We start from the raw sequence: 237,222 nt of genomic DNA, 5'->3' as shown, positions 1-237,222 counted from the left end.
TTGACTGCAGGTGTTTCAAAACTGATTGGTTAATTACTGTAGGTGTGTTTTAAAGGCATTCACATGGGAATATTTTTGACCACCCCATTTTTACTATATTTGATATATAACAAGCCTACAAATGTATTATATATTGCAACATGTACCAAAAGGTACTAAACAGCACTGGTGAATGTTTGATTATATCAAATTTCAGCAATGTTGCAGAAGTTTAGGAAAATGTTCCATAATTCCTGGGGTCCAACAATTTTGGCCTCAACTGTATTTACCATTTTCACAAGCTGTATTACAGAGCCATGTGTCACTGAGAATGCTTCCTTAAGTGGCTGTCAAATGTTACTAAAGCTAAATACTTGCCTAATGATGCAGGAAGGGGCATCACGGTGACATTGTCATCCGGGTGGCGCTGTAACGGGTGAGATCGATGATAGCGATCTCATCAGAGTGAATCAGTCTCTGAGGATAGGAAGGCGAACGCTACCAACATCTGGATCTTCCAGAAGGTGAGTAAAACGCCCACTGCACTGCTCTGCATAGAGCTCCCAGCGACTAGCCTGAGCTACACACGGGATTACCACCAGGGAGGTTAATTTTTAAATGAACAAGTGCTACTTTCCCAATTTATGAACATAAAGGTTTTCATTAAAAAAAAAAAAAAACTCAAGCACATCACAACTGCACTCCTACCAAGTTAAACTGAGTCTGATTCCGGTCAGGAAAAGCACTCTCCTGAGTTCAACCCTTAATATTACAAAAATGCTGACCGACACTATTTCAGCTTTCTTATATTGAATTACAATATATCACTTGGGCACGATCTGAGCCTAAACCAAAAAATCCATTTAGGAGAAAACCACGTAGACCAAAGAAAAAAGGCTACTGGACTTCGGACTCTGGATCACAGTCCGAAGTTGAGAGAAAAGGGAAAAAACCTAGAACAGCCACTCTGGGAAGAAAAAAACAAGGAGAGGGAGGAGAAGAAAACGAGGAATCATGTGCAAAGAAAGTGTCCTGGAAGGGGATGTCCCAAGAAGGATTTGCTTAGAGACAACTTCAGAGCAAAACCAACTACAGGTGTTGAACTTATCAGGAGTATCACTACCTGATCCTTGTATCAAGGCCTTACAAGAGGGCCTGAATTTTGCTACTACAACAGCCTTTGACTTTACCAGGTTTGAAGTAGACATCTATAAGAATGTTCGGAAGATCAACCTTTATAGAATGTGTGGGGGTATCCCCCACAGCATCAACACAATCAAGTATAGGGCCACTAGGCTTTTTACCAAGTTTGTCTTTTCAAGATAGTGTCGCTATCAGCGAACTAGTCTTTACTTGCTGAAACAGATAACCCTAATGGAGACTCTACCGATGTCAGTTTTAGACAGGCCAAATTTAAAGCATGTAAATCAATCAACCCGGTCCCTCCCTTGTCAGGTTCTGCCTTGGATATATTCCAGAAACAAGTTTTGAGAGAATCACAGGCTTTAAAGGGAAGGTCCAAGCAAAAAAAAAAAAATGAGTTTCACTTACCTGGGGCTTCTACCAGCCCCATACAGCCATCCTGTGCCCTCGTAGTCACTCACTGCTGCTCCAGTCCCCCGCTGGCAGCTTTCTGACCTCGGAGGTCAGGGCCACATTGCATACATTTTTACGCATTCCAGCTAGTGCAGGAACAAAAATGTATGCGTTGCACCACTAACGCGTAAAAATGTATATGTTAATGTTCCTGCACTAGCGGGAATGCGTAAAAATGTACGCAATGCGGCCCTGACCTCCGAGGTCAGAAAGCTGCCAGCGGGGGACTGGAGCAGCAGTGAGTGACTACGAGGGCACAGGATGGCTACATGGGGCTGGTAGAAGCCCCAGGTAAGTGAAACTCATTTTTTTTTTTTTGCTTGGACCTTCCCTTTAATCTATCCACGGGCTGAGAGAAACCTTTCACCCAGCGAATGGAAAGCCATGAAATGGTTGAGGTCCCGCCCAGATTTGACTATCAAAAAAAGCTGACAAGGGAGGGAACATAGTAGTATTGTCAACACAACAGTATGTCAGGGAAGCTATGAGACAGCTAGAAGATCTTACTACTTATGTAAAACTACCTGCAGACCCCACCTCCATCTTCCAGAAGAAATTGAAGAATTTGTTGTGAGGGGGAATAATGTCAGGCTTCCTGGACCAAAAATTGGGGGATGATTTGCTTCCAGAGTGTCCAAGGAGGCCTGTTATTTACTTTCTACCAAAGGTGCATAAGTCCCTAGTGGATTCTCCCGGGCCAGCCCATTGTCTCCAGGAGGGGCTCCATCACGGAGCCTCTCTTTAAATACCTGGACCATGCCCTTAGACCTCTGTTGGCCTTTGTTCCATCGTATCTGAAGGATACAACACATGTTCTCAGGATGGTTGAGCAGGTAAAGGGGCCAGCCTCGCGACCACTGACGTGGTGAACCTGTATAACAGGATACCACAAGAGATGGGAGCGAGGCTGGTCCAAGAAATACTACTTGCCACCAAATTGGTGGAAAAACCTGAAAGCAAGTTGTTGTCTGAATGCCTAAGATTCGTCCTGGGGCATAATGCATTCAGATTTGGTGATGTTTGGTATAGGCAAATATCAGGGACGGCAATCGGGACATCAGTAGCCTCTACGTTTGCCAATATATTTTTGGGTAAGTAGGAGGAAAGATACATCTATGGGGACAGTAATCCCTATAGATGTGATCTGAGGGCATGGTCCAGGTATGTTGACAATGTGCTGGTCATTTGGGGTTCCACCAGGGACAGTTTTATTTCCTTTTTTGGAATATTTGGACAAAAATGATAGGAACATGTTCACAGGAGAATGGGGTGGAGATGGGGTCAATTTTCTTGACATCACTCTATAGGTGCACAATGGTGTATTAATCTCTCGGGGACATAGGAAGGCAACAGCTACAAACTCAGTTTTACATCATGAGAGTTACCATCCTCCCCATGTAAAATCGGCAATTCCATATAGTCAATATCTCAGATTGAGAAAAAACAATTCTAGGGATCTAGATTTTGAATTTCAGGCAGAGGAAATTATCAATAGATTTATTGATAGAGGGTATAATGTACAGGAACTTGAGACAGCTTTGGAGAAGGCTAGGTTAACCTGCTAAACGGTCTGGACGAGCTCAGCTCGTCCAACACGGCCAGAGGCTGCCGCTCAGGCCCTGCTGGGCCGATTTTTGTCAAATAAAAAGCAGCACACGCAGCCGGCACTTTGCCAGCCGCGTGTGCTGCCTGATCGCCGCCGCTCTGCGGCGATCCGCCGCGAGCAGCGGCGAAAGAGGGTCCCCCCAGCCGCCTGAGCCCAGCGTAGCCGGAACAAAAAGTTCCGGCCAGCGCTAAGGGCTGGATCGGAGGCGGCTGACGTCAGGACGTCGGCTGACGTCGATGACGTCACTCCGCTCGTCGCTATGGCGACGATATAAGCAAAACAAGGAAGGCCACTCATTGCGGCCTTCCTTGTTTATTCTGGGCGCCGGAGGCGATCGGAAGATCGCCTCCGGAGCGCCCTCTAGTGGGCTTTCATGCAGCCAACTTTCAGTTGGCTGCATGAAATAGTTTTTTTTTTATTTAAAAAAAACCCTCCCGCAGCCACCCTGGCGATTTAATCAGAACGCCAGGGTGGTTAATAGACAAACAGTCTTCTTGAGGAGAAGACTGGAGCAGGAAGATAGGTTTGTTGACTTCACACCAATGGCTGATAAGGTCAAGGAAATCATAACTAAAAAAATTGGTATATTTTACAGCAGGACTGTGGATTCAGGCCAAGAATCCATAATCCACCACTGTTAGCCTATTGAAGAGGCCCTACTTTGGGATCACTAGTTACTAGGAGTGAGTTTGTTAAACCACAGATAAAATCCTGGTTAGGCACAAAAAAAAAAGTTCAGGGCTATTATCCATGTGGCCATTGTACCACATGTGATCACATCAAAAAAACTAAGAATGTTAGATTGGGTGACATTAATTTTCAAATAAAGGATTTTATAACTTGCAGAACTGAGTTTGCGGTGTATGCCCTCCTGTGTCCCTGTTTATTCTTCTACATAGGTAAAACTACTCACCCAATGAGGGAACGATTAGTAGAACTTATTAGGAAGGGTAAAGGCAGAGTCCCAAGACTTGTGGAACATTTTAACCCTCCTGGCGGTATGAAAAATTCCGCCAGGAGGCAGCGCGGCAGTTTTTTTTAATTTTTTTTAAATCATGTAGCGAGCCCAGGGCTCGCTACATGATAGCCGCTGCTCAGCGGTATCCCCCCGCCTTCGGCGATCTCCGATCAGGAAATCCCGTTCAAAGAACAGGATTTCCTGGAGGGCTTCCCCCGTCGCCATGGTGACGGGGCAGGATGACGTCAGCGACATCATTGGGAGTCCCGATCCACCCCTCGGCGCTGCCTGGCACTGATTGGCCAGGCAGCGCACGGGGTCTGGGGGGGGGGCGCGCGCCGCAACGGATAGCGGCGATCAGTGTGCTGGCCGCAGCTAGCAAAGTGCTAGCTGCGTCCAGCAAAAAAAAAAAGAAAATTGGCCGAGCAGGGCCGGAGAAAACCTCCTGCTCGGCTTACCCCAAACTACGTTCGGGGTTACCGCCAGGAAGGTTAACCTTCTGCTGCCCGCGTCACGCCAGTAGGCGTGGCCCCGGCAGCAGCCCCAGGACTGCCTAACGCCAATTGGCGTAAAGTCCTGGGGCTCTGTTTTGCATGAGATTGCGCGCATGGTGCGCGCGCATCTCATGCTCGGAGGGCGGAGCTCCGCCCCGCCTTCAGTCTCCGAGCGGCTATCTATTTACTAGGTGCAGCGCTGCACTGGGGACAGCCGTGTGACGCGGCTGTCCCCATGGGGGACAAGAGAGCGATCGGCTCTCATAGGCAGAAGCCTATGACAGCCGATCGCCATAATTGGCTGGCTGTGGGGAGGGAGGGAGGGAATAAACTTAAAGAAACGGGTTTTGAAGAAAAAAAACAAAACAATATTTATTTAAAAAAAAAAAAAAACATGGGGGGGAGCGATCAGACCCCACCAAGAGAGAGCTCTGTTGGTGGGGAGAAAAGGGGGGGGGGGAAATCACTTGTGTGCTGAGTTGTGCGGCCCTGCAGCTTGGCCTTAAAGCTGCAGTGGCCAATTTAGCTAAAAATTGCCTGGTCACTAGGGGGGTTTAGCCCTGCAGTCCTCAAGTGGTTAAAGAGGTTCACCAATGTGACCCTACTCAATTGAAGATGGTGGGACTGTTTTCTGTGATGACCCCTAGAAGAGGGGGGACAGAGAGAGAGAGACTTTTTCTAAAAGAGAATCAACCTGGATTTCAAAGACAAATGCTATGAGCCCATTGGGGTCCAATGATAGAAATTAAGTGTTTTCTTGCAAAAATATTAGTTATTGTTATAATGCAATAAGGGTTATAGGCCTCTCTCCTTCATCTTATCTGGTTTTAGGTTGCCACTCTCTGGTTTTTCTCTCTAGTCCTTCATAGTACAGTCAACCTAAATGTATGTAATTACCTCTTTTTCTTGGTGTGGGATCTTTTTCTTAAGTGATGCGTGAAGTTCTTACATTCAAGGTTACCCCTGGCTAGTGTGCTCTGTGCAGTCTGGACCGAATCCTCCTTTGCCTGTGTGGGTTTCCTTGCACGGTACGCATTGCTACGTCCAACGGGGGCAGCCTAATGCTTCATACACACTTGAGATAAAAGTCTTTGGAAAATGCATAAGGATCTGCAGATCTCATAGACTATGAATGCATTTTGCAGGAATGATTTTTTGCAGGAACAGATCTTTTGCAGATAATGATCTTTTGAGTGTGTACGGGCATCTTTGTGTCCAGCATCTTGCAAAGATTTTATCTGATGGGGAGTGCAGCTCCATAGAATAGACTGTGTAGAGTATGGCTCTCCTACTACATGGAAGGGGGTAAAATTGGTCTGTGATCTTGCATTTTCCAAAGACTTTTATCTCAAGTGTGTATAAAGCATTAGGCTGACTGCCGGGTGGATGGAGCGCAACCAGGACACTGGTAGGTCGCCATGGCTGCGACGTTCTAGGTGCGCCGCTGAGCGTGGTGACGCGACAGTTTTTGCCACTAGTGAGAAGCTGTGCTCCATAGTGACACACGCCTGCGCTGGAGGACTTGGGTCTGACGTTGGCTGAGGAGGATGAGGTGGGCGTATACATTATGGAGAATTTAAAACGCCCACTCAGCCCACTGCGTTTGAGCCTTATTCCCGCCACGGAGAGCAGCAGTCCACAAGAAAGCTACTTTAGCAAAACAATTGTCGACCGGACAGGTCTCTGGGGGTGGTGACACCGGAATAGTGTTGTATTGCGATTGGATACATTCAACTGTACTATGATGTCTTAATTGCAAGCTATGCTAATAAATATGGCAGTTTAAAACCAGCTGGTGCCCATGTGAAAACGTTGTCTGTGGTTGAAATTTTTAAATGAAAAAACAGGTACTATTTTCCCAATTTATGAACATAAAGGTTTTCATAAAAAAACAAAAAAAAACAAACACATCACAAATGCACTCCTACCAAGTTAAACAGTCTGATTCCAGTCAGGAAAAAGTACTCTCCTGAGTTCAACCCTTAATATAATACAATAATTAATAGTTCAGCTTTCTTATCTTGAATTACAATATATCACTTGGCCAAACACCACTCCAAAGGCTGAAAATGACAGATGTGGACTGTGGTGTACAAAGTATTACAATGTTACTTGTACTGTGCAGCTAATGATGCTTATAGCAGAACATGAGAAACACACACACTACAATTTTTAAAATGGCTTTTCAATTAAAAAAATTGAAATTATTTTTCTAACTGATTGTAAATTAAAAAAAATATGACCGATGTACCACACATGGTCAATTATTGGTCAATTATTGCTCAATTATGAAAAAAAAAAAAAAAACACCCTTTAGATATTTGAGGAAATCTGAATTTTTTTTTATTTTTTTTTTATTATTTTTTATCAAATTGCCATAAAATCAGATCATTTTATTGTATGATGTGTGGCCACCATTACAGTTACAAAACTAGTTATGCATTTTCTGATAATTTTAGGTTGATTTGTTGGATGCAAAAATTAAGTGCAAAGAAATACAGTGAAACAAAAAGATGTAGCACTAGTATATATTTTAGTAAAGAAACACTAGGAGCTCAAGTCTAAAGCTAACTCTGGATTGTTTGATGACATGAACAGCCAGATGCGCCGTGACAGATCAGGACCAATGCGCCGCTCTCTCGTCTGGTCTTGTCCATCAAGACATGGGACATTCCCGTCTGGGTCATCTACATCTTCTGTGGCACCTGCATTACTTGTTACTGTGAGATTGCTGAGGAGAGATAGTCTCTCCTTATCAGTAGTACAACATTCATATGCCTGCAAAGAAACAAGAAACTTTTAAATATTAAATCTCAGCCTTTTATACAAAACAGTGGTGACATTTACCAAGCAAGTCTGCAACTGATAAAATAGCAAAAATCAAGCTGCTACTTACAGTATATTAAATAATAGTTTTTGCCTTTACAATTTCTAGTGCCCACATTCTCACATGACATGTTAACATCAGAGACAGAAACCTAACAAAGTCACATGGGAGGTGCTTACAAAGTAAAAAAAATGGCTGTCATGTATGCTGCCAGTGGAGTCAACACACCTGGCAAAAATGTCATCTAAATACCAATTTTTCATTGATGGAAGATTCCACAATCTTCTAACTTCTAGTTTCCTTCAAGCATTTTATGGAATTAGTGCTGCACCCTTGTGTGCCTTCTCATTCCTGGGACTAGGTTTTACCCAGAAGCCCCAGTTTATGAAAGGACTACAAGATCCAGATAGAGCTGCTCTTGGAAGACCTTGATCGATCGGCAGTCATGTGACAAAATAGTGTTTGCATTTATTCCATCTGCTCAGAAAATGAGTAACATGCTACAATAGCAGAGAATCTCATATGCAGCGAGCACAAATATTCAATACACCAGGAATCGGGACAAACAAGAATTTGTTTCAAGAGTAATTTGGTTAATCAATATCACAGATTATAAAATACAGAAAAGCCTTCACATTTTTATCACAGTCTGTAAAATATAAGCATAACTAATGCCCCCACTGTGTTAAAGGGAACCTAAACTGAGAAAGATATGAATGTTTCCTTTTAAACACCACCAGTTGCCTGGTAGTCTATCTAATCTCTTTGCTGCAACAGTGGCTGAATCACACACCTGAAACAAGCATGCAGCTAATGCAGTCTGACTTCAGTCAGAGCACCTGATCTGCATGCTTGTTCAGGGGCTGTGGCTGAAAGTATTAGGCTGCATTTCCACTTGTGCGGTGGGAATAGTCGCTGGAAAAATTTGCATGCGGATGCAAATTTCGCATGCGGGTCTATGCGAATTTTCATATGGATGACAATGTATGCGAATTTAACTATGGCAGTGCTGGTGTGATTTTCCATTGTTTTTATGCGAATTCGCATGAAAATTTGCATACCCAAACCGCATGCGAATTTCCTATTAAATACATTGTATTCGATTTGCATAGCAGTATGCAAATTCTGATGGCTCTGCCATGCAAATTTTTTCTGCACAGAAAAACACAAAGGAATCCTGACAAGTGGAAACCGTCCCATTCACTTGTATTGCTATGCGAAAAACGCATGCGAATTCGTGATAGTGGAAATAGGCCCTTAGAGACACAAGATCAGCAGGAGAGTCAGGCAACTGGTATTATTTTAAAAGGGAAAATACATGGTCTTCTCAGTTTAGGTTCCCTTTAAGTATTGGGGGTATTATAACATAAGGAAGAAGTAGTTTCTAGTGGATCTTTTAACACTGACCTGCATGAGGAGCTGTGGAGATGGATAAGCCTCTGTTATGGCTGCAGCCATTGACGGACTGACCCTGTTGAACTGCTGAATCTGCCTCCTCCAGGCCAAAGGTAAACCTACAAGTGAGCCTCGGGGCCCCCACCCTCGCCAGGTGCCTGCTGTGGTGCAAAACGAGTAGCTCTGATCCTCACAAAGCAGCCTACAAACACAGAAGAACTTCTGTTAGAAACCCTTCTTGGGTTATATGTCACCCATATAATATTTTTACGTAAATATAAGCAACTTACATCCAAGCCACTAGATATCATCTCCATATGTTCAGTACATTGATTTGAGGGCAATACATTTTTTTTAGAAGCAGCGCTGTTTAGGCACTAGAATAAGGTTTATTTGAAACACTATCCTAAAACCTTCCTTATCCTGTTGCATACATAACTGCATGTGTTAAAGAATTTCCCCTTAGAAGGAGGAAGCAGCACTTAGCAAATCAAATGCCCTAGCCACAATTAGCTAGATAGAAGCTGTGGCAAATAACGAGTGACTTGGTGATTATGGCCTCTTTCCCACTAAGACGTTGCGTTAGATGCGACGTTATGGTCGCATAACGTGCCCCTAACGCAACGCATGGTGGTGTTGAAGTTGGACCTCATATTGAGCGGCGTTATGCGGCTCTTGATGCATCCGTGAGGCGTACGTTTTGACGCATGCAAACCACGTGGTTCCGCCAGCCAATCGCTGCACAAAGCGGCCGCTCCAGGAAGTAAACACTGCACGTCACACAGTGCAGTGAATATTATTTAGCCATAGCGGACTCTCTCCCCTCCTCCTCCAACATTACTGGGCATGTGCAAACAGTCTAACGCAGCTTAGCCGTGTATAACGTACTGCATGCAGTACTTTCAATCAACGTGTAGCGTTACAATGTAACACAACGTGGGCAGTGGCACTGTGAACAGCCCATTGATTTTTCATTACTGTGCGTTGGGCTGCGTTACAGGCTGCTCTAATGTGCGCCTGTAACGTCCCACTGTGAAAGCAGCCTTAAAGGATACCTCAACTGACATGTGACATGATGAGATAGACATGTGTATGTACAGTGCCTAGCACACTAATAACTATGCTGTGTTCCTTTTTTTCCTTTCTGTGCCTGAATGAGTCAGGACTGAGTCAGCCACTTACATACCTGATATTTAACTCTGACAGGAAGTGACTACAGTGTGACTCTCCCTGATAAGAAATTCCACCTATAAAACACTTTCCTAGCAGAAAATGGCTTCTGAGAGCAAGAAAGAGATAAAAAGAGGAATTTCTTATCAGTGAGGGTCACACTGTAGTCACTTCCTATCTGAGACAGGACTGAGTCAGCCACTTACATACCTGATATTTAACTCTTTCAGACAGAGAAAGAAAAAAAAGGAACACCGCATAGTTATTTGTGTGCTAGGCACTGTACATACACGTGTCTATCTCATTATGTCACATTTCAGTTCGGGTATCCTTTAAAGGTTATAGCCTCAACTTCCTCTTCCTAGGTGAGCACAGATTTTCATATTTGCCACATCTTCTGCACTGCATTGGTTACCGTTACCTTTCCTCTACTGTACGCCCAGCCCTGATCTTAAAATTCTCCTTTCACTAAGGGCAAGGTTGCAGAAGATTTTGACAGTTCTGTTTTCAGTCAGACATGAATTCATGCAAAACAGGTGGTGTGCAAGCCATCTGTGTGGCCTCTGGTGCTCAGCTAATCCACCAGCTTTAGTTTTGGTGCATAAGTAGAAAGGACGTTGGCCGATTGAGCCCATTATGTTTCAAGAAAGGGTTACCATTAGGAAGGTGGACCGTTAAGGCTGGTATCAAGAGGGACAACAAGAAGGTAAAGGTCAAGGGGATAACTGCCAAATTTGCTGAAGAAACCGGCAACTCTGACATGTAATATGGACTAATCTTTAACTGCAAGCGCAGGTGCCCAAACCACCACTAGCAATTCCATATCATATTCCAACTATGCAAGTGAATAGGAGATGAAAATCTGAGCTCAAAATTTCCACACACACACACACACACACACACACACACACACACACACACACACACACACACACACACACACACACACACACACACACACACACACACACACACACACACACACACACACACACACACACACACACACACACACACATAAGAACCTTCCTCTTCTATCACATACCAAAACTACTAGTAATATATAATCTATCAAGAATGTTTACTAGTGTAACAGATATGAAAAAGAGCCATCACCAGATTATCTGTAGATGGACCATGTGATCAGTGTCACATTTCTCAAAAGGGGGAGATTGGAATGGATGGGAGGACTGTATGATGCAGGGAAAGGAGAATGGATTGTTCCACTGTTTGAGTAGAGTACAACTGCAAGAAGTGATTAGCAGCAGGGCCGGCCTTTGATATGAGCGACCGGAGCGGTCGCTCAGGACGCCAGCTCTCAAGGGCGCATGCGCCCTGTCACCCCTTCCCGCCCCGCTGTCTCTCCCTTCGTCCTCCCTGTCTGTAATTAGAGCAGGACTACAAGAACATGGTCGCCGATGTCCACAAATGCGGACAAACTGTGGCCATTTTCTTGTAGCCCTGCTCTAACTACAGATGGAGCGGAGGCGGGGAGAGAAGAGTGACGTCGGCGCTGGAGCATGGAAGTCAGGTGAGTCAGTCTCTGCCTGGCCCGTTGCCGCAGAAGGGGGGGGGGGACTGACTGGGGGCATACCACCTACACTGGGGGCATACCACCTACACTGGGGGCAGCTATGCTACCTACACTGGGGGCAGCTATGCTACCTACACTGGGGGCAGCTATGCTACCTACACTGGGGGCAGCTATGCTACCTATATGGGGCAACTATACTACCTACACTGGGGGCAACTATGCTACCTATATGGGGACAGCTAGGCTACTTACACTGGGGGCAACTATACTAGCTACCTATACTGGGGCAACTATACTACCTATACTGAGGGCTACTATACTAGCTACCTTTACTGTGGCAACTATACTACCTATGCTTGGCTACCTACACTGAGGGCAACTACACATGAGATCCTATACTGAGGGCACCTATACCTGGCTACCTACCTATACTGAGGGCATTTTTGGGGGAGGGACGCACCAGAGCTATATATGGGTGTGGGGGTGTGCGTGCAGAGAGAATGGGGGGGGGCACGAAAATCCGGTTTCGCTCAGGGTGCAGTGAAACCTAAGGCTCGCCCTGATTAGCAGGTGACATATTAGGCTTCCTAGGAAGGAATTAATGAGAACTGTTATCACACAAAAAAAAGTGATAGCGATTAGTGATTTTGGAGAGAATTTTAACAAGGAAGTTCTGAGTGATTTTTTTTTACTGCGCTTTTGCCTTCCTATACTTTCTACAGAATCAAAATTGCTTTGAAAACGATACATCGTGTGCTTTTCTGATTTTTTTTTTTTAATTAAGTGTGAAATAACCCATAGGAATACATTATCCAAGTGCTTTTCAAAATTGCTGAAAAGCACTCTTGGTGTGAAAAAGCCCTAAAAAGCACTGGTGATCAGAAAAGCTCTATATAGATCAGTAAAGATTTGCAACTCCAAGGTCAGCAAAAGGGTAGTAACCGAGAGTAACAGCAATACATTATGAAAAACACTAACAATCAGAAAATTTTGGCTATTAGAAATAAAAAAAAAAAAAAAAAAAGATAGGTTTCTCTTTTAAAGTTATAATTATATATCAAAGCCAAATAAGTCAGCATTAACTGAATATATATATAAAAAAAAAAAATATTGTTGTAGTTTCACACTGGGGCATTGCGTTTTAGAAACAGGGTGGCTATGGAAGGGAAAGGTCACATTGCGCGTTAGGCACGTGATGCAATGCATACAGTGAATGAAGATTACAGTCAATTAAAAGTATGCTAGCCATACTTTATGTGGGAGAAAACCTTGCTGATGACCTTCCTACCAAAGTTTGCGTTGTTTTGAGAATTAATGAAAGTACTGTATACATCCAAGTCTCAAACTCGAAAGGATATCATAGAGAATAGTACAAGTCAGTTATTCAACTGATGGATGATTAAAAGTGAAACATTATCTGGAAATAAAGTGGTCAACTCACCGGAATGGCCGCTGAGCTACACTCTTGGTCACATGACATACGTGCTGTCCCAGTTCCTTCCATGTATCCAAGAATACCACCTGTGTCTCGTGGTACAGCTGTAGAAAGACTAGGGCCTGGCATTCCAGAAGAGGACAATATGAATTAGATGTCACAGCATATACCAGTCAAAACGACAAAAAAAAAAATGTTGGTTCACGCTGCAAAGCACAAAACTTGCACACGTGGAGCGCACAAAGTAAGGCTACACATCACAACACAAAAAATAAAAAAAAAATAAACAAACTTAAAAGATCCTGGTTCAACTCACGTGAATCCAGGAAATCTGTGTCTCATACTGGGCTCCCTATTCTAGGCGTAATTATGGAACATAAGAGGCATCGGGGAAGCCGGAGCAGTGCTTTTCAGCGCTGCGAGATTTGGGCGCAGCCGGCGCCACCATAGGCTATAATAGGAATTGTTAGAAGTTAAGTATTATGTAGGCCTCAGTGAATTGGACTGAGTTAGTCAAAAAGGCTTGGGGTGCAGACTTGCCCTTTAAAAAGATTTTCTCTTAGAGAGAAAATCTACAGTTCTGACTGTCAGCAGAACTAGGACATACCAAGAAGCTGTTCTATGGACAAGGCCACAGGTCTCGCTGACTTTCAACATAGAAACCACAAGAACAGTAAACACAGCCATGTTTAATCAATATAGAATTTTTTGCAACTAGGACAAAAGGCTCATAGAATATTAATCAAGTAGTTGTGTATCATGACACCATAAGGGGTCTGAGCCAAATTGTAGGTGGGGGGGGGCTTAGATGTTCCAGTTAACGCTTTTCTGGTCCGTATAAAACCCACCGCCGGCGTCCGGAGAGGCACTTTTCTGCTTCCTGTCCCTGCTGGCTATAATAATCTTTAGTTATGTTTTGACATCTTGTACGCTCTATCTGTATCTGTATATACTTAGTTGAGATGTAACTTAGTATAGAAAGAAGATAACCTGATTACCATTCATTAGGAAGGTAATCAAGAAGCTGTAACGCAACTGACTTACTACAGAAGAATCTGCTTTGCTAAGATGTAACGAACTGTATCTGTATATCTGTTAACTGAATAAACACTTCGGAATTTGGAAGCCTCCTAAAGAAGCTCCTATGCTGTTTTGCTATGATGAGAGTCGTGTTTGCAGCTCTTGGCGGAATAAAGGTGCGTTGCCGAAAGAAACAGTTTCTTACAGGAATCGCATCCCACAGCGCTCAGTGAGTAACGTCGGCACCGTCAGAAGACGGAGCCGAAGTTGCTTGAAAAAACACAATAATTTGGCCTCCAGCAATCGCTGGAAGCCGAATCATATCATTCCCCCACTATCCATGGCGGCCTGGAGGGGGAATAGTAATTAACACGGCCCGGACTTGCGCAGAAGCAGGATCAGCCATATACAGGCTGTATCCTGCTCCCAAGTCTACCGGCGCCGATTTTAAATGTGTGCCGGCGAAGCTGCCGAAATATGCCAGGATAGAGAACAATGCTGGAGCTGGAAGATGAGAAGGGGAGAAAGAGTACACTACAGCAGCACATGGAAAGATCTAATCCGAACCTTGAAGTACACCTGAATTGAGATGGATATTGAGGCTGCCATATGTATTTCCTTTAAAACAATAACAGTTGCCTGGCAGTCCTGACAATCTCTTTGGCTGCAGTAGTGTCCAAATCACATACCGAAGAAACGGATGCAGTTAAAGGGAACCTTAACTGAGAGGGATATGGATGTTTCCTTTTAATCAATACCAGTTGCCTGGCAGTCCTGCTGATCTCCTTGGCTGCAGTATTGGCTGAATCACACACCTGAAACAAGCATGCAGCTAATCCAGTCTGACTTCAGTCAGAGTATCTGATCTGCATGCTTGTTGAGGGGCTGTGGCTAAAAGTATTACACACACAGGATGAGCAGGAGAGTCAGGCAACTGGTATTATTTTAAAAGAAAAATCCATATCCTCAGTTTAGGTTCCCTTTAAAGAGAACCCGAGGTGGGTTTGAAGAATATTATCTGCATACAGAGGCTGGATCTGCCTATACAGCCCAGCCTCTGTTGCTACCCCAAACCCCACTAAGGTCCCCCTGCACTCTGCAATCCCTCATAAATCACAGCCACGCTGCTGACAAACAGCTTGTCAGAGCTGGCTGTGTTTATCTCTATAGTGTCAGTCTGCTGCTCTCCCCGCATCCTGCAGAAATCCAGTCCCCGCCTGCAACCCTTCCCTCCCTGCTGATTGGAGGGAAGGGACGGAGGCAGGGACCGAAGCTATGCAGGAGGCGGGGGAGCAGCTGAGACTGACACTACAGATGTAAACACAGCCTCACAGCACGGCTGTGATTTATGAGGGATTGCAGAGTGCAGGGGGACCTTAGTGGGGTTTGGGATAGCAACAGAGGCTGGGCTGTATAGGCAGATCCAGCCTCACTATGCAGATCACATTCTTTAACCACCCTGGCGTTCTGATTAAATCGCCAGGGTGGCTGCGGGAGGGTTTTTTTTAAATTAAAAAAAACTATTTCATGCAGCCAACTGAAAGTTGGCTGCATGAAAGCCCACTAGAGGGCGCTCCGGAGGCGATCTTCCGATCGCCTCCGGCGCCCAGAATAAACAAGGAAGGCCGCAATGAGCGGCCTTCCTTGTTTTGCTTATATCGTCGCCATAGCGACGAGCGGAGTGACGTCATCGACGTCAGCCGCCTCCGATCCAGCCCTTAGCGCTGGCCGGAACTTTTTGTTCCGGCTGCGCAGGGCTCAGGCGGCTAGGGGGGCCCTCTTTCGCCGCTGCTCGCGGCGAATCGCCGCAGAGCGGCGGCGATCAGGCAGCACACGCGGCTGGCAAAGTGCCGGCTGCGTGTGCTGCACTTTATTTGATAAAAATCGGCCCAGCAGGGCCTGAGCGGCAGCCTCCGGCGGTGATGGACGAGCTGAGCTCGTCCATACCGCTCAGGAGGTTAAAGGGATACTGTAGGGGGGTTGGGGGAAAATGCGTTGAACTTACCTGGGGCTTCTAATGGTCCCCCGCAGACATCCTGTGCCCACGCAGCCACTCCCCAATGCTCCGGCCCCGCCTCCGGTTCACTTCTGGAATTTCAGACTTTAAAGTCTGAAAACCACTGCGCCTGCGTTGCCGTGTCCTCGCTCCCGCTGATGTCACTAGGAGCGTACTGCGCAGACATAGACCATGCTGGGCATGCGCAGTGCGCTCCTGGTGACATCAGCACGAGAGAGGACACGGCCGTGCAGGCGCAGTGGTTTTCTGACTTTAAAGTCAGAAATTCCAGAAGTGAACTGGAGGCGGGGCCGGAGCATTGGGGAGTGGCTGCGTGGGCACAGGATGCCTGCGGGGGACCATTAGAGGCCCCAGGTAAGTTCAACTCATTTTCCCCCAACCCCCTACAGTATCCCTTTAAACACACCTCGGGTTCTCTTTAATTAGACTTGGAACAGTTAGGAACATTTGATCTGCATGTTTGTTCAGGATCTATGGCTAAAAAGTATTAAAGCCTGGTACACACTTTCACATTTTCCAAAAAAAACAATGTATGATCTTAAAACAATATTCCATATGACTTTACAATAGAGGTGAAAAACAGAGTTAGAGGATTAGAGCTGGTAGACAGAATGCCTGAGGAACTAGATGTAGATGCTTTAACCACTTAAGCCCTCGGTCCTTTTCACTTTATGCATCCAAGCAATGTTCACCTCCCATTCATTAGCCTATAACTTTATCACTACTTATCACAATGAACTGATCTATATCTTGTTTTTTCCACCACCAATTATGCTTTCTTTGGGTGGTACATTTTGCTAATAGCCAGAGGCGGGACAAGGTCCTCCAGCACCCAAGGCTGAGACACCAAAGTGCACCCCCCATCCCTGCCACCCCAGCCATCAACACTAATTGCTATTAGACTAAAAGGCGCCACAGGGCCCACAACCTCCCCAACACCTTAACATCTAGTTATCTGGCTTGCAGTCACTGCCATGTATCCCCTTTTCTTATTTCTTTCTGCTTCAAACACAATCAGGAATGACAGCTGAATGAATTCTGCGCCCCCTCCTACACTGCGCCCTGAGGCTGGAGCCTCTCCAGCCTATGCCTCGGCCCGGCCCTGCTAAGAGCTACCTTACTTTAAATGCATTTTAACACTAAGAATAAGAAAAAAAAACCTGAAAAAATTCATTTCTCAGTTTTCGGCCATTATAGTTTTAATATAAAACATGCCTCCATAATTAAAACCCACGTATTGTATTTGCCCATTTGTCCCGGTTATTTCACATTTATTTCGTTTAAAATGATGTCCCTATCACAATGTATGGGGACAATATTTTATTTGGAAATAAACTATTTACAAGCTTATCAAAAAAAAAAAAAAAAAAAAATATATAATAATAATAATAATAATAATAATAATAATAATAATAATAATAATGAAATATTTCATCTTTACATAGATATTTAAAAAGTTTAGACCCTTAGGTACATTTGTGTTTTTTTTATTGTAATGGTTTTTATTATTAAACATTTTATGGGGGTATTTTTGGGAGGCTGGGATGTAAATAGTATTTGATTTGGGTAAATATGTGTATTTTCATTTTTTTTTACTTTTAGATGTAGTTTTATTTTTTCGCCACAAGATGGCAACCTTGAGTTTGTTTACACAACGTCACTCTAAGCTTAACACTTAAGAGGGACATAGGAGTCAGAAAAAGCGAAGCTTCCGAGAGCCGCTGTCGGAGAGGAATCAGTGATCGGGCACCATGGCCAGATTCATTGATTCCTGGGCTAACGAATCCGTGGCTGGGAGCAAGCGTGCATGCGCGCGATCGGCCGCGGGAGCGCACATGTCTTCCTTGACGTAGAGGACAGTAGTAGAACTACGTCAAGGAGGACAAAGTGGTTAATATCAGAGCTTGAACTTTTCTACGCAACATGGCTTTCAATCACAGGCGGCCAGCATGGGAACACATTGTGCAGTGCCGATCAGGCACTTGTCATGTCATCCTTGCACACAGCAGGTAAAACAACTGTGTGCAGGGATGACATGACAGGTGCCTGATCGGCACTGTAACAGTACAACAAGCAGCAGGCAGAGGCGGCCAGCATGGGGACACATCATGCAGTGCCGATCAGGCACTTGTCAAATCATCCTTGCACACAGCAGGTTTATCAACTGTGCATGCATGACATGACCGGTGCCTGATCGGCATTGTACCATATAAGACATCCCCTGAAAATAAGCCCTAGCACACTTTTTGGAGCAAAAAAATATTATAAGACTGTCTTATTTTCGGGGTAGTTAGAGCCATGGTCCCATATGTAATTAACTTTTTTTATATAATATAATATTTAATTTTGTATTTAAAATTATTATTTTTTCAGCACTTTGGAAAAAAGGTAAAAAAAAAAAATGTAAAATTAAAATTTTTAGTATTTTCTTGCTTGCTGGTTGTTTAAAAGGTATTTTATTTGCAAGTTTTGAAAGTATCACCTAGGAGAAAACTTTAAAAATTGTAATTGCATATGGGCCATGACCTTTCCAGTACTAACACATGGCTGTGAAAGTTGGACTATAAATAAGGTCATGCATAGAAAAATTGAGGATTTTGAACTGTGAGTGTGAAGAAAGCTACGGAGAGTTCCCTGGACTGCTAGAAGATCTAACCAGTCAATACTTAAATAAGTAAGGCCAGAGTGTTCACTAGAAGAACTGATACTACTATTAAAACTCAAATACTTTGGTCATATAATGAGAAGACTGCATTCTTTAGAGAAATCCTAGCTGCTTGGAGAAACTTAGGGTCAAAGAAAAAGAGGCCACCAGACGCTAAGATGGAAGACCGTGTATGTAAAGCTGTGAACATGCCTATGCAACAACTGAAAGAAGCTGTGATTGACACAGACATCTGGCGAGCAGAAGTACATATGGTCACAAAAAGTCTGGGTTGACTGAACAAATGAGGAGAGAGACACACTTTCAATTATGATTGGCTAATCACTGACCAAATTTTACCACATCCATGTTGTATACAATATCTGTTGACACTTAAGGCTCATACACACATCAGACTATAGTCTTTTGAAAATGAAAGATCACAGACCAATCTTACCACCCTTCATGTAGTATGAGAGCCATACTCTACACAGTCTTTTCTATGGAGCTGAACTCCACATCAGAAAAAAATCTTTGCAAGATGCTGCACACACAGATGCTGTACAGACACAAAAGATCAGTATCTGCAAAAGATCTGTTCCTGCCAAAAATCCATTCCTGCAAATTGCAATGATAGTCTATGAGATCTGAGGATCATCATACACACATGATTTAACTGACATTCATCTGCAGATCAAGCAATCATCTGCAGATCTGAAAATCCATCCTGGTGGATCTGATCTGCAGATGAATGTCAGTTAAATCATGTGTGTATGGTGATCTGCAGATCTCATAGACTCATTGCAATTTGCAGGAATGGATTTTTGGCAGGAACAGATCTTTTGCAGATACTGATCTTTTGTGTCTGTACAGCATCTGTGTGTGCAGCATCTTGCAAAGATTTTTTTCTGATGTGGAGTTCAGCTCCATAGAAAAGACTGTGTAGAGTATGGCTCTCATACTACATGAAGGGTGGTAAGATTGGTCTGTGATCTTTCATTTTCAAAAGACTATGGTCTGATGTGTGTATGGGGCCTTATACTACATGGATATGATAAAATTGGTTAGCGATTGGCCAATCATAATTGATAAAGTGTACCAGGCTTTAGAGGTAGAGGATCAGCAGGTCTCCCAGAATGTGCATGGTTTAAAGGAAATAAATATGGCAGCCTCCACATTCCTCCCTTCAGGTGTGCTTAAAGTCTTCACCAAAAAGGCTACCAAATGAGATGAAAGTGTGTGCTCTCAGCAGCACTATTAGCTACCCTGAACACCTTGGAATGTCTGCCAATTCTACAAAGTAAAAATAATTTATGCCAGAAGTCAGACTACCTACCTTCACTATGGAGTGGACCCTAGGGATGATCAATAATATTCAAATACTTAAGAGTTTATGTAAATTTATATGCAAATATATGGAGCTTCAAAATGGACCAATCAGTTTAAACCTGGGTTAAAAATGATTGATCCAATTTCAAACTGCATATATTTGCATAATTTCAGAAGTATTTGCAGATCATTGATCATTCCTAGTGAACGCCGGGAAAAACACCGAAGATGCCTCCCACATGTGCTAACCCTTGCCTGACCTTTATAAAAACTACTAAAATATGACACCCTTTACCAAATTAGTAAGGGGCAGACACCTGGGGTCCCCTTATCAATCAAAATGAGGTTCATTATTACTTGATATATACATACTTGAACTGAATTTTTATTCATTATATGTATTACTCCATAACAAAATGTATCTAAACAAAGCAGCAGAATGAATACACCAAAATGAGAATTAGAGCACAAATAAAATGAAGAGCTAATTAATTTTTCATTTTATGGTCACTTCAGGTTTACACTTATGTTAAACAATGAAAGGCCAGGGAACCACTAGTAATCACTCCAGCACTTTTAAATCAGACAAGCGATGTGTGCAGCAATTCCTAGGAATTTTGCAATTGGCGAAGCTTTGAAGTGCTGAACTGTAAACTGTACATCGCTTCTGAATGGCGATTTTTACCTGTAAAAGTTTGAAATACTCACCAAGTGTCCCGATGTCCAGCTTCCGTCTGTAACTCTGCACCAGAGAAGCGCCTGTGACCTCTTCTGCTAGGGAGCAGGGCTACAGGCAGAAGCCAGACATTGGAAAACGCTATAAATATAACTAACCTTGTTAAAACATTAAAGGGACACTTAAGTCAAACAAAAAAAATGAGTTTTACTCACCTAGGGCTTCCAATAGCCCCCTGCAGCTCTCCGGGACCCTCGCCGTCTCCCTCCGATCCTCCTGGCCACTTCCTGTTTCGGTGACAGGAGCTGACAGGCTGGGGACACGAGTGATTCTTCGCGTTCCCAGACACATTAGCACCCTCTATGCTGCTATATGGTATATGATATATGCTATAATAGCATAGATGGCGCTATTGTGGCCAGGAACGCAAAGAATCACTCGCATCCCCAGCCTGTCAGCTCCTGTCACCGAAACAGGAAGTGGCTGCCGGCGGGGCCAGGAGGATCGGAGGGAGCGGCGAGGGCACCGGACAGCTGCAGGGGGCTATTGGAAGCCCCAGGTGAGTAAAACTCATTTTTTCTGTTTGACTTAAGTGTCCCTTTAAGCCTCAAAATCACTGCAAAATCTGTTTGGAAAGTGATTTTGCAGAACTTCAGTATTTTTCATTGAACACAAACATGACCAAAATGCTGCATGCCCTGTGGTTGCGATTTTCCTAATCGCAATCGTACTACCCCATTGCAAAAAAAAAATGTTTTAAAAAATAAAAAAATCATACAAACCTGGGGCTCACTCCAGCCCTATTCGGCCTGATCGCTCCCTCGCCACCGTCCTCCACCGCCTGTATCTTCTGTTATCGGTCCCGGTAACTTCAAGAGTAAGCCCTCCTTAGTAAGCCCAGGCACAGAACGTGACGGGTGAGTGTGCGCAGCCGCACGGTGTCTGTGCTGACTGACCTTAGTTACCGGGGACCAATAACAGAATATCCAGGAGGTGGAGGAAGGCGGGAGCAATACCAGGCATGTATTATTTTTTTCTTTTATTTCATCTCAGGTACACTTTGAGGTTAATATACTTTCAATTACTGTATTTTAACCACTTCTATACCATGACATTTTGTGCTGATCTGTGCTGCGTGGGCTCTCCAGCCCACAGCACAGATCAGATAGCAGCCAGGCCGATCAGACTTTCCCCCCCTTTTTTCCCCACTAGGGGGATGTCCTGCTGGGGGGCTCTGATCGCCGCCGGCTGCTTGCGCTTGCGGGGGGCTCTTCAAAGCCCCCCTCCGCAGCGCTTCCTGGCCTCCTTCCCCTTCCCTCCCTCTCCCTCCCCCTGTGAGCGGCGCAGGACGGATTTCCGTCCTGCGCCTGATGGGATAGGCTTTAGCCTATCAGATGCCGGTGATCCCCGGCCAATCAGAGGCCGGGGATCGCCGATCTCCTCTACGGCGCTGCTGCGCAGCAGCGCCGTATACATGTAAACACCGGGGAAGGTCTTCCCCGTGTGTTTACATTTACCCTGCGAGCCGCCGATCGGCTCGCAGGGTGTTCACGGAGACACCCTCCGGGAACTGACATGGAACGTTTCCATGGAATAAACTTCAGGATTCAGGGGCGTATATATACGCACCGAGAATCCGGAAGTGGTTAACATTTAATGCAGAGTTCATGGTATGTATATAGAGTGGGTTATTGTATTGTATTAGCTAGGTCTATTAACATTGAGTCTCAAGCAACCAGAAAACACACAACGCGGTGGACACTAAAGCCCCATCTACACGATACGATTCTTTGTACGATTACATTACGATTCTATTAAACTATCCTATTAAATCCGACATGTCCGATCGGGATTCGATTGAATTCGATTTGACATTGTTTTGCAATGCCAAATCGAATTGAATCGAATCCCGATCGGACATGTCGGATCTAATCGGATCGTAAATAGAATCGTAATCGAATCATATAAAGAATTGTATCGTGTGGATTGGGCTTTACAGCATGCAGTAAACAAACAATTGCATAATGTGAGCACTTTGCAGTGTAAATAAATTGATCAGCGTTCTATAACAAGTAAAAAGACACTGGTATTTTATAAGGAAATCATCCACCAACCTCATCAATCTGTTGCCAGGTTACATAACTTTCCAGCTGTTCATTGCATTGGTATCTTGGCGTCTGAGACTGTCTCTCCATCTTAAGTGACATTCTTTGATACCTGACAGACAAAATTACATCTGCAGTTAGGAAAAAGAATTTTACCCTAATTTTTTGTTTTAATGTTGTTTTTTTATTCTCAGAGGCACAAAAACTACTGTATTATTTAAAAAATGATCTGGCCTGTTTTGAAAGATGTTACAGGAGCTCCGAGATAAATGTGGGGAGGAAAATGTTGTAGCCATGCACAGTATGTGGAAATGTTAATGAAAATTTTATGTTACTTGTTAGCATTTTTCAGAAAAAATAACTATGATTTGAAAAATAAATATGACACTTTGTTTTGATATGACAACAGCAATTGGTTATTATCAACTACGTATGTAAAAAAAAAAAAAAAAAAAAAAAAGCTTTGTGAAAGTAGTAACTTTTGGCTAACTGATAAAATTGGGGTGTACACGCTTTCAGGGAACTAGCCCCCTTCTTCAGGCTTATTTCCAGATGTTAACTGTAGGAAAACACAGTATGCAATTACTTCAGCTAACATCTTGAAATATGCTTGAAGAAGGCACCTGAATACTCTAGTTCCTTGAAAGCTTGCACAACTAAGCTTTATCAGTTACAATATATTACTTTTTGAAAACTGTTTTTTTTTTGCCAACATAAGGTTATTGGCCAACACAGTACAAGAATTATTTTGCTATTAGCATCATCATCATCATCATCATCATCATCATCAACTACAAACTGAAAGTGGCCATCTAATAGATGACATTCACCACCAGGGATCCTGGGAAGTGTAGTTATGTGCCCAACAAATAGCTGGTGAATAGTGTATTGCTCTGAATTGCAGAGGGGTTATAATTTGATAATACTGGGGATATTAAGCATCACTTCTAAATTTGCATATTTAAGGTTGATGCATCATGCTATTTCCTTCTTGCTCACATAATGCTAATCATTTTAAGTAATGTACCATCAATTTAACCGCTTGCCGCCCGCGTCACGTCACTGGGCGTGGCCGCGGCGGCAGCCCCAGGACCAGCTAACGCCAATTGGCGGAAAGTCCTGGGGCAGCAGTTTACGGGAGATCGCGCGCACGCTGCGCGTGCATCTCCCGCTTGGTGGGCGGAGCTGAGCTCCGCCTTCAGTCTCCGCCGTGTATTTACATGGGCAGCGCTGCGATCAGCAGCAGCGCTGCACTGGGGACAGCCGTCTGACACGGCTGTCCCTCTGGGGGACAAGAGAGCGATTGGCACTCATAGGCAGAAGCCTATGACAGCCGATCGCCGTGATTGGCCGGCTGGGGGGAGGGAGGGGATTTAGGAAAAAAAAAAAAAAGAAAGAAAATAGTAAAAAATATTACAAAAAAACAAAACAAATATTTATAAAAAAATAAAATAAACACAGGGGGGGGGGAGGGCGATCAGACCTCACCAACAGAGAGCTCTGTTGGTGGGGAGAAAAGGGGGGGAGGGGGGGGGGGAATGACTTGTGTGCAGAGGTATACGGCCCTGCAGCTTGGCCTTAAAGCTGCAGTGGCCAATTAAGGTAAAATTAGGCTGGTCACTAGGGGGGGGTTTACCACCATGGTCCTCAAGAGGTTAAAGAAAGTAAAATCAAATTTAGCATAGCTGTTTTAGTAAGAGGGCTTTTTAGTTCCTTTATGAGCTCTAAACTGCACCACTGTTAAAATAGGCTTTTATTGCCATCCGTGTGTGCATAATATATATCATTTATTTCTCCTGTAATCGATGACACCACAAAAACTAAAATTATGAACAGGAATTAAAAAATAAATAAAAAGGGTGGAGAAAGATTTTCTACACTTTTTTTAAACTCAAGAAAAACAAAGCATTTGTCAAATTCAGCTAAAGGACTACTGTCGGTCCTTACCTGCGATAATCTTGTAATCCAAGAACAGTTAGTGTTATCTTCTTTTCTGGGTATATTTTGGCAATCCCAAATGCAGAACCTGGAATCTCACTAGTACTGGGGTTTTCAGTAGCCTTCAAAAAACAAGAGACCGGCTACATTATGTTATACATGTGGCTGGATGTCCACAAACATGTCAGTGTACTGCTGCAGTGATCTCTTTTACATGAGAAAGTTAGGACAGTTATATTCTGGCCGCATTGTTTGAACAGTTTTTGATTAACTACCCATTAGAAAGGTATGGTTACTTTAAAGATAAGCTCCAGCTATTTTGGGTAGTAACCATAGATGTAGCCATCATAGCTTTTTAACCCATTCACGTTCCGTCGTTTTCACGTGAGAAATGTTCACCTCCCATTCATTAGCCTATAACTTTATCACTACTTATCACAATGAACTGATCTATATCTTGTTTTTTCCACCACCAATTAGGCTTTCTTTGGGGGGTACATTTTGCTAAGAGACACTTTACTGTAAATGCATTTTAACAGGAAGAATAAGAAAAAAATGGAAAAATTCATTATTTCTCAGTTTTCAGCCATTATAGTTTTAAAATAATACATGCCTCCATAATTAAAACTCACGTATTGTATTTGCCCATATGTCCCGGTTATTACACCATTAAAATTATGTCCCTATCACAATGTATGGCGACAATATTTTATTTGGAAATAAAGGTGCATTTTTTTCCATTTTGCATCTATCACTATTTACAAGTTTAAAATAAAAAAAATATAGAAATATTTCAGCTTTACATTGATATTTAAAAAGTTTAGACCCTTAGGTAAATATTTACATTTTTTTTTATTGTAATGTTTTTTGTTTTTTATAGTAAACATTTTATTTGGGTAGTTTTGGGAGGGTGGGAGGTAAACAATAGATTTATAATGTAAATGTGTTAATTTTTATTTTTTTTTACTTTCAGTTGTAGTATTACTTTTTGGCCACAAGATGGCAGCCATGAGTTTACATGACGTCACTCTAAGCGTAACACACGCTTAGAGTGACGCATCGGGGAGGGAACAGCCAGAAAAAGCACAGCTTCCGAGAGAAGCTGTCGCTTTTTCAGCGGGGGAGAGCAATCAGTGATCGGGCACCATAGCCCGATTCACTGATTGCCTGGCTAACGAACCGCGGGCCAGGAGCGCGCGTGCACGCGCGCGATCGGCCGAGGTAGCGCGCATGGTTCCTGGACGTAGTTTCTACGTCCAGGAACCAAAATAGGTTAAGTAGAGGGTTTATGGTACCTTTTTGCCTTCTAAAAAAATCCTAGAGGTTCTGGATCTCCATGATGCAGCACCTTTGGCTTGCATGGATGAAGGCCAGACACCTGAAATTAGTGTGTGCCAGTTGAAATATATAGCTCTGTAAAATGAATAAGCTAATATAAGTGTGCTGCAAAACAGCTGTACTGGATGTATGCCTGGATTTTGAGAGGGGAAAAAAAAGGAATGATCTACGTATGCACTCACTACGCTGAAATAATGCATTGTGGGAGTAAGGCATATATGCAAAAATGGTGTTGGGAAGCCAAAAAACTGCTTATCCTGCTCCTGCAAAAGTCCCAGTGGTGTTAATTACTATTCCCCCTCTAGGCCGCCATGTACTCGGTAATTTGGCTGCCAGCTATTGCTGGCGGCCAAATTATGCTGTTTTTGAAGTAATTTGGGCTTCGGCTTTTGATGGTGCCCAAATTACTGTCTGAGCACTGCTATAACCGCAATTCCTATTACGGCCTTTGGCGGTACCTGGTGCGCCGTTTTGTGCCGTGTTGGGGAGTAACTTGCTCATTTTAAACTAAATTCTTACAAATAACTTCTGTTTTAGGAAGGCACAATTGTATTTCACCTTAATGCAACAAGAAACGCTCCGCAGAAAATCTTCAGGCTTCACCAGAACTAACATTTGATCCTCTTCCTCTTTACATAGTTCTAAGCCCTCCTGGAACAAAACATAAAGCTATTAACATAAAGCAAACTGATTGTTCTAATGCAGTGGTTCTCAAACTTTTAGAGTGAAAGAGCCTTGATGGCTTTGACATTTTTTTTTCAAGGCACCCCTAGCCAAAAACAACTACCAAAATGCTGTTATAAACTTTATAAGGGCACCACCTCCCTCCCTCAGTAGCTGGTAATGCTTATTAGGCCACATTCCCCCTTCAATTAGTCATTGACCACTATTAGGCAGCATCCCCCTCCAAGTGTTCACTGACCCACTCGTTGTATATCAAGGTGTGGTTGCATTACCTGCTGGCAATGCACAAAGGATGGGTATGAAAGCAGAGGCACCCCTGGGAGGTTCTAAAGGAGCACCAGGATGCCGAAGCACCCAGTTTGATAACAGAAAAATTACACCTATATTTCCCAATAATATATACTGTATTGTACTAGGGACATAATTTAAAGGAATACTGGGGGAAAATGAGTTGAACTTACCTGGGGCTTCTAATGGTCCCCCGCAGATATCCTGTGCCCGCGCAGCCACTCACCGATGCTCCGGCCCCGCCTTTGGTTCACTTCTGGAATTTTAGACTTTTAAAGTCTGAAAATGACTGCGCCTTATTCCTTTAAACGTTGTGATAACCGGGAAAAATGGTCAAATAAAATACTTGGGTTTTATTCACAGTAGCACGTTTTATTTTAACCACTTAAGCCCAACTGGACGAACATTCTCGTCCAGTTGGGCTGCGCGCACTCCCGCCGGCCGCACACGCTAGCGGGCACGCTCCTGCCGCCAGCCATTAGCCCAGCGATCAATGAAAGGGATTATAGATCCCTTTCATTGATCGATGCCCCCCCCCCCCCCCCCGCAGAAAAGCCGACAGCATCAGACGGTGCGGTTTTTTTGGGTTTCAAAAAGTTCCCTGCCTTCATTCTTCTTCCTGGAAGCGTACGATCACGCTTCCAGGAATTTTTCACTGTGGCCAAATAGTAAAACTACACACACATCCATTTTTTAATAAATACATTTTTTTTACATTTATAATTAGCTGTTTACCTCCCACACCAAAAATTACCCACATACAATTTTAATACAAAATTATTTTTTTAAAAAAATTACAATAAAAAAAATACATAAATAGTTACCTAAGGGTCTGAACTTTTCTAAATATGCATGTCAAAGGAGTATATTAATTTTTTTTAAATTATGGGCTTGTAAATAGTGATGGACGCAAATTGAAAACATAAGGGACATAATTTAAATGGTGTAATAAGTGGGACAAATGTGCAAATAAAATACATGGGTTTTAATTAAGGTAGCATGTATTAATTTTAAACTATAATAGCCAAAAACTGAGAAATATTTTTTTTCCATTTCTTTCTAAATATTCCTGTTAAAATGGATTTAGAATAAAATAAATTCTTAGCAAAATGTATCACCCAAAGAAAGTTTAATTGGTGGCGGAAAAAACAAGATATAGACCAATTCATTGTGATGAGTAGTGATAAAGTTATTGGAAAATGAATGGGAGGCGAAAGTTGCAAAAAATAAACAACCCTTCGGGCTTAAGTGGTTAAAGCCCAATTGGTGTTGAAAAAAAGAAGAAGGTATAGATCATTTTGTTGTGACAAGTAGTAAAAGTTATTCGTGAATAAAAGGGAGGAGACCTGACAGGGGAAAATTGCTCTGGTCCATTAGGGTAAAAACCCCTAGGGTGTGAAGTGGTTCAGTGACAGTGCATCAAACTTATCAACAAAAGGAGCGAACAAAATATATCCATGTGCACCATGCACACAGCAGCCTAAGCTGGGTGCATGCTGACAATGGTCACATACCGGGGAAAGAGGTGGTGTGAGCATGGTGCACGTGGATATATTTTGTTAGCTCCCTTGTGGGATTAGTTTGATGCACTATGCATGTTACACGGTCAGAGTTAGCACACATACAAATTCTGGGGTACCTCAACGTAGTGTATGTGCCTACACAAGAGAATGTATTATTTCTGTAACTAAGACCTCGGCTTCTAGCTGTAGGGATAGCAGTGGTTGCTGGATTTGGATGAAATTCTTCAACTTTCTTCAACCCTCAGCTCCTGATCCTTCTGTAAGTAACGGAAATGGCAAAAAACACCTTGTGAGCTTTCTATGTTATGACTATCCTATTTCTACATTTATTCCAAACTTTTTAAATTGAAACAAGGAACTGTCTTAATTTGTTTTAATCTGGAGCATCTCCTTTTTTTTTTTCTGAGAAGTACAGCTTGCAAAAGACTCCTTCCCTTTGATCTCAGCAGGGTGTCTATCAGCTGTCCAAATGCCACCATTAAAATACTCAGCTGAGATGCTTATCTATATTGCAACCTCTGTTCCCAAGAAACTCTTACAAATAGATTCTGCTTTGATTACCCCTCTAAAATCCTTTGGGATTCTCAAGAAAACAAGGCGGGGGAAGAGGGGAGGAGGTGCAGGCACCCATAAATCAAAGCAATCATCACATATCTATAAATCAGCTGTATCAGTAAAGGACCCAGATAACAGAGACAGCTCCCACACTCCTGATTACAACCCCCAGCCAGGAGCTAGGAACACAGACCTCAAAGTTAAGGGAAACAACATTAAAGCAGTACTCTGCAATGCCAGGTCCATAAACAACAAAACAGCAGTTATTCATGATCTAATAGAGGCTTCAGATCTAGCTTTAATTACAGAGACATGGTTGGATCAGAACTCAGGACCCACTCTCGCAGCTGTGGTACCAGACAATTACTCAGTTTTACACTGTGAAAGGCAAAACCGCAAGGGCGGAGGATTAGCTCTGTGCTTCAAATCCAGTTTGAATATTAAACCCCTTGCTGTAGCCCCCACCCACTCTTTTGAATGTCTAGCAGCCCAGCTCTCAGCTGAAAAAAAAATAAACATACTGCTTGTCTACCGACCCCCTGACGCTGGCTCAGCTTTTCTCAAGGAAATAGCAGAACTTGTATCTTGCATAACACTGAAACACCCTAGGTGGATAATTCTTGGAGACTTTAACGCACGGGTCGATACACACTCTTCCCAATTTGGAACTAAGCTACTTCTCTCCATGAATGAACTGGGCTTCTCTCAAGCCGTCAACCTCCCTACCCACAAAAAAGGACACACTTTGGACCTCATTTTCCATTCAGAACTCCTAATATCCAATGTGGAAATTGATCCAGTAGTTTGGTCAGACCACCACACTGTCCACTTCTCCTTTACAGCACCGGCTACAAAACACCAAGTGAAAGAACTAATAAAATATCGTTCCTTGAAAGGTTTGACACCCCAACACCTTCAGAACAGCCTCAATCTAGGTGGACTGACAGATCACAACTTAGGCCTTGAATCCATGGTCCTTAAATATAACCACGATGTCTCAGCCGCTTTTGACGCCATAGCTCCCTTAAAGATTAAACGTTCCGCACCATTACATCACACTCGCTGGTTTGACAACTCTATAAAGGAACTAAAGAAACAGGGACGCAGACTGGAACGAAGGTGGCGCAAACATCAGTCTCCTGATGACAAACTTTCCCTAATTGCTCACCTGGAAAAATATCAAACGATGATTAACAAAAAGAAGTCCTTATTCCTGTCTCACGAAATTGCAAATGCAGCCAACAGACCTGCCCAACTCTTCCGCACGGTTGACAGTCTCTGCAATCCATCTTGCAGGAAATCCAGCATCAGACCTTCACAGGAACTGTGCGAGAAATTTGCCCACTTCTTCTCAGACAAAGTCTCCTTCATACGATCTGCCATTCAATTCACAGCCCCAGAAACCCATGCAGAGCCATATAACAGGTGCAAAAATAGCCTACCACCATGGTCTGATTTTAAGGTAATCACTGAAAAAGACATCTTGGATATCATCTCAAACCTTCGCCAGACTACCTGCGATCTGGACCCTGGCCCCACTAAGTTCATGTTGAAATGCCCTGAACTATTTACACCGGCATTCCACAAAATAGTCAACGGCTCCTTACAAGGGTGGTTTCCCTCTACTCTGAAAGAAGCAATCGTCAGGCCTCTACTCAAGAAACCATCCTTAGACCCAGATGCTCTAAACAGCTACAGACCTGTCTCAAACCTCCCCTTTCTGGGAAAAGTTATTGAAAAGGCTGTCTACCTTCAACTTGAAGCCAGGCTCTCCAGAAACAACATCCTTGACCCTCTTCAATCTGGTTTCAGGAAATATCACAGCTGTGAAACAGCCCTCACCCAGATTTGCAATGATCTGCTCATTGCAAGAGACAAGGGTCAATGTTCCATCCTGATTTTGCTCGACCTCTCAGCGGCTTTTGACACAGTCGATCATGAAATCTTACTCAACAGGCTACAAGAGTACTGTGGCATAGATGGCATTGTTCTCCGGTGGTTCAACTCCTTCCTGGCTGGCAGAACACAAAGGGTAGCCTTAGGGCCCTTCCTCTCCAACCCTGTACCACTAAAATACGGTGTACCTCAGGGCGCAATATTATCCCCTTTACTGTTCACCATATACATGCTGCCACTTGGAGAAATCATACAAAAACATGGCCTGACATATCATTGCTATGCTGATGACACCCAGCTATATTTGTCATTCAAACCTGATGTCACAGACCCTACTCCACAAATAAACGCATGCTTAGCTGAGCTTCAGGAGTGGATGAATAATAATTGGCTAAAACTTAATGCTGACAAAACTGAGGTTCTTGTTATCGAGGGCCAGGGCTCAACAGCAAAGCAGCTCCAGTCTCAACCAACACCGCTAAGGATAGGGAGCTCAGACCTGAACAACTCAGACTGTGTGCGCAGCCTGGGAGTACTGATTGATGGAAAATTAAGCTTCAGGAATCAAATCTCAGCTGTTGTAAAACATTCCTTCTTTCACCTAAGGAATATTGCAAGGATTAAACACCTAATTCCTTCAGAGGATCTTCCAACCCTAGTTCATGCCTTCGTCACATCAAGGTTAGACTACTGCAACGTCCTCTACACAGGCCTGCATAAGAAAGACTTACGCCGCCTGCAATTAGTACAGAATACCGCCGCAAGGCTGTTAACGAGCCAACCCCGCCATTGCCACATAACACCAACCCTGAGCTCACTCCACTGGCTACCGATAAAATGGAGAATTCTGTTTAAGATTGGCTTACTGACATTCAAATCCTTGCACAATCTGGGCCCTGGATACCTGAAGGACTTGTTGCAACTACATCACACCCCCCACAATCTTAGATCAAAAGGACGTAACACCTTGGTCACCCCCAGAGTCCACCTCAAAACCTTTGGAGACAGAGCCTTTTGTCATGCTGCCCCTACACTTTGGAACTCCCTGCCACACCCAATCAGGACAGCCCCATCCCTGGAAGCATTTAAGTCTAAACTGAAAACCTACCTTTTCAGTCTGGCATTCATGAACATCTGACTATCTCCTCTGTAACACAACCCAGCCTGAAACCCTGTATTAATCTGAGACACAGCTATGCGCTTTGAGTCCTATGGGAGAAAAGCGCTTTACAAATGTTATTGTATTGTATTGTATTGTATTGTAAAGCATTTGCATGTGAGTCTGCAAAGGGTTAACTGACTTTGTAACATGAAAACCAAATCCTGGTGGTTCCCAAGCATGACTCACTATACATGTCCAATCAGCAGGCATCTCTCTCCTCCACGTAAAACTGCACGGCACAGGTTGTGGCTCTATGGAGTAGTTATACCTAGCTGAGTGTAAGGCTTCCAGCACATCATCTGAGCCTGCATCCTGGAGAAGACCTGGGCAATAAGGCAGCAAAGACAAACAGTTAGAGGATATATAAGAGAAAGGGGACTCTATTCAATTCACTTTTTCTCCTAAGGGACATTTTTATACCTTATCTATTAAAGGGAACCAGAGACGAAGCACCCTCATGTATTTTACCATATATATCATTGGGAACATTAGAGAAAACGCCTACCCTGCTCTCGGTTTCATTCTTCACTGCTCAGCCTGCTTGTTAGCAGCCCTGATAAAATCGCCAACTGAGCATTCAGTCTGGCTTTGCTCAGGAATCGTTATAGCTAAGTCTGTGTTCTCTTTTGAAGCCCAAGCCTGACCCCTACTGGCTCTGCTATAATGACTCAGCTATAAATATTCCTGAGCAAAGCCAGACTGAAAAAGAAGCAAGCTGAACAGTGAAGAATGAAACAGAGAGCAGGCTAGGTGTTTTCTCTAAATGTTCCCACTGATATATATGGTAAAATACACGAGGGTGCTTCATCTCTGCTTCACTTTAAATGCCATTTAAACCAACACCACCAAGCAAAAAAAAAATACTCAGAATAATTTGACAGTACTTTAACCTACTTTTTAGTATTTTTGCCGAGCGCCGAATGCTGAAAAGTTAATTGAAAGAGAAGATGAAAAATTATCTCCTTGGAGAAGGGGAAATTAATAAGGGCAAAGGAGTCTAAAAGCTCAACTGCAATGTTACCAGTGGACAGTGTGATATAAGTCCTCTTCCATATAGTAGCAATTAAGGGCTATGGCCCACTACAGCGCTTTTAACTGCACTTTGGAATTGTTGTAATTGCTCTGCAAGCGCAAGAAAGAAATTGCTTCTACAAGCATCAATAATGCTGTACAAAATGCTAAGCGATTGCTCTAGTGAGCACTAACCACTGGCAGATATTAGGACCACCTGTGACTGCTAAGAGATTGGGGTAAAAACCATGGCTTTTACCAGGGATTGAGGGCACAACTTGACAGTTGGCTACACAACAAAACTGCACTGGAGTGTTGGAGGAGAATTGTGGCTTTTTCACATTTACTGGGTGCCCCTTGTCTACTTGTAGGCTTCCTTTGTAATCAGTGAGTCCTCCTGCCTATACAGGCGTCCTAGTGGTCTACATCAAAGCTCCATCTCACAACTGGTTGTCAGTTGAGTCTATCCACAGCAGTGTTCTCCCCAGAATTTTTTTCCAGCCGGGTGGCAAGAAATAGTAGCCGGGTGGCAGGAAAAAATAGCCGGGTGGGGCGAGATGAGAGAATGCAGGGCCGGTGCTTCTGTGTGCAACTGTGCTTACAGAATAGGAGGAGATGAGCCGATGACAGCCGGGTGCTCACCAAAACTAGCCGGGTGGAGCACCTGCCTAAAAGAGCCTGGGGAGAACACTCCAAAGTAGCATCGCTACTTTCATCACCGTATAACCCACTTGGTTTACATGGGCTCCTCTCAGCTGGATTTACACTGCAATATCAAGTGACAAGTAGATATTCTTCAAATTTCCAGCTGAGAGAAGCACAGGAACAAAGACCGAGTAAGGTGGTGATAAAAGGACACAAAAAAGGTAGAAAGATGCCACCGATTTATCCATGTGATGTATTAACCAAACTCTGTACTTAGCTTTTTTACTTCTTGATCTATCACTATTAAATGCAAAGCTGTAAAATATCAAATATTAGACCCATTTGTTTCTACCTGCATCCATTTGGACAATCATGTATTTTCCAGATTGCTCAGGTCTCATGAGCTTCAAAGCCTGTGCAAATTCTCTTCTTTTCTGCTTTTCTTCCTTCTCCAGTTCTTTGATCCTCTCTTTCTCCTGATGCTTGAGTTCCTTCTGTTTCTTCCTCTCCTCAGCTTGCATCCTCTCAGCCTCCAGTTGCTCAGGACTCTTCTTCTGTGTCTTCTTAACAGGACTAGGGGTGGTGGATTTTGGTGGAGGTAGTGATAAGGTTGTCATAGTCAAAGCAGAGGGATGTTCACCACCCTCTGTATGTCCAGCAGCCTCTGAAATATGTGCCTTTAACCCATGATCAACACTGCTATTTTCTAAAAGTTCTTCTGCGCACACATTTATACTCTGTTGGTCATCTCTCAAATGTTGCTTGGGTTCAGTGTTCCCATAAAGGCCACCTTCAGATACTGATAACTCTAAATATTTCAATACTTGTTCAGTTCTGTTGGTGGGGTTACCTTTTGCAATACCAAGTGGCTCCTCATCCTCTGAATCTGATATCTCCCATGTTTTGGCCCGCTTCCTGGGGGAACTAGAGACAGCAACCTGCAAAGACTCCATATTCAAGCCAGATCAATTCTCACATGTCCATCACACACACACGTTGCCGTTACCTAAAATCAGGCAAAGCTAATTTAGGTATATAAAGAAATACAAAAAAACGTAGCATGGATACAATACGCTGTGTACATAGAGAAAAAGCCCAGCAATGACCCTTAAAAAATGCTTGGCAAATATTACCGGCACAATCGATTGGTATCATGCTAAAGGTGGCCATACACAATTCAATTTTTTTTATTTTTTTTTTTAATAAGATTTTGATCTATTAGATTATTTTATCAAACCTACCATAACTATTCAATTTTCAAAGCAAGCAACCTGATTTTTTCAACACAAAAAAAAAAAAAAAGCAATAAATTGATTGTAGTTGATCGTTTTTTTTTATCAATTTTAAAAAAGATAATTTGTAAATTCTTCTCTATTCATTTGGTCAAATAAATGGGAAAGCAAACTATTTGATTGTACCGTGTATGGGCACCTTAAAACAGAGTTGACAACCAATGAGCAAGCATTTGAGAACAGACAAACATGAACTGAAGTAATATCTTGCAGTACTCATTGATTAAAAATGTTTGTTTATAAATACATAGAAAACAAGCAAAAATACTTCCTGATCTCTGAAAACAGAGAGAAAAAGAATGGGCGCACTCAAAAATATTAACAATTAACCTATGTGTATGTGTGGTCTTCTTTTTACTACAGTGCATTACACTGCAGCAGTAATATGCTTGTACAAACCTTGACAGCTATCATCTCCCTAACCCTAGTACACACTTTTAAATGTAAACACAGTTATCCATTTAAAAAAAAAAACGTCACACAACCAAAACCAGTGCAATGCTCTCTGGATAAAAAAAATTGTCAGAAGAGATGCAATCCAGCTGCCTCTATCCCCAATGTTGTTTGAGCTTCACCAAAATGACGTCCGCAGGAGACGACTCTCTTCTCCACTCATGTTAGCTGACGCCTCTATTGAGTCACGTGGGAGAGAGCTGTCATGATTGATTTGTTCTGTGCGCTCAAATCCCCCACAAATCTCCGGTATCTTTATGTCACCCCAGCAGATACACGCACGAAGATGTTTTTTTTTTTCTCTCTCTCAAGTTAAAGTTCCCAATGAGGTTTCTGAGAGTGCAGCTGGCTCAGTAGGACGCCAGGCTGTTGCTAAAGCATCCGATCACGTGGGACAATTAACAGGAGGACACCACTTTCCAGAGTTATAAATGACATCTGCGACGTCATCTGCACGCGCATTCCCCCTCCGTGCGGAGTAATGTCAGATATTGCAGTCCGGTGTAATGTCTGATTGCGCTGCCTCAAAGCTGCCCTCCATGGCAGACATGCGCAGACATTACTTCCTCATTCCACAGAGAGAAGGCAGCACAATCAGACATAGCACAGCTCAGACTGTGCTTCTGCAGAGCTGCCCTCCAATGGTAATTAATTCGCAGCACTTCCGTGCTGTGAATGGGGTCTATTGTAATGCGCTGAAGGTGGCTGATTGTAGCAGAAGATTACTGACAGGAGGACAGGACGTTAGGGCAGACAGCAGTCAGAAGTGCTTGATTTAGAATACTGAGACTGTAATCCAATCAGCCGTCTAGCTGTTGTTCCGTTTCCACAGTAATACAGTCACTGTACTTTTTTTTTTTTTTAACAGTAGAGACCCATTTTATGTGAGATAACTACCAGGAGCAAAGACACTGTTTAGTTGGGCTATATTATTGTTATTTAGTATTTATATAGTGCCAACATTTTACACCACGCTGTACAGTATATATTGTCTTGACACCAGGGGCGTAGCAATAGGGGTTGCAGAGGTAGCGACCGCATCAGGGCCCTTGGGCCAGAGGGGCCCCGAAGGGCCCTCTGTCAACTACAGTATTATCTCTCTATTGGTCCTGTGCTCATAATAATCACTTCTATAGATACTTTGAATAGTGGTAATCCTTAACAAACGGTTCCCCATCCCCTTCTTGCAACTCTGACACTGTAGTTGCCCTTGGCAGGTTTTGGTGCGCCGTATCAATTGTCACGTATAGAGTGCTTGGGGGGCCCCATGTAAAACTTGCATCGGGGCCCACTGCTCCTAAGCTACGCCACTGCTTGACACTATCTGTCCCGATGACCTGCTGTTACCATGGAGTTTAATATGTGTCCAGTCACAGAGTAAAGTATTGTTATCCGTTCAGTCAGGGTGAATTCCAAGAGCAAATCCCCATAAAGGATACCGAGCCGACTCGCTTATTACAAATGTGGGGGGCAGGCATGTACAATGAGCTTTCCTGATAACCACCGCTCCCCCCGTTCCCCTCCTTTGCCTGCTAAGTTCCCCCTGGCTCGCTGAAGATGGGCAGCACCGCGCCTACCCTGGCCCACCTGTGCGCATCATACAGCACGCAATTGCGGCCAGGAGTGCACTGCGCATGATGTCACCTTGAGGTCATGCGCAGAGAGTTCCCAGTTGAGTTCGACTGCTGTCGGGTGTACGCAGCCGGTCCAGCGTAGGCGTGGTGCTGCCCGGCTCTGGCGACCCAGAAGAGGTTGCCGGTGTTAATTTATCAGGCAAAGGAGGAGAACGGGAGAGCGGTGGGCATCTGGACAGCTCATCGTACATGCCATCTCCCTCAGTTTCTCATCTTTTTGGCTCTGGCCTCTTGCACACTATATGCGATTGCGATTTTGATGTGGTTTTACATGCAATTCCGATTTGCGATTTTTAATCGGTACTGCATGCTGCGTTTTTGTTTGGAACGGAGGCTTCGAAAAGCCTTTGGGAGCCCGGGTGCTCTTGAAGATGGGCCTCTCTACACTGCGCGAGCGGCCACTCACGAGCACTCGTGTGTGCGCAGTTTGGAGCCGCCTGTCTTCGGGAGGACTCGGCTCCTGAAGACTTCTGAAGTCCCGCGCAGCAGGGGATTTGAATGAATGGAGGAGCTGCCGCCTGAACGAGAGGATCGGGAGAGAAGAGGGAAAGCTCATTAGGACCCAGAGCCTTCCCTCTCCTGGGGTAAGTATCCGGCTTTGTATTTTGGGGTGGCCATCCAATCTTTTTCATCCAATCTTACCATTCCATGTAATAGAAGGGCCTGCCTATAGTATCTGTTCAAGTATAATCACTCAGTTTACTCTTCTACTACATAGACAAAGACAAGACAAATAACATTTATATCGTGCTTTTCTCCTGGCGGACTCAAAGCGCCACATAGATTTGGTAAGATTGGATGAAAAAGATTGGATCGTCAGTGGCCACCCTTAACTCCCGGTTCTCATTGTCTTTAAGTAGATGCCCACCTTGCCATCGCACCCACGTAGTCTAGACTAGTAGTGATGGGAATTCCGTCTCTTCTCAGAGAGTCGGCTCTTCTGAATCGGCTCCCATTAAAGAGCCGGCTCTTAATCGGCTCTTCATTAAATATCACTAGACACCACTCAGAATCGGAGTAAAAGCCCTGCCCCCGTCTCCATGACAACTCCAGACTGCTTCTCTGACTGGGGCAATCCCTCCTGCTATTGCTCTGCTCCGCCCCCATACACTCCTAAAAGCTGCAAGAGGAGGAATACATCTCCCAGCATGCCTCAGCGCCCTTTATTACATAGCAAAGCAGGGCTATGTGGGGTAGCTGAGGCATCGGCTCTCCTCAAAGTGGGAATCGGCTCTTGTCGTTCGCAGAAAAGAGCTGGCTCTTAGAGCCGGCTGGTTGGCGAACGACCCATCACTAGTCTAGTGTGTTCTGTGCAGGTGCAGTAGTTCTTCACCTGCGCAGATCATTCCAGATTATGTGACCGCAATTGTGAGTGACACGGACACGTGCTTGTGCAGGTGATGACGACCTGGCAAGATGGGCATCTGCAACGGAGGGGATCCTTTGACACCGGAGCTGTGGCGAGGGACAGATAGGCTGCCAGGGGCTAGAGGAAAGTCCCAGGCAAGTAGATCTTGTTTTTCTTTTTCTTCTCTCACCTGTCCTTTTAGGATCTGCCTAAATTACCTATTCAATACATTCACTCAATTTACCCTGCAGGAGGGCACGGAGGATCCAAATTTTTTCATCCAATTTTATCAAATCTATGTAGTATAAGGGCTTGTTCCAGCGCCAGACAGAGGCAGAGGCCGAGAGAGGCTCCTGCCTCAGGGCGCAGTGTAGGAGGGGGCGAGGCAGAGGCTCCAGCCTCAGGGCGCAGTGTAGGAGGGGGCGCACAACTCACTCAGCTATCATTCCCCTATTGTGTTTGACGCAGAGAGAAATAAGAAAAGGGGATACATGGCAGTGATTGCAGGCAACATGACTAGAGTTTAAGGTGTTGGGTGGTTTAGGGCCCTGAGGCGCCTTTTAGACTAATAGCACTCAGTGTGTGACGGCTGGGGTGGGAGGGATGGAGAGGTCCACTTTGGTGTCTCAGCCTTGGGTGCCGGAGGACCTAGTCCCAGCTCTAGCTTGTTCACACTATGAGCGTTTGCGGAATTTTTCAAGCGCTGGCGATTTTAGAAATCGCACTAAAAGTTCTTATGCAATTGATTTCCTGTGAGAGTGTTCACATGTTTCAATTTTATTAAAATGTAAACTGCCTACATGTACCATTTTCTGAGTGTTACCACAAACCTCAGGCCAACAGCAGCCAATAACTTGACCACCCCCAGTATCCAACGCAAAGCCTTTGGGGCTTGAGTCCCGGCCATGGCGGTTTTCCAGCCCCCATAGTCAGGAAGAGCTAGCTTAATGACCGTAACGTGATCCAGAAAACACTGGTACTGCTGTGTGGACCCAGTGTTGGCCTAGTAGGCTTTACAGAATACTGCTGCCAGACTGCTAAGCAACCAACCCCGTCACTGCCACATAACACCAGTCCTGCACTCCCTTCACCGGCTACCTATAGAATGGAGGGTCCTATTCAAGATCGGCCTACTGACATTTAAATCCATGAATAATCTAGGCCCTGGATACATAAAAGATATGTTGCAGCTACGTAGCAATCCCCGCATTCTCAGATCCACAGGTTCTAATAATCTAGTCATACCCAGAGTCCACTTGGAATCTTTTGGTCCCAGAGCCTTCTGTCATGCTGCCCCTACGTTTTGGAACTCCTTACCTTAACAGATCAGGACAGCTCCATCCCTGGACGTGTTTAAATCCAGACTGAAAACCCACCTGTTCAGTTTGGCATTTGCAGAAATATAACTTTTGTTGTGTGAATACTTCATCCTACTACCAATTACTGAATCTGAGAGAGCCTAAGCTTCTTTGAGTCCTATGGGAGAAAAGCGCTATAGAAATGTTATTGTATTGTATTGTATTGTATTGTATTTATTGAATAATCATCTGAGGTGACCAAAGGTTTAGCCAAAACATACCCAGCCCATCGATCGAATTTGGTCTGTCCACAATGAAGCAACAACCTTATCCTCTTGGGTGTGTCCCTAACACACTTATATAGGTAATTGGTTCATTGTGACATGCAAGCCACTTCACCATGACAAGATAATGCTTATGAAGGGGAATTGACATCATGTACATCATGCCTTTTTTTTGCTGCCACATTTCAGCACCACAGTCCAGAAAAATTAGGAATGTGCACATGACAGAATTTTTTTTTATTTGTAGCAGGACTCCACCTGGAGTCCTGGGCTGGACCCTGCTGGTGTTGGCAGAAAAGTAAAAAAACAGGCCTAGCTAACGCTTTCCCTTCCTCAGCAATGTGTCTCTCCCTTCCTCTCATTATAGAAGCCAAAGACAGACTGTAACATGGCCGACGCAGCAGCGTTTTTATAGGGGACGGGGGGTCCATGAGGGAGTGCAGGCTGATTGGCTGCCATAGGTACCTGCTCACTCCCACTCCAATTTCAACACCTCCCTTTCAGTCACATGTGCATGCAAGGGAAGAGAGTGATTGCTCTGACAGCTCAAGCTATGCCTCTCTGCTGAGTGCGTGCCTATTATATCTGCCGCTCTTTTCTAGTGGGTCATGGCTACTAGCTGACTGGTGATGGGTGGAAGTGAGCAGGGGCGGCGCCAGGGGGGTGCAAGGGGGTGCTCAAGCACCCCCTAGAATTGTCCAAGCACCCCCAAAGCACCCCCTGGAGTGAACTGACTTCAGGCGTCTAAGAGACGCCAAGTCAGTTCACAGCGGCAGCACGGAGCAGCAGGCAGGGCTATGGTAAGATGGCCGCCCGAAGCCCTGCTCTGCAGACTTCGAGTCTGCAGTGCACGGCTTCGGGCGGCCATATTCCCGTAGCCCTGCTCTCAGCACGGGCAGGAAGTCTCGTGACGTCATCGGGAAGGAAGAGGATCGTGGGCGCTGCGCGCCACAAGGAGGTCGGGACAGGAGGTCGGGAAAGAAGGTCTTCTGGCTGTAGGTGAGTAAATAGTTTTTCTTTTCTTTTTCAGGTGGTGCTGAAGGGGTCAGAACTGCTGAGGAAGGATTGTGCATATTGGGGTCATTTCTGCTACCGATTGTGCATATTGGGGTCATATCTGCTACCGATTGTGCATATTGGGGCCATATCTGCTACCGATTGTGCATATTGGGGCCATATCTGCTACCGATTGTGCATATTGGGGCCATATCTACTAACGATTGTGCATATTGGGGTTATTGAACATGCTTTTTGTTCAAATCTGCTCACATTAGGTGTATTTTCTCGAGAAAACCTGCACAATTATGTGAATTTTCTGGGGAAAAGGTCACTAAAACTTGGGCCCTCTATGTTTGCGTTGCACTTTTAACCACTTCCCGACCGCCTAACACACAGAGGCGGCCGGAAAGTGGAGCCCGCAAGGACCAGCTCATACCCAAAGGCGGCGGTCCTTTTAGGGGCATGGGCGGAGCGATCGCGTCATTCGTGACGCGATCGGCCGCCGGCGACTGGCTCCGCCCCCTCGCGCTGTAACCTGCCGGCCGTTCGGAAGCGCCGGCGGGTTACTAGCACCCGGATTGGCGCATACATAATGTTTACAAAGTGTATTATACAGGCTGCCTCCTGCCCTGGTGGTCCCAGTGTCCGAGGGACCCCCAAGGCAGGCTGCAGCCACCCTAGTCTGCACCCAAGCACACTGATTTCCCCCCCCCCTGATCGCCCACAGCACCCCTCAGGACCCCCCAGACCACTGTTTGCACCCAATCACCCCCATAATCACCCATCAATCACTCCCTGTCACTATCTGTCAATGCTATTTCCCCCCCTGCCCCCTCCTGATCACCCCCCCACCCCTCAGATTCTCCCCAGACCCCCCCCCCCCCCAGTGTACTGTATGCATCTATCCCCCCTGATCACCTGTCAATCACCCATCAATAACCCCCTGTCACTGCCACCCATCAATCAGCCCCTAACCTGCCCCTTGCAGGCAATCTGATCACCCACCCACACCAATAGATCGCCCGCAGATCCGACGTCGATCACCTCCCAAGTGCAGTGTTTACATCTGTTCTCTACCCTAAACACCCACTAATTACCCATCAATCACCCCCTATCACCACCTGTCACTGTTACCCATCAGATCAGACCCTAATCTGCTCCTTGCGGGCACCCAATCACCCGCCTACACGCTCAGATTGCCCTCAGACCCCCCCCCCCTTATCAATTCGCCAGTGCAATATTTACATCTGTTCTTCCCTGTCAATCACCCATCAATCACCTCCTGTCACTGCCACCCATCAATCACCCCCTGTCACTGCCACCCATCAATCAGCCCCTAACTTGCCCCTTGCGGGCAATCTGATCACCCACCCACACCAATAGATCGCCCGCAGATCCGACGTCCGATCACCTCCCAAGTGCAGTGTTTACATCTGTTCTCTACCCTAAACACCCACTAATTACCCATCAATCACCCCCTGTCACTGCTACCCATCAGATTAGACCCCTATCTGCCCCTATGGCACTCAATCACCCGCCCACACCCTCAGAACGCCCTCAGACACCAGCCCTGATCACCTCGACAGTGCATTGCTTGCATCTATTCCCCCCTCTAATCACACCTTGAGACACCCATCAATCACCTCCTGTCACCCCCTAGCACACCTACCCATCAGATCAGGCCCTAATTTGCCCCGTGTGGGCTCCTGATCACTCGGCCAAACCCTGCAGTAAAGGTAACCATACATCAGATGACTAGGTGGATGATCGACCATCCAATAATATTATTATAATCGAATTGGATGAAAATCTGTGGCGACAAGTGCATGCACCACTGACAATGCGACTGGCGTATTCTCCCCTAATGTTAAATGTTCCCCCACTGCCCAGTGCAAGTGATACATTACTTCTCCGTATCCTCCCCTGCTCTGTTCTCCTGACACTTGCGACCCATGTGGTCACCTAGTAAGGACGCGCGTGTGATGTCAGATGTCACACACGCGGGCATGTTACTAGGCAACCACGTGGAGCATGCGTGTACGGAGAATGGAGGAAGCCAGGAGCCAGCAGAGGACAAGCAGCAGGCACGGCGGAGAGGTAATGTATAACTTGCAATGGGGGGGGGGGGGAACATTTAACATTACGGGGGATATAGTATCACAAGCGAGGTGGCCAGATGCGGCGTCACAAGGCCAATTCGTGATCAATTTCAGCAATGTTACAGTGGCATTTCAGTATGAAATTGAACGATGATTGGCCTCAGTGTATGGCCAGCTGGTCAATCTCTCTCTAATCAGATTTGGTTACAGAGAGATTTGTATTTTGGTCGGCTCATCATCGCTAGATATATGGTTGCCTTAACCATGGCCAATTTGTTTGTCAAGAGGTTTGTGGTTTTTTTTTGGGGGGGGGGGTTTAATTACTAATGTTTTTTTTTTTGGTTTTTTTTTAATAAAAACACTTCAACCATCTATGTCCATGGTTCCAAACCTTTTTGAAGTCATTAGTAACAAGACTATGTTCTATTTAAAGCGTTGTGGAAGATGTCAGCATTAGAGAATATGTGGGATATTGTGAAGAGAAAGCTGAGAGACGCAAGACCCAACACTCTGGATGAGCTTAAAGGGGAACTTCAGCCTAAAAAAATATACTGCCATTAAGTTACATTAGTTATGTTAATTATAATAGATAGGTAATACAATCTCTTACCCACCCTAAAAGAAAAGGCAAATGTTTGTGATTCATGGGGGCTGCCATCTTTGTCATGGGGGCAGCCATCTTTTTGGTTTTAAGGAGGTGACAAGGAGCAGGAGACAGTTCCAACTGTCCTGTGTCCTGATAACCCCTCCCAGCTGCACACACTAGGCTTCAAATGTCAAATTCAAAATGTAAGAAAAAAAAATTTGCACCAAAACAGCAGAACGAGAGCAACAACATCAGAAATCCCATCATGCTTTGCACAGCATCAGGGGAAACATGCCCGGGCAGTTTTCTTCTGTGCAGCTAAAAATGAGACTTGTATAAGAGAAACAAAGTTCTGATGCTGTGAAACTGTTAAAGAAACACCAGGCCTTTTCAGTGCTGCTGAGTCGATTTTTAGTCTGGAGGTTAACTTTAAGGCCGCTATCAAAGCATCCTGGGCCTCCATAATACCTGAGCAGGGCCACAGGCTGATTGCCTCCATGCCACGCATTGAAGCAGTCATTTCTGCAAAAGGATTCCTGACCAAGTATTGAGTGCATAACTAAACATAATTATTTGAAGGTTGACTTTTTTTGTTTTAAAAACACTTTTCTTTTATTGGTCGGATGAAATATGCTAATTTTTGGAGATAGGAATTTTGGGTTTTCATGAGCTGTATGCCAAAATCATCAATATTAAAACAATAAAAGGCTTGAACTACTTCAGTTGTGTGTAATGAATCTAAAATATATGAAAGTCTAATGTTTATCAGTACATTACAGAAAATAATGAACTATCACAATATGCCAATTTTTAGAGAAGGACCTGTACAGTGAGAAACCGGCCTGAAAATAATGAAATGCTGTGCATCAAGTTTGTTATCAAATGACGTATAGGTGACTTAACGTAATCAAAATGAGGTGTGGAATAAATTTTGATGCGTCTTTCAGCTCGGACCCCTGTCACCTAAAAAAAAGGAAGGGAAAAACGCAATCCTACATCCCCATAAAAAAAAAAAAAAAAATAAGTATAGGCCATAAATTATTGTTACCTTGCGTTTGAAATATGTTGCCATGAGGGTGTATTACTGTTATTTTTGCAATAAAGGGTTTGTAATTATTAATAGATTACAATGAGGGAGAAAAACACAACATGGAAAAAAATACACCTTAATTTCTAAATACAATAATGTCATTGTACTAGTAACATAACCAGGACAAATGGGCAAACAACATGTGTGAGTTTTATCTACAATAGCATTGTTTAATGAAGACATTGTCATTCGTCAATTTCACCCCTTTAAAATGCATAGAAAATAGTAAAAAAAAAACAAAAAAAAAAAAACACACCACAAAAACCCTAATTTGGCCCTAAAAAACAAAAACAAGACATAGATCATTTAGGTATGATAAGTACCATAGTTGGGCGAATGAATGAAAGCAGCGCTGCAATGTGAACAATAAAGTAAATATGTAATGTTCACTAAGGAGATGAAAAATTAAAGGAACGTGCCCAAAAGAGTAACCAAAGAAAATGGCTCCTTTAGTGTTAACTATCCCACTGACCGAAACTGGTTTTAAATTAATAGGCAAATTTGCATGCAAAAACATGCATGCAATTTGACAAATGTTAACACTGCCTAAAGCACAGGTGTGGAGCTCCAGTCCTCGGGGGTGTAAGATCCACTGGCTACTCATGGCGGCGGAACGCAGAGACCCACGCTGAGGCGCAAGCCTCTGGGTCTCGGCCTGTCTCTGCCATCACTGGAGCGCATGGCGCTCAGCTCCCATTGGATAAGCGGCGGACGCGCTCTCCATATGCGCTCCGCCGCTGTAAACAATGGCCTCGATTCATAAAGCATTCCCGCATTCGGAAATGCTGAAAACGGCTCACTTTACCGACCACACAGCAAAATCTGTATTCATAAAGGCTTTTTCCGCATGAAAAGCCGACATTCGCGAGCAGAGTGATAAATCACCGCCTTGCGCTGTGATTATCATAGCAAAAGTAACAAGTAGTCAATTCATAAAGATTAGAGGTAGCGGTATGCGGACGGGTATTACCGCTACCTCTGGTGTGGCGAGAAGCGTGCGGAATACAGTGCAGTGAATGGGACAGACCTCCCAAGCAGCTGCAGAGAGAACACCGCACGGAGGGATTCCGCCTGCTTCCGCATGCGTACCGACAGCCTAACGCCTGCCTACAGCGGAATATCTCCGCACGCCTGTCACAACTAGCTACATTTTTATGAATTACCACCCTGAAGGCGGAAATACCGACAGCGGTGTTTCCCCGCTCGACTTTCCCCGCTCGACAGCACTTTTATCTACTTCCCGACCGCCGTATAGACAAATGGCGGCCGGGAAGCAGACGCCGCAAGGACCGCCGTATTGACAAATGGCGGCGGTCCTTGTTTGGGCATGGGCGGACCGATCGCGTCATCCGTGACGCGATCCTCCGCCTCCGCCTGTCGCCGCTCACTCGCCGCAACATCCCGCCGGCCATACGGAAGCGCCGGCGGGATGTTAACCCGACGATCGCCGCATACAAAGTGTATAATACACTTTGTAATGTTTACAAAGTGTATTATACAGGCTGCCTCCTGCCCTGGTGGTCCCAATGTCCGAGGGACCACCAGGGCAGGCTGCAGCCACCCTAGTCTGCACCAAGCACACTGATTTTCTCCCCCCCCCCGCCCCAGATCGCCCACAGCACCCATCAGACCCCCCCCTGCCCACCCCCCAGACCCCTGTTTGCACCCAATCACCCCCCTAATCACCCATCAATCACTCCCTGTCACTATCTGTCAACGCTATTTTTTTTTATACCACCCCCCCACCCCCCAGATTCTCCCCAGACCCCCCCCGCAGACCCCCCCCCATGCACTGTATGCATCTATCCCCCCTGATCACCTGTCAATCACCCGTCAATCACCCATCAATCACCCATCAATCACCCCCTGTCACTGCCACCCATCAATCAGCCCCTAACCTGCCCCTTGCGGGCAATCTGATCACCCCCCCACACCAATAGATCGCCCGCAGATCCGACATCAGATCACCTCCCAAATCCATTGTTTACATCTATTCTCTCCTCTAAACACACACTAATTACCCATCAATCACCCATCAATCACCCCCTATCACCACCTGTCACTTTTACCTATCAGATCAGACCCTAATCTGCCCCTTGCGGGCACCCAATCACCCGCCCACACGCTCAGATTGCCCTCAGACCCCCCCTTATCAATTCACCAGTGCATTCATTACATCTGTTCTTCCCTGTAATAACCCACTGATCACCTGTCAATCACCTATCACCCATCAATCACCCCCTGTCACTGCCACCCATCAATCAGCCCCTAACCTGCCCCTTGCGGGCAATCTGATCACCCACCCACACCATTAGATCGCCCGCAAACCCGCCGTCAGATTACCTCCCAAATGTATTGTTTACATCTGTTATCTTCTCTAAACACCCACTAATTACCCATCAATCACCCCCTATCACTGTTACCTATCAGATCAGACCCTAATCTGCCCCTTGCGGGCACCCAATCACCCGCCTACACGCTCAGATTACCCTCAGACCCCCCCCTTATCAATTCGCCAGGGCATTATTTACATCTATCCTTCCCTGTAATAACCCACTGATCACCTGTCAATCACCTATCACCCATCAATCACCCCCTGTCACCCCCTGTCACTGCCACCCAACAATCAGCCCCTAACCTGCCCCTTGCGGGCAATCTGATTACCCACCCACACCAATAGATCGCCCGCAGATCCGACATCAGATCACCACCCAAGCGCAGCGTTTACTCTCCTCTAAACACCCACTAATTACCCATCAATCACCCATCAATCACCCCCTATCACCACCTGTCACTGTTACCCATCAGATCAGACCCTAACCTGCCCCTTGCGGGCACCCAATCACCCGCCTACACGCTCAGATTACCCTCAGACCCCCCCTTATCAATTCGCCAGTGCAATATTTACATCTGTTCTCCCCTGTAATAACCCACTGATTACCTGTCAATCACCTGTCAATCACCTATCAATCACCCATCAATCACCCCCTGTCACTGCCACCCATCAATCACCCCCTGTCACTGCCACCCATCAATCACCCGCTGTCACTGCCACCCATCAATCAGCCCCTAACCTGCCCCTTGCGGGCAATCTGATCACCCACCCACACCAATAGATCGCTCGCAGATCCGACGTCCGATCACCTCCCAAGTGCAGTGTTTACATCTGTTCTCTATCCTAAACACCCACTAATTACCCATCAATCACCCCCTGTCACTGCTACCTATCAGATTAGACCCCTATCTGCCCCTAGGGCACTCAATCACCCGCCCACACCCTCAGAATGCCCTCAGACCCCAGCCCTGATCACCTCGCCAGTGCATTGCTTGCATCTATTCCCCCCTCTAATCACACCTTGAGACACCCATCAATCACCTCCTGTCACCCCCTAGCACACCTACCTATCAGATCAGGCCCTAATTTGCCCCGTGTGGGCTCCTGATCACTCGGCCAAACCCTCAGATCCCCCTCAGACCCCCTTCCGATCACCTCCCCAGTGCATTGATTGCATCTATTTTCCCCTCTAACCACCCCCTGAGACACCCATCAATCACCTCCTGTCACCCCCCTAGCACTCCTATCCATCAGATCAGGCCCAATACAACCTGTCATCTAAAAGGCCACCCTGCTTATGACCGGTTCCACAAAATTCGCCCCCTCATAGACCACCTGTCATCAAAATTTGCAGATGCTTATACCCCTGAACAGTCATTTTGAGACATTTGGTTTCCAGACTACTCACGGTTTTGGGCCCGTAAAATGCCAGGGCGGTATAGGAACCCCACAAGTGTCCCCATTTTAGAAAAAAAGACACCCCAAGGTATTCTGTTAGGTGTATGACGAGTTCATAGAAGATTTTATTTTTTGTCAAAAGTTAGCGGAAATTGATTTTTATTGTTTTTTTTCCACAAAGTGTCATTTTCCGCTAACTTTTGACAAAAAAATAAAATCTTCTATGAACTCGTCATACACCTAACAGAATACCTTGGGGTGTCTTCTTTCTAAAATGGGGTCACTTGTGGGGTTCCTATACTGCCCTGGCATTTTAGGGTCCCTAAACCGCGAGGAGTAGTCTAGAAAACAAATGCCTCAAAATGACCTGTGAATAGGACGTTGGGCCCCTTAGCGCACCTAGGCTGCAAAAAAGTGTCACACATGTGGTACCGCCGTACTCAGGAAAAGTAGTATAATGTGTTTTGGGGTGTATTTTTACACATACCCATGCTGGGTGGGAGAAATTTCTATGTAAATGGACAATTGTGTGTAAAAAAAACCAAACAATTGTCATTTACAGAGATATTTCTCCCACTTAGCATGGGTATGTGTAAAAATACACCCCAAAACGCATTATACTACTTCTCCTGAGTACGGCGGTACCACATGTGTGGCACTTTTTTACACCCTAAGTACGCTAAGGGGCCCAAAGTCCAATGAGTACCTTTAGGATTTCACAGGTCATTTTGCGACATTTGGTTTCAAGACTACTCACGGTTTAGGGCCCCTAAAATGCCAGGGCAGTATAGGAACCCAACAAATGACCCCATTCTAGAAAGAAGACACCCAAAGGTATTCCGTACGGAGTATGGTGAGTTCACAGAAGATTTTATTTTTTGTCACAAGTTAGCGGAAAATGACACTTTGTGAAAAAAAACTATTAAAATCAATTTCCACTAACTTGTGACAAAAAAATAAAAACTTCTATGAACTCACCATACTCCTAACGGAATACCTTGGGGTGTCTTCCTTCTAAAATGGGGTCATTAGTGGGGTTCCTATACTGCCCTGGCATTTTAGGGGCCCTAAACCGCGAGGAGTAGTCTTGAAACAAAAATGACCTGTGAAATCCTAAAGGTACTCATTGGACTTTGGGCCCCTTAGTGCAGTTAGGGTGCAAAAAAGTGCCACACATGTGGTATCGCCGTACTCGGGAGAAGTAGTATAATGTGTTTTGGGGTGTATTTTTACACATACCCATGCTGGGTGGGAGAAATACCTCTGTAAATGACAATCTTTTGATTTTTTTTACACACAATTGTCCATTTACAGAGGTATTTCTCCCACCCAGCATGGGTATGTGTAAAAATACACCCCAAAACACATTGTACTACTTCTCCCGAGTATGGCGATACCACATGTGTGGCACTTTTTTGCACCCTAACTGCGCTAAAGGGCCCAAAGTCCAATGAGTACCTTTAGGATTTCACGGGTCATTTTTGAGAAATTTCGTTTCAAGACTACTCCTCACGGTTTAGGGCCCCTAAAATGCCAGGGCAGTATAGGAACCCCACAAATGACCCCATTTTAGAAAGAAGACACCCCAAGGTATTCCGTTAGTAGTATGGCGAGTTCATAGAAGATTTTATTTTTTGTCACAAGTTAGCGGAAATTGATTTTAATTGTGTTTTTTCACAAAGTGTAATTTTCCGCTAACTTTTGACAAAAAATTAAATCTTCTATGAACTCACCATACTCCTAACGGAATACCTTGGGGTGTCTTCTTTCTAAAATAGGGTCATTTGTGGGGTTCCTATACTGCCCTGGCATTTTAGGGGCCCTAAACCGTGAGGAGTAGTCTTGAAACGAAATTTCTCAAAATGACCTGTGAAATCCTAAAGGTACTCATTGGACTTTGGACCCTTTAGCGCAGTTAGGGTGCAAAAAAGTGCCACACATGTGGTATCGCCGTACTCAGGAGAAGTAGTATAATGTGTTTTGTGGTGTATTTTTACACATACCCATGCTGAGTGGGAGAAAGATCTCTGTAAATGGACAATTGTGTGTAAAAAAAATTAACAAATTGTCATTTACAGAGATATTTCTCCCACCCAGCATGGGTATGTGTAAAAATACACCCCAAAACACATTATACTACTTCTCCTGAGTACGGCAATACCACATGTGTGGCACTTTTTTGCAGCCTAACTGCGCTAAGGGGTCCAAAGTCCAATGAGCACCTTTAGGCTTTACAGGGGTGCTTACAATTTAGCACCCCCCAAAATGTCAGGACAGTAAACACACCCCACAAATGACCCCATTTTGGTAAGTAGACCCTTCAAGGTATTCAGAGAGGGGCATGGTGAGTCCGTGGCAGATTTCATTTTTTTATGTCGCAAGTTAGAAGAAATGGAAACTTTTTTTTTTTTTTTCTCACAAAGTGTCATTTTCCGCTTACTTGTGACAAAAAATAATATCTTCTATGAACTCACTATGCCTCTCAGTGAATACTTTGGGATGTCTTCTTTCCAAAATGGGGTCATTTGGGGGGTATTTATACTATCCTGGAATTCTAGCCCCTCATGAAACATGACAGGGGGTCAGAAAAGTCAGAGATGCTTGAAAATGGGAAAATTCACTTTTTGCACCAGAGTTTGTAAACGCTATAACTTTTACCCAAACCAATAAATATACACTGAATGGGTTTTTTTTTTATCAAAAACATGTTTGTCCACATTTTTCGCGCTGCATGTATACAGAAATTTTACTTTATTTGAAAAATGTCAGCACAGAAAGTTAAAAAAATCATTTTTTTGCCAAAATTCATGTCTTTTTTGATGAATATAATAAAAAGTAAAAATCGCAGGAGCAATCAAATAGCAGCAAAAGAAAGCTTTATTAGTGACAAGAAAAGGAGCCAAAATTCATTTAGGTGGTAGGTTGTATGAGCGAGCAATAAACCGTGAAAGCTGCAGTGGTCTGAATGGAAAAAAAGTGGCCGGTCCTTAAGGGGTAGAAAGCCCTAGGTCCTCAAGTGGTTATGAATCGAGGCCAATGAGTTTGGTTATATGTCAGTCATATGGGCATACAGTCTGACTCATAGCAGGTGACTGTACTGAGATGATCAGCAAGAAATGAGAGGTTAGGATGAGTCCCCAGCTTGGAGAAAGTCCTGAATGTAGAGCAGGTGACATCTATAGTGTAGTTCCAGCACTGTGAGGCCACGTCATTGGTGCTGCTCTAATAAGATGTGCTTCCAGGAGACTTGTGCTTGTTTCCCCGTAGCTTCATAAGCTGTCTGACTGTAACTTTCCTCCTGACATGACTAAGGACGCTTTCCCGTGTGACTTCTCTGAAGTTTAATAAAACTAGCTATCTGACTGAAACATTTCCCACACTCTGAACACAAATAAGGACGCTCTCCTTTGTGTCTCCTGTGATGTCTAAGAAATACAAATTTCTGACAACCATTTCATGTATTCAGAACATGTAAAAGGACGCTCATCCATGATTTTTCTGATGTGTAGTAAGATTACCTTTCTGGCTGAAACATTTCCCACACTCTGGACATGAATAAGGACGCTCTCCTTTGTGATGGCTAAGAAAAATAAATTTACAAATGAAACATTTCCCACATACAGAACATGAATAAGGACGCTCTGCTGTGTGACTTCTCTGATGTATAATAAGACTACCTTTCTGCGTGAAACATTTCCCACACTCTGCATATGAATGTGGACGCTCTCCTGTGTGACTTCTCTGATGTATAATAAGACTACCTTTCTGCGTGAAACATTCCCCACACTCTGCATATGAATGTGGACGCTCTGCTGTGTGACTTCTCTAATGTATAATAAGACTACCTTTCTGCATGAAACATTTACCACACCTGCATATGAATGTGGACGCTTTCCTGTGTGAATTCTGATGTTTAATAACATTTGATTTGACACAAGAAATTTTCCACATTCGTCACATGGATAAGAACGCTTTTCTGCGTGATTTCTTAGATTTCTAACAAGATCAGATTTCTGGCTGAAGCATTTCCCACACTTTGCACATGAGAAAGGACGCTATCCTGTGTGAATTCTGTGATGTGTACGTAGACCAGTTTTTAAACAAGAACGTTTCCCACACTCAGAAGATAAAAAAGGATGTGTCTTTGAGCTAACAGGATGTGATCTATCAGAAGATTTGTCCTCATGGTGACGTCTGCTGTGTATATTTTCTGCAATGGAGTTTCCTGCTGGTAAATGTAGTGCGGCACCATTATCGTCTGCGCCATAATCTGTTGGAGAAATAATAACAGAGAACAGTCATTGTCCTGTCAGCAGTCGTGTGTGTTGCTGTAGCAGTTACAATTAATAAAAACCAGATCAGACACAAACTCAATAGATAAAAATATAAAACCAAGAAAAAAAAACACAGCGACCCATAAGATCCAATGTTATAGAAACAATCACATCAATCAATTCAGTTCAACAATAGAGCAGATGCCTCCCGCTTTGCAGCACATGTAATGTACAGACTGGGAGCCCCAATACACAGCAAGGTTCCACATAGCATCACAGATATACCACCCAACACATACCAGTATAGATACATAAATGTAAGTGCTGAAGGGTTAAAGCGGTGGCTGCTGCTGGCATAGTAGTGACACAGTGGTGGCTGCTGCTAGAACATTAGGGGCACCGGGGTAGCTGATGCCGGCACATTAGGGGCACTGGGGTGAAAGTCGCTGGCACATTAGGGGCACTGGGGTAGCTAATGCCGGCACACTAGGGGCACTGGGGTGGCTGATGCTGGCACATACAGGGACAGTGCCAGGGACAATGCTGCCAGTCACATACAGGGACAGAGCCAGGGACAATGCTGCCAGTCACATACAGGGACAGTGCCAGGGACAATGCTGCCAGTCACATACAGGGACAGTGCCAGGGACAATGCTGCCAGTCACATACAGGACAGTGCCCGGGACAATGCTGCCAGTCACATACAGGGACAGTGCCCGGGACAATGCTGCACGTCACAAACAGGTACAGTGCCAGTTACAATGCTGCCAGTCACATACAGGGACAGTGCCCGGGACAATGCTGCCACTCACATACAGGGACAGTGCCCGGGACAATGCTGCCAGTCACATAGAGGGACAGTGCCAGGGACAATGCTGCCAGTCAAATACAGGGACAGTGCCCGGGACAATGCTGCCAGTTACATACAGGACAGTGCCTGGGACAATGCTGCACGTCACAAACAGGGACAGTGCCAGGGACAATGCTGCCAGTCACATACAGGGACAGTGCCAGGGACAATGCTGCCAGTCATATACAGGGACAGTGCCAGGGACAATGCTGCACATCACAAACAGGGACAGTGCCAGGGACAATGCTGCCAGTCACATACAGGGACAGTGCCAGGGACAATGCTGCCAGTCATATACAGGGACAGTGCCAGGGACAATGCTGCACGTCACAAACTAGGACAGTGCCAGGGACAATGCTGCCAGTCACATACAGGGACAGAGCCAGGGACAATGCTGCACGTCACAAACAGGGACAGTGCCAGGGACAATGCTGCCAGTCATCTACAGGGACAGTGCCAGGGACAATGCTGCCAGTCACATACAGGGACAGTGCCAGGGACAATGCTGCCAGTCACAAACAGGGACAGTGCCAGGGACAATGCTGCCAGTCACATACAGGGACAGTGCCCGGGACAATGATGCCAGTCACATACAGGGACAGTGCCCGGGACAATGCTGCCAGTCACATACAGGACAGTGCCTGGGACAATGCTGCACGTCACAAACAGGGACAATGCTGCCAATCATTTACAGGGACAGTGCCCGGGACAATGCTGCACGTCACAAACAGGGACAGTGCCAGGGACAATGCTGCCAGTCACAAACAGGGACTGTGCCAGGGACAATGCTGCCAGTCACATACAGGGACAGTGCCCGGGACAATGCTGCCAGTCACAAACAGGGACAGTGCCAGGGACAATGCTGCCAGTCACATACAGGGACAGTGCCCAGAACAATGCTGCCAGTCACATACAGGGACAGTGCCAGGGACAATGCTGCCAGTCATATACAGGGACAGTGCCAGGGACAATGCTGCCAGTCACATACAGGGACAGTGACAGGGACAATGCTGCCAGTCACATACAGGGACAGTGCCAGGGACAATGCTGCCAGTCACATACAGGGACAGTGCCTGGGACAATGCTGCACGTCACAAACAGGGACAGTGCCCGGGACAATGCTGCCAGTCATATACAGGGACAGTGCCAGGGACAATGCTGCCAGTCACATACAGGGACAGTGCCAGGGACAATCCTGCCACTCACATACAGGGACAGTGCCAGGGACAATGCTGCCAGTCACATACAGGGACAGTGCCTGGGACAATGCTGCACGTCACAAACAGGGACAGTGCCCGGGACAATGCTGCCAGTCATATACAGGGACAGTGCCCGGGACAATATTGCCAATCACAAACTGGGACAGTGCCAGGGACAATGCTGCCAGTCACATACAGGGACAGTGCCATGGACAATGCTGCCAGTCACATACAGGGACAGTGCCCAGGACAATGCTGCCAGTCACATACAGGGACAGTGCCAGGGACAATGCTGCCAGTCACATACAGGGACAGTGCCCGGGACAATGCTGCCAGTCATATACAGGGACAGTGGCAGGGACAATGCTGCCAGTCATATACAGGGACAGTGCCCAGGACAATGCTGCCAGTCACATACAGGGACAGTGCCCGGGACAATGCTGCCAGTAACATACAGGGACAGTGCCCGGGACAATATTGCCAATCACAAACTGGGACAGTGCCAGGGACAATGCTGCCAGTCACATACAGGGACAGTGCCAGGGACAATGCTGCCAGTCACATACAGGGATAGTGCCAGGGCCAATGCTGCCAGTCACATACAGGGACAGTGCCAGGGACAATGCTGCCAGTCACATACAGGGACAGTGCCAGGGACAATGCTGCCAGTCACATACAGGGACAGTGCCAGGGACAATGCTGCCAGTCACATACAGGGACAGTGCCAGGGACAATGCTGCCAGTCACATACAGGGACAGTGCCAGGGACAATGCTGCCAGTCACATACAGGGACAGTGCCCGGGACAATGCTGCCACTCACATACAGGGACAGAGCCAGGGACAATGCTGCCAGTCACATACAGGGACAGTGCCAGGGACAATGCTGCCAGTCACATACAGGGACAGTGCCCGGGACAATGCTGCCACTCACATACAGGGACAGAGCCAGGGCCAATGCTGCCAGTCACATACAGGGACAGTGCCAGGGACAATGCTGCCAGTCACATACAGGGACAGTGCCAGGGACAATGCTGCCAGTCACATACAGGGACAGTGCCAGGGACAATGCTGCCAGTCACATACAGGGACAGTGCCAGGGGCGAGCGATTGTTAGTGGAAAAGAGAGCTAAGACCACCACAGTGACAGTGACTGACAGGCACAACATAGTACTCACGTTATGTGCTCTATAGTGACCTCCTCCACCCCACAAGAAGCACTCTGCAGCCAGCCAATACAATACGGCAGAAAGTACAATACAGGAAGCACTATGTATCCAGGCTGTGGAGCTCTAGGGCAGCTTAAAAATACTGCATCTGCGCATGTGCTAATTCATGTCACGTGATGCAGTGTAATTCTAGCCGATGTTGATACTGAGCATGCGCGGCAGCGTAATCCTTAGGGCAGCGCAATCAGACACAACACCGGAAGCAGCCTTCCTCACTGAGTATCGCGCATGCTCAGTGGGAAGTTAGACATTGTTTAGCTGAAATATCTCCGCTTCCGCACCACGTACACTTCCGAAATTTGCAGGGGAGGGAGGGGACCCCCAGATCCAGCTCTGTGTCGAATTGCAGCCCCCTAGCCCCGCTAGTTCCCGAGATAGGTTTGCTGCAATCAGTCTCGGGAACCAGAGGGGCTCGGAGGCTGCAATTCGGCACAGAGCTAGATGTGGGGGTCCCCTGAAAATTTCGGGGGTGTACGTGGTGCGGAAGCGGAGATATTTAGGACGTTTCACACATGGCTGCACAATGTAATGGGGCGCAGGCTCCTACCGCGCATGCGGGGCTGCACAATGTGCGGGGCTGCAATATCTGACATTACACCGGTATTCCCTGCTCCAAGCTGTGTCTTTAAAGTTTGTGTTCACTGATGTCGCCAGAGCATGTGCATTACTCCCCGCAATAGTGACTTATCAGCTGCGGTGACGTCACGGGCATGCGTCGTGGGGAACCTCTGCTACTATATCGGAAAATTGTATACTTACCTTCCGTAATTTTCCTTTCCTGGATCAAACTATGGCGGCATACCTACGGGTATAGGCTCCGCCCCCGAACCCTGATAGGACAGCTCACTAATAAAACTTTAGAACCCACCCCCTCCAGCCATTCTGGTGAAAATCAGTCCTCGAATGGACAAGAGGGAGGGATTCGTATGCCGCCATCGTTTGATCCAGGAAAGGAAAATTACGGAAGGTAAGTATACAATTTTCCGATTTCCTGGATCAAACATGGCGGCATACCTATGGGATATAACAAATCACACAAGAGGGAGGGACTTCTGCAAAAATACAAAATTTATTTATACTGCAAGTACTGCTCTCCCAAAATCAACTGTCGTTAGAGAAGCAGGATCAACACGATAATGATGCATGAAAGTATGTACAGATGACCAACTGGCCGCTTTACAAATCGATTCAATCGACACTTTAGAAAAACACGCCCAGGAGGCTGACATGCCCCTGGTCGAATGAGCATGTATTTCATTTGGAACTGGCAAACCCTTCAAGGCATAACATTTTTTAATGATCTTAACCAACCAAGAGGAAATGGTTCTAGCTGACACCTCTCTACCTTTCCTAGGACCCTGATAATTTATAAATAAGTGATCTGAATTCCGGAAAGAAACCGATGCATCTAGGAAGGCCTTGATAGACTGACCTACGTCCAGAGGGTGACATATTCCTTCTGAAATGAAATTAGGCAAAACCAACTCTTGATTGACATGAAATGATGAAGATACTTTGGGAATAAACAGCAGCACAGGCCTGATGACCACTCTGTCTGGGAAAAACTCTAATAAGTTGCTTGAACAGCCCAAGGCTTGTAGATCTGAGACCCTCTTTCCAGAAGCTATTGCCGTCAGGAAGACTGTTTTTAATAGTAGATTTTCCAAGGAGACATTTTCCAATGGATAGAATGGAGCTGATGAGAGAACCTCCAGCACTAAAGACAGGTCCCATTTGGGGAAGAACGGCTTCCTAGGAGGTCTCATTTTGAATACTGCCTGAATGAACTGTATCACTAAAGAATGCGTTGCCCAACGATTTCCTGTCAGAGCTGACAGAGCTGACACCTGGACCTTTATAGCCGATACACTTAGCCCTTTTTCCACTCCTGATTGCAGAAAGTCTAATATGTGCTGCACTTCTGGAGATAAAACGCTAAACCCTTTTTCAAAGGCAAATGCTGCAAATCTCTCCCAGATCCTATAATAGGTCGAGTTGGTAGAGGTCTTTCTTGCCTTCAGGAGTGTGTCTACCACTCTGCTAGAGCACCCTAAGTCTAAATACCTCTTCCTTTCAACTTGGAGTAGATTCCCTTGTGACAAGAGGTTGTGAGATGGTGGTAGTGTTATCGGCTCCTCCACACTCATCCGTACTGCCAGGGCAAACCATGGTCTCCTCGGCTAGTATGGCTGAATAGCGATGATCATGCAAGATTCCTTGTAAAGCCTTTGGAGGAACCTGGGAATTAGGGGAAAGGGTGGAAATGCATAACCCAGGGTGAAGTTCCACCTCTGCACCAGACAATCTATCCCCACTGCTGCTGCATGATGTCGACGTGAGAAGAACCTCTCCACTTTCCTGTTCTGAAATGATGCCCAAAGGTCTATTTGAGGCTCGCCCCATTTCTTGGTTATTTGAAGGAACACCTTCATGTCCAATGACCATTCGTGGGGGTCCATGAAACGTCTGCTCAGGTGATCCGCTAAGACATTCTTCTCCCCTGGAAGATAGGATGCGGACAAGTTGGCAAGATTTTTCTGTGCCCATAGCATCAGACGCTCCGTCTCTCTCAGCAGGGAAAAGCTTCTTGTTCCTCCCTGTCTCCTGATGTGTGCTACTGCCGTTATATTGTCTATTTGCAATAACACCGATTTTCCGTAGATCAGGTGCCGAAAGGCTTTTAGTGCTAGAAAAGCTGCTCTGAGTTCCAGGAGATTCGAAGGTACCCCTATTTGTCTTGAAGCGCATCTGTTCTGACACTGGAATTCTCCACAATGGGCTCTCCAACCGTCTAAACTTGCATCGGTCGTGACTACTACTGGAACTTCCGGCTGTATCTGCAGACTGTTTCCTAGATTCACTTTTTTGGTCCACCAGAGAAGTGACCTTCTTACTTCCGCTGGCAACCTGAATTGCTGGAGAAGAGACGTCTTGTTCCACCTTTTCAGGAAGAAGCACTGGAACTCCCTCAAGTTCCAATGAGCCCACTTTACCATCGGAATCGTGGAGGAGAGTGTTCCCAACAAACTCAAGCATTCTCTTGCCGACAGGTGGGATGCTGACAACGCTCTGTATACCTTCTGTTGTATCAATACCCGTTTTTGGTCTTGCAGACACACCTGGTTCCTGAGGGTTAGGAATCTCGCCCCCAGAAATACCATGTCTTGAGAGGGTATGAGCTGACTTTTCCTGAAATTGATTATCCATCCTAGGTATTGTAGGAATTCCAGCAGCCGTTTCTGATGTAGAACCAACCTCTCCTTGTTCCGGTGTACCAACAGAATATCGTCTAGATAGTGATATACTTGTAAGCCTTGGATTCTCATCCATGCTATTGCGGGTAGGAGGATCTTTGTGAACGTCCTTGGAGCTGTTGACAACCCGAAAGGCAGACATCTGAACTGGTAATGTTCTCCTTCTACACAGAACCTGAGGAACCTCTGGTAATCTTCCCTTATAGGTATGTGCAGGTAGGCATCTGAAAGGTCTATAGTGGACATCCAGTCGCCTATGGCCACCATTGGTATAATAGACTGGAGAGATTCCATTTTGAAGTGCCTGGTCTTTATGTAGTTGTTCAGAAATTTTAGGTCTAGGACTGGCCTCCATCCTCCTGATGTCTTTGGAACCAGAAAAAGAGGTGAATAAATTCCAGCGAAGCGTTCCCGGCTTGGGACTGGAATAATTGCCTGCTCCTTCCTCAGGGATTGAACGTATTCCCTTAGAGAAGACGACTTGTTTCTTCCTGGAGGCGTCTTTGTGGCCACAAACCTGTTTTGTGGAGGCCTTCTGCTGAATTTCCAGAAGTGCCCCTTCCTTAGTGTCCTTATTACCCAAGGGTCTTTGATATTTTCCACCCAAGACCTCCAGAAGAGCTGAAGCCTGGCCCCCACTGGATGACCCTGAGTGGGCGTCCCATCAAAACCGCTTCTGGCCTTGCTGGGAATCAGAAGAGAGCTTAGACTTATTTCCCTTCAGGAAGGAAGACTGGGTACCCTTCCAGTTTCTTCCAAATTGCCTTCCTGGCCTGTAAGATTTTGCTTGTTGGTATCTGTTAGAGAAGTTTCTCCTAGAAGCCGGCTGTCTAGGCCTTTGTTTCTTATCCTGTGGGATCAGACCCGACTTTCCTCCTGTCACCTTGGCAATAGCCGAGTCCATCTGGGGCCCAAAGAGATGAGTTCCGTCAAAGGGAATTTTGCACCAATTTGACTTAGATGCTTGATCGGCTGCCCATGGTTTCAACCATAAAGCCCTCTTAGTAGTGATGTTCCATAACATTTCTCTAGCAGATGATCTAATCACATCAATAGCAGCCTCCCCCCATGAAGTCTCCAGATAACTTTAACTCATCTAGGGCCTTTATTATCTCCTGCTTGTCTGTGCCGTTGTTCAGAGCCGTCTCGATATTCTCTACCCACACTTTTGTGGCTTTTGCTAGAGATGTTAGTGCCACCGCCGGCCTACAGGCTGCTCCTGCTGCCAGGAAGGCCTTCTTGATGTCTACATCCATCTTTCTCTCTAGTGGATCCTTGAATGCTATGGCGTTCTCCAATGGCAGAGTCACATGCTTCGCTAGACGTGCAACTGATGCATCTACGATGGGAGCTGAATCGAACAACTTCAAGTCTTCCGGTCCTAGTGGATATAGCTTTGCGAATCTATTGTTTAAGGAAGGTTTCTGCTCCACCTTGTTCCACTCATTCAACACCACATCGTTTATGACCTTCATTAAAGGAAAAACTTGCGGCTTCTGATCCAAGTGCGGATAATACTTATCCGGTTCTTGTGAAGCGCCATCTTCCTCCTGCCAATCTATTGCCGATTTTATCGCTGTAAGAAAAGCTGGAACAAGAGCGAAATCGAAACCAACAGGAGGTGCATCTGCCTGAGGAGCTACCTCTGCTACTAGACCCTGAGCTGCTGCAGAAGAGCCTGGAAGCTGGGAGGCCATATTTTGAAAGGTTTCCTGGACCGCTTGCTAAATATAAGCTAGTACTTGCTGGTTATCAGACTCCCTTTCTCGACCTAGTTCCAGAAAACATGCCTCACAGACCTTATCTGGTAACGCTGGCTTTGTACATGACAAACATTCAGCTTGCCCAGGCCTTTGAAACGGAGTAACTCCGTCTGACTCAGGAGAAATAGTCCATGCTCTGCGAGGCCCTCTTGGGGACCTATAACCATAGTAGTCCCTTTGAGGATCATGTCTATAAGCATAATAAGACGGAGAACGTCTCCTCTTGTCCCGTCTGTGTGCAGATCTGGACCTGGACCTCCTAGACTGACGCCTGGGAGATCGCCTCCTTGTATCCTCATAACGTCTCCTAGGACTTCTGCTACGGGACTGACTCCTATGATGATAGTCCCTTGAGGATCTCCTTCGAGATGCCGACTTATCTCTCCTATCATCCGAGTCTCTCCTTTTGGAAGTAGACTTATCCTTGGATCTTGAGCGGACATTTGACTTGATAGAAGAGGACCGCTGCTCCTGTCTCTGAGCGCTTCCTCCTTCCCCTGGACCGTGGAGACATAAGAATAAGATATGTTCCACTCAGAAAAATATCCGCTCCATTTAGGACGGAAAAGTACAGCACTCTTTTAAAAGACCATGGGAACCCTGTGCAGGGGAAACCAACACACCCTAGGTGAGGAGAACAGAGAAAGCTGCATTTAGCAGCTTGTTACCTGTCTTCAACCACCTCCTCCTCTATCTCCACCACTTGCCCACTAGCTTCCATCTCTGTTTAAGAGAGATAAGCATAGGCTGAATCAGAATGCACATAACACATTTAGGCAATAGCCGCTTTCACACGAGTCTCTTCTGTTGTCGTCTCATACCTGGTCCAGAAGAGGCCTCTCAATGATCCACCTGGCTCTGAGTTCCGTCCAATATCCGTTGCCTGGCCGCAAACGAGTGGTCCCAGCGCATAGAACGCTACCCACTGATGCGTATGCCGGCAAATGGTGTACCTCCGCGCTCTTTTAACTTCTGGGTGACGTCATGCCGCTAGACGCGTCATTCCCGGCCAATCAGCGCTGTCGTCGAACTCTCGCGATACGCGAGATCTCCTCTTCCTCTCCTTCTCCGTGTGGTCAATGGAGACAGCGGCGCCATGGCGGTAGCGGCGGCGTGAGACCTGAGAGCAAGCCACCAGTCTATGTGGGGAGAGAGGGTGCTCCTGAGTCCTATTTAAGGACTATGAGCTGCACGTTGCGGGAGAGGCTGAACCTGCAAAACGCCCCTGCACAGGTACATTTAAAGCAATACATAAAAAAAAAAGAAAAAAGGAAAAAATAAACTAAAATAAATTAAAGAAAAAAATAGTGAACATGTCCGTTCGAGGACAGAAAAAAAGAATGGCTGGAGGGGGTGGGTTCTAAAGTTTTATTAGTGAGCTGTCCTATCAGGGTTCGGGGGCAGAGCCTATACCCGTAGGTATGCCGCCATGTTTGGTCCAGGAAAGGATGATTGGGATTTAAAGCAGACCTGACCTCTGAACTTCCTTTCTGCTCTTAAAAGATACGTAACAGCATGAGCACCTTTAAAGAAAAAACATTTCTTTGTTACATCTGATTCAACTCCTGCAATAAATATGCAGTGTGTCTACTTCCTACTTTCATGGAAGCAGACATATTGTTAACATCCTGCGTTTACCAATTAGCTCTCTGTCGTGTCAGTCATCTAACACAGCTGAGAGAACAAATTACAACTTTTGCTTAGTGACAAATGAGGAGTGGATTAGACAGGCTAAACTCTCTAAAATATATTCAGGGTGCATTTCTATATGTTTTCCTTCTGTACTGTGCAAGAGTTCAGGTCCACTTTAAATGGAATGTCTGAGCAACTAAAAAACATCTACTTAGCAGGGGCTTTCTCCAGACCCTTGCAGCCGACATGTCCCATGCCCCAGCTCCGCTTTTAGTCGCTGGCCCGGGGTCCGTGCCGATGCAGAGGCCGACCTTGCGAGGTCCTCTACTGCCCCTGCCCGAGCGCTGCTGTCAATCAAGTCCACGTTGTCCGGAGTGTACAGCACGGGCGCTTTCTGTGCCTGCACAGTACACTCCAGACAACGTGGACTTGATAGACAGCGGTGCTCGCATAGGCACAGTAGAGGACCTCGCAAGGTCGGCCTCTGCAACGGCAGGGACCCCGGGCCAGCGCCTGAGAGTGGAGCTGCGGTGGGAGACATGACTGCAAGAGGCTGGAGGAAGCCCCAGGTAAGTAGATTTTTTTTTAATTGCTCGGATATTCCCTTTAATTAGAACCCAAGGAGAAACCCGGGCCAAAAAACAAATACTTAAGGAGAGATAAGCCTCTGGATCCCGTAGAGGCTTCCCACACCATCATCCACTGCTACCAGCATCCCCTATGCACATCACAACCACGCTCTGCGTGCATGGTCGTACCTGCACAGTAGCACAGTGCTGCTCGTGCATGAGCGGCTCCTGCACAGGTGTGGCCGTGCTCCTGCAGGGGCAGTACTGCCACACTCGTGCTTGAAGAGAAGTGCGTTCAAGAGCTTGGAATTTGTCAAGAGATTGTCAGATTCTTTTGGGGGGACCGCACTCGGCATCGGTGGACCAGAAGACAGTGTGGAAAACCTCTACATACTGGATTCAGAGGCTTCCTTCTTAGGTAATTTAGACCCGATGTTCCCCTCGGGTACACTTTAAAGTGTACCTGTAGAGGAAAAAAAAGCACCTCAGGAGAGGGAAGCCTCTGGATCCTGGAAGGGCTTCCCCTGTCCTCCTCCACCAGTTCCAACACTGAAACACCCGAAAAATCACTTGTCTGGAGCACACACATGCACAGTAGCAGGAACCAACTCAGGCTCCTGTGGAAAAAGCTGAGTCTGATCAGGTGCGTGCTACTGCGCATGCAGTATCAGTCAAGTTGCAGCCTGCTGCCCACCAGGCAGACTCCTGTTCTACAGGGAACGCAATGCAATGTCCCACTGCGTGGCTTCAAAGTCCAACTACCTTTCTTGAGGAGAGCCATTCATTTACCCAACTTTGCCTGCCATGTTTATCTTTATTATGTTTTAGAAGCCTTTAACCACTTGCTGACCGCGCACTCATACCGCGCGTCGGCAAAGTGGCAGCTGCAGGACCAGCGACGCAATACCAGCTGCAGGCTGATTAATCAGGAAGCAGCCGCTCGCGCGAGCGGCTGCTTCCTGTCAATTCACGGCGGGGGGCTCCGTGAATAGCCTGCGGGCCGCCGATGGCGGCTCGCAGGCTAAATGTAAACACTAGCGGAAATAATCCGCTTTGTTTACATTGTACGGCGCTGCTGCGCAGCAGCGCCGTAAGGCAGATCGGCGATCCCCGGCCAATCAGCGGCCGGGGATCGCCGCCATGTGACAGGGGACGTCCTGTCACTGGCTGCACAGGACGGATAGCGTCCTGTGCAGCCCGGAACACCAGGGGGGCCAGGTAGGAGAGGGAGGGAGGGGGGGATTTCGCCGCGGAGGGGGGCTTTGAGGTGCCCCCCCTGCAACACCGGCAGGCAGGAGCGATCAGACCCCCCCAGCACATCATCCCCATAGTGGGGGAAAAAGGGGGGCGATCTGATCGCTCTGGATGCACCCTGATCTGTGCTGGGGGCTGTAGAGCCCACCCAGCACAGATCACAAATAACAGCGCTGGTCCTTAAGGGGGGGGTAAAGGGTGGGTCCTCAAGTGGTTAATGTCTGATCCCATGGTGATATCAGGTTTTGGGGCTTCCTAAGGGTGAGAGTAGCTTGTAGGTTTCTCTCTCTTGTACTGTTGATGACAGTGGGCTCCATTCACAATCACACATGCGGTAAGAGATTTTTTTACCGCTATAATACCGCCAGTGATAATTTATGCATTTTTTCCACATTCACTAAAAATGTTCTGCATGTTTCCCGCATGCGGGAACAATACGTTAAAAAAATGGGGAAACATGCGTATTTACATAGTAAACATGCGGAAACCATGCGTAAAAAAAGTGGCATAAAAAAACTTGTCCAAAAAAAAAATTAAAGTCCAGCAAACACAGCGCTTAAGGCTCTAGACTCCATTTAAGTCAATGAGAAGCGAAATATATCACCAAGTACTAGCAGGTGATATAAAATCGGTAGTTAATTCAGAAATAAGGCGACCCTTTTTCTTGTGAACTTCGGACTTTTACCGCACTTTTTACACATGGCGGTAAACAATGCATTTTGTGTTAGTCAAGATGGTCTTATTTCAGTCGGGAATTTACCGCAAGTGCATTTCTGCATGCGGAAAATGATTGTGAATAGAGCCCACTGCCATGCACCTAGGAACTGGTAAGGATCCTAGTGGAGCTGCAGATGCATTTACTGTAAAGGGCCTGAGGTAATGCTATTTTGTGACAACTACTACTGTAACGGGTATACCTACTTTGCTTGGGTTTCTGGTCATCAATGCAACCTTTGTTCCTGGTGTCCTGAACTTGTGGTTTATATCTGTAGTGGGTGGGCTTCAGAATGGCTCAGGAGACTCTATTTTCTTGGAGGATGTTTACGGGAAGGTTTTTAAATCCTCTTAACTTCGCTCACCACCGTAGTGGGTAAAAGGAATTGCAGCAAAACATGAGGAAAGGTTTAATAGTAATATTTATTGAGCTACAATCCTGTTATAATAATAATCTAGGCTTGCAGAACCATAGTTACACTGTATTTGAGTAATTAGTGAGCATCAATATTATTTCTTATAAAGTATTGCAGCATCACCCAGAGAAGATCGGGGGACCTCAGTGACCTCGGAGGGGAAATACCTGTCGACGGCATGTCTGCTTGTCCTTCGAAAGTCTAAACTTGAAAGCATTTTCCCTCCTTTATATAGACAGAATTCAATGTCTGCGCTGGCGTAGAACATTGTAACGATCGGTGTAACACAGAGAGGGTCTGCTTACCGGTGATCTGCAGTATCACCGAGAATGCAGAATATACCCGATTATTGATGATCTGCAGTATCACCGATAATCAGATATATCTACTAACCTCTGGTCACCAGAAAGCTGAGAGTGTTTGGTGTAACAATAAAACTTTGAAGGCTGTACCTCAGAAGTAGGTACAGCAGCAGTAAGGAATACTGCACAGTAGTACGTTCCTTCCGTTAGCCTAGACTCTCCCGGGGAGGAGCTAGGCTGAGAGTAGGAAGGACCGAGTGTGAGTGACACCAGTGAGGGTGTCACTAACAGGTCTGGGAACTGCCTCTAACCGTAAGGCCAGTTCTCGAGGTCGGGCAAGCCAGGTCGTTAACACACAGACAGATAAGGTACCGATTCAGGGGACAGATACGGAATCCAAAGGACAGGCAGAGTTTGGCAACAGAGTATCAGAATAGCAAGGTACAGAATCAGGAGGCAAATACAGAGTCCAGGAACGAGCAGAGTTTGGCAACAGGATTTCAGAAATAGCAAGGTACAGAGTCAGAGTTCAGAGGAATAGTCAGGCAGGCAAAAGGTCATAACAAATAATACAGTTCAATATTCCTAACACTAAGGTGTGAGTTCCTTGATCGTCAACACCTTTGGAAACTATGCTAGAACACAGAAACAGACAATGTCTGAGTGTTAACCACGTAGTGATCGCAACGCCAGACACCAGAGAAATGACCAGCACCCAGTATATATACTCTGAAGTATATATATTCTGAGCCTGTGTGGACTAGCAGTCCCAGCCACACCAGACATGTTTTGCAATGTATCCGCTGATTCGGGCGCGGGGGCCGCCGCACTGCTCTCAAAGCAAGCGGCGGCTTCCTCGCGTCCAACCACAATGTCAGTAATATTGCTATGCGCACAATCCGCCGCATCCAACGCGGACTCCACCACTCTGCCCATGCGGCATGCGGCGGTTTCTTCGCGTTGTGCCGCCATGTTGGACGCGGAAACAGCCGCCTCACTCTGAGCACTTGCGGCGGCTTTTCCGCGTTTCCTCACAGTACCCCCCCCCCCTTCCCGAGGAGTGGACTCCGGACAACTCCTACCAGGCTTCTCAGGATGCAACGCGTGGAACTCCCTTCTTAATTTGTCGGTATGCATGCGACCTTCAGGTACCCATGATCTCTCCTCAATACCATACCCTTTCCAATGAACCAGATATTGTACTGAGTTCTGAACTATGCGTGAGTCAAAAAATCTTCTCTACTTCGTACTCAGGTTGGTCATCTATCATCACAGGAGGAGGAGGAGTGGGACCCACATGGACTGCTGGCTTAAGCAGGGACACATGAAAGGATCTTACGCCACGCATACTGGCAGGGAGATCAATGCCATAAGTAACATTGTTGATCTTTCTAGTTACTGGAAACGGACCCACAAACCTGGGCCCCAACTTGGATGAGGGCTGTTTCAAGGTCAAGTGACGTGTGGACACCCAGACAGTCTCCTGGTTGAAACCTCCACTCTAAGGAACGTCTTTTGTCAGCTTGACCTTTTTGACTTTGAAACGCCTTCTCCAAATTATTTTTCACGATCCACCACGTCTTTAAATGACCTTTGCCAGGCCTCCAGAGCTGGAAACGGAGTGGAGGCGACTGGCAATGGGGAGAATTTAGGCAACTTCCCGGTCACTATCTGAAAAGGACAAAATCCAGAGGAAGAACTTTTCAAATTATTGTGCGCAAATTCTGCGAAGGGCAAAAACTTGACCCAATCATTTTGCGCTTCTGCCACGTAACACATCAAAAACTGTTCCAATGATTGATTGACTCTTTCAGTCTGCCCATTGGTCTGTGGGTGGTAGCCCGACGAAAATGACAGTTCCATGCCCATTTGGTGACAAAATGCCCTCCAAAATCTCGAAACAAATTGGACTCCCCGATCCGACACTATGTTTTCCGGAATGCCATGCAATCGGAAAACATGGCTGATGAACAAATCGGCCAGCTCCTGGGCCGAGAGGAGTCCTTTCAAGGGCACAAAATGGGTCATTTTACTAAAACGGTCGACTACCACCCAAATAACCGACATGCCCTCAGACCTGGGAAGTTCACCCACAAAATCCATGGACAAGTGGGTCCACGGCTCACTCGGGGTGGGCAAGGGCTGCAACGTTCCCACAGGTGCCAGCCGGGAGGGCTTACTCTTCGCACACACCGCACACTCTCTAACATATTCCATGCAATCTGTTGCCAGAGAAGGCCACCACGCGCACCTGGCAACAAGATCCTGTGTTCTGGAGGCCCCAGGGTGTCCCGCATTTTTGTGTGAGTGGAACATCTGTAAAATCTGAAGACGGAATGGCAGTGGTATAAACATAACCCCCTTGGGCTTCCCCTCCGGGACGTCCTGCTGAAAGGGACCTAAAATCTCTGTCCAATCTTTCCATGTCTCAGTTGTTGCTAGTACCAGTTTCTGTGGGACAATGGTCTCTGGGGCGGAGGACTGTGCTGTCTCCGGCTCAAAGCATCTGGACAGGGCATCTGCCTTAATGTTTTTGCTACCCGGAGTGTACGTAATTATAAATCTGAACCTTGAGAAGAACAATGACCATCGAGCCTGACGGGGGCTTAATCTCTTAGCTCCCTCGATGTATTCCAAGTTTTTGTGATCAGTATAAACTGTAATTGTATGTTCTGCTCCTTCCAACCAATGACGCCATTCTTCAAAGGCCAATTTGATAGCCAGGAGCTCCCTGTTGCCTATATCGTAGTTTCTCTCTGCCGGAGAGAACCTATGAGAAAAATAGGCACTTGGGTGCAATCTACCCTGCAACCCTGACCGCTGGGACAGCACAGCCCCTACCCCGACCTCCGAGGCATCCACCTCAACAATAAAGGGATAGGAGGTGTCAACGTGTCTTAGGATGGGTGCAGAGCAAAACAAATCTTTTAAAGTGGAGAATGCATGCAGAGCTTCTGGGGACCAGTGGGTAGTATCTGCCCCTTTCTTAGTGAGACTGGTGAGGGGTGCAATGACAGTGGAGTACCCCCTTATGAACCTTCTATAGTAATTGGCAAAGACTAAAAATCTCTGAAGAGATTTTAACCCCACTGGCTGAGGCTATTCCAACACAGCAGAGACCTTGGCAGGAAGCAAAGACAGGCCCGAGGTGTAAATTATGTACCCTAAAAAGGTGACAGATGGTAACTCGAAGATGCACTTCTCCAATTTAGCGTAAAGCATGTTTTGCCTTAGTTTGTCCAATACAAACTTGACGTGTGTCCTGTGCTCAGAGAGGTTGTTTGAAAAAATAAGTATATCATCTAGGTATACTAACACGAATTTGCCCAACACCTCCCTGAATACCTCATTAATTAGTTCTTGGAAGACGGCCGGGGCGTTACACAGCCCGAAGGGCATCACCAGGTACTCATAATGCCCGTCGGGCGTGTTAAAGGCCGTCTTCCATTCATCGCCCTTTCTAATCCGCACCAGGTTGTATGCACCCCGTAAATCCAATTTTGAAAAGATCTTAGCATCGGTAACCTGTGTAAACAAGTCATCTATCAGGGGCAAAGGGTAGCGATTCTTCACTGTGATTTTATTCAGGCCCCGGTAATCAATACATGGCCGCAGGCCTCCATCTTTTTTCTTAACAAAAAAGAACCCTGCGCCAGCGGGCGACCGGGAAGGGCGAATGAACCCCTTGGCTAAATTTTCACGAATGTACTCCTGCATGGCCACTTTCTCTGGCCCAGACAAATTGTAGAGATGACCCCTAGGGAGCATACAACCAGATCGGAGATCGATGGGGCAATCAAACGGGCGATGTGGAGGTAACTTATCAGCAGCCTTGGGACAGAACACATCGGAATACTCAGAATATTGTACTGGTACCCCCTCCAAATGAATCCTGGTCTGGCCCAGTGTCACCCTCCCTAAACACTGCTGAAAACAATGAGTTGACCAGCTAGTTAGCTGACCAGTAGCCCAATTGATCTGTGGGGAGTGAAGGTGCAACCATGGCATGCCCAGGATGATTGTGGAGGTGGTCATGTGCAACACAAAAAACTGCAGTTTCTCCTTATGTAGTACCCCTATAGTGACTTCCACCTCTGGTGTCTGAGACAGCGGATGATTACTTTGCAGGGGGGAATCATCTACTGCCGTAACCTGAATGGGTGGTTTTACCGGGGTGAGCGGAATACCCAATTTTTTTGCAAACTCGAAATCCATAAAATTAGCTGCAGAGCCGGAATCAACAAAAGCCTCAGAAACCTTAGTTTTATCTTCCCATGTAACAGTACAAGGAAGAAGTAATCGTTTATCTTCCAGGGGTAAAAGTCGTGCGCCTAGGGTGTTACCCCCTACAACTCCTAGGCGGTAGCGTTTCCCGACTTGTTAGGGCAATTACGTACTCTATGACCCCCCTCTGTGCAGTAAAGACACAGCTGCTCAGACATCCTACGTCTTCGCTCCACTTGGGATAGTTTCGACCGACCAATTTGCATTGGTTCGGGTGGAGGCGAGACGGGAGGAGGTGGAGTTACTGGAGGCGCAGCGTAGGACACCATTCTTACATGACTACTACCCCGGGTCTGTTTCTGATAGCGCAGCCTGCGGTCGACTCGAATGGCCAATGAAATGGCCTCATCGACTGTTTTTGATTCAGGCAGACTTAACATGAGATCTGAGACCTCATCTGACAACCCTGATAAGAAACAATCTAATAGAGCATAGGTGTCCCACCTGGCTGAAACTGACCACCTCCTAAATTCGGCTGCGTAATCCTCGACCGGAACCTTGCCTTGACGTAAAAGCTTGAGCTTCCGCTCAGAAGTCGCAGCAAAGTCTGGGTCGTCGTAAATTACTGCCATAGCTTTAAAAAATTCATCCACTGAGGTGAGGGCTAAGTCTCCAGTGGGCAAACTGTACGCCCACGTCTGAGAATCGTCTGATAACAAAGTCTTAATAAATGTGACCCTTTGGGCCATAGTCCCAGAAGATCGGGGTCTCAACTCAAAGTAAGATAACACTCTACTTCTAAAATTTCGGAAATCGGATCTGTGACCAGAAAACTTCTCAGGTACAGGCAAACGTATGTCAGAGCTAGGAGGGGATCGCACCTCATCCACTGCTGTCTGGAGGGTTTGTAAAGAACCAGATAAGGCGTCAATCATAGTCTTGTGACTACCCAACACTTGGTTGATGTTTTCCACCGAAGTGGGAAGTGCGCCTAGACGGTCAGTGTGTGCGTCCATTTGCATTTTTGGTCTGGCGTTCTGTAACGATCTATGTAACACAGAGAGGGTCTGATTACCGGTGATCTGCAGTATCACCGAGAATGCAGAATATACCCGATTATTGATGATCTGCAGTATCACCGATAATCAGATATATCTACTAACCTCTGGTCACCAGAAAGCTGAGAGTGTTTGGTGTAACAATAACACTTTGAAGGCTGTACCTCAGAAGTAGGTACAGCAGCAGTAAGGAATACTGCACAGGAGTACGTTCCTTCCGTTAGCCTAGACTCTCCCGGGGGAGGAGCTAGGCTGAGAGTAGGAAGGACCGAGTGTGAGTGACACCAGTGAGGGTGTCACTAACAGGTCTGGGAACTGCCTCTAACCGTAAGGCCAGTTCTCGAGGTCGGGCAAGCCAGGTCGTTAACACACAGACAGATAAGGTACCGATTCAGGAGACAGATACGGAATCCAAAGGACAGGCAGAGTTTGGCAACGGAGTATCAGAATAGCAAGATACAGAATCAGGAGGCAAATACAGAGTCCAGGAACGAGCAGAGTTTGGCAACAGGATTTCAGAAATAGCACGGTACAGAGTCAGAGTTCAGAGGAATAGTTAGGCAGGCAAAAGGTCATAACAAATAATACAGTTCAATATTCCTAACACTAAGGTGTGAGTTCCTTGATCGTCAACACCTTTGGAAACTATGCTAGAACACAGAAACAGACAAGGTCTGAGTGCTACCACGTAGTGATCGCAACGCCAGACACCAGAGAAATGACCAGCACCCAGTATATATACTATAGCGCTCTCCAGCGCCACCCCTAAGTGCTGGACCAATGGAAGGTGGTGAAAATGTCAGCTGACCAGCTTGGTCAGCTGACTCTTCTCTGGCTGTCATATAAGCTCTGTCTCTCAGTGCGCGCGCGCGCGTCCTTCTGAACCTGTGTGGACTAGCAGTCCCAGCCACACCAGACATGTTTTGCAATGTATCCGCTGATTCGGGCGCGGGGGCCGCCGCACTGCTCTCCAAGCAAGCGGCGGCTTCCTCGCGTCCAACCACAATGTCAGTAATATTGCTATGCGCACAATCCGCCGCATCCAACGCGGACTCCACCGCTCTGCCCATGCGGCGGTTTCTTCGCGTTGTGCCGCCATGTTGGACGCAAAAACAGCCGCCTCACTCTGAGCACTTGCGGCGGCTTTTCCGCGTTTCCTCACAAACATGTTTCATCCATACACCTGTGCAGATAAGGGTGCGTGATCACCATGTGCTTGTATCAGTGCGCCCGTGCAGACAAGACACATGACTGCGTGATCACAACGTGCTTTAGAAGCGTCACAGAACACATCTGACTATTTTTGCTTATGTGAGAACTTGCACATCTCATATTTTGACTAGTGTTGTAGATGGCAACATTCTCATGGTCAGTCTTCCATGAGAATGTTATGGTTAGATAGCAACACTCTCATGGTCAATCTTCCATGAGAATGTTATGGTTAGAAATATCTCATAGCCAGTTTTCGATGGGAATGAACAAATATGTTGTTTTGAATTATAACTGCCAGTGTTGTAATGAACTATCATAGAACATCCAATACTAAAAGAAGCGCAATTCTTAATTTTACTGGTAGCGCGCCCAGGCTATGCATATGCACAGGTAGGTTTAGTTAGTGTTAGGTCCCCTCCCATGGAGGAAAGACTTCTACGACAGTGGGAGGGACAAGTACCTAACAATTGCAAATTGTTAGTGAAACTAACATCCTCCAAGTGGTAGACAGGTCATGTGTGTGCTCATTGTGTATTTGAATCCCATGAGTGGGGTGTGCACTTTTTTGCAGGTAAGCACTCATCTGTTTTTAAGTAGCGCTGTTCATTTCTTTGCTGTGTTTGATTTAATTCTGGTCAGCTGCTCCCACTTGTTAGTGTTTCTTTGGTGTATATGCAGAGCCTCTGTTTGGTTCAAGGTGCGTTCGTAGTTCCTGGGGGGGGCTCAGCGCATCTCTGAGCTGAGGCCATTCAGGGGCGGCCTGGTGATGCGCTGATCCCACTTTTTCTGCGCAATTCTTAATTTTACTGGTAGCGCGCCCAGGCTATGCATATGCACAGGTAGGTTCAGTTAGTGTTAGGTCCCCTCCCATGGAGGAAAGACTTCTACGACAGTGGGAGGGACAAGTACCTAACAATTGCAAATTGTTAGTGAAACTAACATCCTCCAAGTGGTAGACAGGTCATGTGTGTGCTCATTGTGTATTTGAATCCCATGAGTGGGGTGTGCACTTTTTTGCAGGTAAGCACTCATCTGTTTTTAAGTAGCGCTGTTCATTTCTTTGCTGTGTTTGATTTAATCCTGGTCAGCTGCTCCCACTTGTTAGTGTTTCTTTGGTGTATATGCAGAGCCTCTGTTTGGTTCAAGGTGCGTTCGTAGTTCCTGGGGGGGCTCAGCGCATCTCTGAGCTGAGGCCATTCAGGGGCGGCCTGGTGATGCGCTGATCCCACTTTTTCTGCGCAATTCTTAATTTTACTGGTAGCGCGCCCAGGCTATGCATATGCACAGGTAGGTTTAGTTAGTGTTAGGTCCCCTCCCATGGAGGAAAGACTTCTACGACAGTGGGAGGGACAAGTACCTAACAATTGCAAATTGTTAGTGAAACTAACATCCTCCAAGTGGTAGACAGGTCATGTGTGTGCTCATTGTGTATTTGAATCCCATGAGTGGGGTGTGCACTTTTTTGCAGGTAAGCACTCATCTGTTTTTAAGTAGCGCTGTTCATTTCTTTGCTGTGTTTGATTTAATTCTGGTCAGCTGCTCCCACTTGTTAGTGTTTCTTTGGTGTATATGCAGAGCCTCTGTTTGGTTCAAGGTGCGTTCGTAGTTCCTGGGGGGGGGCTCAGCGCATCTCTGAGCTGAGGCCATTCAGGGGCGGCCTGGTGATGCGCTGATCCCACTTTTTCTGCGCAATTCTTAATTTTACTGGTAGCGCGCCCAGGCTATGCATATGCACAGGTAGGTTTAGTTAGTGTTAGGTCCCCTCCCATGGAGGAAAGACTTCTACGACAGTGGGAGGGACAAGTACCTAACAATTGCAAATTGTTAGTGAAACTAACATCCTCCAAGTGGTAGACAGGTCATGTGTGTGCTCATTGTGTATTTGAATCCCATGAGTGGGGTGTGCACTTTTTTGCAGGTAAGCACTCATCTGTTTTTAAGTAGCGCTGTTCATTTCTTTGCTGTGTTTGATTTAATTCTGGTCAGCTGCTCCCACTTGTTAGTGTTTCTTTGGTGTATATGCAGAGCCTCTGTTTGGTTCAAGGTGCGTTCGTAGTTCCTGGGGGGGGCTCAGCGCATCTCTGAGCTGAGGCCATTCAGGGGCGCTGATCCCACTTTTTCTGCGCAATTCTTAATTTTCCTGGTAGCGCGCCCAGGCTATGCATATGCACAGGTAGGTTTAGTTAGTGTTAGGTCCCCTCCCATGGAGGAAAGACTTCTACGACAGTGGGAGGGACAAGTACCTAACAATTGCAAATTGTTAGTGAAACTAACATCCTCCAAGTGGTAGACAGGTCATGTGTGTGCTCATTGTGTATTTGAATCCCATGAGTGGGGTGTGCACTTTTTTGCAGGTAAGCACTCATCTGTTTTTAAGTAGCGCTGTTCATTTCTTTGCTGTGTTTGATTTAATTCTGGTCAGCTGCTCCCACTTGTTAGTGTTTCTTTGGTGCACTTTTTCTACTAAAAGAAGCTAACATTTATACCGTGAACAGTAATCTCTTATTAATCAATCAATTAGACATTCATGTCACTTTTGTATCTCAGAGGACCATATTCTTACTTTGTTTTTTAAGTGGTTACAGTCTAGGTTTGAAGAATGAACCAGATTTAAAGGCCTTGCAGGCATGACTGCTATCGGGAGTGCTGTACTGCCACGGAGAAGTTTTATGACTTTTGATTAGTCATCACGGAGAATTGTCACTGAAGTCTGATTTCCTGACTGTAGAAATGTTATTTATTAACCCTTCATAAGTCCTTTCACACTTTGCATAAAGTTGCAACACGCATCTCAAACATTTCACAGTTGGTCACTGGGTGACTGGGATTATATTCAGGAAAGTGGGTGGATTCTGCAACAGACAATCAAATTCACCTATTGATTTTAAAGGGGAATATTTAAATTGATGCCATTCTTACACTGTTAATGGCAGAGGCCTCTAACCTGGTACAGTAGGTCATTGGGTGACTGGGGTTCAAATTCAGAGAAAGGGGGCAGAACCCAAAATAACCAATCATATTTGTTTCATTTCAATGTGAAAATTAAAATTATTGATGCCAAGGACTCCAAAGCTCATAAACTTAGTCATTGTGTGCCCGTGTGTCGAGGTTAGAAAAAGTGGGCAGAGGCAACAACAACCAAATACATACCCAGGCAATGACAGGTCATCAGTATATGTATATGTATATGTATATGTATATGTATATATATATAGTTATATATATATATATATATATATATATATATATATATATATATATATATATATATATATATATATATAATGAGGAATTTGTCATGTATGGCCATTGGAGCAAGTGAAACATGGTTCTGTTCCCTGGACGAATTAAGCACAGTGACAGGGTACACAGTCCTGTTCAAAGTGGCAATGAACACTGTAGCCATAAATTGGTGCACCTGGTAGGTAACAATGCTAAGGGTGACCCCTAGTACTCAGAGCTATCAGGGGACCAAGCATGCATCAGGACCATTATTCTGCAGGCACCCACTTGTAGGATTATCACTTGGCATAATGGGTCTATGGATTATGCTTGTGCCATATTCTTATTGTGCCCTTATCACAGTTGTGAGGGAATGAGACCTTTTTGGACCGAGAATCATTTTTCCACTCATCTATTGTGATGGTTCTGGGCCCACACCAGACATGCTTATACTGTTGGCTTTTTTTTTTTTCTTATAGCACCGGGACCCTGTCTCTCTCTTGCTGTTAACGCTAGACCAGTAATGTTAAAAACACAAACATTAAAACTTACCTAAGAGGAGGGAAGCCTCTAGATGGTCCAGAGGCTTCCCAAGCCATTCAGAAGTCCACTGCTGCTGTGCAAAGTCCCTCTGACCACACCCGGCAAGAACTGGTCAGATATGTTCTTGTGGCTGTGCTGTCCTCCGTTTATGAGTGTGGCTGCACCTGCAGAGTAGGCCAACGCTACTCTCGGCTGCAAACAAGAAGAGAGTCTCAGCCAACAGCAATAGGTCAAGGAGGACTTGGCAATCCTCTGGAGTATCCAGAGGATTTCCTCTACTTTGTTGAGTATCACTTTTTTTATTCTTGCTTTAAAACCATCCTGGAACAGGTCTCTTGTATTGCGCAATCAGATAGGTTTTTTTGTTGTACCTGCGTTATACTGAGCTTAATCTGCCATGCTGTTGCTGTTGTGTTGCTGCAGATGATCCGTGTCAGTCATGTTACCTTTTGTATCCTCAAGCCTTTTCTGTTCCTAGTTGTGCTTAGTGAAGTTTTTAAGACTTTGCTGAACTCCTAAAAGAGACACTGAAAGTCTCTTTTTGTTCTTACCTTATTTTCTATCTGATGTTTGCCTCGGATGTCTTGGATATGTCCAACAATAAAGGAAACCTTCATTGACAAGTGCGGACCATTTCTTTTTGCTTATGATCATTGGATTTGCTGACCAGGTCGTGCACTGTCGTGGAGTGTGGTGAGATGTAGCGGTGTTCACTCCATATCTAGTTGTGCTTAGTGAAGGTTTTTAAGACTTTGCTGAACTCCTAAAAGAGACACTGAAGTCTCTTTTTGTTCTTACCTTATTTTCTTATAAAGTCCTCTTCAGCATTAAATTCTAAGCCGATGCGCCGCATCCCTGCGACATAATTGCCCAAAAATAGCCCTGCAAAGATCCAGGGCTCGCAGATCTTCCTTCCTGGTAAAGGCGGAGCTTTGCGCAGTAGCTCTGCCTCCTCTCCAGTCAATCTCTGCCGATCTCCACCTCTCCCCGCCCCTCTCAGTCTTCTTTCACTGAGAACGGCGGGAGGAGGCGGAGATTGACTGGCTAGGAGGCAGAGCTACTGCGCAAAGCTCTGCCTCCCCGGGCAGCAAAATCTGCAACCTGCAGCTATTTCTCTGCCTTGGGAATGCAGCGAATCAGCTTAGAATTTAATGCTGAAGAAGACTTTATAAGAAAATAAAGCAAAAAAAAAAAAAAGACTTCAGCGTCTCTTTAAATACTATTGCATGAAAAAGGTGAGAATGTTAGCAGTTTCTGAAATACTGTACTATAACTGGCTCTTCTTTTTTATGTTTCAAGAGGTTTTATTAGAGAGAGCACAGAAATAACAACAAACATAGATATCCAATATAAAACTCAAATCAAAGATACATGTATTACCGTATATACTCGCAAGCAAGCCGACCTGCATATAAGCCGACCCCCCCCAACTTTTTCCTGAAAAACCAGGAAAAAATTATTGACTATCATATAAGCCGGGGGTAGGAAATGCTGGCCACCTTATTTCCCTAGTGTGTCCCAGTATAGCTAGTATAGTGCCCCAGTATGGGTAGGTAGTGCCCAGTATAGCTAGTGATGTGCCCAGTATAGCTAGTATCGTGCCCAGTACAGCTAGTATCGTGCCCAGTACAGCTAGTAAAGTGCCCAGTACAGCTAGTATAGTGCTCAGTATAGCTAGTATAGTGCTCAGTATAGCTAGTATAGTGCCCAGTATAGCTAGTATAGTGCTCAGTATAGGTAGGTAGTGCTCAGTATAGTGCACAGTATAGGTAGTATATTGCTCGGTATAGCTAGTATAGCACCCCAGTATAGCTAGTATAGTGCTCGGTATAGCTAGTATAGTGCCCAGTATAGCTAGTATAGTGCCCAGTATAGCTAGTATAGTGCCCAGTATAGCTAGTATAGTGCCCAGTATAGCTAGTATAGTGCCCCAGTATAGCTAGTATAGTGCCCAGTATAGCTAGTATAGTGCCCCAGTATAGCTAGTATAGTGCCCCAGTATAGTGCTCAGTATAGTGCCCAGTACAGCTAGTAAAGTGCCCAGTACAGCTAGTATATTGCCCAGTATAGTGCTCAGTATAGCTAGTATAGTCCCCAGTATAGCTAGTATAGTGCCCCAGTATAGCTAGTATAGTGCCCCAGTATAGCTAGTATAGTGCCCCAGTATAGCTAGTATAGTGCCCCAGTATAGCTAGTATAGTGCTGAGTATAGCTAGTATAGCTAGTATAGTGCTCAGTATAGCTAGTATAGTGCCCCAGTATAGCTAGTATATTGCCCAGTATAGCTAGTATAGTGCCCCAGTATAAGCTAGTATATTGCCCAGTATAGCTAGTATAGTGCCCCAGTATAGCTAGTATAGTGCTCAGTATAGTGCCCAGTACAGCTAGTAAAGTGCCCAGTACAGCTAGTATATTGCCCAGTATAGTGCCCAGTACAGCTAGTATAGTGCCCCAGTATAGCTAGTATAGTGCTCCAGTATAGCTAGTATAGTGCCCCAGTATAGGTAGTATGGTGCTCAGTATAGCTAGCATAGTGCCCAGTATAGCTAGTATAGTGCCCCAGTACAGCTAGTATATTGCCCAGTATAGTGCTCAGTATAGCTAGTATAGTGCCCAGTATAGCTAGTATAGTGCTCAGTATAGCTGGTATAGTGCTCAGTATAGCTGGTATAGTGCTCAGTATAGCTGGTATAGTGCCCCCCGCCTCTGACAACCGCCCCCCCCCCCCCGCCCGCGCGGCCGCCGCTGCTATTTGCTTATCCTGCGGCTTCCAATAGTCCCCTCTCCGTCTTGCCAGGCATGTAAATAGTTCACAGCAGCTCACTTCACGGCGGCTGCTACGTGATGACAGGAAGCTGTAGGGAGAGCGGCTTACTGTAACGGCGATGTGTATCGCCGTTACTATGGAAACCGCTCTGCCTACAGCTTCCTGTCATCACACAGCAGCCGCCGTGGAGCGAGCTGCTGTGAACATTTACAGTACATGCCCGGCGAGATGGAGAGGGGACTATTGGAAGCCGCAGGATAAGCAAATAGCAGCGGCGGCCGCGGGGGGAGGGGGGGGGATCTTGGGGTTCAGCCTACGACCACCGACCAGCGTGACTCGCAAGCAAGCCGACCCCCCAACTTTTGGCCCACTTTTGGGGGGTCAAAAATTCGGCTTGCTTGCGAGTATATACGGTAAACGAAAATGTCCCGAATAAAATATTCAACACATATAAAAGCAAAATATAGCATTAGAAACATGGGGTAACTCACACTTGCAGGCATATGCAGTCATTCCATAGCATAAGCAATTGAACTGTTATACAGTGCTAAGTTCAACATAAAACATGCAGCTGATTGCTAATATAGGAGACATCTGGCAAATGTATCATAACAGGTCCGACATTAGAGAATGGGAGGAGCATAAGTAAGGCAAGGCACAGACAGGACGGTGCCAAGGAAAAGTATATGTATCAGAACTGACAGAGGGTGATCAATTCACAAACCTTACATATCAGTGTGAGATCAGGAGGGTAGTATGTGCTTGAGTTTGTCTAGGGAGGGTGGCTCTACTCATCAATCTTTCATACTTCTCTGAGCTCTTGAAATCTGCCCACAGAGCCCAGGTAAATGGAAATGCATCAATCCTGTCCAATCTGGTAGCTCTCAATTCTTCCATAGCATATATGTAACCTACCTTGATTAGACATTTCTTCAAAGTAGGTGTCCTGGGAGATTTCCACCAGCGTGAAATAAGTGACTTAGTAGAATTCAACAGATGTATGAGAAGGGAATTTTTGTAAGTCTTAGAGGATAGATCAATATGGTGCAAAAGCATCAACAGCTAATTGAAAGGTATGCCAAAAGGTATAGTCAAAGGTATGAAAGGTATAGCCAAAAAAGAAGCTACATGAGGGCAATCCCACCAAATGTGGTCAAATGTGGCGGACTGACAGTCACAGCACCAACATTTAGCTGGGTAATCAGGAATAATCCTGTGCAAGGATTCTCAAGTTTTATACCCTCTGGTGAGAATCGTATAATTAGTCCTGTACTCCTGTATCAAAGTACTTATAGACCCTTTATGTTTTAACAGGAAAATATTCCAGTTTAGCTCTCATCTAGACCCACACCTTCTTGCTCTTTCAAGCAAGTATCTTCCAAAAATGTATACATTACAGAGACTGTGTATGGCACCTACGTACCCGTGTTACACATCTTTTCAAAATATGTCAATGCTCTGGCCATACATTATCTATGAGGGAGTTTGATAATGTACGACTTAAGCTGCATATAGGGTCACTTTGAAATTTGCGGCAGCTGCTGCCGCTCTTTAACTTTCCCCTTCTCTATGAAGTGAATGACCTTCATCTCAGCATCTCCCACATCAGTGGTGGGAAAATTCCCAGCAGGGGCGTTGCAATAGGGGTTGCAGAGGATGCGACCGCAGAGGGGCCCTGAAGGGTCCTCCCTCAACTTCAGTATTAGCTCTCTATTGGTTCTGTGCTCATAATAATCACTTCTATAGCTACTTTGAATAGTGGTAATCATTAACAAACTGTTCCCCATCCCCTTCTTGCACCTCTGACACTGTAGTTGCCATTGGCAGGTTTTGGCTCCTTAGCTACGCCACTGATTCCCAGCAATCCCTGGCCCACAGTTGAGGTTATGATGCAGGCTCATCAGGGGACTTAAGGATGAAGAGAGTTTGTATTGCTTGCGAGCCTGACAAAATACCTTCAACATATCTCCAATCAGAGAAAAATCTGAAATTGCGTGTTCAGCAACCGAGTTGGGGATCCAAGGAAGACTTCCAATGGCTTGCCCCACTGTCCTCTCATCTAAACCCACCCAGAGCTTAGACTCGCTGTGACAAAACCAGTCCACTATCATTGTTAGGAGGCACGCTGTATGATACTTTCCTAAGTCAGAAAGCGCCATGCCACCCCTTTGCTTTGGCAAATAAAGGATCCTTCAATTGATTCGTGGCGCCTTGTTGTTCCCTATGAACTCCCCCACTTGCTCTGTAAAGTGCCATTAAAGTTACGGGGGAAGTAATCGGTAGCACCTGGAATAAATACTGGATCCTGGGCAAAATGTTCATTCCTACCACTGCAATTCGGCAAAACCGAGAAAGGGCCAGTACTCCCCCCACACCCCACACCCCCCCCCAGCTTTTCAAACAATCATACCTCGTTCAAAGTTGTTTCGTTTTAAAAATCTCTTTATTTAGCAATAGAAAAACAAGGATTTTTTAAAATGACATAGTAAAAACAATATAGGCGCAAAAGACTTAACATTTTTCAACAAAGTTGGGAGAAATAATCGGCACAGATAGTTTGCCAAACATTAACAAAGAAAACATGTCAGCAGTAATAATCAGATAACATTACATTTCGGTAGTGTATCCAACATAGGAGATACTATAACAGTTCAGCTTCTTAAGGAACTTCGGCTTCTTAAGGGGTAAAAGTGACCTAACTTACTACACATAAAGCTGCTCCCCCTCTAAATGGGAAGTTTTAAAATATGGTTTTGGTCTTATCTACATTTATTCTGAGACCTGATACTGCCTCAAATTTCTGAGAAATTGCTAAAAAAAAATGGGGACAGAAACATGGGGTTGTTGTAAAGTCATTAATATGTCGTCTGCAAAAGGGTAAGTTTAAGGGTCAGGTTCCCCAGGTCATAGTGTTGCTAACAAATAAAATTACATAGATCACCAATTAGCAGCAGCATCATTCTGTTGGAGCAGAGAAAGACTTATCTATTTCTTCTGGTTTAAATTCCTTCATTCTGAAATTAACCTTCACCCACTTATTAAAATACTCCTGAGACCCATTGGCATTTTGTACCACAAACTTGTCAATTTTGATTAGAGGGATGTTCTGAAAGCTCTGGTAATTGCCTGAAACTCCCCAGTCGTCTCCACATTTTTCATTCTTGCAGAATATTTTGAACTTCTTAAAGTAGCCATCAAATGCCCTCGCTTTTGAATGTGGCTTGGTAAAATACCGTTCGTGGAAGCTTTCATCAATCACCGTGTGATGCGAGACCTGTTTAGAAGAGGTGATAGTTACTAAAAATGAGAACATAGGGAATTCCCCAAGATTCTTTAATTTTACATGGTAGTCTTTAATAAAATGATCATATACATTATTAAAGATTTAAAGTGAAACACCCATACCTATTTCAAATATTTCAGCAAACGTTGAGCAGCTTACACTTTCATTTTAAGTTGTTTTTTATTAAAGCTGTTATTGTCACAAATTCATTGAAACATACTTTTAAACAAATGTTTTACAGCTTCAGTCATCATTCATGAATCGTTGACCATTTTTAAAAACATTTGATCAGCGCTGCACAAATTTGTATGTCACTCCCACCACCAACACCACGTGGAGAGCGACTCACCAAATTTGTAGGACCATCAATTACAGTGGTCTAATGCGCTTGTGGGGCATTAACAGGCTCCCCTCGCCCATCCACCGGACTCCACTCCTGTCGCAGTCACCACATCAATAGATGTCCCCTTAATTAAGTTCCAGTGTTTCCTCAAAGAGATAAACACCTCTCATTGCGCAATATTGTTACAACAATTTATTCGTAGATTGCACTAACATTTGGTTTGAGATAAAGGTCGCATAGTTTTGTCCCGCGGGCTCTCCCCTGCTTGGGCTCCCAGGCTGACCATTTGGCTTCCTAAAGTCCCTGCAGGCACTGTCCGCTCTCCCCACTCTCAATCCACATCGCAGCACATGCCGTCAGTATCTCTGCCCTTTCGGTTTCGTCATCTACACGTGACTCATCAGGGGCTTGGAGCTACGGCGGCTTAGCGTGGCTTTAGGTTGTATCTGTGAGCTCTGATTGGTGGAAAAACCTCCCTAATGTTTCCTTTCAGTAAAACTTTATGTATTCATGCGTTCCAGCGTGGCTAATGATCCCCATTGTTTTGGCCACCGCTGCAAGCGATGAATATGCAATGCATCTACTTTCACAAATTCTACGGAACTTTAAAATGCTTTATACAATATGCAAAACACACTAATCAGTATATGAAAGAGAATCTGAAGTCTCATAAAAATCATGTTTTTATATTAAAAATCTCTTTAACATGATGGCCCTAACTAAAATGCCGCATCCCCACGGCTGAACTGTAACTACATCCCCCAAACTCCCCTGGGCACATTGCGGGTATCGCTTCCGTGAGAGGCAGAGCTTTCGGCTACAGCTCTGCCTCTACATGCGTCCATCAGCCCGGATTGACACCTCTCCCTGCCCCTCTCAGTCTTCTTTCACTGAGAGGGGCGGGGGAGAGGCGGATATACGTGTGAATTGACACACATGGAGGCAGAGCTGCAGCTGAAAGCTCTGCCTCCCGGGGCAGCAAAATCCACGACCAAGAAAGTCTGTTTGATATTATCCTCTGAAAATTAATACCAATAATATGTTGTAATTTTTATGCTGAATTAACCTCCGTAGCGGTAACCCCGTGTGTGACACGGGGTAAGCCGCCGGAGGGTGCCGCTCAGGCCCTGCTGGGCCGATTTAAATAATTTTTTTTTGCTGGACGCAGCTAGGACTTTGCTAGCTGCGCCAGCACCCCGATCGCTGCCGCCGCGTGCCCGATCGCCGCTATCCGGTGCGGCGCGCGCCCCCCCCCCCCCCCAGACCCCTGCACTGCCTGGCCAATCAGTGCCAGGCAGCGCCAAGGGGTGGATCGGGTCTCCCAATGTCGTCCCGACGTCGCTGACGGACGTCATCCCGCCCCGTCGCCATGGCGACGGGGGAAGCCCTCCAGGAAATCCTGTTCTTTGAACGGGATTTCCTGATCGCCTATCGCCGGAGGCGATCGGCGGGGCTGGGGGGGATGCCGCTGAGCAGCGGCTATCATGTAGCGAGCCCTGGGCTCGCTACATGATTTAAAAAAAAAAAAAATAAAAAAAAAACTGTTGCGCTGCCCCCTGGCGGTATTTTTCATACCGCCAAGCTCATGTATATAAACCAAAGGCTCTTCAACAAATCAGTTTACCGGGCTGCAATTAAAAAAATATTATGCTGAGCAGGGTAGGTTTTAACATATTTCTTAGTGTTTTGCATATTTTATAAAGCATTTTAAAGTTCCATAGAATTTGTGAAAGTAGATGCATTGCATATTCAGCGCTTGCAGCAGTGGCCACAACACTGGGGATTATTAGCCACGCTGGAACGCATGAATAAAGTTTTATTGAAAGGAATCATGGGGGAGGTTTTTCCACCAATCAGAGCTTACAGATACAAACTAAAGCCACGCTAAGCCGCCATAGCTCTGAGCCCTGATGAGGTGTGCTGCAATGTGGATTGAGAGAGGGGAGAGCGGAGAGTGCCTGCAGGGACTTTAGGAAGCCAAACGGTCAGCCCGGGGGAGAGCCCGCGGGACAAAACTCTATGTGCCCTTTTATCTCAAACCAAATGTGAGTGCAATTTAGGAATAAATTGTTTTTATGTTGTAACAATATTGCACAATGAGAGGTGTTTATCCATACCTCCCAACTTTTTGAGATGAGAAAGCGGGACACTTAAGCCACACCCCTGACACACCCTCAACCACACCCCCTGAAACACCCCTATATATATATATATATATATATATATATATATATATATATATATATATATATATATATATATATATATATATATATATATATATATATATATATAGGTGAGGAGGTGAAAAAATGATCAAGGCCCCAGCCGGCGGATGCGGTGTGTGGGGCGATGTGTAGGATAATACTGTCCCTCCCTCCCTCCGAATGTGCCCCCCAGTGTCCCCCTGTATGTAGAGTATAAGAGCGTAGCATAGCGGGCAGTCTTACCATTCCTCGTCGCGTACGGGCATCTATGGCTCTTCGCTTCCAGTGACGTCACAGGAAGTAGATGGAAGCCAGAGCCAGGTACGCGTCTACGCAACGAGGAATGGTAAGACTGCCCGCTATGCTGCACTCTTATACTCTACATACAGGGGGACACTGGGGGGCACATTCGGAGGGAGGGAGGGACAGTATTATCTTACACATCGCCCCACACACCGCATCCGCCGGCTGGGGCCTCGATCATTTTTTCACCTCCTCTGCCTGCCGGGACACAAGGAGGGGTATCCTGGGACAGCAGGACCCCTCCCCCAACCCGTGACCGCCCCGACGAATCCAGGACGGTTGGGGCCCCTGGTTTATCTCTTTGAGGAAACACTGGAACTTAAGGGGACATCTATTGATGTGGTGACTGCGACAGGAGTGGAGTCCGGTGGATGGGCGAGGGGAGCCTGTTAATGCCCCACAAGCGCATTAGAACACTGTACCTGATGGTCCTACAAACTAGGTGAGTCGCTCTCCACGTGGTGTTGGTGGTGGGAGTGACATACAGATTGTGCAGCGCTGGTCAAATGTTTTTAATGTTTTAAGGAGGAAGTAGCTCGGCCCAAGACAATAGCGCAGCTGGATTCCCTATATTGGGACTTTTATATACATGTGAGCTTTGTGAATTTTTATGTATGTGGCTGTGGAGTTAGTACATTTATATGCGTATTTGATACATATTGCATCTGTTGATTTTAGGAGCGCTGTATAGCAGTGGGACTGCAATTTTTACGTTGACCATTTTTATCTGTTGTCTAAACTTACAAGTTTAGAGTGAAAAAAAGGAAACATAGCCTCGTTCTATGTAGGCTTGGTGCTGTACATACACATTTATCTCATCAATGGCTGGATGGTGTACTGGTTAAGGGCTCTGCCTCTGACATGGGAGACCTGGGTTTGAATCTCGGCTCTGCCTGTTCAGTAAGCAGTAATTCAGTAAGGAGTTCATTGGGCAAGACTCCCTAACACTGCTACTGCCTACTGAGTGCGCTCTAGTGGCTGCCTCGCAAGCGCTTTGAGTCCGACAGGAGAAAGGCGCTATACAAATACTGCCATTATTATTATTATTATCATGTGACATGTCAGTTCAGGCACCCTTTAAAGCCTGTTAACACTTCAAAAATTAAAAAGCCCTGGAAGCGTGTTCCTTGACATGTTGTGAGTGGATGTGTGGAGCTCTAGTTAAAGCACACCTAAACTATGCTAAAAGTTGTAGGTTTTTACTTACCTCGGGCTTCTTCCAGCCCCACATAGTTTGTCAGGTCCCTCAGCATTCTCTGGGTTTGACTGGGACACTGGTCACCGTGAGTGCGCATGCATGGTCCTGTCCACACTCTCTTCTTAATCGAACTTCTGACACCAGGGGGGGGGGTTCTGTGCATGCGCAGTTCATTCTTTTGAGATGAGTTTGAATGGACAAGATCGCACATTCTTAGTTGGCATGACCGGAGCCGCAGTCACACCTCTTACAAAGCTGCCAGTGTGAGAACAGAGGGGACCAAGAAGATGTCGAGGGACCTCAGACTACGGGAGGCTGGAAGAAGCCCTAGCTAAGTAAAAGTCTACAATTTTAAGAACAGTTCAGGTATGCTTTAATGATCAAATAACAACAAAGAAGCACCCTTGCTTGGCAACATGTTATATTGAACACAAGGAAATACGCAAACATTTTCAAGCTACTCACTCTTCCTCAGGTGTACAACAAATGAACTGAAGATTGAACGGATATACAATGTTGTGACACACCCCACCCTGGACTTAACCCTTAGTTATATTATTTCATAAGGGGAACTCCACGTAGAGGGCACAATCTACTTAATTTTCTCCTAAGTTTTCTCCTATGATATAACTTTTCATCTATTTAAAATAACTTTTCAGCACTCTGCAATTGAAAAAAGTACCAACAAGTAGGTAAAAAAAGGGCTGTCAAATTATTCTGAGTATTTTCTTGTTTGCTGGTGGCTCAAGGTGTAAAAAATATATCCAAAGAGAAAACTTAGGAGAAAACTTAATTGAATATGGGCCCTTTCCTCTTAAATATTATCCATGTTTGTCTATTTCTGCCTTATTGCCCAGGTGTTCTCTAGGATGCAGGCTCAGATGATATAATTAAACAAACACCAAAAAGTAGGTGAAAAAGTACTGAAAAAATTATTCTGAGTATGTTCATGCTTGCTGGTGGCTTAAAGGAGTCATCAGAGAAATATAAAGAAATGAGCTTTACCCACCTGGGGCTTTCTCCAGCACCTTGTAGCCGACTGTCCCACGCTGTCACCTCCGCTCCCTGCTGCGGCTGTCCTGCTCTCGCCACTCGGTATTCAGGCTGACCGCGGGGTCGGCCATACTGCGGCTGTGCGAATTGCCGCTGTCAATCATGGCCACATGGGTTGCGGCAAACTGCACAGGCGCAGAACTACTGCGCCTGCGCAGTTCACCGTGGCTCACGTGGCCATGACTGACAGCGGCGCTTCGCACAGCCGCAGTAAGGCCGACCCCGCGGTCAGCCTGAATACCGAGCGGCGAGAGCAGGACAGCCGCAGCAGGGAGCGGAGGTGACAGCGTGGGACAGTCGGCTACAAGGTGCTGGAGAAAGCCCCAGGTGGGTAAAGCTCATTTCTTTATATTTCTCTGATGACTCCTTTAACCTCTTGGGGACTGCAGTGTTAAAGAGAACCCGAGGTGGGAATTACTTTTACTATTGGGGCACAGAGGCTGGTTGTGCGCACTAAGACCAGCCTCTGTTGCCCCATCGTGTGCCTCCATGTCCCCCCTGCTCGCCGCTATACCCCCCGCATTGCTGGCTGTGTCGCCAGCTCAATGTTTACCTTGCGCTGTCAGTCAGCGCCGCTCCCCCGCCTCCTCCGCATCGGCGCCACCCGCCGCGTCACTTCCCTCCTATCAGCGGGAGGGAAGGGACACGGGCGGGTGCGCCGATGCGGAGGAGGCAGGGGAGCAGCGCTGACTGACAGCGCAAGGTAAACATTGAGCTGGCGACACGCTGCGTGTCGCCAGCAATGCGGGGGGTATAGCGGCGAGCAGGGGGGACATGGAGGCACACGATGGGGCAACAGAGGCTGGTCTTAGTGCGCACAACCAGCCTCTGTGCCCCAATAGTAAAAGTAATTCCCACCTCGGGTTCTCTTTAAATCCCCCTAGTGACCAGGCCATTTTATGTAAAATGGGCCACTGCAGCTTTAATGCCAAGCTGCAGGGCCGCACAACACAGCACACATGTGATTCTCCCCCCCCCCCCCCCCCCCCCCAGTTTTCTCCCACCAACAGAGCTCTCTGTTGGTGAGGTCTGATCGCCCTCCTGTGTTTTGTAAAGTAAATATTTTTTTTATTTATTTTTTAATAAATTGTGCTATTTTTTTTTATTATTTTTATCCTGGACCCTCCCTTCCCCCCCGCCAGCCAATCACTGTGATCAGCTGTCATAGGCTTCAGCCTATGACAGCTGTTCACTCCCCAGCCTCAGGAGGGGACAGCCGTGTCACACGGCTGTCGCCAGTACAGCGCTGCTGCTAATCGCAATTGCTGCTCGAAGACTGAAGGCAGGGCGGAGCTCCGCCCCCCGAGCAGGAGATGCGCAAGCAGCCTGCGCGCAATCTCCTGCAAACTGCTGCCCCAGGACTTTACGCCGATCAGCGTTAGGCGGTCCTGGGGCTGCCGCCACTGCCACGCCCATCAGCGTGACGCGGTCGGCAAGCAGTTAAAGCCTACCTGAGATGGGCACTAAAGAAAACAATATACATACCTGGGGCTTCCTCCAGCCCCCTCCAGGCTAATCACTCCCTCACCATCCTCCTCTGCAATTCGACCCGCAAGTCTTCCAGTCGGCGCAAGCTATAGAAACTGCGGTTATAAATAGTAGGTGCATGGCGCCTGGTATTGTTATATTTATAGCCACTATATTTATAGCAGCAGTTTCTATAGTGGGTGGTCCCCTTGGTAACTATTTTATTGGGCAACTTCGGAGCCCAAATTTACTGTTCTTGTCGATATTAGCAGCTTTATACATGGGCGCCTTTGGCGGCACCCAAATTTATCAACACCCAATTGATCTGAGGTAACACAGAACTACTGTACTACTAACTAAATTTCATTAAGCAATATTATGCGATATCATGAAAACCATTTGACGTGAAAAAAGTCGCCCGACACGGAAAAAAATCACAGTAAACATCGCATCATGGGCATGGACCTTCAGGCATACTGATTGGTTCAGGGACCCCATGATCCCTTGCACCAATCATTGCCTTGGGGGGACACAAACACTTTTTTTTACACTATTTTTTATTTTAAACATTTAAACTTTTTTTTTTCCCTTACTATCAATCAATGAACAATGTTACTAGCAGTAACAATGTTCATTGAGTGACTGGGAGAACACTGATTGGCCAAGGGATCACAGGACCCGATCCCCTTGGGCGACATCAATGGGCCGGGCTGCACACATGCGTGTTAGCTGTGTAGCTGACAGTACACTGTGTTGCTATACAGGGGGGAGGAGGGGGGCGATAGAGGGACAATAAGTGTTGTGTGTGTGGCGTCACACGGGGGGAACAGCGTGAACAGTGGGATCGATGGGGTGAGTAAGTCTGCCAGGCGGATTTCTTGTAGGTTGGAGGCAGGCAGGAGGCTGCCATACACAAACCAGATTATGGACTGAGGTGGTCAGAAACAGACACTGAGGCTTTACCTAAAAGAATAATCTGGCAGATGCAAAGAGCTGCCTTCCCTATCCCGTAACATCCAGCATTTGAGAATATAGATTCTCCGCTTTGAGGTCATGGCCGGATTTCTGACAAGGTCACTAAGGCCATGACCTAAGGCACCAGGGAGGAAGGGGCAGACAGCAGGCTAGCACACTCAGGTAGTAAAATTGCCAAATATGAGGACCACAGAGGCAAGCGCCTGACCATGCTATTCCTAATGCCAGTGTTGTCTGTGCACTCTGCTGCAAACAGTCTTCTGGACCCGTTGTGTTTTGTTCTGCTTCCTCCATGGAGTCTGTGCATGATTGCGGCAGGTGGCTACAGATGGCTGGGTCTTAGACAAGGGGCACGGTCTGTAACCTAAGGTCTCTGACCTAAGCTGTCAACGTCCGACTCCGCCCTCCGCCCAGCTCAGACCTATCAGAGCTGTGGAAGGGCAGTAAAATTTGTTGCATCAAGTCACTCCTTAGGCTGCCAGATAGGTCAGAAAAACTCCAGGGTATGGATGCAGAGAGTGACCTCCCTGAAGAAGAATAAAAACTGCATGCCCCCCACCTGGTGAGAGACTGACCAGTGCATTGGAGCTGCAGCAGATGATGAGAGGTGAGAGACAAGGACGTATGCAAATTGTGTGTGTTATGTAATTTAAAAATAACACAACACACTTAAATACATTGATTTCTGGGACCTGTAAAAGTATGTGGAAAGAAGTTGCTGTTGGCTAAGGGGCGGCTGGTGATAGTGGCCTTGGGCAGTAAAAAGTACAAATCCAGCACTGTTTGAGGTGACTGTTATATGCCTGTTTTTAATGCTGCAACACAATTGGGGTCCTATTTCTGGACAGGCCCTCCTTTTCCCCCTTCCTCCCCTGACTAATCACCTGCTAGCCTGAGATAAATACTTGCCTCTTTCTTATGCACGACAAACTTGCACCTCCTTACAGGCTGACACAGAGGATATATGCCATGTGAACTTCTAAAGAAACACACAAACCTGGACTTAATCAACAAAAAGTGAACTCAGATGGAGACTATACTCTCACTTCCTGCAAAGGAAAACATGCATCTGAACTAACTCAGCAACTCTTTCTGAGAGACCTCTTCTACTATACACCCATACAAACTGTCTTGTAGACATCAGGACACTGGTCTATCTTGCCCATGGGTTGGTCAAAATGATCAAATTGCAAGTTTCCAACAATATGTGACATGCAAAGAAAACATCAATCACACACATTTAATATGTCTACTTCTGGGAACCAGGGCCGGTTTTTGGCCTTTTTGTCACTCCAGGCAAGAAGTCATGTGTCACCCCCCCCCCAAAAAAAACAACAACACACACACACTAAATTATATGAACCATGTGGCGTTTAAGGTGGCTGCTTTGTACAGGGAGTCCCCTGTAGATACAAACAACCCGCTGATGCTGTCGCATTTTGTTACACACCCCCTTTCAACACTCCTCTAGCTTAGTGTGCAAATGCAGAATATTGCGCAGCAGAAGCTGTGTTCTCACCTCTCCGCTGGAGTTCAGTGCTGTGCTTCCGTCTGACAGCTCGGCCTAGTGCCCAGCATCTTCTACTGCATGTAGCATGATTTCACACAACATGAGGTGAGTGAGGTGCCAGCACTAGAGGAAGCTGACACAAGACAAGACAAATAACATTTACAAATAACGCTTTTCTCCTGGCAGACTCAAAGCGCCAAAGCTGTAGCCACTAGGGTGAGCTATATAGCAGCGTTAGGGAGTCTTGTCCAAGGTCTCCCACTAAATAGGTGCTGGCTTACTGAACAGGAAGAGCTGATATTCAAACCCTGGTCTCCTGTGTCAGAGGCAGAGACCTTAACCAGTACACTATCCAGCCACTGCAGGAGACAGACAGGATGGTTGCACAAGCATAGCACTGAACACCAGCAGGTAGGTGAAAGCACAGCTTCTGCTACGCTATACTCTGCATTTACACACTGGGCTGGGGAGTGCAGGAGGGGGACGGGGACGGGGACAGTGGCACAAGGGTAATAAGGAGGCATGGGGGACAGAGGGAGGAACAAAGGGGAACAAAAGGAGCCTAGGGACAGTGGGATGCAGTGTTGCAGAGGTTTCACAAGGGGACAGGAGGAGGCATGGGAGACAGAGGAATGCACAGAGGGTCAGAAGGAGTCAAAGGGGGACAAAAGGAGGTACAGTAGGACTGAAGGAGGCACACAGGGAGACAGAAGGAGGCACACAGGGAGACAGAAGGAGGCACAAAGGGGGATATAAGAAAGCCCAAAGAGGGACAGAAAGAGGCACAGGAGGACAGAAGAAAGCAGGGGGGGACTCAAGTAGGCAGAGTGAAGCACAAAGGGGCACAGAAGGAGGCACAAGGGGGCAGAGGTGGCACAGGGGGACTGAATGAGGCACATGGAGACAGAAAGAGGCACAAAGGGCGACAGAAGGAGGGAGGCAGAGGTGGACTGAAGGAGGAATAGGGGGAGAGAGGAAGCACATGGGCACAGAAGGAGGCACAGGGGGACATAGGGAGGCACAGGGACAAAGGTGGCACATGGAGACAGAAGGAGGCACAAAGGGGAGAAGAACGAGGCACAAAGGGGACAGAAGATGACACGGAGGCAGAGGTGAAACGGGGGACAGAAGGAGACACAAATGGGGGACATAAGGCAATACGGGGGACAGAAGGAGTCACGGGGGCAGAGGGATGCAAGGGAGGTGAGATTAAGAGGGCCATGGAGGGTCACAGTGGCAGCTGCCTGCAACTTACACTATCCACATGCAGCAGAAGCAGGTGACAGAACACCCATGGGGGTGGGGCTTAGTCCAGGGGTGGGGCTTAATTGTGGAGAAGCTTAATCCAGGGGCATGGAGACCCCCAGGCCCACTGGCTCTCCAGGTAATGGCCTGGAATGTTTATGCCTAAAAACGGCCCTGCTGGGAACTAACTTCTGCACCAATTAATTCCATGCCTTATTCTTGTAGGAGTCACTGTTGGGAGCCAAAGATGTGTTCCACAACAGAGGCCTCTGCTCCATCATTCTATTAGCAGTGCTGGACCAATCTGTACCATGGTGAGACTCATGGCTATGAACATGGGTTTAATGGGTTTGGGCTTTAATGGCATTTTCAACATTTCCTGTTAATTTGCAATTACAATGTCTTGTAGTGGTCTGAACGAGTCTCCTGCACCTGCGCAGTAGAGCGGACCCAACGGAGATCGGCTAAAGTCTCCTGCACCTGCGCAGTAGAGCGGACCCGACGGAGATCGGCTATTATCGCCTATCTCCGTGTGGAGAGCCGCAACAGCGCCCCCGCTGGAGCCAGGCAAGGTAAATAAATCAGCGCTTATGAGCGCTTGTCAGGCTTGTCATGGGAGGATTCCGGGACACTCCGGGGGAGCCAGCGCTGGACTGCCTGCAGCTACAGGGGAGTGGGAAGTCTCATTGGGACCCTGAGGCTTCCCCCTCCCGAGGTGAGTACCCCCCAGGGGAACTTTTTTTTATTACAGGTTCTCTTTAATGACTCAGGCACTTCAAAGCCATCCATTGGGTTCACAAATAAATTAAAAACACTCTTTTCAGGCATTCCTCTGAATAAGCCCTAACAGCTTGAATACCTAATCATGTGAAAAAAAAGATAAAACTATATAGTAACTGCATGAATTTTCCACCTACATTTATAGTTCTGATGTCGTCTGTATTGCATGCAAATGTTTTACATCTGCCACAAAGCAGCCGCTTATTTTCCTCAGACAGTTCCCGTCCTTTGAAGTGCTTCTGAAAATCACGCATCTTCTTTTCCTCTCTCTGGATATTAATGTTCTGAAATAAAAAAACAAGATCATAGAAAATGAATTCACAGTAAAGCAAAAAAAATTCACAGTAAATTAGGTAAAGGATACCAGAGCCCAAATTAATATGAGGAACGCGGGGAGCAGGCATGTATGGTAAGCTGACCTGATGGTCACTGCTCCTCCTTTCTGCCCCTCCAATCCTCCTAAATGCCCTTCGGCACCCTCTTCCTGGTCGGCCGGGTTGGGCATCACTGCACCTGCACTGGGAGTATCGGAGGGCAGAATCATATCATATTAATTTGGTAGGTGGCCAGGTATAGGTGCCCCCAGTATTCGTAGTTTACAGTTGCCCCCAGTATAGGTTGGCCAGGTACAGCTGCCCCCAGTATAGGTAAGCCAGGTACAGTTGCCCCCAGTATAGGTAAGCCAGGTACAGTTGCCGCCAGGTACAGCTGCCCCCAGTATAGGTAAGCCAGGTACAGTTGCCCCCAGTATAGGTAAGCCAGGTACAGCTGCCCCCAGTATAGGTTGGCCAGGTACAGCTGCCCCCAGTATAGGTTGGCCAGGTACAGTTGCCCCCAGTATAGGTAAGCCAGGTACAGTAGCCCCCAGTATAGGTAAGCCAGGTACAGTAGCCCCCAGTATAGGCTGGCCAGGTATAGCTGCCCCCAGTATAGGTAAGCCAGGTACAGTTGCCCCCAGTATAGGTAAGCCAGGTACAGCTGCCCCCAGTATAGTTTGGTCAGGTTCAGCTGCCCCCAGTATAGGTTAGCCAGGTACAGTTGCCCCAGTATAGGTAAGCCAGGTACAGTTGACCCCAGTATAGGCTGGCCAGGTACAGTTGCCCCAGTATAGGTAAGCCAGGTACAGTTGCCCCCAGTATAGGCTGGCCAGGTACAGCTGCCCCCAGTATAGGCTGGCAAGGTACAGCTGCCCCCAGTATAGGTTAGCCAGGTACAGTTGCCCACAGTATAGGCTGGCCAGGTACAGCTGCCCCCAGTATAAGTTGGCAAGGTACAGCTGCCCTCAGTATAGGTTAGCCAGGTACAGTTGCCCCCAGTATAGACTGACCAGGTACAGCTGCCCCCAGTATAGGTAAGCCAGGTACAGCTTCCCCCAGTATAGGCAAGCCAGGTACAGCTGCCCCCAGTATAGAATGGCCAGGTACAGCTGCCCCCCAGTACAGGTTAGCCAGGTAGAGTTGCCCCCAGTATAGGTTGGCCAGGCACTCTCTTCACGTCTTGTTTCTGCCTGGTGCTGCCCCCAGACTTCTGCTGCCTGAGGAAATTGCCTCACTTGGCATCATGGGCGGACTGGGCCTGCTCCTGCTACTTGGCAGAATTGGTCATACATTTTATATTTATACAGATGCGGTTGCTGGGACCTGAGGACTGAGATTACTATATCCAGAGGTTTATTAAATCAGAGTTTACTATAACTATTATTATTATTTATTGAATTTATAAAGCGCCAACATATTACACAGCGCTGGACAATAAATATATACAATGATGACAGACATTAGGTTATACAACATAGAACAAAGTTATACAAGGGAAATTGTACAAAATACATGATCATGCGATATGGGCTGGTTAGGTAGGCCCAGTAATACAAGTACAGGCTGTCATAGGACAGGAGCACACAATCCTGTAGATTACACAAGGGAAGGGAGGACCCTGCCAGAGGCTTACAATCTAAAGGGGTGGGGTGGAAACACTAGGTGGGGCTGTGAAATTAATATTCAGTAGAGAGTTAGTGATAGAGTTACTGTGTGGTAGGGGGTGGGTAGGCCATCTTAAAGAGGTGGGTTTTGAGGGCTTGCTTGAATGTGTTGAAGGAGGAAGCAAGTCTGATGGGCGGTGGAAGGGCATTCCAGAGGGTGGGAGCGGCTCTTGAGAAATCCTGCAGGCGGGCATGGGAGTGGGAAATGCGTGAGGCGAAGGTCATTGGAGGATCAGAGGGGGCGACCTGGTGTATACCTGTGAACAAGCTCTGAGATGTAGGTAGGACAGGTTTTGTGCACAGATTTATACGCCAGGCATAGAATCTTATCCTGAAACGGATAGGGAGCCAGTGCAGGGATTTACAGAGGGGAGATGTGGATGCGGAGCGGTGCGAAGAATGGAGAGTCTTGCAGCCGCGTTCATCACTGATTGAAGGGGGGGCAGTGCGTTTCAAGGGGAGGTCAGGAAGGAGGGAGCTACAGTAATCAAGGCGGGAGATGATGAGGGCATGGATGAGCACCTTGGTCGTGTCCGGGGTTAAGAAGGGGCGAATCTTGGAGATTCTACTGTATTTTTTTTAGTATTTATTAGCTGTCTTGTGAACCAGTGTTTGTGGTTTTAAATAATTTTTTTTCAGGATGAGGGTGACAGGTGAGTGGTTAGGGAGGGATCCCTGTGGAAGAGGTGCCTGCATGGGGCGGTCCTGCTAGCTATGTAATCTATGATTACATCAAACCAAAGCCTCCCACCTGAATGCTGCCTAGGGATTGTCGGAAATGCTCATTTCCGATTCCGCGGAAAATCCGCATTCCCCCATTGCCAATTACCGATTCTGCTTACTGCCACCGATTTCCGCATTCTGCTGTGGATTTCCGCCGGAAATCGCAGAAATTTCCGCCGACTTGAACATCGATTTTCTCAAAAACTATAAGGTCTTTTTGAAAACAGTTTTTTACATCTTGGTCACAGTCTTCTGTTTAATAAACCCTGAAAAATTGGTATGGGGACTTTGCTATTAACCGCTAAAGTCAGCGGCTTTTGACTGTAATATAAAATGCAGAAAATCCGTGTTATCCAATATGAGGTAATTTTAAGCCAATCAGAAGACTCAGAATGAATAAGCCAATCAGAGAATGCGGAAATTTCCGCCTAATTCCCCATTCTTTGATTGGTTTATTCATTCCGAGTCTTCTGAGTCTTAAAATTATCGCATATCGGATAATGCGGATTTTCTGCATTTTAAATTACAGTCAAAATTCACCGACTTTAGCGATTAATAGCAAAGCCCCCATAGGTTCTAGAAACACCACATTTTCAGGGTTTATAAAACAGAAGACTGAACAAGATGAAGAAAAAGTTTTCAAAAAGACCTAATAGTTTTTGAGAAAATCGATGTTCGAGTCGGCGGAAATTTCCGCGAAAATCCGCCTACCGCACTTGTATTACCGATTTCCGCATTCCGATGCGGAAATGCAATTTCCAATCGGAAATGCGGAAACTGCATTTCCACGAAATTCGAATGAGCATCCCTAGAAAGGGTCTATAACTGTGCAACTGATTGGCTAACAGGCGCCTGCTGACCACATAAAGGTAGGAAATTGCTAGAGCTGGGAGTGAGCAATTGTGTGTGTTGCAGTCAGCATTCAGTATAGAGGCAATGGAAGTGAATTCCCTGGGGGCGAGAGGTCCAGGGCCCACCGCACTTCCATCTAGGTATCGCATGGTGGTTTGGGGGCCCCGGTCAGTGAGAGAGTCTGGGGCCCCCAGCTGTCATGTCAACCAGTGTTTGTTTGTGTATTTATTAGTTTTAGTCAGGGAAAAAATAACTTTCACTATTTCTTTCACAAAAAAACACTAACTAGGCCTCAATTCACTAAGCAGTTTAGACTAGTCTACAGATGGTTTTTAGTCTACTGATGGTTTGGTGTAATGTTTTTAGACCTGTTTTTTGACCTGGTGTAACATTTAGTAATTACACAATTCACAAAGGCAAACAAGGAGTAACCACTTTTTTCTGACACAGATTAGACCAGCTGATTTCTGTCTGTAAAGTAATTCTGTGAGGTATTTTAAGGTGCGTACACACGCACTATTGTAACAAATGACGGGTCCGTCAGACCCTCCCGCGTCTTATCAGTCTGCCGACAGCCTGTACTCACGTACTGCTGTCGGTAGAACGACTGTGCCGCTGGAGGGTCTGACGGACCCGTCGTTTGTTACAATAGTGCATGTGTACGCACCTTTAGATGTGAGGATGGAACCTTTTGAATTAATTATGCCGGAATTTAATTGTATGCAGAGGAGAGCTCATCAAAGGAAAAGGATGTCAGTCATAGCTACTTGTTTGTGAATTGCATCTTTTGATCATTTCCCCTGCTTTACCCACCTAATTACCAAATGTTTTAGACCAGGTCTAAAAACAGGTCTAAAACATTTGGTAATAGTGAATTCCCCTTTGATGCAACTGACCAAACCATCAGTAGGCTAAAAACCATCAGTAGACTAGTCTAAACTGCTTAGTGAATTGAGGCCATATTTCTTTCAAATAACACAATTTCTTATTAGTTGCCTCCTGAACATTTTACCTCCTGTTGGTTCAGGAGTCCACTGAAATCAACCCACTCCAACATCTTTGTCTCAATGCCAATCTTTGTCTTTTTTCCACTAAATGCAAACTCTCAAGAATATCACTTCCTGTAAAAACACCAGCAGCAGTGGAAAATAACCCTACTTATAGTAATGGATAAAGTGTCCTGGTCAATGTGATGATCGGTGGAAGCCCAAAGGCAGAATAGAAGACCAGACCCCACCTACATCACTTACATGCACTGCTACTCCTATTCTGATGTATATTCTTTATCAAAAAGAGACCTCATTGCAACAGCAGCATAGGCAATATGTCCACTGCTATAGCAGCTTGCTTGAATTATTTTACATATTTAACTGCTTCAAAGCAGTAAGAATCTACGTCCTGTAGGTGGTGCTGCGGCTCTGACAGGAATTGGATTTAAAGAGACACTGAAGCGAAAAAAAAATGATGATCTAATGATTTGTATGTGTAGTACAGCTAAGAAAAAAAAAACATTAGCAGCAGAGACACAAGTCTAATATTGTTTCCAGTAAAGGAAGAGCTAAGAAAGTCCAGTTGTTATTTATGCAAATTAGCCATTGAGCTCCACGACTTTCAAAGTCACAGAGAACTCTGCCAGACACTTGAGATAATAAGCTTTAAAAGACAATGTATCTTTTTTTTCCCTCTGCAGAGAAGATTTTCCAGAGCAGGCTAGTAAACTTTTGAACCCATTTAGAATGCTGAGTAGTGCCTAAAATGCAAATATTAGAAAATGGTGCAATGTTATAAAAAACACTATATAACTGAAAATAAAAATATTAGAACATTTTCTTTGCTACTAAAATTCTAGTAATTATCCGTATTACATAACCAATTCATTATATCACAATTTTTTTTTTCGCTTCAGTGTCTCTTTAAAGAGAATCCGAGGTGGGATTTAATGATGTTAGTGGGGCACAGAGGCTGGTGCACACTATCACCAGCCTCTGTTGCCCTATGGTGTGCCCCCAGGACCCCCCTGTGCTCTGCTATCCCCAGCACCGTGCTAGCGAGGCTGTTTACATGTGACTGTCTGTCAGCGCCGCTCCCCTGCCTCCTCTGTATCGGCGCTACCCGCCCGCGTCCCTTTCCTCCAATCAGCGGGAGGGAAGGGACGCGGGCGGGTAGTGCCGATACAGAGGAGCGGCGCTGACAGACAGTCACATGTAAGCAGCCTGCTGGCGACATGCTGTGTGTCGCTAGCACGGCGCTGGGGATAGCAGAGCGCAGGGGGATCCTGGGGGAACACTATAGGGCAACAGAGGCTGGTGACAGTGTGCACAACCAGCCTCTGTGCCCCACTAACATCATTAAATCCCACCTCGGGTTCTCTTTTAACTGCTTCGGAAATTAGTGCCCTTGCTGCTATGGCAATCTTGTCGCTCTCTCCCCTCCGCAGTTCACTCGCCCTGTCGTCTATATGACAGCAGAACTCTGTGAGCCGGCTAGGAGCTGATTTCATTGGCTCCTGACCGTGTGACTTCTGTGAGTCAATCCCATTGGCTTACATTGATGGACAGGGTCAGGAGCCAATGAAAGCGGCTCCTTACCGGCACACAGAGCTCTGCCGTCATATCGATGGCCTGTGGTGATGGGAGAGCAGCATGACCGGCAAGAGTGGCGGGCATGTGCGGCTATTCGTCAGTAATCGCCGGTTTTGTGGTACCAACAGTCTCTGTTCATTATGGGGCCAGAGACTGCTGGTATGCAAGGGGTTAAATGAATGAAATTGGTACTGTGTTTGTGCAGATAAGTGCTGAAAATGATTGTTCTTTGTATATCACTCAATGCCAGCAATGACTCCCCCAGGAGACAGAAGCGCTGCGCTTAGCTGATCCTGACGAAATGAAACAAAAGCACAGCGTTTGCATGAATGACGGGCTAAGGTGGTACGGACGTTTAACTACTCGCCGACTGCTCCCAGCCAATTGGCGTGAGCGGTGCGGCAGCGCCAGGACCGCTCCACACCGATTGGCGTGAATGGCTGTCTATGGGGCTAGCAGGAGATCACGCGCAGGCTGCGCACGCATCTCCTGCTTGGTCTCCCAGCGGCGATCACCGCTTGGAGACTGTTAGATGGCAAAACCGCCGTCTATAAACATTGTACAGAGCTGTGATCTGCAGCTGTACTGGGGACAGCCATGTGACACAGCTGGCCCCTCCATTACTGCAGAAGTGATCCGCTGTCATAGGCTGAAGCCTATGACAGCCGATCACGCTGATTGGCTGACAGGGGGAGGGAGTGAGTGGGGGCAAAAAAAAAAATGTATTGTAAAAAAAAATAAAATAAATATTTATAAAAAAAAAATAAACACTGGGGGAGCGATCAGATCCCACCAACAAAAAGCTCTGTTGGTGGGGAGAAAAGGGGGAGGGGAATCACTTGTGTGCTGAGTTGTACGGCCCTGCAGCTTGGCCTTAAAGCTGCAGTGGCCAATTTCAAGAAAAAGGGCCTGGTCTTTAGGGGAGGTTAACACTGCGGTCCTCAAGTGGTAAAAAAAGCGCTGTCCATTAATTGTAATGGATAGCAATTGAGCAGTGAATGGTTCAATACCTGTGTGACCTGTCCCTTAGTTCAATAAGAAAAGCAACATATGATGGCTCATAGTGTTTACCAGATCGAACACACAACTTAAAGGCAAGAGCATTGCAAGCGTTACCTGTTTTAGAAATTCAGTTCTGTCCTTCTTCTGGAGCTGAGCAACAGCTTCATTCATTAGACGCTCGTGTAACAAGTTGTTTCTCTCTCTCTCTGCTTGCTCTTTCTTGCTTGTGATAAGATAGCACTTGCTGCCATGAGCTCTTCCTCTACCTGTGAGACATTTATATAAATGACTTACATTCAGTTATCGTGATTAGTGAAATATTGTTCTGGACTCTCCAGATTTCCCTCTATGCATGACAAATTTGGGGAGAGGTGAAATCTTTCTTAGAGATAGCCAGTCTTTAGAAGATTAGTGAGCAGTGTGAACAGGTTCTGTCCCCCCACCCCCTATGTATAAGAAGTGCCTGTGGGCTATGGTGGCCGTCTCTCTCCTACTGTTTGAATAGTAGAGAAAACCTCCGTAGGCTCCTGAGGCATGTCACATGACATTGGGAACCTATGGAGATAGGCTGCTGTACAATGATAGACTGCAGTGAAGAGGAGAAGAGGATCACTGCTGGAGTAGGGATTTTCGCTCTGCTGCACGCTCTGCTATTCAGATGTGTGTCCCACCTTTCTCCCCTAGGTTTTGCCACCTGGAATGCATCATGGTATGGTTGGCCCTGGCCACATGGTTGTCATAACAACGTGTACATCTCAGATAAATCATACATTTCCATTTTGCAGTTCAAACATAAGTCAAAGCCCTAATTCATTAATTTTTTTGTTCTTGTTGTTGCACAATATGTATATATTTATATGTGCATAAAAAATTATATTGTAATATAAAAACCAGGGCTGTGGAGTCGGAGTCGTGGAGTCGAGCAATTTTGGGTACCTGGAGTCGGAGTCGGGGGAAAATGCACCGACTCCGACTCCTAATGAATTTAAACTGTAATTAAAATAGACAATATGATAAAATGTTCTATTTCTCAGATAATAGTCATCATAAATTATTTATATACAGTAATAGCTGTGCTTAGTCCACAAAAATGAAATAAACCAATCAAAAATAGTTACTTGTGCTGCAGTCCCCGTATTTTTAAAATCAGATCTATACATATCTGATTGTGACTGTATATATGATGTGTACACAGGAATCTCTTAAATATACTAAATAACATCTATTCTGTAAGAATAAAGCCTGATGTGTAGCTGTGTCACTAATAGAGATGGTCAATGAGAGGCTAATAATTCTGCGTTGATGCTGGTTTATGCAAATGTATCCACTCCCTTTGCTCATGAAATCAAATAATTTGATAGGTTGTTAAAACTTGGTTTGGAGACTACGAATTAAAGGGTACCTGAGAAGGATGAAAAGGAAAGTTTTATACATACCTAGGGCTTCCTCCAGCTTCCATCAGGGTAATCAGTCCCTCGCTGTCCTCCTCCGCCACCTGGATCTTCTGCTATGAGTCCTGGTAATTCAGCCAGTCAGCGCAGTCCGGCCACATGCCGCTTCCACAGCCAGGAGCATTCTGCACCTGCGCAATAGACCTTCGCAGTTGTAGTACGTTCCTGGTGGCGGAATGTGTGCATGCGCACTACGCCCGACAGGCTCAAGTACCTGGACCCATAGCAGAAGCCCCAGGTACGTATAAAATTTTCATCTGTCTCAGGCTTACTTTAAGTTACACAGTAGTACTATACCCTCCATATGCGCTCCCCACAGAGCTGCAGGGAATCCAATGAGAATGTTGTGCACATTGAACACAGAGGTGTTGTCTATCACCCATAAACCGGGTTCAGATTGTGCATGAAGAATGTGTAATAGAGGAAGACTCCCCTCATTCCACTGCAGAGTACCTGCACATCACTCTTACATGTACCCACAGTTACATTGCCTAGGGCCTGATAGATGTTCTTTGTTCCTGTCTGTACCTTCTAAAAGTACTCTTACCAAGGACTAGTTTTAGTCTATGACTAGAAGTATTAGAGGCAGAAGATCAGCCAAATAGCCAGGTAACTGATATTGCTTAAAAGGGAATAAATATGGCAGCCTCCATATCCCTCTCACTTCAGTTGTCTTTTAAAATTCCTAAGCGTTGCCAGTTAAGAGATGCATTTTATGTTACATACTTTCAATGAACAAGATTGTAATATGCAAATTAGAGGAGTCGGAGACAGAGGAATCCTAAACTGAGGAGTCGGAGTCGGAGGATTTTTGTACCGACTCCACAGCCCTGATAAAAACCACATTTTTGGCGGTCCTCTTTCAGCAGTAAGTACTATACATACTATACATAGCTGCAACCTTCACTCCAGCCTTCCTTTTCAACTTCTCCCTAAAACATAACCCTAAGCAATGACAGGTTTCATTTCATGGGTGGGCAGAGGTAGCTTCAGGCAGGGAACACACTTGACTGTTTTCGTGCGCGTTTTCTGCACAGAAAAACAGAACTCATGTTAATCAATGTGCTAGTGCACACTTAGGGCTGGTGCACACCGAGCGGCTTTTTGGGCGTTTTCAGATCCGCTTGCGGCTGCGGATCTGCTTGGTCAATGTATCTCAATGGGGTGGTGCACACCAGAGCGGCATGCGTTTTGCAGAAACGAAAAATGCCTGGGTGAGGCATTTTTTGGATTGCGGATGCGTTTCTGCCTCAATGTTAAGTATAGGAAAAACGCAAACCGCTCTGAAAAACGGCACTTCAGAGCGGTTTTGCAGGCGTTTTTGTTACAGAAGCTGTCCAGTAACAGCTTTACTGTAACAATATATGAAATCTACTATACTGAAAACCGCAGCAGCAATCCGCAAAATGCTAGCAAAACGCCTCATAAAAATAAAAAAAAGCGTTTAAAAATCTGCTAGCGTTTTGCGGATCTGCTAGCGGGTTTTGGTGTGCACCAGCCCTCTCTGTGTTGTTCACACGCAGAAAAAAAACTGACATTCTGCATGACGACTCTGCACATTTTGGCAGTTTCCTCTATCATTTACATCAGCTGCTGTGAAAAAACGCACGCCTTTTCCTGCAAGGAAACACACTTGGTGTGCAGAAAAAGTATGCAGAAAAATACGCGCGGAAAACTGAAAGTCTAGTGTGTTCCCTGCCTCAATCCTGTTATCTGATAACCTATGCAGTCCACCCTGCCCTGATATGACAGCACATTACTGTCAGGACACATGAGAGAAAACAGGAGGAGAGGGAGGCAGTGTTAGGAAGCAGCTAGTTGTTGGCAGTGCACCCTAAAATATACAATCTTGTACTACAAGAAAGAAGCGTTTTTTTTGCACTGTCACTTTAAATTTACATTTTTTTCTTATCGTATCAAGTTCTAAAAAATGTGCCTGAATTAGGCCTTTTCAATCTAAAACTCACAAATGTGCCTACTTGCACAAATAGAACATATTTTCATATTGCCATGCTGGAAATATATGTACTGTACCTCTGACTTGGATCATCTTGGTGACATTTCCAACATATTCATACAGAAGTACCAGGTTACATGCTGGGATGTCTATTCCTTCATCGGCCACAGATGTAGCTATCAGCAGCTTGCTATCTGCTGAGCTTCTGAATGTCTCCAGAGCGCCTTTCTGATTTGGAAGAGTCATCCCTAAAAGTGAATGATACAAAAACCTCATGATTCAGTGTGCAGACCAGACAAATGCTCTATTGCTGTGCTGTCAGTGTGTACAGTAGCAGAGGCCGAGTAAGATAAACAAATCGGAGTTGCCTGAAGTTATTGCATGGTTTTGTTCTCTGTACTGCCTACATTGACTGAGGTTATTTCATTTGTCTTATCTATTTTGCAGAAAACAACATGATTCAAACATTGTCTATCAGGAAATAATTATACATTTTGATGAGGCCATTTCCAAGTACCAGACGTATCAACTTGTAAAGTGGTCCAATGGACCCCTTTACTTAATCACAACTTCAGTCTGCAAATCAATGAATTATGTGGATCTCACAGTATCTGTAATCACACAAAACTGCCAATGGACCAGACGTCACATTTGTCACTGAAGAATGGTCACTATTGGACAACAAAATAGCTTACTGCAAAATGATTTAGCGAACCCTTACTCACACCTGGAATACCCAGATCTTAAGGTGGCCATACATCTAGTGATTTTGCTGTAAGACTGACCATTAGATTCAATCATTTTATTAAATCAAGAGAGAATCGAGTGTGTCCCAGTGTGCTTGATCGATGAAAACTGGTTGATAACATGTTGAATCGACCAACTTTGTAGATAAAGCAGAATGGAAGATATCGGTCAATCATATGGGAATGGGCTAGGGTTCTTTACCTTTACAGATCTGGCAATAGTTTGGGTCTCTCTTATCATTACTTGGTTTGAACACAATTTGTTTTTTACCTAAGTTATCATGTCTTTTACTTCGACCAATCAGTACTTCTGGTTTTAAGAAAGAAAGATCTTCGGTTTCTTCAACCCATTTCTTTAGAGCCTGAACAGTGCACAAATGCCAAAATTATACAGTAAACTGACATTCAGAAGAATAACTCAGTAATGGACAGAACAGATGATTTACATTTGCCAGGAGTAATTATGGACTAGTCCTTCAATACTACTCTAAGTAGCCATTACTGAAGGATCATGGCATGACTGGAGAAGGGAACAGAGCAAACCATTAATTTACCTAGTCGTGGCCACCAAACCCTTTAACATCAAATTATATTTTCATTATTTTTAAAGTGTAATATCCTCCATAGGACAGGTTCCAACCTTTTAAATGGAATTAAAGTTACTCTGGTGTTTCTTATTTCTTGTTCACCATGTGCAACACAATGAGTTATTAGGAACGGGAGCTTGCATGGTTCAGATTTCTTCAAATGTGAGGATCTTTTCACCCTGAGGAATGAATGTATCACTGCAGTAAAGCAGCCATGCTCCAGAGCAATGACAAGTGCAATTAATGTTACCGTATTTTTTCGGACCATAAGCTGCTCCGGACCATAAGCCACAACTAGAATTAGAGGACATGAACCAGGGAAAGAAAAATATGCTAAACCTGGTGCGTCCATGGTGCAGGGGCATCTTGTGGATCTCCCCACCCCCACAATAAGTACAAGGCATTACGAGGTACAGTATAACAGTATTTGCTTTAATTTAGGATGCAGATCCTAATTATGCAGCATAAATGTACAGTAAAATATTTAAAAAAAATATTCTGTGTACATATCAAAAAAATATCATGCCTTTGGCTCAAAGCATAATAAAATAATTTAATCCAGGTTTCCTTATTGCCAAATACATTTATGATACCAAAATTTACCATTTACTTTACATGAAAGCCTTACCGCCACCAGCGCTCTGGTCTTCACAAAAAGAAGTGTGCGTGTCTCGGGATTCTCACGATAGCATTCTGACAGAATAAACTGCAGCTCCTCCAGCTTTGGGTTTTCATTGTTGCTGGCAGCTTCCATTAACCTTGGAAACTTTGCTGTTAAATAATCAACAGTCAGGTTATTGCCAAGGAAACATGTGACCCAAGAACCCACCTAAACAAACATGGGCTAATGAGAAGACCCATACACACTTGCAAAATGCTCATCTGAAACAACCATCTTTGATTCTTTTGGTCAGTCCTTTACCATGCAAACATGCGGTATGGCTATCTGCTGAGCAGCGTGTTCTGCTGGCTGGAGAGGGAAGGAAGAGTGGAAGAAAGCTTTTGGTGCCTACGGGGTTATAATGGCAGTGATCAGGCATGGCTTGCCAGAATTTTAATTGATATGCATATTTGAGGAATCTGTAATCTGTATTCAACAACCATATCTGCCTGGTGTTCCACCACACCTGTTAGCCAGTATATTTAATAGGAGGATATAGTAATCACTTGGAAACAAAGCAATCTGCATCTAATTCCTTTATTGCATCAATTCTTATAAAAGATATATTCCTCTTCAAAGACAAATCCATCAAATGTTGCACATTATATATTTTAGAGTAAACTTCAGGTAGAAGATGACAGGCAGAAAAGGGCAACAACGTTAGTTCATTTTAAGCCAAACAAATGGCTCCTTATCAGGTCTTAACTACTTCCGGAAGCAGGTAGTTGTCTGTGCCATTTATGGCCTGTTATTCCAGCCAGGAAGCGGGGACCGCGTAAAAAAGGCGCCGGAACAACACTTTCCATGCCACCAACTGAGTGAGCATGGTTAAGTTGTGCGAGTGGAGGCAGTAGCCAGAGCAAGCCCAATGGCAGAGGGTCCTGGTGTGTGGCTTCGCCCTGCACCCAAATTACCCTAGCGTCTTTTTTACATTTATGCGCCAGGGTGTAGATTTCAACTACTTACTGCCGTGCACTCAGGTCACTTCTGACGCCCTGGCACTACTGCAGCCCACTGGGGTCAGAGATGTCTTTGGTCTTAAAGGCAATCTGTATTGTATCTGCCCGCCTCTGGGATGAAAGGTGTATATTGGGGAGTCCTGTCAGGATTAGAGGTCCATCACTCCTCCACATAAATCCAACACGAAAAAACTTTCCTGGCAGAACTCGACCCTCCAAGGTGCATAGTAATCTTTTTATTGCATTTCAATAGCAGCAGTACACCAGCATGACAACAGCATCATTTGGTCTTAAAGGGAAAGGTTCAAAGTGCCAATTACCACCCAAATGGACCAAAAGAAGAGCTGCACTCCGCGTACTTATCAGTACGCCCCAGTGAGCTTGGTGCAGAGTGAGCTGAAAATAACTAAAAATACTGTCACTTAAATCTCCTGCGGCATTAAGTACTGTTCCTCGTCCGAGTCATTGCACCTCAGAGGTAGATGTAATTCGGGGTCTGGCGATCTCAGGAACCCCAAATTACCCTTTCGGATAACATTGCTGCTGTCAGCGCGGCGCGCCAAAACAACCTGCTTTGCTGCACTCCTATATTATATAATATATCATGTGTGACGTTTGATGAATTTGTCTCTGAAGAGAATTATGTATTTTTGAAGAAATGAAGGAAAGGAATTAGATCATAGGTGTCCAGCTCTGGCCCACAGGCCAAATCTGGTCCGCGGCGCATTAAAAACTGGCCCGCCAGTGGTTGCCGAGTTTAACATTGGATTTGGATTGCGGCCATGCTTGTGCTCCGCTCCTCCCACCTGCCCGTCCTCTTTCCATCACTTGCCTTTCTTTGTATCGACACTGTGCGTGTGCGGTAGTGTGCAGCCAGGGGATCACTAGTACTAATCAGGGCAGCCTGTCACTTAACCCCCGTGAAGGGGGAAAAGCCTGCGGATTTAGCGCATACACAATCGTTCAGGATACACTGGCCACAGCTGGGATGTACAGGATAGATAGGTAAGATGCTGTTTTGGTGAAATGTTAAGTTATGACATTTACACCCATATGCAATTCACTTTTTTACCTGAGTTTTCTCCTAGGTGATATGTTTAAACTTGTCAATAAAATACAAGATACTCAAAATAATTTTGATAGTACTTTTTCACCTACTTTTGGGTACTTTTTTAGTTGAAAAGTGCTGGAAAGTTATTTTAAATCGAAGATGAAAATTTATCTCCCAGGAGAAAACTCAGGTGAAAAAGTGAATTGCATGTGGCCCTTAAAGCGGTATTAAACCCTGACATAATATTCAATAAAAACAGGTTTTTCTACTTTTTATATGCTAACAATATACCGTATATACTCGCAAGCAAGCCGACCCGCATGTAAGCCGACCCCCCCACTTTTACCCCAAAAAACAGGAAAAAATGATTGACCCTCATGTAAGCCGGGGGTAGGAAACGCTGGCCGCGTGATCCCCCCAGTATGTCCCAGTATAGCTAGTATAGTGCTCAGTATAGCTAGTATAGTGCTCATTATAGCTAGTGAAGTGCCCCAGTTTAGCTAGTATAGTGCTCAGTATAGGTAGGTAGTACTCAGTATAGCTAGTAAAATGCCCCAGTATAGCTAGTATAGTGCTCAGTATAGCTAGTATAGTGCTCAGTATAGCTAGTATAGTGCTCATTATAGCTAGTGAAGTGCCCCAGTTTAGCTAGTATAGTGCTCAGTATAGGTAGGTAGTACTCAGTATAGCTAGTAAAATGCCCCAGTATAGCTAGTATAGTGCTCAGTATAGCTAGTATAGTGCTCAGTATAGCTAGTATAGTGCTCAGTATAGCTAGTGAAGTGCCCCAGTTTAGCTAGTATAGTGCTCAGTATAGTTAGTATAGTGCCCCCAGTATAGCTAGTATAGTGCCCCCAGTATAGCTAGTATAGTGCCCCCAGTATAGCTAGTATAGTGCCCCCAGTATAGCTAGTATAGTGCCCCCAGTATAGCTAGTATAGTGCCCCCAGTATAGCTAGTATAGTGCCCCCAGTATAGCTAGTATAGTGCCCCCAGTATAGCTAGTATAGTGCCCCCAGTATAGCTAGTATAGTGCCCCCAGTATAGTGCCCCATTATAGCTAGTATAGTGCCCCATTATAGCTAGTATAGTGCCCCATATAGCTAGCATAATGCCCCAGTATGGGTGGGTAGGTGCTGTCCCTCCCCGCTCCCCCTGCGGCCGCCGCCGCTGCTATTACCTCAGGCGGCGCCGCTTCCTCTATCCCCGTCCTCCTCCGGTAGTAACTCATTCACAGCAGCGCGCCTCTCGCTGCTGTGATGACGAGGAAACCATAGAGAGCGGCTTCCTGTAGCGTGATGCCGTTACTATGGGAACCGCTCTCTATGGTTTCCTGCGTCATCACAGCAGCGGGGGGCGCGCTGCTGTGAATGAGTTACCGGAGGAGGACGGGGATAGAGGCAGCGGCGCCGCCTAAGGTAATAGCAGCGGTGGCCGCGGGGGGAGCGGGGAGGGACAGCACCTATCCACCCACCCACCCACACATGACTCGCAAGCAAGCCGACCCCCCAACTTTTGGCCCACTTTTGGGGGGTCAAAAATTCGGCTTGCTTGCGAGTATATACGGTATACAAGATTAGATTTCCAGGTAGCTCAATTACTGCTGACCCCAATAAAATTCACTCTACTTTTCATGACTACTATACTCAACTGTATAGAACTCCTCAGACTGAGTCATTGGAGGTAGCCTCTGATTTCTTAGGTAAGCTACCAATCCCTTCTTTAAGTACTGATGCAGCCAAAGCCCGAGGTGGTTTCTAATAATCTTAATAGCACACAGAGGCTGGGTCTGCATATAATGCCCAGCCTCTGTTGCTATACTGTTCCCCCCTAGGCCCCCCTGCGCTCTGCTGTGCCCCCATATATCACACAGCTGTGCTAGCGACGGGGCGGGATGACGTCACCGACGTCATGGATGTCGGGACGTCAAAGGGAATCCCGATCCAGCCCTAAGCGCTGCCTGGCACTGATTGGCCAGGCTGCGCAAGGGGTCTGGAGGGGGGGCGGCGCGGCGAGTAGCGGCGAATCGGCGGCAAGCGGGATATGCACGCAGCTAGCAAAGTGCTAGCTGCGTGCAGTAAAAAAAAAATTTGTAAAAATCGGCCCAGCGGGGCCGGAGAAATCATTCTGCGCAGGTTACCCCGAGCTGAGCTCGGGATAACCGGCAAGAAGGTTAACTGACACTCTTAACTCCCTACGTAAGCTGAAAAAAATACCTTCAGAATTTCTCGCTTCCCAGATCACAATTATCCCTAAACCTAAGAAGGATCCCCTAAACCCAAAACATTATCGTCCAATATCTTTATTAAATCTGGACTACAAAATCCTGACTGCCATCATGGTATCCCGTATAAATAAGTATTTACCCTACTTGGTTGCTAAGGACCACCAGGCCACTTACAATCTTAGGAGAAATTTGAATACAGTGGCTCATGCCCAACGTATTAAAAATCCCTTGGTCCTACTGAGTCTTAACCTAGAAAAGGACTTCGATTCTGTGGCATGGGCCTACATGTTTGCGGTGTTCAGGAGAATTGGGATAGATGGGGGTTTTCTTAATTGGCTCAAACCCCAATCTCCCCCCCCCCCCCCCCCCCAGGCCTCACTGAAAATTCCAGGCTCCCCAACACACCCAATTCAAATACAGAGGGGAACTCGGCAAGGTTTTCCCCTTCCCCCTGCCATCTTCGCATTAGCCATAGAGCCTTTAGCAATTTCCATTCAAGAGAACCCTGACATCGCAGGATATAAAATTCCTCCCTTTGAAAATAAATTGAGCCTATTCGCCGACGACATATTGTTAAGGTTGGTGAACCCCATAACTTTGGTCCCAAATCTTCTGAACACCTTTCAAACTTTTAGCAAGCTTTCTGGCTTACTTTTTATATGCCATACGGTTATCATATTTGCATTTGTGCATAAGTATTAAAATTCATTTAGAAATTACAAGTTCCCAAAAGTACAGTTTTTTGCTTTAAAAGCTGACTTTGCATTTTATTAATAACTGGTTTTATTCATTATGTATTGAAGGCAGAAATGCTTTGAGTCTCTGTCTGAGTCTAGGAGCTTCTGCACAGTCAGAGAATGTGTCACATTCCTCACTTGATACAATTAAGTAAATACAAGATAACATTATCTCCACTTTCAGATGCCTCCAGATTTCTCTGCATTGAACTTTTAAGTCCTGTGTGTAACCCCTTGAGTGCTGTTCTAGTAAAATAATAAAAAAAGGCTGGTTGCATATAATATGCTGTAAATAATTTTTTAGAGTAATGAAAAAATGCTGGGTTTCATTCCACTTTAATGTGCCTTGATAAAATAATACATCTGATAGCCCCAATCAATTGTCGGATTGTCTGCCAGTGGTGAAGGCAATAAAAACAGTTTAAACTAATAGATTGGTGTGCTGACAAGTCTGGATTACATGTGTCTGTTCAGAGACCGCCCACCATCAAAAGCAGAGGAGCTGTGAGAGGCAGCATAGGTGAGAGTTGGGGGCTAGCAACTGCAGCCGTGGGGTAACGCGGGACATGTCTCCTCCCCCACCCAAAAAGAAAGATGCCACATGCCGTTATACCGCAACACACCCACCGCACTGTGAACATTGCATAGGTGGTATATCACAGTGCGACAAGTGGCGTTACAAAGTGGCTGTTATGCTGCACCGCACCCCTGTAAATGTAGCCCTAGGCCCTATTTGCAGTGAACGTAACAGCCACTATATAACACAGCTTGCCACACTGCAAAAAAAAAAAAACACCTATGCTACGTTCACAGTGCAGCGTGGGTGTTGCGGTATAGCAGAATGTGGCATGTCAGTGTTGGCCCTTGACTTGGTCTAAGATTTTAATTTCGGCCCCCAGCCTATTTGAGTTGGACACCCCTGAATTAGATGAAGATTGCCTAGTTTCCAAGTGATTACCATATTTCCAGCATTTTAACCATTGAAAGAGTGATCATATATGCTGAGGAGGAGGGGCGGATGATGGATGGCTGCTGTCCCGGTTTGCACAGACTAGTAACAGATGACCATGTTTGCAGTATTGTACAGAAGGCCAGACACCAGGTTAAGGGGCCCATACACCTAACGATTTTCCCGCCGATATACGGGCGATTCGATCACAGTGATCGAATCGGCTGTGAAATCGCCGCGCACACCGCTGACAGAACAATCGATTTCCGTACGAAATCGATCGTTCCCGTCGATCCGTCCGTACGGAAGATTTTTCTAGATCGCCGGCGGGTCGGGAGTGCGTCGATAGCGGCGTTCGAATGCCCGACGACCGTCACAATACAGCGGGTATACATTACCTGTTCCGGCCAGCGCGAGTCCCCTGGTCCCCGCTGTCTTCTTTCCGCACAGGCTTCCGGACCGGCTGCAGCTACACAGAACTTCCTGTCCCGGCAGGAAGTTTAAACAGTAGAACGCCCTCTACTGTTTAAACTTCCCCTGGACAGGAAGTTCAGTAGCTGCAGGAACGGTCTGGAGCCCGGAGCGGAGAAAAAGACAGCGGGGACCAGGGGATTTGCGCCAGCCGGAACAGGTAATGTATGCGGGGGGGGGGGGGGGGGGGGGGGGGGGCGGCAGCAGCGGCAGCTCCACAGATTGTGATCGGTTTCAGGCTGAAAACGATTCACAACCTGTTTGCAAAGGTGGCCATACAATCCCTCTGATCAGATTCGATCAGAGAGGGATCTATCTGTTGGTCGAATCTGATGGCAAATCGACCAGTGTATGGCTACCTTTATACTGAAAGAATAAATATTTACCGTAATTAAGGGTAGGGCACTATTTACAAGTGAGAACACTGTAAGCATAAATGGGACCACAACATCAACAAACAACCCACTCCTAACTGACAAACTAATAAAGGGACAAACAAAAATATATACTGTACAACATATACAGGATTCACAGTACAATAGTCAGAAAAAAAGGGTCGTAAGGCAAAAACAATAAGCCAAAGTAAGGGAAATCAGACCAACAGATCAGGAAAAGACAACATAGATAGGTTGCCCATTATACAGCAGCACATGGAACTAGCTGCCAAATGATTTTGCCTGAGTTTTGGAAAGGCAGTTAAATAGGCAGGCCCCACCTGCTGGATAATGAATCCCCAGGCCAAATAGGAACAGCTAAGGTGATATAAAAGTTTTTCCAGCCTTAAACACCACCCAAAAGCTAGAGAGGGTCACCTGCCTGGTAGACAGTGAAAGTCCACCACAGCTGATACAAATACTGCCACCAGCAGGTGAAATGTAGTAACGTTTCAGACATCTGCATAGAGTAAAATTTCATCAAGCACGGTTAAAAATGCATGCAGTTTAAAGTGGACCCAAACCAGACATTTTTTTAATTCTAAATATTTAGTTGCACCACTCTGACATGTACAAAGATAAATAAACACTCTTTCAAGCCTATAAGCATTTCAGTGCATGCTTTTCACCCTTCTCTTTTCATAACTAGGGTTATACAGGTGGCAGCCATTTCTTCTGAGCTTAGTAGGAGGTTTTAGATCATGGGTGTGTTTGTCATCAGCTACCCTCCCTCACAGGGGCATCCTCTATGTGAAATCTCACACAAGCTGAGATCACTTTCCCTGTGACATCATCAGTAGCAGCCTATGTTTTGTTTTTTATCTCCTCCACCATTCTGCCGGATTCTGTCCCGGCAATATGAAAGGAAGGGAGGGGTTCCTCCAACAAATGTAAAATATTTTATATTTGTCATCATGCAGCTGAAAAAAGGCTGCTATTTATTATTATAAGTTAGAAAATAGGTTTTATTTCCAAAATCTTGTATTTTTAATTTGAGACCACTTTAACTGATGCTTAATAGATTTCTGATGTAATCTTTCAAGACAGCATGCAGTGTAGTGCAGAAGTCAATTGTAGTCTGATCAACTGGATTCGCATATCGAGTTGTTATCGACACACCATATATGCCTAGCTTGAATTGCAAGTGTGTAATGGCCTTTAGTTGGCTAAATAGTGCTTTCCAATGCAAATGTCATACCCATTAATGCTGCATAAGAGAGTGCATAAGAGTAGACAGGGTAAGCAGCTTTCAAAAGTGCATACCCTGCTTAATCTTACAGCAGATCATATTTTAGGAACTTTAAAAAGTCACTTCATTGTTAGAGATTCGGAACATCAGAAATTCATTTTCTTGTTAGAGGAGTCATGCAAATCAATATGCATGCAGTCAGGTTAATGTCAGGGTACAGCACCACTTTACTTCACTGTTAATATGCACAATGTCTTTCTGGTCTGAACCTTGGTAGGCTCGAGACAGACATAAATAATGTGAAGCAGCTTTCATTTTCAAGCCTGGATGAATACTGTATATCATAAGCCTTGCTTTCTTTTATTATAGCTATTACAGCAGTATTTATTGTGAAGTCTGTTAGTGTCGAATAGTGTCTTGCCTCTTAAAGTGGGCCCAAATGAAAAATACAAGATTTTAGAAATAAAATCTATTTTCTAAATTATCATAATAAATAGCAGCCTTTTTTCAGCTGCATGATGACAAATATAAAATATTTTACATTTATTGGAGGAACCCCTCCCTTCCTTTCATATTGCTGGGACAGAATCCGGCAAACTGGTGGAGTAGGTGGTGTCTGGCAATGGAGGAATTGCTAATGGCTGCCACCTGTATAACCCTAGTTATGCAAAGAGGAGGGTGAAAAGCATGCACTGAAATGCTCATAGGCTTGAAGGACTGTTTATTTGTCTTTGTATGTGTCAGAGTGGTGCAACTAAATATTTTGAATTAAAAAAATGTTTGGTTTGGGTCCGCTTTAAACTGCTTTATCTGCTTAAGGTGCTGCTAGACATTATTGCATACTGCCCTGACTTGCCTGTTCATCAAGAAGAGTGGAAAGTGATACGGAGTGTACAGCTAAGTGTATATCTCTTATATGTTCAGCGCCATGGAATATGTTGGTGCTTTATAAATTAATAATAATAATAATAATAATCTCTATAAAGATAAGCAGACAAAGCAAAGCTGCTTACCTATTTATCAAAAAGAGCAGAGAGTGTTAAGGTGGCCATATATCAGGCGGCTTGGCGGCCGATCAACCATCCGATTTAATTATTATAATTGGAAGAAAATTTGTGCTGCCAAGTGCATGCCTGACCGACAATGCAACCAATTTCAGGCCGAAATTGGTCACATTAATCGGTCGTAGAGGCTACAAGATGCAGAGCCAACTTGCTTGATCGACGATGCAACCAATTTCGCGCCTAAGTTGGTCACTTGCATCAATCGGCAATTCTGCAAGGTATAGGGCCGACTTGCTCATGCTCGATATAGCGGCGTGCAATATCGGGATGAGCAACAAACACGACAGAACCCCCAGCGCTATCCCTCCTAATGTAAAATGTGTCGTGCCCCCCCCCCCCCCCTCCCCGGTGCAGTATACAGTACTTTAACTGTCTGTGTCCACTACTGGCTTCGTCTTCACACATGCACATACGTGGAGCGCGTGTATATGCAGTCAGAGCCCGGAGCCAACGACGGACAGGTAAAGTATACTGCACCAGGCGGGAACAATATACATTGGGGGGACAGACCGGACAGTGGTCGATGCGACATTGCAAGGTCATTCTCGAGAGTTTTCATGCTGAAATTGATAGGGAATCGGCCTGCAGTATATGGGCAGGCAACTGATCTCACTCCGATCAGATTCAATCAGAGAGAGATCTGTTTCTTGGTAGATCCTTAACACTTCAAAGATTAAAGTCCCAGTTCCTCCTCCTGAATTTTTCATTGTTAGTAAAGATGAATAGGGGGCTATGCCATTACTCACACAATTAGAAAATTAAGTGCAACACATAAAGGTCCCCATTTTTTCCTTTTCGTTTTGTTTTTATTTCTGAGGCTGATTTCATTTGATTTTCTCATTTTGGGGTGGTTCACACTGCAAGAGATTTTTAAGCGCAAGTGATTTTAAAAGCTCTTGCTAATGCAATGTTGTGGTGGATTTATTCAAAATCACATCGCTCCAGTGAGAACACATACATAGGATAGCATTAGCAAGAGCTTTTCAAATTGCAAAGCGCTCAAAAAAGCTCTTGCAGTGTGCACCAGCCCTCAGGGCTCATTTCCACTATAGCGGATTCGCACAGCCAATACAAGTGGATGGGCCTGTTTCCACTTGTGCGTTGTGCAGAGCGTTTTTGTGTGCGGGGAAAATCTGCACGGCAGAGCCGTCAGAATTCGCTCCCCACACACCGCTAAGCGAATCGCATACAATGTATCTAATAGGGAAATCGCATGCGGTTTTGGCATGCGTTTTTCCCCACGATTTCGCATAGGAGGTAATGTTAATTTACACAGGCAGTGACATGGTTAAAATCGCCCACCTACTACCCTATGCGAAATCGCGGGAAAAAACGCATGCAAAATCGCACCCGCATGCGATTTCGTCTGCTGTGATTTCCCGGCGATTCCGCACCGCACAAGTGGAAATGCAGCCTCAGTCATGCAAGGAGGCAGTGAATTTTATAGCAGGTCTTAACATACATCTACGGCTTGACCAGTAGCGTAGCTAAGGAGCTATAGGCCCCGGTGCAAGTTTTACATGGGGCCCCCCAAGCACTCTGTACATAACAATTGATACAGCGCACCAAAACCTGCCAATGGCAACTAAAGTGTCAGAGGTGCAAGTAGGGGATGGGAAACAGTTTGTTAATGATTACTACTATTTAAAGCATCTATAGAAGTGATTATTACCAACACAGGGCCAATGGAGAGCTAATATTGTGCTTGAGGGAGGGCCCCTCGGGGGCCCCTCTGACCCAAGGGCCCTGATGAGGTTGCTACCTCTGCAACCCCTATTGCTACGCCACTGGGCTTGACAATTTAAATTAATTGACTGTCAAAAGCTAACAAATTGCCCAGAGGCTTGACATCAGTTTCTGGAATTGATGACCCACTGGAATCATTATTTAGTGAATGGTGAAATTGTTTGTGACCACTGTTGGGAAAAATGACTTTTGCCCCCCACAAAGCAGATGTTTTAACGATGTGCCAATATTAGGCTCGGTTTACACTTAAGCCAGATGTCCAACAGTCAGCCAGAGGAGACAGAGCACTATCCTCATTGGTGGTCCATTGTGGTCCAATGGAGTCCCGAGGCAGATGCATTTCCACCAGAGGCCTCTATGGAAACTGCATCTGCTTGTCCCAATAAATTGTGTAAAATAACATAGGATCTGTTGACATCAGCATTTTTGCATTGGTTCTAAATCAATTAAATGGACAAAAAGTCCAAGTGGAACAAACCTAACAGTTTGCTAGCATAATGCTTTTTAGGGGTTGCACAGTGAGTTTTAAGGAATTCTTCACCCCAAGTGGATGTGAACTTCTGCGGGTTGGAGTTTGAGTTTTCAAATGAAATGAAGTTAATGGGACTCTGAGCAGTGCAAAAACTATGGAAAGATGCATATCATTTTAAAGCTCTCTTTCTCCTCTTTCCAATGATATATAAACCGCCACCCTACGCCTTTTAGTTTTCGCTATTTTTGCGATTGAAATCGCAGCTTCCGCGATTTCGATCGCGAACATAGAAAAAACTAAACGGCTTAGGGCGACGATTTAGGGGTCGTCAGAAAGAGGAGAAAGAGAGCTTTAAAATGATATCCATCTTTCCATCGTTACATTGTATTACACAGGGCGACTTTTTCTCAAAGTCAGCAGCTCCATTCAGCCTTTTAGTTTTCTCTAATTTCGCGATCGAAATCGCGGTCGCGGCAATTTCAATCGCGAAAATAGCGAAAACTAAAAGACGTAGGGCGGTGATTTATATATCATTGGAAAAAGGATAAAGAGAGCTTTAAAATGATATGCATCTTTCCATAGTTTCTGCACTGCTCGGAGTCCCTTTAATGTAAAAATGACAGCCAGTGTAAGAACTGACAAGATCCAATATCTGAAGCGTGAAAAAAAGAGGTGAATAAGCAAGTAGTGCAGCTCAGTATGGACTGAAGTAGTGGCACTGAAAGAGTATAGACAGTGTGTTAAAGGCATGGGCTTGTATTTTCATTTTGTTGTTCAGCCAGCCCATCTGACTCTCTACGCTCTGAGGGCAGTGACATCAGTGCGGTTCCAGAATAGCATGCGCGAGTTCGAGAAGCAGTGACAGCCACCTCCCAGGACACTAGCACCTCTAGACTCATGCCTAGTGCTAAATTCAGCCATGCACATGGGAGGTTTCACTGCAATTTGTTATCTGTGATAAAAGATGAGTAATAATGCCTTGAGCTTACCCATCTTCTACTGGCAGGGTGTCATTCCTGGCAGCTGTCTTTTGAGGTGGTCTTTTTGAGTGATGTAATTTTTTCCAATAAATTACTAAGTGTATGTTATCCAAATCTTTCTCCCTTGATTTCTTACTATAATTATTGTTATTATTTATATAGCGCCAACATCTTCTGCAGCACTGTGCAGAGCTCACAATCTAATCCCTACCATAGTCATATGCCTATGTATGTATCGTGTAGTGCATTTATCATAGTCTAGGGCCAATTTAGGGGCAAGCTAATTAACTTATCTTTATGTTTTTGGGATATGGGAAGAAAGCGGGGTGCCCGTAGGAAACCCACACAGACACAGGGAGAACATACAAACTCTGTACAGACAGTGTCCCGGCTGGGATTCGAACTGGGGACTGTTTCTCCAGTACCATTTGACCTCTTGCTGACAACCCTCTCTCTGTTTCTCCAGTATTATTCCATCTCTTGCTGACAACCCTCTCTCTGTTTCTCCAGTATTATTCCATCTCTTGCTGACAACCCTCTCTCTGTCTCTCCAGTACCATTACATCTCTTGCTGACAACCCTCTCTCTGTCTCTCCAGTACCATTCCATCTCTTGCTGACAACCCTCTCTGTTCCTACAGTACTATTCCATCTCTTACTGACAACCCTCTCTCTGTCTCTCCAGTACCATTATATCTCTTGCTGACAACCCTCTCTCTGTCTCTCCCGTACCATTCCATCGCTTGCTGACAACCATCTCTGTCTCTCCTGTATTATTCCATCTCTTGCTGACAAATCTCTCTTTCTCTGCAGTACTATTCCGTCTCTTGCTGACAACCCTCTCTGTCAGGGAGAACATACAAACTCTGTGCAGATAGTGCCCCGGCTGGGATTCGAACTGGGGACTGTTTCTCCAGTACCATTTGACCTCTTGCTGACAACCCTCTCTCTGTCTCTCCAGTACCATTCCATCGCTTGCTGACAACAATCTCTGTCTCTCCAGTATTATTCCATCTCTTGCTGACAACCTTCTTTCTGTCTCTCCAGTACCATTCCATCTCTTGCTGACAACAATCTCTGTCTCTCCAGTATTATTCCATCTCTTGCTGACAACCTTCTTTCTGTCTCTCCAGTACCATTCCATCTCTTGCTGACAACAATCTCTGTCTCTCCAGTACCATTCCATCTCTTGCTGACAACCCTCTCTCTGTCTCTCCAGTACCATTACATCTCTTGCTGACAACCCTCTCTCTGTCTCTCCAGTACCATTACATCTCTTGCTGACAACCCTCTCTCTGTCTCTCCAGTACCATTCCATCGCTTGCTGACAACAATCTCTGTCTCTCCTGTATTATTCCATCTCTTGCTGACAAATCTCTCTGTCTCTGCAGTACTATTCCGTCTCTTGCTGACAACCCTCTCTGTCAGGGAGAACATACAAACTCTGTGCAGATAGTGCACCGGCTGGGATTCGAACTGGGGACTGTTTCTCCAGTACCATTTGACCTCTTGCTGACAACCCTCTCTCTGTCTCTCCAGTACCATTCCATCGTTTGCTGACAACAATCTCTGTCTCTCCAGTACCATTCCATCTCTTGCTGACAACCCCCTCTCTGTCTCTCCAGTACTATTCCATCTCTTGCTGACAACCCTCTCTGTTTCTACAGTACTATTACATCTCTTGCTGACAAATCTCTCTGTCTCTGCAGTACTATTCCTTCTCTTGCTGACAACCCTCTCTGTCTCTGCAGTTCCATCCCATCTCTTGCTCACAACCCTCTCTCTGTCTCTGCAGTACCATTCCATCGCTTGCTGACAGCAATCTCTGTCTCTCCAGTATTATTTCATCTCTTGCTGACAATCTCTCTTTCTGTCTCTCCAGTACCATTCCATCTCTTGCTGACAACCCTCTCTGTTTCTACAGTACTATTCCATCTCTTGCTGACAACTCTCTCTGTCTCTACAGTACTATTCCATCTCTTGCTGACAACCTTCTCTGTCTCTGCAGTTCCATTCCATCTCTTGGTCACAACCCTCTCTCTGTCTCCCCAGTATTATTCCACCTCTTGCTGACAACCCTCTCTGTCTCCCCAGTACTGTTTCATCTCTTGCTGACTACCCCCTCTCTGTCTCTGCAGTACCATTCCATCTCCTCCTGACAACAATATCTCTATGTCTCCAATACCACGTCTTGTTGTCTTTGTCAGCTCTCTCTCACTCACATCTGCCTTTCTGCCTCTTTTTCTGACTTTCTCTCTGCTCCTTCATTGACTAGTCCTTACTAACCTATATCCCATTCTTTACATTCTTACTGGTGGTCATCAGTGTTGCCAACCTCAGAAATACATTTTTACTGACAAAGCACAAAAAATTTACTGACAGAACACTTTTTTTACTGACATCTAATATTATTGAAATTAAATGAAAGATATCACACATGCACCCTACGTGCAATACACCAGCAACCACGTGGGGCGCAAATGAGGAAGAAGAGTGCAGTGGCGGACACCAGACAGGTGAAGTAACAATGCACGGCATTTGGGGGGGGGGGGGGGGGGAGGACTTTGATACATTTACATTTGGGGGATGTGACCAAGGGTTTCCGTCACATTTGTTCTCGATTATCGCAGCCCTTACCGCTGCACACCTTATCGAGCATGCCAACCTGAGATTTTCCAGCATGTCCGATTGTTACATGCGATCGATACATGCAACCGATTTCGGACCAAAATTGGTTTGATTGTCAACTAGGCATGCTCTTGATGGCACTGATTTTTATAATATCAATAATAATTGTCTTATGCGATGGCTGATTGGCTGCCAAGTCTACGGATGTATGGCCACCTTTAGATAGAGCAGTGTACATTCCAGAGTGATACGTGAACTGATAAGCGGTAAGTGCTGTGATCTTCTAAGAAAGAGAGAGGGTTTTTTTTACTGACACCACAAATTTTTTCATGGACTTTACTGACAGCCAAGATTTGTTGACTTTTTTACTGACTGTCAGTAAATTTACTGACGGTTGGCAACACTGGTGGTCATATGGATGTACATTTGCTAGTGTTAAGCTGCCCATACACTGAAATTTTTGTTGCCCAATTAGATATATGATCAGACAAGATGTCTAACCGATTGTAAAATGAAGTGGATTTAAATATTTACAATCAATATTATAATCGATATTAGGCCTAAAATCATTCTAAAGACTAATAGGCAATGTTGGCTGTTAATCAGTCATAAAATAATATAAATTCTAATGTCAGATTGTATCAATCAAAAACAAAAGTGAGGGAAAGAATAGATTTACACAAATTAATCACCAACAATGAAGGAAGATATTAAAGTATTGGTTTAAAAGAGCAGCACTCAGATAAGAGTGTCAGCCCTGTGACCAATATTTTTTTACCAGGCTTAGGGGCATGTAGACCTTCATCTACGAGTACAGCAGGAGAGACAGGGTCTGGGGGATTCAGCAATTTTTCAGTGAGGCCTAGGAAAATAAAAACATTGGAAATACGACCACTATGCACGTGGGTACAATTCTTACATGCTGGGTGAGCAGGGGTTTGTGGAGAAGGTTATGTTTACAAATTAGATTATACATGTAGAGTGTTGTGTGAGTGACCAATCATAGATATTATCTTAGTGAAAAGCTTAAGCACAGGTAAAGACTGAAAAAAGCCCCCATCTCCAGAAAATGGTCGCATCGTGGATCAGGCATGCTCTTGGCAGCACCGATTTTCATCCGATTTGATTATAATAATGAAATCGGATGGTCAATCGGCCACCAAGTTTCCTGATTTACGGCCACCTTAACTTCAGACTTGCTTGAAACACTCGTTACCTGACAACACACAATCTGCGCCTTTATGTAAGATAAGCATTTGATATTTTAGATTTCTTTGCTTTTAGCATTTGCATTTGTTAAATAAAACAATTGCATGGAGGTTCCCCAATGGAGTTATACCAGTTCCCACCCCACAGGCATAGAGACTGGAAATTATCAGATCCAGCAAGTGTGGAGGTCCCACTCAGCTTTGGCAATTAGTAAGGGTAGGTGGGGGGCATGCAAGGAGCTGGAGATGGGGATGGCAAATGTTCTTCCACAAAAATCGCTGTGACCATGATAATGGTAATGAGAGGCAGAAGGTTTTGTTGTTATGTGTGATCAGCCCAATGACAGTGGTGCCCCCCCCCCCCTTTATACACACACACACACACACACACACAGACACACACACACACACACACACACACACACACACACACACACACACACACACACACACACACACACACACACACACACACACACACACACACACACACACACACACACACACACACACACACACACACACACACACACACACACACACACACACACACACACACACACACACACACACACACACACACACACACACACACCTTCAGAGCAAAGGAGTCTTCAAGAAGGCACCTTTCCCAATTTGCCATAAGTATAAAAGAGAGTTAATATACCATCTCTGGCAGGTATAACTTGAATTTTATAGTCATGAAACCCACATCACACCACATAATCCCTGTCATAACATTCCCTATCTGTTTAAACCTTATTTCAGATGTGCCTTCATGGATAACCCTGTGTTCCCACTTGAGCTGAGAATGGATTTTTTTTGTCCATTCTCCGCTCATACCAAAACTTATAGTGAACGTCTCTCAGGCCGGAGTCCGCAATAATCTCGGGCAGGCGGATGCATTCTCCCATATAGCCTATGGGGTTAATGCATCTGCCCTAAACTCCAGCTGGACCACAGCGGACCTTCAGCTGGCCGCACTTGATTCGGCTACAAGTGGGAACAAAACCTAAGCAACCCTGAACAGCTGTGTGTTATAAATAATTCTCAATGGCCCCCTCATGTAAATGGGTAAATAACTATGAACAAGAGATGAGCCCTTAAACTCTGTCATCTACTTGTGATTGAGCTGATCCCAGCTGGAGGGAATAGGCCCAGGATCTGACTTCTACTATGTTACTTAACATAGCAGCAGTCGTGCTAGTGATACTTTACAGCAGCGGCCGGTACTTAAAGGAACGCGCGTTGCTATATAATGCACGCTACGTTGCAAGGAGTGAGAGCAGCATGCATAGCGGCTGCTAATTGTTTTTTTATGAAAATATTTTTTAATGTGATATCTCCAAGTCCTAGGTTTGGAGATATCACAGTTACCTGTTAAATCTGGTGTGGCAACAATGGCTTTTCCTGCTTCAGAATAACTATTTTGCTAACATCAACCCCCAACTGCTAAATACATAGACTTTTGCTCAGTGCCATGGCGGCGGGATCTGCAACTAATATATCCAGAGGAATATTGAACTCTCGCTCAGCCACAAGGATGAGACATGGACTTAAAAGGGTCTATTAAATGCCTCCATTTTTCTTGTTACTTTAGTGAGCTCTTAAAGTGGTCTGAAACTCAGCATTTCCTCTTTGTTTTAAAAGATTCCTTACAGCTTTCAGGCTGCATTTCCACTTGTGCGGTGTGAATCGCTGCGGTAAAAATTTGCATGCGGATGCGAATTTCGCATGCGGGTCTATGAGAATTTTCATGCGAATTCGCATGGATGACGATGTATGCGAATTTAACCATGACAGTGCTGTGTGCTTTTCCATTGTTTCTATGCGAATTCGCATGAAAATTCGCATACACAAACCTCATGCAAATTTCCCTTTTAAATACATTGTATGCGATTCGCATAGCGGTATGCGGTATGCGAATTCTGATGGCTCTGCCATGCGAATTTTTTCTGCACAGAAAAACGCAAAGGAATCCTGACAAGTGGAAACAGTCCCATTCACTTGTATTGCTATGCGAATTTGCATGCGAAAAACGCATGCGATTTCGCGATAGTGGAAATGGGCCCTCAAGCTACTATCACAAAAAAAATAAAATAAAAAAAATTGTGTAGCAGAACAGCATTCAAACAGTTAAACACAGCACTTTATCCTACCATGGAAAGCCCCTTCAGCTTAGGATCCAACCCGTTGTTAAATTGTGTGTAACAACTGAAAACAAGCTCTCTGTGAAGCTCTCTCTGCTTCAAGCCTACACACAGTTCAGATCAGCTCACTAGAAGATTTTAATATATAATAAGAAGCAGCTTGAATAAAATGCAATGGCAGCTTTCAATTCAATTCAATTCACTTTATTGTCATTGTGTAACACAACAAAATTACTTTCAGAGCAGATAATCTGTACTTTGGGAACTTGTAATTTGTAAACAGACAACATTACTTGTGCACAAAAGCAAATATGGTAACTGTATAGGTAATAAAAGTAGGAAAACATTGAATGTTATGTCAGAGTTTCAGACCACTTTAATATCTCATATGCCATACGTTGTATACTTACTGTATTTATTTGTAAACTAACCTACTCTTTTTATATCAAGTAGTCCATCATTAATAAGTAAGCAGCGTAGGCTAGAGTACGTTCTACAACCCCACTGTAGAAGACTCAAACTTTCTCAGGTAATGGTATAATGCACCTTGCAGTGCATTACTGGTAGAGAGTAGGTACACAGTTCTGGAGGGGCCTTGTAATTTGGGAAGCCAGCAGCGTCAAGTGCAATGTGATCTACTACTGCTCTGCTTACCCAAACTATGGTCATCTTTACCTTCAAACCTCTTCAGTAGCTTCTGTTCAATGTCTGTGAAAGTTCCATTCTTGATATTAGTAAAGAAGTTCTGCAGATAATCCAAAGCATCTTTCGTACGGGCATCTTCATTGATCATCAAAGCATCATTGAATTTCTGTTACATAAAAAGGGTTTAGGAACATTAAAAAACAGAAGCAAAACATTTAATATAGCCTAATGATTTAACAAGCTTTTGTTGAATAGGTAAAAAAGGGATCCAGCACTGGAATAGTGGGTGTACAAAAGGCTTTATATCCATAGGCTTCACACTTCTAAGGTAAGTATCTAACTTTTTAACTTTGTTTCACTACAGGTGTGCTATAACTATGCAGAGACATGGGAATGCCTTAAAGGGACTCCAAGCAATGCAGAAAATATGGAAAGATGCATATCATTTTAAAGCTCTCTTTCTCCTCCGCTTTTTAGTTTTCGCTATTTTCGCGATTGAAATTGCCGCGGCCACGATTTAGATTGCGAAAATAGAGAAAACTAAAAGGCGTAGGGCGACGATTTAGGGGTCATCAGAAAGAGGAGAAAGAGAGCTTTAATATTATATCCATCTTTCCATAGTTACTTGTATTACACAGGACGACACTTTCCCCAGTGTCAGCAGCTCCATTCAGCAGAATGGAGCTGCTGACTTTAGGAAAAAGTCGCCCTGTGTAATACAAGTAACTATGGAAAGATGGATATCATTTTAAAGCTCTCTTTCTCCTCTTTCTGACGACCCCTAAATTGTCACCCTACGCCTTTTAGTTTTCTCTATCTTCGCGACCGAAATCGCGGCCGCTGCAATTTCAATCGCAAAAATAGCGAAAACTAAAAGGTGTAGGGCGGCGGTTTATATATCATTGGAAAGAGGAGAAAGAGAGCTTTAAAATGATGTGCATCTTTCCATAGTTTCTGCACTGCTCGGAGTCCCTTTAAGCCAGCCCTGAACACTGGCACAGCACACAATGAAAAGTTTTCATTCCAGATATAAATGCTGTAGAAATCCAGTGCACTGAGCTGTGTGTTTTTGTTTAGCTACATCAGAGTGTAATTAGCCTTTACAGTAAAGGTGAATGAGAGCATAGTGGCTCTATCTGTACAGGAAAAAACTGAGGCTTTAGCCCTTTATATGTTCCCTGAAAGCTAATACAGTTAAAACTTTAATGTTGTGCCTAATCTTTTAGAGCCAGGAGGAATTTCTGAGTTTAGATCTACTTTAAAGCCAAAGTTCAGACTCAGCTTTTATATGTGCCCAGTTTCCCACATTCATGCACATGTGACTAATGAGGAAGTTTTTCTAGGTGACTGGGCGAAAGCAGGCAGCTATCAGTCGCTGAGGATCTGTTAACTAATGAAGCAGGTACTTTACTTTTTTATTTTGCAAAAGCTACAATTTTTATGTGTGTGTGTGTGTGTGTGTGTGTGTGTGTGTGTGTGTGTGTGTGTGTGTGTGTGTGTGTGTGTGTGTGTGTGTGTGTGTGTGTGTGTGTGTGTGTGTGTGTGTGTGTGTGTGTGTGTGTGTGTGTGTGGTGGGGGGGGGGGGGGGGAGAAACTCAGTAAAAGTACATGTATGAAAACAGCATACCCTTAAATGTTCAGTATACGTGAATAGTGCACTACACAGACGACTCTCCTCCATTTTATCTTCCAGCTGTAGTAAGCGGCATTTCTTCTGGATGTCAATAATCCACTGCTCATACTTCTGTGTCCCATATGCTCGGCTCTGAATATCTGACAAAGTCTCTGCAACAGTAGTGATAATTTGCACTTAAAGTAAGTCTAACACCACTTTACAGTTGTTCATTGAATTAGCAAGCAGAGAAAAATAAGAGTGTTTTTTAAGCAATGTATATTAAGTTAAAGCTCCAGAGATTTTCTAATCTTGAGTAAACACCCAAAGAAGAGTTGGTTTTGTGTATAAGCTCTTTGATTAGCTGCATCAACTACTGTTAAAGTGCATGCCCAAGATCCTCTACACCCATTTCCCATGCCACAGACTTCCGCGAGTTCAGACAACAATCTTAAGGCTGGTTTCACACTGCATATTGGCGTTAGAAATGCAGTGCATTACGCCCATGCGCACCGCTAAAAACAGGCCTTCAGGGAATACCGCAATATTACACAGTATTCCCTGCCTGGCATTCGGCCAAGCAGGAAGTGGCGCGCACTTGTGGTCAATTCCTGCTTCGGGTATGCGGAAGTGCACGGAAACGTATTGTAAAAATACGCTTCCACACATGTGCACCATGATGTCACAACGCCAATGTGGTTAAAGAACCCTGTGCCGCCATAGACTAACATGACATCCGGGCTGACGCAGATTACTGAACGGTAACGTAGGTATGCACTAGTGTTAAATTGGGCACTTCCAACGCAGTGTACCGCAACGTGGGAGGTATGAACTTCCCCATAGACTTTAATTAGGTTGCGGTAGCAGTGCGTTAATTTGACACAACGCACCGCCTCAGTGTCAAAGGGCCATGAGAGTACCAATAAACGGTACAATTTTTTGTATAAGTAATTGGAAGGTAATTGTTGATTGTTCCCATAAAAGGGTCAATTCGAGCACTTTCTCTCTTCAGATACGATCGTACAATCCAACTTTTGGAATCTTCTGTTCCAATTGACCAAAGAATCGTTTCACATCGATTTTTGCCACACACTGCACAGTTTTCTGTACAATTCAATCATAAAAAGTGCGTCGAAAGATACATCTGATGAAAAAATCGTACCATTAATGGGCACCTTAAAGGGACCATGAGCAGGTGATAAAAACAAAATTGACACTTACCTGGGGCTCTTCCTACTGCCCACCATAGGCCGCGAGGTCCTCTGACGTCCTCCTGGCTCCTTCCCTGGTCCCGCACACAGGACGACTTCGGCCTGAAGTCAGGTCTGAGTCCCGCTTCCGTGTATAGAGCCATTACACTGGCTGGCATGACAATCCTGCGCATGCGCGATTCTCTAAGATTAAACCGCGCATGAGCAGGACTCTCACCGGGTCCCAGGACCTGGACCAGGGAAGGAGCCAGGAGGACGCTCGGGGACCTCGCGGCCTACAGTGGGCTGAATGAAGCCCCAGGTAAGTGTAAATTTTGTTTTTATCTTCTGCTCAGGGTCCCTTTAAGAGAGATACATCTATGTTACACTCCCTCACAGTCTGAACAACCTGATGGTACAAGCCATGGAACAACAGAAAACCCTTCCACAAAGCTTGCTGTTAACCTCCTTAGCGGTAACCCCGAGCTGAGCTCGGGGTAAGCCGCCGTGGAGGATATCTCAGCCCCTGGTGGGGCAATTTCTGTTCTGTAAATTGCTGTACGCGCAGCCAGCACTTTGCTAGCTGCGCATCCAGCTCGATCGCCGCATGCAGTGGCGGAAGAGGGCCCCCCCCGCCAGAGCCCTGCGCAGCCCGGACCAATCAGTCCCGGGCAGCGCAAAGGGCTGGATCGGATGGGTCTGACGTCAGGACGTCGGCTGACGTCCATGGCGTCATTCCGATCGTAGCCATGGCGACAGGAGAAGCCAAACAGGAGATCGCGTTCTATACGCAATCTCCTGTTTACTTTTGTTGCCGGCGGCGATCGGACTAGAGGGACACATGCGCCCTCTAGTGGTGTTTTATGTAGCTACCACTCAGGTAGCTACATGAAACAAAAAAAAGAATTCAAAAAAGTGCAATGCAGCCTCCTTGGCGGAAAAATTGAACCGCCAAGGAGGTTAACTCCTTCAGACCACCTTTAAAAAAAAAACATTTTGTAGCTGCAGAAGTCTCATTTGATAATGAAAAGGAAGCATTGGCCATGTTACTATATATCTCTTTGTCTGATTTTAATATCTTTTTTTTTTTTTTTAAATAGCCAAAGAAAACATTAGTTTAACTCATTTTCTATCACACATACATGTGTTTCCACCAACTAGATGGTATATGGGTTTGGATTTCATCACCACAGTTGGCACCCACCTAAGTATGGGTATATTGACTTTGCCATCTCCTCAGTTTCTTTCATGATTTCAGACATAATGTCAGCAAACGGATCAGCCCCACGACACCCTACTTCTTGAATAACTGCAAAAGATGAATAGTAGTATGTGATACAGTTGCTATGAAATTGCTTGGAATCACTTTTAAAGTGTACCTGCGACAACATTTGACATGATGAGATAAACACGTGTATGTACAGTGCAAAACATATTAATAGCCAGGCTGTTTTAATTGTTCTGTTTTACTGCCTGAAAGAGTTAATTTGTAGGCATGGAAGTGACAGCTTTTGTCTTGGTACCTTTTGGGGAATATAGTAAACATCACTGATAAGCAAATTACAGCCATTAAATTTTCCTGGCAGAATACAACTACCAAGAGCAGAGGGAGATAAAATACATTAACTATTGATCCTTTTCTAACTCTGGGACACTTATTAGGCTGGCACTGAGCAGAGGCAATAAAACATTCAATCTAGTCTGTAAAAGTTGAAATATAAAATAAAACCATGGGATATCTAAAAAAAAGTCATTTTTAGGAGCAGGAGCATAAATACAATTGTTTATCTCATCAGTTTGGTGGCAATATAGTATTTGGAAATAAAGGTGTATTTTTTCTATGTTTTTTTTCCCTCACTAATCTCACGTGCATGCGTGCGGGAACACCGCGCACATGCATGCACACAGCGGCAGCAGCACTGTTTGACTTATAAAAATGTCCTGAAGCCATTAAGAGACTCTAGCAGTATATTTTTATAAGTCTGGTTGTCATTAAGTGGTTAAGTGAGTTCTGTGTTAGATGTGTAAATGCCTTTCACAAATGATTTATAGTGCTTGAAGATCACACAGCAAATTATAATGCTGCTGAGACTTGTTATTGTTCAAAAATGTGCTATCACCTCTTGTAAGATGAAAGGCACAGACCTGGTAGATGAAGAGGCAGTAGGAGCAGGGCACTGGTTTGCCTACACTGCCCCCATATGAGAACCCAGCCAAACTGGTATAAAGTATCTGGGTGTGCAACCCTTATTTCTTGTGTATGGAAACCCCAAGTCTGACCTGTGAAGCCTAAAGTGTACCCGAGGCAACATGTGACATGATGAGATAAATGTGTATGTACAGTACAAAGCACATTAATTATTAATAACCAGGCTGTTTACTTGTTTTATTTTGCTGCCTGAAAGAGTTAATATTTTGGCATGGAAATGACAGCTTTTTATGGGGAATATAGTAAACATCACTGTAAGCAAATTACAGCCATAAATGTTTTCCTTGCAGAATACAACTTCTGAGGACAGTGGAGAGACATGACAAGGTCAATAGTTCACGTATTTTCACTCTGGGACACTTAATAGACTGCCACAGATTAGAGGCAACCTACTTTGTAACCGTTTAAATATAAAATAAAACCATGGGATACTTACAAAGTCATTTTTAGGATTAGGAGGATAAATGTAATTATTTATCTCATCAGCTAATTTTACCTTGGGTTCACTTTAAGCTCGGTAAACTGTATTTCTAGCTCACCCACTCAGTCTGAATGAGTTTGCTCTGTTTGAGTGCCCTCTAGCAAGTGCTGAATCTATCTCTTCAGACTAAGAATTAGCTTAAAAGTAACAAACAAACTTTAAGTTTAAATTACTGATGTAGGCAGATTCTGAAATTTCAGCCTACAGTTCAGCCTTAACCTCCTTGGCGGTAACCCCGTGTGTGACACGGGGTAAGCCGCCGGAGGGTGCCGCTCAGGCCCTGCTGGGCCGATTTTCATAATTTTTGTTTTGCTGGACGCAGCTAGCACTTTGCTAGCTGCGCCAGCACTCTGATCGCCGCCGGCCCCTGCCCGATCGCCGCTATCTGCTGCGGCGCGGGCCCCCCCCCCCCCCTCCAGACCCCAGCGCTGCCTCGCCAATCAGTGCCAGGCAGCGCCGAGGGGTGGCCCGGGACTCCCAATGACGTCCCGACGTCAGTGACGTCGGTGACGTCATCCCGCCCCGTCGCCATGGCGACGGGGGAAGCCCTCCAGGAAATCCCGTTCTATGAACGGGATTTCCTGATCGGAGATCGCCGAAGGCGATCGAAGCGGGCGGGGGGATGCCGCTCAGCAGCGGCTATCATGTAGCGAGCCCTCGGCTCGCTACATGATTAAAAAAAAATTTTTTTTTAAAAAAACTGCTACGCTCCCTCCTGGCGGTATTTTTCATACCGCCAAGGAGGTTAAAGAGACTCCGTAACAAAAATTGCATCCTGTTTTTTATCATCCTACAAGTTCCAAAAGCTATTCTAATGTGTTCTGGCTTACTGCAGCACTTTCTGCTATCACAGTCTCTGTAATAAATCAATGTATCTTTCCCCTGTCAGACTTGTCGGCCTGTGTCTGGAAGGCTGCCAAGTTCTTCAGTGTTGTGGTTCTGCTTTGAACTCCCCCTTCCAGGCCCCTCTATGCACACTGCCTGTGTATTTTTTTAGATTAGGGCAGCTTCTCTCTTCTCTCTTATCTTTTACAAGCTGGATAAATCGTCTTCTGAGCTGGCTGGGCTTTCACATACTGAGGAATTACAGACAAAGGCAAAGCTGTTTGCAGGAAGAAAGGAGCAGCCTGAAACTTCAGTGCATGAGAGCTGAAGGGGGAAAGAAACACACAAGTGATCTCTTGAGATTCAAAAGGAAGGGTGTATACAGCCTGCTTGTGTATGGATGTATTTTCTATGTGTGGACATACTGTACATCAACCTACTTCCTGTTTTAGTGGCCATTTTGTTTGTTTACAAACAAACTTTTTAAAACTGTTTTTAACCACTTTTAATGCGGTGAGGAGCGGCGAAATTGTGACAGAGGGTAATAGGAGATGTCCCCTAACGCACTGGTATGTTTACTTTTGTGCGATTTTAACAATACAGATTCTCTTTAAGAGTCTTCCCAATGCCATTCTTGGTTGAAGTTATTCAACCTGCTAGGTCTTCGGTACTTCTCGGTCAACCTTCGGAACTACTTGCATCCCCAAGTAATTACAAAGACAAGCACATCTGTACTGCACATGTGCAAACCTGGACTGCTCAGACATGCAAGTAGTTCCAAAGGCTGCTGAGGAGTACCACAGACCTAGCGGATTGAATAACCTCAACCGGGGACAGTGCAGAAACAAGGGTCGGGACAGAGGAACATAAAGGCTCTATAGTATCCAGAGCCTACCCTCTACTTAGGTATGTATCAAACCTGAAGTCAGTTTCCTAACTTCAGGTTTGCTTCAACTTTAGAGGCATATAGACATATTTATAGTGTGGTTGCAAAACATCTACGTGTAGGTAGTGTATTTATATTCTTACATTTCTCTGGCTTGTACACAACTTTCTGCAGTTCGTCCAGATGGTGTTTAACAGTGGAAATTACTTCGATATCCAGAGAAGCGCAAAGTTTGCCAATGTATTGAACAGCGTCTGTAGTACTGCGGGACTTCCCCGTTCCCACCGAGGCAGTCAAGCCAACAATCTGTGTACAAGATATAAATGTTACTGACAGATAAATGAATATCTAATCTCTTATAAAAATGAAGTTTAACTTCCTCACACACATTGGTAATTCATGATAACAGCTCTAGCAAGCACACGCAGGGTTTGATCAAGTGGACCTTGATGAAAAAATATACACGAGAGAGAAAGGAGTCCAATATAGTGTAGTAAGTTTTGACTTACTTATTTTTGGGGAAATAAATGTATGGGGAAGGGAGGTACTCACAAACCCGGGTTGCTAGCCAGCAACCACCTACAGCACGTGTGGGAAATGCCCGTCCTGCACTCGGGTAAGTGGAAGGCCTCTCAATGTTTTAGACGCTCTCTTCGGAAGAAAAAGAGACCGAAGTCTCGATCTTCCAGTGGAGGGTAGCACAATGGATACTGAGGGATAAAAGGCACCCAACAAGGGATGATGTCAAGTATAAAAAAGGTAAGGGTAAGTTTACCTAGAGAATGTCGTCTAGGCTGTGTATAGGAAAAACTTTTTTTTTTATGAAGGCTGGATTCACACTTGTCTATCAGTTTTCTGCATGAGTTTTCTGGCAGTGCTGCCAATTGTTTTTCTGCATGTGAAAAATGCATTCAAGTGTGAACTGACCCATTGATTAACATTGGTTCTCAGTTTTCTTGTGCAGAAAATGCACAGAAAAACAGTGTGAATCCAGCCTCAAGCACAAGACAAACGTGTTTTGCGGGCAACAACGCCCACTTCCTCAGGACAATGGTGTGCCTAGGAAAATAGAGCTGACAGTTCTGAGAGCTCCACATAAAGTACTTAGTAATAATACAAAATTGCATTAACAATTAAAAAAGTACAATTACGGCCAAAAAGGTTTTAGTTAACAAAGGTCTCAATAACACAGAAGAAGACCCACTAGGCCGTTAGGCCGTATGTGCACATATTTCAGATGGAAATAAGAACATAAAAACATATATATAATTTATGCCCTCAGGCAAGAACTCCCATCTCATTTCAATATTTTTATGTTTTAATAAATGTTGTTTTTATATACTGTATATTTCTTACATATCAAGTATAAGCATACAAGCAAATAGGATTCGCTGCATTGTCTAGAGACAGCTGGATCACAGCTGTATGTATGGCCACCCAGTGGAGTTTATGGTCAGCTGTCTTGTACTTAGCAAACAAAAAAATCTCTGTGTGCAATACCAAGTTCTTCTGTTTGTCTCATGTGCTTGGTATCACAGAATGGGTAGGCAATACAGTTTTATTCTCATCTTACTATCCTTGTCATACCTAATACACAGGCTTATGTTCAGCATTCTTTACCTGGGGACGTGTTTGACCAGGTGAGTCTATCTTCTGATCCAGGAATTGAAACATCAGCCTGTTGTAGGGATGGTGTCCAATTGTATTGTGACACTCATCAAAAATCATCAAGGTGAACACAGAAAGGGAAGAAATATCTCCTCTATCTAGAGAATTGAGGAGAATCTGAGGAGTGAGAACGATGATGTCAGTCTCCTCAATAATCATTCCCAAAGGCACATTCTCAGCTTCTTCTCCACAGAACCCCCTCACGGAATACCTAAAGCAAAATGACAGCTATTGGGTTACTAAGTAACAACAAAAGAAAACTAGAAAGCTAATACTGCCATACAAATAAAACTGCTGAACAATTTCCACCACATCCATCAAATCCTTGTTACATATGGCAAAAGTAGATTTTGTCAAGTCTTGCTTTTCTGTTCAGTAACACAACTGATGGAATAAGATGATTATGTGGGGTACATGTTTTAAGAATGTGATACAGCTACATTTACTAAAAGCATATCTGACCTGTAAAAGAAAAAAAAAAAAGTTAATTTTTACTTATCTTGGGCTTGTTACGGCCCCCAACACTGCCCCAACCCCCATAGACTTTCAGGACCCTCAATGTCCTCCAGGACCTCTCTGCAATCCAATTGAAGTGTGCAACCTTGCTGGATCGCCTACTACAGTGCATGTGCTGTCCCAGCTGCGTGCCTCCTTTATCGCGCTCCCATGACTGGGTGTGTTCTGTGCATGTGAGGTTCATAAAGACTTGTAATCAGGCATGTGCAGAATGCTTCCAGCTACAAAAGTGGGATCAAGGAGTTGCTCTGCGTGTACAATGCATGCGGCGTAGTGCATTTGCACAATGGTGGAGGGAGAACATAGATGGACCCGAAAGACTTCAGGGGCTGGAAGAAGCCCCCCCCCCCCTTTTTCAGTCTGTGATGGCACTTTGAACTAGATTTATGTACAATTATATATTTTCACATGCGACCTTTTTCACAAGTAGGAATGTACCGTATTTTTCGGACTATAAGAAGCACCTTTTCTCCCCCAAAAGTGGGGGGAAAAAGTCACTGCGTCTTATAGTCCGAATGTGGCCGTTTTACCAATCTGGGGGCTTCCATTCTGTGTGATGTAGTGATGTCCGCGGTGGTAAGGCAGCAGCAGCACGATGCTAAGTGTTTCTGATTCACACCCACTTAAAGAATACCGGTACTTGACCTGGCTGTAATCCTGGCGTCCGTGGTGGAGAGGCAGCTGAATCAGCGCGATCCACGTGTTTTCTAAGCGGCATAGCAGCAGCCGCTGTGATGATCTGAAATGCTGCTCCTGGCTGGGATCTTCTAGTCTGATCAGTGCGACCCCGCAGAGAAGGACAGTACATCTTCAGCCACTATAGCGGCAGAGTCCTCATAGGCTTCCGTACTGTATTGTTTACTGGTGTCATCAAATGACCCAGCGCACGTGCGCCATGGGTCATGAAAGAGCGCCAGTAAACAATACAGTACGGAAGCCTATGAGGACTCTGCCGCTATAGCGGCTGAAGATTTACTGTCCTTCTCTGCGGGGTCGCGCTGATCAGACTAGAAGATCCCAGCCAGGAGCAGCATTTCAGATCATCACAGTGGCTGCTGCTATGCCGCTTAGAAAACATGTGGATCGCGCTGATTCAGCTGCCTCCCCACCGCGGACGCCAGGATTACAGCCAGGTCAAGTACCGGTATTCTTTAAGTGGGTGTGAATCAGAAACACTTAGCATCGCGCTGCTGCTGCCTTACCACCACGGACATCACTACATCACAGGAGCCAGCATTTCCGATCATCACAGCTGCTATGCCGCTTAGTAAGCACTCGGATCACGCTGATCGGTTGATGCAGGGAGCAGTTGTGCCAGGGATGAAGAGTCACTGAGCGTGAGCCCAGTCTAGACACCTAACCACCTATGTGGGTGGTCACAACGCAGCTCCGCTTTACAACCATTGGAGAGAAGCCCCACATGCAGCAACACTGACACAGGCTCACTCTTCCCAGAGGCAGAGACACTGATCTGCCAGGAGGACACCTGCTGAGCATCTTTGCAGATCCCCAGGATACCTGCAGGACTAGGAAAATACCCATAGCCTATGTCCCTGGCTGGAGAGGGACAAAGCACTTCCACTGACTGATAAGGGCAAGTCAGCAACACCCTGAGGTGAGATTACTCCACGGAGAAGCTTGCCAGCATTGCTTTGAGAGTGTGCTCTCTCCCATTTTGTTTCATCCCCTCCCCCACCCTGTGTTAATAGAATTTTACCACTTATAGTGGCACACACAAAGCAGCACCAGGGACCTTCAACTATCCACCATTTACTTACTACCATCCATCCAGATTGCTCCTCCTATGGTTCTAGGAGTATCATATACTTTACAGTATATTGGATACCTTGTTCTACCACTCCTGGACTATGGACGCACCTAGGCTCAGTATTCTTTTTTTTCCCCTGGTTTTTGCCCCCTAAACCTAGGTGCGTCTTATAGTCCGGAGCGTCTTATAGTCTGAAAAATACGATACTTTTTGACATTTAAATGCAGCATTCTGCTTGATCTCAAAGCTGTACCTGTTTGCTTTTTTTGTTGCCCCTGGAATCTGAAATATTCATTTTATGTATTAATTGAATTATTATATCATACAAATACTGATGGTCTGTGCACTTTTTTCTTTTAATTGTTTTTAAAGCAAATCTGAAGCGAAAAAAAAAGTATGATATAACGAATTGTATGTGTACTACGGATAAGAAATAGAACATTAGTAGCAAGGAAAAGAGTCTATCTTTTATACTGAATATTTTTAGTAACTTTGCATTATTCTGTCATATTTGCAGTTTACAAACAACACTCAATATTTTAGACTATAAAACAGAGCAGAGCTAATGACCCTTTGAACTTTCCTGCAAGAAAAGCTTATCTCAACCTTTCTCTCATTGTTTCTTTGATGTATTAGTGCTTCATAAAACAGCACTGTCTTTGACCCAAATTGAGTTGAAGAACTCAGAGAAGCTCTTTGCATAGCTCTTCCTGTACTGGAAAACAATATGAGACTCTTTTCTTTGCTGCTAATGTTCTATTTCTTAGCTGTACTGCACATACAATTTATAATATCACAAGTTTATTTTCGCATCAGGTTTGCTTTAATTTCTTAATGCCTGGGCACTAGATACTAGCAGATATATAGAAATCGAGAAGTCGTGGATAGCCAAAGGTCATACACGTATCAGAAACAGAGGTACCAGGAGTCAGACAAAATCAGAGTCGTTAACAGGCCGAGGTCTAAACCGAGTATTAGATGTCTGCAGTACAGGAAGGATGAGACTAAACAAAGTGAGGGGCACGCCGGGTCATACACAGGAAAACAATCAGGAGAGTATACAATATACAAGACTGATCTAACTAGAGTACATACTGTATATATCGGCAGTGTCTGCATATATATATAGCAGGAAATAATAGATCACAGACCAAGCCCCCAGGAAAATCGGACCAATCAGTAACATCCCTGCAGCAAGTGTCAGCTGACCGCAGGAATCAGCTGACACACCTCAGACATGCCTCCTTAACCTATAAAGGCAGCTCTGAGCTGGGCAACAATGGAATGGTTTAAAACAAAACATATCCATGTGTTAGAATGGCCCAGTCAAAGTCCAGATCTAAATCCAATCAAGAATCTGTGGCAAGATCTGAAAACTGCTGTTCACAAATGCTGTCCATCTAATCTGACTGAGCTGGAGCTGTTTTGCAAAAGAAGAATGGGCAAGGATTTCAGTCTCTAGATGTGCAAAGCTGGTAGAGACATACCCTAAAACAGTGGTTCCCAACCTTTTCCGGCCCGGGGAACACTTTCTGACCATATTTTTCTCCGGGGAACGGCGGGGGGGTGTTTGCGCGACCTAGCGGACAGTGCCATGCGCAGCAGGCTATGGGGGGAGGGGGCCTGGGGTGCGGCTGCATAGCTAGCATAGTTGCCCCAGTATAGGGAGTTTAGTTGCCCAAGTATGGTTAGTATAGTTACCCCAGTATAGTGCCCCAGTATAGCTAGTATAGTCCCAGTATAGCTAGTATAGTCCCAGTATGGATAGGTAGTGCCCCTGTATAGTGCCCAGTATGGGTAGGTAGTGCCCCAGTATAGCTAGTATAGTGCCCAGTATAGCTAGTATAGTTGCCCCCAGTATAGCTAGTTTAGTTTCCCCTAGTGTAGGTAGTTTAGTTGCCCCCAGTGTAGGTAGTTTAGTTGCCCCCAGTGTAGGTAGTTTAGTTGCCCCAGTGAAGGTAGTTTAGTTGCCCCCAGTGTAGGTAGTTTAGTTGCCCCAGTATAGCTAGTTTAGTTGCCCCCAGTGTAGGTAGTTTAGTTGCCCCCAGTATAGCTAGTTTAGTTGCCCCCAGTATAGCTAGTTTAGTTGCCCCCAGTATAGCTAGTACAGTTCCCCCCAGTATAGATGCCCAGGAGGGGGGGAAGCAGCGCTAGAAGGAAGGGCAGTGTAGGCAGCGGTGGGGAGGGGGGAAATATCTCCCCCTCCCTCACCTGGGACCCCTCCTACTGCCTCTCTCCCCCTCCATTTAGCGGTGGCAAGTGCGGGCTCGGCGGTGGGGAGACATGCGCAGAATTACTCACCACGCCAGGTTCCAAGCGCCGGCAGCGTCATGTCGTCACAGATCTCCGCCTTCAATGCCGCCCACTGTGCTTCCGCATATCAGGAAGCACAGTGGGCGGCATTGAAGGCGGAGATCTGTGACGACATGACGAGCCCGCACTTGCCACCGCTAAATGGAGGGGGAGAGAGGCAGAAGGAGGGGTCCCAGGTGAGGGAGGGGGGGGGATATTTCCCCCCTCCCCACCGCTGCCTCCACTGCCCCTCCTAGCGCTGCTTCCCCCCTCCTGCGCCCTACAGTAGGTACAGGTCTGGCGAGAGGCCAGACCTGTACGGCACACCAGGAAACATCCCGCGCGCGGCACAGCGGTTGAAAAACGCTGCCCTAAAAGACTGGCATGCTGTAATTGCTGCAAAAGGTGGTTCTACAAAGTATTGACTCAGGGGGCTGAATAATTACGCACACACCACTTTCAGTTATTGATGTGTAAAAAATGTTTGGAATAATGTATGATTTTCGTTCCACTTCTCACATGTACACCACTTTGTATTGGTCTTTCACGTGGAATTCCAATAACATTGATTCATGTTTGTGGCAGTAATATGACAAAATGTGGAAAAATTCAAGGGGGCGGAATACTTTTGCAAACCACTGTATGTTAGCACATACCGGTCTTCGAAGTACTGGCAGAAGATATTTTTCTGTTGCTCATACACTGGCACTTTAGTAGCCATAAACACAATCTTTCCCTTTTTTCCTTCTGGCATAGATGATAGATGACGATCAGAAATTGATAATGCCACAAATGTTTTTCCACTTCCTGTAGTGAGATAAAAAACAAAATAAGCAAGAATCAATATTAATAGACACAGTTGTTGTACATTGTTTTTTCTGGGATATTGCTTTTGTAGTCAAATTCAAGTAGGTCATAAATGAAGAAATCAGCACTCACTGTGGTACATTTCCTGCATTCTGTTACACAGCTAAGGGAGCTAGACAAAAGCACTGACGTTCATAAACCTCTTCAGACAGTAACATAGAATAAGACCAAAACCAACTTCAAACCACTGCGTAGGCTGTGTTTCCACTAAAGTGAAAAACTGACATTGAACGGATCCTATTTTATAAATGGGATCTGTTCACACTTGTTAGTCTGCAACAGATCCAACACTTCTGTGCTGTCCGCGATTTTCACGGAAGAATGGATGCATTTCCCATATAGCCTATGGTTGAAACACATCCACCCGGGCTCCAGCTGGACAACAGATCATCAGAGTGTACACTACACTCTTTACTCTTGCTGGTCTTTCCTGGTCTGGCTTCAAGTGGGAACCCAGCCTTTATTTGTTTCATATATGTTGTGGATCTTTTTCAGATGTTAAGGCCAAATCCTACGGTTTTTTTTTAATGTTCAATAATCTTAAACAGGATTAGAAACTTTAGGTGAGAAATGGTTGGATGGTATTGCTATACGTATCCCGAATGGACATGTTTATCCTCACTTCCTGGACATCTCATGAGACCTTCATAGAGTAGCTGTGGGGCTTTAAAATGAAAACTAGGAAGAAGGGGCAGCAAGAAATCTAATCCGAATTGTAAAACTTTTTCCTGTGCAAAAAAAAAATAAATTTCAATCTGTTTCTGCTATTTCCACTGTTGGAGGGATTGTGAGAGCAGTTATCACAAAATAAAAAAAAACACATTACAGAATATTTGACAAAGTCAGTGCAAGCAAAACTAATGCAAACCAGGCACAGGAATGGGGCAGTTGCTCAGAATGACCGGTCAGAATCATAATCTGTACATCTGCTCAACTTTAGCACCTGTTTCACTTCAACAGCCAAAGATACGATTCTATTGATTGGAGCCCAGGTAAAGGAAAAGATGTTCTTGTGCCTCTTGATAAGAGTGAAATGACAAACACCCCAAACTAACACACACGCACTACAAAAGGAAACAACGGGTCCGCCGGACCCTCCCACTGGGCGGTCTTTAGCGGACAGTATGCGCGTGTGTACACGCTGTCAACGGACTGATAAGGCTGTTTCTGAACGATGAAAATTTTCATTGTTGTTTTGGACAGCTTAAATAGGGCTTAGTACATCTTTAGAGTTGTAATTGTTGCTCTGATTTACCACACTATGCGAAACTGAAAAAAAGAAGAAGTGTAAGGGATTGAGTTTTAATGTCTTTCTCCCCCTCTTTACACAGGTCTCAGCACCTGTCCCTCATCGGTCTGGTAATTAAGCCAGTCACTTTGGCAACACAAACATTGGGTACAGTAGACAGGAGAAACAAATAAACTACACTTTGCAGTTGGACAGAAGTCACACAAAGGCCAGCCAACAGTGAGTTTAATATTACTGGATCATACAACATCCAGAGGTTGACTTATAAACACAAATAAAACATACATAAAGAACAGCTAAATTCTCATATAAAAGTCATTATAATACTTTTAGCACTTTACTATTTGCATATCCATATAAGCTTACCAGTTGGGGCACATATGATTGTATTCTTGCCACTGTATGCAGGCAGAGCCAACTCTTCTTGATACTTTCTCAGCTTCAGATTTTTTATTGATGGTGGCATAGTACCTAAAATCACATACGTTTTGATAAGATTAATATTACCACTATTAAAGTATTGACACCTATGCACTAAAACTGACTATTAGCCCCTGAGCGGATTTCAGCAACGTGTATCAGTGTGCGATAGGCAGGGACGTCAGAGAGTGCATAGGCAGCACTGTGTGATGGGATCACTTATGTGCTAAGCAGCAATGCGCTCTAACAGTACAGTTTAGTTCAGTTGTGAAAAGCAACATGACACTGAAATAGTTTACAAAATGAGTAATCCTTAATGGATATTCATAAACGCAGTGATAATTGTACAGTGTCAAATTAGCCTATAGCTGTTGGTTACTTTTCTAGGTGCCAGCTAGTTGATAAGCAACCGATGACTTTGATAGGCTCAGCTTATTCCCCCTTCTTTGCAGTGGATATTCAGGAGAATATTTTCTAGATGACTAAATTAGTAATACTAATAAATAATCTGAGAGCCAACGCAAACTTTGTACTGCAACATGAAATATGCCCACTGCCATGTCATGTGATTGCTCAAAAGCTTGCTCAAATGCACACCTGATGCTGCTAGGTAGCTGGCCTTCAACTGAACAATATTCAGCATTTAACGTCTAAGGCCAGGATCACGCATGCATTAAAAAAATAGTCAGTTCACGGATCAGAACGAAATGAATCCGAACAGATGTGAACGGAACCAATATTAACCTAAAGATCCGTTCACATTGGTCTGTTAGAACAGATCCATTCTGCACGATCCACTGAACGGACCACAAATTTCCTGCTGAGCCCAGCGGAACGAAAACGGAAGCTAAGGCACTGCATTGAGGGGCAATGAGGGAACACATTTCTACACACTAGTGAAGAAATGGACTGTTCTAGCCAGCTAAATCCACTTTGGTGATGGGGGTCTGGGGGGAGGAGGGGGAGGAGGGGATATCGGGAAACAGAACGGAAGCAGCTAAAAGGCAACAGATCCGGTAATCGGAGTTTTCATGGCTCCGTTTGCCACGTCATTACCAGTGTGAACTGGGCATAAATGTTACGCAAAAACCATGTTTCAGAGGTTTGATGTAATTATTTAAGAGGGAGCAAAATTTCAGTAAAGGGTTTCAGTAAATTTTAAGAATTGGTCCAGGGTCAGGATACATCTGACGTCACAATGTCTTACAACAACAGGCACACTAAGATCCCTTGAGCCACACTGGCTACCACAACTCTGCTTAATATACATATGGCTCCATAATAGTACTCACTGGCCACTTTTGGAAGCTTTGCAGCATTCTCCTGATCCTGTCCAGATTCTTCAGGAGCTAAATTGTAAAATTGTACATTATTATTATTCAGTTGAGTTAAATATGAGATTAGATAAGATGACAGCAATCTGTTTTAGCAATGATACTTATGCCTTAAAGAGAACCCGAGGTGGGTTTGAAGAATATTATCTGCATACAGAGGCTGGATCTGCCTATACAGCCCAGCCTCTGTTGCTATCCCAAACCCCCCTAAGGTCCCCCTGCACTCTGCAATCCCTCATAAATCACAGCCACGCTGCTGACAAACAGCTTGTCAGAGCTGGCTGTGTTTATCTCTATAGTGTCAGTCTGCTGCTCTCCCCGCCTCCTGCAGAACTCCAGTCCCCGCCTGCATCCCTCCCCTCCCTGCTGATTGGAGGGAAGGGACGGGGGCAGGGACCGGAGCTATGCAGGAGGCGGGGGAGCAGCTGAGACTGACACTACAGATGTAAACAAAGCCTCACAGCACAGCTGTGATTTATGAGGGATTGCAGAGTGCAGGGGGACCTTAGTGGGGTTTGGGATAGCAACAGAGGCTGGGCTGTATAGGCAGATCCAGCCTCTGTATGCAGATAACATTCTTTAAACACACCTCGGGTTCTCTTTAAGCAATTAATAATTTCTGACAGGTCCAACCTGAAAACCGATTGATCAATTTTGTGCAGAAGTGATTGGAAAAATCGACCAGAAAAAGAACCGATCGAAAATCAGACCAGACCGATTGGAAAGCATCTATTTTACACGTCAATCTGACAGGACATTCCATGTTGTGTACCAAGCATTACTGACCCAATTTTACTAAGCTTTAAAATATTAGAAGCCCTATGGCTTTTATTGTGATCCTACTTTCTGGGTGGAACATGATCACTTCCAAGCCTGTCACACGATGCAGCTACTGCAGCCCTCTCTGCACATCACAAGTCACATTTACCCCGGTAAATGCATTAGGGGGCATAGCATCATGGGCAGGCTGTCTACATTATATATAACTGTATATAAAACATGCTCCTTCAGTGATGCATGGCAGGCAGGGCCGGAGCTACCATAGGAAAAAATAGGCAGTTGCCCCAGGGCCCCAGAGCCTGTAGGGGCCCCCAAGTTGTTCCTCCCCCATCTGAACTGTTGCTCCCCAGGGACACTGCAGAGTCTGTTAAGTTGGGGGAGGGTCAGCAGCCAGCTCAGGGTCCCAGGTGGGAAATTTGGCTGCAACAAAGGGCCTCCAATTACGCTTTTTGGTCAGGTGGTGTCAGTTGGGGGGCCCCCAGGCTAATCTTGCCCTAGGGCCCCATTGTTACTTGAACCGGCCCTGGTGGCAGGCACAGTTATTTCAGTCTGTGTACACATGCCCATATAAGCTGCGTTGAAATCCAAATGTACACAAATAATTGAGGGGGAAAAAAAGTTTGGCGAGCTCCCTAGAGATGTTAACCCCACTATCCAGCTATGCAGATAAATGGCCCTTTCAAATCACCCTTGTCGTGGTGTCATGGAACTATCATGGAGGTGCTTATGCACTGTCTGGCCACTCCCACAATAACCCAGGGTCAATCACTATGCAAATCAATGTCTACTCATGACCTGTTTTTTTTAGTTTGACTATCGAGCCCCCACCCCACTGTCCTTATCTGCCTCACTCCCACCAGTATATGAACGGAACCCTGGAATAAGCATGTTCTCATTTCCTGCCACAAATTCAAATAAACTGCTTGGGATTAAAGCAGTAGGATCAGCCATAATATGCCAGGGAAAAAAACACATATATAAGTGGATAAATACTTGGATCTACTTACATAACACATGTATTGTACTGTCCATATTTTAATTTCAGTGAATGTTATATAGTAAATGAAGAGAATTCTGTTCCTGGTGGGAACCATGTCTTTTGCCCACAGTTTAGGCTAAATCCTGATGTCATTTCTGCCCTTTACATTTTTTCTTTTCTCCTCTAATCGCTGAGTCCCCTCAGCCTTGCTTGTAAACACAAGTGAGCAGGGGATCGTGTTTCAGATAAGCAGCTAAGCAGGGAAATAAATGGAAGAGGACTACTAAAGGGCCAGTGCTCCTTAAGTATGTGATAACTCCAAATCATAACAGCACAAAATGTTTTTAAAGTTTTGAATTTAGGATTAGCATCTTTATCACTAAATATACTCAGACCAGATGCTGTTCAAATTTGATTTTTATAGTGACACTCCCACTTTAATGGGAACAGGGATGAGCAAAATCCTCACTGGCAAGTTCGCAAGATTTTCGTTGAACTTCAGATCAGCCTGCAAGAATCTCACAAATCAATTTCCCAAAGCTAGCATTAGCATTAAATTAGACAAAACATTTAATCAATTGTAAATCAAAGTGGAATCCATCGTAAAATAGACAAAATGTCTAATCGATTGTAAATCAAGTTGTGATCGATCGCAATAAAATTGTACTATCTTTTACAGAGAAAGAAAATGGAATTGCCCCATGTACTTCCTTACATGTGCCTAAGCCAGCTGCATGATGAACAGGTTTGCAAGAATCTCGCTGAGCGATTGGGGCCAATTCGCTGCAAGAAATTGTTTGTTTACTTAAAGGACACCTGAACTGATAGGGATATAGAGGCTGCCATATGTATTTCCTTTTAAACAATAAAAATTGCCTCGCTGTCCTGCTTATCCTCTGCCTCTAATGTTAAGTACACACTTGCGATAACGATCATTCTAAAGAACTGATAATAAACCTGTCGAATGAGGGAGGAATTATTGGAATGCCACGATGGAATAAGACAACTGTTATACACATATCACGATAGTTGTCAAGAAAAGGAACGTTAAAATGAGAAGTATGCGCACGCAAATGGATGTTACATGGGGTTACAATAGAGCATAGTTCATTTTAACCCCCTTGCCGTTCCATTTCTGACGGCAAGGGGGCAGCGCAGCACTTTTTTTTAAAAAAATTTTTTTTAAATCATGTAGCGAGCCCAGGGCTCGCTACATGATAGCCGCTGACAAGAGGCATCTCTCTACTCAATAAGCAGGAAATCCTGTTCAGAACGGGATTTCCTGCTGGGCTTCCCCGGTCGCCATGGCGACCGGGCGGGATGACGTCACCGACGTCATGGACGTCGTGACGTCAGAGGGAATCCCGATCCACCCCTCAGCGCTGCCTGGCACTGATTGGCCAGGCTGCGCAAGGGGTCTGGAGGGGGGGGGGGGCGGCGCGGTGGGTAGCGGCGAATTGGCGGCGATTGGAAAATGCACGCAGCTAGCAAAGTGCTAGCTGCGTGCAGTAAAAAAAAAAAATTTGAAAAATCGGCCCAGCGAGGCCGGAGAAATCCTTCTGTGCAGGTTACTCCGAGCTGAGCTCGGGATAACCGGCAAGAAGGTTAATACAAACTATAGTTTGTATAACAAATATTAACATTAGCAATAGAAGGATAATTATAAGTCGTGCTAAACAGGAAGTAGTAGAAATGTTATTTTCTGACGCATGTGTACATTCCCTTTGTAATGATCATTATCGGCAGAGAACTATACACACGTTTGTTTTGTAACGATTGTCATTCAATATGATCCCTCCTGGCGGATTTTTTCCCCTTGCCGATATCACTTGTCCGTCGTTGTATTTAATGATCGCTCTGTAAACTTCTTTAGCCGACTGTCAGCAGAGCGATCCTTAAGCTGCTGTTAGGAACGACCATAGTCACAAGTGTGTGCTTACCATAATACGCTTTTGGCTACAGACCCTGAACAAGCATGCAGATCAGGTGCTTTGGCTGAAGTCTAACTGGATTAGCTACATGCTGATTTAAGGTGTCTGATTCAGACACTACTGCAGCCAAAGTTCACCAGGGCTGCCAGACAGCTGATAGTGTTTAAAAGGAAATAAATATCGAAACCTCCATATCTTTCTCACTTCAGGTGTCCTTTGAGGTGACCTTGAGGTAGTTGTAATCATATCTTTCTTATAAAACCATTGCATTTAAACCAGCTTCGCTTGCTGGCAAATGGCGATCACTAAGTGGTTAATAATGGCATGATGTGACATCATAGATCCACATGCAAGAATGTTCAAGGTCTCTTTGTTTAAAATAAATATTGCAATAGGGATTTTCCAGTATCTATGTTCATTGCGGCTTTCGGAAACCACCCCCAATATTCTACAAACAATATAATAAAAACTTAATAAAATGTAATACATTTAAAAAACCATAATACATATTTACAAAACACTGGTGAACTACAGGAATTGAAACAGGAAGAAACTCCATTGGATATGCTTAAAGTGGACCCAAACCAAACATTTTTTTAATTCAAAATATTTAGTTGCACCACTCTGACACAAAGATAAATAAACACTCCTTCAAGCCTATGAGCATTTCAGTGCATGCTTTTCACCCTTCTCTTTTCATAGCTAGGGTTATACAGGTGGCAGCCATTACTTCTGAGATTAGTAGGAGGTTTTAGATCATGGGTGTGTTTGTCATCAGCTACCCTCCCTCACAGGGGCATTGTCTATTTAAAATCTCACACAAGCTCACCTCCCCTGTGACATCATCAATAGCAGCCTGTGTTTTGTTTTTATCTCCTCCACCAGTCTACCAGATTCTGTCCCAGCAATATGAAAGGAAGGGAGGGGTTCCTCCAATAAATGTAAAATATTTTATATTTGTCATCATGCAGCTGAAAAAAGGCTGCTATTTATTATTATCATTTAGAAAATAGATTTTATTTTTGAAATATTGTATTTTTAATTTAGATCCACTTTAATTCACATTACTGCTATCTGTGAATCAGCCTGATCCAAGCCAGATAAACATTCTCCTATACAGTTTGTTCTATATCTTTACTCTGAAAAAAGACAGGATTTCCATCAGTCACCTGACATGCACTGGTCCTCTAGTGCAGGTTCTTCAAAGAATTGAATGTTCATGACAGTATTACTTAGTTGTTCTGTTTCATCAACAGGCTCCTTTTTTCCATTCTGGCTTTCTGAAAGAATGAAGCACATAATCTGAATTTAATGCATGCATTATCCTTAAAGGACTTACGAGGTGAAAATAAACTTCGGAGAATAACAATTATATCTATCCTACTTCTCCTAAAAATGTATTTTTTACATATCCCACAGTTTTATTTTATATTTAAATCTAGTTTTTAAGTTTTTACTGTTTCATTGTCTCTGCTCAATGACACATTCATTGCAGTATGCCAGAGCTCAAATCTATGATTTATTGACCCCTTTTATCTCTTTCCTGCTCTTAAAAGCCATTTACTGACAGAAAAATGTTTTATGCCTGTAATTACTTATCAGTGAGGGTTATGCTATAGTCTGACCCAGTCCGACCCGGTCCCGACCCAGACAGAAACTGTCACTTTCATACCTGATGTTTAACTCTTTCAGGCAGAGAAAGAAAAAAAGGAACACAGCACAATTATTTGAGCGCTTGGCACTGTGCATACACATGTCTATCTCATCATGTCACATGTCACCTCGTAAGTCCTTTAACAATAAACAAAGCACCTATGCTGGAGAATATCCCCTTCCTTGCTTTCTGTCCCTATGGCACCAAGGGCTGGGATTAGAGCTCACTGTATCTCCATGGAAGGGAGGTACTGCTTGTCACCTGACTGCAGAATGCCAGAAACTGTTTGTTCAGCAGCCGTAACATGTAGTCCCCGATCCTCAATTCCCCTAAATCATAGGTGAGGAGTGTGATGCTGCTACAACAAAGGGATTATGCTTGAATGAAGGAGATAATTATGTGATCAAATAATCAGCAGAAACAATGGGTGTATGCACTAAACTGCATTAAAGGGACACTTAAGTCAAAAAAAAAAAATGAGTTTTACTCACCTGGGGCTTCCAATAGCCCCCTGCAGCTGTCCAGTGCCCTTGCCGTCTCCCTCCGATCCTCCTGGCCCTGCCGGCAGCCACTTCCTGTTTCGGTGACAGGAGCTGACAGGCTGGGGATACGAGTGATTCTTCGTGTTCCTGGCCACAATAGCGCCATCTATGCTGCTATAGCATATATCATATACCATATAGCAGCATAGAGGGTGCTAATGTGTCTGGGAACGCGAAGAATCACTCGCGTCCCCAGCCTGTCAGCTCCTGTCACCGAAACAGGAAGTGGCTGCCGGTGCGGCCAGGAGGATCGGAGGGAGACGGCGAGGGCACCGGACAGCTGCAGCGTGCTATTGGAAGCCCTAGGTGAGTAAAACTCGTTTTTTTTGTTTGACTTAAGTGTCCCTTTAAGTCTTATTGCCTAATGAGTAGACAATGCAACACACTCTATTAATCGCACGTAAGACTATTAATTCTGCTTTATGCAGTTTAGTGCATACACCCCTATGCGTTTAAAATAAAATATATGTTTCCTTTATTGATTACAGTAAATGAAAACTGCTGTTACTTTTTGAATGACTCTCATATGTTATATTTCGATACTGTGTTGTAGTCTGAGTTTAGAATGCAGAGATAGTTTTTTTTGGTTTATTAGGTTTACCATTAAACTCTTGCAGAAGGTAGTGATTGAAATCTACACCCTGTTTGGGAGCTATTATTCCTGCCAGGGCATAGGTTTCAATCACTATCACCGCGTGGTCCGCTTGCTCACATTGTTCGTGCTACTTTGTTGTCGCTGCAGCCCAATCGCTCTGCTGTCACAAAAAATTGGGCCTAGACTGCAATGCGCTTATGACTATAGTAGACATTACATTGTGAGCCCCCTTTGAGGGACAGTTAGTAACAAGACTATAAAGAGTGTAAAGCGCTGCAGAAGATGTCGGCACTATACTTAATAATAGTAATAATAATAATAATAATAGTAGGAAGTCTATATGACGCTGACAGTAAATATTACATAAGAGGATGCTCTAATCAAAGAGATGGAGATGCCTGGACAGGATTTATCGTAAGTAGAGCCAAGAGGTGGGTTACTTATCTAAGCATGCCTGCTGCCACTCTACTCTACATTTCAGTGGGAGCGCGTCCTTCCGGCCCACCTGAACTGGGGGCACTTTAGCTATCTATTCTGAGGGAGCTACCTATAGGGGGTAATTCTGGCTACCTATCCTGAAGGCCCTCTGGCTATCTATACTGAGGGGGATACTTATACGGGGGTATTTCTGGCTACCTATCCTGAGGTCCCTCTGGTTACCTATACTGAGGGGGTATAAGGAATCTGTCCATACCTGGTAAGGTTTCTGCCAAGACCCAGGCGGAATCCGTTTTTTCTGGCTCTCTGCGTTTGTTCCCCGCTGATGACACTGCTGCTGCTGTGTTGGCCGCACATTCTGATAGGTGGAGGGTGCGTTTCAAGTACGCCCTCCGCATATGTAAACAATAGTCAACTGACTCCGATCAGCTGACAGCTTGGTGTCAGCTGACATTAGAGCTGACACCTAGGTAGGGATTATTGATGTGTGATTGGATGTGCGGAGTGTGGCCGGCCACTGATTGGATGAAGAGTTGTATTTAAACTTGCAGAGTACTCCCAGTCATCGCCCGTGATAAGCATAGCTTTGGCTAGTTGCTGGGTGCTCACTCACTTTTTAAAGATTGCTGGATATTGACCTTGGTTTGTATTTGACTATCCTTGTCTCTTGTGATTAACCTCTGCTTGATTCCTGGAATTCCTTGACTGCTGCCTAGACTGACCTTTGCCTGTTACTGGAAACTCTTTGCCTGCTGCCTGGACTGATCTTGCCTGTTACTGGAAACTCTTGCCTGCTGCCTGGATCGACCTCTGCATGTTTACTGGATACATCTTGCATGCTACCTGAACTGGAGGATAAGTATACTCAAACTAATCCCTGTCAGTTATTGAACAACTTTGCATGCCAACTCATATGAATTATATCACATACTGCCTGAAACATAAATTGCCTGTTGAATAACTTTGCATGCAGACTTGCTTGAACTATATCATACCTGAATTATCCATTGCCTGAATCTAGCATTGCTTGATCCCTCTAATGATACCTGGAAACCTGCACTTGTCATCTCTGCTATTACTGATAAACAATGCTGATAGCCTCATCCATCTGAACCAAGGTAATAACCCTGTGTGATACTGATGAACTATTGAACTGTGTTACTAGCCTTATTAGGGTTATAAAAAGTTATTCCTCTCTACCTCAGTCTGTAAGCCTTGCACGTTAAGATCTGGGGGTAACCGTAGTCAGGAGACAAATAACGTGTCCAGTTCATGCGGGGGCTTGTCTATAGGTGAAGACGTGGGCTGGGCTCAGAGCCACGGTAATAGATTGGGACATAGAGACTGACTGGGGACATAACCTGTCAAGCCTTAGGCCCCGTTCACACTTGCGGTTTAGTAAAAACCGCACCGGATGTCCGGACCGTACCGTATCCGGACCGGACCTGATCCGTACGGTTCCTATCCGGATCCGGTCCGGATCCGGTCCGTTTGCATACGGTTTCCGTGCGGTGTGAACACGGTTGCGGTCCGGATCCGGTTTCTTAAGGAGATACATCCTTTTAATTACCTGGGGTCTGGGAGGTCAGCAGAAGGGTCTGGGGTCATTGTTGGAGACAGGTGGACGTGTGGAGACCATCCGTGGATACAGAGACTGCAGTTGGGACCATGGATCCAGGCATTTTTTACTCGTAAACCTGGGAATTCTCTCTGTTGTTCGCCTCCTTCAGACATATCAGACATGTTGCTGGCAAAAAGAGCTCCAGCATGAAATCGCTGCTGCCCCACTCTTCGCTGGGCCCATGTGGTCCCCATCCAAAATGCATAGGAAATGGGGTAGAACGTCCGGTTTTTGTAGCCAGTGTGTTGTGCGCTCTCCGGCTCTCATTGCTTTGTATTGGCCGGATGGTGCAGTCCGGCTCCGCTCCGGATACGGCTGCCGGAGGAGCCGGACCAAAAAATAGCGCATGTTGGAACGGACGCCGGAGTCTGGATCCGGCCCGGATCCGGTCCGGCTCCGGTCCGGCAGAACGGACGCATGTGAACGGACGCATAGGCTTTCATTGCCATGCCGTGCGTCCGTTCCGTCCGTTCTGAAAGCGGTCCGGCTCCGGCACGGCGATTCCGGACGGCCACCGCTAATGTGAACCGGGCCTTACAGTATCACGGGTCCAAAATCCCCAAAACATGCAAGATGGACGCTAACGGGGGGCATTCTCAAATATAAATTCTCTGTGAACTGGTTGCTCAGTTGCGTATATCTGTGGAAGAAGTTCAGAGGAACTATACTCAAATTCAGCAACAACTCAATCATCTTGTACCCACTCCTGCTCCTGCCTCTGCAAATAATATTCAAGCCAATGAGACTGCTTCATCTTCTGCTCATGTATGTTTTACTCTTGTTCCTGAACCCAAACTACCTCTGCCTGAGAGGTTTTCCAGAGACAGAGCTAAGTTCAGGTTATTCGGAAGTGCTTGTTATTTACATTTTTTTTTTATGCCTAAGACATTTGCTAATGAAAATACTCGAGTTGGGGCAATTATTTCTTTGTTACAAGGCGAACCTCAGGCCTGGGCACAATACGTTTATTAGAACAACAACATCCTGCTCTTGCCAATACTACTACTTTCTTGGAAGCATTATTGGAAATATATTAAGTGGACAGGTGTTTCCTCTTAAATCTGAACGCATCATGTTATCCATTTCAGTTATATATGGAGAAAAAGTCCACAATTGTCTTGCTTTGGTTAATTGTGGGGCTGTGAGAAATTTCATGGATAGATCTTTAGACCAACAATTACACATTCTTACTGTTGCAGTATCAGAAACTGTTTGTATTACTGCTATTGACGGTTCTACTTTACAGAAGGGTCAATCTTTGTCCTCACCTTCTGAAGTTACTATGCAAGTAGGATCTATGCATATAGAAAGTTTGAAATTCTATTGTTTTGATATGCCTTCCTATGCAGTAGTGTTAGGTATGCCTTGGCTCAAATAGCATAATCCTGTGTTTGATTGGCAGTCAGGTCAATTGTTGAAATGGTCTGCACACTGTGAGGATTCTTGTCTGAAGAAAATCGCTATTGCTCAGACCAGTTTTGGGCTTGGGGAATTACCCACTGTATATCAAAATATTGCTGATATTTTTTCTCCACAGGTTACCGATAACAATAGAGTTTTTGCAAATATCAAGGCCAATGCATTGTCTTGCCTGTTTTAAAAAAGAGGTCTATAGTAGTGAACATGTTCCTTTGATTCCTAGGAGATGTATTGTTGCTGCTGGGGGGTTGTCTCCTGATCTATGCTCTCAGTTGTCTAAAGCTCAAGATCAGGCATCATAAGAAAAGCCACCAGAAAAACTCTTTGTTCCTCGTAATCTGAGACGCCAAGTTCTAAAACAATTTCATGAAGTTAAGTTGGTGGGTTATCCTGGGGAAAAGAGAACAATAGGTAGTCCCCGACTTACGAACGACCCGCTAATACCAATGGTTTGTATTCTGTGTTTCCATGGGAACAAGCCAAAAAGAAAAAAAAATTAATTGGACTTGTAGTTTTTGAGAAAATTGATTTTAAGAAAATCAAAGAAAAAATGGCTTTTAAACTTGTATAAGCAGGTACAGAGGGCATATATGACACAGAGGGGGACACTGGAGGCACAGAGGAGGTACAGGGGACAGGGATGGCATAGTGTTTTCCGACTTAAAGTGGATCCGAGGTGAACTTTTACTCATTGCATAATTGTGTTCCTTACATATAGTTTATAGGGCATTCCTCAAGCCAAATACTTGTTTTGTTTTGTTTTAGTACCCTAATTTCCTATAAACTAAATAAGCCACACCCACAGCTTCTCCAGAGTGCATTGGCGCTTGCAAGGGATTGTGGGATTTCAGTCTGGGCAGGTGAAAAAGGTGTTACTAGCTATAGATTTCAGAGGCAGAGTTTTCACAATCTGAGAGCTGCAGTGCAGATACAGATCAGTTGCCTGTGTAATGGAGGAGATAAGAGTGGAGTTTTCACAGAATATGCAGATTAGCATGCCTAGATACAGATAAGCTTGCCTGTGTGTGTGATTGTGTAATAGTGACAAGCAGAAAACATGTCTGCTCCAATTGTATCACAGGAAAAAATATTAATATACTGTTGAAGCTGTTTGAAGATAGATTTGCTGTGTAAACTATCTAAACTTTAGATAAGATATATAGACAAGTCACTTGTTATATTTAGTTTTTCATCTCGGATCCGCTTTAAGAACAGATTCAGGTTAAAGGGACTCCGATCGCAAAAATAGCGAAAACTAAAAGGCATAGGGCTGTGGTTTATATATCATTGGAAAGAGGAGAAAGAGAGCTTTAAAATGATATGCATCTTTCCATAGTTTCTGCACTGCTCGGAGTCCCTTTAAGAATGAACCTAAAGTCCATATCTCGTTCGTTAACTGGGGACTACTTGTATTGATTTGTTGAAAAGATATGTTTGGTGGCCTTCCTTGAGTAAAGATGCTGTGGCATTTATTAAAGGGACTCTGAGCAGTGCAGAAACTATTGAAAGATGCATATCATTTTAAAGCTCTTTTTTTCCTCTTCCCAATGATATATAAACCGCCGCCCTACGCCTTTTAGTTTTCTCTATTTTCGTGATTGAAATTGCCGCGGCAGCGATTTCAATTGCGAAAATTGAGAAAACTAAAAGGCGTAGGACGACGATTTAGGTGTCGCTAGAAAGAGGAGAAAGAGAGCTTTAAAATGATATCCATCTTTCCATAGTAACATTGTATTACACAGGGCGACTTTTTCCTAAAGTCAGCAGCTCCATGCTGAATGGAGCTGCTGACACTGGGGAAAGTGTCGTTCTGTGTAATACAATGTAACTATGGAAAGATGGATATCATTTTAAAGCTCTCTTTCTCCTCTTTCTGGCGACACCTAAATCGTCGTCCTACGCCTTTTAGTTTTCTCTATTTTCGCAATTGAAATCGCGGCCGCGGCAATTTCAATCGCGAAAATAGCAAAAACTAAAAGGCGTAGGGTGGCGGTTTATATATAATTGGAAAGAGGAGAAAGAGAGCTTTAAAATGATATGCATCTTTCCATAGTTTCTGCACTGCTCGGAGTCCCTTTAAGTCTTGTGCTGTCTGTGCTCGCAGGAAGGCTCTGCCTACTGCTCAATGGTCTAGTTCTATGAGAAGCATTGATTTATTTCATGTTTCCCTGTTGAAATCTGCTGCTAATTATCATCCAGATACTTCTTCTCTACCCATTAAAATGATGGGTAAAATGGTGGGGCGAAGGAGACTGATTAGGGACATAACCTGTCAAGCCTTACAGGGGGATACTTCTGGCTACTTATACGGGGGTAATCTCTTGCTACCTATACTGGCGGGCACTACTTCTAGTTACATATACTGGTGGGGGAGCCTTTGGCTACATATCTGGGAGGTTTAAAATGTCTTTAAATTTAAAAATCACCTTTTACTTCACCCTTCCAAAGCTGTAGGAGTTCGATGTGACCATATCGTTCCATAGCAATAATGAACTGCTTTGCCCAGTCTTCATCAGATCGGAGAAGGCAGTCAACAAATTTATTAGCTCCAGCAACATCTCCTTTAAGGTCTGTTTCCTGAATCCACAAACATAAAATGCGTCTGTTAACCTTAATATGATTGATTGCAGTAGGACTACAAGCAAATTATGAATAATTCTTTCAAACTTGGATGACAACTATATTACAGGAAAAACAATCTGAGCTCCAGGATCTTTGTAGATTTGCAAAAATGGAGGACCAATAGCGATGTCTTAGTATAGTACTACCAATTGGTTCAAAGGTAGGCACAGAGGAGAACATCACAACAGTAATCGCGGCAAGATGTTATGAGGGCATGTACTGTACAAGCAATTTAGATGTACCGTAGATAAAACCTGAACTGAGAAAAAAAAGTGTAATATACCCACCTAAGAAGAGAGAAGGCTCTGGCTCCCATAGATAGAGCCTTTCCAATCCTCTCTCTGTCCCCTTGTTCCACCAGCAGGTCCCTCAGCTAAGTTGTACAACTAGAATGGTGGAATACACCTTCAGGACTTCTTGTAAGGCTTCGAAAGCAATTGCGTCCTCAAGTATTTACTTAGACTAGCAGAACCGTACTGCACATGTGTGAGTCCAGGCTTGTGCATGCACAATACGTATGCGCCCGTCTTCAGAAGCACTGAGGGACACGAGTGCTTACAAAGCCTTCTGCAGACACAGCCGGAACGACAGGACGGAGAGAAGACTGGGAAGGCTCCATGAGATCCAGAGCCCTCACTCTTCTTAGGTCTACCGCATCTACCGTAATTTTCAAAATATGACGCACTTTTTCTCCCCGAAAAAATTTGGAGAGAAAAGTAAGTGCATCTTTTATTCCAAAGATACAGAAAAATCAATGCAGAGTGCGCAGGGAAGCTACCGCTATAATATACTTTACCTGCATCTGCCACCGCGATTCTCTCCCTCTGGCTCCAGATCCTGCATCTTCCACGATCCTCTAGTGCATCGCCCTCTCCAATCCTCCCCTCCTGGCTGGGTAATGTCATGCATGACCCCGGTGCATGTGCACCGTTAGTGTACTGGAGCCAGCGGTATGGAGGACCCGGCTGTTCTGTATAGCGGGAGGTGTCCCGTGTCCCTGCCTACCGCTGCCACTGAGGAGGAGCGCACTGCTAGGAGTGGAGAATCAGAGAGGGTGATGCAGGAGAGGATCACAGAAGATGCAGGATCCAGAGCCAGGGGGAGAGGATCACGGCGGCAAGAGCAAGTATAGTATGAAAGTGTAATGTAGTGCAGTGTAGTTTAGTTAAGTGCTGTGATGTGTAGTTTAGTTAATTGTAGTGTAGTGTAGTGTAGTTTAGTGTAATTTAGTTTAAAGAGTAACTGTCAGGCTGCAAAAGCTAATTTAAACCTCTATTCTCCTGTGTTAAACAGTTTAGAAGGAAGCCAAAAAGGCAATACTGAAGTTAAAAATCTCTCTTACTTTGATGTGTGCTGAACAGCAAGGCTGGTTATTCCCAAGCTCCTAAGGAGGCCGGCAAGACGCATAACAGATACTGCAAAGCATTCTGGGGCTGCCTCTTCTCCCCACTGCACTACCTTGGGTCATCTACTTCATTTCCCTATCAAGCCCTAAGGCTGCTTTCACAGTGAGAAGTTACAGGCTCATGTTACAGCAGCTTGTAACAGCAGCCTAAACTCACAGCACTGAAAAATCACAGGGCACATGTTCCGTTACAGTATACTGCATGAGTCTGCTATTGTTCCTAGCCACATGGCTAATTAATATTCACTGCACAGTAGTGTTGTCCATAAGGGCCCTTTTCCACCTGCAGTCGCTAGCGTTCACGCTGAACGCTAGCGATTGCTGAATCGCAAAACCGGCGATTCCCCGACGCTCGCGGCCGCGATTTTGCTATGCTATGCACTGCATAGCAAAATCGCGGCAAATATCGCTTCGCCGCGCGTTCGCGTTCCCGTCAAAAGCGAATCGCGGTAGTGGAAATGACCTACCGCGATTCCTATGTTAAAAAGCAAACCATAGCGATTGTAAAATCGCTAGCGGTTTGCGTTTTTGCGATTCAGCCAGCGCAAACGCGCTGGTGGAATAGGGCCTTTAGGATCTTTTTTGTGAGTCGAATCATCAGGAAGCAGGGAGGATATGACATCACAATTGGCTTCATAGGAGACAGACAAACATGGAACCTGCCATGAGCTGTCAGGAGCATCATTCTCTGCAAATACTATATAAAAATTCTGTGAAATCCAAACGTGGACAGTGAAATGCATATGTAATGTAAGTACAGCCAATATTTAGCTACTGATATATTGTTTTTTTTTTCTCTGAGACCTTATACCTAACAGCTCCTCTTTAAGTGTAGTGTAGCGTATTGCAGTGTACCTTAGTTGGTAGGGCAGCAGGGATAAGTGTAGTGTAGTGTAACTGGTAGGAGCAACAGGGATTAGTGTAGTGCAGCTGGGCAGTGTAGTGTAGATAGAGTAGTTTAGTGACAGTTTTTTGGGTGTAAAAATGTCCATAAGACACCCCTGCAGTATAGACACACCTAGGTTGTTGTTTTTTTCCTGATTTTTGCCCTCTAAACCTAAGTGTGTTTCATAAGCCAGAGCAGCTTATATTCCGAAAAATACAGTCTCTTTTTAAATAAGTATGGCTCAGCTCAAGGAGGACAACATGCCCAGATAATGCCTTTGCTTGAGGTCACTGTCCGCCAAGCTAATTTCTATATGTCTTTGTAACCGAAGCTATTGCGAACTTCAAGCTTCACCTGAGCTGTATTATTATCCTTCCTTTTATTCCTGGTGTTCACACTATATTTTTAGGTTAAACTTTAGTAAATTGCATTTCAAAGGAAGACTGAGCAGCGCTCCCTGTAACTTTGCAAAACAGACAGTTGAGAAAGTCATTTTATAAAGTACCTGTTTAATCTCCTCAATTTCTCTTGCCCGCAGATATTCCTCAAAATCGTCAACCACTTCCTTGGGTTTGATGTTATAAACTACAGTAGCTCTGATAAATTGCAGGCGGCTCTTTGTTTCCTGCAGTTGTTTAATTTTTTGAAAATCTGTTTTCTGAAGCGCCTCAGAAAGTCCTTTATACTCTAAAATAAAAATAAAAAAAACAAAAACATATCCAAAGCTTTAACAAATGTGGTAAAATGATATTATGACTCATCAGAGTTTGCAAAATCGTTGTTAAAGAGAACCTAAACTGAGAGGGATATGGATGTTTCTTTTTAAACAATACCAGTTGCCTGGCAGTCCTGCTGATCAATTTGCTGCAGTAGTATCTGGATCTCACACCTGAAACAAGCATGCAGCTAATCCAGTCTGACTTCAGTCACAGCACCTGATCTGCATGCTTGTTGAGGGGCTGTGGCTATAAGTATTAGAGACAAAGGATCAGCAGGAGAGTCGGGCAACTGGCATTATTTCAATAGGAGAAATCCATATCCTTCTCAGTTTAGGTTCCCTTTAACTTCTGCACAACCAGCTAAAAATGAATACAAGGATCATGACAGATGTGGTCAAGTACTATATGTGGGTTGGCTTCAGTCAGTGGATTATATATGGACCTCAATGTAAGGCTGACATGACATTGGCCTCAATTCACTAAGATCATGCTGGTGACAATAAGGCTAGTGAAAACTTATCACCATACATCTATCGGTATTTTAAGTGTTAATACACTAAATCTGAGCCTCATCTAAGTCACAGCAATATACAATCACAGTCTGCTTAAACTAATACCACACAAATAATTCAATGTTTCCATGTTTTTATTGAACATACCATGTAAACATTCACTGTGCTGGTGGAAAAGGTATGTGAACACCTAGACTAATGACATCTCCAAGAGCTAATTGGGGTGAGGTGTTAGCCAGCTGGAGTCCAATCAAAGAGATTAGATAGAAGGTGTTGGTTACCGCTACTCTGCCCTATAAAACACACACACCAGTTTTGGGTTTGCTTTTCCCAATAAGCATTGCCTGATGTGAATGATGCCTCACACAAAACAGCTCTCAGAAGACCTACGATTAAAAATGGTTGACTTGCATAAAGCTGGAAAGGGTTATAAAAGTATCTCCAAAAGCCTTGCTGTTCATATCAATGGAGAAAGTTCAGCACTGCTGCTACTCTCCCTAGGAGTGGCCGTCCTGTAAAGATGACTGCAAGAGCACAGCTCAGAATGCTCAATGAGGTAAAGAAGAATCCTAGAGTGTCAGCTAAAGAAAGTTCATTATTTTCTGTAATGTACTGATAAACATTAGACTTTCATTTATTTTAGATTCATTACACACAACTGAAGTAGTTCACGCCTTTTATTGTTTTAATATTGATGATTTTGGCATACAGCTCATGAAAACCCAAAATTCCTATCTCAAAAAATGAGCATATCATGAAAGGGTTCTCTAAACGGGTTATTAACCTAATCATCTGAATCAACTAATTAACTCTAAACACCTGCAAAACATTCCTGAGGCTTTTAAAAAATCCCAGCCTGGTTTATTACTCAAAACTGCAATCATGGGTAAGACTGCCGACCTGACTGCTGTCCAGAAGGCCATCATTGACACCCTCAAGCAAGAGGGTAAGACACAGAAAGAAATTTCTGAACGAATCGGCTGTTCCCAGAGTGCTGTATCAAGGCACCTCAGTGGGAAGTCTGTGGGAAGGAAAAAGTGTGGCAGAAAACGCTGCACAACCAGAAGAGGTGACCGGACCCTGAGGAAGATTGTGGAAAAGGGCCGATTTCAGACCTTGGGGGACCTGCGGAAGCAGTGGACTGAGAAACATCCAGAGCCACCGTGTACAGCCGTGTGCAGGAAATGGGCTACAGGTGCCGCATTCCCCAGGTCAAGCCACTTTTGAACCAGAAACAGCGGCAGAAGCACCTGACCTGGGCTACAGAGAAGCAGCACTGGACTGTTGCTCAGCGGTCCAAAGTACTTTTTCCTGGATGAAAGCAACTTTTGCATGTCATTCGGAAATCAAGGTGCCAGAGTCTGGAGGAAGACTGGGGAGAGGGAAATGCCAAAGTGCCTGAAGTCCAGTGTCAAGTACCCACAGTCAGTGGGTCACTTCATGCTTCCATCTGCTGAAAAGCTTTATGGTGATGATTTCATTTTTCAGCACGACCTGGCACCTGCTCACAGTGCCAAAACCACTGGTAAATGGTTTACTGACCATGGTATTACTGTGCTTAATTGGCCTGCCAACTCTCCTGACCTGAACCCCATAGAGAATCTGTGGGATATTGTGAAGAGAAAGTTGAGAGACGCAAGACCCAACACTCTGGATGAGCTTAAGGCCGCTATTGAAGCACCCTGGGCCTCCATAACACCTGAGCAGTGCCACAGGCAGATTGCCTCCACGCCACGCCGCATTGAGGCAGTCATTTCTGCAAAAGGATTCCCGACCAAGTATTGAGTGCATAACTCAACATAATTATTTGAAGGTTGACTTTTTTTTGTTTTAAAAACACTTTTCTTTTATTGGTTGGATGAAATATGCTAATTTTTTGAGATAGGAATTTTGGGTTTTCATGAGCTGTATGCCAAAATCATCAATATTAAAACAATAAAAGGCTTGAACTACTTCAGTTGTGTGTAATGAATCTAAAATATATATAAGTCTAATGTTTATCAGTACATTACAGAAAATAATGAGCTTTATCACAATATGCAAATTTTTTGAGAAGGACCTATATATGCATGGTGTCTCTCTCTCTCTCTCTGTGTGCCTGCTGTGTACATTTCTCTATACAAAGTCCCCTTCTGCATAACCCAGTAAAAAAATAAAAGCAGACAGCTCTGAATCCTGCACTTCACATTGCAGTCTGTAGTAACAGTCCACTTAAAGAGAACCCGAGGTGGGTTCTAACAATGCTATTAGCATACAGAGGCTGGGTCTGCATATACTGCCCAGTCTCTGTTGCTGTACCGATCCCCCTAAGCCCCCCCCCCCCCCCCCACGTTCTGCTATCCCCACATAAATCATCAGCTGAGCTGTCGACACGCAGCGTGTTGCAGACGGCTGTTTATCTCTGCATCTGTCAGTCTCGCCGCTCCCCCGCCTCCTCCATAGCTCCAGTCCCCACCCGCATCCCTTCCCTCCTAGCTGTCGACTAGGGATGCTCATTCGGATTCCGCGGAAATGCAATTTCTGAAATTCCGATCGGAAATTGCATTTCTGCATCAGAATGCAGAAATCGGTAATGCAAGTGCGGTAGGCGGATTTCCGCTGGAAATCGCGGAAATTTCCACCGGAAATCGCGGAAATTCCACCAGACTTTAACCCTGAAAATTTGGTGTTTCTAGGACTTAAGGGGGCTTTGCTATTAACCGATAAAGCCGGCGGATTTTTACTGTAATGTAAAATGCAGAAAATCTGCATCTGCCTATTTTCTGCATTTACATTACAGTAAAAATCTGCTGACTTTAGCGGTTAATAGCAAAGCCCCTGTATGTCCTAGAAACACCATTTTTCAGGGTTTATTAAAAAGAATCTTCTGAACAAGATGCAAAAAAAAGTTTTCAAAAAGACCTTATAGTTTTTGAGAAAATCGATGTTAAACTCAGGTGGAATTTCCACGATTTCCGGCGGAAATTCTGCATTGGAATGCGGAAATTGGTAGCGGAAAGCGGAATCGGTAATTGGCAATGGCGGAATGCGGATTTACCACGGAATCGGAAATTGGCATTTCGACCATCCTTACTGTCGACAGCTCGGCTGATGATTTATGGGGGCATAGCAGAGCGCAAGGGGGGGGGGGGGGGAGGCTTAGGGGGGATTGGTATAGCAACAGAGGCTGGGAAGTATATGCAGACCCAGCCTCTGTATGCTAATAGCATTGTTAGAACCGACCTCGGGTTCTCTTTAAGGACGTCTCAGACTCAAAATTTGAAGATTTTCGCGACAGTTCCTCTTTAATATCAGTGGTATGCAAACGATTTGAGTGCTTCCTGTGATGTGATGTGATGTGACAAAAAGCGAAGTTGTGGTCAATGGATTATATTCAAAATGGGAGACTGTTATCAGTGGGGTCTTATAGAAGTTGATACTAGGTCTAGTACTGTTCAATCTACTTATTAATGACCTCGTACACAGGTATCAAATTTAAGGCCTGCTGGCCGAATGCAGCCCTCCATGCCATTTTATGTAGCCCTCAAAAGTTTGTTCATCTCTTTGAACTTTGTTCATCTCTTCATGGGGGGATTATCAGGGATTTATTTATTTTCAAAAGCACTTAGTGAATGGCAGTTGCTCTGTCTAACTGCCTAAAAACTGTGTAATGTGTGTAATGAGCAGGGAAGCTGGCCAGCATCATTGTTTAAACCCTTTTAGGGAATATCTTCATAAAGATTCAAAGCCTTGCTAAGAATCCCCTATGAAGAGATGGACTAGTCCAAAACCTGTCGCTCCTGTCAGATTTCTACTACCTACTGTAAGTGACAGCAACATAGGAGAAAAGTAATTTATGGCTCATTTTCCTCTGGAAAAAACGTACTTCTTATTTGTCTATGTTTGCACATATTTGAAATGTTAAAATTTTTCGCCATAGTGCCCTTTAATAAACAACTTGGCCGTCGACTTTAGATTATGGCCCCTTATGGGATTGACTGACCTAGTAGATGAAGTAGAAAGTAATGTTGCTATTTTGCCAATGATACAAATTTGTGCAGGAAGATTGTGACATGCTGCAGAGGGAGGATAGCTATATATTGACACGTAAATGGTAGATGCAATTCAATGTTGAAAAATGTAAAGTCATGCATCTTTGTTGTATCAATGGTCTAGCTAGACACCATACAAAATAAATTAGGTATAGAAGGGGGCATCAGATTTGAGGTATTTAGTACTGGTTGAAAACAAGATAAATATTAATATTTGATGCTAAGCAGCTGCAGCTAAAGCAAATACAATTTTGGGATGCATTACAAGGGAACTTAAAACATGGGATTCTAGCATGATACTGAACCTGTTTAGCTTCCTTGTAAGGTTGCATCTGGAATGAATATGGAATAGAGTTCTGGGCACCGCATAATAGGAGGGACATTGCAGTTTTGGAGCAGGTGCAGAGACAAGCAACAAAATTGATCAGAGGGATGGGAGGTCTCACCAGGAAAGGTTAGATAAACTGGGCTTATTTAGTCTGGAGATGCCTTAAGCCCCATATACACACGCTCAACAGCCGTCTTTTATGCTTTCACAACTTTTGTTGTGAAACAAATTGAAACACCTAAACAAAGTATTTTGCTATTGTTCAAAGAGCTGATAAGACTGATAAGAAGTCAATCCAAAGCCCCAAAAACACTCAATAGCGGTCTTTTAAGCTAGCCATACACTGGCCCGATTTCCTGCCGATCGACAGCAGATTCGATCACTGGGATCGAATTTGCTGTCAAATAGTTTGCGCTAAACGCACCTGACCGATTGATTTCCTCCTGATATCAATCGGTCCGTCGATCGCGCCGTGCGAGAAATTACCGATCGCCGGCGGGTAGGGAGCGCGTCGCTTGCGGCGTACGATTCAGGGCCTTTCGACGCAGGTATACATTACCTGAGGCTGGCTCCCGGGCATCCCGTCCATCAATGCTCCCGTCATGTGGCACCTCCGGCATCCTCGCATAACTTCCGCTGTCACGCTAGTAACAGCGGAAGTACAAATAGAGGGCGCTCTATTTGAACTTCCGCTGTCACTGGTGTGATAGCGTAAGTTATATGCGGATGCCGGAGGTGCCACATGACAGGGACATCACGCCCGGGAGCCAGCCTCAGGTAATGCATGCCGGGGGGGGGCAGGCGGCAGCTCAGCAGATGGTGAATCGGTTTCAGGCTGAAATCGATTCACAATCTGTTTGCAGTAAAGGCAGTCATACGATCCCTATCTGATCAGATTCACTCAGAGAGGGATCTGTCTGTTGGTCGATCTGATGGCAAATCGACCAGTGTATGGCTACCTTTAAGGTCCGTACACACGCCGGACTGCAGGAAACGATGGGTCCGTCGTCACCTCCTGCTGGGCGTGTTTTCAGCAGACAGTCCGGCGTGTATACAGTCTGTCGGCAGACTGATATGGCTGTTTCTGAGCGATCCGCCGGGCGGATCGCTCAGAAACAGCCGTATCAGTCTGCAGACAGACTGTACACACGCCGGACTGTCGCTGGAACGCCCGCCCAGCGGGAGGTGCAGTCCGGCGTGTGTACGGACCTTAAAGGCAGCCATACACTGGTCGATGTGCCATCAGATCGACCAGCTGACAGATCCCTATCTGATCGAATCTGATCAGAGAGGGATCGTATGGCTGCCTTTCCTGCAAACAGATTGTGAATCGATTTCAGCCTGAAACCGATCACAATCTGTTGTGGTGGTGCTACCGCCGCTCCCCCCGCCGGTATACATTACCTGAGGCTGGCTCCCGGGCGTGATGTCCCCGTCATGTGGCACCTCCGGCTCCGGCATCCGCATAGAACTTAAGCTATCACACCAGTGACAGCGGAAGTTCAAATAGAGCGCCCTCTAGTTGTACTTCCGCTGTCACTGGCATGACAGCGGAAGTTATGCGAGGATGCCGGAGGCGCCATGACAGGAGCAGTGACGGACGGGATGCCCGGGAGCCAGCCTCAGGTAATGTATACCTGATCGGATCGGCCGCCGCTAGCGACGCGCTCCCTACCCGCGGGCGATCGAGGGTAATTTCCCGCACGGCGCGATCGACGGACCGATCCGATTTCGGGAGGAAATCGGATCGGCGGGTGCGTGTTGCGCGAACGATTGGCAGCAGATTCGATCCCAGTGATCGAATCTGCTGTCGAAACTGCCGCAAATCGGGCCAGTGTATGGCCACCTTAAGGCTCTCACAACATTTCTTGTGAAACACCTAAAAAAAATCTCTTGCTATTGTTCAAGCAGCTGATAAGACTGATAAGAAGTCAATCCAAATGTTAAATTGACTTCTTATCAGTCTTATAATAGCAAGATATTTTTTTTTAGGTGTTTCACAAGAAAAGTCCGCTGTTGATTGTGTGTAGGGGGCTCAACAGTTGGATTTACTTCTTATCAGTCTTATCAGCTTTTTGAACAATAGCAATAGACTTTTTTTTAGTTATTTCAATTTGTTTCACAACAAAAGTGTTTTGACAATTGTGCTGCATAAAATACCGCTGTTAACCGTGTGTATCAAATTAACAGGTATAAATACATCAAAGGGCAATATAACAGCTTGGCAGATGAGCTTTTTGTCCCCAGGCTTGTGCAAAGGAAAATGGGACACGATCTGTATATAGAGGAAAAAAGATTTTTCCACCTATTGAGAAAGGAGTTCTTTACAGTAAGAGTGGTCAATATATAATGTGAATATATTACCACAGGAAGTAGTTATGGCAAATTATTTATCTGTAGTTAAAGGGGGCTTGGATGCTTTCTTTGCACTGAAAGACATCCATGGCTATAATTTCTAGGTAATTCCCAGTAGTGTTGATGCAGGGATTTTATCTGATCGCCATCTGGCATTTTTCCTTTTTAGGGCTAATTAGTCCATGCATTGTAAAAGTGCCCATACATCTAGCCATGATGGGCAGATTTGACCAAGAGACAAATCCCTCGTTAATCGAATCTGATTAGAGAGAGAGATTGATCGGCTGCCCATACACCGCAGATTGATTCCCGATTAATTGCATGCTGAATTCGAGACAGAATCTGCCTTGTGATGCCGCATCCATCACCTTGCCGCTGTCCCCTAATGTTCAAGGCGCCCCTGGTGCCCAGTGCACTATGCATTACCTGTTCATGTCCACCGCTGGCACCGGGCTCTGTCCATACACATTGCTCACGTGGTTGCCAGAGTAATGGGGGTGCGTGTTGACAACACACACGCACCCATGTGTAAGCTGGCAAAAACGTGGGGCACATGTATGGACGGAGGATGGAGCCTGGACCCAACGGCGGACAAAGACAGGTAATGTATAGTGCACTGGGCTTCGGGGGGCACATTGAACCTTGGGGGGACAGCGTCGGGGGTTTCATCACTCATTCCGATTCCGCTTGCCATTAGCGCTGTGCACCCGACTGACCACGATGGCCCAACATCTTGCAGCATGTCCAATCGACGTGCTCGGCCTGAAATTGGTTGCATCGTCGATCGGGCATGCACTTGGCAGCGCCGATTTTCATCCGAAAATGGTCGATTGGTCGCCAAGTCGCTAGACCTTCCTTTGGATCAACTAGGACATGTAAGGGTGCAGGCTAGTGTTAGTGTTCTGCTAGTACAATACTTTCTCTTTGAACTCGATGAATGAATGTTTTTCTTTTTTCAGCCCAACTAACTATGTAACCTTTTGTTTTGTCCTGCTTAGTCAAAAAGTAAATGGCATTCCATATATGATTTACTAACCGTAATGAATGTTATAAGTTCATTAGCCCTTTAAAAGTAGATACAAAAATGAAAAACCTGCTGCTCGTAGACTGTCTATGAATCCTTGGTACCATCCTTCATCTTCTAAATCTAGTAGTTTCTTCATGAACAATTCTGCAGCAGAAGAAGGTCCTTTTCCCTCCTCCTCAGCTTTAATTCGTTCAATGGCAGCTTCCAGGAAACAAAATAAAAACAAACTATACATTAGTATGCAGACCGACACTGCTTCGATCTTTCTCTGTACAGAAGCAAGAACTGTAAAAATACAGCAAAAGACAAATAAAGGTGAGATGTCTCCATGCTTCAACACCTATGACACTCATATTCTGAATATATGGACATACAAACTGATTAGATTTTTTTTTTTTTTTTTTTTTTTACAGAAAACACATAATTTATGGAATGTTTATTAAACTGTGTAAAGTTCTTCAGCCATAGACTGGGTGACTTCAACATTTCTGCGCACTCTTACTCTCTGTAGTATAGCACATATTACTGTATTTTCATGCAATGGCCTTTGATGATGGAAAACGTGCAAAGAGCACATTCTGTCAAATATGAATATGGCACAACCTTATTTTTATACTGTACATTACACGGCACTCAAACATTTTTAAACATTTCCTGCAACTCATAACAGAGGACAGTGAACACTTTACATCACTGACTAACCTTCAGTTGGCTTGGCAGTGAGTTTAATCGGAACCAAGTGGCACTTTTCTTTTTTTTTGCAATTTCTTCTGGTTTCTAATAGCTATAGGAGCTGCCATGCCCCCCCCCCCCCTTCTAGCTGCATATATTTATCCAGGGAAGGTGTGAAGATAGCATCTGTGTCTTCTGTACACTTTTTGAAGCACAGTGTCCTATCTCCCCACCCCTCTCCTAATGAACGTTTTAGTTTGTTAATGATTGCAATAAAATAATTACATCAGTCCTTATTGGCCTGAAATGTTTGCATTCGGACAGGGTTCGGGAAGCGGGGTAACACAATCCTCTACTAAACTTTTAAATGTGAAAAGAAGAAGGAAAATATACATTTTTTTTTATTAATGAGGTACATAGTTAGCATGCATTTTTAATGTGCTATTGAGGTGCCCTGGGAGCTATAAATGGTGCTCGGTTTACTTTAATGGACAATTATGCCACCAATATGTTTATAGATTGAGCAGCAGGAGGTGGGGCCTGCACAATGATGTTTCGCCCCCACAGTGCATGCACGTCTATATAATTGTGGCATTGCGTGGCATAGTGTTGAGCTGGCAGTGATGATCAAAGTATCAGATTAAAGTACAAAATAAATCCATGCCTTTTTGTCACTGCTGCACCTCATCCAGTCACCAAACTGTCCCAGAAGTTTTCATACCTCGACACACACAAGCAATAGAACACAGCAATACATGCATGCAGCTACATTTGAGTCGTCAGCAGGTGCTCGTCAGCCAATCAGGATGCACTGTCATACACCCTTTACCTGCCATACCACATCTAGCAGCCATTAGCATTCAGGTGGGAGGCTTCAGTTGGACGCAAATCGCAAGATTGCGTCGCTAGCAGGACCGCCCCATGCAGGCATCCCTCCCACAGGGGTCCCTCCCTAACCGCTCCTAGGACATGGCGGACAGGTGAGCAGTTAGGGAGGGACCCCTGTGGGAGGGATGCCTGCACGGGGCGGTCCTGCTAGCGACGCAATCTTGCGATTTGCGTCCAACTGAAGCCTCCCACCTGAATGCTAATGGCTGCTAGATGTGGTATGGCAGGTAAAGGGTGTATGACAGTGCATCCTGATTGGCTGACGAGCACCTGCTGACGACTCAAATGTAGCTGCATGCATGTATTGCTGTGTTCTATTGCTTGTGTGTGTCGAATTTAGCATTCAGTATGGAGGCAGTGTTGGTGGGTTTTCTGGATGTGAGAGGTCCAGAGCCTGGGTGTGAGAGGTCCAGGCCCACCTGCACTCCCCTCCAGGTATCGCGCATTGGCCTTGGGGCCCCGGCCAGTGAGAGAGGTCCGGGGCCCCTGGCCATCGTGCGAACCAGAAGTTTTCATACCTGTCAGGGTATATTGACAAAGATTGCGTTCACAGATAAACTCCTTTGATGAATAACAAATCACTTGACTGAAATTGAATTAACACACCTGATTCTGTAACAGCTTGTCTTCATTCTTTTTTTTTTTCAAAAAGTGTTTTATTTGAAAATTTTCAGATAAACATATGAACAGTTTCACTATTGTACGGAATAATGTTAACAAAGAGTACTACCCCTCTATATACCTACCCCCTATCTCTTCCCCCCCCCCCCTCTTAGTAACCCTCCACCCCTTTTCACTCTCTCTTTTTTTCTTTATGTTTACATGAGCCGTTACTTCAGCTAAGTTCTCTACCGTACTTGAAATTCTGAGGAAGTCAGTCTCTCTAGGTTCCATAGCCAGTATTTCAGAAGGCTATTGTATGTCAGGGACTTGATCTGAATGTCTCGTAGCCACTTCTAAACGGCCTAGGGTGCCTTTAAGTTGCTCTGTTGCATACCAAGAAGTATATTTAAATGGGCTCACCAGCCTTTGTAGATCACTGTTAGACATAGTCTGTAATAAGTATGGTTTCCATCTTTTGAAAAACTTCTTTGTTGACTTTTCCTTGTGGGTATGTGCCTCCAATTTCTCCAATAGCATAATATGTTTTAGTTCTTCTTTTAAGTCCCAAATAGTAGGCATTGTGGGGTAAATCCATCTGTTGTAGATTGTTTTTCGGGCTGCTAGTAGACAAATATGTATCAAGTCTGGGATGTACTTTAGGGAGCTAGTTGGGTCTAAATGATGGAATAAAAGCATCATCGGGTCCTTGATCAGCGTACATTTGCCCAATTTGTTAATAAAACTGAGGACTTTGTCCCAATATCTTTGAACATGTGGGCAGAACCAGATACAATGTATCATATTGGCTTTCTGCAATAGACATTTGGGGCAATGGTCCACGTACCCCGGGCGCGGTTCACGGTATACTATATTATAGGCGTATTTTGCCTGGTATATCATTAAAAGATGTGACTCCCTCCACCTTTCATTTGTCATAACTCTCCTGACTTGGTTATTCCCCTCTACAATCTTTATCTCTATATTGGGTATTGCAAAGTGTTTATTCCAGCTAGACATATTACATCTCACTTTATCTTGGATATTTACATTTTTTAAGCCCATTTGGATAGCAGATAGTGATAACATGCCTCCTGTCGGTTTTAAAAAGGTATCAAAAGGTGTAATGTAGGCGATAGAGGCTATATCGCGTATCTGGGCTCGGGCATATGATTGAATCTGTGCCAGAGTTAGGAAGTCTCGTCCTGGAACCCCATATTGCCGCTGTAAGTCTCTGAGAGGGAGCCACTTCCTCCCCCGCAAATCCATCAGATTCCCCAATTTAGTAATTCCCAGGTCCACCCACCTGCTATAGCTACTATGCATGTTGCCCGGGGCGAAACTTGGATTCCCCACTAGAGGGAGGTATTTTGAAATTTTCCAAGGCAATTTAAATATTTTTCTCACTTCTCTCCAGGTGATCATTGTGTCCCTATATACAATATTGTTTTTCAGGCGGGCTGGTATATTTTGCCAACTAGTATGTAAGAGGCCCAGCAGGTCCCAAGGTTCAGCTATACGGCGCTCCAGGAGAGTATTTGAAAAGCCTGATGTTCCCACTATCCAGTCTCTCACATGTCTAAAAAGGCAAGAAAGATTATATCTTCTAATATCTGGGAAGTTTAGGCCCCCCATCTCCTTTGGGAGTTGCAGGCGCACCAATTTTATGCGAGCTCTTTTACCTTTCCAAATGAACTTCACTATGGCTCTATTTAGTTCAGTTACGTCTTTATGCTTTATTAAAAGAGGCAGTACTTGTAATGGGTATAAGAGGCGCCCAAATGTGATCATTTTTACTAGGGCTATCCGGCCTATCAGTCCCAATGGAATATTTTGCCAGCCTTGTAGCTGTGAAATAATTGACCTGAAGAGAGGTGGATAATTAAGCCTATAAATGGAGGTGGGGTCCCTTCCAATGTCTATCCCCAGGTATCTGATTTTGTCATGGACTATTTTAACCCCCAAATTTCTAAATTCCTGTGGATTTACCAACTTAGAGAGTAGGAGGAGTTCACTTTTATCCATATTAATTGTGAATCCTGAGTGGGAGCCTATTTCTTTAATAATTCGCAGAGCTTTTGGTAGTTGGGTCTGAGGGTCAGATAAGAAGAGCATCAAGTCGTCCGCAAATAGTGTCTGGACCACTTTTAGTCCCCCCATCTGGATCCCTTCGAGTTCTGAATGTAATCTTCTTGCTAGCGGTTCCAGGGCTATATTGAACAAGAGTGGGGATAGTGGGCATCCCTGTCTCGTTCCCCTATAGAGTCTAAATGGTTGTGACAGGAATCCTGGGGTGCTCACTCTGGCCCTTGGGGATCTATACAAAAGACGGATCATGTTAAGGAAAGAACCCCCAAAGCCCATTTTGATAAGTACCTTTTCCGTCCACGCCCAATTCACAGCGTCAAAAGCCTTTTCGGCATCAAATGTGACTATCGCACTCTTTTTGTATGTCTTAGGATATGCTCGCACTTGTTCAAGTACTGACATCACCTTTCTAATATTAGAGACGGCCGCCCTGCCTTTGACAAATCCCACCTGCTCCCCATGAATCAGCCTGGGGAGCAGGAGGGCCAACCTATCCGCCATAATTTTAGTGAGGAGTTTGGAGTCCTGATTAATTAAGGACACTGGACGATATGAGCCTGGACTTTGGGGGTCCTTTCCCGGCTTCAGGAGTAGTTTAATGTATGCCACTCGTCCTGACTCTAGCATTTTTTCCCCCTTGAGGGTGGAATTGTATATCTGACGTAATACTGGTGTTATGTCATCCTTTAGGATTTTATAAAATTCCCCTGGCAGCCCATCGGGGCCAGGGGCCTTGTGATTGGAGAGGTTTTTTATTGTTTCTTTTATTTCTCCTTCAGAGATATCTGCGTTCAGTGATTCTAAGTCCTCCTGGGAAAGTTTAGGAAGTCTTATGCCATTCAAAATATCTTCCATTCCCTGATCGTCATCCGCCTTCTGTTGTTTATATAGCGTCTGGTAGAATTGGGTAAAGACTTCATTCACCTCCTGTGGGTGGTGTACTATCTTTCCTGTTTGGTTTTTTAGGGCAGTGACGATCAGGGGAGAGAAGCGACCCCTTGCCATAAGGGCAAGAAGACGGCCCGCTTTGCTCCCAAATTTGTAGTAATTCAGATCTCGGAATGATTTTTGGAGTAATTCTCTTTCCCTAAACCATTGATCTGCATTAGTCTTAGCCTGCAACCATTCTCTTCTATTCTGGGGATTTGGATTTATTCTATATTTCTTGTACGCGTCTCTTACCCGTTGCACTGCCTCTTCATATAATTTGGCTGTTTGTTTTTTCTTTGTTGCTGTGTAGGCCATGATTCTACCTCGCAGCACTGCCTTGGCCGCGTCCCAGAAGAGATGGGGGTCTCCCCCATGTTCCCTATTATCAATTTTGTATTCCAACCACCAATTTTTCAATAGAAGGTGAAAGCCCTCGTCCTGGTAAAGATGCTCTGGAAAGCGCCATATCACATCCGTACCCCTTTGAATTTGCTCACATAGTTCTATCCCAACTGGGCAATGGTCAGAGATGACCATGTCTAGGATTTCTGCTTTCTGCAGCCTATTAGCCAAAAATTCGCTCAAAAAAATGTAGTCAATACGCGATAGGGTATTATGTACTCTGGAGTGAAATGAAAATTCTCTGTCATATGGGTGGAGAAATCTCCATGCATCTACCAGTCGAAGGCTCTCCCCGAATCGTGAAAGGTCAGTGTTCCCCCCTTGCTTTGTATGTGGCTGCTGTGTTTTCTTCCCTGATCTGTCCTCATATTCATTCATGACCTCGTTCCAGTCCCCACCAATCACCCTTTTTGCGTCCGGCTGCCCAGCTAGCATCCATTGTAAGTCTTGCAAGAAATCACCTTGTTTGGTATTTGGCCCATATACATTATATATCTCCACTGTCTCGCCTGGCAAATAGAGCTTTACCCCTAGCCATCTGCCCTCGGTATCACTGTGAATAAGCTCCGATTTAGCTTTCAGGGATTTACTTATTAAAGTTATAACTCCTGCTTTCTTGCTCGAGGCAGGTGCCCCATAGCAGTCCGCCACCCAATTTTTCTCCATATATTTTATTTCATTCGTCCCCAGGTGTGTTTCTTGTAGCAGGGCTACGTCTGCTTTTAATTTTTTTAAATGACGCAGTACTTGCCCTCTTTTGATTGGGGATCTAAGACCCTTCACATTCCATGTTATGATATTAATGACCATGAGATATAACTTGAGAGGGATATAAGAGAATGATACACTTCAGGCAGATAGCTCTAGGCAGCTGACACATCATAAACCTCGGTAAAGTCCCAGTACCTAAATCATATTTTCCATGTATACAAGAGAAATAAGCTTGTTGTCTCTTAAGAGAGAGTGAAATCAGACCCACCCTAACCCTCCCCTTTGTACCCCCCCTTAAAGTTCCTGGGGACCTTCTGATCTTGTTTGGAATAAATTCCGGGGAATAAACTCCCAGAAGTATGAGCACAAAAGTTCCCAGAAACCGTTTCTTCACACCCTTTCGGCCTTCACTTCTTCCCTGTATGGCCTTATGCATTCAGCAGGATCTCCTCGACTGCTCCCCTGCATTCGCCCCATATTGTCAAACGTACCTTCTTGTAAGCTTTAGAGGATCCACAGCCCTTTATTAAATTAGAAATATTAACTGTGTCAAACAATCTTACGGTTTCTCATGCCCGTCTTTGATTTTTCATCTTAGGTTTCCCCCTCCTGGTCGTTCTGCCTCGAGGGAGAGGTTCTAGGAGTAGACCTTTTGGCAGCCGGTTGTGTCAGGAACTTTTCCGCATCTCCCGGGTCTTTGAAGATGTATGTTTCCTCGTCTGTCCCCGTGACGCGTAGGGTAGCGGGATACTGTAATGCAAAACGTATTCCTCTTTTCACTAGCTCTGAGCAGACTGTGTTAAATTCCTGCCTGCGTTTCGAGACCTCCAAAGAGTAATCATTAAAGATGAGGATGCGCCGATTGTCATACATGACATCTGCTTTGCGTGCTTTGAATGCTGTCAGTAGGCGTTGTTTGTCTTTGAAATCTAGGTAGCGCACCATCACTACACGTGGGGGTCTGCTAGACTCGCTGGTGCGGGCTGGGCCTACCCGGTGTGCCCTTTCTGCTTTATATGGGCTTTGCAAGCCTAAGAGTTCTGGCAGAGTTTTTTCGCAAAAGTCATCTATGTCACCTTGGGTATGTTTCTCAGATAGGCCCACTACCCTGATGTTGTTTCTCCTTGAGCGATTTTCTAGATCCTCCAGCCTCTCATGGAAGACTCGTTGTTGTTTCTTGGAGGAATCTAGTTTTCTGCTGGTATCCTCAAGGTCTAACTCGAGCTGTGCAATACGTTTTTCCGCCTCCCCCAGACGCCCCGCGTGCTCTCTCAACTGCTTGTTTATGGGGCCTAGTGACTTCTTCACCGCTCCTTCCACAATGTGTTGGAGATCCGGGCTGATTAGTTTTGCCACCTCTGCTGCTATTTCTCTGGCGTCTCGTTTAGGTCCGACTCCCTCTTCCTCCCCGCTTTCATTGTCCCAGTCACCTGATTGTGTGCTTCTTGCTGGGCTCCCGCCACGCTGTGTTCGCTTCTGCGCCATCTTTGCTGGCTGCTCCTCCGGGCGTTGGGGACGGCTTTTGTGTTGCGAGCGGGTAAGGTACTTCTCCATCCGCGGGTATTGCGTGCGGACTGAGTCGCTATTCGTGGGGGCTTCCTCCCGTGGTCTGTGCGCTCTTGTTGCGGGCTGCGGTAGCTTTTTTGGGGCGAGCGTGCACGGAGCTCCACTAACTCCGTCCGCTCATACAGGCGCCGGAACCGGAAGTCTTGTCTTCATTCTTTACAAGAGATGTCATGAACATCAAATTTCCCATTCACTAACGACGAGCACGAACTTCCGGAAAAGTTTGAGTTCGCGCGAACCTCCATAGACTTCAATGGGCAGGCGAATTTAGAAACCTACAAAGACTGTTTCTGATCACAAAAGTGATGGAAAACTAGTTTCAAAGGCTCTAACACCTGGACAGGGGCATGACGGAAGGGGATCTATGCCAAAAGTTCCACCAAAAACTACATAGTTGACGCAGAGTCGGGTTTTAATCCCTAAAGGGCAGAAATCTCAGTACATTCCTATATTTGAGGTCTAAAGGGCTGCTTTAAAATGCCCAGAGTGGTAATGTAAGAGTTATGCCCGCTCCACACTGACAGACCAAACTCTGCGTTTACCAAGATTGAGCACTAACAGGTCTGTAAGGCCCTTAGGTGTGTGGGTGCTGCATGCACGCTCAACTGAGGCAGACTGGCTCAGTGTACAGCTAAATTTTTATTTTTTTCTTGGGCCTATTTGTGAAAGACATTGATAAAAAATAATTTTGAAAGTTATTTATGTATAGAAAAGTTATTTTTAACAAATTAAAAAATACAAATTTATTTATAAAAAATACAAAATTTCAAGGTAATATTTATATTTCTGCATATGTATATCAGCGCCAAGAAATCAAATTGCCCGCCGCTGAGAGGAGAACAATGTCCAGAGTTCACAAAGAGGTAAATTACATATAATCAGCGCAGAATCCAAAAACAGAAGACAAGTCTTCAATAAAGAATAAGAGCAGGCAAATCTCCACCACAGTGAATGTTGGGGTCACGGCACAGCTCTGCAATCAGGCTTACCAGCTGGTGACAACCCACATTATAAGGTTGTATCAACGATTTGGTAGAACTTGGTAAAAACTCTATATTAAACGGTTTACACTTTTGCTGAATACACACGGTTCGTTCCCGAATCGAATGCGCCGCTCGATTCCCGACGAATCGATTATTCCCGAACATTTCCGAGCGCATTTCGATGATTTTTAGGTCGATTGCCATGTAAAGTATGGCAAATCGATCTAACGATCCATCGAACCGCGAATCGGACATGTCAGAAATAAACGAATCGACGGGAATTGAGAGGCGCATCGACTAGAATCGAGCGCGGGAACGAACCGTGTGTATCCAGCATTAGAGTTGCCGTTTGTATGGTTTTTATGATCTTTACTGATATCCATTCGTGAGAGGAATCATTGCTGAATTGGTGGATCCGGGACAGACTGTTGCTTCCTGATGTCCTACCAAATCGTTGATACAACCTTATAATGTGGATTGTCCCTAGCTGGTAAGCTTCTTTCCTGTTTCTGGGTATCCATGATTGCAGAGCTGTGCCCCGACCCCAACATTCACTGTGGTGGAGATTTGCCTGCTCTTATTCTTTGTTGAAGACTTGTCTTCTGTTTTTGGATTCTGCGCTGATTATATATAATATTTATATCATTTAAATTATAATTTTTAAAAAATGTTAAAGAGAACCCGAGGTGGATCTTCAGGGGGCAGAGGGTACACAGAGCCATGTTCTCTGCCTAATGACATGGCTCTGTGTCCCCCAATTGCAGCTCTCTGCCCCCCCACCACTGCACTATAGCCCCCTAAGTTTAGCAATAAGATTTGTAACTAACTTGGAGGTAAACATAATTCCCTGTTTAAAATGCCTGCCAGGGGCGTTCCTACAGGGTTTCCTAAGCTACAATTGGGCAGCTATCTCCTCCTGGCCGCACCTCCTGCCACTCCCCCACCTCCCTGCACGCTATGAGAAACAACACAGTCTCTCAGTGCAGCGTCGTGACCCAGTGGTTACGCAAGTAAAAGTGGGTCATTGCGGCTCAAAGGAGCGGTGGGGAGCGGCGGTTTTTGCAGCTACCTGATCCGCTCAGCCTGGGGATCAGGTAGCCTACTTTTTTTTTTTTTTTTTTGAGGCCACCTCGGGCTCTCTTTAACCTCCCTGGCTGTAATCCCGAACTGAGCTTGGGCTCCGTTTTAGGAGCTGGAAGTGGTAAACCTGAGGCTTCTCTTCATAGCAATTGGCCTTCTCTCTGGCCACCGGGATCCCCATGTCCCCGCTCTGATTCCGGAGACCAAACAGCCAGGCTTTTCCCTGCGGCTATCCGCCTCCTCTTCGGAATCCATATGCCCCCTCATGTCCCTCTGATTCTCCCCATGGCTATTGGCGTCCTCTTCAGCGTCCTCTTTGGCCACCGGGATCCCCATGTCCTCGCTCTGATTCCGGTAGCCAGGTTTCTCCCCGTGGTTGTCGTCCGCCTCTTTGGGATCGCCATGTCTACCTCTTATTTCCCCCACGTCCATTGGCCTCCTCTTCAACCGCCAGGATCCCCATGTCCCCGCTCTGCTTCCAGGCACCCGGCTGCCAATCACAGCACAGCTAACTATAACCATTTTTACTCCTACAGCAGCTGCAGTCATGGAAAATCCCTTGATATGTTAGATTTGTGTGATGGGTCTTATTGTTCCAGTTTTGCAACATTAAATGCAATAAAACATTGTCATGTTTGATCTTCATATTCTTCCTATGGTATTTTAGGATTTACAATAAACAAAAAGAGCTGTAATAGATGAAGGACACTATAATAGGCAGAATAGGGGAAATCTATAGAGAGCATTGTAACGGGGCACTGTAAAGTCCCCTCTACACCATGTAATTCCACATGCGATCGATCAAATTCGATTGGATCTATTAAATCAAACATGTCCGATCGAGATTCGATCGGTAGTGTGGTCGATTTTGCATAGTTATCAATGCAAAATCGACCACACTATTCATCAAATCCCGATTGGACATGTTGGATTTAATCGATCCAATCGAATTTGATCGATCGCACGCAGAATTGCATGGTGTAGAGGGGGCTTAATAAGGAGCATTATAATAGAGGAGCTCAATAATTCTGGGAGTTGTAATTAGAAGCACTATAACAGGACACTAAAAAAGAAGGGCCCTTGGGCTCTTTCACACCAAAAACTGTGAAATGCAAAACGCGATCACAAATGCAAACGTGTGAGATTTTCACTATGTTGGCCTCAATCGAAACGCAGTAACAATGCAGTAGAACTACGATTGCCTTATGTGACAGTCGGGTTCACCGGCAGAAATGCGCCATCTGCGCAATCATACAAAAATGTGCACAAGATATGAGTTGGAGAGCCCCTTTAAATTCATTAGCCTGCTTTTAGAAAACAGTGTTTATTTCAGCCCAGACCTCTGCTACACAGGGAAGAGTTGTATATCTCTTCCTGGCAAAGGGGCCATAAAGCAACAGACTCAGTTTACAGTCATTGTTCCCCAGAGGGAGTCCCCATAAACCCTAAACCAGAGCCATTCACATAGCTCAAGATTCAGATGTACTTCAAAGGTTTTGATAACAAGCTACATGGATAAGAAAATATTCTGCATGTCCAAGCCATCTACACATTAGAGGAAATGGTGTGGTGTTTATTCTGCCCTAGCGAGGGGTCCATAAACCATGATGGCAGAGTCCACTGGTTCCTACTTCAAAGGTGATACTAGCTAGGCCAAAACAACACCTGGTTGTAAAAGCTATAAAACCTTCAAAGAGACATTGGACAGGTTTGTACACTAGAAGCAGTGAATGGCCCTTAAACTGTTGATGGATATTGTGGAACCGTTGAGGACCAGTGGTGCACAATTTGCAGTGTGTCATGCGACCAGCGCAGCACACCTTCTGAGATGTTAATTGAATAAATAGCTGCCTCACAGTCTGAGATATCGATTCCATAGACAGAGAAGGTGTCACCCCAAGCGAGTTTGATATCGATTGGTTCAGAGCAGGATGACGGAATGTAAAATGTTGGTATTTATATGATATGTCAGATATTCACCGAGTTATGACCTAATTGGAGAATACCCAATTCAGTCCCTAAGACAATAGGGGCTGGACTTCAGAGGTCAGATTGCTAAGGGTGGGGAAACCTCTACCATCCACACCCTCTGGCAGAGAGAGGGTTAAAAAACTGGCTGGACACTCAGGCTGAAAGAGAGAGACTCCAGCCATCCTTGTACCATCACGGATTTGGCTGGTCTATCAAAGGACTTCTATCCATTCCACAGATTTTTTTCATTATTGGATCTTCTGTTGGACTTATTCATTATTGGATATCTTCTGTTGGACTTATTACTGCAAAAGGGCATACGGTAACTTGACACATTGCTCAGACTATCAATAGCTATTTTCACATTTAATCCTTATTATTTCTGTATCAATTTGTTTCTATTGCTATATTTTGTTCTGCATTATTTATTTAAATAAACGATTAAAAATCGTTCGTCTAAGTGCTGTTCTGAAAAAAATCTCGGCAAAAAAGTTCACGTTTCCTGAGAGACATTACCATAACTGTTCTGATATTATTATCGTTAGTTTTGCTATCTCTAGAAAGGTTGTGTATTAACCATTTTTCCTACAGGATTAAGCTAGAGTTAGACTCAGCTTATTCGCACTCTTTATTGTGGATTGGTGGCAGCGACCTGGTCTCTATACGAGATCACAGATTATATCGATTGTACATACAATCGGAATTGGACTGTGTGTGGACTCACCAACCAATCCAATAGGTTACTTTGCCTGCAGTGCTGACTGCCTTCAGGATTCCCTCAGGGTCTGAGGCTGAATGGTAAACTGCGGCAAAGGGAACAAGAATTGGAGGGTGACTGCGCATATATCACAATTGTCGGCAGTGGTGCAAACGATCTTTTGGCGTCAGTCTGTTCACCATATATCAAACCATCGGATGTGCCTATTCCCCGAATGGTAACGGTGTCAGATTAGACAAGCTTGGCGCACAATGTCGCATTATTACCTGAAGACCCAGCAACCTGTCTTTTAACGTCAGCTCTCTCACAGTCTTACAAGCCATCGGAGGCGATTAATCCCTGATGGTACTAAAGTAAGTTAGAGGGGATCGCGGAGCTGGACGTCACACCTTATTAGAAAATCAGGAACCCATTTAGTATGAATGAATGCATTACCATAAATCCATTTGTAACTTTACTTGACTTGCATTTTGAAAAATTGCAAGCCTTTTTAAAAATAAAATGGAAAGCAGCTGGTGCGAAAGGGCCCTCACACCAACTGTGTTCCGTTTTGTTTTTGAATTGGCTTGCAATTTTCCAAACTCAAGTACAGTAAAGTTACAATTGGAATCGTGGGAATGCATTCCTACTGAATGCATTCCCCATTTTCTAAAAAGGCAATTATAGTTCTGCTGCATATTTCCTGCGTTTCAATGGAGGCCAACATAGTGAAAATCGCAAAACGTAAAATGTGTTTGAGATTTTTGGTGTGAAAGAGTCCTAATGGGAGCTAAACTAGGAAGCTGTTATAAAAAGGTTTTAAACACATCCCCTTTTAGACATTGGCTCCTGCAAAATAGCTCAACACACACTTATATCAAATATTTAAACAGTGATACCTTAAGATCTTTTCATTTATGTTGAGGTTCCTCAAGGGTAACACGGCTGAGACAGGCAGGGATAAGGGATGGACCCAGACTTTATTGACCACAGTAATTTTATTACATTTGATCCCACTTCCTGTTTTCTTTAACAAAGGTTTTGGCAGGGTAACCACAGTGGTGAGGGGAGGTTCACCAATATTTTTATATAAACCACACACCAGGGCTCTTCAAGGTCTTCTGCCTGTTGATCTGACAGTTCCCCTTGCTTCTTTCCTGTATGGAACAAGATTACTCACTGTAACAAACGTTGGAGAGGCAGTTGTGGTGAACAGCGCTACCACCGCAGCTGCCTCCAGCTCTCTGCCTTGCAATCTATCCGTGCCTCGGACGTCTAGCACGCCGAGGACGGGTTTGTCAGCTGCACATAAGGTCGCCTTATCGCGTGCGCACGCGCACAGACAGGACCTTTATGTGGGGAGGAGGCGCGTCAGCTGGCTGGCCGGCTGACGTCAGAGGAGACACTCGCTGCTCCTCATTGGCTGAGAGGAGTAGGCGTGACGGAGGGGTCTCCTCTGCTTCATAAGCCAAGCTGAATCACTCGCAACTTGTCTGCTGTTGCGAATACTTGGTGTTGGCGCTCAGACCTTAGATAGTTCCGGTGTGCTTTGATCCGGGAGGAAACCGGGGATTTCACACAAGATAGGAATTGTTTGATAGCTATAAGATTATTCATTACTGTGTTATTATCTGTGCATGACTCTGGCTCGTTCTGACTACTCTTCTGCTCAGTGATTCTGTACCTCTGTCCATCTGATCTGGCTGCCGACTCTGCCTGTTTAAACCTTCCTGTCTCTGCCTTCCGATTTTGTACTGCATCTGTCTGTCTGTTGCCAACCCGATTAGTCTGACCACTCTACTCTCACCAGAGGGCCCTTGACTCTGGTTAGGGGCGCTGTACTGTTAGTACCCACCAGCTCCTCTGGTGAGGTATAGCTAAACCTATCAAGTACTACTGTTGCACCAATCACTATACTTGCTATTGCTGTCACATCAGCTGTCTGATATACAGTACCTGCATTATAGGTGATTCTGCAGATCACCATATAATCAGGTATATATCTGCATTATAGGTGATACTGCAGATCACCTAATAATCAGAACTCTGTTTCTTGCTGACACAAATCGGTACACTCACACATCTGGTATCTGCTATCTGCATATTAAATCTAGGCACTCACAATAGATGACACTCTGCCAAGGCAGCCATTAATGACCATCGCAGATGAGAATCTACCATGTGTACAGAAGGACCTTGATGTTTCCTAAAGACCCAGCATGCCAGATCTTTAGCAACAAGGCCACCTGAAAGACCCCCAAGTGCATTGTCTCCTCTTCACCCTGCCCATACATTTCACTTGCAGTTTGTGACTCAGGGCCAAGGTCATTAGTAATCCATTATGATGATTAACGACCAATGTTATTGTTGCTGCGGGAACTTGGGCCTCACTTGCTTGTCTCCTCTTCTTACCTTCTTCACAGATCTGAACAGGCCATCATTGATTCCAAAATGATCTCCATTATTTGTTTCAGATGAAATATTTTAAAGTGCAGTGTTCTCCCTAGGCTCGTTTAGCCGGGTGCTCCACCTGGCTAGTTTTGGTGAGCACTAAGCTGTCATCGGCTTACCTCCTCCTTTGCTATAAGCAGAGTTGTGCAGAGAAGCATTCTCTCATCTCACCCCACCCAGCTACTTTTTCATGCCACCCGGCTGGAAAAATATTCTGGGGAGAACACTGAAGTGCGTCTGCATCTCCAGGATGTTCAGACAAGTCAGGTAGCTTTCACCATATATTGCACTATTATGATTGTTTATACATTTAGTATTAGTATTTAGTAAGTATTGTGAGACATAAAAGAATCTTACTTTGTGGCATCCAGGTGCTCATGTATCCCAGGATATAGGAAGGTCGCAGGATGCTCTCAAAGTAGTTACTGAACATCTTCAGGTGTTCCTTCACCTCAGAGCCCATTTTCCCTCAATAACAAAAAAAATTGTTCTCTAGAATAAAGACACAAAGAGAGTGCAGTAAAAAATTAACAACATGCTCCTATGAGTGTACTCTGTACAGCACTGCCAAAGATTACGGCGCTATATAAATCTATATATATATATATAAAACCGGATGTATGTATGTGTGTATGTATGTGCTGCGATCACGTGAAAACGCCTTTAGCCAATTAGATTTGTTTTATTTATATGGGAATATACAAATTATTGATACCAAGGACACCAAAGCTCATAAACGTGGTTATTGAGGGACTCTATGTCAAGGTCAAAAAAGTGGGCGGAGCAAAAAACTAAATTTTTTACATGGAAAAATATAAACTGCAGCCATTCTGAGGCCCAGTGCACACCAAAACCGTTAGATCCACAAAACGCTAGCGGTTTTGGGTGCGGATGAGTTTAGTCCCAGTGCACACCGGGCGGATCTTGATGCGATCCGCCGGCCGCATCTGCCTCAGCATCCACGTGGCTAATGTATCTCTATGGGCTGGTGCACACCGGCGGTTTGAGGTTTTAAGCAAACCGCAAACGTGCAGCAAGAGGCACGTTTGCGGCTTGCTAAAAACCTCAAACCGCCGGTGTGCAGCAGCCCATAGAGATACATTAGCCATGCGAATTTTCAGGCGGATCCGCCCAGTGTGCACTGGGCCTCACACTGTTAATGCCAGGGTTCTCAAACTTGACACAGTTGGCCACTGGGTGACTGAGATTAACCACTTGAGGACCTAGGGCTTTCTACCCCTTAAGGACCGGCCACTTTTTTTCCATTCAGACCACTGCAGCTTTCACGGTTTATTGCTCGCTCATACAACCTACCACCTAAATGAATTTTGGCTCCTTTTCTTGTCACTAATAAAGCTTTCTTTTGGTGCTATTTGATTGCTCCTGCGATTTTTACTTTTTATTATATTCAGCAAAAAAGACATGAATTTTGGCAAAAAAATGATTTTTTTTACTTTCTGTGCTGACATTTTTCAAATAAAGTAAAATTTCTGTATACATGCAGCGCGAAAAATGTGGACAAACATGTTTTTGATTAAAAAAAAACCATTCAGTGTATATTTATTGGTTTGGGTAAAAGTTATAGCGTTTACAAACTATGGTGCAAAAAGTGAATTTTCCCATTTTCAAGCATCTATGACTTTTCTGACCCCCTGTCATGTTTCATGAGGGGCTAGAATTCCAGGATAGTATAAATACCCCCCAAATGACCCCATTTTGGAAAGAAGACATCCCAAAGTATTCACTGAGAGGCATAGTGAGTTCATAGAAGATATTTTTTGTCACAAGTAAGCGGAAAATGACACTTTGTGAAAAAAAAAAAAAAAAAAAGTTTCCATTTCTTCTAACTTGCGACAAAAAAAAAAATGAAATCTGCCACGGACTCACCATGCCCCTCTCTGAATACCTTGAAGGGTCTACTTTCCAAAATGGGGTCATTTGTGGGGTGTGTTTACTGTCCTGACATTTTGGGGGGTGCTAAATTGTAAGCACCCCTGTAAAGCCTAAAGGTGCTCATTGGACTTTGGACCCCTTAGCGCAGTTAGGGTGCAAAAAAGTGCCACACATGTGGTATTGCCGTACTCAGGAGAAGTAGTATAATGTGTTTTGGGGTGTATTTTTACACATACCCATGCTGGGTGGGAGAAATATCTCTGTAAATGACAATTTGTTAATTTTTTTTACACACAATTGTCCATTTACAGAGATCTTTCTCACACTCAGCATGGGTATGTGTAAAAATACACCCCAAAACACATTATATTACTTCTCCTGAGTACGGCGATACCACATGTGTGGCACTTTTTTGCACCCTAACTGCGCTAAAGGGCCCAAAGTCCAATGAGTACCTTTAGGATTTCACAGGTCATTTTGAGAAATTTGGTTTCAAGACTACTCCTCACGGTTTAGGGCCTCTAAAATGCAGGGCAGTATAGGAACCCCACAAATGACCCCATTTTAGAAAGAAGACACCCCAAGGTATTCCGTTAGGAGTATGGTGAGTTCATAGAAGATTTTATTATTTGTCACAAGTTAGCGGAAAATGACACTTTGTGAAAAAACACAATTAAAATCAATTTCCGCTAACTTGTGACAAAAAATAAAATCTTCTATGAACTCGCCATACTACTAACGGAATACCTTGGGGTGTCTTCTTTCTAAAATGGGGTCATTTGTGGGGTTCCTATACTGTCCTGGCATTTTAGGGGCCCTAAACCGTGAGGAGTAGTCTTGAAACGAAATTTCTCAAAATGACCTGTGAAATCCTAAAGGTACTCATTGGACTTTGGGCCCTTTAGCGCAGTTAGGGTGCAAAAAAGTGCCACACATGTGGTATCGCCGTACTCGGGAGAAGTAGTACAATGTGTTTTGGGTGTATTTTTACACATACCCATGCTGGGTGGGAGAAACACCTCTGTAAATGACAATCTTTTGATTTTTTAACACACAATTGTCCATTTACAGCGGTATTTCTCCCACCCAGCATGGGTATGTGTAAAAATACACCCCAAAACACATTGTACTACTTCTCCCGAGTACGGCGATACCACATGTGTGGCACTTTTTTGCACCCTAACTGCGCTAAGGGGCCCAAAGTCCAATGAGTACCTTTAGGATTTCACAGGTCATTTTTGTTTCAAGACTACTCCTCACGGTTTAGGGCCCCTAAAATGCCAGGGCAGTATAGGAACCCCACTAATGACCCCATTTTAGAAAGAAGACACCCCAAGGTATTCCGTTAGGAGTATGGTGAGTTCATAGAAGTTTTTATTTTTTTGTCACAAGTTAGCGGAAATTGATTTTAATTGTTTTTTTTTCACAAAGTGTAATTTTCCGCTAACTTGTGAGATAAAAAAAAAATAGCGTTGACAGATAGTGACAGGGAGTGATTGATGGGTGATTAGGGGGGTGATTGGGTGCGAACAGGGGTCTGGGCAGGGGGGGGTCTGAGGGGTGCTGTGGGCGATCTGGGGCAGGGGGGGGAGAAATCAGTGTGCTTGGGTGCAGACTAGGGTGGCTGCAGCCTGCCCTGGTGGTCCCTCGGACACTGGGACCACCAGGGCAGGAGGCAGCCTGTATAATACACTTTGTAAACATTACAAAGTGTATTATACACTTTGTATGCGGCGATCGCGGGGTTAACATCCCGCCGGCGCTTCTGTATAGCCGGCGGGATGTTGCGGCGGGCGAGCGGTGACAGGCGCCGGCGGAGGATCGCGTCACGGATGACGCGATCGCTCCGCCCATGCCCTTAAATGGACCGCCGCCTCTGTGGGTGAGCCGGTCCTTAAGGGCTCCACTTCCCGGCCGCCTCTGTGCGTTAGGCGGTCGGGAAGTGGTTAATATCCAGAAAAGTGAGTGGAGCCAAAAACAGCCAATCATAATTCACCTATTGATTTTCAAGGGGAATATTTACGTTGCTGCCATTCTTACTCTCTTAACGGCAAAGGCCTCAAACCTGGTACAGTTGGTCATTGGGTAAGTGGGGTTTACATTTTGAAAAGGGGGCTGGGCCACAAACAGCCAATCAGATTTGTTTATTTTCAGTGAAAGCTCACAAACTTGGTCTGTGAGTGACTGTATGTCAAGGTTAAAAAAAGGGGGTGGAGCCAACAACTAAATTTTTTACATGGGAAAATATAAACTGCAGCCATTCATAGGGCTGGTGCACACCGAGCGGCTTTTTGGGCGTTTTCAGATCCGCTTGCGGCTGTGGATCCGCTTGGTCAATGTATCTCAATGGGGTGGTGCACACCAAAGCGGGAGGCGTTTTGCAGAAACGAATCCTCCCGGGGTGAGGCATTTTTTGGATTGTGGATGCGTTTCTGCCTCAATGTTAAGTATAGGAAAAACGCAAACCGCTCTGAAAAACGGCAGTTCAGAGCGGTTTTGCAGGCGTTTTTGTTACAGAAGCTGTTCAGTAACAGCTTTACTGTAACAATATATGAAATGTACTATACTGAAATCCGCTGCAGCAATCTGCAAAACGCTAGCAAAACGCCATAGAAATGCTAGCATTTTGCGGATCTGCTAGCGGTTTTTGGTGTGCACCAGGCCTTACTCTGTGAATGGCAGGATTCTCAAACTTCACACAGCTGGTCACTTGGTGACTGGGATTAATATTCAGGAAAGTGGGTGGAGCTTGCCACAACCAATCAAAGTTCACCTATTGATTTTCAAGGGGAATATTTATATTGCTGCCATTCTTAAGGTGGCCACTAACGGTCCAATTTCTAGCGAAAAATCGAAGAAATAATGATCGGATTGGTTGTAAATAATCTCCATTGGTGGACACAATCGTTTATGAATGAGTGAAAAAAATGTCGTCCAAATGAATTTTCGTCTAACCAAAATTTAGATTTTCTTGTTGGTTGTGATAGATAGGAAGCAAAGATTGGTTCGTTGATGGTGTAGTGAACGATGTATTACAATATTTCACTTCTGATCAGAATTTCTGATCGCTCAAACGATTTTTTGCTTGAAATTGGACCGTTAGTGGCCAGCTTTACACTGGCAGAGGCCTCAAATCTGGGACAATCAGTCATTGTGAGATTGGGATTCAAATTCTGAAAAGGGGGTGAGGCCACAAACAGACACATTTTTTTTATTTCAGTGGTAAAATGCAAATTATCGATATCAAGGACCCCAAAGTTTATAAACTTGGTTATTGAGTTACTGTATATCAATGTTTGAAACAGTAGGCAGAGCCAAAAACAACTAACTTTTTACATGAGAAAATATAAACTGCAGCCACTTTTACACTGTTAATGGCAGGGTTTTTAAACTTGACACTGTTGGTCAATGTGTGACTGGGATTAATATTTACATTATATAAATTACTCAAAAAGGAAAACTGAAGTTGAATGGGAAATGGGGAAAATAAATGATGATAATAATCACTGATCTAAGAAAAACTTTTCATGCATCCTGCCAACAATAGATATAGAAAGCAACAAAAAAGAATAGCCAATTCTCTTTTTTGTTGCTTTCTATGATTAATATTTAGAAAAGTGGGGGGAGCCTACAACAGCCAATTAAAAATCACCTATTGATTTTCAAGGGGAATATTTAAACTGCTGCCATTCTTACACTGTTATTGGCAGAGGCCTCAAACCTGCTACAGTCGGTCAATAAGTGACTGGGGTTCAAATTCACTAAAGGGGGCTGAGCCATAGACAGCCAATCAGATGTCTTTGTTTGATAAACTGCTTCCATTCACACAATTTTGATGCCAGTTACCTGAAAGTTTATAAACTTGGTCATTGAGTGACTGTGTGTCAGGGTTACAAAAAGTGGGCGTAGACAAACACAAATTTCACTGGAAAAATGTAAACTGCAGCCATTCTTACTCTGTTAATGGCAGGGTTCTCAAATTATGCACAGTTAGTCACTGGGTGAATGGGATTAATATTCAGAAAAATGGGTGGAGCCTACAACAGCCAATCAAAATCCACCTATTAATTTTCAAGGGGAATATTTAAACTGCTGCCATTCTTACACGGTTAACGGCAGAGGCGTCAAACTTGCTACAGTCAGTCATTGGGTGATTGGGGTTCAAATTCAGAAATGGGGGAGGAGCTGCAAACAGTCAATCAGAATTGGTTCATTTCAATGAGAAAATACAAATTATTGATGCCAAAGACCAAATAGTTCTTCTCCATTCATTGCAGAAAACCAAGTGCCCCAGTTTATTTAATTTTGCGTGGGATCCTGCCCCTATTCCTGTAGACAATCCATTGCTGGGCTTCAGAATTCCACTGCAGTGTACTGTGGGGAGGACAATGCACAGCCAGACCACATCTTTGGGGAATCATACAACTGATACACATGGCAAGTGCCTGGGGTGAACCACCACCAAAGCGTGAGGGCCCATTCACACTTGTGTGTTTTCAGAGCGATTTCAGCTTTGCTGAAAATCGCTAGAGATTTGAAAAACGTGTGCACAATGAAAGTGTATGGAAGTGTTCTCATCTAAGCGTTTAGCGATTTGCTGAAACGCAAACGCGTTGCATGCAGCGTTTTCTTTGAGCGATTCTGGAGCGATTAGCGATTCAATAAAAGTATTTGAATTTAACTAGAAATCGAAAACCGCTAATCGCTGGAAAAACGCTCTATACTGTGAAAAATCGCTAGGAAAAAACGCCAGAAAAACGCTCAGCGTTTTGCGTTAGCGCTTAGCGATTTCTAGTGTGAATGGGCCCTAAGGTGCCATTGACACTCCATCTGCTTTTTCATGTTCTTCCACAATGCAGAAATTTGTAGAACTGACAGCTCAGGTCAGTAATTGGCTTGTTTACTTCATACATATTTTTCCGTTTATATTAATTAATTAATTAATTATTTTTAATTCACAGTCTTAATATTAATTTGGCCACAAATGCACGTTTAAATATGCACAGATATGCAGGAAACCATGCTCATGAAAACGCACAAATTTCTAGTGTGAAAACGCAATTTGAGTGTGAGTGTAACTTACGGCGGGAATGCAGCGCAAAGGCATAGGGCTTGACTCACTAAACCGTGATAACGGATATCACAGTCCCACTAGCGTTTTGCAAACGTTATAATGCGCGTAACTGGTTTCAAGTGCAATCTGTTATGCGCGTTATAACATCCGCAAAACCATAGTGCGACCGTGATATTAATTATCACGGTTTAGTGAATCAAGCCCCTAGTGTGAACTCACCCTGAGGCTAGGTTCACAGAGGGCATTACGTTCACTGTAACTGCAAGGACGCAATAAATCGGGAAAGCTGCGCTGCACGTTATATGAGTGTTGCGTCACATACAGTCAATGAAAAGTAAGCTTCAACGTCAGGGCCCTCTCACACTGGGGGGGGGGGGGTATTTTTACTGCACCTCACGTTACCATGTGTCTTCTGCGGCGATCTGCGCCTGCCTGGAAGTCATGTTAGTCTATGGCGACGCAGAGATGTTTTAAAAATTACCAATGCAACTTTATGGCGCAATTCTGCATTGCCCGAAGCAGGAAGTGACTGCAAGCGTGCGTCACTTCCTGCTTGGCCCAATGCCAGATGGGGAATAACGTGTAGTAACAGTATTTTACGAAGGCCTGTTTCTGGCGGTGCGATGCAGCGGAAGCGACACACTGCATCACTGCCGCCAGTTTACAGTGTGAAACCAGCCTCATAGTTAAAGAGTGCATTTTTCAGCAACGCACTGCACGCCATTATATTGCACCTGTCACACTGTGAACATTGCATAGATGGTGCATTGCAGTGTGGCATGCCATGTTACAATGTGACTGTTACGCCCCACCGCGACGCACCACTGGGTATCTGGTACTAATGTGGAACAAACATGCATGTAACAAACAGCCAATACATTTGTATACTCTTCCTGCGTTAAGGTGGCCATAAACAGGTTCAAGTTTAAGCAGATTCGAGCAAGGTGTTGCACTGACAGCTACTGTCCCATGTATGGCTATAACATGTATCTTATGTAATAAAACCTAAGTGTCCCAGCGTCATCCTGTCCCTGTGTCATCCTGTCCCTGCTACTGTGCATGTGCAGCACGGACAGCCGTTGGGACAGGAGGATGGGGCCAGGGAGCCAGGCAGGCGTGTGAGCCGGTGGACAGGTGCGCGTGTGCGGCAGACGGGTGCTCGCGCGCAGCTGATGGGTGCGTGCGAAGGCGCACTGGCATGTGGCGGTGGTGTGACAGAGACCTAGAGCTCGTTTTTAAACGGGCTTAGGTCAAGTAGTGGTTCTATAACAGGCTAAATTATTGATTACTCATTGATCAAAAACAATTGTGACTCAGTGCTTAATACAAAAGCAAAAGAATCAGCAATAGCAGCCAGAGTATTCCTCAGTATACATTACACACTATTTCTGCAGTGTACCCCTCCCTCATACCTGCCAGCAACAACTGAACATAGAAGTCTATCTATGCTATATAGTTAGTCATATACCACGTCTGAAATTAGAAATATGCAGTTGGAAAATAACCACATTGTTACAATGCTGCAAGGCTAAGCTCGTTTTGTTTACATTCTATTGCTTTGTGGTTGTAATGTCTTCTTTCTTACCTTATTATTTGAGGTTGGTTGGGGAAGTTCCGAGCAGCAAGCAACACTGTAGCTGCCGAGATGCTGTTGTGTTGTCAGTCACTGTGTGCCTCACTGAGCTAGTATATGTAAGCTGAACACGGAAGAAGAGCCATCCCATTACAGGAGAAACGAAACTGAAGCGTCACTGCAGCCAGCTGACTCTGCAGCCCTCATCTGCAGACACTTCTAAACAGGAATCTGAAACTACACTTCATGCTGGAGAATCGAAAACAATACTAATGCTGGGAATACACGGCTGGATTTTGAGCCATTTAAATGGCTTGATAGATAATTACCGACATGTCCGATGGTTTCCGCGCTCGATTTTGCATGGGGAACAATGGGAAAAGATAAGGAAAACGAATGGAAGATAAGAGAATCGGGCGCGAAATCGAGCGGAGAATCGATCGGGTGGGATAATCGAGCCTCGAAAACGTACCGTGTATTCCCAGCATAAGTCTGGCCTTGTTCACATTATAGGCGGTTTTGTAAGATTTTAAGCGTGGGCGATTTTCAAAATCACCCTGAAAGCGCTTGTGCAATGATTCTCTATGAGAGTTCATATCTGAGCGGTTCGTTTGCGATCCGCTTAGAAAAGTGGTGTTTGGGCCATTTTTGAGACGATTTGCCTCAATGGAAAGTATAGCAAAAACGCAAAATGCTCACAAAATCGCTTTGGCAAGCTTTTTTTTTTTTTTAAATACATTGTATTATCTTTATCCAGGTCAAAAGATGGAAGTGCTCTGCAAAAGCGCTTACAAAAATGCCCACAAAAACTAGCGAACACTCAGAAAATCGCCCGAAAACACTTTAAAAAAGCTTGGAAAAAAAGCCAACCGTGGATGGACACGCGAGCCGAACGCAATGTGAACAAGGCCTTAGGAAACTGAATCACTGCATTAATATAGCATTTGCAGTGCACTTCTTGGAAACAATTTTAAGGCTGGTTTCACAGTGGGACGTTACAGGCGCACGTTAGAGCAGCCTGTAACGCACCCCACCGCACAGCAATGAAAAATCAATGGGATGTTCACAGTGCCCACGTTGCAGGCTCGGACTGAGCCACCGAACCACCGATGGTCCCCGACTGCCCCTCCTCCTGGGGGGCACAGCTTGGAAGGGGGGGAATTGGGCACAGAGCGGCGGGGAGGAGGGGAAGCGTCCCCCCCTCACTCACCTAGGGCCCCCCCCTTCCGCGCACCCCCTCCTCCAGAAGTACAGCCAGCAGCGAGCGGAGAATAGCTACAGAGATGATGCTATCTCCGCTCCGAGTCCGCATGCCGCTGCCCTGCTGGTCTCTGTCTGCTGTAGTGACGCTGTCCAATCACGTTCTCGCAGTACTTCCTGCGAGAGCGTGATTGGACAGCGTCACTACAGGAGACAGAGACCAGCAGGGCAGCAGCGGCATGCGGAGTGGAGCAAAGATAGCATCATCTGAAGACTGAAGCTCGGTAAGCTATTCTCCGCTCGCTGCTGGCTGCACTTCTGGAGGAGGGGGGGTGCGCGGAAGGGGGGCCCCCTAGGTAAGGGAGGCTTCCCCACTGATCTGTGCCCACTGATCTGTGCCCTCTGCCCCCCCCCCTTCCAAGCTGGGGGGGGACTTGCATTGTGTGGGGGTATCTGCCACCAACCTGATTGCATTGTGTGGGGGTATCTGCAGCCAACCTGATTGCATTGTGTGGGGGTATCTCTGCCACCAACCTGATTGCATTGTGTGGGGGTATCTGCAGCCAACCTGATTGCATTGTGTGGGGGTATCTGCAGCCAACCTGATTGCATTGTGTGGGGGTATCTGCCGCCAACCTGATTGCATTGTGTGGGGGTATCTGCCACCAACCTGATTGCATTGTGTGGGGGTATCTGCAGCCAACCTGATTGCATTGTGTGGGGGTATCTGCCACCAACCTGATTGCATTGTGTGGAGGTATCTGCAGCCAACCTGATTGCATTGTGTGGGGGTATCTCTGCCACCAACCTGATTGCATTGTGTGGGGGTATCTGCAGCAAACCTGATTGCATTTTGTGGGGGTATCTGCAGCCAACCTGATTGCATTGTGTGGGGGTATCTGCAGCCAACCTGATTGCATTGTGTGGGGGTATCTTCCACCAACCTGATTGCATTGTGTGGGGGTATCTGCAGCCAAACTGATTGCATTTTGTGGGGGTATCTGCCGTCAACCTGATTGCATTTTGTGGGGGTATCTGCCGTCAACCTGATTGCATTTTGTGGGGGTATCTGCCGTCAACCTGATTGCATTTTGTGGGGGTATCTGCTGCCATTTGACTACTTGATGAATTATCATGAGGCATGTAACTACTTGAATATTTTATCTAAAATGTATCTGGTCAGACCTAATCTCTGTGAATAACACCGCTACTTATTTTGTGTTTTGTATTTTTTTTTTTTTAAGTCTGCCCATGACTCATCATGACCACGCCGATGTTCCAGTGCGTGGCGACACCCATTTAGTTTCGCTGCGTCCCTATTGGAGACTGTCCTCAGAATTGCTCACAATCTATTCCCTACCATAAAGTCATGCAAAATTTCTAGAGTACATGTGTATGTGAGCCCAAAATGGGGGGGGGGGGGTAACGCGGCTCTTGGTAGCGTCCTGCTCCAACACCACCAGGCGTTGCGTTAGGGGCACGTTATGCGACCATAACGTCCCCTAAAACGCAACGTCCCACTGTGAAACCAGCCTAAAGGATACCTTAGCGCTGTTAAGAATTTAAAAACCGGGGAGCAGGCATGTGTAGGAGGCTCGCCTCATGCCCACTGCTTCCTCCTTCTTCCTCTCCCCCTCCACCCTTGTTCTAATGGCCCCCTGAAGCTACTTCCGGGTTGGGAGAGTGAGTGAACAATGCGCAGATGCTGCCTAGCGACACGCATCTCTGATTGGCCGGGAGCATTCTGTTCATGTGCACTACGTAGGCGCGCGATCAGGGAGGCGTGTCACCGGGGAGCGTCTGCACAGTGCTCACTACCAACTCAGAAGTAGTTTGGGGGGGGGGGGGGCATTAAAAAAAATTATGGAGGACTAGTAGACCTAAACCCGTTAATATAACAGGCTCTAGGTCTAGGTCTGTCTCACAATCCCCCTCCACTGCCGCCCGAGACCACCACCGCATGTCAGCGCGCATGCCCTCGCATCCCCCCCTTGCCCTCGACCTCCTCCTGGTCCAACGGCTGTCAGTGCTGCACATGCACAGTAGAGCAAACGCACGGACACAGGGACAGGGGACGCAGAGCCAGTTGAGAATTATTATATAGGATGGGTTAGCGGTGGGCATGAGGTGAGTCTCCTACACATCCCTGCTTCCCCTGTTTTTAAATTTTTACCAGCGTTAAGTATCCTTTAAAGGTAGCCGGACCCTTAATGATTTTTCCCCGTTGATATCCAGCCGATTCAATCGCATCTGTAGAAACTGAAGCCATAACTAGAGATGGCCCGAACCTCCGATTTTCGGTTCTCGAACCGGGTTCGCGAACTTCCGCAAAAGTTCGGTTCGCGTGAACTTTCGCGAACCGCAATAGACTTCAATGGGGAGGCGAACTTTGAAAACTAGAAACACTTATGCTGGCCACAAAAGTGATGGAAAAGATGTTTCAACACCTGGAGGGGGGCATGGATGAGTGGGATAGACGGCAAAAGTCCCGGGGAAAAATCTGGATTTGATGCAAAGCAGCGTTTTGCTGGGGGGCTGTGCATGGCTGTCCGTGATTTGCTGGGGGGATGTGCATGGCTGTGGGTGCTTTGCTGGGGGGCTGTGCATGTTTGGGGGGCTGTGCATGGCAGTCGGTGCTTTGCTGGGGGGCTGTGCATGGCTGTGGGTGCTTTGCTGGGGGGCTGTGCATGGCTGTGGGTGCTTTGCTGGGGGACTGTGCATGGCTGGGGGGGGGTCTTTGCTGGGTGATTTTCATCCTGGAAATGCTTTGCATGGTTGGGGGGGGCGGCTTTGCATGGCTGGGGGTGGGCTTTGCTGGGTGCCTTGCATAGCTGGGGGTGCTTTGCTGGGCTGGGGGAGCTTTTGTGGAGGCGCTATTTAGACCTTCGATCAGGGTGACCAGAGAGGTGGAGAAAGGCAGAGCAGCGCACACGCTACCCGCACGGACCCATACACTTCATATGCGGAAGTGTTCAATGACGTCACTTCTGCATTGAAGTGTTCAGGTCCTGCGGGTCTCGTGTGAGCTGGCAGCTGCTATGCTTCTCTCTGTACGGTCGCCCTGATCGGAGGTCTAAATAGCGCCAGCAGGGAGGAGAGGTGAGCGGGGCTTCCTGGCGGCGGTGAGCGGGACTTTGGGACTTGGCCGGCCACGTTAAGTCACAACGCGTTCTGGCCGGCCAAAGTCCGATATTCATACTTGTTTCTTACTTTGGCCACATGAGCCTGCCACTTCGCATTTTGACCGGCCAGAACCCGAAGTGGCCAGACTTTGGGTTCTGGCCGTAACATATACATCAATCAGGGAGTGTAATTAGAGTACTGCTTCACACTGACACACCAAACTCACTGTATAACGCACCGCAAACAGCTGTTTGTGTAGTGACAGCCGTGCTGGACTGGTGCGCACCATGGTGAGATTGCTCTTCCTCAGTGATATCAGGTAATGTCTGACTGCCTTATCAACTTTCGATCGTTCTTGCTCTACCATTGTTAAAGCTTACATCTATTTTTTTTAAATTACATTTTCTGCTGGCTGTTCAGTACCTGTAACGAGAATCTGTTATGGAGGGCAAGTCTGCCATTCTGAGTGACCACGGGTAATGGCCGGGGAATCAGGGTTCGATTCCGATCCGGAGTGGGAGCCTGAGAACCGGCTACCACCACCACACATCCAAGTAAGGACCCATTTGCTGTATAAGTAATGTACCTGCCCTGACCGTGCTTTGCAGACCAGGCATCTGTGGTCAGATGGACCCTTGACCCAGCGCTGTGTGCCAGAGATGACACCACTTGCCTTTAACGAGAATCTGTTATGGAGGGCAAGTCTGCCATTCATTCAACTGTGTGAAACTTTCGGTGGTACTTTCTCAGTAGCATGGTGCCCACGGGTAATGGCCGGGGAATCCTGGTTCAATTCCGGTCCGGAGTGGGGGCCTAAGAAACGGCTACCAGCACCACACATCCAAGGAAGGCAGCAGGCATGGCATGCATGTCCCGAGGTAGTGACCAAAAATAACAATACAGGAGGACTTTCTAGGCCCTGCTGTATATGACACTGATCGACTTTACTACCTGTAACGAGAATCTGTTATGGAGGGCAAGTCTGCTTTCCATTCAAGTGAAAGGTATGCACTGACTGCCAAGTATAATACAATGTGCAGTCACAGATGCAGTGAAAGGTATGCAGTGACTGCAAACAGCTGTTTGTGTAGTGACCGCCGTGCTGGACTGGTGCGCACCATGACGAGAGTGCAGGTGATGGCGGCTTTCCAGCCCATATGGTCGCCGGGCTGACAGAACAGTGACTGTGAAATTTGGTCCGTCCACAATGAACCAATGACATTATCGTGGGTGTGTCATCCCACAAGACACTCATATAGTCAGCGGTCATTGCTTCATTGTGATACGCAAGCCCCTTCACCGCGGCAAGGTAATGATCACGAAGGGGATTTGGCACATGTACATGCCTTTTGTTTTGTTGTTGCAGCTGCAGTGCAGCCAGAAAAATTAGGCAGGCATGTACACACACCAGAGAAATTATTATAGCGGCCACGGCTAGCAGCGGCCTTAAAAATTCAGGAAACCACCTGGAGTCCTGGACCCTGTTGGTGGTGGCGGAGAAGGCAGTCAAGCGGCCTGCGGGCAGAGGTGCTGTGTGGGGAGCGACTTAGCCTTGGGGCAGGCAGTCACATGGCGTGCAGGCAGAGATGCTGTGTGTGGGGACTGACTTAGTCTTGGGGCGGGCAGTAGCCCTCTGGGATCCATGCCTCATTCATTTTGATAAAGGTGAAGTACTGAACACTTTTGTGACTTAGGCGACTTCTCTTCTCAGTGACAATGCCTCCAGCTGTGCTGAAGGTCCTTTCTGACAGGACGCTTGCGGCAGGGCAAGACAGAAGTTGGATGGCAAACTGTGACAGCTCTGGCCACAGGTCAAGCCTGCGCACCCAGTAGTCCATCGCTGCTCATACTGTGGATGGTTCTTTCTCTACCATTGTTAACCTCCCCGGCGTTCTATTGACATCGCCAGGGAGGCTGCGGGAGGGTTTTTTTTTAATTAAAAAAAAAACTATTTCATGCAGCCAACTGAAAGTTGGCTGCATGAAAGCCCACTAGAGGGCGCTCCGGAGGCGTTCTTCCAATCGCCTCCGGCGCCCAGAATAAACAAGGAAGGCCGCAATGAGCGGCCTTCCTTGTTTTGCTTAGATCGTCGCCATAGCGACGAGCGGAGTGACGTCATGGACGTCAGCCGACGTCCTGACGTCAGCCGCCTCCGATCCAGCCCTTAGCGCTGGCCGGAACTTTTTGTTCCGGCTGCGCAGGGCTCAGGCAGCTGGGGGGACCCTCTTTCGCCGCTGCTCGCGGCGAATCGCCGCAGAGCGGCGGCGATCAGGCAGCACACGCGGCTGGCAAAGTGCCGGCTGCGTGTACTGCACTTTATTTGAAGAAAATCGGCCCAGCAGGGCCTGAGCGGCAGCCTCCGGCGGTGATGGACGAGCTGAGCTCGTCCATACCGCTCAGGAGGTTAAAGAAAGCGCACGGCCGGGGAGTCAGGGTTCGATTCCGGTCCGGAGTTGGAGCCTGATAAACGGCTACCACCACACATCCATGGCATGCAAGTCCCGAAGTAGTGACAAAAAACAACAATATAGGAGGACTTTCAGGGCCCTGCTGTATATGACACTACTAATCGACTTTTACGAGAATCTGTTATGGAGGGCAAGTCTGCCATCCATTCAAGTAAAAGGTATGCACTGACTGCCAGGTATAATACAATGTGCAGTCACAGATGCAGTGAAAGGTATGCAGTGACTGGTATTACAATACAATGTGCAGCTGTCACACATGTGCAGTTAACAGGTATGCTCGGAGTGGTATATTACACAGTGTGCGGTCACACAGGTACTGTGAACAATTATGCAATGACTGGTATTACAAATGTGCACCTGTCACACACACACAGGTACCGGACAGGCACTGTGACACTGCATGCGCTCACGTAGGTAGGTGGGTGCACTGAAGTGAACAACAGGTAGTAGATATATGCAGTGATAGGTATTACATTGTGCACCTGTCACACACACAGGTACCAGACAGGCACAGTGACACTGCGTGCGCTCACGTAGTTAGGTGGGTGCACTGAAGTGAACAGGTAGTAGGTATATGCAGTGATGGGTATTACAATGTGCACCTGTCACACACACACAGGTACCAGACAGGCACAGTGACACTGCGTGTGCTCACGTAGTTAGGTGGGTGCACTGAAGTGAACAACAGGTAGGTAGGTATATGCAGTGATGGGTATTACAATGTGCACCTGTCACACACACAGGTAGTCACTGAATGTGCTGGGCCTGGCAGTAGCACACACAGTAGGAATTACCAAGGCTGTCTATGCAATACAAGTGTCAGTGGGCCACACAAAAAAATAGATCACAAGAACAAGATTAGCTCTCAAAAGAGCTGTTGAGGGGTGCTTTTTTTAGCAATAAGAATCAGCAAGGAGCAAGCTAAGAAGCCTACAAGAGCCTAACTAAGCTTTCACTATGAGAGTCTGCAGCAGTTTTCCCTTCTCTAATTAATGCAGGCACACGAGTGAGTGAAAAGCCTGACACTGCCTGCCTTTTATAAGGGGGGAGCGGATCCAGGAGGGAGTGTAGCCTGATTGGCTACAATGTGCCTGCTGACTGTGATGTAGAGCAGGGCTTTTCAACCTTTTCAGAAATTGTACCACTTTTATCGCATGAAATTTCTCAAGTACCACCTGTGATTTCGCAAGATGTTAACAACTCAATAAGTAAAAAAAACAATACAATATGTACATTTAATAATAATAATAATAATAATGCTATTAATATTATTATTATTTATTGAAGCGCCAACATACTACGCAGTGCTGGCCAATAATTAGGAATACATACAGTGTTAACCAATATTACACTTAATGGGAAATTTGTGCCTGTTTCTCTGACATCAGTCTTTGCAGTCGTGGCTGGAGAGTGCTTACTGATAAAATCAAGTCTGATTCCAGCTGAAGACAGTTCCGTTCTTTAGTTTTTAAACATGTCAATGAAGAAAACTCACACAAGTATGTGGAGCCAAATGGCAGTAAAGCTTCAATAGCTTTTCCCCCCACATCTGGGTGCAGTTTTGCAGCTTGGCTCCAGAATTCAGTTAAGCTGGCCATACACTGGCCCGATTTGCCGCCGTTTCGACAGCAGATTTGATCACTGGGATCGAATCTGCTGCCAATCGTTCGCGCTACACGCCGAATTTCGATCCATTTCGTCCGATCCCGTCGATCGCTCCCTGCGGAAAATTACCGTCGATCGCCCGCGGGTAGGGAGCGCGTCGCTAGCGAGTTCGAGTGCCCGACGACCGACGCAATAGAGCCCGCATACATTACCTGCTCCGCCAGCGCGACTGCCCCCGCTGTCACCGCTGCTTCTTCTCCACTCTGGTCTCCGGCATGCTTCAGTTCCTCCTGCCCGGCAGGAAGTTTAAACAGTAGAGGACGCTCTACTGTTTAAACTTCCTGCCGGGCAGGAAGAAGTAAAGCATGCTGGACCTGGAGACCAGAGCGGAGAAGACAGCGGAGACCTGGGGACTGGAGTCGCGCCGGCGGAGCAGGTAGTGTATACGGGCATGCGGGCGGGGGGAGCGGCGGCAGCACCACCACCACAACAGATTGTGAACGGTTTCAGGCTGAAATCGGTTCACAATCTGTTTGCAGTAAAAGGTAGCCATACAATCCCTCTCTGATCAGATTCGATCAGAGAGGGATCTATCTGTTGGTCGAATCTGATGGCAAATCGACCAGTGTATGGCTACCTTTAGGCTTTTTCATTAAACAGTTCCTTCAACATGTGATCTGATGTCATTTCCAGAAGTGCTTCTTGCTCTTGATAGGAAAGGGCTGAGTTCACAACATTATCCATAACAAACGGTGATGCAACCCAACGGATTCCAGTTTCACATCCTCTGGATACGAATGGGAAAAACAGCGCAAATTCGGTGTGCAATTTTTCAAGGTGATTTTGAATTGCTATTTTAAATTTCTTCGGTGTGAGCAACAGAATTCAGTTCTATAAAATCTGACAAACTGGGAAAAGAGGCAATATTACCTTTCTTCACTTGGCCTAGCCACAGGGAGATTTTATTGTAAAATGCACAAACTTTATCTTCCATGATAAATACGTTATGGCCATGGCCCTGCAGGGAACGATTAAGCTCATTTAGATTTTTAAATATGTCAGTCAGATATCCAAGGCAGGACACCCAGAAGACATTTTCAAATTTTTCTGCTAGGGGTGATGAAACATTTGTCAGGAACAGGTGAGTTTCTTCTCTCAGCTCAAATAACCTTGACAATGTTTCACCTCTTGACAACCAGCGTACTTCTGTATGAAAGAGGAGAGTACTATGCTCTGAACCCAAATCATTGCACAATTGTCTGAATAAACGCCCATTCAATGGTCGGCTTTTGATGAAATTTATTATTTTTGCAGAATCCGTCAAAACGTCATATAACAATGGGCTCATCCTTTTAGAAGCAAGTGCATGTCTGTGCAAGATGCAGTGATTTGAAACAATGGAACTGTTTCTTGTCTTGGCTCATGCTATCACTCCAGAAGTTCGTCCTGTAATAGCTGCTGCACCATCAGAACAAATTGCCACACACCATGCCCATAATATTCCATGTTCACTGAAAAAAATTGTCAATTATTGTGAATATTTCTTCCCCAGTTGTTCTGCCGGGTAGTGGGCGGCAAAACAATATATGCTCCAGTATATCGTCTGAATCAGGAAAACGAACAAAGACAATTAACTGCGTTTCACCAGCAATGTCAGTGCTTTCGTCCAATTGAAATGAAATTTTTTCTGCGGCTTTAACCTTCTCCAGCACTTGTTCAGTAACGTCTGTGGCCATATCTTGTATTCGTCTTTGAACAGTATTATCAGAACATGGGATATTCCGAATTGTATCAGTCATTTTTTTATCTAACAAAATTGAAGCAAGTGCAATGGCAGAGGGAAGCACGACTTCTTCAACAATTGTGTGAGGCTTATTTCGTTTAGATGCTATCAAGGACAATTCATAAGATGCTTCCAAACACTTTTTTGATAAGGTTGTGGACTTCAGAAAAGCAGCACGGCGCTTGATATATTCATCTCTTTTCTTCATAAAAAATTCTACTGGCTTTTTGCTGTACTCTTTATGTTTTGTTGTGAAATGTCTCTGGAGTAATGAAAGCTTCATAGAGTGTTTCAATAGTACCTCATTGCAAATAACACAAACGGGAAGCTGCTGATCATTTTCTTCTGCAAAATAAAACCCAAACTTCACATAATCGTCACTGTATTTTCGATTTGGTGTTGCTTTTAATTTCTTCTGTGCAGGTTCCTTTGCTGAATCACTTTCTCTTTGTGAGTGACGTATGACGAATTTATCCATATTTTTACGCACCAATACCTTGGTTTTGCAGGGCACTTGTAATCCAACGTTTGTGGGTATTGGGTGGCACGCTTTTGGCTAGTTTGAGGCAGGCAGCAGACTTTGGGCTGGCCTAGTGGTGAGCAGGACTCGAACAGGCTGGAGGCAGACTTCAGACTGGCCTAGTGGTAGGCAGTATTGCTCCTGGCAGGCTGGAGGCAGACTTCGGACTGGCCTAGTGGTGGGTAGTAGTCTCCTGGCAGGCTGGAGGCAGACTTCGGACTGGCCTAGTGGTGGGTAGTAGTCTCCTGGCAGGCTGGAGGCAGACTTCGGACTGGCCTAGTGGTGGGTAGTAGTCTCCTGGCAGGCTGGAGGCAGACTTCGGACTGGCCTAGTGGTGGGCAATAGGCTCCTGGCAGGCTGGAGGCAGACTTCGGACTGGCCTAGTGGTGGGCAATAGGCTCCTGGCAGGCTGGAGGCAGACTTTAGACTTTCTAAATGAATACAGTTGAATAATATAATAATTTAGTATTTATATAGCACTGACGTCTTCTGCAGCACTGTACAGTATAAATGTGCCCCCCATGAGTGCATTCATACATTACCTGTCCAGTGTCAGCTTCCACATGGTGTCTCTGAAACCTCTGTACACGCCACTGGCGCATAGTGTGTGACGTCACACGCTATGCACTGCCGCCAAGGTGTATGCAGCTGATAGAAGAGCCACCCTGAGATGGTCAGGCACCACGTGAAGGCTGACACAGGACAGGTAATGTATAAATGAACTCATGGGGGGCACATTTATACATTAGGGGGGCAGACATGGCGGGCTCGGATGATTCCCTGAAGATTTCATGCTGAAATCGGACGGGAATCAGCCTGCAGTATGGGTAGCTTTAACAAAGATGCAAATCTCTCTCTCTCAGATTCGATTAGAGATACATGTGTCTCTTTGTCGAATTTGCCCATAATCTTCTGATGTATGGCTATCTTAAGAAGTTCACCATTATTTATTTATTGTATTTATAAAGCGCCAACATATTACACAGCGCTGGACATTAGTTTAGGTTACAGACAATATTTAGGGGTGACATACAGCAATATGACAATACATGAATACAAGAAAGACCAGATCACACAGCACAGTATGAGTACAAGGTAAACCATTCAATGAATATCTATATAGAGCTGCCAGCCCCCATCATAGTGTGAATAAATTGTTTATCCAAGCAGGAGACAGGGCAGAGAACTTCTAATCTTGTTGCTAGCTGTGCAGAGCAGTCACCCATCAGTGACTCCACTCCTAGCACTGCATATGCAAGATCTGATAAAGTGACATTGGACGTAAAAAAAAAAATCTGTGTCATTACTAATTTCCTTCTGTCTATTAAAGGGGATCAGAAAAAAAGTCAAACATTGAAAATGTTCCTTTAACAGTATGTGTTGAGGATGTGGGAGGAATCTGCAGTGCACAGAGGAAGCCCACACAGACACAGGGAGAACATACAAACTCTGTGCAGATAAAGCCCTGGCTGGGATTCAAACTGGGGACCACCACATTGAACTGTTTTCCATCCATACACATATATACGTGCATGCATGGTTTTGCTACACCAAGTGCTGGATACTGTATATGCTGTACCAAAGTAAACATTTTTTTTTAAAAAAGCAACTTATTAAAGTACTTCTGTGCTAGCTAGTGACTATTTCAGATCATACCAAATAAACAAATTATGTAGCAAGAAGGGCTGTCTTTGCAATCTTACAATCTGAAGGGATATGAATATGCAGAACACACACACACACACTTGCATAGCTGTGAATTGTTTTGGGACACCCGGGCTAAGTGCTGGTTCCAGGGAAAAACCCAGGATAGAAGGGGGATTCCTGAAAGGTCTCTCTCAGCAAGTTGTGCACTACTACGCAAAATACAAAGGGTGCCACCTTAGTGGAGGTATTCATCTTCCATACATCCCTATATACATTATCCCCAATACACATTATCTTTTCACAGTGCATCTGCCCTTAAACTTTATACCACAGTGCACTGACCGCACTGTAGATTCTAAAGCCCTGATCTAGAACTAGGTCACAGGATAAGAATTGTTTCTATGAACATGGTGAAACACTGATCATGATTGCCTTTTGGTTGTGCCTTGGAATCAGGTCCAACCAGGAATATAATTATGCATTTTTTAAATTTTTCCAAATATACTATATATAGAAATATAGAACTTGTTCTCCATTACCTTGCAGCCTTCCTTGTTGTCGGGGCACTCACGAATGGCACGTACGAACCCCTCCTGCTGCACGATATGGCAAATAACCAGCCAGAGAAAGGAAGGAACACTCCTGGAGACCCTGCTGCTCTCCTCCTATTTCCCTCACTTTTCCTTATCTCCCCTCAACCACCCTGGCAGACATTTTTCATCTCCCTTCCCCCCAGGGGAGGACTGGGACCTTTTGGCCTGGGGGGAAAACACAAACTAGAAGCCTGTTATGAAAGCATCAGCCCAAATGATGTCACACACGCACCCCACATCGTATATGCCAGTAGTCACGTGGGGTGCCAATGTGGAAATACAGCAAGAAAATTCAAGGGATAGTGTGACAGGTAATGTACAGACTCGGAGGGGGAATAGTATTTAACGTCGCCGGGGAGTTTAGTGGCAGCAGGGAGAGCCGTCATTCGGCTCACCCTGCGCCCAGCTCACTGGCGGCGTAGAAATACTTATGCAGAGAAGGGGAGAAACAGTGAGGAGAGGGGGGGGGGGGGGGGGGGAGCTGAAAAAGAGGGAAGCAGATATTTGCCTCACCAGAATTGCACTTTTATTTAGCTTTCCTGTATGACAAGAAGACACAGTCAGCACTAGGGGAAATGGGAGAAACAAAGGTGAATGAGGGAGGGCTGTGCACACCAACAGTGCTTCTGAGCATTTTTCAAATCACCAGCGATTTGAAAAGCGATTGGCTAATGTTACACTATGAGGGTGTTCTCACAGCAGCATGTAACATTTTTTAGAGCGATTCATTAAAAAAAAAAATCGCTCTGAAAATCGTTTCACAAAATCGCACTATTGCGATTTTGGCGTTGCACTAGCCCAGAAAGAGGAGGAGTGGAGGGAGACTGAGAATAGTCTGAGATGGAGCAGAGCTGTATTGCAGTCCCACATTACACAGAGGCTACCTGCCTATAATATGACTCCTGTCCCTGCCAGTGCTCTCACACAAGCTGCCAGTAGCCCTCCTAGAGTCTAGGGACTGTCAAAAAAACTTTTCAATCTGTTTAACACCTTATCCACACATGCAGTCATAACATTGGGAAGAGACCAGACAGATATTTTCCCACAGACCCTCCAGGCAAACTCTGTATCATGCTGTGTAGATTTACCAGCTTGCTCTCTCATTGCTCTGTAATTGCACTTTTATTAGCTAGACTAGTGCTTTACATTGTCTTAAAGCCCCATGTACACGATACGTTTCTTTGTACGATTCGATTACGATTCTATTTACGATCCGAATAAATCCAACATGTCCGATCAGGATTCGATTCGATTCAATTCGATTTGCCATTGCAAAACAATGGCAAATCGAATTGAATCGAATCGAATCCTGATCGGACATGTTGGATTTAATCGGATCGTAAATAGAATCGTAATCGAATCGTACAAAGAATCGTATCGTGTAGATAGTGGCTTTAAACAAAAACAAACCTAATTACACCAGGCACTGGACCAGCCCTAAAACACTTTTTCTTTTGATCTCCCCCACCAGCTCACACTTCCTTTTAATCTCCCCAGAGCATACCACGTACCACCTGGCCAGTAAGAAAGTACCACTTCTGGTACGCGTACCACAGGTTGAAAAGCACTGATGTAGAGGATCAAAGTTGACCCTCATGATGCACTATGGGGGCGAACCAAACTTCCGGAAAAGTTTGCGGTTCTCAGTGATCACGAACCCCGGAAGTTCGCTGGGAACCGTTCGGGCCATCTCTAGCCATAATATGCCGGTACGATCGACCAAATTTTCGGCTAGAGGGAAGATAGCAGTCAGCAATGGGTTGCGAGCAGCGGCAGATTGATGGCCCATAGTATTGCACTGCATTAAAGAGTGCAATGCTGCAGTTAAAGTAAACCTGAAGTGAGAGTGATATGGAGTCTGCCATATTTATTTCCTTTTAACCACTTAAGGACCGGGCTTGTTTGCGCTGATCTGTGCAGCGTGGGTTCTCCACCCCACAGCACAAATCAGGAGGCATGCAGGGTGACCAGACTTCCCCCCTTTTTTCCCCACTAGGGGGATGTTCTGGCAGGGGTGTCTGATCGCCGCCGGCTATGTTCGTCCAGCGGGGGTGGGGGCCTCCTCAAAGCCCCCCTCCGCAGCGATTTTCCGTCTCCTTCCCCTTCCCTCCCTCCCCTCCTTCGTATGGGCGGCACAGGATGGCAATCCGTCCTGTGCCGCCTCTGATAGGCTTCAGCCTATCAGATGCCGGCGATCCCCGGCCAATCAGAGGCCGGGGATCGCCGATCTCCTTTACGATGCTGCTGCGCAGCAGCGCCATATGATGTAAACAGCAGGGATTTCTTCCCCGCGTGTTTACAATTAGCCTGCGAGCCGCGATCAGAGGCTCGCAGGCTGTTCACGGAGACACCCTCCGTGAACTGACATGGAACGGCCGCTCGAGCGGCCGTTTCCATGGTAACACCACTTCGACTTGCTGATGCCTATCGGCGTTAGGCGGTTGTTAAGTGGTTTTTAAACAGTACCAGTTGCCTGGTTATCTTGCTGATCCTCTGCCTCTAATACCTTTAGCCATAGACCCTGATATATGCAGATCAAGAGTTTCTGCCATTATTATCAGATCTGACAAGATTAGCAGCATGCTTGTTTCTGGTGTTATTCAGACACTACTGTAGCCAAATAGATCAGCAGGGCTGCCAGGTAACTGGTATTGTTGAAAAGGAAATAAATATGGCAGCCTCCATATTCTTCTCACCTGAGTGGTCTTTTAAAGCTATATTAAGATGGCATCTGCTTTTGGGAACAAAAAGCTCCTGGCCAGGAAGCTGACACTTTACCCTGTTGCCTGGCAGCTCTGCTGGTCTATTTGGCTGCAGAAGCATCTGAATCACACCAGAAATAAGCAAGCAGCTCATCTTGTCAGTTCTGACAATATTGTCAGAAACACCTGATCTGCTGTATGCTTGCTCAGGGGCTATGGCTAAAAGTATTAGAGGCAGAGGATCAGCAGGACAGGCAGGTAACTGGTATTGCTTCAAATGAAAGAAATATGGCAGCCTCCACATCCCTCTCACTTCAGGTTCATTTTCAGGTGGCCATACAGATGTCGATTTCTTGCATTAATATCCAGCCAATGTCATTGTATCTGCTGGAAATCAATGCCGCAAACGATTCCCAATCCATCATTTTGGGCGATTGCACCGGGTGGAAATTTTCATTTTGGAGTGTGTCACTATCAGCATTTGATTTTGCAATGAGTGACAAAGCTACTCTGAACTGACCACTACACTCTTCCCAGACCTTCTCTTCCCATGGACTGCTCCTACCTCTCACTTCACTCCCAATGTGCCTGTGGCATGTAACAAAGGCTAGTAGTCAAGAAAGGTATGTGCCATAGTGCTTCTAGTAGTTTCCATCTATACCATTTGTTAGAGGACAACTGAAGTGAGAGGGATATGGAGGCTGCCATATTTATTTCATTTTAAAGGACTTACGAGGTGAAAATAAAAAGAAAGTTCTGTACCTGCTTCAATTTTGAATCTACGGATGACGCCATTGGCGCCCTCCGTTTTCTTCTGCCGAGTCCCCGCTGTTTAATCGCCCCCCCCGGGCCGACTCCCGACCCCACAGCCCGAGTCGGGCTCTCATGCCTCAAGTAAAATGGCTGCCGGAGCTTGCCGCGGCTGCGCAGCCCGCATAGACGTGAGTGCGGCTGCGCAGCTCTAGGGCTCCTCCCGCCGCATCCTCGCTACAGGCTGTCTCCTGTGCAATACCAATTGCCTGGCTACCCTGCTGATCCTCTGCCTCCAATACTTTGAGGGTAGGAACACATTAGGCAGAAATGCTAGCATTTTACACGTCAACGCGTATAATGTAAGTCAATGGGCCGCATGAAACAATGCATTTGCTCCTGTTCTGCAGTGTGCGTTTTAAAAAAATGCTGAACTTGCTGCATATTGTTCCAAAACGTATCTAAAACGCACATAAAGTAGGTCAATGGTGACGCAGAGGTATAGCGTTTTATTGTGTTTTAATGCTTTTTATGGGTTTCTTTTTTAAAACAAGTTTGCTGATGTATTTCTGCTTCCTGTTGACATCCTAGTGATGAGCGTAAAACACATATAAAAAAAACGCACATAAATGCGCTTGCGATGTATATGTGTAAAACGCAATGAAGCGCAAGCAAAACAAATGTGCGAAATGCAAATGCACACAAAATGCACTTTAAACGAACAAACGCATATGCAGTAAAATGCAACTTTTCACGCAACCCCTAGTGTGTTCCCAGCCTTAGTCATAAACCCTGAACAAGCATGCAGCAGATCAGGTGTTTCTGACATTATTGTTAGATGTGACAGGATTAGCTGCATGCTTGTTTCTGGTGTGTGATTCAGACACTACAGCAATCAAATAGATCAGCAGGACTGCCATGCCACTGGTGTTGTTTAAAGGAAATAAATATAGCAGCCTCCATATCCCTCTCACTTTAAATCACACAGCGCCCTGGCCTCTGAAAAGACAAGGAGCAGCCAGGAGAGAAGACACAGGGCACACAACAAGAATAGGTTTCATGCTGAAATCTAAAGAAAATCTCTGTGTGTGTGTGGAGGGATTCAATCAGATAGATTCCTCTCTGATCAGGCAACCATCTGAGAGGGATCTATCTGATGGCCACATTGACCAGTGCATGGCCACCTTTAGATTTTTAAATAGATTTCATGCTGAAATCTACTAAAAATCATCAATGTGCAGTGTGTGGAGGAACTCATTCACATAGGTCACTCTCTGATCTGATTATGATCGGAGAGGGATCTCTCTTTTGGCCACATCAACCAGTGTATGGCCAGCTTCAGTTGTAATCCATGGCTTCCCATTAATCAAATGAAAATCTATTAAAACGAAAGCTGGGCATACTCTAGTCGATTTTCTCTGTCGATACCCAGCTGATTCGAATGTTTGATCAAATCGGTTACATATCAGTGGCACAACATTCAACTTCCTGGGACTGTTTATCTCTCCAACTTTGCTTGAGTTGGTTGTGAAACCTAAGGCCGGTTTCAGACTAGAGATTGGTGGCAGCAGTGCGGTGCGGCCCGGATCTTCGGGGATTACTGCATTAATACGCAGTAATCCCTTTTTGGCCGACACCCAAACAGGAAGTGATGCTTGCTTGCGCTTACTTTGTTTCAGAAACACAGAAGTGCGCAGAAGCTTATACAATATGCTTCCGCGTCCCCACAATGCAGCCCCCAACATTTAAAAAAAAAAAACTGTGTCGCCATAGACTTACACTACTTTCGGTCCGACGCAGATCGCCGCAGGAGCCGCACAGCAACGTAGGTATGCGGATATAAGGTAAAAGTGAAAATTAGTTTGCACTAGGGCAACACGTTGCGGCTGTTTTGGATACTGGCATTCAGTGGCATTGCAATAGGGGAGGTTTCAACCACACCAAGGCCCTTGGGCCAGAGGGGCCCCAAGAGACCCTCCCTCAACTGCAGCACAACTCCATCTCTCTATTGGTCCTGTACAGGTAATAATCACTTCTACAGATGATTGTTTCCCACCCCCGTCCTACACCTCCGACACTGTGGTTGTCCTTGTCAGGTTTTGGTGCGCCTTATAAATTGGTATGTATAGAGTGCTTGGGGGCCCCAATGTAAAACTTGCACCAAGGCCCATATCTCCTCAATTACGCCACTGCTGGCACTGATACTTTGGCCTGATGAAGATACGGTGGTGGTGTATGCTCACAAAAGATGTAGCCCTAGTGTAAATATATTTTCACCTTTACCTTATATCTGTGTAATCCTTGAGGTAAGCCACCTTATACTTTAATTTTACTCACTTAGTGATAGCATGAACATAGGTTTAAAGGAGTTATCAGGCAAATTGTGTAAAATTAGCTTTACTCGCCTGGGGCTTTCTCCAGCCCCTTGCTGCCGACTGTCCGCCGACCGCTCTGCTCGCCGCCGGTGTCCCGGTCTCCGTGGTGCGCCTGCGCAGTTCGCCGAGACCCGTGGCCAGGCCTGTGCAGGCGCAGTGAGCCTGTGGGACGAAATTGAAAGTAGCTGGCTGCGGGGGACAGGAGGATCCGAGCGTGACTGCGAGGGCACCAGACAGCTGCAGGGGGCTGGTAGAAACCCCAGGTGAGTAAAAATGATTTTTTTGGTTAGGCTTAAGAATCCCTTTAAGTTAACTCTTAATTTACAAGCATGGGTTTCAGCATACAAAGAATTGAAGGCATTTGCAATTAAAACAGGTGAGAGTAAGTGGCTGACTCCAGTGTGACCCTCACTGATAAGAAATTCCAACTAAGGCCCAGTGCACACCGAGCGGTTTTTGGAGCGATCCGCCGGCCGCATCCGCCTCTAAAAACGCTTGTCTAATGTATTGCAATGGGATGGTGCACACCGGCGGTTTGCGGTTTTTGCCAAGCCGCAAACGCGCCTCCTGCTGCGCGTTTGCGGTTTTCGGAAGCGTTTCGTCCTCAATGTAAAGTATAGGAAAAACGCAAACCGCTCTGAAAAAACGCTAGTTCAGAGCGGTTTGCCAGGCATTTTTGTTACAGTAGCTGTTCAGTAACAGCTTTTACTGTAACAATATGTGTAATCTGCTACACAAAAACGCACGCAAAACCGCTAGGTATGTTTAGAAAACCTCTCTAAACATACCTAGAATCGCTCTGAAATCAGCTCCCAAAACCGCTAGCGTATTGCGGATCTGCTAGCGGTTTTGGTGTGCACTGGGCCTATAAAACACTTTCCTAGCAGAAAATGGCTTCTGAGAGTAGGAAAGAGATTAAAAGGGTCAACAGTTCATAGCTTTTAGCTCTGGCATACTTCAATGAATGTGTCATTGAGTAAAAACAATAAAATAGTTAAAACTTAAGAAGTAGATATAAACATAAAATAAAACTGTGGAATATCTTAAAAAGTCATTTTTAGGAGAAGGAAGATAAGATACAATCGTTTATTTCATTAGTTTATTTTCGCTTCGGGTGTCCTTTAAAATGGGACTGTTGTGCACCCTCAGAATGTGCCTGTGGTATTCCAGCCTGATTGCAAGATGGGTTGCTGCTACATCTGGGGTTCAATAAACAAGACTCACTTTTTCATGCTCGCCCATACCCCCCTTCCCTCCCCCTGCATTAGTACCATAATACATTCTGCTGAGCAGTGCACCCTCTCAACAAACGCATCTTTCCATATGTCTCCATGGCAGCACGGACGGGTTAAGTCCCACCCACTTGACTTCTATAGGACCTATGCTATAAATTACTCCCTTTAGGCCCCCCCCCCTCAGTCTTTTGTCCTCTCCATCACCTCATCTTCAAGGACCAGGTGCTGTAATGCTGCTTGTAAATTCTTACCTTGCCACACAGTGTATGCCTCGCCTGTGTGAAATCCCCTGCTGGGGGTCTAAATGACACATTGTATGGGGAGTGATCCGTTGCTGGTCACGGATAGGCAGCAGGCTGGTGAGATAAATCCTCCGTTCTGCGTTGCCTCTATTATGTCGGCTAATGGCCGCCGGGCGTCCTGCTCCCTAGGGTAGTATAGGGAGTCGGCGTGCGTTGCACTGTGCGCTCCGCCGACTAGCAGGTCACTTCCGGTTTTCCGGCGGCCAATGAAATCGTTCCGGTCCTTCCTCTCTAGTTACCGATTGGTAGAAGGCAACAAAGAGGGATATTTAAGGCTGGAAGACTTTAGCATAGTGTTGGCCATTCTACCTTAGGAGGCCAAAGCGTATGGAGGAGTTGTATAGCGCTCTATCTACGCTACTCTAACTATAGGATCTGGAAGGTAGGTCATTCTACAGTATAATACTGGGCAAGCTTTCTACTTTCCACGGCTAGAATCTAGTTTTAATTTCTTTTTGTCTGCGGCAGGTGCTGTCAGTATGGAGCAGGATGTGCCACCAAATGATCAGGTGCAGGTTATAAGGTAGGATTACATTGCAGCCATCCATTAGGTAGGTATAGTTTATTTTTCAGACATAAGAGGTGAAGAACATAATCAATTCTCTCGTTTCAGCCCTAATGAAGAGTGAGAAAGAGAGAGAGACGGTAAAGCAGGTCCATCACAACCAAGAGCAAGATCTCCGTCCCGCAAACGATCCAGACAATCACGATCTAGAAGTAGATCACGGTCGAGATCACGAAAACGTTCATCATACAAAAGGAGACGGCGAAGCAGATCATCGAGCAGAGATCGCTACTCTTACCACAGCTCTTCGAGGAAAAGGATGCTGGGCCTGTGGTGATCGAGTTTTACCAGGAAAGCTAGTGTGTCAGGCCTGCTTTACCACGATGGCAAAAGAGCCTGAACAACCAAGGGACATTGCTGAAATGATTAAGGAAGCAGTGCAGGAATCAATGAGTTCCTATATAGCTTCATTACCCTCATCTCAGCCAAGACAGGAGGAAACGACGACGGAGCAACCAGGCCCTTCTCAGCCGTTAGACGCTGATGAAGAACCGGATGCCGGATTTAATTTCAAGCTAGTCCAACCGTATATTTTGGCGGTCAGAGAAGCCATTAATTGGCAGGATGATCAGCCGCAGGAAGCAGCTACTTCAGCTCAGAAAGAGTTTTATACGCATCTAAAGAAGTCGGTGAAGCCTTTTCCGTTAATTGATGCGATACAGGATCTAATCTAGGAGGAATTCAAGAAAGTGGATAAAAAGACGATTCCGACAAACAGATTTGGCAAACTATACCCCATGGAAGAGGGTAGACTGACGATGCTAGAAGAACCTCCAAAGGTGGATGCGGCGGTAGTAGGTCTGGCTAAGCACATTACCCTACCTAGAGATGACGCAGCTGCTTTCAAAGATCCACTTGAACGGAAAATTGACTCAGAGTTTAAGAAATCATATCTTTCATCAGGAAGTGCATGTAAACCAGCTATTGCACTAACTTCGGTGGCTGAAGCACTAAGAGCATGGACTGACAATATTGAGGAAGCTCTCAGGTCTGACATGGACAAAGAAGCCATCATTGCAGCCCTAGATGACTTTAGACTTACAGCAGATTTCGTCGGAGAAGCATCTGTAGATATAATCAGGAGTTCGGCACGGTCGATGATGCACTCGGTGATAGCCAAGAAGGCCTTGTGGCTGAAGTCATGGTCAGCTGATGCGATATCCAAAAAGGATTGGTGCACAATTCCATATGATGGCAAGAATCTATTTGTGGAGGAGTTAGATACGGCCATACGTCGCGTGACTGGTGGTAAATCAGGACTCATCCCGCAAGAAAGGAGAACAAGAAGGAACACATTCCAGAGGAATTCCTACTTTAATAGATGCAGGAACACAGGCTCATATCGCTCTGGAAGAGACTTTAAGAAGACTTGGCAGAGTTCACAGTCATCCCTGATGAGACTCAATAAGCAGAAGAAAACAGGGCAGACCCCCTCTTCACAAAAGTCGTTTTGATGTTCAGACCGTCCATGCATCCCCGGTGGGAGGAAGACTACAGATCTTCAGAGATGTATGGACGGAATTAATTGAAGACAAATGGGTAATACAAACCATTACAGAAGGCCATCGTTGGAAGTTTTCAAGGCTGCCTTCAGACATCTTCAAACCAACAAAGATACCAGCCTCTCAGGAGAAGAGGAACATTCTAAACAAATATGTCCAGGAATTATTGACAAAACAAGCAGTGATAGAAGTACCACAGACGGAGAGAGGTTTGGGAGTATATTCGTCCCTATTCTTCGTCAAAAAGAAAAAACGGGAGATCTCAGGCCGGTAATGGATTTAAGAAAACTTAATTCATTTATAGATCTAGAACACTTTAAAATGGAGACACTGCAGACCATCCTGAAAGTGATATTGGTAGGAGACTGGGCACACTTGGTAGACCTAGAGGATGCGTATCTTCACGTACCAATAGATCCCCTCTTTCAGAAGTATCTGAGATTCACGGTGGGGGAACTTCATCTTCAGTTCCGGTGCCTCCCATTCGGAATCTGCACGGCCCCAAGGACTTTTTCCAAAATACTCCTAGCATTGGTAGAAACACTAAGACTCAGGGATCTCAGACTGTACCACTATCTGGACGATTTGCTCCTATTACATCAAGACAGGTAAACCATCGTTCAACACAGACGGATCCTACTTGCAGAGTTACAGAAGTTCGGCTGGAAGATCAACTATCTCAAGAGCCAACTAACTCCAACCACAGATATTATATTTCTAGGGGCACGTCTACAGACCACTCTGAACACAGTCAGTCTCCCAGAAGACAAACAACTAAGAATATAGAACCTGGCAAGGAGCATGATTTGCTCCTCAAGAGTAACTGCGAGACAATGCCTCAGCCTATTGGGGATTATGACCTCCACTATATCCATGATAAGATGGGCACAGTGGCATGCGAGACCTTGGCAGCTGGGGTTTCTGTCCCAATGGTCCACCAAAGACATGAACCAGATGATAATAATAACCAGGAGAATGAAGGACAGCCTGTACTGGTGGACAGACAAGCGGAACCTGTCAACTCCGTTAAATAATCAACAGTTCTCCAGGATCACATCGACGCCAGCCAATATGGTTGGGGGGCATGCCTAGAATCACAAACAGCTCAGGGACGGTGGAAGATCCAGAACGCTCATGTACCAGCAAACATTCTGGAAATCAGAGCCTCATTCCTAGCATTGTCCAGATTCAAGAACCAGCTAATACAGAAGGATGTGACCCTACAAATGGACAACCGGACGGCAGTCGCCTATGTGAGGGGGCAAGGTGGTACCAGGTCAAGGACACTGCTACAGGAAGTAGCGCCAATATTTCACCTAGCAGAGACTTGTTTCAACAGTTTAACAGCGGTATACCTACCGGGTCGGGAGAATGTCACAGCGGACTTCCTGAGCAGATCCGTGTTAGACAACAACGAATGGTCCCTCAATCCACAGGTATTCCACAAGATCTGCGAAAAAAATGGGAAAACCTCAACTAGACTTAATGGCAACTCCGCAGAACAGGAAGTGCGAGAAATTCATTTCCCGACGGCAGACATCAACAGCAGTGGCAACAGATGCATTGGTAGCTCCTTGGAACTTCTCAACCGCTTACGTTTTCCCACCAGTTCCGCTAATCCACCGGTTGTTAATGAGACTAGTTCTGGAGAATGTAACCCTAATAGCCGTAATTCCGTTTTGGACAAGGAGGCCGTGGTTTCCGCTCTTGTGGAGTCTCAGGCACTGTCAGCCAATATTACTTCCGGTATCACCAGATTTACTAACTCAGGGTCCGATCTCTCATCCGGATCCAGCTACATTAAGACTGGCAGTATGGAGATTGAAAGGAGGAAATTGGAGGCGATCGGCTGCTCAAGCAACGTTATCACCACAATATTTAAAGCGAGAAAACCAACTACCAATGCTGCATATCAAAGAATATGGACAAGATTTGAAGATTTCGCAGTTCAGCTAGGTTTCAATCCTTTAAAACCTCGAGTAACGGAAATTCTTCAGTTCTTACAAACAGGCTTAGAGAAGGGATTAGGGTACCACTCTCTGAAGGTACAAGTATCGGCCTTATCAGCTCTGACTGACCACAGGTGGGCCCTACAACCACTGGTAATACAGTTCTTGAAAGGAGTGATGAAGGAGAAGCCACCGATTAAAGCAGTATTTCCTAAATGGAATCTACCCATGGTGCTTGAAACACTTTCGAAAACGCCATACTTTCCGCTCGAACAAACAACACTGGTACAGTTGACATATAAAGCAGTGTTCCTGGTGGCAATGCTTTCGGCTAGAAGGATATCGGAGATACAAGCTTTAGGGTGGGAAGAATCCTCACTGACCTTCTTTCCGGATAGAGTGGTACTTCGTCCCATCCAACATTTAATTCCTAAGGTCTCGTCGATCTACCATTTTAATCAGGAATGGACTTTGCCAACACTATACGAACATACTATTTCTGATACACATCCGTTAGATGTTGGAAACGTCTTGAAAGTATACGTCGAAAGGACAAGAGAGCTGAGGAAGACAGAGAGACTCTTTGTTGTTCCTTCGGGCTACAGAGCTGGCCAGGCGGCCACTGCAAGAACAATTGCACAGTGGTTGGTCAACACTATACAGATATCGTACAGGGCTAATAACCTAGCACCTCCGGAGCAGATAATGGCACACTCCACGAGGGGGTTAGCGGCTTCATGGGCGGCTTTCAACAAAGTATCTCCGGAGAAGATTTGCCAAGCGGCTAATTGGTCCTCGATTAACACGTTTATGAGGCACTATAGGGTGGATCCAGCCATCAATTCTACCCGACAATTTGGTTCTGCTGTGTTAAATACTGTATAATTAAACATTAAAATTGAGTTTCAGCATTACACCTCATCCCTCCGTGTGTTTTTTCTAGTTAACTCCCGTCCGTGCTGCCATGGAGACATATGGAAAACGGAAAATTGAATACTTACCTGACAGTAATTTTCCTTTCCAGATGTATCCATGGCAGCACGAGGCTCCCTCCCGTAGATTCGAGGCACATAGACTGAGGGGGGGGGGGCCTAAAGGGAGTAATTTATAGCATAGGTCCTATAGGTGTCAAGTGGGTGGGACTTAACCTGTCCGTGCTGCCATGGATACATCTGGAAAGAAAAATTACCGTCAGGTAAGTATTCAATTTTCCGTTATTGTTTCTCCACCTCCACCCTTTAGATTGTATGCCTCTGGCAGGGCCCACCACCTAGTGTTTCCAGCTTGATCATGCATTCTAATGCTGGGAATACACGGTTCATTCTTTAGCTGATTAGATGGTTCGATAGATCATTTCCGACATGTCCGATCTCCGTTTCGATTCTCTGGCCGTTCGTTTTCTGATAAAAGTGAATGGAAAAAGATAAGTAAAACGAGCGGAAGATAAGAGAATCGACTGCAGAATCGAGCAGCAAAAACGATCGAGAGCAGAAACGCACAGCAGAATTGAATTGTGTATTTCCAGCATAAATTTACCTGCCAGATAGATCATTTCCAACATGTTGGAAATTATCTATTTAACCATCTATGGGCTGGTGCACACCAGAGCAGTTCTGAAGCGTTTTTTTTAAAACACTTGCAGGGGGAAAACCGCTTGGCTAATGAAAGTGAATGGGATGGTGCACACCAGAGCGGCTCATTTTTTCCACAAACGCAAATTCAGGGGCTGCAGCATTTTATAGATTTCTGAGGCGTTTCTGCCTCAATGTTAAAGTATAGGAAAGTGGAAAACCGCTCTGAAAAACGTTAGATCAGAGCGGTTTTCCAGGCATTCTTGCTACGCTCCATAAAACGCTAGGCATGTTTAGAAAACGTCTCTAAGGGCCGATTCACACTTGAGCGTTTTGTCGGCGATTTCGGCAAAACGCTTAAACGCTAGCGCTTTTGAAAGCGCTAGTGCAATGAAACCCTATGGGCCCGCTCTTACTTGGGCGATCTGCGCTAATCGCCGTAAATCGCCCAAAAACACAGACGCGTAGCCTGCACCATTTTCAGGTGATTGCGTTTCAGTGCTATAGAAGCGATAAACGCGATCGCAAAAAAAAAATCGCCAAGTGTGAATGGTGATTTTTTTCCCCGTTAATCGCGCAAAATCGCCATAGCAAAACTCTAGCAAAAGCGCTAGCATTTTGTGATCAGCAAGTGTGAATGGGCCCTAAACATGCCTAGAATCGCTCTGAAATCTGCTTCAAAAACCTCTAGCGTTTTGCAGATCTGCTAGAGGTTTTTGGTGTGCACTGGGCCTATCTGCCTAGCAATTAGGTATTGTTCTACTCAGCAGGAGATAAACAGAAGACAATGCACCAGAGATAATGACCAGTCTCTATAGAAAATAATCTAACAGAAAATCTAACAGAAAAATCTAATGCTGGGAATATACGGTTTGTCTCTGGTGCTCAATTCTCCTCAATCATTTTTGCCGCTCGATTCTCTTATCTTCCGCTCGTTTTTCTTATCTTTTTCCATTCACTTCTATCAGAAATCGACAAAAGGATTGAAAGGGAGATCGGACATGTCAGAAATGATCTATCGAACTATCTAATCACCTCAAAAACGAACCGTGTATTCCCAGCATAACAGAAAATTGTATGGTGTATACCCAGCATCACTGTCAGACTAGAACAGCCTCTATTTATTTTTACCAAAGAGATTTAACTGTTGTTACTAAAGACATTCACATGATCTTGTTGTTGTTTTTTTTTTTTGGGGGGGGGGGGGGAGTTGTGAGCACCTTGTATGTCCTAACTTGTATGTAAACCCAATTTATCTATTGTGCAGCCCTGCATAATGTTGGTGCTTTAAAAATATAATAAACATTAATAATAAAGATTGTTCACTATAAAGTAAAATCTCTAAATTGATGGAAGCAAACAGTACTACATCGTCACCATCTAGTGGTTCACAATATAATTGCATTCCACCTTAAAATGACATACTTAAAAAAACATGCAACAAATCATATTGGGTAAATTAATTATTATTGTTATAATTAATGAAGGGCTAGATGTTTGCAATAGTTTTTGCACTATTAGGTGTAGGCAATGTACGTCAGTGGCAGTGATTTTAATACTAACTAGATCATGTCGTAGAAGGCGGTGCCCTATGACAACAATGAAATTAATTATTTTATTTATAGATCACCAACCTTTTTTCATGGTGCTGTACAGAATGCAAATAAGACAATAGCGGGGACCATAGATACATAAACAGTTTAAAGAGACACTGAAGCCTCCAAAAAAAACAATCTTTTTATTTAATAAATAGCCCTAACTAAACCGCCACATTCCCGCCGCTGTACACTATCTAAATAAATCCCCCTAACTCTCCCTTCCTCTCCCCTGCAAAATCCATGACTTTCTTGGTCGTGGATTTTGCTGCCCTGTACGCTTCCATGTGAGGCAGAGCTATGAGCTGCAGCCGTGCCTTACACGCGTTTTGTTTTGTTTTGTAGTATGTACTGAGTAGAGTAGTGTAGTGCAGTGTAAGTGCCTGTCAGCGCGGTGTTGCGTGGAGCGATCGGCTTACCCAGGCTGGCAGCACGCTCCGAGCTCCAGCCCGTCCTCCATCCCAGGTCCGGAAAGGTCTCCTGCCTCCCGCTGTGGTCAACTGACTCCCCTGCTGCCGACAAACGAAGCGCTGCACTCCGACTCCGCTCCGGTGAACCCTCTCCACTTGGATGCCAGCCCTGGCCTTCTCCACTCCACACGGCCTGACGAGTCTCTCTGGGACAGCACATCAGCTCTGGCAGCCGTCCCGCCTTCTGCCGCCCCTTCACCGCTGCAGTGTGTGTGGTCTCCTCCGCTGTCGGGCTCTCCTCTTGCCACTTCTCGCAGTCGGGTGGGGGGGATCTTCTTCTCAGCTGCGGCCTGGGAAAAAAGCAAGCCTCAAACACGTGGCTACCAGGCCAACTACTCCAGCAGCTCAGCTCCTCTGGCTTCCTTACAGCACCCAGAAGACCAGGACCACACAGACTACATAACTGATCGGTGAGCTACTGTACTGTTTTTGCAATTCTGATTGCTCTTTGTCCGCTCACCTTGTACTGACTTTATGTACTTTTTACACACTCATGCCACTCTGCACTTCGGATTAATATATGTGCTTGCTCTGTATGCTCCCCTGCACGTTGGATTACCGCTTCTGCTTGTTCTGCTGGCCACTTTGCACCCCAGAGCCCACTCACATCGGTTCTCGAACTACCATTGTCCTGCTCTGTATGCCACTTCGCTCCTCTGACGACCATTACGCCTGTTCTGTACACCAGCCAGCACCTTGAGTAATATATGATGCCACATTGTATGGCACCCTGCACCTTGGTCTACCGGGTACCCTGCACCTCAGTTCGCTATTTGTGCCCTTGTCTCCGTATGCTGCCTTGCTCCACCCCTTCCTGCTTTGCACCATCCTGCCCCAGCCACCTGCTCAGCCTTAACTGGCACCATCTGAACAAGGCATGGGCAGAGTTCAGCCCATCTCCCAGCACAATGTCACCTTATCTAGAGAGGAGCTCCTGCACTGGGAACCCTCAGCCCACAACATAAAAGGCGCTCCCCTGTGGGAGGAAGTTAATGCCCACATTAAGCAGCTAACTGTATACAGTGCCACGAACAAACGCCGCCACAGGGGGAGGGCAGGTGCCCGAGTGAGGCTCAAGAAGAAGGGCCTACGCTCTCCCATCCCTGCTATCCTCCTGGCGAATGTGCGCTCTCTCCCGAACAAGGTAGATGAACTGCTCCTCCTACTCAGCAGCAAGCCCTCGATCAGCGGGAACACCCCGGTTCTCTGCTTTACAGAAACCTGGCTGAATGACAGTATCCCCGACAACTCCCTTCAGGTGCCAGGTCACGACATCTTTCGAGCAGATCGGGATCAGGCCCTCTCCGGGAAAAACCGTGGAGGAGGCATATGCTTTTACATAAACACTGCCTGGTGAACCAACAATACTATCCTTAGCAAGACCTGCTCCCCTGACGTCGAGCTTATAGCGATCAACTGCAGGCCTCAGTACTCACCCAGGGAGTTCTCCTCCCTTGTTCTCATCGGAGTCTACATCCCTCCTGACGCAAACACCAAGAATGCCCTGCAGACTCTCACAGATAGCATCTCGCAGTGGGAAACGGTTCTCCCTGAAGCCCTCCTCATCATCCTGGGGGATTTCAACAGCGCTAACCTTCGCCAGGAACTGCCTCGGTACAAGCAACATATCACCTGCCCCACCAGTAATCAAAACACACTGGACCACTGCTATACAGCCCAAAAGAACGCATACAAGGCCATCCAGGTAGCTGCTCTGGGTAACTCCGACCACTGCGTAATTCACCTGATTCCCACCTACAGGAGGATCCTTGAAACCACCAAACCTGTCGTCAAAACTGTTAAAAAGTGGACAGACGATGCGAAGCTGACACTGCAAGCATGCTTGGACTGCACTGACTGGTCGGCCCTAGAGGCCCCCTCCTTGGAAGAATGGACAGAGAACGTTACCTCCTATATCAGCTTCTGTGAGGAGTCGTGCATCCCTACTAAGACCTTTAAGGTTTTCCCCAACAATAAGCCCTGGTTCACCAGCAAGCTGCATCGGCTCCGAAAGCTTAAGGAGGAGGCACACAAGTCCAGCACTCCTGCTGAGTTCAGGGAGGCCAGAAACACCCTGAACCGAGAATTAAGAGCAGCAAAGAGAGCCTACTCCGACAAGCTGAGCCTCTGTTTTCAATCCAACAACACACGGGAGGCTTGGAAAGGCCTCAGGGCAGACCCCAAGTGAGCATGCAGATCAGGTGTTTCTGACTGAAATCTGACTGGATTAGCTGAACGCTTGTTTCAGGTGTGTGATTCAGACACTACTGCAGCCAAAGAGATTGATAGGATCCCAAGCAACTGGTAGTGGCTGGATAGTGTACTGATTAAGGGCTCTGCCTCTTACATAGGAGACCAGGGTTCAAATTTCAAATCTTCCTGTTCATTAAGTCGCCACTTATTCAGTGAGGAGACCTTGGGCTAGACTCCCTAACAGTGCTACTGCCTATAGAGCATGCCCTAGTGGAGCTGCCGTGGCCAGCAAGCTGTACTCATAATTTCGATTTTGAAAGGCAAAACTTTGCATAGCTCAACTCTAGAATGGACACTTGATTTCACTTTCAACTAATGATACAATTTTCCTACATACACACACATCTCTCAAATGATTTTGTAAAGCATTGCCTTACTAGGAAAATACTGTATGGTGCATAAACTAAACTTATTTTTCTAAAGAGTACTTCCAGTATAAAAGACAGAGCCTTTCAGGCCTCAGGTTTAATTACTTACCTGATTGGCCGTAATTCAGTAAGGTGAGCGCTCCTCCCCCTCAGAAATGCAGGTGTGGTGAGTTTTTTTTTTTCCAAAGTTTTGCTGAGGCTCTAGCCACCCCATCTGGTTATCTGCAGCTCACCCAGCACAGCAGACGGTGCTTAACCCTCCTGGCGGTTAATTGTTTTTGCCAAAAAGGCAAAAATCCTTTTTTTTTTGTTTCATGTAAAGCTACCAGAGTGGTAGCTACATAAAACACCACTAGAGGGCGCATGTGTCCCTCTAGTGCGATCGTCGCCGGCATCAATAGCAAACAGGGGACCGCGTATATAACGCGTTCCCGTTTGGCTTCTCCTGTCGCCATGGCGACGATCGGAATGACGTCATGGACGTCAGCCGACGTCCGACGCCTCCGATCCAGCCCATAGCGCTGCCCGGAACTCATTGGTCCGGGCAGCGCAGGGCTCTGGCAGGGCCCTCTTGCGCCGCTGCGTGCGGGCGATCGCCGCAGAGCGGCAGCGATCAAGCTGTACGCGCGGCTAGCAAAGTGCTAGCTGCGCGTACAGCATTTTAAATGAAGAAAATCGCCCCACCAGGGGCTGAGATATCTTCCTGCGCGGCATAGCCCGAGCTCAGCTCGGGCTTACCGCCAGGAAGGTTAAAGGGAACATAAACTGAGAGGGATATGGATGTTTCCTTTGAAACAACACCAGTTTCCTGGCAGTCCTGCTGATTTATGTGGCTGCAGTAATGGCCGATTGACACACCTGAAACAAGCATGCAGTAATCCAGTCTGACTTCAGTCAGAGCACCTGATCTGCATGCTTGTTGAGGGGTTGTGGCTAAAAGTGTTAGAGACACAGGATCAGCAGCAGAGTCAGGCAACTGGCATGATTTTAAAAGGAGAAATCCATATCGTTCTCAGTTTAGGTTCGCTCTAACTGTTGGCTACTAAGCTGGGAGAGGGCCGCAGCAACGCAGGCAGAGGTTTCCGGAAGAGCTTCAGAAACATGAAGCTGCATTGCCAAGGATGGGTGGGGGGAGGCGGCACATCACCTGTATAACAAATGCAACTGCATTGCCAAGGATGGGTGGGGGGAGGCGACACATCACCTGTATAACAAATTATTGGTGATCAGGTAAGTAATTAACCCTGAAACCCCCCCTCCCCTTCTCATTTCTGCAGCATTAAAAGGAATCTGAAGTGAAAATAAACTTATGATAGAATGATTCGTATGTGTAGTACTGCTAAGAAATAAAACATTAGCACAGATCTCATATTGTTTCCAGTACAGGAAGAGTTAAACTTCAAACAAAAAGAAAAACCGAGAGCCCAATATAGTGCAGTAAGTCTAACAATTGTTGGCGAAATAATTAACAGATGTGGATATACTCACAAACACGGGTTACCACATAGGCAACCACTTGAAATGCAGGTGGGGAGCATTAGAACCTGACCTCACTCAGGTTTAAGAAGTCGCTCTCTGTAGATAGAAAGAAGGGGACAGTCCCCTCCACCCAAGGTGGACTATATACTGTGCAAATTTGGACAGAGGCGCCAGGCAGGTTAAAATGATCTAAAAACAACTAAAAAGGAGGAGTACAGGTGGACTTACCTCCTGAAATGATGGACAATCGCGATTGTTCAAATCGCAAATAATTTATTTTGGCACTCTGCAACAGGTATAACCCGCTTCATCAGGCAAGGAGTGCAAGCTCAAAAAGGTCCAATAGTGGCAATGCGCCTCTGAAGAAACTTCAGTTATCTATGCAAAAGAGCTTCTGTGAGCTCATAAAGTCCTCGACAGCACTGTCTTTTGAAGAACTTATCTCAGCTGTCTTGTTTATGGTTTTTCTGCAGAGAAAAGTTCAAAGGTTCACTAACCTGCTATGTGAAATCATTGAAAATGTGAGTGCATTGTGGAAACTGCAATTATTATAAGAATGATGCAATGAGATATATATTTACTACTATTGTTCTAATAATTATCCGTACTACACATACAATTCATAGCATGAGTTTTATTTTCACGTCGGTGTCACTTTAAGACAGATCCTGACATGGCAGACTGTCTTTTATACTGGAAGAACTCTTTTAGGCCTCTTGCACACTGCACGTGATTCCGATTCAGATTCCGCTTTTTAATCAGTTTTTACATCCGATTCCGATTTGCAGTGTGCAGGGAGCAAACTGCAAATCAGAATCTGAATCGGATGTAAAAACTGATTAAAAAGCGGAATCTGAATCGGAATCGCGTGCAGTGTGCAAGAGGCCTAAAGGACAACTGAAGTGAGAAGAAAAAGGAGGCTGCCTTATTTATTTCCTTTTAATCATTGTCAGTTGCCTGGCTGTCAGAAACACCTGATCTGCTGCATGCTTGTTCAGGGTCTATGGCTAAGTATTAGAGGCAGAGGATCAGTAGGACTGCCAGGCAACTAGTATTGCTTAAAAGGAAATAAATATGGCAGCCTCCATATCCTTCTCACTTCAGTTGACCTTTAAGAAAAATGTTGTTTGAGAACCCTTGAGGTAATCTGATAGGATGGATAGGCAATTTTCATGATGAATTTGGCAAATCTGAATCAGACAGCCATGCTTCAATAAAAAAGGAACACATATACGCAGCTTGTAGGTTTGTTTTTTTTTTTAAATCATGTTGTATTGAAATTATGAACTTAAATTTGAAAATATTAAGTTACGGTAAGACAAATGAAAAGCCTCATAAAATTAAAGGAGATAAACACTCTGTCATATCTTCCAAATGTTCACACATATTCTCAGGAAACGCATCCTCTGTGTCCTCCGCAACAGATTCTGGAGAGGCTGTCACAGGAGTACTCGCGGGCGTAATGTCCAAGTGTCTGTAAACACTTTCAGCAAACGTTTCAGGTGAGTTTTCAGTTTCTTGAGGGCTTTTTGCTACAGGAGTAGCAGCATAATTGTCACAGTTCTCCAAGTTACAATCAGGTAGGGATAGTTCAGTCTCTGCAATAGATGGTGTTTTAGGTGGACTGAGTGCTGGTAAAAAGTCTTCTCCATCAAAATTGTCTCCAAAATCTAAACCTTCAAGTATATCTGAAGATGAATCAAGGCTTTCTTTAACTGATGGTAGATTATATGGTCTGGAATAAGAGTTTTCTTCGTCCACACAATTTGGCTCTGTCGTGCTTCCTATGGCACTGGTAGTTGGTGACTTACTGGGCAGAAGCAGATCAGATTCCACACTGTTAGTTTTACCGGGCAAGCTATCCATATTACTACTAGATGGTATATCTAATCTCACTGGGGAGTCACTATCGCTATCAATTCTTATGACAATTGGAGGACTGTTTTCATGTTTGCGTTTCTTCTTGTGCTTCTTTTTCTTCTTTTTATGGTGTTTTACATCTGGAGAGCATCTCCCTTCATACACAATCTCAACACTGGGGCTGCGAGTTGTCTTTTTCCATTTTTGCTTTGGTTCAATTGAAGATTTATCGGCCAAATTGTCGTCCTGGGCCTCTAGGTCTGCCTGAACATGATTGTCTTTTTCATCTGTACCATCTTTTTTGCTTTGTGGTTCCAGGTGACGGGTTTTATATTTCCTTTTACCACCTGGCTTCTCTGACTGGGTTTGTTGTGCACCAGCTGCATGAATGCGACTGTTTGAATGGCTTCTTGAACGATGATGCCTTTTGCTTGCAGAGGTTTCTTTCTGCTTCTTTGAATCTCTCTTTTGAGAAAAGGATGGTAAATGATAGTCAGGGCTGGGAGATGATCTAGAGCAATGACTTCTACCACGGGAATGTTTCTTGTAGGACTTCTCAAACTCCTCCCGGTCGCGGTTTCTGCTATAATATGTGTATTCCCATTGATAGGTACTCCGATAGTTGTCTGTTCTCTCATGGCTTTGTGACCTCCCCTTACTGCGCTTCCTATTCCTAGAGCTGGATACATTTCTTTCTTTGGAGCTTTCACTTGACAAAGAAACAGTTCTACTTCTCCATGACAAACTTCTGTCTCTACTCCTTGATCTTTTTTCCTTCCGACTTTTATGCCTCTTTTCTCGGGTTTTGGTCCTTTGTTTACTTTTACTGTTCCACTTTCTATAGCCATCATAAGATTTATTGCAAGATGATCGAGAATAGCAGTCTGAGCTCCATGATCGTTCCCGTCTTCTTGCTGTGCTGTCGTAAGAATGTCCTTCATCTTTTCTAGATTTACGCACTTTCTTGGTGGATGCATCTGTTAATTTTTTCTCTTTCTTTTTGGAATGAGTTTTATCACTGGATGTTTTACGCTTGTGTTTACGTTTAAGGATTTGCTTTTCTATTGAGTGAACAGATGAAACAGAGGAAGATCTATGCGATTCGCTACTGCCAGATAAAATCAAATGACTAGGTTCAGGCTTTTTTGTCTGTTCGATCTTGACTTCACAAAGGGATAGTTCAGAATCAGAAGAGAGTTCAACAAGCTCTGGGGTTCTTTCTGCCAGTGGTTTAACAAAACCCACAATGACACAGTCATCAGAAGGAAGGCTCTGGTCCTGGATGTCATCAGTATTATCATTTTTTAAATCACTGGAGGCCAGTATACTGCTTGAAGGTTCATCATCTGAGCTGTCAATGGACGTCAAATTATTAGTCACCTGCTCAATTGTAGAATAGGAAGGTCCCGGTGTTTCATCATCCCAGGGAGCTTGTCCAACTTCAACAGAGGAGGAAGGTATATCGGGCTCTCTAGCAGTATTGTCATCTGGTGATATAGTAATTACAGAAGACTCAGATTCACTTCCTTCTTCATAAGAAGGGGCAGGACAATCATAGTTGGCATGCTGGTCATAAGCATCGATATTATAAGGGCAACGGGCAAAATTGATGAATTCATGTAAAAAGTGTTCTGTTCGATGAAGCAAAAAAGGCTGCAAATCTTCTAAAAAGGCTCTACTTTCCATGTCAAATCTAGTTACATTGCTCATTATAATGTGTTGTACAATGTTTACAAGGGACCCATGTGTGCCAAATAACACTGTCAACTCTCGTTTCAGCCAGGGAATGAGTCGATGAAGGCAAGCAGGGTTTCTGCGGAAAAATTCAGCAGATATATCTCGATAGCGTCCACCATCTTGGATGTTTCTGACACGTATTCCAGAACGGTAAAGTGCTCGCCTGAAGTTGACAAGGTCCTGCTCTTGAATTTGTCTCATTGCCCTGCCCTCTGCACTGGCCTGTCGCCTGGAAGCTAGCCTTCTCATCATCTGCTGAATATTGTTGCTCCTTCGATTAGACTGGCGATTTGTAAATCCTTCAAAAAGAACACCACTGTCTGCAAGTGGAAATGTTCTCTGAGTAGACGATCTTAATGTTCGTGTGGATAAACGATTCTCCCTTGTCATAGTGGTACGATAGCGAAATCTTTGTCCATCAGGGCTTGCAAAAGAGCCATTAACGGACGGCCTTAAAACATACTCTTTAAAGTCATCTTCGGCCTTGACGCTATGAAAGATAGAATGAAAGGGCTGCTTGCATAGTGGGCATTCTGCTTTATTTTTGGCCCATTCCTTTATACACTTAAAGCAAAACCGATGCAGACACCGGTCCAAGTGTGATATATTTTCAAAGCGATCCAGGCATATAGGACACTTGGAGTCAGGGGAAACATCCGTTGGTGATCCTTTGCCATGTGATTTTCGAGAGCTGGCTTTACAGCTGCTAGCCCCTATGAAGTCATCTGCTGTAGTTGTCTGCATCTGCAAAGAAAAAAAAAACTATACGTTAGAATTTGAATGAAAACCAACTGATGAGCTAAACTGTCATTAAAATCAATGCAAACAAATTTCAGAAGCTAGAACTAGCAGACAGAACTTAAAGGATCTTAGGAGCTCCAAAACAAGGGTAGCACATACACCAAAAGCTCCAAATACCAATTTGAGCATCAGTCTACCGATCATCACTCGGTGCAACAGACCTGATTAAGGGCCGGTTCATACTTGCTTTAAAAAAAACGTACTCGTTTGGGACGTTTTCTATGCTCTGCTTAAATGCAGGAAGCGGAACCTATGTTAAAAATAGGATCCGCTTCCACTTGTTACCAAATATGGATCCTACACAGATACGTATGCCGCGGAACGGGAGATGGAACTTAGCACATTTTCCCTGACCAGACAGGAAAATGTGTCCAATGAAAGCCTATGAGAACGGACACTGCATCCGCCTAACCTGTTCTCCTGCATCACCGCTGTGACGTCATACTCACGTGTCACACCGCCCACCGTCGCCGCTCAGCCCCGTCTAAACAGCCCGGTGGATCTCCATTGGGCTGCAAAACACCTATGGGAATCCTCAGCAACAGGGAGAATTCTCATTGGTTTATGTTGGACCAATGAAAATGCTCCCTATTGCTAGGGAGAACTGGCCTACTGCAGCCTATGGAGAGCCGCATGCTTCTGCTGACCTCTGGGCTGTTGAAGGGACCAAGCAGTGGTACAGGTGAGCAGCGATGCATACGGGCAGACGTGCGGACATGGAGAGGTCGGGTGTAGTTGTTGCATGCAGAACAGAGGGTATGCATCCGCCTCGTGCATGCACTTACCGTTTATGTTCTGCATCCACTCAACTGTGAACCGGCCCTTACTGAGGTTCTCCTAAACAGGAAGATTCTAGAGAACCTAAAGTACTATACAATTTGAATGCAGTTTTTTTTTCTTTCAACTTTCAAGACGTCATAAATGCAATTTCCAATGATAGGCAACTGGATTATGTCTCGGCCACATAGAAAGAAATATTGGGATCGATTCACTAAACAACGTTAATCTTAACTTGCGCAGATAGCACATGTTAAGATTACCTGCATTTATGCAATTTATGTAGCGATATATGCAAATTGCAAAACGTGCTATTTAAACATGCACCACTGACCAATCGATTTTCTTATCTTTTCTTATCAATTTCTATTCACTTCTATGAGAAATCGATCAGAAAAACGATCGAAAATCAGATCAGACTTGTCAGAAATTATCTATCCAGCCATCTATCTGCCAAAGAATCTAAAGGCCCATACACACGTCTGATTTTTCGGGACGGGTCGTTTTAACGGCCCGTCGTTCAGACGTCCGCCCGCTAAATCGGGCGTGTGTACAGACTGTCGTTCGCGTGACAAGAAAGAGTTTGAGCGATCCGCCGGGCGGATCGCTCAAACTCAGTCTTATCATGCGAACGACAGTCTGTACACACGCCCGATTTAGCGGGCGGACGTCTGGACGGGACGTTCAAACGACCCGTTGTTCCGAAAAATCAGATGTGTGTACGGGCCTTTATGGTGTATTCCCAGCATAAGTGGAGCGTGTATACAGCACCTTACACAATTTGCATAGATGTCGGTAATCTTCATGCGCTATCTGCACAAGATAAGATTAATGTTCTTTATTGAATCGACCCCATTGTCCTAGTTCTGTAACCGAAGATATTCTTTACAGCTTCAAGGGGCACTATGGCGAAAAATTGTAAAATTTAAAATATGTGCAAACATATACAAATAAGAAGTACGTTTTTTTCCAGAGTAAAATGAGCCATAAATTACTTTTCTCCTATGTTGCTGTCACTTACAGTAGGTAGTGGAATTTTGACAGAAGTGACAGGTTTTGGACTAGTCCATCTCTTCATAGGGGATTCTTAGGGATTTATTTATTTTCAAAAGCACTTAGTGAATGTCAGTTGCTCTGTCCAACTGCCAAAAAACTATGTAGCAAGCAGGGAAGCTGGCCAGCATAATTGGTTAAATCCTTTTTAGGGAATATCTTTATAAAGAATAAAAGCCTTGCTGAGAATCCCCTATGAAGAGATGGACTAGTCCAAAACCTGTCGCTTCTGTCAGATTTCTACTACCTACTGTAAAGGTGCCCATACACTCGTCAGATTGGCAGCAGATAGATAAGAAATGCATCTGATGATCTATCTGATGCGTTTTTAGAACATTTTTTACCAGGATAGAATTCCAATAGATTTCAGTTTGAAATCTATTGAAATTCGATCTGATGGCATTTTTTTGCCATCAGATTTCCATTAAGGCCAATGCAAACTGATAAGCAATCTCATCAGATCGACCTAAATTTTCCACCCTGCAAGTTCGATGGAAATCCATCGAAATCGATCGAAATCGGCCGTCGATCGGTCGATTGGCCAACCGATTTGCAATCGATCGGTCGGCCAGAAAATCGGCTGAGTGTATGGGCTGCTTAAGTGACAGCAACATGGGAGAAAAGTAATTTATGGCTCATTTTTTTATTTGTCTGTTTGCACATATTTTACATTTTAAAATTTTTCTCCATAGTGCCGATTAGAGGTCGATTGATCGATTTGCGATCGATTTCGATCGATCTGACATGCTGGAAAATCTAGGTCGATCTGAAGAGATTGCTTATCAATTTGCATTGGACCTAATGGAAATCTGATGGCAAAAAAATGCCATCAGATAGGTTTTCAATAGATTTTATACTGAAATCTATTTGAAATCTGTTCCTAGTAAAAAATGTTCCTAAACATCAGATAGATCAGAAAATCTATCTGATGATCTATGTGCTGCTAATCTAACGAGTGTATGGCCACAGTAGTATGGCATAGTAAGAAAATACACAGTAATAGTACACTGAATAAAGAAATCATTACAGAAACTCTCCAGCCTTTGAAATCAACTATCTTGAAAAGGGTAAAATAAAGCCCACGTTGGGCTAGATTACCTCCTACTGATTATTGTCATGAAGGCGGGCCCAGAAGTTCTGAGCAGTGCAAAGCAATGAACTGCGCTGGTGTGAGTTCAGGACTGCGCCGTGGTGGAAAACACTGCTTTTATTTTGTTGGAGTGATTCTGAACTGTGCCTGCACAGTTCTTAATTGCACAAGGCTATAGGTAAGGCCTCTTGCACACTACATGCAATTTTTTTTTTTATACAATTCGATTTTTGTTTCTGATTAAAAAAAACAGCAGCATGCAGTACTTTAATTGGAATCAAAAATCGTATCGTATAGAAAAATTTGAATCGCATGTAGTGTGCAAGAAGCCTAACAGTTCCTTTGATTGAAGATCCCGTTGATAAAAAATTAGACCTGAGATGGGGACCCCCCGATGACAACGAGCAGGGGCAGAACATTCATTAAAAAGGTAAGCTAGCCCATCACGGGCTTTATTTCACAGTTTTTAACCACATAACGACCAGCTAACGCCGATAGGCGGCGGCTGGTCGTTTGTGGATTTCCATGGAAACGGCCGCTCCATGTCGGATCACGGAGGGTGTCTCCGTTAACAGCCTGTGAGCCTCCGATCGCGGCTTGCAGGCTAAATGTAAACACGCGGGGAAGAAATCCCGTGTTTACATAATACGGCGCTGCTGCGCAGCAGCACCGCAAAGGAGATCGGCGATCCCTGGCCTCTGATTGGCCGGGGATCGCTGGCATCTGATAGGCTGAAGCCTTTCAGAGGCGGCGCAGGACGGATCGCCGTCCTGTGCCGCCCAGAGAGGGGAGGAAGTAAAAGAAAGGGAGGCTGGTAATCGCTGCGGAGGGGGGCTTTGAGGAGACCCCCCCCCCGCTAAACGCATATAGCCGGCGGCGATCAGACTCCCCCCAGCAGGACATCCCCCTAGTGGGGGAAAGGGGGTCGGGGTCGTGGGAGTCTGATCGCCCTGCCTGCAACAGGATCTGTGCTGTGGGCTGGAGAGCCCACCCAGCACAGATCTGCCAGAATTGGCCCAGTCCTTAAAGGGGAACTGAAGAGAGAGGTATGTGGAGGCTGTCATGTTTATTTCCTTTTAATCAATACCAGTTGCCTGGCAGCCCTGCTGGTCTATTTCTCTGCAGTAGTATCTGAATAGAACCAGAAACAAGCATGCAGCTAGTCTTGACAGATCTGACTTATAAGTCTGAACCACTGAAACACCTGATCTGCTGCATGCTTGTTCAGGGGCTATGGCTAATAGTATTAGAGGCAGAGGATCAGCAGGGCTGCCAGGCAACTGGTATTGCTTAAAAGGAAATAAACATGACAGCCTCCATATACCTCTCTCTTCAGTTCCCCTTTAAGTGGTTAAAGAGAACCAGAGAGGATTAAAAAAAAGCTTTATACATACCTGGGGCTTCCTCCAACCCCGTACGCACGGATCGCTCCCACGCCGCCATCCTCCGCTGCCTGGATCCGCCGGTACCGGGTCCCGTCATTACCGTCAGTCGGCCGCGGTCAATTCTCCACATCACAGGGGCTCCCTCCATACACTTATGCTTGCGGCTGCCTACTGCGCATCCGCATGCGTAAGGGTATGGAGGGAGCCCCTGTGATGCGGACAATTGGCAGCGTCCGCCGGAAGTGACGGGACCCGGTAGCGGCGATAGAGGAAGCGGAGGATGGTGGCGTGGGAGCGATCCAGGCTTATGGGGCTGGAAGAAGCCCCAGGTATGTATAAAAGCCTTTTTCTATTTTCACATTTATTCCTCTCTGGTTCCCTTTAAAACAGTACTTTAACCACTTGAGGACCCACCCTTTACCCCCCCTTAAGGACCAGCGCTGGTTTGATTGATCTGTGCTGGGTGGGCTCTGCAGCCCCCAGCACAGATCAGGGTGCAGGCAGGGAGATCAGATTGCCCCCCTTTTTTCCCCCCTATGGGGATGATGTGCTGGGGGGGTCTGATCTCTCCTGCCTGCTGTGGGTGGCGGGGGGGGGCACCTCAAAGCCCCCCTCCGCGGCGAAATTCCCCCCTCCCTCTCCTACCTGCTGCCTCCCCCGGTGATCGGGGCTGCACAGGACGGCTATCCGTCCTGTGCAGCCAGTGACAGGACGTCCCCTGTCACATGGCGGCGATCCCCGGCCGCTGATTGGCCGGGGATCGCCAATCTGCCTTACGGCGCTGCTGCGCAGCAGCGCCGTACAAATGTAAACAAAGCGGATTATTTCCGCTTGTGTTTACATCTAGCCTGCGAGCCGCCATCGGCGGCCCGCAGGCTATTCACGGAGCCCCCCGCCGTGATTTGACAGGAAGCAGCCGCTCGTACGAGCGGCTGCTTCCTGATTAATTAGGCTGCAGCTGGCGACGCAGTACTGCGTCACTGGTCCTGCAGCTGCCACTTTGCCGACGCACGTTATGAGTGTGCGGTCGGCAAGTGGTTAAAGAGAACCCGAGGTGGGTTTGAAGAATATTATCTGCATACAGAGGCTGGATCTGCCTATACAGCCCAGCCTCTGTTGCTATCCCAAACCCCCCTAAGGTCCCCCTGCACTCTGCAATCCCTCATAAATCACAGCTACGCTGCTGACAAACAGCTTGTCAGAGCTGGCTGTGTTTATCTCTATAGTGTCAGTCTGCTGCTCTCCCCGCCTCCTGCAGAACTCCAGTCCCCGCCTGCATCCCTTCTCTCCCTGCTGATTGGAGGGAAGGGACGGGGGCAGGGACCGGAGCTATGCAGGAGGCGGGGGAGCAGCTGAGACTGACACTACAGATGTAAACACAGCCTCACAGCACGGCTGTGATTTATGAGGGATTGCAGAGTGCAGGGGGGTCTTAGTGGGGTTTGGGATAGCAACAGAGGCTGGGCTGTATAGGCAGATCCAGCCTCTGTATGCAGATAACATTCTTTAAACACACCTCGGGTTCTCTTTAAGCAATCCCTCAAAACTAACTTTTTCCGATAAGCGTACATAAATCAGGTCATTCCCCTTCAACTACACTGTCTCAAGGTATACTTATTTTCCTCCCTACTCCTTAAGATTATAAGCTCACAAGGGCAGGGCTCTCTCATCCTTTTTAGATTGTAAGCTTGCAAGAGCAGGGCTCTCTAATGCTGGGCATACACGGTGCATTTATGCGCCGGCATCGAGCCAGCGGATTGATTCCTGCTCGTCCCCGCGGGCACTTCCGATCAAGCGCAGAATTGATCCGGCGCGGTGATCGGACAGGTTGGATATTATCAATCGAGCCATCAGCGGCTCGATTGATAACAATCTAGCCGTGTATGCCCAGCATAATGCTGGGAATACACCATACAATTTTCTGTTATGCTGGGGGATACATGGTACGTTTTCCCCCTTATCAATCGAGCCGCTGATGGCTCGATTGATAATTTCCGACAGGTCCGATGACCCCGCTCTATCCCCACGGGCGGATAATAGCGGGGAGTCGAGCGGAAGATAAGGAAGCGCCCGCGGCGGGAGTCGATCCGGCGGCTAATCGAGGCGCCGGGTCGTACCGTGTATCCCCGGCATTAGATTCTTCTGTTAAGCTGGCCATACACTGGCCCGATTTGCGCCCGTTTCGACAGCAGATTCGATCACTGGGATCGAATCTGCTGCCAATCGCTCGCGCTAAACGCACCCGCCGATCCGATTTCCTCCTGAAATCGGATCGATCCGTTGATCGCGCCGTGCAGGAAATTACCGTCGATCGCCCGTGGGTAGGGAGCGGGTCGCTAGCGGCGGCTGATCCGATACAGGTATACATTACCTGACGCTGGCTCCTGGGCATCTTCTCCGCGCTGCACCGCTCTGTTCCTGCTTCCATCCCAGTGTACATGAACTTCCTGTGTCACTCCAGTGACCAGGAAGTTCATATAGAGGGCGCTCTATTTGAACTTCCTGGTCACGGAGTGACACAGTGTATGCTGGGATTCGGTGCGGGGTGCAGCGCGGAGAAGAGTACCCGGAGCCAGCTTCAGGTAATGTATACGGAGGGGGGGGGGGGGGGGGGGGGGGGGGGGGAGGGGGTGTTGACAGGCGGCAGGAGCAGCTCAACAGATTGTGATTGGTTTCAGGCTGAAACCAATTCACAATCTGTTTGCAGTAAAGGCAGCGATACGATCCCTCTCTGATCAGATTCGAACAGATAGGGATCTGTCAGTTGGTTCAATCTAATGGCAAATCGACCAGTGTATGGCTACCTTAAGAATGCATAATTAGATTATTTTCTGTAGAGAATGGTCATTATCTCTGGTGCATTGTCTTCTGTTAATCTCCTGCTGAGTAGAACAATGCCTAATTGCTCGGCAGAAAATTGTATTCCCAGCATTAGGCCTTGTTCAATAATTTTATAGCGCTTTTCTCCCACGGGAACCCGAGCAGTAAAAATAAACGAAATTGGTGGTACTTACCTGGGGCTTTCTCCAGCCCACCGTAGGTCGGGAGGTCTCCCGGCGTCCTCCTGGTTCCTCTCCCGGTCCCTCCACCGCATCGGCGACACCCGGGCCGGGTGTCAGGCTCCCACTTCCTTATCAGTGACACTCTTCGTCATCACGGGGGCCGGCGTTACAGTACTGTGCATGCGCGGTTTAATCGCGCATGCGCAGTACTGTCACGCCGGCTGCAGTGATAATGTGCAGCGGCCGGCGTGATGACGAAGAGCGTCACCGCCAGTGCGGTATGCGGCAGAGGGACCAGGAGAGGAGCCAGGAGGACGCTGCGGGAACTTTCCAACCTATGGCGGACTGGTGAAAGCCCCAGGTAAGTACCAATTTTGTTTATTTTTACTGCTCGGGTGCCTTTAAAAAACTGTGACCTGCGTTATGCAGTCTCAAAGGCTCGGGAAAAGGTGGGTCTTTTCTTAAAGGGAACCTTAAATGAGAGGGGTACGGATGTTTCCTTTTAAACAATAACAGTTGCCTTGCAGTCCTGCTGATCTCTTTAGCTGCAATAGTGGCTGAACGACACACCTTAAACAAGCATGCAGCTAATCCAGTCTGACTTCAGTCAGAGCACTTGATCTGCATGCTTGTTGAGGGGCTGTGGCTAAAAGTATTAGACACAGGATCAGCAGGAGAGTCAGGCAACTGGTATTATTTTAAAAGGAAATAGCCATATCCTTCTCTGTTTAGGTTCCATTTAAAGCTGTCCAGAGAAGGAGCATCTCGCACTGACTTTGGAAGCGAGTTCCATAGGGTAGGGGCTACATAGGAAAAGGCCCGAGCATCAAATGTTAAGTGTATCCTGGGAATAACCAGATTCATCTTATTGGCAGAGCGGAGGGTGCATGGAGAGGCATAATGTTTCAATAGATCCGCTATGTATTTGGGTCCCATGTGGTTTAGAGCCTTGAATGTCACCAGGCAGATCTTAAAATGGATTTTCCATTTTACTGGCAACCAGTGAAGAGTTTGCAGTACTGGGGAGATGTGTGAGCTGCGGGGGGGCATTGGCTAGGAGTTTGGCTGCAGCATTCTGTACTATACTTATCTGGGGATCTGACGAACAGGGCATTGCAGTAGTCCAGACGGAAGGATACAAATGCATGAACCAGGGGCGGTAGGTCTTCAGCTGGGATAGGGTGTTTGATTCTCACTATATTTATCTGATGGAAGAAGGAAGACTTGACAGCTGATACATGCTGTCTGAGTGTTAAGGCGTGTACACACGCACTACATGCCGCAACGACGGTTCCGTCAGACCCTACCACTGGGCGGACGTTCAGCCGACAGTAGCGCGTGTGTACGCGCTGTCGGCAGACTGATAAGGCTGTTTCTGAACGATCCGCTCAGCGGATCTTTCAGAAACAGCTATATTAGTCCGCCGACAGCACGTACACACGTGCTACTGTCAGCTAAAAGACCGCCCAGCGGGAGAGTCCGGCGGACCCATCGTTGCCTCTGGTAGTGCGTGTGTACACACCTTAAGCTTTCCATCCAGGATCACCCCAAGGTTTCGCACAGAGTCTTTATACTGTACGATATCTACTCTAATTGCTAGTTTGAAGTGGGGAGAGTTTTGGACTTTATCCATCATGTGTGGCCCGCCTACCACCAACACCTCTGTTTTGTCAGAAATCTGCCTCAACCAGCTGGTGTTCATCCAATGTTGTAATTCCACTAGACAGGCATTGGTGGATGCTGATGGGTCTTGGGTGCCAGGCTTGAAGGACAGATACAGTTGTGTGTTGTCTGCGTAACAATGGTATCCTAAGCCATGGTTCTGGACTATTTTGCCCACTGGGAGCATGTAGACTGCAAAGAGTAATGGAGATAGTACAGAACCCTGTTGAACTCCATAGGCAAGTGGCACTGGATTAGAGTAGTGTGCGCCCATACATACTTGCTGTGTCCTGCCAGATAAGGACTAAAACCAGCTAAGAACAGCACCCCTTAGGCCACAGTAATTCTTCAATTGCTGAATTAGTATTTCATGATCCACTGTATCAAAAGCTGCAGACAAGTCAAGAAGAATCAGAATTGAGCACTCGCCCTTGTCTTCACACTACAAAAGCTTTTCTAAGCGCTTTGTGATTTTTAACCTAGTTAAACCTTAGTGACCAGGCCATTTTTAGTAAAATAGGCCACTGCAGCTTTAAGGCTAAGCTGCAGGGCCGCACAACACAGCACACAAGTGATCCCCCCCCCCTTTTCTCCCCACCAACAGAGCTCTCTGTTAGTGGGGTCTGATCGCTCCCCCCATGTTTATTTTTTTTAAAATAAATATTGTTACTTGTTTTGTTTTTTTTAAAACCTGTTTCTTTAAAAATCTCCCCCCCCCCCCCAGCCAACCAATTATGGCGATTGGCTGTCATAGGCTTCTGTGACACGGCTGTCCCAGTACATCGATGCTGCCGATCGCAGCGCTGTACATGGAAATAGCTGGCGATCACGCCGTCTAACAGTCTCCCGAGCGGCAATAGCCGCTCGGAGACTGAAGACGAGGTGGAGCTCCGCGGCCCAAGCAGGAGATGCGCACGCAGCTTGCGCGCCATCTCCTGCAAAACAGAGCCCCAGGACTTTACGCCAATCGGCGTTAGGCGGTACTGGGGCTGCCGCCGCGGCCACGCCCGTTGGCGTGACGCGGTCGGCAAGAGGTTAAAGCTCTTGCTAATGTTTTCCTAGGAGTGTGTTCTCACCTGAGGGATGTGATTTTGTAAAAAAAAAAACCCATAGCACTGCATTAACAAGAGCTTTTCAAAATTACTAGCGCTTAAAAAGCTCTTGTAGTGTGAGCAAGCCCTTGCATCTTGTGGCTTGGAACTTACTTTACATTTTTTTTCAACATGCTACATTTGTCATTGTACTTACTATGTCTACCTATTCTGCATTATGTAGCAATGTCTATATTTTGTGTGTATTATTATATACCCAATGTTACCCTCTCGCTCTGTACAGCGCCATGGAATATGTTGTCACTATATAAATCAGCAATAATAATTACAGAAACTATAGTAGTATAATTAATAAAGCAATCAGTATAGTCCACTTGTAAAGCTTTGCGTGAAGAAAGAGATAGAAGGCACTGCAGTCTGCTACAAAAAAAACTATACTATAACATAAGCTGCTATGAGAGTTTCTGCCCTATTCATGATATAGCAGAGCTGTGGGAGCGCCTGGCAGCGGACAGGGAGGGCTCCCGGCTGCAGTGCAGTCACCGTGACAAGGCGGAATAGGAGCGGCGCATAGCTGTGTTATTATAGTAATCAATATAACGAGTATACGTACCGAGCTGGCCGGCTCATCTCTCCTCGCCGCCTTCCGCCGCCTGTTCCTCTTGTCCCCCATGATTACAGCACTGTGCTCCGAGAGTCCCCGCGTCTCATGTCCCCCGCCTGCCAGTTACACAACAAGCAGCCTCCGCTCTCCTCCCACTCAGCGGGGCCCGCCATTCAGCTCGCCGCCGCACAGCTCTCCACAGCAGCCATCACTGCCCCCTGCTGGCCAGGAGGAGGTATCACGCCTGCTCTCTGCACGACGCCCACAGAGTATATATCATTTATGAGTTGTTTACATAAATTTATACAAACACCTGTGTCGGGTAGCGTTGCTGATATATGAGCTGATGCCTACTGTACTGCTCTTAGGCGTAGGGCAGAACTTCGGACTGCCAGGGAGAAAGATGTCCGCTATTGTATGGTGACCTTTAACCTCCTGCAAGTGTCAGGGATAATACGCTAGGGTCCG

At 45.4% G+C, this 237,222-nt stretch overlaps 3 protein-coding genes across 6 annotated transcripts; all 3 read right to left on the bottom strand.

Moving 5' to 3' along the window:
* Positions 1–7,147: 7,147 nt before the first annotated feature.
* LOC137516476 (probable crossover junction endonuclease EME2) lies at positions 7,148–35,098 on the bottom strand. Of its 3 annotated transcripts, none has more exons than XM_068234365.1 (8): positions 34,178–35,098; positions 32,356–32,492; positions 26,620–26,712; positions 24,733–24,845; positions 22,795–22,897; positions 13,001–13,116; positions 8,868–9,057; positions 7,148–7,411 (listed from the first exon to the last, which is right to left on the bottom strand). In XM_068234365.1, the coding sequence occupies exons 1-8, from the start codon at positions 34,776–34,778 to the stop codon at positions 7,181–7,183; spliced, it is 1,584 nt and encodes a 527-aa protein (XP_068090466.1). In that variant the 5' UTR covers positions 34,779–35,098; the 3' UTR covers positions 7,148–7,180. The 3 variants fall into 3 exon arrangements, with proteins under 3 accessions (XP_068090466.1, XP_068090468.1, XP_068090467.1); XM_068234367.1 differs by having other exon boundaries at positions 34,676–35,097; XM_068234366.1 differs by lacking the exon at positions 26,620–26,712.
* Positions 35,099–81,542: 46,444 nt separating this feature from the next.
* RIGI (RNA sensor RIG-I) lies at positions 81,543–189,791 on the bottom strand. Of its 2 annotated transcripts, XM_068234363.1 has the most exons (21): positions 189,689–189,791; positions 181,494–181,628; positions 166,164–166,298; positions 157,631–157,812; positions 154,639–154,789; positions 147,113–147,223; positions 142,212–142,268; positions 140,866–140,970; positions 139,040–139,190; positions 133,760–134,018; positions 132,283–132,445; positions 128,943–129,047; positions 126,564–126,721; positions 124,967–125,102; positions 121,712–121,795; positions 105,995–106,137; positions 105,051–105,141; positions 104,111–104,281; positions 100,740–100,891; positions 93,623–93,769; positions 81,543–82,395 (listed from the first exon to the last, which is right to left on the bottom strand). In XM_068234363.1, the coding sequence occupies exons 2-21, from the start codon at positions 181,597–181,599 to the stop codon at positions 82,078–82,080; spliced, it is 2,925 nt and encodes a 974-aa protein (XP_068090464.1). In that variant the 5' UTR covers positions 181,600–181,628; positions 189,689–189,791; the 3' UTR covers positions 81,543–82,077. The 2 variants fall into 2 exon arrangements, with proteins under 2 accessions (XP_068090464.1, XP_068090465.1); XM_068234364.1 differs by lacking the exon at positions 121,712–121,795.
* Positions 189,792–222,970: 33,179 nt separating this feature from the next.
* Positions 222,971–236,986, bottom strand: TOPORS (TOP1 binding arginine/serine rich protein, E3 ubiquitin ligase). The gene is made up of 2 exons (XM_068234362.1): positions 236,764–236,986; positions 222,971–226,072 (listed from the first exon to the last, which is right to left on the bottom strand). The coding sequence occupies exons 1-2, from the start codon at positions 236,821–236,823 to the stop codon at positions 223,064–223,066; spliced, it is 3,069 nt and encodes a 1,022-aa protein (XP_068090463.1). The 5' UTR covers positions 236,824–236,986; the 3' UTR covers positions 222,971–223,063.
* Positions 236,987–237,222: the final 236 nt, after the last annotated feature.

The sequence above is a fragment of the Hyperolius riggenbachi genome, chromosome 1 (assembly GCF_040937935.1).
Source record: "Hyperolius riggenbachi isolate aHypRig1 chromosome 1, aHypRig1.pri, whole genome shotgun sequence".
In the NCBI taxonomy this organism is placed as follows: domain Eukaryota; kingdom Metazoa; phylum Chordata; class Amphibia; order Anura; family Hyperoliidae; genus Hyperolius; species Hyperolius riggenbachi.
Note: the sequence above shows the minus strand (reverse complement) of the source record. Positions and strands in the feature narration are given on the sequence as shown.

Coding starts and splice junctions, on each gene's coding strand:
- LOC137516476 (XM_068234365.1), bottom strand. CDS start 34,778: ATGGAGTCTTTGCAGGTTGCTGTCTCTAGTTCCCCCAGGAAGCGGGCC. Junction 26,713..32,355: donor CTGCTGATTGGACATGTATA/GTGAGTCATGCT, acceptor GTTTTGTTCCAG/GAGGGCTTAGAACTATGTAA. Junction 13,117..22,794: donor CCTGGCAACAGATTGATGAG/GTTGGTGGATGA, acceptor CTGGAATGCCAG/GCCCTAGTCTTTCTACAGCT.
- TOPORS (XM_068234362.1), bottom strand. CDS start 236,823: ATGGGGGACAAGAGGAACAGGCGGCGGAAGGCGGCGAGGAGAGATGAG. Junction 226,073..236,763: donor GAGATGAGCCGGCCAGCTCG/GTACGTATACTC, acceptor TTTTCTTTGCAG/ATGCAGACAACTACAGCAGA.
- RIGI (XM_068234363.1), bottom strand. CDS start 181,599: ATGGGCTCTGAGGTGAAGGAACACCTGAAGATGTTCAGTAACTACTTT. Junction 154,790..157,630: donor AAATTGAGGAGATTAAACAG/GTACTTTATAAA, acceptor TTGTGGATTCAG/GAAACAGACCTTAAAGGAGA. Junction 142,269..147,112: donor AGAGGACCAGTGCATGTCAG/GTGACTGATGGA, acceptor TTTACAATTTAG/CTCCTGAAGAATCTGGACAG.